The sequence below is a fragment of the Pristis pectinata genome, chromosome 8, assembly GCF_009764475.1.
Source record: "Pristis pectinata isolate sPriPec2 chromosome 8, sPriPec2.1.pri, whole genome shotgun sequence".
NCBI lineage: Eukaryota > Metazoa > Chordata > Chondrichthyes > Rhinopristiformes > Pristidae > Pristis > Pristis pectinata.
Window position 1 is genome coordinate 29,153,395 of NC_067412.1, and position 288,358 is coordinate 29,441,752.

The window sequence follows — 288,358 nt, forward strand, 5'->3', positions numbered from 1 at the left end:
ACATGAAAGATTGCCCAGGTATGTTCCATTCGAAAGAAAAGGTAAGTCTAATCCATTTAATTACGACTCAGTCTACTCTTAATCATCAGCAAAGTGTTGGAAGCCATTATCAACAGTGGCACTTTCTCTCCAAGAAAGAGAATCAATGCTGACCTTGTCAGTGATCTCCAGATTACAAAAATAATCTCATATAAAAGGTCTAGTAGACCATGACCACAAAGGAGTGTTTGGTGGTTTGTTTGTACAATTTTAGCAAATTTTGCAGTTGCTCACCAATATTTCAAGATCATTGTTCAAACAGTCCAGAAAACAGCTCCTTGCAATTGCTTTCCTACTTTCAGACTATTTCAGTATGTTTAGTATGAAATTTATCAATATTTGTCTGTTAATATAGTAGGCTCTACCACACTTTGGCTCCAGTTAATACACCACAGCTCACATGACAACTCATTTAGATGATTGTGGAATGGTTTTAATACACTTATCAAGTTCTGTCTATCTGTTCAATGTATGTTCTTAGATGATTTTCGACACTAAGTCTTTTTGGGTTTTGTGTGTGATTTTTACTTGCCGGAAAATCCTCACTGACCATATTTAATATATAGATCACATTCTCACTTCCGATAGAGTTCTCATCTGGTAGCCACAACAGATAATCCACAATGGCATCTAGCTCAGAACTCCTGCACTCGATTGTGTAATGGAATGATTCCCTAAGATGCTTGATTCTGCCCAGGTAGATAAACTGACTTGCAACCTAATAGTTCACAAACTAGTTCTGATGAAGGGTCTTCAACCTGAAATGCTAACTGGTTTCTCTTTCCACAGGTGTTCCTTGACCAGCTGAGTTCTTCCAGCACTTTTGTTTCTGCAATCTCAGTGTTTGGTTCCATACTATATGATAACTTGATCCTAAACATGATTCCAAGTGCTTTTTTCTCAAATTCTTCATGATTGCTATTGTTCCTTATCAGAGCATGAGCAGCAAAAAGGTTTGGGGTTCTCTTACACTTTATCTAATAATGTGACTTGTCACAGTACTTGCACCACAAATTGATGCATAACACACCAATCTCAACTCACATGTGGTAATGTAACTAACAAGGAGAACTTCACTTGCTAATCTTTTCCTGCAGTCATCAAATCCATATTTTGCTTCTTGTTCTGCATTCATTTCACATCTTTTTGTAAGAATTAGTGCAGTGGTATGACACCTTCCCAAGATCTGCTCCAGTCCTAGGAAAAACCTTAGATCTGCTATATTTTCAGGCATTGGTGGATTGGTATTGGCCTCCAATTTTTCCTATAATGGTTGCAGCCCACTGGCATCAAACTTCAAACCCTCATTAAAAAAATGTGCATTTTCTTTGCTTCAATTTCACACTTCCTCCTAAATCAGAAGATTTTCTTCATCCGAGTTCAAAGCAATCAATCTTGGTTACACAAACAGTGATCTGTTCCTTAAAAGATTTTATCCAAGATCATCTGGAAAATCATGGGTGAAAGCTTAAGCTAATCAAGTAATTTTGCATTTGAGAACTGCTCTTTGTGCATGTTGATCCTCAGTTCTTGCTGATAATCCCTGTTGGAACTCAATTTTCTTAGCTCTGGGGTAGATCCAACACTGACTACCTTCGATCCTGCTGATTCTGCGAAAAAAGTTGTTAGGTACATAGAAGATATTTTAATTATCATAGTGTGGCAACTAGCTACACACCACGCAATGAAGACACAGTTGCTGGTTTCGAAATCAGAGGTTGAATGCCGACCTGGGGCGCGGTGCACCTTTAATAGCCAAAAACTTCCCACGCTACAGTTCCCACGCTGATGTCACATGTGGGTCACCTGGCCTTCCCGCATGCAGGCTTTCCCAGCCCAACACTGGGGAAGGAGGAGGGTCCTGCGCCATCTTGGATCAGGGCCTTCGACTACGTCGCGATGTCGGGAGCCAGTTCGGTGAGTCGCTACAATGGCTTGTTTTAGCGTCCTTTTGTAGTCTCCACACAGCTGCTCTGATTTATCTGCCATCTGCACGGCCACTATTATAACATGGTCTGCTTATTCTGATGGATTTTCATGAGTGCAGTATTTTGTTCTGGCCTATTCAATTTCTTCTCATCTTGACTATCATTTGGGACTAATCTGGGTTTGCAATAAATTGGTGTTACAAATAGTCTGATACAAATGTGGATGGTGTACTTTGTTGTATCAGTGCAGCTGTCTTCAGCCATCTAGTCAGTACCAGTGTTGAAAACATTCTTCCTCTTACCCGAATTACTCCAGCTCATCTTTCATCATTAAAGTTGACCCTGTTTTCATAGTTTTCTATATTGATGGGTAATTTGCTACAATAATGGGTAGTTTGCTACAATAATGGGTAGCTGTACCTACTGTCCATTGTATTTCACTTACTCCATTTGCCCTAATGCTTGAAAACATCACCAGAGGTTCCCAGTTTTAGTTTTAGGTCAGTGGTAACTTCTTGAATTTACTTGAGTAAGCTATCATTATCAAACGATCTGCAGCAGTATCAATTTGTATATCAACTTTACCTGGAAATATGTCAGTTTGCTGGCATTACTATTTGTAGCACAGATGCTTGTTGAGAAAAGGTTCTTTTGGGTCTTAAAGGTAGAGGGCTTCAGACACAAGTCTTTGTATTTTAAGGGAAAATTTATTTATAAGGACAAACGCAGGGACAGAATGGATGGGAACATATGCACACACACACGGGTGATCGCGAGACGTGGGGGAAATCGCAACAGGGGTGAGACACACACAATGAACTGTATTGTTTATTCCTTGATCATTTGTAACCAATGTCTGAACACCTTGAATCTGGTGAAACATTGGCTCTAACGCTTCCCGGGATCTTTATCTACCCTGAAGTAGTGCACAGCTTACCTCAACATCTTCGGAGAGAAAGAGAGCACACCAGCACACGCAGCACTTTTTATAGTGCCGGAGAGCTGGATGGAGCCAGACCTAGGTGATTCAAAAATGTTCAATGGGCCATGGCCAGGTACAACAGGTATTAACATAGGCCCAATGGTCAAGATGTGTACTAATGGGTGGGTGGAGCCAGACCTTGATTGACAGTGGCGTCACTTTCAGCCATGTGCTCAATGGTGTCATCCCAGCCAGAGGGGTCAGTGTTGTCACAGTCTCATGACAGCCATGACATTTCACACTACATTCCACCCCTCGAAAGCTACATCACTCGCCAATCAGGGGAATAACTAGAACTAAACTAAGAAATATACATCAGGATGCAGTACTAATGGGAGGCAGAAGTGGCTCTAATAACTTGACAAGCACAGCACAAAATACAGATAGCTATAACAATTAAAATGAGGGTAGTGGCCCAGTGGATAACAGTTGCCCACCATCCCCCCAGAGACCCAAACAGCCACCAGCTTCCCCATGAGCTGTCGTGCTGGAGGAGCTGGTCCCTCACTTTTTGAACTTTGGCCACCAAGTCCCTAATGCGAGCAGCCAGGTTGGTGGTGTTGCTGGATTTCTCAGGGATAAAAGTGCAGTACTCCTGCACACGTACCACCATCTGCAGCAAGTAGGTCATCCAGGGCTATCCAATTCTGCAGGGCTACCAGCCTGACAGCAGCCAGCTCTGCTGCCATCCTCATTTCGTCAGTCAGCATCTGGAGCATGCTGGTCATTTGTATGACCTCACAGGACAGTCGGGCCGTGCAATACGTGGGGAAGGCTATCATCCAGAACCTCTCTGCCTCCATGATGGCCCTCCTGTCCATGGCCACTGTATGCCAGGTGCTCCCCAAGTTCATCGAGAGCATGGATATAGGGCAGCAGAAACGCTGGAAAGCAGCAGCAGTACCACCTTGTGGGGAGCCACAGGTAGGCACAGTAGCTGCAAATCCAGTGAGTCCCATTCAAAGTCCAGTGAGCCCCCAGCTTAGCAGCACCATTGGCAGTGGTTACTGAGGCACCTGGATTCCAGTTTCACTAACACTCACAGTGGCCAACTTAAAGGGTGGAACAGTGCTCATTCTGGAGTCTCCACCAGCATTCCCCAGTGGCTGTGGGATGACTGAGGGTCGGGACTCGGGTGGAGGTCAAATTAGAGGGAGGGAAATACTGGTTCCTGGAACACCCACCCCACCAGGAATCACTGGAAGGAATGTGCTGTAGTGGTGAGGAACTGCCGTCCAGTCCCCCCAAAACCAATATACTGAACCCGACAGGTGCAAAAAGTCTGTAAACAGTTCATTCAAAGATCATCCAGGGGGATCTGTGTTAGTGGTTGAGCTTCACCGGCATGTGCTGGGGTTCAGACGCAGTTCCTACAGTCTGATTTATTGGAGGTGCTGTCGAATTCATAAGCAGCTCTGCACCCTTGGATCTTCTGCCAGAGGCTCCATTTGGCGTCTGTCTCATTGGCCGACACCTGCAATTCAAAAGGGACACCTGCCTGGCAGGGAGCAAGTGGCCGTGCTTGTTCCACAGCTTGCTTTGCTGCTTCAAAAGCAGCCTCTTGTTCAGGTGTCCATAAGTACATGACTTTTTTTTTTAAAACAAGAGATTAAGCCATGGCAGGTAGTGGGGCTATGAATATCTAAATCTACCACTGCATGCCAAGGCTTGTCTGGGCACCCTGCAATGGCCTCAGTGATATCTCAGCATCCCCCGGCACTCTACTGTCAGCTACAGTGGACCTTGGAGGGAGGGGGAGCAACAACTGGTTCACTTATGGCTGCCCCAACCATGACAAGCCCACATGACCCTGAACATAAACTTGCTATTGTTAGTATGGAGGGACTGTCCTTTTAAGACATTGATCCCGAGGATGCACTCAGGCAAGTTTGCTATCAGCACTGTTACGGGTTGGGGGGTTGGTTCCCAATGGCCACGTGGACTGTGACCTCCTTCGCAGGCAAAAGGGAACCCCCCCAACCCCTCTATCTGCATCTGTGCCCCCATCCACACGGCAGGGTTACCTGGGATGATGGTGTATTGGGCACCCACATCAATGAGTGCCATCCACCTCTATGTTCCCCTTCCCCAATGTACAGCAACAGGTATATGTGGCCTCAGGTCTCCCGGGCAAGAGAGGGTGGAGGAACAAATGTGCCAGGACCCCTGGCCTTCATCCTATGGGAGGGGGGTGGGGGTCTGCCACCCCATGGGTGAAGGTTCCTGCTGGCAGAGATGGGCTATTTCCTGTCTCAGCAGATCCCAGAGCTCAGCCTTGAGGGCAGGAGAGACTGTTTTGAGTGGGGGAGGGACAGCGGCAGTGTCATCAGGCTTGATCCCAGGGTGGTTGTGGGTTTTCCCCTGGCCAGATGTCCCCCCACAATGTTCTTTCCAGACCGCATAAATAGTGGAGGCCGGGATCCCATCTATGCTGTCGTGGTCCACCCCTGCACACAGCAGGTCCAAGAATAGCCGTTTGTGTGTAAAATGGGGGGTTGTGTCCCTAGCCCTCATCTTTACCCTACAGACCTGGGTGGGCTTCCCCTGCTGCAAGAACTCTAGCCCTTCCAGGAGGGTGATGGCATCCTGCACTGTCTTCCCATTAGCTGGTCCCATCAGGGGCAGGATCACTGGCTTCAAATCGGGGCATGCAGTGGTGACCAGGTATCCCGTTAGCATGCTGGTCACCCTGGTGTTTTCTAACAGCTCGTGACCGCTGGGCCTCTCAGATGCCAGTCACCAGCACCCATTCCCTGACAACCCTGGTGCCCTCACTGACCGTGCTCCACTGCAGTCACCCGTATAAGTCCCATTCAAGGAGGGTAGAGTACTGGACCCTCACTGTGGTCACTACCCGATCCCACAGGGTAGAGTTGTTCCCAGCCCCTCCCAGTGGCACCTGCAGGGCATTGTTAATGCTCTTGTTCAGACAAGCTCCCTAGGGCGCTTGCTTCCTGGTGAGGCTCAAGTTGGGGGCCACCTCATCCCACAGCCAGAGCAGCCAGGTGATCACCCAGCTGCTAGCGGTACCGATCCACCAGCTGGGTGAGCTCCTTGATGGAGAAATCCCAGGTCTCCATAGTCTCAGAGGGACCATGGGCACTTTTCCCTGCAGGGGCCTCATTCTGACTCCCCTCCCCTCTGTGGCGGGCCTGGGACTGCATGGTGACAGGTCGAGCATGCAGGGGTTCGGGTGGGTGGGGGGAGATCAGGTGTGATGGGACTCAGGCTCTTCTGGCACCCCCTCCTCGTCAGTATCCATCCATATATCCCCCCTCCCCATCCATGTGTCCAGCTTGTTGCCACGCTGGACCAGGGCTTGAATTTTTAATGGGTCTAGCTGCCAGCCAGACCAGCAGGCTGCCTGCGCCTGCTGTAGCTGAATCAGCCTGCAGGCGACTTCAGTCCCTCTAGCCTTGAGGTCATTGGCTTGGGTCTGGGCAGTCTGGACTGCCTGCTGCAGCACACAGCAGCACTGCTGGAGCTCCTTTATCTCCATGTCTTTCTGGAGACATGTATTCTGCATCTGGCTAGTAATCCCAGCTTGGCATCTCAGGAGGGACGCAAGCAGCCAGAAGGCACCTTTTTGACTCCCTTTGGCCCTGGGGAACCCCGACTTCTGGAGGGCGGCAACCACATGGTGCCCCATTTTCTCACCACGTGGATCTAACTACTCGGCCCAGTCCACTGGCTTACTGTGGTCTGCCAGCATGCTGGCCAAGCTCCCAAATCCCTCACTCATCAGTCCAACCAGGAATTCTCTCCTCAGTGCCTGCGCTAGCCTTCTTCCCCCTGTTCCAAAACATCCTCCCCACATCTGTATCCAGCCAAGACCTTTAAGACTCTGCTCACAACACCAAGTGTTGTGAGAAAAGGTTCTTTCAGGTCTTAAAGGTAGAGGGCTTCAGACACAAGTCTTTGTATTTTAAAAAGGGAAAATTTATTTACAAGGACGAACGTGGGGACAGAATGGATGGGAACAGATGCACACTCACAGGTGATCACGAGACGTGGGGGAAAATCACAACAGGGGTGAGACACACACACACACACAATGAACTGGTTACAAATGATCAAGGAATAAACAATACAATGTCTGAACACCTTGAATCTGGACAAACATTGGCTCTAACATGCCCCGGGATCTTTAACTACCTACCCTGAAGTAGTGCACAGTTTACCTCAACATCCTCAGGGAGACAGAGAGAGTGAATCAGTACATGCAGCACTTTTTATAGTGCTGGAGAGCTGGGTGGAGCCAGACCTAGGTGATTCAAAAATATCCAATGGGCCATGGCCAGGTACAACAGGTATTTACATAGGCCCAATGTGTACTAATGGGTGGGTGGAGCCAGACCTTGATTGACAGTGGTGTCGCTTTTGGCCATGTGCTCAATGGTGTCATCCCAGCCAGAGGGGGTCAGTGTTGTCATGGTCACATGACAGCCATGACCTTTCACACTACAATGTTTTACAATCCCATTTGCTCATCTGAATGTATTTATAAATTAGTAAGCACCTCATTCTGTTGTTGTTTCAAAATGTAAAGTAAATAGATTTTTATGGATCTGCAGATGTTCGCAATGTGATTTTTGGTAGCTGAAACACTTGGCTATTCTGAACTGAGAAGACTGTAGTGAGGGAACGGAATTCCAACAAGAACAACAAACTGAACTGATCTGCCCAGTATGCTTTGGACTTGATTTTATCGCTTTGGACTTTTCTACTCCTCTAACTGTGGACTGCAGCTGTACCAGTTGCTTCTGGCAAACAAAAGTCTCCAGCCTTTTTGAATGCCATTTCCATTGACAAAGCAATTTTACATATGTCCAAATGCTATCTATTGCATGCTCAATGGTTTTCACTGACTTAATTTATCTATCAACTGACACACAAACCTATCACAAAAGGCACAATCTGAAAGTGCACCAAACTTGCAGTCCAAAGGTAAGTTTTTTGAGTAAAACAATGTACTTACTGTCTCGCCTGTTTTCAACTATATTTGATGCCTTAGTTTACAGTGATATTCTATTTTCTGCACATCTTTAAACAAGACTATGTTCACTTTGCATAGTGCTAAAAGATTTGCAGAGTCCCAAATGCTTCTGGCCCAATGTCCGTCAGGAGTATTGTTTTTTAATGCTCACAATCACATCTTATTGGGCTCTCGTGATATCTCCTTCTCCTTCAACCTCCATATATTGTTCATTTTTAAAAAGCATATTCATTCCTTTGATATATTATGAAAGCTTTGCTATTTTCAAGCCGTCTTGCTTTTTGAGGATCACAGTATGTCTTCGCACATAGATACCAGAATATGGCAATGTATTTGGATACACTATATTGACTCAATACCAGGCCTGTGGTGAGAACATTTTAGTTGTCTGGTTGCATGAAGCCCCACAACACTATCCTACATTAAGACCTGAAGTGAATGTATGGGGGCTGGATTAGAATTTCCCATGTTAAAATTTTTAATATCCCCTTCCTGCTTTGGTTAGTCCCCCAACTATCATCCTCGGGTTTGCTATAACCCCATTTATCCCTTTTGAGGTTTCTTTTTGTTATTCCACTTAGGGTTAAGCCTGTTTTGATCCTAATGTAGACAGGTTAAAACTGATTAAAGTTACAGGAAGCCCATCATAAGTAAATGATTGTTCTATGCTAATCATTCATTTTGTTATTAAGTAAATACTTTCCTTTAGGATGGTGGTACAGTTGTTTTGAACCAGAGGTTGCTGAGAATAACAGCAGCAATGAATGTAAAGCTGTCGCTGATGGAAATTGGACAGCCTATGTTGTTAGAAACATATAACTGGCAAAGATTCAATTCATGTGGCATGAATCAAAACTGAGGGCTTTCATTCCAAGTTATTAAATTAAATCTGTATGTGCATATCTTTATGGCTGTATTCCTTCCAATTTGGCTTCAAGGTACATAAAGCTGAATGCTGATAAAAGGAAAACTAATTTCTTAAGGAGTGTTGAGTTCTCTGTTGACCAAATGACATGTTGATCTGGGAAAATTTGAATTTTCATCCCAGATGACTAATTTACTTTTTTACAATCCATATGAGTATGCATGCAAAGCACCAACTTTCATTGCCACGAGCAAGTAACAAGGCAATAATATATTTTAGTCTTCAAAGTTACTTTAGCAAATTATCTGATAATTCAATTTTTAGTGCAAAGATTACTTTCTATTATCAGTAGACCATACAACAAATTTTTCAATTTTCTCCTTTTCTCTCCTGAAGGCATTGACTTAAGCTGAAGTAAGTTCCAGGACTCCAGCATGAATGGGATAATCAGTCAGTTAGCTGCTGTTTTATGTATGAGCTTTGACAGTGCGTGTTGGTAGGCTATTTTATCATGGGAATATCACACACAGCTTATCGTGTTTTCACCCAGCATCCACATCTGTTTCCTCTCCAGGACAGGTTACTGTATAGAATCAAGAAATGAAATATTAGGATCCATATATCAGCTAACGGTTGGAATTGAAAGCAATATGATCCATGTCACCTTTTTCTATTCTGCAGGATGGCTTTGTACCCATAGAGTTCTTTTTAATTTATTTGTTCACAGGATGTGAATGTCATTGGCAATACTGCCCTTTATTTTCTACCCCTAATTGCCTATGAACTGAGGAGACAGTTAAGAGTAAACCATGTTAGCGAGTCTGGAGTCACTTATAAAGCAAACCAAGTGAGGACAACAGATTTACTTCCCCAAAGGACATTAGTAAATCAGATGGGGTTTTACCACAATCTTTGACCACAAATGGATTTAACTGTGGGGAAACCATGAAAAAAGGATAGACCAGAGTGCTTTCTGATTGGTGAAAAGCTAGAAACAACAAAGGTTTAATATGTTCTTAAAGGTCTGTGCATGTAGTGATTGAAATGTAATAGACAGGTAATGAAAATAATTGCAAAGGCTAATGCAACCCTGGCCTTTATATCTGGTGGGGGTGGGTAGAGGTAAGTTAGCTTGTGAGAAGCTCTGAGCACAACATTCTAGAAATGATTAATTGGGCTTAGACTGAGCACAGCATAAGTTTACCAGGATGATATTTGGGCTCCAAGGTTTAAATTACAAGGCAACTACAGTTGTTTTCCATTTGATTGCAATATTCAAGCCTGTGGATATATTTCTGTATAGCATTAAGGTTTTATTCTGTGATATTTAAAAGGTCAAAGGATGACTTGATCTGTATTTTCAAGATATTAGGGGGAATTGGTAGAAGGGGTGAAAGGTTCTTCTGCTAGTCGGGGAGTCCAGGAATAGGAGCATAACCCATAAATTGGAGCCAAGCCTTGTTGGAATGCAGCTAGGAATACATTCACATTGATAGCAGAAATTGTGTTGCTAAGATTTGCCAAGAAATTCGTTGGCATTATCTTTTCAGCATTGTGGAAATGAAAATTGTTTTTAACTGAAGTGAAATGCAATAACAGCAATTTCCAGGTTGTTTGGCATCACTTGGAAAATTTACTGGGCAAGGTGAATCACCTTGTAACCCAAAGTGATTTCTGAGTCAGGGCATATGGGATCCCTAATCCCTAATCAAGACTTCTTTTGAGGAAGATATTGGCTCATGTTATCCTGGGAGCAAACATCGGTGAGCACTCTTGGGACAACCAGGTTTTACTATCGTGGTACCAAAGTGGGACAATTACCAGGTATTTCAAGAACTTATCTTGCATCCTTTGGTCATCAAACCCCCAACCCTCTCCCTACATTGACCACCCTCACACCCCCTCACACTAATACCCAATCTGCCATCACTGACCCCACAATCCAAATTACTATTCTGCATTATTACCATCACCATTTAAACTGTTTAAACTGTCATTCTCCTGATGTACCTTCCCACCCCATCCCGAAACACAATGCAAACTGCCAGAGTCCAGTGCCTTGCACCTAATACACCATCATCTCCCCAGGAGATTGTGTAAGATCTGTGACTGCTGGCCATTCCAAACTTGGCCTCCAAACTGATTAGCAGGTGACTTTCAATCCCAGTCAATTGATTCCTGGGACTTGGGCATAGCTGAAGTTTTCAAGGGGGTCAATGATTGCCTCAGTCATTGTCACCTGCTGCTGCTCCCATCTAGTGAAATCATTAGGATGCACCAGAATTTCTAAGATAAGGTACAGTGGTGTCTGTTGTGGGCAGGAATCCCACACAGAAGTTCCCAGAAGCTGGGAGGATTGAGGCAGGGAGAGTTTGAATTTATTTTGGAGTTGGATGGAAAGTAGATTGTTCCCACTAACAAAAGACTGTTTTGAAGCCAAAGAGTTTAATCATTGATTAGAATATACTAATAGGTCTAGTTATTACAAAGGAAGAATTTAAAATTATAAAGAAAGATGGAGCTAAATTCATGTTTCATAAATTAAAGTGCTTTCTATAGAAAATTTTCAATGCATGATAGCTTGTTCATTCTCTTTCATCCAAATCATTTATTTTTCTACCTTGATGCTGGCCTTTAATAAAATAGGCTTTAAATAACATTAATCTGTATACTAGATGTTTACATGAATAATGATAATGCTCTGTTTTCCACAGATCTTTCACTGTGTTACAAATAATTTATCATCATTGTTGTCTTTATATTCAATCTTACTCATTTTATAGGTTTTAGTAATTTAGTAGCTTTAGTGGTTATAATAGCTTAAGTGCCAGCTATAGTTCATTTGGTAGCACTTCTGCCTTGAGTTAGAGGTTTTTGGGTTCATGTCCTAACCAAAAACTTGAGCACAAAAATCTAGGTTAATAACTCAGTACAGTATATTTGGAGTGTTGCAGAATTTGAGGTGCTATCTTTTGATTGAAATATTAAACCAATGTTATTTTGTAAATCCACTTACTGGATGTGAACATCATTAACAAGACCAGCATTGAAATTACTTCAATTTTATTATTTAACATAGATTGTACCACCTTTTCTGTTCAGATGTCTACTATCAAATCTTCTTTTAGCCTCTTCCCTTTTTGGCTGCTGATCATCTCTTTCAACACCCTGCTCCTACCTCCATATACATCCTTCCTCTTTGCCAAGGTCTCGGGTTGAAGTCGATTATTTACAAAAGCAAAATGCTGCAGAAGCTGGAAATGTGAAATAAAAACATAAAATGCTGAAAATATTCAGCAGGTTGAGCAACTTCTGTGGAGAAAAAGCAATCTATTTGCTAGCTCAGTGTGAACGTATATTGAGTTTACACCAAGTTATGTGAAGTCTACAGCACAGAAATAGGCCAGACTCAGAATCGGGTTTATTATCACTGATGTATGTCATGAAATATGTTGTTTTGTGGCAGCAGTACAGTGCAAGACAGTGCAAGACATATCTGAAGTTTATATATCAGAAAAGGCAGTGGGATGAGGGAGAAATGAGTTATGGGAAGGCTGGATTAGATGCTGCCACCTTCAGCCCTTCCATTGTTCACAGAGTCAATAATAGCTGCTACAAAGAGCACTGTTTGTTCCATTGGAGTAAAGTGATTCAGTCGGACCTATCTCAAAAGAGCATAAAAGCATACAAAATAGGAGAAGCAGTAGGCTATCATACCCTTTCTTCCTGTTGTGCCAACCAGCAAGACCATGGCTGCTCTTCTACCTCAGTACCATTTTCCTGCACTAATGCCACATCTCTTGATTCCCTTCACATCCAGAATCTATTGCTCTATGTTTTGTGACACAATGACTGAGCCTATATGGCCATCTGAGGTAGAGTATTCAAAAGATTCACCATCCTCTGAGTGAAGAAATTTCTCTTTCTTTCAGTCCTAAATGGGCTTCCCCTTACTCTGAGACTGTGACCTCTAGTTCTAAACTCCTCTGCCAGGGGAAACATTATCCATGCATCCACCCTGTTGAGTCCTCTAAGAATTTTGTAAGTGTTAATGAGATCCCCAATCATTTTCCTAAACTCTAGGAATTACAGATCTTTTCTACTCAGTCCCTCCTCATACAGTACATTCTGGTGAATCTTTGCTGCACTTCCTCTATGGTATATCCTTTTTCAGGTTGGATTGCTCTTACTTCCTTCGATTATATGCACCCTAGATCTACAAGGTAGATTGAAATGCTATAAATGTTTCTGGGTGATGCACCTGTTATGATTAAATAGTGACCACGTGTGTATGCATCTGATGTGTAACTTGCATATCTGTGAGGGAACAGCTGAGCATGTGAATGTTAGATATGAGATCTAATTGATGCAGATCTGTGCTTGCATAAAGGAGACACATTGAATGGTGTTTACGATTATCGATGTATATGGCATTTGAAAATGTCATAAAATTGACTGATAATTTTTGCATTTTTTGCCACATTCCCCCCAGATCTTTGAGTATTGATGCTTGACATTAATTGCCATGCCAGTTTGCTCCCATTGTCTCTGTAGTTTTTGTCAGGAGGGACTCCTACTTTTGTAGAGAGTACATTTCTCTCTATTCATGAGCCACCTCTGTCAAGCTCTCCAGAGCAGCAGTGGAGACCTGTGGCTCTTACTCTCTCTTGTGATGTGCCATTCTAGAGTGCCTCATTCAGATAGGTTTTGACACCTGCCAGCAGTTGATCCCAGCACTCCCCCAACACCCACTTTAAGATGTGCATGCTGGCTTGAAGTAATGGAAGCTAACTTTAAATAGCACAGTTAGTACTGGTGTATGAATAAGAAAGCAGCATAATTTTGATGTGTGAGTGTACTGAAAGGAATGGTAGTGGGCAAATTGGGCATCAAGATCCCTGTGCCTGTTTTTATAGACAATCCAATATAGCCCTAACAATTTCTGGCAACTATCGAATCTAATTTATCTTACAGATCAGCACCAATACCACGTCTTTTCATTCCTGAACTAATTTTTAATGTTACTAACTCAAAAGCTGCAGTACAGTCCATATACATCATCAATACATATTCAATTTATTTTAATAAACACATTTCCCAACATGACTCCCAAGCTGCTCCCTTACCGTTATTTTTTAGCATCATTATCTTAACAGGATTTGTTTGGGAATTTTAAATTGCCTTTCACTTCTTGCCTGTACGAGCATTTTAGACATTTATGCAAATCACACCTGCTTTTCCTCTGTGGTGTGAGTATTTGAGAAACTTGGTGATCTGTTGCGTCTCCTTGAATGAAAAAGATCGAAATACAACTGAGCAGGTGAAAGATAGTTCCATGGTACACAAATTCAGTGGATATACCTTAACTGCAAGAATCTTGACATTGAAGTGGAAACTCAATGTAAATTTTAGCTAGTTTTTGCACTTAATAGCATCAGAATGCTAACGTATTTAAATGTAACTTTGAGTGACATATAAACAGTGAACAAAAGCTTAGCTGTGTTTGGGAAATTAATGAAAAATGGGTTGACTGACAATCAGCTTAATCTTATTGGTTCTTCAAGTAACTGTTTGGTCTGAGCATTTCTTACAACTTTCATTTCTAAACCATCTTCAATGTAAAAAGATGTCCCAAGGCACTTCATAGGGACATAATGAGATAAAAAGTTGCATTAAAAAAGGCAAGGCATTTTGAAACCTTTAAGGAAATCAAAACCAGTCAGTACTTAGGAAGGAAAAAAATCTTTGCTGGCATTTGCAGGGAGTACTGGATATTGTGATAAGTGTTTCAGTATTTATGAAACTTTCCACAGTAGCTTAAGGGCTTGCCTTCTTAAAAGTTGGTTTAATTTTATGACAATAACTATATAAAAAATATTCACAGTAATAGTAGTAAGTACCCAGACAATTTTGTGAAACTGACCTCCAACAGATTAGTTAGTCACCATAAAATAAGGAGGCAGAATCCATTTTTAGTTCAAAACACCCTAAAACAATAGACGTAAAGAGAGAATAGCTTTTAAAATGTTTATCATCTTATTAAAATAAAATCAGATTAGATTATTTCTACTAATATGCATTTTATCACATTACACAAAAATTATTTTTGCTTTCAGAATCTAGTGAATCAAATGAAATTCATAGAATATCTGGTTCTCAGCTATAGAAATAGAAGCAATTCACCATTTATTTTTCAATGTACTAATTCATTTTGATTTATGTTGGAAAAGGGCTTTGGGCTCAATGAGTAATGCTCACCATTTCCTCAATGCACAGGAAATGAAACAATTCTCAGCTTTGTATAATCAACGTCTGTGTCAAACATTTCCAGCTCATGCAAAGTCCCCTATCTAGAAATTCATTGGCCCTGCACTAATAAATATCCTACTTAATGGCAATTTTGTATGAAGTTACTGGGGTAACCTTTGGCTACCTGGACAACTGATCCAGAGACATGATTTTGAATCCTACCATGGCAGCAGCAGAATTTAATTTCAGGTAGTTAATTTTAGAATAAAAAGCTGGTAATAATAATTGTGAACTGCCTTCTGAAATGGACAGCAATCTATTCAATTCAGGGGGCATTTAGGGATTAATAATAAATGTTGACCTTACCAGCATGGCCAAATTGCTTCCATGAATAAATCATACTCTCTATATTGAATTGGGAACCTGCATGTGATCAAAGTGTTTTAGATGATCATAACAACATTTTATTAGGGGTTGTACCCTTGTCTTTGGACTTCTTGCAAAGTTGGTTTGCCTAAGTGCCTCTTGGTGGAGAAAGATCAAATTAGTGATGAGGTTCAGACTGGGCTGGTAGGTTGCTAGAGTGACAGGCAGGTCAGTCGTCAGAGGATAGAGGCTGGGGATTGCTGATGGGAGCCTCGGGATTAGAGGATTGGGGTCTCAGGAGATTAGGGCCACATGTGCATCAGAGGATCATAGAGTTAGGTAGTCAGGGAATTGAAGCACCAGGGCCTTGTGGCAATGGAATATCTTGGGATTAGGACCTCAATTGATTAGTTCAGGTGGCGAGATGAGTGGGGATGGGTAGATGCTTGTTACCATGATATTGGGAGGAACAGAGAGCCACCCAAAGGATAGAAGTTGGAAATGTAAGTTAACTTAATGAGGTTCCAGCCTGGAACTGAACCATGAAAACATGGTAATTATGGGAGTGGGCAATAAGGGGCACAACTAGGACAATGTGGATTAATTTCCTCAATCATCACTTGATATCACTTCTGACACTGAAATTGCAACATGAGTGTCAGACTGAATTTCCAGGGTGGAGCAAAATAATCTGGATGTAGCTGTGGTCCAATTTTTAATTATTGAGCACTGAATTAAAGTGTCAAGAAATTAAGTTTCTTGGGAAACTTTCTTCAGAGGGGAAGTCATAAAAACAGTGCCTGAATTAGACTTTCCAGGACTATAATCACTTTTCCCCTATAGATGGTGTTGGAAATCTGGAAATCTGTCTGCCCTTCACCACCCCGAAATAAACCTTTGGATACTGGTTTATTTGTAGATTTTAAGGCTGAAATGTACCCACTACAAGAGTTATACCTGCCACCAGTGTTGCTGTATATTAGGCTGCTTTTGAGTGCTTGTTTCTGACATTGATTTATTTGATTCAAGTTCTATTTTAGTTTATCCTTTTGTATTTATAATGAACACAGCAAAGGAGAGTTTCTTATCTATTACTGTGACTGTTTCGAGAAAATAGGAATCCTCTAGTATTGCAGAGTAAACTGCTTTTCAGGAAGTTCTGAGAATGTAAAAATTTCCCCTTCTGTTGCTTGAACTAAATGGATGCAGGAACATGGACACTTGCTGCGCTACCTTCTTGATATTCGGTTCAAGTGCTGTCAGGAAAGAATTATAGCAAATGGTCGATAATTTAACACCTGTATAGTGCCTGTGGCCAAAGATGATTTTTAATGTGTCCATTTCCCATAGGGAGTAAGTCTTATCCTTTGAGAGTGGACTAACAATTGTTGGGACTACCATTACAGGAAAACACAGACTGGAGCTAACTCAGTGTTACATTTTCAGATTTAGATCATAATCTTTTTCCTTGCTTAATAGAAGAATGACCTTTTATTGTGACATTTACTTGACTTAGATGAGATTTCTTTAGAACGTGAGGATTTTTGATATTGGAAAAATGGAATTAAGTTAGTCTCTTTTATTGCCATTCATTTGTCATGCCAAAATAATGATTTTAGCCAATCAAAACTGTGACTTCAAATTCTTTGAATTTCAATTTGAGATATCTAACTCAGGTTGAGTAATCCTGATCTTCTATGACGTGTGTCACATGATCTAGTAGTATGAGGAACATTGTCTGTACTTGCTCTGTAGATTTAGGAACTGATTATTTGAATTTTCCGAAGAGTATAATTGGCATCTCTGAAGACTGGCAATCTCGGACAAACAGGCCAAACTTCACTTAAGTTGCCATGTAAAACAGAACAATGTGATTTTGCTAAGAACTGCAGTGACTATTGTATGTCCACTTGTTATAGATGCTGAAAGAGTTAACACTTTATCTTAAGCAGTAAAGCTCAACGTATTATAGTTGGCTTTTTTGTACATTAATCTCCATTGACAATGTCTTCTGCCCTCTGTCTATAAAGTTGACAGGGTCACATGATGAGAAAGTAAGAGCAGGGCCCTCTGTCCGTATGACTGACAAGGTCACATGATCACAGGATGACCCTGCTATACATTGTGCACATCCTGACTGACAGGATGGAATGGCCCTTCCAAATCCAATAGGATCCCAAAGGAGAAGGCCTCCACTAAAGTGACCTAAGCACAGACTATTCCTTTTGTTTCCATGGCACAAGGAGATTAAACAAAACAAAACTGGAAAAAAGCATCAATATTCAGATTTCATTGGCTTTCCCTGAAGATAATCCACTTCGTATTCTCAAACACATTAAATCAAGAACGATGACAATGGCATGCAAAGTTTACCCTTACATTACTGATTTGGCACAGAGTTCTAATACAACAAATATGATTTCTTGCTAATGATTAATCAAGTACTCATTAAGTTATTTCTATGTGGCTTTTACATTCTACACGTAATAAAATATATTAGCTTTTTAATCTCATATATCATGTTGAAATCTTGGATATCAAATTGATACCCCTTCAACCAAATCTCTCTGCTCTCTACAACACTGAGCCCACTTCCATTTGACATATAATTATTCTTGTTACTTCTCTGTACTATAAAGTACCACATCAGCTATACCAATAATGAATTCAGTTTAATACTTTTGAACCCATTCCTCCATTTTATCAGTCTCCTTTGCAACTTCCTGCACTCTTCCAAATGATGAACTGCACCTTCTATTTTGGTATTATCTGCAAATAGAATTGGCCAGAACCAAATCTGCAGGGACTGCTTTTTACTTCATTTCTACTTCAGACACACTGATAAATCGCCTTTTCTGGCCAGGAGTAGAAATGCATTTTAAGTGACAATGGAAAACAAGCAGGATGCTTCTTGAACCTCCTGCCCAATATGCAGCTCTATTGAAGTTAATGGAACCAAGTATCAGGAGCTGAGTACAACTGGCAACCAACACTCTCACACGTGTTCAGTGCGGACAACCAAAGACAAATTTCTCTCCCTAAAATTTTCTCCCCCTAAAATTTTCTCTGCCAACAATATTAGTTTAATTAGCCTATAATTAATTTAATTAATTCTGCATCTTGTTTGGAAAATCGTAATTACATTTCAACACTGCAGCTCTTTGGCATGCTTCCACACTCAGGAGTAGCCAGATATATCATTTCTTGGATTGAAGTATTTTCCTCCCACATCAACATCTTAGAATTCATCCAGTGTAGGCTTTTTTCTTCAGCCTAATCACACTCTCTAACCATTTTCCACCATAATATTATTCCTTTTACTCTCTTGATTTAGCTCTTTTGCAATGTCGTAGGACCCCAGTTTACATACTAAAGGTGCTCTGTTGCTTGAAACAGGCATACACTCGAGATAAGCAATATTAGACCCCTTCAAAATACAAAGCTGCCTTTTCATCTGTTAAAGTAGCAATGCACCAACTGACTCTAATTAAGACTATTATCAACCTGTTGCTGCCAGATGGCTTAAGTGAAATTTACTCTTACTTAAGTGGGTGCACAAAAATTGTGATGGATATCCAGGCATCAATAAGGGAAGGACACAGGCATGCCAAAGCAGAGTAGGATATTTCTTCTTAATCTGTTAATTCTGATATCTTGCCACAGCTACTGATACTTTGATAACTTCTGGCTCCTTGCTGATGAGCCAATGAAGCTTTTATGTGATCACACAAGTACAGAGGCTCTCATAAGATAAGATAAGATATCTTCATTAGTCACATGTACATCGAAAAACACAGTGAAATGCGCCTTTTGAGTAGTGTTCTGGGGGCAGCCTGCAAGTGTCGCCACGCTTCCGGCGCCAACATAGCATGCCCATAGCTTCCTAACCCGTACGTCTTGGGAATGTGGGAGGAAACCGGAGCACCAGGAGGAACCCCATGCAAACACGGATAGAACATATAAATTCCTTACAGACAGTGGCCGGAATTGAACCCGGGTCACTGGCGCTGTAAAGCGTTATGCTAACCGCTATACTACCATGCCTGCCCAATCATAGAAGTGTCGTGGAACTGCTTCATTAATTTGCATTTTTTGTCTTTCAGAGCAAGGTGACAATCAGAATCAGGTTTATTATCACTGACATATGTCGTGAAATTTGATGTTTTGCAGCAGCAGTACAGTGCAAGACATAAGAATTACTATGTTACGAAAATAAATAAATAGTGCAAAAGAGGAATAATGAGGTAGTGTTCATGGGTTCATGGACTGTGCAGAAATCTGATGGCGGAGGGGAAGAAGCTGTTCCTGTAACATTGAGTGTGGGCCTTCAGGCTCCTGTACCTCCTCTCTGATGGTAGTAATGTGAAGGGGGCACGTCCCAGGTGGTGAGGGTCCTTAATGATGGATGCCACCTTCTTGAGCCACCACCTCTTGAAGATATCCTTGATGGTGGGGAAGGTTGTGTCCTGATGGAGCAGGCTGAGTCGACAACCCTCTGCGGCCTCTTTCGATCCTGCGCATTGGAGCCTCTATACCAGGCGGTGATGCAACCAGTCAGAATGCTCTCTACTGTACATCTGTAGAAATTTGCAAGAGTCTTTGGTGATGTACCAAATCTCCTCAAGCTCCTAATGAAGTAGAGCCGCTGGTGTGCCTTCGTCATGATTGCATCAATGTGTTAGGCCCAAGATAGATCCTCAGAGATGTTGACACCCAGGAACTTGGAAGCTGCTCACCCTTTTCACCACTGACCCCTCAGTGAGGACTAGTGTGTGTTCTCCTGACTTCCCCTTCCTGAAGTTACAATCATTTCATTGGTCTTGCTGACATTGAGTTCGAGGTTGTTGTTGTGACACCACTCAACCAGCTGATCTATCTCACTCTTATACGCCTCCTCATCTGAGATTCTGCCAACAACCGTGGTGTCATCAGTGAATTTATGGATGGCATTTGAGCTGTGCCTTGTCACACAGTCATGAGTGCAGAGAAAGTAGAACAGTGGGCTCAGCACACATCCTTGAGGTGCACCTGCATTGATTATCAGTGAGGAGGAGATGTTATTACTGATCCCCACCGACTGTGATCTCCCAATGAGGAAGTCGAGGATCCAGTTGCAGAGGAAGGTACAGAGACCCAGGTTTTGAAGCTTGTTGATTAATACTAAGGGGATGATGGTGTTGAATGCCGAGCTCTAATCGATAAACAGCAGGCTGATGTATGTTTTGCTGTTGTCTAGGTGCTCCAAAGCCAAGTGGAGAGCCAATGAGATTGCGTCCGCTGTAGACCTGTTATGGCAGTAGGCAATTTGCAGCGGGTCCAGGTCCTTGCTCAGGCAGGAGTTAATTTTAGCTATGACCAACCTCTCAAAGCACTTTATCACAGTAGATGTGAGTGCTACCAGGCGATAGTCATTGAGGCAGTTCACCCTGCTCTTCTTGGGCACTGCCATGACTGATGCCCTTTTGAAACAGGTGGGAACCTCCAACTGCAGCAGTGAGAGGTTGAATATGTCCTTAAGTACCCAAGCCAGTTGGTTGGCACAGATTTTCAGTACCCGGCCAGGGACATGATCGAGACCTGATGCCTTGCGAGGGCTCACTCCCTTGAAGGATGCTCTGATGTCAGCCTCTGAGACAGAGACCAGAGGGTCACCAGATGCTGTGGGGATTCGCACAAGTGTAGTGTTATTCTCCCTTTCAAAGCATGCATAAAAGGTGTTGAGCTCATCAGGGAGTGAAGCATCACTGCCATTTATGCTGTTAGGTTTCACCTTATAGGAAGTAATGGCATGCAAACCCTGCCACAGCTGCTGTGCGTCCGATTGTGCCTCTAACTTCACATGGAATTGCCCTTTCACTCTCATGATAGCCTTCCATAGGTCGTACCTGGACTTCTTGTAGAATTCTGGATTGCCGGTCTTGGACACCACAAATCTAGCCCTCAGCACACTGTGAATCTCCTGGTCCATCCAGGGCTTCTGGTTTGGGCAGACTCGGTATGTTCTTGAAGGCACACACTTACCCACACAGGTCTTCATTAAGTCGGTGACAGCTGTGGCATATTCATTCAGATCCGAAGATGAATCCCTGAATATGGCCCAGTCCACCGATTCAAAGCAGTCCTGTAAATGTTCCTCCGTCCCCCTTGACCATACCTTTGCAGTCCTCACCACTGGTGCTGCGGTCTTCAGTCTCAGGAGTAGAAGTATAGCCAGGTGATCGGACTTGCCAAAGTGCAGGCGCGGGATGGCATGGTAAGTGTTCTTGATGGCGACATTTGCGGGCTGCCCCCCAGAACACTCTACACAAAAGGTGGATTTCACTGTGTGTTTCAATGTACATGTGACTAGTAAAGATACAGTATCTTATCATCTTGGGTGCGAGTGATCGAGTGCGTTGGCTCCTCTGGTTCTGCAGATGACATGTTGGTGGTAGTTAGTCAGAGACTTCTTAAAGCTGGCCTGATTGAAGTCCCCCACAATAATCAGGAAGGTGTCAGGGTGCACTGTCTTGTGACAGTTGATCATGGTGCTCAGCTCCTCCAGTGCCAGCTTGACATTCGCCAGGGATGGAATGTACACCGCTACCAGGATATCAGCAGAGAACTCCCTCGGCAGATAGAATGGACAACACTTGACCGCCAGATGTTCCAGATCGGGGGGGAGCAGGACTGGGACAGAACCACCACGTCTGTGTACCATGAAGAGTTAACCATGAAGCAAACGCCGCCACCTCTGCCTTTACCTGATGCCACTGTCTGGTCCATGCAGTGGATGGTCCATGCAGCTCCCTTGGGCTGGAGCGCTGTGTACGGAGTGCTGGGGGGAGCCATGTCTCTGTGAAGCAGAGTACACAACAGTCCCTGATGTCCCTCTGGTACTGCAGTCTTGCTCTGAGGTCTTCAATTTTATTTTCCAGAAACGGAACATTAGCCAGTAGGATGGTAGTGAGGGGGGCGGCGGAGCCTTAGGGCCCTGGGCTTCATTTTCAGGTTCTGCCCTATTTGGCTCAGAGACTGACTGGTCTGGAGGGGTAGGGGGTCCACTTCCTGACAAGCCAAGCTCCATATTCAAGGGTCTGCTTAAGGGTTTTCCCCTGATATTTTGGCACTTCAGCCAATGGATCAGAACTCAGCGTCCATGAAGGAACAGGTTGAGGCCATCAGAACCAGCCAGTAGGTGACCCCAGCAACAACAGAGTGGACTCGCTATGCAGCCTGGGTTACAACCGATCTACTTGCTGTTGTATGCAGTGTGTGAGAGTACTATTGAGGAGTCTGGCTGTTCTGTCCTCCCTCAGAATGTCAAGACTTCACGTCCCACTAGAGGGCCCATGGACAATGTCTTAATGTCTTCACCAATGTTTTACAGCCAGATAATCTAGAATGGAGACAGTCTTGGTGGAACACAGCCGTTGAATGCCCTATCTTCCTGGTCAAAAGCTCATTACTTCAGGACAGTGGGAACACTGTAACATAGAAATAGGACAGTGAAGCTGTGATATGCCTTTATATTGGTGTTAATAAAGAGGCATTACAAATGACCCTACATAAGACTAATATCATCCCGGCAATGTAAGTGAAGATTGATCTTATTTTAATGGGTGAAAAGATAAATTGAAATGAATATCAAAGTTAAATGGGATATTTCTTCTTAAATTGGCCTTGTAAAGTCTGAGATTTGGTCACAGCTTGTTGCTGAGCATGAAACTTTCAATGTGATCAACAACTACACAAAATCTTAAAGTAATAGAGATCATACAATGTGGAAAGAAATCACCTAGCCCATTGTACCTGAACCAGCTCACTGAAAAAGTTACATAAGGAATCCCACTACTCTGCTCTTCTGCCACGGTCATATATTTTTTTTCTTTTGTAAATGTATGTCCAATTATTTTAGATTGAAAGATTACAAACATCCCTCAGCTATTTAAGAAAGGTGAGAGAGGGAAACCAATGACATGGTAAGCACTTTACTTAACATCCTTATTAGAAAATGTATTCTATAATTAAGGTTAGAGAAACTGAATGATGTAAAAATCTGCAGTTGATCATTTGTAATTGGTAGATTATGTTTGATTATTCTTCCCAGGGTATGGTGACCAGAATTATTTGTACTGCTCCAGGTGTGGTCTAACAAGGGCTTTGTGGGCTGGAATATAACTTTTACCCATGTTTACTCCTAACCCCGAGATACAAAAGCCAGAATTCTATTAGCCTCTATGATTATTTTCCTCATCTCTCCCTGAAGTTTAAATGATCTATCTATGTCGCTCTCGAGTCTCTTCAGACATCCACACTGATTCTAGGTTGTCACTATTTGGAAAGTTACCTAGAAATTGATTCACTTAGCGCCCAGTTTTTTATGTGTAAATTGTGCAAAAGTCATTTTAGCATGGTGTAGATTGCATTAACAACCATATTCTTGTCACCCACCCATCATTAAAGAGGATTGGACATTTCCTTGTCCCAATTATGTTAGCGCACTTTGACTTTCTTAAAGTGTCTGTCACGCACCTGTTTCTTTCCTTACAAATGTTGGAACTTATAGCCTCAGTGTAATGAGGAGTCCATTGTTCAAGTTAATTGCTATAATCAGTTTTTAAAAGGAACACCCTGCTGACGTTGGGTGACCTAAATGGGAAACTTCATAACTTATTGAGGCTGTTCACTATGTCCGCAATGGTTGCTATGGCGTGCTGGCAGTTGTATCACCACTGAGATACCCATTGAATGAGTACTGCAGCTGCTAAATGGTGAAGTGCTTTCTCCTGGATTTAGCTGCAGATGTACTAAATGGGTGCTTCATTGGTGACATTGCTGGCAACACTCCATTAACAACCTTTTTAAGTTAGGCAAGCAGGACCCGTCAGCAGCTGCCACACTAGTGTCATTTATCTCTAAACAATGAAAGGTATGATTTCCCCTAAATGAGGATGCATTTGAAAAGTGTCAGTACGTTCAGAATAACAACAAAAAAAAATCAAATAATACAAAAGTTGAAAACCGTAACATTGGGGTCTGATTTTTAACACCATGTTTCTTTTCCTGTTTCACCACCTTATATTTGAGTTTCGATACTATGCCACAGTGTCCCATCTGTGCCTACAATGTGGCTGCTGGAAGATTTTCCTTTTGAGTCCAGACACATGACTTGATGGGCCACAAGAAGATCTTGCCCTCAATCGGCCTGCTTCAGACTGCTGCTCAGGGCCAATTGAACTAACAGCCTAGGATGGCTAAACTGTTAGATCAATGATGGGAGATGAACCGATGCCCTCCTGAGACCTTGAATCACAGATTGATGGTCTCTGTTCTTTACTCCCCTCCTCACAGTCAGCCCTCTGTACCATTGGACTCTGCCCATGATGAAGAGGTATGTGATTGGTGTGAAGAGCATGTTGCTTCTGCTGCAGAAGAGAGACCTATAGCAGAGTGATCTAATCACATGTAGCATGCCTTTGATCATGCAGGAAAGCAGTCTGCTGATGTGCAGCATCTCTTTGCTTGTGGAAAATAGCTGGCTGCTCATATGCAGCATCCCTTTGCTCCAATAGATCCGCAAGCTGCTCATGAATTGTGTCCATTCTGCTCACAAATGGTATCTTGCTGCTCAGTGAGGCCTTTAGAGCATAGATGCTCCCATGTGACAGATACCAGGCCTTAGCTGGATAAAGGTGCATGGAAGCAGAAAGTCATCAGGTGGTCTCCATCTTTGCCTCCAACCTGATTCAGGAGGGGCTTTGTGAAAAGATTGTTGCTGATACCCAGTGAGAAAGTAAAGAAGATGGGTAAAAAGGAGGGTATGGTCTCCTGGCTCTCCAATAACCTCCCATGAGAGCTGCAGTCTGATGGTGCCAGAAACATCTCCTTGTGATACATGTTTCTCTAATGTACTCTTCTCATCCCTGAAGTGGTGCCTGAGGTGTAAAGCACAATGAAGTACTGTGATCTTCATGATACCCCTTCCTCCTCTCCCCCCAGGCATACCCTCCTTCTCCTCTTCTGGTCTAACCTGATATCCTGCAAAGACACAGCAGAAAGAAGGTAGCTGCACTTGTAATCCGCCATCAGATTTCTGAACTGTCCAGGAACACTACCTTATTATTCCTTGTTTTTTGCACTAATTATTTATTTCTGTAATTTATGTCTTTGCACTGGACTGCTGCTGCAAAACAACAAATTTCACATCATACAAGTCAGTGATAATAAATCTGATTCTGAAATTCTGAAACTGACCAAAACACCTTTATAATAATGCAGATGGTAAGTGAGGGTGTCCAATGGTGATTAAAGGGATGTAGTAAACACAGCAAAATATTGTTAGTGAGCTTGTCTAGCAGATTATAGATTGCAATTGCTGTTGGGGTCATTTGACACTCAATGATGGCCTTTCTGCCTATTAGTTGTATGATAGTCTCTCCTACAGGGGACAAGCACTGAAAGTGAGGGCCTCCCTCCTGTGCAACCAGCTTTCTTCTTATTCCTCACTATCTTTGCCTAAATGGACATAATGAAGATCAAGTAACTTTTTCCACTGTTGTCCCTCTGAACTCAATGAAGCAAGCAGTGGAGGGTGTACAATGTCAGTGATGGGTTGAGCATACAGGATGGTGCAGGAGAAAGTGGAGTACTTAGAAATTGTGAATACTTGGAAGAGTACTTATGTGTGCGTCTGTTTGTGTGTGTATGTTTGGGTGTGTGTGAGGGAGAGAGAGAGAACATGTGTGACTGTGTGAAAGTGTCAGCATGAAAGAGCAGTATTTCTATTGATCTAGTGCTAACCCTGTCATATCCAATAAAGTTATGAAATTTCTTACTTTGGGGGTTCTCACACTTGGCCAACATTATCCCACCTGCCTCCTAACAGGCACTAATAATAGCAACCCTGCAGCATCTCCTTCCCATGCCCCACGTCATGCCCCTGGCCTCCGTTTCCTGCAGCAGTGAATCTGGGATCCCAATCCCTCTCCTCTGCTGCCCCTCTCCTCCGCTGCCCCTCTCCTCCATGGCAGCCATAATGCATGTTGCTGTTGACTGGCTGGAGTAGGGAGTCGGACTGGTGCCCTTTTGCCATTGATCCAAAGTGTCAGCAGCTGTTCTAAATTGAGGGCGGTGCCATCAGGGAACAAGGACGCCATTTTTGTGCATGTTTCAGAGTGTAAACTCCCACCCTAACTTTGTTTGAAACATCCTTTTGGCCATTTCAAGATTTTTGCGGGAGACACAATTTGGTGTCGGGGCATTTCACGATGCTTATTTATTGCACCAGAAAAAGAATGAAATACAATTTCTAGGCCTTAGCTCTGACATTTTTAGGTTCATTTATAAATTCAGTGAATAGAAGTGCCACTGAAGAAGTCCTACATGACCACACTAGTCATTTCTGCTGATAAATACACCTGTTTTATCACTACTGCCAACTTCTGTTGTTCAGCCAATTTCCTGGCTAGATATTCACTTCCACAGAGCTCAATTTTAGGTAGCAGTCTCTTGTGAGGGACTTTATCAAATATCGCTTGAAGTCCATATAAATAACGTCCATAGAAATTACCCTGTCCGGTACTTTTGTTACCTTTCCAAAAAAAATCAATCAGGTTCATCAGGCAAGATCTACAACTCTATGTTGGCCTTTTCTAATCAAAGTTTTCAGCCACTAGAGTAGTTTCTCCACCACAGATGTTACATAAACTGGCCCACACTTTCCCGGTTTACCTTACATCTCCATTATACAATATAGTGGCGGTGCAATTTTTCAATCCAAAGAAATAGTTACCAAATTTTGAGAACTTTGGAAGATAATATTAGGATACTGGCAATGTCATCACCAATTGCCATTATCCTAAGAATAGAAACTATTTGGTCCTGAGGGTCTGTCACTTTTTAGTACCATTATTTCTTCATTACTATTTATTTACTTACATTAATCTTAGCAAATCCCTGGGCTTGATTCAAAATGGGTTTCTTCATGATATGCGGGATATCTTCCTCTTCTCCTGCCCTAAATATTGATCCAAACTTATCTTTCTGCACGTCTCTCATTTCCTTATTTTCATTTATAATACCACTGTGCATTTTAAGGGGCCCACATTACTCCCGACCATTTTATTTCCATTTTATGAAATAAAATCTAATTTTGATATCAGTTACCAGTTTCTTTTCATGCTCCTTTTTTGTAGTCCTTATAACTGAAACTCCTTTTGTTCCCAGTCTCTGCCCGTCATTGAGTTCTTTGCCTTTGTTTATGTTGATTCCTGAAGTTTTATGCTATTCCTTACATCTTTTGTCATCCGCAGTATGTTTGTTTGCAAGCAGGGTTCTGGTGTCCTTAGTCATCCATGGCTGTTTTCTTGGCAGATGAAACTTTTGTTCCTGGGGTATAAACTGGTTCAAGTTCATGTTAAATCCTTTTTTGAACATCTCCCAATGATCTACTGTCATTTTATCCACTGGCAGATTTGTCCAGTTTATTGTGGACACACTCTGATTTATTGTATGGAAGTCAGCCTTACATATGCCTCCAAAACTAATTGCTATTTTGTATCTTTCCCTTTTGAATGTCAATTTGAACATATTATGATTGCTGGTAGATCTATTTTTGTTTACCAATAGGCTGAAAACTACATTTGCTTCATCGCTAATGATGAAATCTAATATCCCAATACCAACTTGTTGTTGATACTAGGATATAATTTTACATAAAACTATTTTGAACATACTTCAGAACTGAGAGAGTCTATTTATTCCAATTGATATGAAAGTTAAAAACATCCTTTTGCTATACAGTATGTTCATCTAATTTTACGTTTATGCATTCTGCCATGTCAAAGCTGCTCTTCAATTCTTTTTCACAATGCTACGCTTGAAGACTCCAATGCTTGTCTCTCTTTTTAACATTTATCCACTCATTCAACAATTCTATTCCACACATTGGAATTCCAGTCCTCAGGAAAATTCCTGCCTAAAAATGCAGGAGTCCAAGAAGCTTCGGTTAAAGGGCAGCATGGGAAAGAACATGCCCAACTCATGCCAATTTTTGTCAGAAAATGTCAGGTCATGGACTGACCACCCTTTTGTGTAGCAATACTTGAAAGTGAAATGCATGGTTTCCTGAGTGAATTCAGAACACAACCCCTGCAATACCAGTGTTTGTCAGTGAATAGATTCAGCTGTGCAAATTCTTACAACTGATAGATCTGATGACTGGTATCTACTGAACCAGAAAGCTTAGATTTTAATTTCATCTAATATTGTGAAGATGAAAGTTAAGGCCAATGTCACATGCCTAGAAGTTTGGTTGTGTCAACATTGGGTGTAGGAAAATCACTTTCTTCAAGGCAGAACACAATAATAATTGTTTCTGGGACAGATAAGGCATTTCAGCAACTCAAACACTTCCTGTAGTGACTTGGGCTTGCACAGATAAGATACTCCCACATTGCACCCAGACATATTTCATAATTCCTATTAAAAGCAGAACCCATACAGGTTTCCTTAGCAGTGCTCTGCAGGTGGATGATTTACATGTGGCCTCCCTGAGCAAATCTCGGCCTAGTAGACTCAGATCTCAAAACTAGACTCATGTAAATCCCTTTAAAATTATTTACCTACTAGCTCTCCTTTACACCCCACTCTCAATATCCCCACTCCCAATAGAGCTACCTACTAGCTCTCCTTTACACCACACTCCCCCCCAAGGGACAGACCTCTGTGCCCCCAAGCTCACAACACTTACCCTATATTCATTTCATTCATTAATCCTCTCCAGCCCCTAACTCATGTGTGACTTGAGGATAACTTGTAAGAAAACCACTTTAATCTCTTATAATCTCCCTTTTTTCTTGATGCACCTTTTGTAGATTGAGAATCTCAACTACATTTCCAAACATTGGTTGCATGCATATGCCAAATTATTATATAATGAAGATCTTTCACATTTAATTCTTGGGAAACTTTCCAACCTGTATTTAGGCTCTTTAAAGAAAAGGGGTGAGTCATGATATTTTAGTTGAAAAACTTTTAAAGTGATTGATATTAAGTATGCCCTGGTTTAGTGTGGTTTGACTATAATTGGTGCTTAACCATGGTTTCTAGGTCAAATCACATCACTCTGGAAATTGGGGTAGTGATTGATTAGTGGGAGTAATTGTGTTGATTTATAGTTATCATTGTTCTTTTTTCATAATGACATTTAAAGGTAGATTTCCATCATATTAATCTGCCTAGTGTAATTATAACTAATTAGAAAAACGGGCAGAGATCAGTCACATAAAATTTAATCTCATTTAGTACATGATCAAATTAGTTGATTGTGTCTTGTATTAGCAATAGATGAATCACAGATTTTCAGACAATTATGTTGAAATCACTCTTTGAGCTTGTAACACACATTCTCCTAGTGGTTTTAGCGATGTAATGATCAGAAATTTAACTGCCTACATGAAGTAACTTTCCAAAGAAGTTCCTGCAGAGCAAAATTTGTACAAGAATTTTGAGGCAATTTCTGCACCCTTCTTGCTCTTTTTATTGCCATTTAGTTTGTGAAGATATTTGATCAAGTGTCTGCACATTCATTGTTTTTCTAAGTCTCTGTGAACAGAATAGTTCCAAAATAGATCCAGCCCCTCCTTTCTGATCAACTTTTAAGAGAGGGAAGATCTAGGTGAAGATTCATTAAAGGCTGTCCCTGTCCATGCCCAAACCCCAAGACTTTTTACAGGCAGACAGTATCCACATGGCAATGTTTGGATAAAGAAAATGTTGTACAGGCTCCAACCCTGACAGAAAGACAGATTCCAAGCTTTTCCAACTTGTATAAGCTTCATCTAGCATGCACTGTTACTGTGACTGCCAATTGCACTAACTTTGAATTCTTTTCCATTCATATCTATTGTGGGAGAATTGACCAATGGGTAGAGTGCTATATGGTGCACCCTCAACCTGCACCATCCCCTCTTCACCTGTCATCAAGCATGGGTTTGGAGCTTTGTTCTGGCCTGTCACCTGGCTGTAGCCTTCATATTCATGCCAGCCACTGCATCTTCATTACCTAAAGAGCTTTGTAGAAGATGCAAAATATAAATCAAATATTAACAGCCTTTAAAAAGGAATGATAATATTTCTATACCTATAAACTCACTGTGCTTTGAAACTCTGCTGCATTCTCACTTTCCTAGCCATGCCAGGCCTAACATAGGCTGGAAGCTCATCATCACCTTAGAGGTCAAATTAGACTTGCAGAATTAAATCAAATCAGCACACTGATGAGCGAATAGCAAGCAATATGCAGTGTTACCAGTGCTCTGCTTGAGCCCCATTTACAAATTTGGTTCCTAAATACTAATGATACACTTTGAACCATATGTAAAGGTATTCACTTATTCTTAGCTAAACAGGTTTCTGACTAGTATCTTGTTTCAAATGTCCAATTATGTAATTATTTTACAATCAGGTTTCCATACCGCTTTAATTAGGAAAAGTTTCTGTTGTAATTGGTGTGAGCTGTTCTGATGTGGCCTCTTGCTCATTGTTACTTAGCTGCAAGAGTTGTACATTTGGATGATAAAATTTTGCCAATTCTCAGAATGGGTTCATAGCACAGATGTTTTGTGCTATGGCCAGAGTCAATAATTACAGCCTAGATAAAGGAGATTGCAGATAAATGTTGGGATTCTTCCCATAGGTCAGATGGACTTTGCCCTAAATATGAACAGCCCAACAATGAACTTCAAATAGCAGCTGAAATGTCTGGGATGGAAGCTTAGAAATAAACAATTACATATTTTACACTGTTTATTTATATTTTTGTTCATATTCTAAATATTTAATAATTAATTGCAATTATTTATCCAATGAAATTTGGCACAAGAGAATCTCATAAATATTTGTTTGTTAGCTGTTTATGTAATAAAACTTTCCGATGGTTTCTCACACTGCACGTAAACTTAATTTTGCAAGTTACTGTAAGCTTTTAACTTTCATTGGGGATAAGTTCCAGAAATGGCTGTGAATCCTGAAAGCTGCAAATTCCATTTTAAGTAGGTAAGTACAGTATGTATGTAAATAGTAATGTAGAATAATGTAACACTGTCCATAAGCCTACCTCATTATACAATAAGGTAACATTCAGGACTACAATGACTCTGGGATGCGGGTGGTTGTACATATGGAACTTGGAGTGATGCTGGAATCATGCTATGACCACACAACAGCCTCACCAGGAATACTGTACCAGTAGTTTTCGAACACAGACATGTAGAACTATGAAAGTTAAATATTAAAAAGTTAAAGGTTTACTGTATAGATAAGCAAAAAGATTGCCCCCAATGTTAACATGAAGATGGGTTAGAGTGCAAGACTTCTGGTGGTTGGGAGAAGAACCTGACAAGACCAGTAATATGGAGATAGATCTAACCTAAGTGATTTACTGTAGCCACCTTCCCAGCAGAAAGCCCAGCTGGAGGTTGGGAGCACAAGCAAGTGGCAGGAGGTAATGGATAGGGCCCATGGGGCAGTCCATGGCAGTGAGTGCGGGATAGTCACTTTACACTGCCACTGGTGTTTGTGAAGATGGGTAGGGAGAGAGAATAGTATGGCACCAACAGGGAGGAAATCATTAAGTAGATAGGTGAGGGATTGGGGGATGGGTACAGAGAGAACATTGGGCTCATGATTGGGTCTGGGGTAAGCTGAAGACCTTCTTGTGGGCAGCACATCTATACTTCCTGGCCCAGTAGGAGTGCGACATGCAGTTTATCTCCCATCTCAATCTGATGCCTGGAAAGTGAGGGCTTTCATCTCCTGTAGCCACAGAACATTTTTCTGGGATAGTCCAAGACAAGCTTGTCCTGCAGTGATCCTGAATGACAGCTAGAGTAACGGGAGTTTCTGATACTGAACAATGCTTGAATATTTTTGATCCAGTTCCAAGTGGGTAACAGTTCATTTGTAGATTATTAGATAATAAAACCCAAAGCAATGTAGTGTCAACAGATGTGAAGCAAAATAATGCAAAGTAGTAATCTATTCAGTGGAAACAGTTATATAAGATCTCATTGACAATTCCTCTATGTTCTGTTCAGGATTAACTTTCAAAACAGGAGCTGAACTAGTCTATGGCCCCTCAAGCCTGCTCTACCATTCAATAAAATGATAGCAGACCTGATCTTTGGCTTCAACACCACTTTCCTTGTTTACCTACATGACCTTAGATTCCCTTATTATCCAAATATCTATTTAGGTCAGCCTTAAATTCATTCAATGGTGCAACCTCCACATCCCTCCAAAGAAATTCCTCCTTATCTCAGCCTTAAATGTCTGACCCCATATTCTGAGATTATGCCCCCTTGTTTTAGATTTGGTGAGTATCCTCACAGGTTGTCAAGTAAATGACAATAGAAACACTACACGTTATCTTTGAGCAAACACAGCACTAAGTGAATAAGTAGATTTGTGTATTTAAGTACAATGTATATGTTTTTAGAGAGGCTACGGACGTGAAATTATTTCCTTGATTAGAGAATGAAAATCATAAAAAAAAGATGCTGGAAATCTAAAATAAAAGCAGAAAATGCTGGAAATACTCACTGAGTCAGCCACATCTGTGGGAAGAGAACAGGGTTAACTTTTCAGATCAAAGACCCTTCACCAGAACAGCAATGAACCACCTTCTGATGAAGGGCCTTTGACCTGAAACTTTAACTCTGTTTCTCTTCCTACAGATGCAGCCTGACCTACTGAGTATTTCCAGCATCTTCTGTTATCCTTGTTTGGGGAAGATAATTAAGAAACTCAAATAAGTGATATATTAATGAGTAAACATCAACACTTTTCGATGTTATTTTCAGATTGCTGGAAATTAGTTCCTTGAAAGAATTATCCAATTATTCCCACTGCCCTACTGTTTCATTATAGCCCTGTAAATAGTTCTTTTATACTTATCTTCCAGAAGGTCAAATGCTGATCATTTTCTTCAATTTCGTGCATCTTAAAATCTTTTTTTTTCCAGAATGTAACATGATTGCAATTATTTCACGATCAAATAAAGCCACTCTGGAAATTCAATAACAGTCATGCAATGATACGGGATTAACTAATGATCTCGTACTAAAGGATGTCCTGGGAATGAGTGACCAGATTATGGTAGATATTCAAATTCAGGTTTAGGGTGAAAAAGTTGGGTATGAAACTCGTGTGCTAAATTTAAGTAAGACAATTATGATGGTATGAGAACAGTGTTGGCTAAAGTAGAATGGGGAAATAGATTAAAAGGTAAGCAATGGAAGATAGTTAAGGAGATATTTCATTAATCTCATCAAATATATATTCTGATGAGGAATAAAGACTTCACGAGCATGCACCATCAATGGTTAACAAAGTGAGTTATCAAATTGAAAGAAGTAATATACAGTATCGCAAAGTGGTGAGGCAGAGGACTGGGAAAGTTTTAGAAACCAGGAAAGGATAGATGATAGATTATGAGAGTAGCAAGTAATATATAAAAAATGTAAGAGCTTCTATAGGTATTTAAAAGGAAGAGAGTAGCTAAAGTAAACATTGGTCCCTTAGAGGATGACACAGGGGATATAATAATGGGAAATAGAGAAATGACAGAGATTCTGAACAATTACTTTGGATCAGTATTCACAGTAGAAAACACTAAAAATATCCCAATAATAAAGGATAATCAAGGGGACAGTGGGAAGGAGGAATTTAAAACAATCTCTCATCACTAGAAAAACGTACAAGACAAACTAATGGGGCTGAAGGTGAATAGTTCCCCTGGACCCAATGGACAACATCCTAAGGCTTTAAAGTAACTGGCTGCAGATATATTGTGTGCGTTACCTGTAACTTACTAAAAATCCTTGGACTCTGGAGAGGCTCTAGAGGATTGGAAAACTGCTAATGTAACACCATTATTCAAGAAAGGAGGGAGATAGAAAGCAGGAAACTATGGGCCAGTTACTCTAACATATCTCATTGGGAAAATGCTGGAATCCATTAAGAAAGTAATAAAGACATAGGAAAATCATAAGACAAGCAGAATCTATAGGATTATAATGAAAAGTAAATCATGTTTGACAAAATTCGCTGGAATTATTTGAGCATGTAACAAGTAGGGTAGATTAAGGGGAACCAGTAGATGTAGGATATTTGTGTTTCCAAAAGGCATTTGATAAGGCCCCCATAAAAATTATGACACAAGAGCATGCGGAATTGGAGGTAATATATCAACATAGATAGGGAGTCATTAACCAACAAAAAACAGTCAAGGTAAATGGGTTATTTTTGGATTAGCAATCAGTAAGTGGCGGGTACCACAAGGATCAGTGTTCGGACCTCAACTAGTTATAATTTATATTGATGACTGGGATGAAGGGGTCTAGTATACCGTAGGCAGATTTGCCAGTGATCCATAAAATGTAGGTTAGCAAGTCAAGAGCAGGACACAAAAGAACCTGCAAAGGGATATAAATAGAGTGGGCAAGAATTTGTAGATGGAGGACAATATGGGAAAATGTGAGTTAATCTGCTTTGGCAGGTAAAAGGCAGAAGGAAATTATTACTTAACTGGAGTGAGAGTACAAAATGTTGCTGTACAAAGGGATCTGTGGTCTTAGCACAGAAACACAAAAAGTTTGCACGAGGGTACATAAGAAATTAGGATGGTGAATGGAATGTTGGCCTTTATTGGAAGGGGTATGGAGTATAAGGTAGGGTTGTTCTGATACAACTTTATAGGATGATGGAGGATTACTGTATACAATTACGGAAGGATATACTTCCATTGGAGGCCATGCAGAAAAGGTTCACTGGGTTAATTCTTGGGATGAAGTAGTTGCCAAATGAAGAAAAATTAAGTAGACCCGCCCTATAATCATTTGAATATAGAAGAGGGAGAGGTAATTTTATGGAAATAAATAAAATCCTGAGGTGGATTGACAGTGTTTTTCCCCCAGTAGAGGTACCTTGAACTGGGAGGCATAGATTCAGAATAAGGCATTATCCATTTCAGGCAGAGATGAGGAAGAATTTCTTCTCTCAGAGGGCCATTAATCTTTGGAATTCTCTACCTGAGGGAGCTGTGGATACAGTGTCACTGAACATTTTCAAGGCCCATCCCTCTTCCCCCTGGCTTTTTGCTTCCCCCACCTTCCCAGCCCCAAATAGTGGCATGCTCATTACTTACAGAAGACCAAATGATGTTATTTTCAACTGTATTATCTTTAGATTTTTTTCCTTCATCGTTTTCAGCTGGGAAGTTAAGAATCCTGACCAAGTTCAACACATGATCAGAACAGTTACTGATTACTATCAGTATGGGCAGACACGGTAGTCTAGCAGTTAGCGTAACAGTATTACAGCGCCAGTGACCCGGGTTCAATTCCCGCCACTGTCTGTAAGGAGTTTGTACGTTCTCCCATGTCTGCGTGGGTTTCCTCCGGGTGCTCTGGTTTCCTCCCACATCACAAGACAAAGGAGCAGAAGTAGGCCATTTGGCCCATCGAGTCTGCTCCATGAGCTAAACTAAAACTATTCCTATCTAGCCCCAATTTCCGGCCTTATCCCCATATCCCCTGATACCTTGACTAATTAGATACCTATCAATCTCCTCCTTAAACACCCCCAATGATCGGGCATCCACAGCTATATGTGGCAAAGAATTCCATAATTTCACTACCCTCTGGTTAAAGAAATTTCTCCTCATTTCTGTTTTAAACCGGTACCCTCTAATTCTAAGATTGTGCCCTCTTAGTCCTGGACTCACCCACCAGGGGAAACAGCTTAACCACATCTACTCTGTCCAGTCGTTTCAACATTCTAAATGTTTCTATGAGGTCCTCTCTCATTCTTCTATACTCCAATGAATACAGTCCAAGAGCTGACAAATGCTCATCATAAGTAAGCCCTTTCATTCTGGGCATCATCGTCGTAAATCTTTTCTGAACCCTCTCCAACATCAGTACATCCTTCCTAAGATACGGGGCCCAAAACTGTGCACAGTACTCCAAATGAGGCCTCACCAGTGCCCCATAGAGCCTCATCAACACTTCCTTACTTTTATACTTTATACCTCTCAAAATGAATGCTAACATTGCATTTGTTTTCTTTACCACCAAACCGACCTGGTGGTTAACCTTTAGGGTATCCTGCACGAGTACTCCCAAGTCCCTTTGTACTTCTGTACTTTGAATTTTCTCCCCATCTAGATAATAATCTGCCCGTTTATTTCTTTTTCCAAAGTGTACAATGGCACATTTCTCAACATTGAATCTCATCTGCCATTTCTTTGCCCATTCTCCTAAACCATCTAAGTCTTTCTGCAACCTACCTATTTCTTCAGTACTCCCTACTCCTCCACCTATCTTGGTGTTGTCTGCAAACTTAGCCACAAAACCATTTACTCCATAATCCAAATCATTAATGTACAAAGTAAAAAGAAGCGGCCCCAACACCGACCCCCGCGGAACACCACTAGTAACCAGTAGCCAACCAGATCAGGATCCCTTTATTCCCACCCTTTGCTTTCTGCCTACCAGCCAATGCTCCACCCATTCCAATATCCTACCTGTAATTCCATGAGCTCTCATCTTATTAATCAGCCTCTTGTGCAGCACCTTGTCGAAGGCCTTTTGAAAGTCTAAATACACAACATCCACAGCCTCTCCCTTATCCACCCTACCTGAGATTTCCTCAAAAAACTCCAATAGTTTGGGTCAGGCAGGATCTTCCCTTCATGAAACCATACTGGCTTGGGCCTATCTTGCCTTGCACCTCTAGGTGTTCCATAACCTCATCCTTGAGGATCGATTTCAATAACTTTCCCACCACCGATGTCAGACTAATAGGTCTATAATTTCCTTTATGCTGTCTCCCACCCTTCTTATACAGCGGAACTACATTTGCGACCTTCCAGTCCTCTGGAACCATGCCAGAGTCTATTGATTCCTGGAAAATTATCACCAATTCCTCTGCAATCTCTGAAGCCACCTCCTTCAGAACCCGGGGGTGCACCTCATCTGGTCCAGGAGACTTATCTGTCTTTAGTCCACTTAGCTTCCCGAGCACCTTCTCTGTAGTAATCTTAACTGAATTCAGTTCTATCCCGAGACCCCTGACTATCCGGTGTATTGCTGATGTCCTCCACAGTGAAGACCAATACAAAATACTCATTTAGTTCCTCTGCCATCTCTTTTTTATCCATTATAATCTCTCCCGCACCTTTTTTTAATTGGTCCTATATCAACCTGTGTCTTTCTTTTACTCTTCATATATTTAAAAAAACTCTTAGTATCCTTTCTAATGTTATCTGCCAACTTCCTTCCATAATTCATCTTTTCTTTCCTAATGACCTTCTTAGTTTCTTTTTGTAAGTTTTTAAAAGTTTCCCAGTCTTCTGTTTCCCCACTAATTTTTGCTTCCTTGTATGCCCTCCCTTTTGCTTTTATTTTAGCCTTCACCTCTCTCGTTATCCATATTTGTGCCATTTTTCCATTCATAACCTTTTTTCTTGGAATGTATCTATCCTGCATTTTCCTTATTTCTTGTAGAAATTCCATCCATTTCTGCTCTGCTGTCCCTCCAACAAGCTTACTTTTCCAATCAATTTGGGCCAGTTCCTCTCTCATGCCACTGTCATTTCCATTGTTCCACTGAACTGTCGACACATCTGATATCAGCTTCTCCTTTTCAAATTTGAAACTAAACTCAATCATATTGTGATCGCTAGTTCCTAATGGTTCCTTTATCTTTAGTTCCCTAATCACCTCCAGTTCGTTACACAGCACCCAATCCAAAACAGCTGATCCCCTGGTGGGCTCATCAACAAGTTGCTCCAAAAAGCCATCCCTTAGACCTTCCACAAACTCACTCTCCTGAGATCCACTGCCTTTCTGGCTTTCCCAATCCACCTTCATGTTAAAATCCCTCATAATTATCTTGACGTTGTCACTCTGACACACTTTTTCTATTTCTAGCTGTAACTTATAGTCCACATCCTGGCTGCTGTTAGGGGGCCTATATATAACTGCTATTAGGGTCCTTTTACCCTTGCCATTTCTTAGCTCCACCCATAAGGATTCCACTTCTTCTGACCCTATGTCCCTTCTCTCTATTGATTTTATATCATTACTAACCATCAGGGCCACACCACCCCCTCTGCCTACCTGCCTATCTTTCCTATACATTGTGTACCCCTGGACATTTAGTTCCCACTCACAGCCTTCCTTAAGCCATGACTCGGTGATTGCCACAATGTCATATTTTTTAATCTGTAGCTGTGCCACTAGGTCATCCATCTTATTTCTAATGCTACGTGCGTTTAAATATAGTACATTTAGACCAGCATCTGCTGCCGATTTTGCTGTATTTCTATTGTTCAGCAAATTATCCTGTCTTTTCACCTGCCTGTCCTTCTTACCATCTTTACTGCACACTGTCTTGGACTTGCTCCTATATACCTCTTCCTCTGTCCTAACATTCAGGTTTCCTTCCCCCTGCCAAATTAGTTTAAACCCTCCCCAACAGCTATATTAAACATTCCCGCCAGGATATTGGACCCCTTGGAGTTCAGATGTAACCCATCTTTTGTGAATAGGTCATACCTCTCCCAAAAAAGGTCCTAATGATCCAAGAATTTGAAGCCCTGCCCCCTGCACCAGTCATTCAGCCACGCATTCATCTGCCAGATCTTTCTATTCCTACTTCCATTAGCACATGGCACAGGTAGTAATCCTGAGATTACTACCCTGGAGGTCCTGCTTCTCAACCTTCTTCCTAGCTCCTTGTAATCTTCCTTCAGGACCTCCTCTCTTTTTCTACCTATGTCATTCCAAAGATGTACAGGTTAGGAAGTTGTGGGCATGCTATGTTGGCGGTGCAAACGTGGCGACACTTGTGGGCTGTCTCCAGAACACTCTACAGAAAGACACATTTCACTGTGTTTCGATGTACATGTGACCAATGTGACTATCTTACTCTAGTTGTGAAATCTTTGAAATATTGTTTAATTCTCCAAAAAAGACTTATAGGTATAGAATCAAATAAGTCCATAGGAAAAACTGAAGCACCTTAACCCCTAGTGTAGAGCAGAGGAGCTTGTTTAAGCTTACATTGATCTAGTTGTGATGGCTGTTCCAGTGGTGAACAGCCAAGTTAAGTATATGGTGATAAGTAGGGAGAAAGCCACTTTTGCTACACATAGAATACATAATAAGTTCTTTAGTGACAATGAGCTAGTGTTTCTAAGTGCTGCATTCAGTCAATTTGTCAAATAATGACTACACTAATGGAAAAGTCAATGAAGATTGTTAAGGACCTCTTGAAATCAGGGAAACTTCAAAATGTGTGTGTGTGTTTACTATTGTATTTCACCAGAGAGCAGCCCATCCCCAGCACTGCAACTCACAGGTAGATAGGAGAATCAGAGCCAGCTGTGAAGGAAACAAAATTACTAAATTACTGTAATTCAGAGATGACAAAGAACAGTGAAAAGCAATGAAACCCCCTACAAGATCTTATTTTAATCAGAGTCTTTAAGCAACAAAGTCTACAATAAAGCAACCAGAGGGTTGGGGCCAATGGCATCATCCTTTTCATTCAAAGATCAGATTGTGAAAGAGAAGAGGCTTTAAGCCCAACTGCAACACCTAATGGAACGTTTTGAATAAAACAATAACATTTGAGATTAAACATGCAAAAAGATAGGAATATCTAACTACTCCTGATATTAATAGTGTTCAAAAGGCTTTTAGATAGGCACATGAATATGCAAGAAGGGGAAGGATATGGGTCATGTGTAGGCAGAAGGGATTAGCTTAATTTGGCATCATGCTCACCATAGACACTGTGGGCTGAAGGGCCTGTTCCTGTGCTGTGCTGTGCTGTTCTGTGTTCTAGTGGCAGAATATATTTTGACTGGGTTCAGAAAATAGACTGGGGTCCAGCCTCAGCACTCTGTAAATAGCATAAACCCAAACAGTCGGCAGTATAAAAATTTGGGTCTCAAGCCTTAACTAACTATTCTAGATGATTGTGGAATCAGGAGGATTTCTGCCCAGGACTGCCAAGAAACCGCAGGGAGTTATGGACACAGCTCAGCATATCACGGAAACTGGCCTCCCCTCCATGGACTCCGTCTACACTTCTCGCTGCCTCGGTAAAACAGTCAGCATAATCAAAGATACACCCATCCCCGGACATTCTCTCTTCTTCCCTCTCCCATCGGGCAGAAGATACAAAAGCCTGAAAGCACGTACCACCAGGCTCAAGGACAGCTGCTATAAGACTATTGAATGGTTCGCTTGTATGATAAGATGGGCTCTTGACCTCACAATCTACTTCGTTGTGAACTTGCACCTTACTGTCTACCTGCACTGTATTTTCTCTGTACTGTAACATTTTATTCTGCATTCCGTATTGTTTTATCTTGTACTACCTCAATGCGCTGTTGTAATGAATTAATCTATATGGACTGTACACAATTTTTTTCACTGTACCTCAGTACAGTGACAATAATAAACCAATTTACCAATAACGTGATCAAAACTGGAAATGCCCTAGTGCATAATGCCCTATACCAAAAGATGATATAGGATAATTCCATTCAAAGGCACTGATGTTTGCTTAGCACACTTATATTTATTTGACATAACAATATGAAGAATTAACATTTGAGGGCTGAGAAACTGTACAATGAACTTCATGGAATATTGTTGTAAATGAGTATAAAGTTCATGCTGGAATCCTTGCGTATTTTGCAAAAATTCTGATAAGATTTCCACTCCCTTGGACTCCAATCCAGTTGTACCAAGGATTAAAGCTTTGAAGTACAATATATGCTGTACAAATTCTGAAGATCAAATGCTGAGGTGTGAGATAAATAACAAAAGTGGAAAGAATAAATCACATGTTACTTTATAAAATTAAACTATTTGTTTCCTTCTGTGATTAACTGAGGAATGTGTAGATTTATTTTTGCACAGAAAAATATACTTTTGAAATGTAGTTGCATTTTCTCTGGAGAGGAAATATTCACAGGCAACTACTAAACCCTTCAAAACACAGATCAGAACATTATACTGCTAAAGGAACAACAAAACAATTGCAGCATCCATTGTTTAATAATTCGGTACAGAACCTAACTGGACAGCAGTCATGCAAGGTGAAGCATTCTTTTAATTTTACATGGATGATATTAAAGTGGAAAATACAAACTGGGTTCAACTGCTGTAAAGATAAGCAGCTAATCTACATAAACATCGTTTAATACTTGCTTGCAAGTCTGCATACATTTCAACAGATGTATTAGGTTTCATTCAAGAAAAGAAAGTCAGTAGAGAAAAAATGTGGAAAAATAATGGCTACAGGAGACTATGAAGACATATCCTTTCCGTCCCACTCATTATCTTAGTTGTGCAGATAAGTAAACACAAGATGAAACCTGAGGGAACAGTGAAACATGAAGAGGTCCTTCCCAGCTTGCAAATGCCCATCTTATTTACAGCCCATACACATGAATGAGCATTTAGGAGACCCGTGAAATGGATTTGCCGGCTTCTGCAAGGCTGTAGACATCTTGTTCGGTTCGTGGCCACATTTCTGACTTGCGAACTGTTCGGGTTATGATCAGTTCTCAGGAATGGAACCTTGCTGTAACCTGGGGTGGAGTGGGGGTGGGAGGGCTGTATCTTAATTTTTGTTACAAGTATGCTACAGCAGGTCAACTCTTCTTCACAAGTATATAGCTTGATCGTGCCATATTCATCTCACTGTTTTCTATAGGCATTGAAGGCACCTCAATAGGAGCAATAATTGTAGAAATGTATATAAAGTTTTAAAAATCTTAATTGGTAGTATAAATAATTGAAATAGTCCTGGCAAAGAATAATTTCAAAAGATTTTTTACTAAAGAAAATGATTAATATGAATCTTACGAGCTAAAGAGTTCCTCTGGAATAGATTTGAAGTACAGATAAACACTGGTCTAATGAAGGATACTCCTTGTTTCTATATTCACACAGTGTTTGCAATCTAGTTCACCTCTAACTCAGCCAGATGTGGTTCAATCCAGCAGAGTTTTTCTAGGGTATATTTAAGTCAGATCGTTTGCTCGAATACATAACCTGAGTTGGCCAGTTCACTCCACTACCCACTTCTCCAGCTGTTCCTGGCACAAGCATCTTCAAAAATCTGCTGGAATCACATGTGCAAAGGTGGTCTTATTATAACATGCAAATGGCAAATATAGTCAGAAATTCACAGCTCTGATCTAGTCAGCTAATCCATGTTGAAACAAATAAACCAGAAGCGTGTGCGGCCTCAAGAATACAAAGAAATAGTAAGATAATTTTTAAAACATTGTAAAGCTTTTAGTAAATAAAAGAGCATGGGTGACAAAATCAACAATGTTTTCAATAAGTATTCTGTTATTTTAATTATAAGTAATGATATATATGATTTATCTTTTTACAGTTTTCTTGAAACTGCTTCTATTGAATAGTTTGAATTAAACTGTGTAATGCAAAATTAAGCTTAATGAACTGATTTCATCTTTGCATGTTTTAATGATATAATATTGATTTTGTTAATCAAAACTCAGTGACTAGAATAGGTGAGCAAAGAAAAAGTTAATCTGAGACATGATACTGTTCCAAATATCTGCATTAATGGTAATAAATCTGGCATTAGAAAATTAAATTAAACCTCATGCTTTTAATTATGATTTGCACATATGTTAAAGTTTCTTCAGATTTAGGTTGAAAGCATGAAGAGTAATATTTTGATTCTGTCACCAGCTTGTTTGAGATGCAAATATTTGGAGGTTTCGGGAGCTATAACAGAACCTACAAAATTTTCCAAGCATGTTTTACTTCAGATGCACTTCGGAATATTCTGGTTTTGAATGGTTATCACTGTGGAGGGCACAGTGGTGCAGCAGTTAGCACCACTTTCTTGCAGCTCCAGTGTTCTGGCTGCAATCCCGACTTCCATTGTGGTCTGGGTGGAGTTTGCACATTGACTCTGTGACCGCATAGGTTTCCTCTCATGCCCCAAGGATGTGCTGGTTGGTAGGTTAACTAGTTGCTGTGAAATACCCTGGTGTAGTGGATGGTAGGAGGATCAGAGGGAGTTCATGGAAATGTGAGAGGGAAAAGGCTACAGGGAAATAATTGAGGAAATTGGATTGATGGAATGCGCTGACACCAGTGTAGACTCAATGGGCTAAATGGTGTCATTGTATGAAAATATATATTTTTTTCTAGATTTGTCTAATTATTTAATAACTATGAACTTGGTGATGTCCTTAACAAATTTAGCAAGCTGCCCCTCAAGTGCTCATATGGTATATCATACCTTTAGCTTCTCCCCAATATTTCTGTGGTGAAACAAATAGTTGGAATCATTATTATTACTTTTTTGGTTTTCATTTGTACCATTCTAGTTAGGATAGAACTGCTAACACTTTGTCCCATTAATTAAATAACATTTTCACACAGAAATGGGGCATTGGCTCAATGGGTTTATTCTAATGTTTCAGTTCTACATCACATCCCCTTGTTTTATTCCTCCTTTTATGTGTATAAAGACACTCTTTAGATGTATCATTAATGACAGCTCTAGAATTCTAACAAGAGCTGAGTTTAGATCTTTGGCTGAGTTACTGGAGGTATGGTATTGACTAAGCAATACTACAGCTACAAGTGCACAACCCAATCAAATACTCTTGGCTACTCTTGTTCAGCCCTTAGGCCTCAATTCATTTGGTGTGTCAACTGCTAAACAAATTGACAGAGGAGTTGGATCCACTAATCGAGAGAGTCCCTATTCCCTGCCTGTCATTTGCCTTGTGATCAGATCTTAGTCACTTCCCTGGCAATTCTGCCAGTCTCCAACTGGAATTATAATGCAAAACTAGCAGAACACCATCTTCAAATGAACCAATAATCAATCTGCTTTTGTGAATGTTCTCTGAGTTCAACAGATTTTGCAGGACCAAATCTTGATGGTTCATGATATTGATGCACATAAATTTTGTTGATCACAGTTTCTTCTTCTGCAGTCCCTCAGAGTCAAGGTTGACTTGATTGTATTTTGGCTCTAAGGAGTACAAGATGTCTATGTTTGAATTCTTTTACAGTTACTACTGGTTTGTTGTGACTTAATGTATCTCTCAAGTGGCTGCATATTGCATCAAACTATGTTAGTTTCCAATCACCAGCTGTAATCCACCTAACAGACCTAACCCTCTAATATCTCGAGGGGTTATCATACATGCACATGACTTGGCAATTTATTCAATTGTGATCGAGTTCATCATAGACTAATTTGCTCCATCTTCACCTGTTCTACACAATCAGAGTGACCTGTAAATTGGATTATATGCCAACATTCCTTCAGCAATATATGATCAATTTTACCCAGGTGAAATATTGCCAATTGTGAACTAGGATGGGGCACTTCTGATCATAATATTACTTTGCTTGTATTCTCCCAGTATCTGATGTGCACCTCATGAGGTCGATTGTTGGACAAGGAGTCCAAAGAAACACACAACAGCTGTGGAACTAATAGATGTATTGTAGCTGAACGTTCAGAAAACATGCAAAGTGCCTCACAAAATGTTAAGTCACAAGAAAAGATCCCAAGGTATTGGAGGTAACAGATTGGCATGGATAGAGGATTAGCTAACTGGCAGAAAGCAGTGAGTAGGGTTATGGGGGTCATTTTTAGGTTGACAGTCCATAACTAGTGGGGTACCACAGGGATCGGTGTTGGGGCCACAACAGTTTACAACATATGTATTAATGACATAGAACATAGAACAGCATAGCATAGAACAGGCCCTTCTTCGGCCCACAATGTTGTGCTGACATAGCTAATCCCTCCTCCCTGCAGAATGCCGATATCCCTCTATTTTCCTCTCATTCATGTGCCCATCCAGGCCCCTCTTAAAAACCCCCCAATGAATTTGCCTCCACCACCCTATCAGGCAATGCATTCTAGGCATCCACCACTCTCTCAGTAAAAAACGTACCCCTCACGTCTGTTCTGAACCTATCCCCTCTGCATGCCCTCTGGTATTGGATCGCTCAATTATGGGAAAAAGATATTTCTTGTCCACCCTATCTATGCCCCTCATAATTTTATACACTTCCAACAGATCACTCCTCAGCCTCTGCTGCTCCAGAGAAAAGAGCCCAAGTTTGTCCACCTCTCCTGATAGCACATGCCCTCTAATCCAGGCAGCATCCTAGTAAACCTCCCCTGCACCCTCTCTAAAGCCTTAACATCCTTCCTATAGTGAGGTGACCAGAATTGCACGCAATACTCTAAATGCGTCCTAACCAGACTTCTATAGAGATACGTCATAACTTCTTGACTCCTATCCTCAATACGGCGATTAATAAAAGCAAGCATTCCATAAGCCTTCTTAACCACCTTGTCTGCCTGTGTAGCCACTTTCAATGAGTCATGGACTTGCATGACATGGTGGAAGGTAACATTTAAGAGAGGTTTGGATAGGTACATGGATAGGAGGGGTTTAGAGGGATATGATCTGGGTGCAGGTAGATGGCACAAGGCAGAAGATCAGGTCAGCATGGACTAGATGAGCTGAAGGGCCTGTTTCTTTGCTGTAGTACTCTATGACTACTCTATAAGGTAGCTGAATGTGCAGATTACACAAATATAGATGGGAAGACAAGTTGCAAGGAGGAACAAACAGTTTACAGGAAGATTTGGAAAGGTTAGCTGAGAGGACAAGAAGTTGGCAAATGGAGTATATTGTGGGAAATTGGGAAATTATTCTTTTTGGAAGGAGATAGAAGAGTGGAGAAAAATTGAAGAAAGCAGTGGCACAAAAGGGAGTTGGGGGAATATCGAAAGCTAGCACACAAGCTCATCAGGTAATGAGGGAGATTAATTCAAGGCGATTGAAGAATATATGTATGGAAGTTTTATTGCAATTGTACAAGGCATTAGTGAGACCACATCTAGAGTACTGTGAGCAACTTTGGGTCCCCTATATAAGGATATATATTATTTCAGTGAAAGTGGTTTAGAGAAGGTCCACTAGGATGACTCTTAGTATGGATGGGTTGACCTGCAAAAAAGATTAAGCAGGTTGGGACTTTATACAGAGAAATTTAGAAGAATGGGAGGTGGTCTTATTGAAACATACAAGATTCATAGGTGGCTACAGAGGGTGAAGGCTGAGAGGATGATTCCTCACACGGGAGAATCTAGAAACAGAGGGCATGGCCTCAGAATAACGGAATGCCCATTTAAGACTAGATGATGAAGAATTTTCTCTTTCAGTGGATTGTGAGCCTTTGGAATTCCTTCTGGCAGAGAGCTGTTAGGGCAGAGTCCTTGACTGTATTTAAGACTGAGATAAATGTATTTCTAATCAGTGAGGAAATCAAGGGCTATGGGGAAAATGCAGGAAAATGGACATGATTCTATTGAATGGCGTAGCAAGCTCAAGGGACTGAATGGCCTATCCCTGTTCCCACTTTTTATAGTTTAGGAGCTTATGGGATGGTATTAAGAAGGTTGAGGCCCTGCGTAAGTAGCATAAGAGTGGACCACCACAAAAGCTCTTAACTGCCTATCCCACCAACCACCACTTCCCCCATCAGTAAAGGCACTGGTCCTCATATTGGCTTCATTAGCCATTTCAGGATCTACAAAACTAGAAGTCATCCTTGATTCGGAGGGACTGTCTAAGGGAAGACATCCTGCATATCAGAGACTAACTAAACTTCCTCTTCTCCTGATATATACAAATTCAACAACATGCAGTGTTAATGGATTATGAACCATCAATCGGGATGCCTTTGCTACCTTCCTTTCCTGTACTGTAATAATCCTACCACTATTCTTTGTTCCAAACTCCACAAAATTCTGGCCTCAATATTTCAGCATTGCTGAAATGTTTACTTTTCATTAAGGCAGCCCAGGCCACTTCAGAAAAGCAACACTTCTGTATAAAATAATGTGAAGCATAGAATTACTTAGCACAGAGGGGTTCATTGACAGCACTGTGACTGTGCTGGCTCTTTGGTATATCTATCCAATTAATCCCACCCCTCTTAGACTGTAATTTTTATTTCCCCTTAAGCATTGAATGTTACTACTGAATCTGCTTCCACCACCCATTGAGGGAGTGTGCTCAAGATCACAGCATGCTATGGAAAAACGTTTCCTCTTGCGGCATCTGGTTCTTTAACTAGTCACCCATCTGCATCCTCTGCTGACTATTCTTTCTGACACTGTTAACTGTTTCTCCACATTTACTCGAAACTGCTTGTGATTTTGAACATCTTTTATTACTTATCACTCTTAACATTTTCTGTGTATCTAATGAGAACCCAGATTCTCCAGTCACTCTGTTAAACCTTAAAACAAGTTCTATTCTAAGACCTTAACATACTTCCTGAAGGTGCTCTGCCCAGAAATGTTGAAGCCTGAACAGTATTTTATACAACTTTGGTGTATTTTTAAAAATTTTACATATGATTCATCTATTATTAAAAAGATTCCTTATACACTTTTAAAAAACTTCTCAACTTGTCCTGCCACCTTAACAATTTGTCTCTGTATATCTTTCTCCTCATTGTGCTCACTGAAATGTATCATTTCATAAGTTCATGTATTAAATTTCATCTGCCATGTGCCTACCCATATTACCAATTTGTCAGTTTCCTCATGAATTCTGCTACTATCCCCTGAAGTTTGCTACTGTCGTCCTCATTGTTTATGCCAACTACAAGTTTCATCTCATATATAATCTAGAATCTTTACCGTGTAATTTCATGTTGAAGTAATTTACATATATCTAAAAGAGCAGTGGTTTGACTATCAACCTTCCAGGGAACACTGCTTCCAGCCATTCAAAACTAGCTCTGTTTTCTCAAATTTCTCAATTGTGCAGTTATTGTCCAACCCCATGGGCTTTAATTTTATTAAAAGGTTTGGATTATTGTCACTAAAATTGTTCTGGATTATTGCCTCTAAAAGTTGTCCCACCACTAACAACAGGCTGACTGGCCCGTGGTTCTTGAATTTATCCCTCTCTTTTTAAACAAGTTGCAACGTGCAATCCTCCAGACCCCTAGCATACTGCTTTACATACTAATCCAGTGTCTGCTATAACTATATAGTTAAAAGATAGCTAAGGCATTCGCACGATGGTTCTATGCATGTTTTAGGGTTAGGTTTACATAACCAATTCTAAATGACCATGTTAGTGTTTTCTTCAAACAATATGGCTGCAGTGCATAAAGACAAAGATATAAAGAGGATTATCTTTCAATCAATATGGTCTTTAAATAGACATTACATTAACATAATCATTCTTAATAGAATAAAGCAATGCAATAATTTAAAAAAGTTTGTGTCAGCAAGAATAAATAAACAAAAGTAAATTTTATAAAGAATGTGATTTTCTTTGCAAAGTAACAATTTTAATAGTGGTTCAGAGGGAAGTTTGGACAAAGGTGGGAGTAGTTTTGGTTAGAAGTTTAAGTGTCTTGCTTGTTTAAATGGTACAAATTGTGAATGGCCTTCTTCCATTTTGTTACTGCTAAAAGCAGGTTCTGCCTTCATTGAAGAAAGTAAGAGTTTGAAAACCTCCATTACCAAGTTCAGTCTCAGGTGCTTTCTCAGTAATAGCAAATGTTCATATATTGTCCAAGATGTGATGAAGTGGAGACTCTGGTTGGACAAACCCACAAGTGCTCTAGGTCCAATCCAATGAATACAAACACTTGACCCCTAACTGCAAGGGCAGCAATTAGGTTCAACAGGGGATTGTGCAACACTTCAAAAATCCAAATCCTCGCAGTCAATCCCCTTGAGCAGTATTTGCAAGACCTCATTGAGCATCCTTAATGAGTCTGCGATCTGAGATTCAATACGGTTGTGGCTGCTTTGGATGCTCTTAATACTGCAGTCTATATGGTATTGTGCAGTTGGAGAAAGGCTAGCTCTTAAAATGTACGGGTGCTTTACAAAAGGGAGACACAGACACTCTTTAGACTGAGGCTGCGTTTTTGCATATCAATATGGCTGCCCCTGAATGTATTCACTCAGCTGGCTAATAGGATCACTATCAGCATTTGAGGCTTTCACAGGCACTTTGGGAAACTTTAAAGCTGTCACTGAGAATAATTTGGTAGAATGTCACAGGACACAAAACCTAAACACGAGGACTGCAGTCCATCACACTGAGCTGCCAGTGAAACTGACAACAAGTTGCAGCAGATGTGACATAGCCTCCCAGCACGTTAGTCCTGAGCCCACTTTCATCTTGATGGGCTCCTTGCTTATTTTAGACATTTTGTCCCTGAATTATACAGTCCCAGGAGAGTGCCAATAGGGAAGAAGTGCTTTTAATTGCTCATGGTGACTTTTGTTGGCAATGATATCATTGTACCTAGGCCATGAAAAATGTGGAGAATAAAAATTAGCAATTTTCTTGTACCTTAACTAAACTATTATTCACTGAAACATTCAGCTCTTCCCCTGGAACTTTCAAGCAAAAGGAGCCCTAGACTATACAAACACATTGCAGATTTTTTGAAGTTTCATAACCACATACTAAGAAATTCAGGTTAATGTTTTCCATTATGGAATGATTACTGTTAACCTCTGCAAAATATAGCAATCTGAGATTGGCAATGGAAACTCTCCTTAATGGCTTTCAAGCTACTAATAATTGAAGTTATGAAGTCAAGGATTTGTAGTGTTCTTAGTAGCTGTGCAGCCACAGATGGGCCTGCAGAAAACATACCTGTACATTTCTGTTAAGCTGTATGAACATACTATTAAGATGTACATACATTTTGCCTTCAGTACTTGTTTATACTTTTGTCTGTTCACAGCAGCAAAAGTTGCTGCCCAAATGTGAATGTGAAAGTAACATGCTTAACCATATAACACCAGTGGTTCACAGAGCAGGGACCCTGTCAACAAGTGACACAAACAAGGTTGACCAGTATTATATTCAGACTGAAACAAGCATGAAACAAGTGCAGTGGGCTAAATCACAATAAAATTATTTTAACAATAATTGACATTTCACCTAAGTTAATCTAAATATCCTGGGGAAGGACAGAAGTTAAAAAATACTATAAGGGCACTTACCTTTGTTTTACAGTCATAGATCACAGAGAGATGCAGCATAGAAACAGGCCCTTCGGCCCACCAAGTCTACACTGACCATTAACCACCCACTTACACTAATTCTACACCAATCTCATCTTTTTATTCTCCTTACATTCTCATCAACTCCCTCCCAGATTCTATGACTCACCTACACACTAGGGGTATTTACAGCAGTCAATTAACATACCAAACCACCCACCTTTGGGATGTGGGAGGAAACCAGAGCACCCAGAAGAAACCCATGTGGTCACAGGGAGAATGTGCAAACTCTACACAGACAGCACCCGAGGCCAGGATTGTTCCCGGGTCTCTCGCGCTGTAAGGCAGAAGCTCAACTAGCTGTGCCACTCTGTCACTCATGCAACAGAAGCCATGTACGAAGAGTTTGAACCATGTTTCGCCCAGAGAGGTGAAGTATGGTTCCTTCAAGAATTACTGGTCAACACTTTCAGCCAGCTTCAAAACTGGGAACACTGATGAAAGGTTAGGATCTGATAACATTTCTTTCAGAGCCCCTTCCCGTAAACAACTAGAGCCAAGCTTGCTGTGGATGTTACCAGCAATCTTTATTTGAAAGAGGGCTGTTACTTGCAATGATGAGTTTTGGGAGGAAGAGGTGGGCTTTTTATTTTTATTGTACATCACAGGGCACCTCCTCCAAGGCCCCCACCCCTTCAGTTTCCAGTAAACAGAAATCCAGAGATAGATGCATAGCCATAATGCCTTATTAGAATGAGATCAGGCCTGCTCCTGGTCCAAGTTATGGCTCCAGGAAATCCTGAGACACTATAAAAGAGGTGAAAATGTGACTAAAATGTTCATGTAATTCTCTTTCATGAATTTTACTCCTAGAAAATCAAGCATTCGTTATAGGAAATCAGCCTTTTCATTTCTTGTCATCCAACCTTCAACTGAGTTCAGGATGCTGATTTGACAAAATATTCCAGCAAACAATTTTAGATGACATTTTAAGATGACAAGAGAAAATTACTCATCCTATATTATAAAGTTATTTTTTGGAGGTAAGATGTGACATCTTTGAAGAAAACCTGTTTAAGCATTAGACTGATCTGCCTCAGTTTAGGGCTTTTCCACCACTGGACTTTAGAACAGCTTTTGGTGTCAATAGCTTAATCTGCAATGTGTCAGATAATCAGTAATTGGGACCAGTTGTGTTTTCTGGAGTGCCCTCAGTTTCAAGCTCTGGGATGCTGATAGGTTCACATTGATTTGATTAGTGACCTTCTACTGTGAATGGCTGATAATTCAATTTAAAACAGAAAATTTAAAATACCTGTTTTAGGTCTGTATTTTTGATCTCTAATTTTGCAAATTTTAAAATTCCAACAACACTGAGGAACTAAGTCTTACATTGCCATCAAATACCCATTTTGAATACATGTATTGTAATAGCAATTAATTATTTGCTTAGACCCCCACACATTTCAAACTAAGAATCAGTCAATCCCTTCTAAAACATGCCTCTCGAGGACCATCAAATATGCTTTGGAGTGAATGGATGAAACATTGTGGATCATCAGCAGAGAAATGACTGTAGACTTCATCTTTGCTCATGAGGGATACAATAATCATCAAATGTTGTTTTGGAGATAGTGCTGTGTAGGATAATGTTAATGCAAATGCTTATTAAAAATGTTCTGTTGTGTAATTCTAAACCAGTATATATTACATGCTGTGCTTTAAGACTGTATTTCATCTTTTCCAACTTAAAATGGACTTTACTAGAACAACCACAATGTAAAATCATATGGGATAAAGTTTCCATCAATTTTATCCAATCTCAAACATTTGTTTTGAAGTTTTCTTTCTGTTTTGCTTTGATCCAGAACTAAGCTGGTTTGATGAACTACCTTATTTAGAAAATGACTACACATTTAGTGAAGAATCCTGCTGAGATTTGAAATGTAATCCAACGGAATATACTGTCTGAATTTGTGAACTATGCAGTTCCTAAACTCCAGTCCTCTACTGGAACAATAACCAACACACTGAATAAAGGAAGGGGCTTGAATGCAAATATAATTTAAATCGAAGAATGCTATAACATATAAATATCCAAAATTTAAGAAGTTTACATCAGTTAAACATTGCTCTCAATCTAGAAATAATAAAAAAACAATTACTCTTAGCTTCCTAAAGAGGAAAAATCCATGCTCTGAATATGATAGAGAAACCTCCTTTATAAATGAATGTGTTTTCTGACAGCAAAAAAATAAAACATTCTCTTTTGAGGAATTATCACTTTAGAAACCAAATGATAGAAAATATGTTTTGTTTATAGAAACAAGAATAATTTCTCAGTGAATATAGAGTTTAAATGATGAAATATTACTTAAAATAATAGTTTCTTTAACATAATGGCTACCAATGATTTCAGTTAATTATGTTCATCAGAAATAATTACCATATACAGTTTCAGTGTTAAGTGAACTGTACTAAAATAATGCAACTCCACAAAAATGTAAGTAGTAAGCAGGGTGCAAAACATACATGACTTTAGTTGAAAGAAATTATATTAGTTACTCTTAACTATACATTATGAATACAACATTAAACCATATCAATGTAAAGTAACAGTTTAAAGTATGGAATCCAGAGGCAAGAGCCAACATTTTCAGGATTGCTCCTTTTGTCCACTGGCGTTCGACAAAATTAAACATGGATAAATTTTCCATCATTAAATGTGTTTCTCAAGATAATTATAATTTGGTTGTGGCATTTAATACCAAGTCATGATTTGTGAGGCTCTCATCTTGTGGCTTACTCAGCTTGCTAATGACAAACCAGACATTTTTAAATGGTTGCATTTGATATCAGGAAGATGCCTTTTTCATATCTGATGATGATCCAATTATGAATACAGAACTCTTGCTCTTATCTGAAAGAATAGACTTGCAGTGGAGGTGTAACCTAATTCTCTAACAGGATACAGATTGGTCATCTATACTTTTTGTTCCACAGAATGATGTCTAAGCAGCAGGTAAGAATCATCAAGGAGTAAAGACTGCAGTTAAATGAAATCACTCTTCTTGGGAGGTTTCCATTGCTTCTATAATAGTGATGCACCCAGGCACCGGACTAGATTGGTGTTAGGCTGTAGAAGTGCAACAATATCTTATTTTCATTCCCTTTATGGGGATAATATTAAGTTATGACATTTTCAGCCCTTCCAAAGACAAAGTGATATGTGCAAAACAAATGACAGTTCTTTGTATACTTTTGCTCATTTTCACTGAAATATGGAGTATTCTTTAAAGCATTGTTTTATCACTTTATGTAAAACTACTTTCCATCACCTAGCAAGAGGCAAATCAGTTTAGTAGCTTACAGGCTACAGGCACAGGTATCAAATTTGTTACTGCCTTGTTCATACACATGCTCAGGATAGAGACAGGGAAAAGGCCAAGGAGACCAAATTAAAGTTGGATCAACAGGTCCAAACTCCATTCAATTTCTCAGAGTATTTAATGACATGAAGGTTCCTTTCATTGAGCTGACAAACAAGCATCAGTGGATGGTAACTGATTGTGTGCCAATCTATTCCAAAAAGATTTCAATGGATGTAGTCACATGCACTACACCTTCAATTTTGTACACCAGGAACAAAGATAAGAAATTACAATACTTTTCCATTTTATTAATGAGTTATCCAGTAAACTATGGATTTGGGTCAATTTGAATCAGGTGTGATTTCTTTTCAGTCTAAGGTTCCATAAATATAATTCAGTCTAATTTTGGGTGGTACTTTTGTCCATTTCCAACTACTGCAAGTGAAGATATCCTCAAGGGCAACATACAAAATGTTTTCTAGGAGTCCAAAACTGAACAAGTGAATTAATTTGCTTCCTGACACATTCTGTAAACTTTGTTCATGTATTCATTGTTTGCAATATTAAATATAATTCTTTCTAGACAGGATAACATTTTTGAAATGACATTGATGCAAATCATATTTAATGTTAAAGAATTAAAAAGAAGGACAATTATCTCAACTAATTAGATAGATTAATCCTAAAATGGAAAAAGGGACAGAATTTTTTGAAATGCCAAGCAAACGGTGAATCCAGATCAGATTCACGATAAACACTTCTGCAGTTAATTAAGTTAATTTTGTGATTCAGATTGCCTTCGTTTGTTGGAGCCAGCATTTAGCTTCAGAATAAATGTCACTTGCCTTGGATAACACAATAGGTGCTAAGAACAGATTCAGAATACTGCAGAAAAAGAGCCTAGCAATATCATTTATTTTTAATCTCACCACCACTAATGATTATCCCTAATATTGGGCATTTCTGGACTGGTAAGATCTTGCAATTCATTTTCACTATCATCCAAGTATGAAGGTAGCACTTATAATCTTTTTATGACAATTATTCCTTGGTTTGTTGTTTGACATTTTTGCATTCTTCTTTTATAATGTTTAGCATAAAAAATGACCTGTAAAAGGTTCAGTGAATACTAGCAAAATTGAGGCAAACAAGATTGAATTTTACAAGTTTGCAGAGAAACTGAGTGCTCAGAAAAGGTTAAAATGAACAAACTTGGTTGCTTTATACGCAGTTAGTTACCAGTTTTGTGCTTGGTATAACACATTTTACTCCCAGCCAAAGTCATGGCCTGTCATCTGGTAGAACTTCAGATTAAATGGCCTGTAGAACTCTTTAAGCCGAAGAACAACATCCATATCTATTTTAGGATGAGTCCTTCCCTTTGATTTACCAAGGCAGCGAGGCCGGCTGCTGCCTTCAGGCTTCTTCAGGCAAGGAAAGCCCTTGGTCTCATTAAAATAGAAATGCTTGTCAGTAATGACTCTCTTAAGCCCCAAAAAATCCTGCACACGGCCCATCTCACCGGCCGGATCACTAACGAGCCTCTCCCCACTCACAAAAAGAATCTTGGAAAGGGGAAAATACTGAAGCCAGTTTTCCAGGTGTTTGGCATAAATCCCAATGCGGATTGCACTCCAAGATGTGTCAATGAGGCCCGTGCTAATGTTTTTAAAGGTCAGCATCTGAAAGCTGGGTACGCCTGGATTCTTGGAGAGGGTTTGAGTGTAATCTGAGATAGCTCTGGTCGCAGGGTTTCTGACCACCACAATCAGTTTAGTATCTTTTGACATGGAGAAGATCCGCTTCGGGGCTTCTTTAGTGACAAAATAACTAGGGGTTTTCTCCATGGTGATCTGCCCTTCTAGAGTCCGAGGCATCAGGTTCCTACGAAACAAAGAAGTAAAGCTAATTAAAATTAAGTAATTCGGAAAAGCAGTGCAAAATGTCAACTTATATTTACATCAATACCTTGTGCTCTGTCAAAAGAACAGAAAATAGAAGATATAAAACTAATTTATATTCTTAACAATATGTTCCTTCCCTCAGGCCCTGGACTTCTCAGTCTCCTGCTGCCGGAAAGACTGGCCAGAGTTTTGGGACTCTTCCGCTATTTCTGAAGTCTACATTGCTCAACAGTAACCACGGGTTAGCTATAGATGAATGAACCTGACTTTGTCCATAACTACAGCTTTACCATTATCTGACAATCCTTTACATCCTTAAGTCTTTTCCTGTAAAGGGGGAAAAGAAACTATAAAATCTAAATAGCTTTGCTGTGTTTGAGTTCATATTAACTAGCAAATGGCAGAATAAAGCTTGCTGAACAATGCTCTTTTTCCCCCATCTTCAAACCAGATCCTTTCACAAATGAGCTGCTTTCGGAGCAAAATGGTTTTATCTAGTACACAGCTATAGATAGAAAGAAAACTGGACTGAGATCACTGTGGATCTCAACAATGAAGAGGAAAGAAAGAGAGAGAGAGAGAGAGAGAAAGAAATCAATACTGCCATTTTATCATAATGGCTGCAGTCAAACATTGGATCCAGAGGTTAATGGAAGGACATTAGGCCCTTTCAAAACCTTGAGACATCCAATGAAATATTTGAATTAATTATTCTTGTAACTAAGGAAATATAATAACCAATCTGGACATAAACCATTGGAATAATCTGTTTGAATGATATTGGTTGAGGGTAATATTGGACAGAATGCCAGGAGTGCACTCTGCTTCTTCATGTAGTGTCATTGGATCATTTACATACACCTGAGAAAGCAGAAGATGTCTCAGTTTAAAGTCTCATCCTAAAGATTTTTTTTCTTTTATTCCAACATCCCTCAGCTACCGAGCTGAACTGTCAACCTAGATTATGTGCTTGAACCTTGTAGTGACATTTGAATCCACAAATTTCTGATTCAGTGACAGGAGTGCTACCGCACAGTCAAGACTGACACCCAAGGAACAAAGATACTGACATGCTTCTTCTCTAAAATAGTTTTCTTTTGACTCATTCAGCATATTTTTTTGCTGGTTAGGTGCCTCTAACTGTAAAATGTTATTTCCGAGGAAGCATTTTATGGACATTTGAAGCCAATTAGTTCCCTGCCAGGTTGTTTGTTATACTCTTGGTTGTTTCATTGCTGGGAAGTTAGACTTTGCAGTAATGGATTAATATCATAATTAAAAACAATCACACTTTGACTAAGGTTCATCTAAAACTAATATCTTAGTTTGCATTTCTTTGAGAGACATTTTTGAACATAGAATTCTTATTAAAAGAACACTGTTCAGGTTTGATTCTTACAACTTTAAGTGCCCTTTTGGAAGTGATATATTAAAGTATAAAAATTTGAGGCATTTGTTTAAAATGCTGTACAGTTGGCTGTCTGAAGCTGTGTCTGTTACAATAATACAAACAATTAACAACTGACATGCTGCTGAATGAAGCAAATGCACCAGCTGTCTCAGTAAGATAATCCTAAAATCTCACGCAATATGAAGCAATGCTTAGATATTTGTGTGGAGACACAAGAGACTGCAGATACCGGAACCTGAAGCAACAAACAGTCTGTTGGAGGAACTCAGCAGGTCGAGCAGCAACTGTGAGGGGAAAGAAATTGCTGACATCTTGGGTCGAAACCCTGCATCAAGACTTAGATATTTGTGTACTAGTTTCCTTTTAATAGTGAGGAAAGAAGTAAACAAAACTGGCCCTGGGTTTAAACAATGGCAACTCCCATGTGTACCTCAGGTGTATAGGCAAGGTTTTGTCCTGTTACATCTGAGAGCTATGGACCTGGTGACAGAAGAACAAGCATCAGTCTCTGTTATCATAGCTGCACAGATGGTGTAATGTACCAAAGGTACATGTATCAGGTAAGATGAGGGAAGGGGAAAGATTCCTTGTGCCACTCTAACATTATTGGACAAGTGCGATGGAGTCCCAAGCAGTTCTCGGAGTAGAACGTGCAACTTCTTTGGTGAGATTTGATTGCTGAACTTTTTCTCTTGCAATTGCCATGTTACTTACAATTTGTGAAACTAGGAATACTCTATTTAATAAATGAAAAACAGATTGATGGATAAATGCATCACATGGTGTACTACTAAACCATCAGACTATATAGCCTGAAGTTGTACTCCCTGAGTTAGCTGGCCTCAATGGGGAAAACAGTGGGATTGCTATCATTGGTTTGTTTCGCCAGGTTGTAGGGGCAAAAACCAGCCATGGTTTGCCCACCTGTTGGATAGTCTTTGTGGATATCAGGTGGAAAAGGGATTGTGCAGTTGTGATATTTAATACAGTTAATGAGCTGGCAGTCTATATCCAAAAATGCCTTGAAAAACAGCCACTTTAATGAAGCACTGGAATATTGTCAGTTTCTGCAGAACTATATCCTTACCTTCAGCAGAAGAGAGGTGTGAATTCTTCAATAATTGTATGAGAGAGTTGAACCAAATCTGCACTTGCTCCTACATCAGCTCCATTCATCCAATAAAATGAACATTAACCTCATATATCCACCCATCCAATCTTGCTCTTTGTTGCTTCTTGTTTGTTCTCAATTTTTCTTTTAACAATGAAATTCACTTTTTACTTTTAAATTATCTATCTTTACCAATGTGATGCACATTTTCATCCCAAGTACACCACAGTGTTATTTTCCTATCAGTATTCAGTCCTCAAGGGTTCATCACTTCCCTTCAATAGGCACAAAAAGATCATCAAAGTTCCACCAGTGCTCATTATTGGACGTAACTGCTTCATTTCATTCTGACTTCAATGCAAAATGGTTTGATGTAAATGTTGCTCTGAGGGGAACAGAACCTACCTGGGAATGAAACCCTGCAAGGAGACCTTCATTCTTGGTGTTCCATGTAGAAGTGAGATAATGGGAATGCACCACACTTAATTTTCATTGAAAAATAACCCCTCCTCAAACAGTTATAGATCCTAATTAATTCCCAGTGAGAAACCATGGTAAAAACAAGGAAAGTCATCACAGTTATTGAGCAATACACGATTCTATGAGCCACCCAGCACATTTTTCAGTCAGAAAATCATTAAATGGAAACATTCACTTACAGTTCATTTTTCTCCTGCAATATGTCAACTCTGTGCCTTCTATCCATCTCGTGCTTACTGTTCCATCATCTCCTCCCCACAAGACTGCCCCCCACCCCCAACCCCTTATGCATGAACCTAATGCTTTACAAATCTTTGCTTTGTATTTCCTGCTGTGGTTTAGGTCGATCAGTCACAGACTTATCACAATCAGTTACTTTTCTGCCAACATCAGATATAGGGAGAATGTGAACTGTGAAAATCTTGGCTGGGGAAATTTCATTTGGCTGCCTTCATAAATCCTGCCTACTGTCATCGTGCTGGTCCATAAAATAAGAGGTTAATAGACAACTTCAACTCCCAGAGGCTTTCCATATTCTATTTTGTGGACTACACTTACAATATATCATGTTTAGAAACATTTTCAATTATTGCTGAGAATCGCAGTTATCTCACATGAGGCAAATTAGAAAACCTGGGGAATAATTTTAAGTAACAACTTCCCTTAATTGGTTTATGTCTTTCTTCTCCTACTGGGAAATACACATATTTCTGTATTTTCAAAAGGTACAATTGATAATCTGCATTTAATTTGAGTAATGAAGTATTCTGATTTTTCACTTTTGAAGTACCAAAATCCAATAGTTTCTGATTCTTATTTGCCTTTCTACCTCTCCAATTCTATTAAATTATTACATACCATCCACCTCCCTGCTGTCAACTCACACACTCAGCACCTCATGCACTAGGTAACTGGCTGTTTACTTTCCCTCTTCTGAGCTTGAGTCTTTTTCCCTGCTTGCAGAATTTGTGCCAATTCTAAATACATATTATCAGAGGTCAGTGGGGGTGGGGGTAAAAGGATCCAGAGAAGGTAGAGGATTGGATATTAGATGAAGGATTAATACTTGGAGTTGGGAGGTGGGAAGATCCAAAGGAAGTTTGGATGTTGAGGTCTGGAGCCAGGAAGGGGATGGGGGGGGGGGGGGGCGGTGGGGGAGCGCAATAGTTTTCTTGAGATCAGTAGGGACAAGATGGAGGATATCAGAAGGATTGATTAGGTAGTTGATGACAGACTGTGGGTAAAGCTGGTAAACTGCACTCAGCAGGGGAGTGGAAAGGCATTTATTTCCTTGCTCCGGAAAACCCTTCGCCTCTCTTTAGCTGATCATTTTCCCGAGCCTACCAACCTAGGTGAAATTCAACGCGGTGGTTAAACTATATAGCATGCTCCATTTACAGCTGGTCTTTGATCTGCAGGCCACATTGGGAGCTCGTCTAGCACTTCCATTGCCTCTCACCTTGAGTCACCCATTATTAAGAACCTTGCTAGAAACAAAATCATGTCCACATAGTTTCCACTCATGTCATTGCTATCACTTGTACTTCCTGGTTTATTTATTTTTGCCCTTGTGAGCAGCTGGGCAGGTGACTTGAGCCTTGGTGTCCACCAAGGACATTGCCTTGGAAGAACAACCTAACTCTTCCATCTCTACTTGATGGCCAGAAATAGAAGGAGTAGGCCATTCAACTTTTCATGCCTACTCTGCCTTTCATTGAGATCACTGGTTACCTATTCCTTTGGTGCTACTTTCCGGCACTAATCCATTTCCCTTGATATGGGGCCAGATAGATTCCAGGAGCCTGCTATGTGGGGAAACAAGTCTTTGTTCTTCCACGCTGTGGAGTGGTGTACTAATCCCCAGCATTATGTGTCCTGTTCCTTTCTTTCCTCAATCTAAGACAGTTTACACATTTCTGTTGAGAAATCCATGTTTATCTCTCCACTGATTCCACCTGTGCCTTTCCAAGGATTTTCTGCTTTAAGGCCCTCAGTATTTTCTTCTTCTGTCGATATTGAATTGTCCTCAGGAACCACAACTACATGTCATGGAAAACCAGATGAGCACAAAGGAGAAGACTCATGTGGAGCATAAACACTGGCCCTGTTGAGTCAAAAACCCTGCACGTTCTTTGTACACTGATGCAAACACTAGTTGCTCTGACAATGAGATGAGCTAACTGTCAGTGTGGTTGTCAGGATTGTTCCTTCTTGGGATAATGCAGAGGTGAACTGTTCCTTAAGGCTGGTTCTGCGTGTGCGGTGTCTTTTGACCAACTGTTTCAGTTAAGTCATTTCTACTTCACATGCTGAACTGCAGCATGTAGACTCCTGGAGGACTGAAACCAGAGCGAACATTCACAGCAACAAAAAGAATCCACAAGAATCCTAATGACCTGGTTCGAGTCAGTAACTGTCATTTGGGGAAGCTCCACTTCAATCCCTCTTTTTAAGTTCATTCTTTTATAAATATACTCTTGGCAACAACTACTGTATAATCTGTGAGTCACAAGTTATGTGGTCAAACACAGAATTTGTGACTCACACCTGTAATAAAAGCCATGGTCCACCAGGCAGCAGTGAAACCTGCCCTCCCATATATTCCTGAGATATGGGCTACCTGTAGCAGGATCGTCAAAACACAGGAGAGATAACACCAACACTGTTGCTGTAAAATCCTCTACGTTCACTACATAATAACCGAACCAATGTCAGTGTCCTCTCTCAGGCTAACATCCCCAGCACTGAGAACATAATTACACTAAGTAGGCTCCAAAGGCTAAGCCAGATTGGTCACATGCCCAACACCAGACTACTGAAAGAGATGTTCTATTCTGAGTTCTTGTGTGCAAGGCATTATCAGATGGACAGAGGATTCTGAAATCTCCTTGGAGGAAGTACAACAACCGCACTAAGCCACGGAAATCATTGGCACATGTTGCTCAAAATGGAGAAGAAGCATCTGGGTGGCATTAAGAATTTTGAGTCCATGTAGGCAGCTTGCAGAGTCCCAGCATAAATGGCAGAAGAAGCACACCAAACTACACACCCACCCATCCCATCAAGTAATTCTTGGCCAACTGGTGGCAGAGTCTGTAGCATCCACTTTTGCCTCATTTGCCACCTCAGAACTCACAGAACTGGAGTGGAAACAAATTAGCCTTGATCCTGAGAGGCAAACATATGTTGGGAGATGGGCTAAACTGTGTGAGCTCCCATCAAGAGTCACACAAACGCCCTTCTTATGACCAATTTGTAATTTTATGCAAGGGATCCAATTTGGGGCTGGCAGTAAATACAACCATGTTCAGCACATAAAAAATAGGTGAAATCCAATGTCAAGACATAAAGGGAAAGTAACAGGCAGACCAAATGTCGAGAATATAAAATAGCTTTTAAAAGTTTAATGAAAAAGACATACAAGTTGTATAATACAAAGATTGTAGGACCCAACTATCCGAATTTACAGGGCACCAGAGGGGCTTTGCACACAGTGAGCAACTTCATATAATAGCACAATTGCATTGCAATTATCTTCCCATTAGTTCCAGTGGATGTAGAAGATGAAGCAAAGTAACATTGATATTTTTATATCACTATATGCACAAGGCTCTTTTGTTCTTGGACTAGGACTATACAAAATTCCACTGTTTTTCAAGTTTGGAGGAAACTACTGGATGTCTCTCCACAGATTCTCTGCCCACAAGGGGAGACTCTGCAACTTCCGGTGTCCAATTGACGTACATATTTATTCCTCATTACTTGTCTAAGCCCACCAGAATCCTTGGAAAATGATGCTGAATGTTACATGGTCACTCCTACATGGTTTTCACTCAAGTTTCTAACATGTTTCAGATGGAGATCCATATTGGGTAGATTACATCAATTGCTTCTTATGCTCCTATTTGCTCTCCCCAGCAGTTAACTGGTGTACATAGGGCATTTGGTGGAGCAAAAGTAGACCAATGATGTCTTCTTGCCATAGAGGCAATTATGGTGAAATTGCACTTGACAATAATTCCACCTCAGAGCAGGTAGTCCACAAGCTTGCCGGAAAGGACAGTGTTTTGTGACTTTGCATCTCATCTCTTCATGTGATCTGTGGTTCCCATTAACATCTGAAATTAGTGACCATTAATAGATAACCTTAATTTCCCAGCGTGCTGATTAAGATAAATCAGGTCTGGCAGATTCAAATGGGAAACTGGCTTGCAACATTTTTTTAGCACCCTGAGCCCAAGGCAATGTAAAATTGATGAATTACCTGCTCCGAAAACTTGATGTACCTGATCCCTAAACTATCCTGACTTGAAAATGTTTCGCTGTTCCTCCATCATCCCTGGGGCTAAATCCTGAGATTCACTACCATGCAATACTGTGAGAGCACCTTTACCAGCTACACCACAGAGGCTGCAGGGAAGTAGCTGACCATCACCTACCCAAGGACATATAGAGATGGGCAATAATTGCTGGCCTTGTTAATGACCAGATTCCACAAATGTATAAAAAGATGAGAAAAACCAATGGTTCACTGCTAGCTGGCCAAATTTAGAAACCACTGCTAATAATATCCAAATACTTTATAAAACAAATTGAGCAGCAGTTAGGATAACACTTAACATAAGCCAGTGAATAACATCTTTCAAAGGCTTCAACTCCCAGCTTGTGATTGCTTGAAATAGCCATTAACTTTGAAGTATGAGTCAAATACCTTTCTGCCGAAATGCTCATGAACAAAAAAGTTATTAACAGAGGAATTAGAAAAAAATCCAGCTGGCCTTTCTTTTCTACCAATGTTATCTCTTGACTAACAAAAACAGACTGCAAAAGTATTATGATACCCTGTGTATCACTTTATGTACACTTCCTACTTCACCCAAAATCACGTAATCTCCTAGGTAAGGAAAAAAGAGAAAGTCCCAGGCCAATATGGGGTACATAATCTTGGATATTCCTACCCATCCAATGTTCAAAACTAGTCTGGGAGATCATTCTTTTCCTGAATTGTCTCCAATAGATGCTTTTTGTAAGAGGTGTTCATGCAATCAGAAACAGATTGAGCTCTTGCCTGAAGGAATTCAATGAATTTGTATCCAATGCATGGAACAGTAGCCTCATCTAGAGCTCGGCGATTTTCTCAGGGAAACAAACATTTCTGGCACCTAACTTAGATCTGCCCATTCACAATTAAAAGCCTTGGTTTACACAAATCCATTTTCCAAAAATGATAGTGAGAGACACACAATTTGCAAGCTGGGGAGATAAGGTGATGTATGTTCGGAGAGGCCTACCATTCTCTATAGTGAATACTTAATCACATACCTGAGAAGCAGGTGACCAGCAGATTGGAATGGTGTTTAAACCAAACTAAGAGTGTAGGCTATATAGTAGTTTATTCTCTGAGAGAGCTAATATATTCATAATGGATCATATGTACTGTGCCTATGCTGCAAAATTCTGGTCTTTTCACTCACCAAAACCATTTTACTATTAAAGTCTCGGTTCACTTGATGAGCTGACCTTCTCCATCTCCCACCCCTGGTCCAATCATCTATCTGTCCAACCGGCTGACACACTTATCCAATACCTGGCCATGTGACCAACCTTTTCCCAAACGATGATTAATATTCCCAATGCTCGAAGCTCCCAACCACAATACCAGGCCTGATTCTCCATGCTCACTCCCAGCATGGTCCACCACCTGAAAATCAGATGTTGGCAATCTAAAATAAAACCATAAAATGCTGGAAACACTCAGCAGGTCATGCAGCATCTGTGGAATGTTAACTCTGTTTCTCTTTCCGCAGATGCTGCCTGCTTTACTGAATGCTTCCTGCATTTTCCATTTTTATGCTCCATCATCTATTCGTTGATATTGAAGGAAAGGCTTTTCTTCATACACAGTGCTCAAAGCTTGTCCTGTCTCTCAAGATGCTTTTGGCTGAATGTACAAAACTATTTTGCTTCTAAGAGACTTAAAACTTTGCAATAAACAGGCACAAGCCCTCTGCTCAGCACCATTTTAATGCATGTTACTGGGCAATGTTGAATTTTTAGCCTGTTATGCAAAAGGAGATGGTACCAAATCTGTTGTTGAGCTATGTTGGCAAGTTGATATCTAATCCCATTAACCATTTTGCAAATAGCAATGACCCAGACTTCTTACATAATTTGTCCACAGTGCAGTGTGACAACAGTAAATATTAAGGATTAATATTTGCAAGTCAGGGATCTTTTGTGATTTTAACAGCCACATTTTTTTGGTATTTATTGAATGCTTCATCAAATTATATTAATAAAGATAGGATGCATCACACCAACTTGGAAACCTAATTACACTCACACAGTTGGGAGTGGCAGGGAGTCATTGCACATTTCAAAGTACACAACCCACCCCTAAAGGAGCCCATCAAATCCAAATATCTTAGCCATTCCCAATCATTACTTGCCTCAGCATCTTAGCTTTTCCCCATTGAAATAAATATCAAGACAACGACTGTGGAAGAAATGGTTTAGCTGGAACTTCTTCATAGTAACCCAGGGCAACTTTTGATTTTGAAATAAGACTTTGAAAGCTATTTGTCTGCACTTTGCAAAAGATGAAATTTAATGGTCTGTGATCATATCACTGATTCCACCTCAGGCAAAATTGAGTCCTCAAAATTGGTTTGCACACTAATGATTTTTTGCACAGTAGCCAGCAAGACATAGGGTTTGTGTACATGCTGAGCTTGCTTCCTCCAGCTACACTCTTTCTTCACCTGGCTTTCATCCTGATTCCCTGCCATTGGCAACTACTTTAATCTCCCTATTGACCAATGGAGCCTTAATATAAAACTAGATAGCTGAAAGGATTTTCTCGCCAGGGCTGATACTTACATGCACAAAGAACTGTGCTTCACTTTCTCCTCACATCTTTATAACTGGGCTAAGTATTAAAAGTATTCGTGTTCCACTGATTTATTGCATTAAACTATTTTTCTTCATCCCACGTTCCCCCACTCCCACCATTCAACTCCTAAAAGCACTGAATGCAGCATCAATAGCTCTCTAGTGCCTCATCTACATTTCTTCATGTACAAGCCTAGTTATTGAATGTTGGCAAGTATTTGAAAGGCTCTGTGACTGAGTCTGACCCCAGTTAGCCAACCCTGACATTCATATATATAACTTTCCAGCAGTGCTAACCAGATAGGAAAGAACAGCAAGAGTTTCCCCTCACTAGCCTAAGGCAGCTGAGGTGAATCATAACTCCAGAGCTAATATTCAAACTGAGATTAATAAATGTAGCACAACCCAGCAAGTGTATCATGGATTTTCCTGGTGAACTTGATTCATTGCCATACTGGGGAATGCAATATCCCCACAATCTACTTGTGAATCCCTGAATGTTCCCCCTAATTGCTTTTTTTAAAGATTTTCCCTGTGTAAGTCACCTATACTTCCCCTGGTTTGGACCAATATGTACAATGAAGTAAATTATACTCGCAATTGTGTCTTGCTCAATGAGTGTTCGTAAATAGCAACCAAATTTTCAGAAGTGGCAGGAAAGACATTTTTCTCGCAATTTCACTGCGATCATTTGAAGCACTTTAAAAAAAATTCATTTTGTACTTTCTGATACATTCAAAGCATCTTATGACATTAATATATTGAAAAATTGTAAAGTGCTCCTAATTCCAAAGTTTTGTAATGGTGTGAACCCACACTTTCTTTGGGCCTCACTTGGCGATAGTTGTACCACCTATTTTATTTCCTGGCATATTCCAAAGCAATTTGCAAAACATATCAAAGGACTTGACAGAAATGTGGAGGTGGCTTGGTTGGATCTACAACGATGGCAGGTTATATTTGTAGGGCTTTTAACATAGCAACAAGTCCCAGCATGCATCAGAGGAGTTATCAAACAAATTTCACACCTAGCCACATATGAAGCCTTTAAGAAAAGTGACCAGAAGCTAGGCCACAGGTGGGTTTTAAAGCAGAAAACAAGGTGGAGATGTAGAGACTTAGAGATGGAAACCTGGAGTGTAACTTCCTGGTTACATCCTGAAAGTAATTCTTGCCCAAAAGCACTAAATTTTCCAGTAATAGAACTGCATTCCAATTAAGGTATGACAAGACATCAGATATGGATTTAAAACTATGTTTTATATAAAATGAAAACTAGTGCATTGCCATTTTGAATAGAAATTTAGTTGTGTAACACTGCCCTTTCTGGAAGGTGATTACATTGGTTTCCAGATTAAGTCACACTGAGCACTAAAAAATTCCACTAGGCACTACTGTCAGAAACTGCACTTGCAGGGGTACCAGGAGGTTGGAGAGAGGGGATAGGACTAATGGGATCCAGGGAGCCAAATGGCCTCTTCCTGTGTTGTTTTGTACAAGATACTATATGCCATGTGTTTGTGATGGAATCAAATCAGTGCCATCACACATGCCCAATTATTTCCTCTCTGACTCCCTCTAATCTGCTAGATAACTGCCACAATCAACATTCTCCATTGGATGAAGTATGGAGACTCTGAGGCAACGGTGGAACCTGTACCAGATAAGGAGGAGGGAAAAGTGAGAAACAAATGAATTGGTCATAGTGAAAAATAATTTCCATTACACTAAGCAGCTGCAAGAACACCATGTAGTAAACAGGATGCATGCAAAACATAAATCTATTTCCTTTGTGCTTGCTTGCTGATACACTGCATTTATAATGTGTACACATTCCAATTTGGTGCTTGTGATTCAAAGCAATTTCCTGAATGCAAAATAAAAAAAAATTACATGGGCCTTGAATTATGTACACAACTGCATTAGTTAAGGTGTGAACTTTTTAAAAGCCATCTTTTGGTTTCAATTTCTTTCACTGTATGACTAATATCATTTCACACGAACTGAAGACAGACTCGTAAAGTTTTAATCCAAATATTAACCTAAGTAATTCTACCATAATAGAGCTGAACTCTTTGAAGTTGGTCTTTGGCTGGGCACTAGGGCACAACATATATAAGACAATGGAATGGACGACTGATCAGAGAATTGGGTGCGATATGCTTTGGTTTAATTTAAGGGATAACCCAATAAAGGAAACTGATCTGGAAACTATTCTATTAGGAGAGGAAATTGGTTCTGATATGATACATTTCAGAATGGATTACCATTGCTAACAATATGAACATTTCTCATGTTTGTAACACATTCTTCATTCAGAGTTTAGAGCTTTGAAGATGTCTTAAGTGCTTCACAATCTGACCAATTCACTTCCTGCATATGATAAGCTATAACAGAGCAACAGACCTAGAATAGTCATCATCATTGCACTTCAATTGCCCGGATGTAAGTGGAGAATTTCAAAGGCTCAACCTACTCTAACTCTAGACATAACTCTAGGTTGTGTTGTTGACAGTAGCATCTCAATCAGGAACCGTTGGACAGAAAGAATGAAAAGGGACAATAGACAAAATGGCACAGTTCTGAAGGTGTAAAGGTGCAATTTCCCACAAATTGAACACGATGTCACAAAGACTTAATCACGAAGAATTATCCAGATTATTTCTACCAAAACAAGGTATGATTGGTTTACATTTAGATCTGGGTGATTGTATGAATAAATCTTTAAGAAGTGGCAAATCATGTTAATAATGTGGTTTGCAAAACATATGGGATTCTGATTTCATAAATAAAGGTACAGTATCAGTACAATAAAATAGGCCAAAGTCAACATGGTTTCCTTAAGGGGAGATCTGGTCTGACAAATCTGTTGGAATTCTTTGACTAAGTAACAGGCAGGATAGACAAAGGAGAGTCAGTGGATGTTGTTTACTTGGATTTTCAAGAGGCATGAGGCTGCTAAACAAGATAGGAGCCCGTGGTATTACAGGAAGGGTACTAGCATGGATAGAAGATTGGCTGACTGGCAGAAGGCAAAGAGTGGGAATAAAGAGGGCCTTTCCTAGTTGGCTGGCGGCGACTAGTGGTGTTCTGCAGGGGACGGTGTTGGGTCTGCTACTTTTCATGTTATATGTTAATAATCTGGATGACAGAATTGATGGCTTTGTGGCCAAGTTTGCGGAAGCAGGGAGTCTGCAGAAGGACTTGGACAGGTTGGGAGAATGGGCAAAGAAGTGGCAGATGGAATAAAGTGTAGGGAAGTGTATGGTCATGAACTTTGCTAGAAGGAATAAAGGTGTAGACTATTTTCTAAATGGGGAGTGAATTCAGAAATCGGAGGTGCAAAGGGACTTGGGAGTCCTAGTGCAGGATTCTCTAAAGGTTAACTTGCAGGTTGAGTCGGTAGTATGGAAGTTAAATGCAATGTTAGCATTCATTTCGAGAGGACTAGAATATAAAAGAAAGGATGTAATGCTGAGGCTTTATAAGGCATTGGTCAGCCCACACTTGGGGTATTGTGAGTTGTTTTGGGCCCCATATCTAAGGAAGGATGTGCTGGCATTGGAGAGGGTCCAGAGGAGGTTTAGAAGAAATGAAAGGGTTAATGTACCAGGACCATTTGATGGCTCAGGGTCTGTACTTTCTGTAACTTAGAAGGACGAGGGGGGATCTCATTGAAACCTACCGAATATTGAAAGGCCTGGATAGAGTGGATGTGGAGAGGATTTTTCCAGTAGTGGGAGAGTCTAGGACCATAGGGCACAGCATCAGAATAGGAGGATGTCCCTTTAGAACAGAGATGAGGAGGAATTTTTTAGCCAGATGGTGGTGAATCTGTGGAATTCATTGCCACAGATGGCTGTGGAGGCCAGGTCATTGGGTATATTTAAAGCGGAGGTTGATAGGTTTTTGGTTAGTAAGGGCATCAAAGGTTACGGGGAGAAGGCAGAAGAATGGGCTTGAGAGGGAAAAATAAATCAGCCATGATCAAATGGCAGAGCAGACTCGAAGGGCAAAATGGCCTAATTCTGCTCCTATCTCTTATGGTCTTACAAAAACACAGAGTTTACATTCAATCTTAATAAAGTAATGATAAGACCACAACTGAAGTATTGCATCCAGTTCTAGTCACTATGCTTTAGGAAGGATGCAAAAGTTCTTGGGAGTGTATAGAAGAAAATAACTAGAATAACTAGAATGGTTCCATGACGAGGGACATAGTAGCAAAGGTGACTAAGGGCAGGTTTGATAGGGTGTACGAGATCATAGCTGTAAACATTGAGATTCTGTTCTCATTGAGGGAATAAAAATTTGAAGTGATGGACCAAAACAAGGAGGCCGTTACCCGTAAGGATGAGAGTAACAGACCAGTTGGGTCCTTCAAAGGGGAACTGGATAGGCAGTCAAGATAAAAGAACTTGTATGGTTCTGGGGAAAGAGTGGGGGAAATGGGACTGACTGGTTGCTCTACTAGGGGCCAGTATGGACTTGATGGGCCTATTTGCCCCCTTCTGTGCCATAATAACTTTATGATTGGGAGAAACTATTCAGCAGGCAAACTTGAACCCCAAACATAAACAGAAATGCTGGAAGAACTCAGCCAGTCAAGCAGCATTGGTGGAAAGAGAAACCAGTCAACAACTCAGGTCAATGATTCTTCCTCAGAAGGTGGGAAAAAGTGGAGAGTTTACAGTTTTCAAAGCAGAGATGGGGGGAGAGCTGAGGTGTAAGACAAAGGACTACATATAAATAGGTTAAGACAGATCTAACCCTCTATGATTATCCTGGAATCTCCAGGAACTAAAGAGTAAACTCTCATACAATGTAATCCAAAATGAAAATTATAAAGGCATCAAAAGTTGTGCTTACAAATATTATTTAAACGTTTTTACTTATTTTTATTATAAACATATTGGTGATGGAGGAAGTGAGGAATACTGAACCCAACAGTTTAGTTGTTGGGAGAAGGGAATGTTATGATGACAACTTCAGCAATATATCTGAGTTGGCAACCCCATAAGCAGGGACAAATTAACCAAGAGGAATACCTGAATCAGTTGATATTCTGGAATCCTATGAGTCTCTTCAAATGTTTTACATACCAAAATGGCCTTGACTGTACAAATATGAGTGGCAAGAAAGTCTGAGCAATATTGCTGGCTCGGAGAGCCAAGCTTACGCCTTCATTACATTAGAACTTTGTTGCCATTAGTATATCTGAATGCTATAGCACAGAGCCTCATTCAATTTTCTCTGCGTCTTAGAAATAACATATCCAGTCATGGAACTTCAATATTACCTCTCCTGGTGAAACAAGTCAATATAAACCTTGTATTCAAACAACTTGCATTAGTCTAATGTTCCAAAGTAGATACATGGAGTCATAGAGTTCTACAGCATGGAAACTGGCCCTTCAGCCCAACTTGTCCATGCCAAACAAAATGCTTTCCTGAGCTAACCCCATTTACCTGCACTTGTCCACATCCCTCTAAATCTTTCCTGTCCATAAACCTGTCCAAATGACTTTTAAGCATTGTAATTGTATCTGCCTCTACCACTTCCACTGGCAGCTTGTTCTATATGCCCACCACCCTCTGTGTGAAAAACTTGCCCCTCAGGTCCACTATAAATCTTTCCTCTTTCACCTTAAACCTATGCCCTCTAGTTTTAGACTCCCCTACCCTGGGAAAAAGACTGCAACCATCCACCTTATCTATGTCCCTCATAAATTTATAAACCTCTATAAGGTCACCCCTCATCCTCCTTCTCTCCAAGGAAAACAGTTTCAGCCTATGCAGTCTCTCCTTATAACTCAAACCCTCCAGTCCCAGCAACATCCTTGTGAATCTTTTCTGCACCCTCTGTAGTGTAATCACACCCTTCCTATAGCATGGCAACCGGAATTGCACACAAAACTCCAAGTGTGGTCTCACCAACATCTTGAAAAGGTGTAACATGACGTCCCAACTCTTGTTCTCAATGCCCTGACCAATGAAGGCAAGTGTATCATATGCCTTCTTCACCACCCTGTCTAACTGTGTTGCCACTTTTAGGGAACTATGTACTCCTAAGTCTCTCTGTTCTACAATACTCACCATTCCCTGTGTCTCTCTTGCTCTGCTTTAACTTGCCAAGTTGCATCACTTTGCACTTGCCCGAGTTCAATTCCATCTGTGATTCCTTTGCCCTAGATGATCTAGATGCTGTTGTAACCTTAGACAACCTTCTTCACTGTCCACTACACTATCAATTTTGGTGTCATCTGCAAACTTACTGAACGTGCCACCTACATTCTCATCCAAATTGTTAATAAATATGACAAACAAGGTGTGCACAAATCAAGCAGAACAGAACCTGAGTGGAATGCTGGTTTTGAGATAAAATTATCCTGTTCCCAATGGCTGAACTTAATTTAGTGCATTTCAGCCAAGTTCTTAATGGGTAGCACAAAACAGTATACCATTCCACACCAATGCACAATAAATTGGCAATCTGATTTAAGGCTGCCAGTGTGGGTGATGCAAATGTCCTGTTGATGTAAATGGGATGAGTGTTTTCTGAGATTGGGTTATGGCAATTGTTGACATAGACCAGATGGAGCTTTACTTTGCATTTAATTCACAGTATAAACTACTTGCTTTTGACACTGGCCTCAAAAGCCAGAATATGTTATTTCCCAACACTCAAATCTCGATAAACATAAAATTAAGGTAAAAGAAACAGAATGGACTTAATAGAAATAATTATTTACTTGAGGAAAGGTTTAACACGTTTGGCTGCAATTAGCTTTCTGGTTTTATATTGTGGAAACATTAACTGATCAGATTGTGATCAATTCAGAGGAAAAGACTGGAGTATCTTTCGTACATGATAATATTCAGTACTGTGTGTGATTTGTGTCTGCACGTTCCACTTCACCAATGCCAACAGCGTTGTCTGGTTGTGCTTATGTATCCGGCCACTGAGGTCACCGTTTAATGACGGATCATGCTGGGGGATCACAGCTTGTCTCTGTCACCATTGGTGGCAGCTCTTGTTCTGCTTCACTGCTACGGGGATTTAATCCTTAAAAGGTTGCACAGCACAATCAGAGACCAAACCAATAACTTACAACAGCTATTGCTGCATACACATTATTTCTCTGTAAATTTTCAGTAGTGGCATCAGTGGCACTTTCTGCCTGGGATATACTCACTGAGGGATAAAACTTAAATAGGCTAACAGTATTTTCATACATTGCAAAACTTAAGATTCTAATTATTTTGTTTTCTGTGAAGATGTAGATAGAGAATATTTTCATTTATTGACCAAAGAAGCACTAACTGCTGAAAGGAAATTGTCACTGGTTGCTGAGTGACACCTGACCAATTATGGGTCGATTATGCTGCGTAGGGAAAGGAACAAAAAGGAGTTTCAGTGCTTTAATCGAATCTGTGCCTAAAAACTACACACGCTTTGATTTTTCACATTTACTAACCATAAGAAATAGAATAGTCTTGTAATCTACCTGACGTAAGATACAAGGTATTCATAATGGGAGAAGGTCCTTCAATCCATTACAGATTCTGCATAAACCTACCCAGTCTCCCAAGGGAATGACAGAACAAAAACCCCAATCAAAGAATGCAGTTGAGCAGAACTATCAATCCTACAAAATTCTCCATTCTATGGTCTCAGGAGTATTGCAGTTACATTTAATTGTTCAAGCATTTCCCTTATCACCATAGACTTCATTTTAGAGATATTCATAAAATGATAGAAAATTCAAACACAGAAGGAGGCCATTTGGATAATCCTATCTGTGCCAGTCAAAAAAAGTGCTATATGGCCTAATTCCACCTTCCAGCACTTGGTCCGTAGCTCTGCAGGTCATGGCCCTTCAACTGTGAAGGTTTCTGCCTCAACGACCTTTCAGACAGCGAGTTCCAGGATGACCCCCACCCACCCAGCACCACTCCCCCCTTGACTCACCACCCTCCAGGTGAAAGTAATTTCTCTCACCTTCCCTCCAATCCTTCAATCAATTATTTAAATCATGCATCTTTTTTTTATGCTGAAGGACCCCTCATAATTTTATATCTTAGTTAAATCTTCCATCAGCCTCCTCTGTTCCAAGGAAATCACCGTAGCTTATCCTATCCCATTGTCATGCCTACAATTTTCTAGTCTGGAAACATTGCTATAAATCTCCTTGGAACTGCTCCTGTCCAATCACAGCTTTCCCAAATGCAGTGACCAGAACTCTATGCAGGAATAAAGCTGTAGTTTATCTAGTGTTCCACACAGTTCAGCATAAACTCACATGTGTCTGCTAATATAGGAAACTTTTCTATATTCTTTTAACCATCTTGTTGAACCATCCTGCTACTTTTAAGGACCTGTGGACATAAACCCCTTCATTCTTCCAAACCACTCAATATCCTCTCATTTACTGTATATTCAGTTGTCTGAATGAACCTCCCCAAATGCATTACTTCACATTTCTCTGTTTAAATTTCATCTGTCACTGTTCTGTCCAAATGACCAGACCATCTTTATCTTCGTACAGTCTAAAGCTCTTCTCGTCACTGTCAAGCATGCTGCCAGCATTTGTATCGACTGCAAATTTCTTGATCATGTCCCTGACACATCACTAACATACATTATAAAAAGCAGCAGCCTGAATAACAAACATGGTGGAACCCAGTGGTAACAGCCTTCCAGATAAGAAAATGCCCATCAACTCTCTCTTGGATCCCATGGGCTTTTGCTTTGTTGACCAAAATGCCAAGCTGGACTTCGTCAAAAGTGTTGCTAAACTCCATGAGGCTATATTAACTACACTTCCCTCATTTACACTCCTTGTAATCTCCTCAGGAAATCCTTTATTGGTAAGACAAAACCTTCCCCTAGCAAATCTATGCCAATTGTCCTTAATTAATCTGTGCCTTTCTAAATGAAATTTGACGAAGTTCCTTATGATTTAATTCAAATGACTTGCCCACCACCAAAGTTAAACTAACTGGCCTGCAGGTACTCCCTTCCTCCCTTTGAAATAATGGTGCAACATGGTGCAATGGTGCATCCAGCAGCCAGGGATGATTGAAAAATTCTATTTGGAGGCTCCACAATTTCCTCTCTCGCTGTTTTTAACAGCATGGGATATATTTCAACTAGATATGGCAAATTTATCCAATGTGTTAAACCCATTACTACCTAACCTTTTAGTACATTTTACCCATCCAATATTTCTCACTAATCTTCTTTAATTGCACCAGCATCATCCCCCTCTCTTATGAAGACAGCCACAAAATAACCATTAAACGTCTTAGGCATGTCCACCAACTTCACACACAGGTGACTTTTTTTTAACCCTAATATGCCCTAGTATTTCCTTTGTTATGCTCTCGACCTATACATACTTATAAAACATCTCTGGATTTTACTTGCCACTATTTTTTCATACCGAATGCAGGAATTTGGTACTAGCTTGGTGGGCACCGTGGTCATCATGGACTTGTTGCGCCAAAAGGCCTTTATCTGTGCTGTATTGCTCTATGACTCTATACCCTGTCATTGCTTTCCTAATTTCCTTTTTAATTTCAGTCCTATACTCTTCTAGGCTTTCTGCTGCATCAAGCTCTCTATATCTCACATGAGCTTCCTCCTTTTGTCTTACCTTCTACCATCTATTCAACTTGTCATCCAGGAGCTCTGGATTTAGCGATAATTTTCTATGAAGATTATTTTGACATATCTTTGTAATTCATTAAATCCAATGTTCTGTCATACAAAGATCCTCCTAATTTTTAATTTCACTTGAGGACTTTTAACACTGCAATTGTCTTCTCTAGTTCCAAGGCTACAATTCAAGTTAAACAAGCTGTTTGTACCCATTCTATTCAAGCCTCTAATTACTTCAAAGACTGGAAACAGTGCTACTTGGAAAAAATTGCTATAGCAAAATGACAACCTGAGTGGTTAAGTAGGAATCAGTTATGAGCAACTTGTAAGTTTCTCTGTGGCCTGCAGGTGTGTAAAACATGTCCTGACAAGAAGGTTCTGTAGAAATCAATTAGGTCAGGAGTTCATGTTCAGCAGGCTAGCACACAAGCACACTAGAGCTGAAAATGTAAAAGCCTCTGACTAGATCTTTGCTCCTTTGTAAATTACTTTTAGAACATAGAACATTACAGCACAGTACAAGGCCTTCAGCCCACAATGTTGTGCCGACATTTTATCCTGCTCCAATATCTATCTAACCCTTCCCTCCACATAGCCTTCTATTTCTCGATCATTCATGTGGCTATCTAAGAGTCTCTTAAATGTCCCTAATGTATCTGCCCCCAGAACCTCTGCCGGCAGTGCGTTCCATGCACCCACCACTCTCTGTGTAAAAAGCTTACGTCTAACATCCTCCTTATACCTTCCTCCAATCGCCTTAAAACTATGCCCCCTCGTGTTAGCCATTTTTGCCCTGGGAAAAAGTCTCTGACTGTCCACTCGATCTATGCCTCATCATCTTGTACATGTCTATTATGCACCCTTTAATCCTCCTTCTCTCCAAAGAGAATTTCAACTATTTTTTTTAATCCAAGTATATTTAGGATAATTCTGAAAATCAGTATATATTAAAACTCCAATAATTCACTGTCCTATTATTCAGAAATCCGATGGTTCGGCTTCTGGCTCACTGGGTGGTGTTGTCAGGCTCCCTTTGAACTCACAGGGGCCCCATTCCCCACACTCCCTTTTAACTCACTAGAACCCCATTTTCCATACTCCCTTGTAACTCACTGTGGCCGTGTTTCCCGTGCTCCCTTGTAACACTCTGGGGCCCCACTTTGCACCCTCTCTGGAAAATTTATTGTCCTACTGTGTAATTTCTAAAACAATAGGTGAATTAAATGTGTACTGGGGTGTTAATTGGAATACCATCCAATAGTCTGGAAAAACTGCTAGTCTGGCACCACCAAAGACCTGGGCATGCCACATTAACGACGTTTTACTATCTAACAGTAAGGTAGTCCACCCTCAACTGTGAAAGTGTCACCAGCAGGTCCGCAGGCTCTGATCCTGTTTCAGAGACTTGCACAAAAATCTAGCCTAACACTAGTGCAGCACTGAGGGAATGGTGCTGTGTTGGAGGTCCTGTCCTGTCACTTGTTACAGAATCCATGGCCACTAGAATGAATTAGGTGGCAGATTAAAACATGCTGATGCAATTAAATAGGGCTTCAGAACGACTGACTGGGGATGAATTATTAGGCAACCCTGCATTCCTAAAACAGTGTATGCTTACATAAAAGATATGAATCGTTGAACCTTACACACTACAGGAGTCTGGAACAGTTGCTGCAGGAACCAAGGACGTATAACATCCAAACCATTTCATTGTTATTACTATGTTATCATTGCCCAACCAGGGTAATTGTTCTAGATGACGGTATAAATGTTGTGCACTGGTGTACTATCATTGCATTTCCTCCCCTTCGTACCAGAGTGTTCTTGGCCTCCATCTTAAAGTATTCTCTTTATCACAGTGTATCCCACACCCACCCTTGCATTTGTAACAGTCCACTTCTTCTATCACAGCATTCCTTCCCTCTCCCATCATGACGTACCTCCTGCTATATCAAAGGACACCCTTCCTTTCTGCATTCGTTATAATCCCTTACATTGTAGATCAATATTTCCATGCCCCCTCCCCCAGCTTTCTGTATCCTGGCCTGCTCTATTTACCATATTTCCTATGTTACAATGTTTCCTTTGTATCAAAGCAATTCCTTTTCATCTTGCATTATAGCATCTCTACAGAAGAGGTAAACATTGTACCACTTTCATTCACAACATAGTCATCTTTTTCTCTTTACTGAAGAAGTTCACATTATCCAGTAAGAAGGATATTTGACAGTCATAAATGTCTGTTGAAAGCAGGGTGAAATAATTATACTTTTAAAAGAATCTGTAGAATTTAGCAAATTCTCACTTTAAAGATATACTTCTAAAGGACATGAATGATTTAGGGATCACTTCATTCCCAATGCAGAAGTCTTGATATTATGTTAAAATGAATATTTCAAAATTCTCAGTTCAAATATGACCAGTCCGCTTAACATTACTCAGCCTTGTCAAATATTTCCTTGACGTTTTCTTGAAAAATTCAAGACAGCAGTATTATACTTGTGCAGTTAATGCAAGATTGCTCATTGCTTTCATGATTCAACTTTTCTGATAAAACTAAATGAATCCTTTATGCTCTGAAGTTCCTTGGCAGTTTTTTTGATGAATGAGATGTGCTCTCTTCTAGGATGAATATTCTGAACTCCTGCCAATATCAAGGAACTGTCTCTATTATGAGAAGGATAGAAATTGGTTAGATGCATAAAGATATTGTGCTTATTACATTGGTTGAACCTAGCGGGACCAAGTGCCATCAGTTCCCTGGCTTTTCAAAGGTCTGCAGTTCAGTTTCTGAAATGTGAAACAGTCAAAGTCCCTGTGGTCCAGTTTTATATGTTTTCAGTTGCTCCAAAAACTTAATTGTGGCCAGAAGGCTAAATCCAAAATGTAAAAGCTCACCTCTAACTGGTTCATTTCTCCAGGGTGGAAATGTTTGCTAACTCCCAAGTGACTTAAAGTCCATGTTGTGTGCGTGATAGTGTCCAATTAGTTCCCATTCTATTATTATTTCAGAATTTATACAAGTGAAAGAAAAGAGTGTTTGTGGAGAGAGAAGAAATTCAAGATGTTGGTGATTTTCAGATGTTGGATTTTTTTTTAAAGGCCCTCAGAAGTATGGATGCATGGACCAGATTTCCCCTACAACAGTTAATGATTTTAACCAGTTAGTAAAGCTGCATATCTGGATACATAATGGACTGAAACTTAAGCAAAATACAAACATGATTAATTAGTCTATGGAAGACAACAAACCTTATCAACTGTGGTTCAGTCAAGTGCTGGAAGACAACTCGTTAAGGATGAATACTTTGAGCAATTTTGATGTTATAACTTAAAATTTTCACTTTATTAAACTTGGGAGTAAGTGACTTTAATTTTCTTGGACGTTGTACCTGGAATTGGCCAGTGAATGGGACACTGTGGGTTGGGTCATGTCACCAACAGGCCAAACTAGATTCTGTCCATGGATAAAACAGTTCACGCTAACAACTTTATTCAATCCATTTCTTCTTCTGATACTATTTAAGAATGATTAATTTTCAGGTCCAAGCCATAGCTTAATTTGTGCCAGCTTGTGTATACCAAATCTAACCTCATTCCACCTCATTCTGACTCATTTTTTTCCTGCAAGACAGTGTCATTTACACACTAAGAAGTACAATATGGCACTTGAACACATTAAAATATGCCAACATCTATGTTCGTAAGAATTAAATTTTAACCACTGTTTTTGTTCTTAAGGCATGGAAAACTCTTGCAAAGCTACATCTATTGGCCATCCCCAATTCTTCCAAGAAGGAGGTGGTTCTTATTTTTTTGTTGAACTAGGCAGTCCTGGTGATAATGCAGTTCCCTTGATGGTGTTAGGAGGATATTTGCCGAGCAACAATGATAATTGTCTATTTCTGCTTCATTAATTTTGGCATCAGACTAGAAATTCATTCTTACTTGCATGCACTAAAGGTGCAATATAGTAATCAATGTGCATTACACTCAACTTCCAAAATTTAGTTCAATTGACTCCAATTGAAACAATGTTTGGAAACCGAGCACACTGTGAACATATCATTTTATCAAGTACATGGTGGAAATATCTAAAGGATATCTAGCATAACTTGAAAGAAATTTCTAAGGCATGATATAATGTGCAAGATGCAGTTGGATTTCACCAAAGTGTAAAGAAGGAATGATGTCAACTTCACACTTTAATGCAAGGAATAATTTCTTAATAGTAACTGGTCTCTGTACATTGTTCTTGGCCTAATACAGAATCAGCACTGAAGGGGAAAAAAAGTAGAGGCCAGTGTTGCACCTTGATGTAGGTCTCACAAGTGAACCTTTCCAGGCAGCAATACGTTACAGGATCCTTTATCTGGCTGACAGAGTTGTATTATACCTAAAGTTAAACCTGGCCATATATCAGAACATTCCTTAATCATTAACCAATTACGTGCTGAAGTGCGTTAAATATCAAATGATCCTTGAAGCTAGAAATACCATGATGCTTTAAGTACTTCTACATCTGAAAATATTCAAATATTGATACAAACTGGGATTTGCTTAGCTTCTGAAAGGATAGTTGCATTTTTTTTGAGTGTGCTATGGAGTTTCTGGTGTATACTCTTGGAATGGATTGAATAAGGGGACTGGCAGGGAGCCTTGCTTGCTGAAATTTCCTATTTCCTACACTACCCATGATTTTATAAACTAGGTCACCAGTCTCCATATTTGCATCAAGTGAATGCAAATATGTCTCCCTACACTAGGGTAGAGAGTGGTGGGGGTGGTGTAATTGAGGCAGCTTCCCCTTTCTATGTCAAGAACCAGTGAAATACCAAGAAAACTGCAGAAGCCTGGAGCTTTTAAACAGGCCAATTATGAAAAAGTGATTTCAATGAAAAAAAGTCACAAGACTCACCCAAAGTAACATCAGGCTTCTCAAGCAGCTAATGAGGCAAGCTACATGCTTAGGAGTTTGATAATCCAGCTGTGAAGTATTCAGTTATTGATAAAATGTCATGCTAGTGAAGGCAGCTTTACTGATGGGGACCCCTGTGAGTGCCGGGAATCACAAAAACAGATCGATGCAAGTGCATTGTTGGTAGGAAAGAACAGCACTCTTGTATGCAAAGAAAGTGCAGAAGGTGGCAGTACATGACTGACAGCATTAACCCTGCCCTTGGGACTCAAGGGAACCAAAAGACCTATGACTTAAAACAAACACCATACAAGAATATGCACTGTAGGTCATGGATAAGCAAAATAGGAGCAATTATAAAGGATGTATACAAAAACCCAGAAAAAAATGTTAGCAAGACTTTAGCAAGTAAGGGACTGGAAAATATAAAACCAAAGTTAAGTAATTACAATATGCACAGCAAATAGGAACTTCCATGAGCCAAGCCAATTGTTAATTGATCTTCACTGCTGCCATATTTTAAGGCTAAATCACCACACAACAGATGGTGTATCCACAAACTTTAACAAATTCATGCCATGTGAAGAAATTATAGTTGAATGTTGGGAAGGGCTGGTTTAGAGGGTGTTGTAACTGTCCAAATTGGAGAATGGGTGGGGTTAGAGGTCTAGTCCACGCATTTATCATATAATCTGTGATTTGTATGGATAAATATGTTTGTATGCTCACAAAGTAGAAATTTCACTCAGCTGCACGTGGAAGATGCACATTATATAATATTCTATGCATGTTGTGATCTGCTTCCAAAATATGGTTCCACTGACCCTCTCCTATGCTACTATATTTAGTGAATGTGATATAAATTTCTAGCCTAATATTTTTAGTGTTGAAAAACCCATCCGTAAGACATTATGCTTCTTTATGTGAGTCATTCCATTGCTTGATGCCGGCACATATATGCCTACTCAGGAAGAGTGAGCAGTAATCATGATAAAGGGTGAGGTTGGTGGTGATCTGGCAATGATGGTGTTTGATGGGGATCCAGGCAGTACAAAAAGAACCTTAGCCTTTTTTCATTGTACAGGTATCAGGTCTGGTGTAGAAGTTGATTCACACAGAGGAGCAATCTGCCTCTGTAGAAGACCCATGGAAGACATCATGAGTAATGTAGGGAGTTCAGATCGTATGTCATGGAACTTAAGTGGTCTTGACATTACCAAGGAGGACCCCATGAACATAGGTTATGGGAACAGTAGAAGGATTTCTGAAAGCAGATGCCATTTGAAGAAATACAGAAAGACTTGAAAGATTGTATCTTTTCTCATCAGAACTACATGACCAATGATGAATAAAGTAAAAGTTCTTAAAGTAATGAAATAAGCAGACTGACTTCAAATTTTAGAATCCACCACAACACAGAATGTTTAGCACGTTTAGCCGGGGATGAGTAAATGTTCCTTAATTGTAATTAGACAAACATCCTGGAATTTACTCACAAACACAATTTTAGAAGCATCATAACCAAAAGGGACACAGCAACTCGAGGAGACATCCCATTATCACTGTTTCAGGACAAACAAGGATGAGCCATAGATGAAGTCTTGTTAGAATGAACAACATCCTGAGCACATTCTTTAAGTAAAAAGGCAATGTAACAACTCATGGAATATTGTATACCTTGTAATTTAGGAAATGTGGCAGCAAAGATTTGCACTGCTAAGGTCCCACATGAAATAACCCTGTTCTTTATGTGGCTGGAAGATAAACATTGGCCAGGATACTGGGAAAATGCTGTTTTTTTTTGAAGAGTGCCGTGGAATGTGGCTTATGAGGACTCTATACCATCTGATGTCTCTAACAGTGTAGCACTCTCTCTCTGTCATGTCAGCATGAACTTTGATTAGGGCTTCAACTATTCAGACTTGTGCAATAATGATACCACAAAACACAGTTGATACATAAATTATTAAATAGAAAGCAATGGTTAGAGGTGGAAGGGCAAAACAATTGTGGTGATAAATAGCATCTTTTTCTGACAATTCCTTATCAACTATAGTGAATTAAATGAAAACATAAAAAAACTGGGAAGACTCAGATGGTCAGGCAGCATGTCTGAACAGAAAATCAGATTTAAAGTTTCATGTTGATGACCATTCTTCATAACTATGATCCATCCATCAACACAGCAATCTGCAACTGAAATGCTGCTGAACTTGGTTTTTCTGATTTCTAGTTCAGCATTTCCAGCATCCACAGTATTTAGCTTTTGCCACAGCATATTAAACCCAGACCTAAATATCCAACAGAATCAACTCTTTGTGTGTGCATAAAACTCCTTTATCTTATCTTCAAACATTAAATTTCTGACCAAAATGAATGAATTGTATACAGCAAAAGAATTACAAGTAATATTGTTTGACTTCTTCAGATTATCAAGATACTTCTTAAAAGAGGATTTGTCCAAATGGAAAGATGAGAAAAAGTGGGGCCCTTTTCATTAGAATGAAGCATGTTGCAAGGAGACCTGATAAGTGCTTTCAAAAACATGAGGGCCAAGAAATTCTAAAGTAGCTGGAGAGGCATGTTAAATATTCGCTATACAAGGAGCCAGCATATGTTTTGTGTGAAGCACCCTTACCTCCCTAACCCTAGCAGCCATATTCACTCATGCATACAACCCAAGGCGCTATGTGCAATTGACAGGTCTTTTACTTGCATTTGTGTAGAGGCCTATACTATTCTAGTATAAAAGGTCTGTCGTGCGGGGTGGGGGGGTGGAATGGGGGGGGTGGGGGAGAAGAGAATGTTGCATTTGAAACTGGGAGGTGGCCACTAGGGTTGGGAACCTGAGGGCTAGGTCTGTGGGACATTAAGGGCTGGATTGTATACTATGGTTGGAGAAGTGATGAGACCAGGCAATGATAGGTTGGACTGGGAGTTGGCACTGGTAGTGGAGGACTGGAGATGTAACTGGGAGGTCCAAACAACATTGACTATGGTAAGGATAATGGATTTGGCAGTAAATATCTTAAACATGACTATCTGATGTAATGTAGCGGTTAGTGCAACGCTATTACAGTGTCAGCGACCCAGGTTCAATTCCCGCCACTGTCTGTAAGGAGTTTGTACGTTCTCCCCATGTCTGCGTGGGTTTCATTCGGGTGCTCCGGTTTCCTCCCACATTCCAAAGATGTACAGGTTAGGAGCTGTGAGCATGCTATGTTGGCGCCAGAAAAATGGCGACACTTGCGGGCTGCCCCCAGCACATTCTAAGTAATGCAAAAAGACACATTTCACTGTGTGCTTTGATGTGTATGTGACTAATAAATATCTTATCTGAAAAAACTGGAACATGGTTTAGGTGCCCTCATTGCTACAATTCAATTTAAAATGTGGGCACAACTTTTATATTTTTCCTGCATATTTCCCATTTTGGTCAGTATTTGTGTTATCTAATAGTGGCAAATGGGTCAATGGGTAGAGGAGATTTTACACAGCTCACCAATGCAGAATCACCACCAGCATGCTTTAGTTAATGTGTAATTCAAACTGTGTGTATTGATTAGACTGCCGTGTCCTGTCAAGTTCAATTCTCAATCATGTTATCATCTTTATTTGGGGGAAAAATGTTCATCTGTCAACAGCAAAATAAAAAATTAAATTTTAGACATCATAACTCTTAAAGGCATTATTTTTCTACAGGGCTTAATCATGAAGTTCCATCTTTTAAGGAAGGCACCCTATTCATAGTAAAGGCTTTAATACTCCAGGCCTATGTAATGATGCGTCAACTTAAAGATGACGTTCAGATTGCTGCAGTTGGAATATATGGTTCATACCAGTAAAGTATAAAATAACAGTCATTGCAGATTTAAACAAAAAATGAATTTGTGTCAGAATGTTAGTCTGTAATCCCAACAGACATTGTTTATAGATTAACTAGAAGCACAATACACACTCTGCTTTTCAGTCACAACCACTCTCCTAAATCTGGGCAGATGAGAAAATCTGGGCAGATATTTCCCTCTCCTATCATGCGATCCCAAGCAGCAAGATCCTAGTGTTGCCTGGGTGTGTAATCGTCTTATGGCTCCAGAATGAGTAGTAAGATCACATTTAATGTTTTTAGATAGGCATGAAGCAGGATTATTCACATCAACAGTGCACTGTACAAAAATTCAGTTTGACATTTACAAAATAGAAACTTCCTGGCAAATAACCTTAAGGCAATTCATTCAAAATGCAGGGGAGTTGTTGCAGATGTTCAAACATTGGAGCATTGCTCTTACTTTATTGGAATTAGGGGGGAGAAAACAGTTCAGATCCTAAAGCCTCCAGGACAATGCTCTTCAATTTTCCATCCAAAACAGGAGCTTGTAAAACATATTCAAATAAATCATAGGAAGGCCATATTTGACAGTGGTTTAAAACAAAGTCTTTTCATCTTTGGAACCCAGGTTGAAATCTAGACCACATGATGAGAGGAAAGTCTACACTGTCTTTGGCAGTCAAGCTTCTGTGCAATGATCTGGTGCAGTCTGAAACCCAAATTCTTGCAGTTGTAGACTTGCATGCAGCGTCATCCATAGTTCAGCATTAAATCAGAGAGATTACAGAATGGCTGAGACGGTATATTGAATTACTCATACTTTACAAGATGGGTGACTGGCTCCTGAGCAAAGCAGAGGGACTATCATTGTGTCCCTTCCTGTCTTCTACTTGACCTATGAATACTTGATAGGTAACTAAAGGATAGTTTACTTTCAGTATTTTCATTGCTGACTTAGGTGATAGAAAAAAATCACATCTAAATTTGGAGCTCCAGACAATTATTTGCAGCTGGGCATTGATGTCACACAGACTCTTGACATGTTCTCCTTGTAAACCTCTATCTCTATCACCCCAAAAGATTAAGGACCATTAGACTTAGAGTCATAGAGTAATCCAGCACAGAACCAGGCCCTTTGGCCCAAGTCATCCATGCTGACCAAGAGGCCCATCTAAGCAAGTCCCATTTGCCTGCATTTGGCCTATATCTCTCTAAACCCTTCCTATCTATAACTTAACAAACATTCTACCTGTTTGTCTTTTTGGTATGGACTTCGACTGGAAGAAGCTGTACAGAGATGTTAATGTTCCAAAGGTTAATGGAGGATTTCTGCTGTTGCAGTAACAACAGTGGAGGTGGAGATGATAAACCTCATTAGGAAAAAGAACTAATTGTGAAGGATGTACACGTCCCCAACATTTTCCTGAAATATCTGCTGTTCTGGTCAACAAGACAGATGGTGACAATATTCCATGCAGTTTTGCAGCTCTTGGAGCAGAGCAGACTCCCATCAATAGAAGATCAGGTGGATCAGAAGACCTCCAGGACATTCACACATTCTGTTCCACATGCCACATCTTACCAGTGAGTAACACGGTTGTGTTGTGTCAGGGTGTGGAGAGATGTAATGTGATAAGCAGACAGTCCTGAAGTGTGTAATAAAAGTAGAAAATGCTGGAAGGTCAGGCAACATCAAAGAGAAACAGAATTAGCAAAACCTTTACGCTAGACATGGACAGAGACCATCAGCAGCATTCAGGAATAAATCTATGAGGCCCTTCATGCTAAACTGAGCTAAAAGAATGGTGGCTAAATAGGTACAAGAGAGAACAATTGTTGCAGGACACAGCAATGGGGAAATAGAACTAAAATTCCTAAAATCCCAAAGTACAAAAGAAAATAAATACAATCATTATAATTAATAAATTATGTCCAAGTGTATTCATTTGCATAATAAAAATATAAGATTCAATACATTCATATAATTCCCAAGATTTTTTTTTCACTATGTCATAAAAACAGAAAAGTATTTATACCAGATTTTATCCAAATACTGACATCAAAACAGAAAACTCAATCCAAAGTTAACAATTTCAAGAACCTGAGCCCACTGAGAAAACAGCCAAGGAACTGTGCAATTCACCCAAAGTAAACAGGTCAGCCTGAGCTGACTGCCTAGAAGCTTACATACGATCATCCATTGTTTTATGCTTCAGGAGTATGTGACCCTCGATGCCACAACATGCTTTTGTGAGATGTCTTATTATAGATTAGGAAAGTCTGAATACCTTTGTCAAGCTACAGAGTGGGCGGTGAGCCGACTTGAGATCTGATGTGGAGAATAACGCCTGGATGAGTTTAGTTACTGTGTTTCAGACCATAGGACAAAAGCAAATTAATTTCTCAGTACGTTAAAATGGGCAGACCACAACGTGGACTAACAGGATTCAAATATGCTTGAAAAAGTTGGTCAAGAAATGTATTTGTGCTTTGTCTGTGCAATAAGACAATGTTAGTAGCTTCCATAAAACTGTTTAGAAACAACATAAAAAATATTTGTTAGTGCCCATTTGAAATGGTGTGGTAGGCTCCTTCTTGTAATTACTGTTTTGAGAATAAAGAGCATTACTGGTAAAATTTCTTGTGCAACTTGCACGTGTCCTCACAACTCTGACCTGACGAAGCAGCACTTGAAGTGTCACTTCACAACACAAGCAGCACTCTTCCAGGAATAAGGAATTGATAAGGAATGAATGCATGCTCTAATTCTGGGAAGGGGTTTTGGCAGGGTCCTCCTTGGGAGTAGGGGAACCTGCACAGGCTACTGAAGATCACTGGGTGCAGAAGACATCTTCCTTGTGCAAGGGCATTTCTGACAGGAAGTTGGCAGGAAAGTGTTTCTAAGGACACAAGTGTCCTCTCCTAATGTTTGCACTTTGGGGAATGTTGCAAAACAGCCAAATGATCTTTCATCTCTGAATGCTAAAGTTACATTAACCATGAAGGTTGAGTCTTTCTTGCTTTCTGCAATGCAACAGTGAGCAGTAACATGCTGTAAGTACATTAACCATGAAGGTTGAGTCTTTCTTGCCTTCTGCAATGCAACAGTGAGCAGTAACATGCTGTAAGTGGCATATATCAGCAGATGCACTCTGGATGGATCCTGAGACTGTTGAGTGTGAGGGTAGTGTATGCAATTGTGTGAGCTTATACTTGAGGTTCTGTGTGGTCACAGATGTGAATGGGGACAGCCTTGTGGAAAGGTAACCTACACAGATATGGCTCCTGTAAGAAGTATTAAGACATTGGCTCCCTGTGAAGCCTTGCTGGATAAGGTGCTGGGTACCACCTCTTTCGTCAGACGTCTTCCTCTTTTTTTTTAACTAATTTTTCATCTAATGAACAAGGGACCATCTCCCTATGTGCAGGGTTTCTCCTGGAATATCTGATCAATAAATTTTGAAACTTCCTGGTGATGTGGTGACTGGGATTCTGGTTTGGATCGGCCTACTTTAGGTTTGTTTTGCAGGAAGATGTGTCACACTTTGCCTATAAATGTGGGAGAAATGTCACTTTAAATAATGCTACTTTGGACATTTTAAAGGGTGGTACTTCGTAAATGAACATCACCAATTATTACTTAGACCGATATTGTTGAAAATCTCACTGGAGGCAAACTTTGGCTGAAGAATTATTGTTGATGTCAATTAGGCAAGATGGACAATAGAGAAAAAGTACCATGGTACAATAAAATTCTGCACCATAAGGACCAAACTAAACTAATAATGGTAATGTTAAGTTTCACAAGTGTTAAAATAGTTAACATTGTGTTAACAGGTCTTTTGTCTATGAATATCTGTTTTTCCAATGTGGCAAAGACAAATTTCCAGTTTGTTGCTTTTAAAAAATGCATTAAAAAGGGAACTGAACCCCAAAGAATTACAGCCATAACCAATTCTGATCATAATTGATAAAAATGGACACAAAATGTATCTTCCTCTGCTCTCCTTTCTAAAATACCCCAAATTTCCCATCTTTTGCTGCTTTCTTAATGCAAGAGTATGTTGCTCCCATTGGCACTCATATCGGACATGGAAGGAGTTGTCCATTCAGACCCTAGAAACTCTTCTGCCCTTCTTTTACATTATGACAGACCTGCATCTTAGTCCCAGCTACCATTATTATAAAACACTTGCCAAACAAAAATTTTTCTCAATTTTGACAGTTTTGATTGACTCTCAGCTATTACAGCTTTTTGGGAGAGACATTCAGAATATAACTGAAATGAAGAGGAATCCCAGCCTCTTCCTTCTGAAAGCCTCTCCGTAACCAGAAGAGTTGACAGATTGGTCTGAGTCTGTGGAGAGCTGAAAACTGCAGATGCTGGAAATTTGAAATATATCAACATTGTGAGGTCAGCCACCTTAACTCAGGTTTTCTCTTTCCACAGATGTTGCCTGATATTTCCAGCGATCTCTTTGGTCTCAGATTGCCAGCTACTGCTGTATTCATCCTCTCACAGTACCTGCAAGTTCTTTTGTTTTTTATTCACCCTCTAACTGAACCTCATTCTTCTATTAACTAGACAACCCTGAATGTATTGTGATGCTCGGACAATCTTGGTCTCCAGTCTATCACAGATATTCCCTTTGTTCCATCCACTCCTCCTCCTCTCTGCAGTATAAAACACACATATTTTCTTATTTCTCCATTCCTGTCAAAGGGGTCACTGATTGAAACTCTGTTTCTCTCTCCATTGAAGGATGCTTGACCTGCTTTCCAAGCACTTCCTGTTTTTATTTCTCCAATAGTCTCACTGTCTACAGCACTTTTAAGAACAAATGCAACAGAAGCAGAGGAAGGTCATTTTGCTCCTTGTACCTGCTCAGCCATTCAATAAGATCAAGGCTTATCTTTTACCTCACCACCACTTTCCTGTAATAACTCTATTTTCCTTGATTCCTTTAATATTTATAAATTTATCAGTCTCTATCTTAAATAAATTGCATGGCAGTCTCCAAAGCCACCTTGGGTAGTGAATTCCAATGATTTACTACATTCTGGTGAAGAACTTTCTTCTTATCTTTACCCTGAATGGCTGACCTCTTATTTTGGAATTACAACTCCTTGTTTTAGACATCCCAATCACAGGAAACATCATCCACTCCATCAAGTCCCATAAGAATGTTGTTCTTTATAAGCAGGCAGCCTGAAAGGTTGTGATGCAGGATAAGAGGTGACAACCTTTTAGCTTCTAATTTTATGGAAGTCCCTTCAAATTTCATCTGGTAAGCTGCTAGGAGATGATTGTCCTGCACAGATGGTAGAAGTAATGTCCCAATCTCACACTCCAAGAGCCAAAACGGGAAAATTTGCACTAAAATATAATCGCCCCACCTCCAATCCATGGTCCATAAGTGTGAGTGTGACATCCTATGTGCATGTCTTAACATGAACATTACAAATGTGTGGGCATCTTCTTTTTTCCTTTATTTTTTTCCCCTTTGGCTTGCTTTCCTGATTATCCCATTTGTCAGCACCAGATATTATGAACCCAGAGGCCATTTCATCCACTGATGGGGATGGTGGATAAGTCTGGGTGAGGTTGGGGCTGGAGAGAAGGGGGAGAGGGAAGGGGCGAATCGAGGCACTGGGAATGGGGAAAGTGAATAAATGCATAAATTATATGTACCCAGTAACCACACATACAGATTCCACAGCAGGATTTACCAGATGAGATCCAACAGTACACATTGCCCATTCTCCCAGCTGAGTGATACCTTCACCAACTGGGAGCATGTGAGCAAGGTAGGTCATGTGTTACTGGTGAACTTGCAATCAGCTAACCCATTATAGACAAAAAAAACATTTTAACAGTTTTGAATTATACATTATAATGTGCGGTTACAGATATAGCCAATAAATCAATTTCAAATTACATTGTCACAGGCTTCAATTTACAGACCTGGAAGTTTCATATAAGCCACATCATTTCATAATGGCACCTCATTTAGCATTTTGTTAAAGTACAATTGAATTTCATGGGGGTTGGAAACTCTCCCAAGGACTGAAGAATAGTTTCCTATTCTTCACCTGAGACATAGAAAGTAACTAATTTAAACCCAGCATGACTAGAATGGGAAACATTGGGATTAAGGGGAGGGTTGTGTGTGTTTCTGAAAGCAGCGAGTAGAGAATGCATTCCCAATTTGCCACAACAAACTGCAATTTTAACCATGGACTTCCAGAATCAGCTGAGATGCCTGCTGCAAGCAGGTTGGAGGTCTTATGAAAGTATTAAGTCAAGTTACAGAGATGTGATTAGAATGTAGCTTGAGTTTTGTCCCTTTCAAATAGTTTGGTTTCAAGGGAAACAGAATTAGTAAATTTAAAAACATAGAAAATAAGAGAATGTTAGCTATTCACCCCTTTGAGCCTGCACTATCATTTAATACGATCCTCCATCTCAATACCATTCTCCTGCTCTCTCCCTATCCTCCTTGAAGTCTTTTGTGTCCAGAAATCTGTCTACTTCCTCTTGTAAAGAATTCTGTAAGTTCGCCAGCATCTGAGTGAAGAAATCCTGAAATTGTGACCCTTTGTTCCAGAGTTCTCCCCTTCTAACCCTTAGCCAGGGGAAACAGCCTTCCTGCATCCAGTCTGTCCAGCCCCGTCAGAATTATGTATATTGCAATGAGGTCCCTTCTCATTCTTCTAAGCTCTAGTGAACATAAAGCAACACACAAAAAGCTGGAGGAACTCAGCAGGTCAGGCAGCATCTATGGAGGGAAAGAACTCAACAGGTCAGGCAGCATCAATGGGACCCGAAATGTCGACAGTTCACTTCCCTCCATAGATGCTGCCTGACCTGCTGAGTTCCTCAAGCTTTTTGTGTGTTGCTACAGATTTCCATCATCTGCAGTCTCCTGTGTCTCCCTGGTGGATACAGGCCTAGTTGACAATCTCTCCTCATATGACAATCCTGCCAGCCCAGGAATCTAGTTATTCTGTAAGTAAATAAAAACTGAAGTTTTTTTTATGCCACTGATGTTGAAAATATCACTGCAAATGAATTATGCATGTCACACTGCTATTGACATCATCTACAGAGTTTTATGCCAGATAAAAGTATGAGACAGAATGAAAATCCTGCTGCGAAATGTGAAGGTGAATTTCTGATGTGCCCCAAAATATGTGCAGAAATGTACTGTCCCTGGTTTATTCTGATTTTTAACAGCTAAGTGCTGTATTATTTATGGTTGTGTGAATGAATGTGCAACCCAGTATTTTTGAGGCTAGTCAGGTTAAGTTTTTGGTTAACGAAGACCCATGGATAGTTGATGGTGGAAGATTTAGCTATATTAATACCATAGAATGTCAAGCGTAGGTAGATAGACTCTATCTTATTGATGATGGCCATTGAAAGGATCATTTTCATCAATGGAACTCAAATAATAATAATCGAGAATGAGAACATTTTTGGAGCTATCTGCTGTTAGCTATTTAATTGTTCACCACCATTCATGACTACATGTGCTAGTTTCCTCTGATTCTATGGTTGTGGAATTGCTTAACTCCATCCAGCGTGCATGTCAAGTTCGCACTTCAGTTGTAGGTGCACCTGCAGCTGCTTCCTGAGCGCCTTTCTACCCTCACTGAAACAGAATTGGTCCCTAGGATTGTTAGTAGGGAGTTAAGGGAGGGGTATGCTGGACCACGAGATTACATTATTGTGTTGAAATACAATACTTTTATTGCTGATGGCCCATAATATCTAATGGATTCCCAGTTTTGAACTGCTCAATCTGTACAGAAGCTATTCCATTTAGCAAGGTGGTAGCGCCACACAACACTATTGAGCCCTTGATGTAAAGACATGACTTTGTCTCTACAAGTACTTGCAATGGTTCCTTGTACCAATATTGTCACAGACTGATACATCTGCAACAGGTAGACTGGTGGGACACAGATACGTCAGTTCATCATCATGTTCCTCATCATCTACTACAGTTCTAGTCTGGCAGCTATGTCCATCAGGACTTAGCCAATTCGTTTAGTGGTAGTGCTTCTGACCCACTCTTGATGATAAGCATTGAAGACCCCTTCAAAGTATATTCTATGCTCCTGCTATTTTCAGTCCTTCTGTTGTTCAATATCAAGTGGCACTGATTCATAAACTGAGAGATGACAGTCGGTGGCTATCAGCAGCAGGCTTTGTTGCCCTTATTTGACCTGATGCTGTGAGACTTCATTGGGTCTGGAGTTAATGCTGAGGATTTCCAGGGCTGTTCCTTTTATACTATACCACTATGTCACCCCTTCTGGTATATATGTCCTAACTGGTGGAAAAAGGAATATCTAGGGTTCTAACAGAGGAGGGTGGGTCATATGATTCTATAAATAAAACTACACTACATAAAATCAAACTATTTCTTGACCTGTCCGTAGGCCAGCTCTTTCAATTTAGACTCCAGATTCTAAATGTTTGTAAGGAGGACTTGGCAAGGTCACTCACAGCCCAGTCAACCTTGCAATGTCTGAATTTGGTGCCAAGGTTAATGTTGGGTAGTCGATCTGGTTTGGTTCTTATTTTGTTTCAACACAGTAATTTTGACACAACTAAAGTGCTTAGTAGACCATTTCAGAATGCTCTATTATGGGTCCAGAGTCATATATAAACCAGATGTGGGAAGAGCAAAAGACTCCTTCTCTGAAGAACTTTAATTAAAGAAATGTGTTTTTACAACAATCTAATTGTTTTATATTTACCATTAGCTACTAGCTACTTTTAAACTTCTGAATCACTTAATTAGCTGAATATAACTTTCCTAAATGCCATAGCAAGATCAGAATGTGTGTCTGTACATTAGCCCAAGCCTCTAGATTCATTAGAGGCCCTTATATTTGTGATCCTTATATTTGGTCATTCATGGAAACGTAAGAACATAAAAAATAGGAGCAGAAGTAGGCCATCTGGTCCATCAAGCCTGCTCTGCCATTCAATAAGATCATGGCTGATCTGGCCATGGACTTAGATCCACCCACCTGCCTTTTCTCCATAACCCTTAATTCCCCTACTGTGCAAAAATTTATCTAACTGTATCTTAAATATATTTAATGAGGTAGCCTCTACTACTTCCCTGGGCAGAGAATTCCACAGATTCACTACTCTTGGAAAAACTGTTTCTCCTCATCTCCGTCCTAAATCTATTCCCCTGAATCTTGAGGCTATGTCCCCTTGTTCCAGTCTCACCTACCAGAGGAAACAACCTTCCTTCCTCAATCTTTTCTATCCCGTTCATAATTTTATGTGTTTCTATAAGATCCCCTCTCATTCTTCTAGAACCCCTCTCATTCCTCAGCTTTTTGAGGAGGTGATGAAGATGACTGATGAGGGTAGGGCTGTGGATGTTGCATTCGACAAGGTCCCTCATGATAATCTGATCGAGAAGATTAAGTAACAAGGGATCCACGGTGACTTTGTAGATTGGATTCAAAATTGACTTGGCCATAGAAGACAGAGGGTAGTAGTAGAGGGGTGTTATTCTGACTGGAGGTCTGTGACCAGTGGTGTTCTGCAGGAATCTGTGTAGGGACCTATGTAGTTTGTCATATATATATATATATATATATATAAATGATTCGGACAAAAATGTAGGTGAGCTGATTAGTAGATTTGCAGACAACACAAAAATTTGTGAAGTTGTAGATAGTGAGGAAGATTGTCAAAAGATATAAATTATTTGGAAAAAAAAAGGCAGAGAAATGGCAAATAGATTTTAATCCAGACAAATGTGCGGTGTTGCACCTTGGGAGGTCAAATGTAAGAGGAAAGTATACAGTAAATGGCAGGACCCTTAGGAGCATAGATGTTGGGTGTAAATCCATAGCTCCCTGAAAGTGGCAACACAAGTGGATAGGGTGGTAAAGAAGGCATACGGCATGCTTGCTTTCAATATTAGGGGCACTAAGTATAAAAGTTGGCAAGCTATGCTGCAGCAGTATAAAACTTTGGTTAGGCCAAATGTGGAGTATTATGTGAAGTTCTGGTCACCTCATTGATGGAACAGTGTGGAGGCTATGGAGAGGGTGCAGAAGAGGTTCACCAATATGTTGTTTGGATTAGCGAGTGTTAGCTATCAGGAGAGGCTGGACAAACTTTAAATGTTTTCTCTGAAGCATTGGAGGCTGAGGGGCAAATTGATAGAAGAATATAAAATTATGAGAGGCATAGATAGGGTAGATAGTCAGCCTCCTTTTCCCATAGCTTTAAGGTGAGAGAGGGAAGGTTTAAAGGAGATTTACAAGGCAAGTTTTTTTTTACACAGAGAATGGCAGATGCCTGAAATGCGCCGCCGGTGAGGTGGTGGAAGCAGAAATGATAGCAATGTTTAAGAGACACTTACTCAAGCACATGAACAGGCGGGGAAGAAAGGGTTATAGACTATATGCAAGCAGATGGGATTAATTTAATTTGGCCTCATGGTTGGCACAGACATTGTGGGCCAAAGGGTTCCTGTGCTGTACTGTTCATGTTCTATGTACGTGTGCTGGTAGTTATAATCACACAGGCATCTCACATGGTGGAAGGAAAAGCAGTGCCTTGACCATTATAGTACTCCCTCCGCCAGCACAACTCCTAGTAAATCGAGGCAGCTGCTACATTATTTTCAACACCAAAGGCATCAGTTTCATCAACGGTAGTCTCCCCTCACTCAGAGCCTTTGTTCCAATATTTTGAGTGAATAATCTTAAATAGCAACTTACACTGTCACTGTCCCTGACATAAATACTTCCAGCCCTGCTCCTCTTTATCAGTAATTCAGTTGGCAGCACTCCAAAAAGCAGTAGTTGGTAGGATTCCAGTCTTTTTCCCTCCCCAAAAAAGTAAACACTTTCCAATCAGTCACAGTGACTGGTATTTATGTCATCTTCACACAAAGGAGCTAATACCTTTATGAAAGGGAACTTTGAAAAGTATGAAAAGAAAGAAAAAAGTCATTGAAAGCCGCCTTGACAGTTTTTTTATAGCACAATACTGTATTGTGGAATGTCTTAAACACCAGTATCTGTCTTAAATTGCTATCTGATGTCATTTCCTGATACTTAGTGTAAATTAATGTCAGAAGTGTTTCTGTGACAGATTGTATTGCTGTCCAATGCATTTTACCATCCCTACAGAACTGGAGTTGCTCAAATTAGAAATCACTAACTCTGAAGCAGTACAGCTTCCAGTCACTGTTCTCATGAGTTGCAGAGGCAATGGACTTTTTTCCTGTCTGAATATAAGTGGAACGTTTATTTATGTATTTATAAATTGTCTACTTAATGCAGCTGGAGTTTGGACCTTAGTAACTGTTGTTAGCATGGAATTTAAAACCAAGGCCAGTTTGTGAAGAGTGAGGGAGTTAAAGTTGTCAAACCCCATGAGAATGGATGTTACATTAATTTACCTTCTGTGATTTTAGAACTCCAAAACCCAAACTCTCTCAATCATCAACAGTTTCAACAGGATTTCTCATTAAGGAAAGCTAAATGTTATTCAAACTAAATATTGGGTGGCTTAAATGCTAGATGGTATTTGTTTTTTCTGTAACAAAATTTATAAGAGATATATTGCAATAAAAGATATTTTACTTTTGATGTACAAAATAAATTCATTATTATTTATATTAATCTCTATAATATTTTTCTCTGCATAATTTAAATAAAATTATGTTCTTTGAATGGGTGAATCAAATTAGCATTTCTCATTTAAGGAAATGCTATTACCTCATTCAGATTTCAGGCATGACTTTCTTCCTGCAGTAGTGTCCGGTACATTCAATCCAGCCCCTAGAGAAAGTGCACATTGCCCAGCTATTCAGACCACCAAAGGCACTTGAAGTACTTTCTAAACCTAGACTAGTGTAGCTTGAAGCCAAAGTGCAAATGACTGATACAAAGGAAGCCGTAATCTTGGTAAGTGGCTAGAATTGTGCAGATGGTGCCAGCCTTGGCACAGTGCTGACACTCTCATATTTCAATAGGAGATTGTAGGTAAAGTTCCATTCCAGAGTCTTCAGTACATAATCTAGTTTGACACATCTGTGGAGTGCTGCGCCATCAAAGTTTGTATCTTTTGGATGACATGTTAAACTGAGGCCTTGTTTGACCTCTTGGGTGACTGTGAAAACTCCAGTGGCACTACTTTAAAAGAGCAAAGTGATCTCCGGATTTCAAGCCAATATTTATCCCTTAATCAATATCTCTAAAAACAAATTATCTTCTCATTTTCACACCTCTGTTTGTAGGACCTTGCTATGTGCATATTGGCTGTCAGGTTTCCGACATTACAACCCTATATTTCAAAGTATTTCCTTGGCTGTAAAGTGCTTTGGGACACTGAGGTCGTGAAAAGTACCTTTTTCTTCTTACAATTCCACTGATAGTAATTCATACCCAATACAAGGTTCTTGGATCAATTACCAATCAACCAGATGCTAAACTGATGGTTTACAACTGTCCTCTATTTTATAATGTTAAAAGTCGATAATTACCTTGTATAACAAAACAGTTTCCTGGCATTAAAAATGCCTTATATATTCTGATAAGCTTTTCTTTTTAGTGATTGAACTAACAATGATGTAGTGGCCATTAGAATTCAATGCAGGAATGTCCTCTCAGTGAAATTACTGATGTACTTAGTTTAGGGTACAGTTTCTGCACTACAGCTGTCACAGATGGGCCTGACATAAAGGCAGGATGACTGTCAGTGCCTAAGTCCTTCAGAGAGAGTGCAAAATTTGTACAAAGGCACAACGATCTGAAGTGATGGATTAAAGAAAGCAACGCTATCAGTGACAAGGCCAAATTTTACATCTGGGGCTCATGCAGAAATTGTCGCAGTTACAATGAGAGGATTTCATTACAGAAGTAAAGAATTCTTATTGCTATTGTATGGGCCCTTGGTAGACCACACTGGAGTACTGTGTACAGTTTTGGTCTCCTTACCCAAGAAAGGATGTACTTTGCATAGAGGGAGCACAGTGAAGATTCACTAGATTGGTTCTAAGAGTCAGTAGATTGGGACTGCATTATCTAAAGTTCCAAAATTCTTAAAGGGTATGACAGGTGAGATGCAGAGAGGAGGTTTCCTTGACTGTGGAGTCTTGGACCAGGGGGCACAGTTTAAGAACAAGAGGTAGGTTGTTTAGCACTAAGACAAGGATAAGGGCACTGTTTCTTCATTCAAGCAGTGGCGAATTCTCTCCCCTGGAGGGCTGTGGAGGCTTGGTTGTTGTTCAAAACAGAGGTTAATAGATTTCTGGAACTTAAGGGAATTGAGGGATATTACAATAGTGCAAGAAAATGGCGTTGTGGTAGAAGCTCAGCTGTGATCTCGATGAACGGTGGAGCAGGCTCATAGGGCTAAGTGGCCTCTGTTTAAAAGGCATTTGGACAGGTACTTGGATAGGAAAGGTGTAGAGTAATACAGGCCTCATGTGGGCAAATAGGATTAGTGTAGACAGATGTTACAATCTCTACATTGCAGCATGTGAGAAAACTTCTGGCCCTGGTCTGTGTTGCAAGTAGCAAAATTTGGATTCGCTGAACAGTGAAATATACTAGATTTACTAATGCAGCTTCTTAATGCTGGGTTACCTATCCAGAATGCATATAGAATATATTTCTTTAAAATATGCCAATTATGTGAATTAAAAACTTAACTCCCAGAGCCTATATCTCCTTTACTAAAACTGGGTAATGATGACAAGCACATGTGTAACATTTTATACTTCCTGTGTCTTAAGCGAAAGTTTGTGAAAGCTTTAAACCATTTCACAGGGAAGATATCAAAAAGGAGCCTTGGGGTTTAACGAATATAGAGCTTGCCAATATCGACATGAATCCTCTTATTATCCATTCCTGCAGTCCACAGGCCTGACTTTAAACTTAGCAACCTTTACAAGACCCACTTCCAGCTGTTGCCAAGGCATTTTACACTATACAAGCCATTAAAATTAATTCTCCCAAGGACAGCCATGCCAGCCTGTTTTTTGAACAGGGGCTTGATACTGAATCCTACTTATCCTTTTATTAATAATGGACAGAAGTGAATTTTCCAGAGACTTTCATTTCAATATGCCATTTTAAAGTTTTTTTTCTTTTTATTCCTATCTTTACTTATAGCTGGGCTCCATCATACCAGTGTCAATATGTAGTAGGGAGTTGGTGTTGCCAGCTTGAGTGGACATTTTCTTGGCAGTTTCAGCAGGGACAATCCATCTGTTGGTTGGTAGGTTACTTGACTAGTGTGAATTACCCTATGAGAACGGTTGATAAGAGAATCAGGCCTGCGTGAGAGAATAGGCTACAGGGGTAATGGGGTAATGATAGTTCTGAGAGCTGTCATAGACTTGATGGGCAGAATGCCCTCCTAAATTGTAAGGAAATAAAGTAGAAATGCCCCAGCTCGACAAGTACAACCTCTTTTTGAGGCCAATATTTTATATCATTATTCAAAAAAAATGACAAAACAACAAGATGCTGGAGGAACTCAGCAGGCCAGGCAGCATCCATGGAGGAAAACAGATCTTCATCAGGACTGACCCGAAGACTTCTTCTTCGGGTCCTGACCCAAAATGTTGACCGTTTTTCTCCACAGATGCTGCCTGGCCTGCTGAGTTCCTCCAGCATCTTGTTGTTTTTTCATCTAGATTCCAGCATCTGCAGTCCTTTGTTTCTCCATGAAAAATACACTAATTTTTCAGCACTCCAATGATTTTTCTCCCAGAGTATTCTTTGTAGTGTTCAGGAAATGGGGTTGCCATGGATATTTTGTTTAATTTCTGGAGAATTAGTGATCCTCATTGTGACCAGTTCAAGAAATCCATTGAGCTCACATGGTCCTCCAAGCAATGAGAATCCAGTGCGATTCTGTGGAAAGCTCTAATTCTCTGGGTTCTGTGAAGGCACAGTGTGTTTCAGCACAGGATGTGCTGCCCACTGAGTGCAGTGTCTTTATAGTTTGGCCTGTGACAAGTAAGGTGACAATTTTATTTACGGTATTTGATTGTATAATTTGGATATGAGTAAGAAGGAAGTTCTGCTGAAGGAAAAAGAGTAGCCAGCATCCAAATTTAAAAAGCAGCACTGCAAAGTCAATAATCTCTGGATTGCTACCTGAACCACGTTGCAAATTGGCATGGTTTGAATAAAATCAGGGAAATGAATCGGAGATACAATGTCAGTCCTGATGCAGGGTTTTGACTCGAAATGTCGACAATTCCCTTCCTCCCACAGATGCTGCCTCACCCACTAAGTTCCTCCAGCAGTTTGTTTGTTATGTGAATGGGAGGGTCAAAGTTTGGAGGAATAGATCTCAATTAATAGAGCCCTGGTGCCAGAAATGGGCTTCACTTGAACTGGCTGACCGGAACCAGTATCGATTAACTAGGGCCGTAGATCAAGCTATAAACAAAATAGTTGGTGGGGGTGGGGGGGGGGGGGGAGGGCGTGGTTGGATGGAGGTGGTGGGTAGGTTCTGAGTGGATAGCAAAATGGGTAATGATAACCGAAGTCTGCCAGGGAGGAACAGAGCATAAACCTTAAATTAAAATCAGAGTACGGCAAAGGTGTAAGAGAAATAACCGACGGTTCTTCATTTGCTAATCCATGCAGCACTTGCAATGAAGTAATGACAGAAATAAGTGGGTACAATCTAATAGCTGTTATGGAAATTATGTTACAAACTGTCAATGAAATTAAATATTGGAATTAAAAATAACTTGTAAAAGAGATAGGCAAAATGGAAAGGGAGGTGGGGTACCCTGATAATAAAGGGTGGGGTAAAGGCAGAAGGGAAAGGATCTTGGCTTGGCAAATCAGAATGCAAAATTGGTTTGGCTGAGAAAAAGCAAAGGGCAGAGAGCATTGGTGGGAGCTGTCTGTGGGACATCAAAGTACTTATACTATATATGGCATAATATAAATCAAAAATTAGACATGCATGTAACAAGAGTAATGTAATAATCATGCAGGACTATGTGTAGAGCAGTAAGACCATAGAGGACAAATTCTTGGAGTGCATAAGAAATTATGTTCTTAATCAGGCTACTTTAGATCTAATATTGTACAATGAAGAAGGGTTAATAAATAATCTGATAGGCTGTTGGGGTCATATATCCCTGTTGATATATTACTCCCACTGCCATGAGCTGGGGGCTTGGAGATCCTGTTAGAAGGGAAGTAGGGGGTCCAAGGAGCATAGGTAAGTTTAAAAAAAGGTAAGTTAACTTCAGGAACAAATGAGTAATAAGTGGGTACAATCTAAAAACAGTGCATTGTATCTCAAGTGGTAATTTGAAAACATAAGAGATGCAGATGCCAGAATCTGGAGCAAAAACACAAACTGCTGGAGGAACTCAGTAGGTCAAGCAGCATCTGTAGAGATAGTGGGATAGTTGATGGTTTGGGTCGAGGTCCTGCATTTGAAAACATAGTTGTTCTGGGAGTGACCCAAAATGGTTGCTGCTCAAAACAATATGGCCTTGATTCCCAGGAACACTCCAAAGGTCACCTTGTTCCAAACAAGTCTTGCACAGGAATGATATCATCCCTTGTGCAAGTGGCCTGGAAATCACCTTGTTACCTAAGGCTGAACTTTGATTGGAAGTGGCATGATTCAACCCAGAAATGCTAGCCCAGAACTGGTAGATGTTTTAGCCTTGTTAGCTAGGAAGACATGTACTTCCATTGGAGGTTTTTCGGAGAAGGTTCACTCGGTTGATTCCTGGAATGAAATGGTTACAATCACAATCCACTCTGAAATAAGAAATTTTCGAACAAGCACTGCTGAATTTCAAATGAATTTCTAGGCCTCCACTCCATGCTTTTCAGGTACAAAGTATAAGAACTCAGTTGCCTACACGGACTCCATTTGCCAGGGATTAGTTACTTAAGCAAGTATTCCCCCGTCTTTCCTAATGACCCTGTAATTTATTTAATCATTTCAAATCCACTTCCTTTTTCAAAGTTAGTCCTTTATCTGCTTTCACTATCATTTCAGGCATTGCATTTAAGGTCACAACAAAATCTTATCATCTTCTCTCTGGTTCTTTTGCTTGAATCTAGCACAGCAAAGGTATCTAACTTAAGAGTCATGCCGCCAATTTTGTCAATGCAATTACATGACTCAATGTAGTAGCAGATCATAGCTTCCCTCCTTCATTTCTAGGGAAGCCTATTTAGTTAAGGGTACAATAAAGGTAATTTTGTTGAAGTGCAGATTTCCATTCCATGTGCACAATGCACACATAAATGCCTCATGTTTTCCTTTGCAAGTGCTAATCTGTTAATTGTTTATCCAAAGGCGTCATTTTAACATCTCATTATTTCTGAACTACCGACATTCTGGCAGTACAAATGTTTAACTCCTCAGAACTATTTTAAATCCTTCCAGTAATTGTAAATGCAAAATACTTTTCCCTGAATGCATTTCTGTTTGCACAGGACTGTGTGCTCGTTAAAGAACGTACCTAATACCAAAAAATACATACAGAGATGTAGTTAGTCATTTGGCAGGAATGGACTCCACCCATCTTGGATTTCTTGTTATCTTCCTGTAAACAGACATAAGTCCAAGGACTGTTTTCGCTTCTTACATATGTAAAAGCCAGCATTATACTTTACCGATTTTTTTAAGAGTAAGAAATACGAATGAGTAATTGGAGGCACATGCGACTGCAGATGCTGTAATCTGGAGCAAAAAACTACACAGGAGTCTCCCTGGTGCCTGATGCAGGGCAAGTCTGTGCAAGGATCCACCTCCTCCTGGTAGCCAATCTGCAGGAGGATTCCCTCCAGGCACAGTGGACATCACCTTCCGTGCATAACAACTCCAAAAGATATGTGTGGAACGGTACAATCCACTAAGTGTGCTCTTTTTCAACTAAAGCCTTCCACTTCATTAGCTGGCAGGGTCTATGGAGCATACTCCTCAAATTCAGCAGAAATTCATGTCCGTCTCATGTCTGCTTTGTGATGGCATACAAGCAATGATCCTGACCAATGCATCCACAAGAAAGCCAATCTCAATGCAGACTGATGTCAAGCAAGGCTTCACCATCACCCCAAGACTTTTTCCCACCTTTCTTACCACAATGTTGCATCTCATCTCCAACAAAATTCCCACTGCAATGGAACTGATATACAGGATTGTTCAACATACCACATCTACAGTCCAGAATCAGGATCAAACCATCCTCAGTAGCCAAACAGCTGTAGAAAAGCAACATTTGCAATTGCACACATCTGGAGGTTGAGCACCAAGTTTTTGTTGTCTACGTTACCATCATTCATTGTTTGCTGAAGCACACAAGAGGACCAACCTGGCTCCACCCTTTTACAATAAAAGTCCACAGCAAGACCCCGGAAAGTGTAGACCACTCTCATACTTTGCCACCTCTCAGCAAAAGCAAACATTGATGATGTAACTCATCAATATCTTCAGAACACCAGGACAGTCTCTGGCCAACTGAGGAGAAGGGTGTTTGAGGATCAAAATCTTAAACCTGGCACAAAACTCATGATCTATCAGGTAGCAGTAATCCCTGACCTTCTATTTGTTTCTGAGACATTGACCATCTACAGAAGGCATCTAAAGGCATTGGTAAGAAAAAGGCAATACTGTCTGCAAAATCTTCCAAATCCAACGGAATCAATGTCTGTGTGCTCTCCAAGGCCAACATCATAGTCTGTTGGCTCCATAGGGCAGGCTACATAATTAACTAACCCAACACTAGACTACAAAAATAAATATCTTATTCTGACCTCTGTCATGGAAGAGATCACCAGGCAAACAGAGGAAAAGATTCAAGGACGTGATCAAAACATCCTTGAAAAAATGATTACTTGCATTCCCTAGCCCACGACTGCTCAAAGTGGAGGAGGAGCATTTGGGATGGCATGGAGAACCTCGAGTCCGTGTGCTGAAAGCACACAGAAGTGCAGCGTAAATGGCAGAAGGAGCATACCACTTCAGCACCAAATACCAAACTGCATGACCCATCAACCCATCTATCCGAGGAATTATGGTTCCCACTTTAGCCTCATCAGTCCCCTTGGAAGGAGTGTAAGTAAGTCATCCTCTGTGCCTAGAAAAGAAGAAGAATGTATCATTGAACCAATAATAATGATGAATGTCAAACTAAATAATTGGCTTGATTATATTCGTACTTTACAACAAAGCCAACACTGGCTTCATAGAGCAGGGAGGAGAAAGTATCAACCAGAATTTCTGTAATGCAAGCCAGACTGGCAGAATAGTAGCTTTCTTTCTCAAATATTATTAGTCAACTAATACATGGAGCAGATTCTAATCGGAAATTGATTTTAGAGGACCCCAAGGCAAAGTCCGAGTCTTAGAGCTCCTTCTCAACATCGACCTCCATCAACTGTCTGAGTAGATTCCACATGGTTTTCTGGAACTAGAACACTTGTCTCTAACTCTCTCTCCTATTGCTGAATTGGTATGCCAAAAATGGACACAAATGTTTGTCAGTTTCTATCCCACCACGTGCTTTGAAAACTACACTGAATAAGAAATGATTATGATTTTCTGGCAAGGCACAATCCATCCAATGAAGGAAGGCAGGCAAAAAGCAACATATACATATCTTGGGAATTACAGTCCCAGAATGTTACGTGAACGATGACACCTGCACATTTCAGCGATTTGGAGAGGGTTACATTTTTCTTTACAGAGGTAAACACTGAACTTCGGAGAACTTAGCAGATCGCAGTCCCCAGCCAGTGGACCAGGCTAGTGAAGGAAAATTCAAAGTTAGATTTCTAATTTAGAAATAGTAGATTTTATGCTTTTCCTCAGAATTATATCCATTAACTATATAATTATATGAATTATTCATTGTGGTGTAAAAGTTACTTGCAGCTAATTTGTTCAAAGGACTCTAACATAACAACTGTTGTTGAAATCTGTTTAAGAAAATTTGAGTGATGTGATTCCTTCATTCCGGGTGCTATCAGATGGATATTAATAAAAATGTGTTTAAGTAGATTGTGAGGAATCTTCACTTTGCTTGGTAGTTTTTCTAACTAGTTATGGAAAGTGGTTAAGCCAACTGGAGTTAACTTATTTGCTTTATGGACTCCTCGTAGATTCAGTGCAGGACACACTAAACTTTTAATTAATCAAGAATCAAACTAATATTCTGGAATTTAGACGAACACATTAAATTCAATCCTGAACTTGAATGTGTAATTTCAAAATAAGATTCCGAGTGAACATTCCAGGAATCTGGAAAGAAAAAATAAAATCATTTTCCTATTTTGATCTGTTAAAGAACTGTATGCTTACAAAAATATTTTGTAATTCATGGTCATATAATCAGTAAGACAGTGATGAGGTCTAGAAATTTCTGTGTGTGATGTTTTTTTTCCAGCTTTATGCCTCCAAGTATTAATTTTTCAATTATGGAATGTGTCTGAACAATTTTTCAGTTTGAATCACACCACTCTGGTAATTCACTTGGGTATCTCTGCTGCAAATCATGCATCTGATAAGATTTCCACATTAGACACATTAAATGACATCATCTGCAAAACATTACTAAGGAAATTTATGCCTGTTATTCTGAGGTTCACTCACACTGGGCACTCCCTCAATAACCATGGTTTAGTGACACTGTCTGTGCTGGGACCCCTCCTTGGTGAGTCCCTTTACTTACTTCCACTCAATTGGAGGAGTTCTCACCCCCCAGCGTACTAACCACCACCAAAATCATCACTCTACCCTTTAACCTCCCACACATCTTCCAAAACCCCCAATTCACACAATATGCAACCCCTTCTGATTCACAACTCCCCAATTTCCTGGTTGACACCAATTTGCTTCCCACATCCATAAGTGTCAGCAAGCACAACTTACCCCATCCCCACATCTCCCTGCCACCCATCCCTCAGTTGTGCCCCCCTTTCTCCCTTCACCATCACCATCCCCACCCACCTAAAAGCCCAATCTTATAACATATCAATAACTTTTATTTTTACAGTGCATTTGGTGTACAAGAACATCCCAAAGTTCTTTAGAGAAGCCTATCAACCAAATCTTTATACAGATATTTTACCAGATATTAGGTCAATAACCAAAAGTTTAGTCAAAGAATTAGCCCTGAAGGGGCATTTTAAAGGAGTAAAGAGAGAAGTGATCACCTGCTTGCCAGCTTTTGATTCACCCCTTCCCCTCACCTCTTTATACTGGCTACCTCTCCTCTATCTTTCAGTTGACTGCAAACATTGACTGCTCATTTCCCATCCACAGATCTGCCTGACCTGCTGAGTTCCTCCAGTATTTTGTTTGTTGCAAGAGATTTCAGTAGAGATTTCTTGATCTTTTAGCTGTGGGAGTTTAAGGCTTGCCTCTGGATGAAAATGGACAATACAAAAAAAAGGTAGGAATGGATAAGTACAGAGAAGTCAGAGGAGTGTAGGGATGAAGGAGTTTGCAGAGATAGGAAGACATCACTTAGGAGATCTTAAAAAAATGGCTTGCAGTAATATGGCACAGTTCAAATCCATGGCATATCATATCTATTCACCCCCAACAAAATGATACCATAGTAAGTAAAAATGGAAGAACTACCTTAATTTAAATGACATGAGTTTGAGGGGTTACCAGACTGGAGTTTCAGAAAATTCCAAAAGACTATAAATTTGGTTAATGCTTTAAACTTTTGCCAGGGATTTGAAAGAACTCACTGCATTGAATGAATCAAAGTTACAGTAGCCAATATTACAATCTGCCCAATGCACCTGCTCTCCCTTTTCTTTAGTTTGGCAGTTTATCTGAAAAATAGTTAGCTGTAGTCCTTAACAACAGTATGGGAAATGACTTTGCTCTTTTTCAAAACTACAATTCATGCTATTGAAACTTTTCATTAACCAGTTGATAACTCTGTGTCAAGTGACTTGAGAAAAATGTTTGATGGTTGAAACTGTGAACCAGCAGAAGGTTATTCAAAACAGCACGCTAGTGCTTCAATGTTTACACAATATTAAAATGGTTTATCACTCCACATGACATCTGAGCTTGACAAACTGATAATTGAGGAGCAATTCATGGCAGCTTGGATGACTTGGTACTCATGAGTATAATCAAACTGTACTTTCCTAGTTTAAACCTTAACAGACAATCCTTCACATAGTTTAAAACAAACAGATCCTCATGAAAAAAAGGCAGAGGAAAAATGAACAGTTTATGAAAGACTATAACTTGAATCTTAATTCAACTTCTATATTGTTTACCAGCAATATCAACATGGTGCATTATTGTATCCATTATTATCAAAATAAAAGTTTTGGTTTATTAATGTGCCATGAGCATCAGTGGCAAGTTCAGGATTAGCATCACAATCTTAAACATTCACTGCCTCCACTTGCATTTCACCTCATTAACTGACCTTGAGAAGGTGACGGTTAGCTGCCGCCTTGAACCATGGCAATCTGTATGGTCAAGGCAGCTCTAAGGTACTCTTAGCTATGGACTTTAAAGATTTTACCACAGTAACAATGAAGAGATAATGATACATCCAAGACAGAATGCCATGTGGCTTGGTGATAGTGTCCCTGCCCACCAATATAACAAAGAAGATTGATGAAGGCAAGACAGTAGACATTGTCTAAATGGACACTGGTAAGGCATTTGACAAGATCCCACGCAGTAGGCTGATCTAGAAGATTAAGGCACATGGGATCCAAGGTGAGCTGGCTAATCAGATCAAAACTGGCTTGGTAATAGGAGGCAGAGAGTAGAGGTGGAAGGATGCTTTTCTGATTGGATATCTGTGATCAGTGGTGTATTACAGGGATCGGTGTTGGGACTCTTGTTGGTGATTCATATTAATGACTTGGATGTGATTGTAGGAGGTATGATTTGTAAAGAGGTATGATTTGTAAGTGTATAGATGACATAAAGGTAGTGGCATTGTGAATAGCGAAGAAGGTTGTCAAAGGCTACAATAGGAGATAGATCAGGTGGAATGCCAGGTAGAGTTTTAGCAGATAGAATTTAATGCCAACACGTGTAAAATGGTGCATTTTGGGAAGTTAAGTAGGAAGAGGACATTTAATGTTATCGATAGTATGGTAAGATCACAAGATCACAAGACAAAAGAGCAGAAGTAGGCCATTTGGCCCATCGAGTCTGCTCCATGAACTAAGCTAATACTATCTCTCTCTAGCCCCAATTTCCGGCCTTATCCCCATATCCCTTGATACCTTGACTAATTAGATACCTATCAATCTCCTCCTTAAACACCCCCAATGATTGGATGTTGATGAACAGAGAGAAATCTTGTGGTTCAAGTTCATTGTTCCTTGAAAGTGGCAACACAGGTAGATAGGCCAGCGAAGAAGGTAAATGGTATGCTTGCATTCATAGATCGGTGCACAGAATATAAAAGTTGGGATGTTATGTTACAATTTTACAAAACATTGGTCAGACTGCACTCAGAGTATTGTATCCATTTCTGGTCTCCTCACTATAGGAAGGATGTGGTTGTGCTGGAGAGAATCCAGAAGAAATTCACTGGCATGTTGCCTGGATTGAAGGACTTTAGTTATGGGGAGAGACTGGATAGGCTGCGATTGTTTTCCCTGGAGCTCAGGAGACTGAAGAGACCCTCATAAGAGGCATAGGTAGGGGAGATAGTTAGAATATTTTTCTCATGGTAAAGGTATCCAAAACAAGAGGGCATAGGGTTAAAGTGAGAGGAAGGAGTTTTAAAGGTGTTTGAGGCGCTTTTTTTTTTAAACAAAGTGTGGTTGATATCTGGAACTTGCTGCTGGAGGAGATGGTGGAATCAAACACAATCATTAAGTTTAAAGGACATTTAGACAGACAATTGAACAGGCAAGTAATAGAAGGATATCAACCTTGTCTGGGAGAGTCGCATTAGTGTATATGGGCAAAAAAAGGTCAGCATGGACGCAGTAGACCTGAGGGGTGTACAACTCTATGATACTATGACTACCTGCTGCCCTCGTCTTTCAGAGTAGTAGAGACCATCGTTTTGGAGGTGCTATTGAAGGAACCTGGGCAAATTGCTCAAAGGAACTATGTGAAAGGTACCTGAGGGATTCAATGTTTAAGGTTGTAATTGTATATAATATTCTTAGTTCATCTCACTTATCAATATAACTAATTAGAAGATTAGATCATAAGACACTGGAACATAGCTAAGCCAGACATTCCTTAGAGCCTGCTCCAACATTAATTAGATCATGGCTGACCTGATCTTTGGCTTCAACTCCATTTTGCTATCCCATCCCCATAATCTTTGATTCCTATGTTGTTTAAAAATCTATGTATCCCAGCCTTAAATGTACTTAATATCCTAGTGTCTTCAATTTTCTGGTGTAGAGAATTGTAAAGGTTCACAGTCCTCAGAGAGAAGATATTTCTCCTCATCTTACCCTAAAACTTTGCCCCCAGTTCTAAATAATTATTAGTTGTGCAGAAATATCACTTCAGCTGAATAGCTAATTGTTTGATTATTCCTCCAGTCATTTATTTAACCTTTTCTGCACTGGATTTGCTTTGTAATTTTAAATGTGCACTCTTGCTGCTGTAATCTACATCTCTGTGATAGTACTATTGCCTGAAGGAAGCAAAATCCTTTAACCTTCATTGACTTTCTGTGGAATATTGCTGTTTAAACACTGCCTGCTGGGCACTTTAAATGCTGCAAATATTGCAATACCTATTGAAGAGCCAATATTTCTGAAATAATTCACTATCTCCCAAAAAGTCGGGCAATAAAGTGCAAAACATTATTAGATTACTTCTCACAAAACTCATATTTTTTGGCATGATTAATCTTACAGATACTGGCCTAAACTTTCAGAACCCGTTTCAGTGCTGAGGCCTTGAATCTACTGCTATAGTGCATCTTCAATTTGCTAATTTTCCATATTTTGATATGAATTTTCAGTCGTCATTTCTTAAAAATTGTACTATGTTATAGAAATTGACTAGTAACTTTTTAAAATCAGATATCTAGAACATAATGCATAAATAACATTAATTGATAGTAGATTATGTCAATTGGTCAGGATGAAGAGGGGTGGAAGAGGTTTGTATGCAGCATAAATGCCAGCATAGACCTTTGAGCTGAATGGCCTGAATCTGCATTGTAGACTCTGTGGCCTTGAAATTTGTTTACGCTCCAAACAATAATTGAAGCAAACCAATTTTCATTTACTTTGCAAAACAAGTTCAGTGTTGAGCCAAAGTCAGACTCAGTACAGAATTATGCAGGGAAACCTGACTACGCTGTTCTGTGCACCTCAAATTATCAACCTTTACACAGCTTTCAGTGTTAGGGTGACCCACAAAGCTGCTTCAACAACATTAAAAAAGTGGCAAAACAATTTGCAGCGCTGCGAATCAAAAGATTCAGATGCCAAACAGCTTCACCTCATGCTTCATAATCTGATCCAAACATTCTTGATCAATAACATTTACCTAACATTCAACACTTGTACTTAAGCTAAATGATTTCTGTCCAATTGTTCCAAATTTCAAGATATTCCTACCAGGCTCATAACCTTGTCTTTTCTTTTAAACTTACTATTGGCTAGAGACAGGTCCGGCACAGTATAAAATACCAATGTGATTTGGGCATTAGTAATCAAATCACAGGAATGAAGACAATAAACAGCAGGAGGCAAAAAAGAAAGCAAAAATGGATAAGTGAGATGCTGTGTACATATAAAAAAGTGGGAAGTACAAAGATAGGTTACAGCAAAGACTTAATTGCACCTGCCGCATAAATATTGTGACTACAAGAGTAGGTCAGTGGCTGGGTATCCTGTGATTGCAAGCCACCTCCTTGATTCACCAAAGCCTTTCCATCACCTGTAAGGCAGAAGTTAGCGGTGTGATAGACAGCTTTAGCAACACCTTGTGGCTCAACCTTAAAAAGGACATAGCAGTCTACTTGATTGTCACATCATCCACCATCCTGAATTTTCACCCACTTCATCACCAGCAGGCTGTAATGTCTATGAAAACAGAACACTACCGCAACTTGCTAAGGCTTTTTGATAGCATCCGTAAAACCCACAATCACCACCACCTAAAAGGACAAGGGCAGCGGGCACATGGGACACCACTACTTACAATTTCCATTCACTTCACACATCGTCCTGATTTGAAACTTTATTGTCATTCCTTCATCATCACTGGGTCAGTTTCCTGGAACTTCTTACCTAAGAGCACTATGCATGTCACCATACCATGGCGAATGCTGCAGTTCAAGAACGGATCGTGCCAATACTTCCTCGGGGTCAACTTGGGATGTTGGCCTTGCTAAAGAAACTCATGTGTTGAGAGAATAAAAAGTGGATGAGACTGATCTGGGAAGTGGTTGACAAAGTGGACAGAGTAAAAAGGTAATTGAGCTAATGCTCAGACTCACGTCCAAGTGCACAGCATCAGGAGAAAGTTGAGAATTCCAATCCAGAATATGGTGTAAAAGAAATGGATTGATATAGGCAGCCAAAAAAAGGGGAATGAGAACTCAAGGCATCAGAGCGAGTCACAAAGTGGTAATGATTAGATTTGTGGACAGATGGAGATATTTGCCAAGCGGTGAATACTGGATATTACTTTGGAGGAAGTAATTGTAAACTGCTTCACAGATGGGGAGTGATTGAGGTCCCTTGTGGTTTGTGATGCAATTTAAGCCTGCCTTGATTAAATTACTGCCTTTTAATCATTCCCAGGTATCCATTATTCTTTGTATAATTTGTATCATGTTCAGGAAATTCCATTTCAACACAAAACCTTTTTTCTGTTTTCTATCCAACTAATTGCTCTTTTGATGTTAAAAATAGCCCAGCAAAACCAAAAGGCTGAACTTACCAACTGTCTGTTACCCCCAAGTACTCAATTTTCCACAACTGTTAGGTGAACTATATGAAAATCATAGCTGCTGGACCCATCTACTGGGGGATAGTTAAATTATTAAAGCTGCCATGATATTAGATATGAATACAATTTGAGTAGTCCAAAATAGCCACATCAATGGGGTCCACCATCAACTTGATTTCAAGGGTACACTCTGGTTTGAAACAGTCTTACCATGAAAAATATGAGTGGACTCCATTGCATTCCACTGTTTAATCATCCCTTTCCAATCCCTGGCTGAGTTCAGTTCCCTATCCTAATTGTTTTCATTATTAAATACACTTCAGAGGTGTGATCTCTCAACTGGAAATCTGTATTGCAACTGCATGGCAGAGATGAGCAAACTGACATTAGAGAGAATGGAAGGTCATAATTTGCTGTTAAATATACATAATGGGAACTTAGAAAGGATGTTAAGAATATCCCATTAACTTGATACATGGACGACATTAAGATGACGGTTGAGAAATGGGCCCTTTTCAATAAAGAAAGAAGATTAAGAAAATATCTAATAAAAAAGCTTAACATTTTAAAGGATTTTGATTTGATAAGTTGAGAACAAATTTTGCCACTGGTCAATGGATTGGTAACTGGAGAGCTTAAATTTAAGGTAATGATTGAAAGAAGAAAGAGACAGGCCAAAATAATTATTTTGCAACACAGAAAACTGCTTGGGCGTCGAGTGCCTTCCAGGGATGGTGCTGGATGTAGAATCCATTGGCATCCTTTGAAAGGGAAGTCCATAATTATTTAACAGCAAAATATATAGAAGGGTATGTAGAATGGGTTGAAGGGGAGGTGGTGGAGTCAATGGTGGGGAGCCGGGGGGGGGGGGGGCAGGAACAAAGTGGATAGTGTTCAGAAAGCCACTACGGCCATCCCAGGTTGAATGGCCTCTTTCTCTGCTATAAGTTGCAATGATTCTGTAGCATATGTTCATTTTAGCAATATTTGTCTAGAAATTCATCCTTGATTGATGGCACTAAACATATAACAGTGTGATTGTGTTAACACATTATATTCTGCCTCTGGACTTGCTTCCATTTACAGTACTATGAGTGATGTTGGCATATTTTATGATCAAAATAAAAATCTGCTTTATTTCCCCCCACCCCCTCCCCCACCCACCACAAATGGTGGTTTGACTTTGCTCTGAGGTGAACAGGGATATCAATGAAAGACAAAGAAACTACTCCCTCCATACTTTGTAAATAGAACTAGGGAAAGTTTGCAGCATTCTCAAAAATTACATGACGATTACACAGTGTACCTGTAAGCATTAAATTCATCTTACTGATGTGTTCAATATTAATCATGTTAAGGTTAATAAAATTAATGAATTCAAAGAATGAACTGCTCCATTCGCCCTCGGGGCATTGGTAGTGCTGGACTAGCAGATTTTCCAGACTGAAGACAAAAAAGACTGCAGTTGCTGGAATCTGGAACAAAAAACAGAATGCTGGAAGAACTCAGTAGGTCACACAGAATTGATGAAGGGTTTCGAACCAAAACACCAACATATACCCTTTGCCTCCACAGATACTGTTTGACCTGCTGAGTTCTTCCAGATTTTCCAGGCTGATGGATGTTCATTCTATTAATACCTCAACAAACTTTTAATTACTTTTTTTAGATGTTAAATGGTACAACGAAACTCTCCAGGTAAGTTGAAAGGGAGCGTGGGAACTGGGGTCCTGATAAGTTGGAAGAGAGTGCAGGAACCATGGCCCTGTTGAATGAAAAGGGAGGCAGCAGACATCACCTGGTGAGCCAAGTCACCAGATACTGGAGCTTTTCTGCACATTTGCATCCATGCTGCTTTTAATTCCTTCATAGGTACAGAGGGGAAACAAAAAGAAATTAACCTTGAGGTTCTTAAGAATAACCAAAAAAATCCAGCAGGTTTTATAGAGTCAAGAAAGGCAGCAAGTGAGATCACAAGATTGTTTTACATATCCCATGGAGGAGAATTACATGCATTTCTTATGCTAGACCTTTAATAAGTCTTTCCACAGACATTAATGAGCCTTTTTATCTAACTCTCCTTTTTTTCATCGAAACTGAAAAGGTGTGATTGAATCAATAACAGAACAAAAGCCTGTTAATGCTATTTACTGCCACATTCTTTTGTAACCATTAATACCCAGAGCAAAATACCTCCACCTATCCCCATATTGCAACAATTCTCTGATTCCATTTTCATATTCCCTTGAAATAGGACAATACATCATTACATAAAATTCTGCCATAAACATGTTGTACAGTATGCTTGAAAACTTTCCTTATTTAAACTCAAAAAGTTAACTTAAGTTCCTCACAGGAACAAAGATAAATTAATAATTTTCTTTTTTCACAATTTTAATATAACATTAGTCAACTGTAGCCTGACTTAAAGTGACAATTGCTTTCCCATAATTCTTGGACATACTCAGTGGATCCTGGTCTAATGACTGCAATGTAATATACAACTGATGGTCTAATTTGGCTGTCATCTGTTCCTCAAAGGCTCCCTGTCCCAGATAGATGGTTCATTTTCTGGTATGCAATGCTCCCACTTTCATTTACCAAGCTGAGATTACTCTGCTGTTGAGGTCAAACAGATACTTAACTAGAGGAGAACAACCTTCAAGAACTGGACAAATTCCTGGTGAAAAATAAATCACTTTGTTTCAAGGCTTTCTAAAGCAAAAAACATAAATCCATCTTCTGGTCCCAGTGATAACTATAATGTACAGTAGAATCTTTTAAGCTTTTGACTGTTAAGCATCCTGAATAAGTGATAGGAAACAATGATCTGGAGCCAGAAGAAATTGTGTCTGCAGTTAACCATGAATTAAAATGCAAAATTAAAATGCTATGAATAGAAATGTGTCCGCTCTTAGTAATAAATCACAGTGGTCATGGGTAGGAGTCTGTACTCGCAGCAGGTAGTCTGATCTGAAAGTATAAAGTCCTGTATTCATTTAGTTTGATGCCATCTTCCAGTGTGAGGACTGGTTCATCAATTGGAACTTGCCCATGTCCATCAGTTAAACCGGAATAGAGATCTGGTGACAAAGTTGAAATCAATAGGGAAGCTACTGATACAAAAGTATGAGCTGGGCCTTAAAAGAGCAACTTTGGTCAACTAACTCCTACTCCAGCTCTTCTGTATGGCAGTTTCGCAAAATATCATGAACATTGTTCTTGGAGCAACATTAAACCACTCAAATGAATTAACTTAATTTTGTTGCGCTTGTCCAGCCAACCTAGGCATGCACCCACACATAAAGAACTTAATTAACTGCTGCATCAGGACTGTACAGACTGTTTATGGTGTATTGTATTATACTCTGTATTATGGCTCAGGTGACAATAGCCACTGATGATGCAAAAGCCACAGCTAATGGAAGCTACATAAGTCCCAAAATCCTTCAGCAAATATACTATCAATTCCTCATATAAATTTGTTGGGGATTGTCCAATGGTGGAAACTTGATAATAATAAATATTAAATCTTCAGCTTAAAAGCCATCAAGACAACCACAGATTTTCCAGCTCTCAGGTGGGAAAATTTGCCCACTGAGTCTGTCCCATTAAACCTGGTTCAAGTACAATAGTCCCATTGAAATGAATGAGAACAGTGGCTGTCCACAGAATGATTTGTCTGTGTGAGTATGTGTAGTTTACAGTGTTTGAAATCTTTTAATAGTATAATTAAAAATATTTTAAATATCAGAGGATGTAGATGAAAACATTCCCTCAGTATAATTATCCATCCCAGTCCTAGTCTGACCTTTCTCTCTGCGGCCTCTAAAACTTCCATGGAAACCCAATGTAAACTAGAGGAAGGCACCTCATCTTCCATCTGGGCAAGTTACAGACTTCAGGTCTTGATATTGACTTCAATAATTTCAGACAACTTGCCTTTTTGTTTTTTTTTAATTGAAACTGTCCAATTCTGGTGTAAGTTCATCCATCCATCTAATTTTACCTCCATGTTTTGCTTTCCACAGATATTGCCTGATCAGCTGGGTATTCCCAACATTCTCCTTTAGGTTTCAGGTGCCTTCGACAGCTCTGACCTGCATTATATAGTTTTAAAATGTCCCTTTGCCTCTAATTCCCCTCAGTAATTTATTGACCAGCCAGGTGGCTCTGTAAACATTGGAATCACCTGGAAAACCTTGACCTCACCCTATCAGAAGTATTTCCTTTGTTCTATCCACCCCTTCCCTATCTGCTGAGTTGTTCCAGCATTTTCTATTTTTATCTCAATAAAAGGTTGAGCCTCTCTGGCCATCTAAACTATTCTGGGAGTGCAGCTGACCACTTATGCTTGGAGTGCTGCTGTAAAATAGCATGCTAAACTGGGCCTCCCCAATCAGCTAAAAACTAGCCTCCCGCCAGGAGATTGCATCCACAACTTCACTGGAAGAAATAAAGTGGCCTAAGGCAATGTGAGCTTGGGGTCATGGGAAGATTAGCTTCATTAATAATCCTTACTGATCTAAAGCTGTCCTTCATTTGGATCATAATGAATTTTTTTGACATGATTCTACAGAAATCTTTCCACAAGCATATCCTTGAGGTTCTGATGGGTTGCCAAGTCAATTCTCCATCCCATTCCCAGTGTGACCTCTCTGCCCTCTGCCTCTGAGCCTGTTCCAATGAATTTCAACAGAATCTCAAGGAAAAACATTTCAACTGGTTGATTAAGCACTTCACAATCTTCCAAATGCAACACTGGCGTGCATTTTGCATTGAGTAGTGAACCACACTTACTGTCATTATGGATTAAATAAGGCAGCAACCTCTGGAAGAAATCTGGAAACTGCATTCCCAGTTATCCTGCTTCTTCAATGGTGATGCTGTTAACTGATTGGCAACTAATAAGCAATAAGTGGGTTTTAATTACCCACTGATTGCCTACTGGACTATGTGAAGGCAGGCGTATTTAGGTGTAAGTAAATTTTCAAACAATATTACAAACATTAGATACCGTCAAACAATCTCCATGTCTCTGAATATTCTTATTGTTGAAAATGTTTTTAAAAAGCATTTTACAATCTTTGTCTGCTTTGTGAGTGTCCCATAATCTCATTTGTATATCCCCTGCTTTTGTTCACTTTCTGAACATGAATACACCATGGATTAGATATCCTACTTACCACTTTACACTCTGTAGGCTAGAAATTCTTTGTTGTGCAAAAGTACATGTTGAAGCAGTGCTGCACAGGGGATCAATCTATGATGTTAACTCAGATTCTACTTAACCAGATGCTGCCTGACCTGCTGAATATCTCAAGCATTTTATGTTTTTATTTCAGATTTTCAGGAATTTTGTATTTTGCTTTTGTGTCACTGCATTATTTGGGAAGTATGATTTCACAACCTTTAGCTAAGGATCAAATTCTGAATTTTACAAACTTCACAGCTGTTTTTGAGTTTGTTTACAAAGTCAGGAGGGTGTAACTGCATACCCAGTTAGGTTAGACCATGATAAACCTAGCGTCGGGACCTCACTATTTCCAGAAAGTTACTTAATTGAAAAAGAGAGAGTCCAATTTCAATGCTGTGATCTTTGAATGAATTGATGTGGATTTCAACTATATCAAATCATTTGACAAGGTTCTAACCTGCTGTTCTGTAGCAGAATGGAGTGTAACTCAATCATAAAAGATTCATCTGGAGAGCATAATCTTAATGAGTTTCAGCTGATCTCAGACAGGCTGCACCTCACCTCACAGATGAGAAAAGAAAAGAAGGATGAGCCACTCTTCTACAATTAAGCAGACTCCAGCTGGCTGATTAAAACAGCATCCTCAACTTCAAAGCCATGAAGTCAAGTACCTGCATTTCTCTTCAATTTGCACAGTTGAAGGAGTCTACATGTAGATGAAAGCCCTTCTACCCCCAATGAACCAGGGATGGGGGCAGGGAAGGGAAATGTTCAGGAATTCTAAGTAAATTTTTAAGGCAAGATTGCAAGCCTAGAATAAACAAAACGTAATGTAGCGGTTAGCGTAACGCTATTACAGCGCCAGCAATCCGGGTTCAATTCTGGCCACTATCTGTAAGGAGTTTGTACGTTCTCCCCGTGTCTGCGTGGGTTTCCTCCGGCTGCTGCAGTTTCCTCCCACATTCCAAAAGACGTACGGGATAGGAAGTTGTGGGCGTGCTCTGTTGGCGCCGGAAGCGTGGCGACCCTTGCGGGCTGCCCCCAGAACACTCTACACAAAAGATGCATTTCGCTGTGTGTTTCGATGTACATGTGACTAATAAAGAGATCTTAAAAATCAAATGTACAATTTCTGGGCAGAAACCATAAACCATTGTGTCGATCAAAGCTACTTATCTGGTTTCAGACGTTTTACTTCAATACTCCTGAATTAAAATACTCCTAGTCTTAAATAGTCTTAAACAACTAATTGTGGTCCCAGCATGATGTCATAGACGCAAGTGTAATGCAGAGATCGTATTAGACAAATATTTCTTTAAGTGGAGATATGCTTCAAATCAAAGCTTACACAAAGACATAGGGAAAGAGGTTAAAGAATAGGATTGTCAGCACTTTGGTTCCAGAAAGATATACAGCTGGTTATACAAGTGAAATTGGCTTGGACCATAATGAAGGCTTTGCCTAGAAGCTATATTTTAAAAGAGGCCTCTCATCAAAGTGGCTGCTGACTTGCTGAATGAAGACTATGCAGTGGTGATGTCTTCTCCCCCTTAACACTGAAATAAATAGCAATGCCTTTCAAGCCTTCTCTAGTACAACTTTTTCCAAGGGAGTACTTGTACTGAAACAGCAGGAAAACAAGGTCTTGGAGCCTTAAAAATCCAAACTATGACCACAAACCAAATAAAAAACAGTTGGAGCAATTTTGCTTTGAGTTACCAAAAACCGGGAGATAGCTGTCGTACATCCACTTTGCGGCAACATAAAAATGACACCAATGTAATAAAAAATTAATTGTCTCCTCCCCTCATTGACATGCATGAGAGATATTTAGAAAACATATTAACATTAAAGAGTACTTTGTCCTATTCTGTGACTTCTTGCGTTATCACTTTGATACTCAAGAAGTAATACCACCACTGCTGATGGTCCTTAGAATGATGATAAAACATTCTAAATGTGTGTAATGAGAGAGAAAATAGACGAAGATAACAAAAATGAATATTATGAATTATTCTGAGATGTGGACAGGAAATCAGTTAAGTTTCAAATTTGCTGTTATTTTCTGATATGTACCAAAAGCAGAGGGCATTTATTTGCTGCCAACCATTGAACTTAAGTCTCAGGAGAGACATGCGACCATTTACCATGATAAAGTGAATTCTGTACCTTTACTTCATCAGAACAGACAAGGGTATAGGTGAGCATGATTACACAACCAATTTCCACAGTAAATATTTCTATTAAACAGAAAACAAAATATCTAAATCCACTTTCCATCTATTAGATGGGGATAGCATTAACCACCCAAATTCATTTATTTAGAATATCTTTAATATTCTTCCCATCCCTCACTTCAAAATTAATTCCAATAATTTTGCTTCACTTCACTTTCTGCAAGTTCATTTCAGACATTCATCACTTTCTACATGGAGAATATCTTGCAAGCTGCCTTTCACGTGGCATTTATATCACAGAAACAGACCACTTGGCCCAGCTGCTCTAACCACATTGGCACAATCTTTTCCTTTCCTACAAACTCAGTTATATACCTTTATCTTCAAGGCATATCCTCTGCTTAACTGTTTCCCTGTGTTAACAGGTTCCACATTGAAAACACTTCTTTTCAGCTCCTTATTGAAAGTATTAGTGAATACCTCAAGTTTATGGCCCCTGATTTTCGACTCCTTCCCGCCCCCCCACCACTTCCACAAGTGGAGACATCTGTGTCTATCAAGCTGCTTCATAATTTTAAAGATTCCTACTTTTTTAGTTGACTCCTTGAGAGAAAATTGCATTAGCTTGTTTATTTGCCTTTGAGAGCTTTAACACATCATTAATGCAAGCCGAGGTTGTCCATGATTTAGTGCATCTCTTTGAGCAACACAGTTGCACTTCGACCATTAGAACCTTCCTTTTCAGATAGTGAGTAAACATGTGTGACTTTCCAGTGCTTTCTGTTTTTATTTCTTCCAGCATTAACAGTTTTTTCTTTTTGCCATAATCTCTTTTATCTGAGAGGAATGGTGAAAATACTGGCTGGATAAGACAGGTTGGCCTGGATTGTCTTCCTCTTCAGCTGGCAGTTCCGGTGGAAACTGCCAGCTAACAGCATTGTGTGCATCAGCACATCCTAACTCAGTGTCTGCCCATTGCAGTGTGGAAGAACAGAACGTGCCAAAAGTCAGATGTCACAGTTCAGAGGTGGCAGGCCAAATGCACTTCATATCTGGCTCATCATCCTTACACTGGCTATGCCTGGTGAGTGCAGCACAGTCCCATTCATATGAAAGGATTGTTAATCCTCAATGAGAAAGGAAGGTGAAGAAAGTGATTTCTTTTCTCACCTTATAAATTAGTTAAAAACATAAACATAACATCAGTTTTTAAATAAATGTATATTTTCTTTTTAATAATTTTAAAAATGATTTAAATCTGCATCAAATGTTCTTAAATATTTTGATGATCAGAAACGTTTAGAAACTTTTGAGAGGGCAAGTTGTCAAAAGGCCATCAGAGTGGTCCAGGGAACCATCATGTGAGGCTTGTTGGGCTCTCACAGTGCGACAGATTCAGAAGTGAGCCCTCTGGCTCAACTAGACCTTCAAGGATGCAACATGGTAGGGCAACCACAGGTAACACACTGGCGAGGAGGATAAGCACCAAGCACAGGTCTGGTCGTGCACGATCTGGCCCATCATTCGCTCTGCATTATACACAGTACAATCGTGTCTTTATGCTGACCAGTTGATCTCACCAAAATACAAGACACATTGGCCTAGTAATCTGTTGACATGTGAAAACCACATGGAGATAAGCGTCAGTTTGATCGATGTTGAGGGGATGCAACATTTTAGTCCTCATGAGGTGCAATGCATTGTGCTTGTCAGAATGAAGAAACCCCGACTTTTGTGCGTAACTCTGTATAAAACATGCGGTAAACCCAAAGTCTCATGAAAGTGCTACCCTGCTTCCTACCCTAACAGGAGCTTTTAATGGGGAACATTCCTCCATCCAGTGGGGCCACATTGGAGCAGATTTACCCTCAAGTGATGAGGAATTTTGGAAATGGGAATCACATGCCTCCAACAATCAACGGGGCATTCCGGCACCAGAGAAAGCAGACACTTAGAGATGGCAGTTGTCTGGATCCCACGACAAAAGATGAGGAAGTTACTTTCAAGAAGGATATCCCTGAGAACCATCCTGGATAAGCACAGCCAGCCTCTCCAGAAGTGACCTAGTATGATGGGTTCTCTAATGAAGGAGCAGGTCAATTTTACAAGATTGCAACCTATTTGTCTTCAGGAAGCTTTGAAAGAAATACTTGCATTTCTATAGCATCTTTTATAACCTCAGATTGTCCCAAAGTGGTTTACTGCCAATTAAGTAGTTTTTGATATATGTTCAATGAAGCAGCAGGTCTTCACCCCGTGTGTAAGACATGCTCATGTAATCAAGATCCATGTCATCAGCAAATCAGTATTCCTATTAGCAAGTCATGAAATTGACATCAATCGTGTGTTGCAGTCCAATTGGTGTCACTTAAAAATTCCCAGTAGTTTCTGGATGTAAGTGGAGAACCATGCAATGATTTTCAGAATCAGGCTAATATGTGCATAGAATTCACAATTAGGTTTTAGATCAAATTCCATTATATAGTGCAAAAAATGTTGCACCACATGACCAAATTCCTAAATCATTTCTTTTGGAGGATTGGGTGGTCTATTAATGTCCACACTAGTGAAAAACAACCAGACCTCACGAGATCATAAAAGCATCTGAGACTTTCCTGTCTGTTTCACTCAGAGGATAACAAGGTTTCATACATTCATGACATTGATTTTAAACTTTCAAAATGTGTGCCTCCCTTTCCAAAAATAACATTCTACATAGTTTTGTAAATGCTTCACACATGCTCTTCTTGGCTTTTATTCAACACAAGCAAATTTTGCCTCAAACAGCAGCACAATGACAGCGTTTGAGTAATTGAAGTATTAATCTTTTACAAAGCATTCACAGAATAAGTTTTAGAACTTATTCCATTTTTTCTAGGGTAGGGACATGTTCGACACAGCTTTGTGGGCCGAAGGGCCTGAATTGTGCTGTAGTTTTTCTATGTTCTATGATCTGTTAAATCTTCTGCTCTCTCATGTGGAGCTAAAAGATCCCATGTTGTACTTTTATGAAGAGCAGGGATGTTATCCCTGGTGTCCCGGCCACTATTTAAACCTCAATCAACATCAATAAGTCAAGCATCTGATCCGTGTCATATCTGTGTGTATGGGAGCTTGCCATGCGTAAATTGGCTCCCCATGTTTCCTATTTTCAACAGTGAGCATATATCAAAAACCTCTTCATTGGCTGTAAATCACTTTGGGACAATCTGAAGTTATAAAAGGTGCTACAGAAATGCAAGTATTTCTTTCAAAGCTTCAGGAAGACAAATAGGTTGCAATCTTGTAAAAGACAAAAAAGGGTTTCATATATCAACAAATTTGGAAATCCTCAGCAAAACTTATCAATGCTGTACCTTATTCTTCACACAGTAAAGAGTTAAAGCAACAGTTGTAAAACTTTAAACCTTTATTTTTCCTATAGGTCTTACTGGTAGTTGTTATTATAAGGCTACAGGTTCTGGGAATGGAACATGGAACATCATTGTGTTCAAAGCCCTTTACTCCAACATACACAATATTTTATTCCATTGTACAAAAATGTTTGGAAAGAAAACACCAACAAAGCAATTATGTTCAGAGGAAGTTAAACTCATACTCCTAAATTTATACACACCTCACTTCTAGGTTCATTTCAATAGAACAGGCACTGTTAATTTTTACCCTTTACACAAACTTCTTAACTGTATCAATGAACTTTAAAGAAAAAAAACTTAAGAACCCTTTAAATTTTCATAGTCATGCAGCACAGAAACAGGCCCTTCAGCCCACTATGTCAATGCCACCTGCTGTACCAACCTAAACTAATCCCTTTTACCAGTGTTTGGACTGTACCTTCTGCCTTGGTGATTTAAGTACTTGTCTAAATGCTTCTTAGATGTTGTGAGAGTCTCTGCCTCCACCACCCTTTCATGCAGTGCAACCACAATCTGTGTGAAAAGCTTGCCCCTCAGATCCCTCTCCCTCATCCTACCTTTCACCTTAAACCTATACACTCTCACCATGGAAAAAAGATTTTTGCTATCTACCCTGTCTAGTCTCATAAAATTTATATACCTCTAAAAAGTCAGCCCTCAACCTCCTCCACTCTAGAGAAAACAAACCTTGTCTATCCAATCACTCCTTATAAACATAATGTTCCAATCCAGGCAACATGGTTCTTAAAATAGTTTACAACTAATAAATTACTTCTTAAAGTGTCAGAGCAGTTTTGAATAGAAAGAATCAGTTAACACAAATTTGCAATGAGAGGAATGTTTTGAGGTTTGGATTAAAGGGTGAAGGTGAGCCGGACCAAACTAACACACTGCTCTCGGAAAAATGCTGCAGGTTATTCAAGCCCAAGAAGATTCAGACTGAACACTAATTTAATCCATATTGGAAAAGCAGCACCTCTCACACTACTGCACTCCCTCAGTCCTGTTCACTACATTACGTAATCAAGTCTAGAATAGATTTTAAATCCACAAAACCACTCTCCCCTCTTGGAGGTGAGAACCGATTGATCGAGGTGGCACTTCGGTGAATAGGAAATGAAAGATTTTGGAGCCTATCAATGCACTGTATTTCACTGAATAGGGCAAAGAATGACAGCTTAGATAAGCAACTCATGACAGCAGCTGAACTGCTCAACTCACAGTCTGAAAAACATAGCCATAGTAATTGTATTTTGTATTGCAATGTTTTTGAAAGCTACCTTTTAAATCTTGATATGAAAAAGTGAAGGGATCCTTTGGTTTTCCTGAGAGCTCCACGAAGTTCATGATCTTCACACCCCCAAACCTCCTCTGTGCACATGATCTCCTAAAACTAAGACTGGAATGCAGTGTGGCATCCAACCCACCAGTGTATTTCTGGACCCTGCTCGAGGCCCCTTGAGCACGTCTGCCATTCAATATGATCATGGCATATCTACCCAAGGCCACAACTCCTTTTCTGTGCCAGCACTACATTTCCCTTAATTCCCATATCTTTTAAAAAACTTATCCCTCCAGTGATCTGGTCATGACAATCTTCTGGAGTTAAGAACTCCAGAGACTCCCCACCCTCTGTGAGAAGGAATTGCTACACAGCTCAAATGGTTCTGGGATGGAGTGATTAGCTGGAAGTAGAAACTTAAAAAGACAAATCAAGCAGAAAAAAATTGATGTAACAGGCAATTGTTTACCAACATCCATCTGGAGGAAGGGTAAAACTTTTAATCTGAAAAGGGAGGTTCTTTGCTTCTTTTCTCTCAAGAGGATCCTAATCAAACCACATTTTCAAAAAACACAGAAATTAAAACCACACATTCCCATGTCATCATTAATTAGTCATTCATTAATCAGAGAAAAAGAGGCATCTTCCTGTTTTCCATTAGAAGAGGAATTCCAAGTCCACAGCTGACAAAATCAGTGGTTTTTGAGGCTTCAGTTCATGTTGATCACAGGAAATATTCAGATCAAGTAGCTGTTTGCCTGAATGGGGAAATGTTTTTACATTGTTAACTTAGCAAACATCTTAGTCATTTTGTTTTATCTTTTTGTAAGTCAACCCAAAACCATTTGTGGCCCCAAACAGATCAAGGACATTGAAAGAAGCAAGTAATGCAACATGGAAATCAACTAAAAGAAATTTCAATGATCAAACAAACAGGATAATAAGCAGTTTATGGATTTGCATTCAGCTTGAAGCTTTGCTATTAACAGTGGTATAAACAGTTGAAAGTATTTTAAAATATTAAAAGACCATGAAAACTAATGACAAAATTTCTCTATTCAACAGAATCATATTATGTGGTAAAGAAGTAATCTTTATGTTTGATGTTAAACCTGGTAGATTTTAAGTTATTCTTAAAATGCAATGCAATGCTAATGAACAGGGTGGAAAACTAGGGTAATGTCATGAAACCAATAAAGTGCAGATAATCAGTACTGAACTTCAGAGGAAGTTTTATTTAGTTTATAAAGTCATAGGGTTGTACAGAACAGAAACAGGGCCTTCAGTCCACCACATCAATGCTGGCCTTTTTGACCATTTACACTAATTCCATTGTCTCTATGCCTTGCCTATTTAAGTACCTGTCCAAAATCCTCTTAAAAAAGTGATTGCATCTGACTACCTCCTCTGGCAGCGAGTTCTAGGTATCAACCACTCTCTGTGCAAAAAAACCTTCCCCTCAAATCCCCTTTAAAAATCTTTCCTCTCACCTTAAATTTATGCTCTCTTGTTCTTCATATGTTTACCACGGAAGAAAGATTTTGGCTATCCTATCTATGCTCTTATAATCTTATATATCTCTATCAGGTCACCCCTCAGTCTCCCTCACTCTAGGGAAAACAAACCTACCTTATTTGATCTTTCCCTATAATTAAATTTCTCCAATCCAGGCAACATCCTGGTGTATCTCCTCTACACTTTCTCCAGTATGACCACACCCATCCTATAGCACGGCGACCAGAAATGCACACAATACTCCAAGTGCTGTCTAATCAGTGCTTTGTAAACCAGGCAAAAAGATTATTTCACTCTGGTCTTTAGACAACGTCTACCACGTCGCCTCCTCAAAAAAACACAATCAAGTTAGTGAGGCAGGATTTCTCCCACACAAAACCATGCTAACTATCCTGATCAGTCGTTACCTTTACAGATGTACATAAATCTTATTCCTTAGGATTTTCTCCAATAATGTCCTTATAACTGATGTAAGGCTCAACAGCCTGTTGTTACCTGGCTTTACCCTGCTGCACTGCTTAAATAAAGGAACAACACTGGCCATGATCCAGTCTTCTGGCACCTCACCTATGGCTAACAAAGATGCATAAACCTCCATCAGGACCCCAGCTATCTCCTTCCTTGCTTCCCCTAGCAATCTGGGATAGATCTCAACTGGCCCTGGGGATTTATCAACCTTTACATGTTGCACAACATCTAACAACAACTCTTTCTTAATACTGACCTGCTGCAGATTATTTATGTGCCCCTCCCTGAACTCACTATCTTCCATCTCCTTCTCCTTGGTGAACACAGATGAGAAGTATTCATTTAGGACCTTGTCTACATCTCATGCTCCACATACAGGGATCAGAGGAAAAACATAATGGGACCCCATCCTTTCCCTGGCTACCCTCTTCCTCCTGATAGACTTGTAGAATGCCTTGGGATTCTTCTAAATCTTACTTGCCAAGGATATTTCATGGCCCCTTTTGTCAAAGAGAACAAAATCATGCCATGAATCTTCACAGTAAAGCAACAGACTGATGCCCCCAGGCAAAAAAAAATTATTTCACTCTGGTCAAATAAATGACTTCTTGCTGATGGTTTACATCATCTCATGTACTTTCTAATTTACAAATTATAGAACTTAATCAAGAATCTCGTTAGACAATTAGTAAAGCAGTAATTGCCCATACGCAGTGGAGCTAGTCTAAATCAGTTCTTTATACCAAGTATGTGGGAAATAAGTTGCATATCAATTAACTGAAGTGGAGAGAACAATGGTTTGAACACAGTCATTCATCATAAATAAGGGCAAACTGCCTTATATTAGCTGCATTAGCGAGAACTGAGAAGATATTTTAATGTTATTTAGTAACAGAAACCTACATCAAAGTACTGGGAGGCTTCAGACCAGCTTGCCATTTGCTATGAATAGCCAGTGTTTTTGGCTCCAAATAATCTGTCATATAATTTGGTTATTAAATTGTTCAGTTTCTGTTGTATTTTAATTAAGAGTGTAAGGTTGTCTGAGGCAAATACTTTTTCATCACATTTATATAACTAAGTCATTTACCAGTGAAAGATTTTCCTAACACTGACTCCTGAGTGACAAACCTGCTTCTTTGAAGTCCTCTTTGGAATTAGTGTGAGGACCTTCAACATAGCCCAGCAATTGCAATAAAGTCAGCCTGTCTATAGACAGACCCAAGGTGACAGGGTTGACTAGTGGTAGTGCTTTATTTTCTGCCAGCAGCACCCAGCAGCCAGAAACGTGAATGGAAACTCTTCTAATAGAGGGCTGGCACTTATGCTTACACTGTGTTTGCTGTAGAGTCCACTGATACTAATCTCACCATTGAAAACAACACTGTGAAATAAATGGGGCATTATATCACTTTGGCTCTGCACAAGCTGCAGTCTTAATTCATAGCAAGTACTAAAGAATTCCTCAGTGCTTCCAATTTCTTAAATATCTAACTTAACCCTTTTGTAACTGTTTGCAAAGAGCCAATTGACATATTAATTATTATCTGTAACAATTGGATGATGGGCAATTGTACTTTGTGGATGAGCAAATTTAGGCAGGAAAGACACCTATTGTACCCGACAAGAAAACTGCTATTTAATTTCAGGGTGGTGGGTATTAATCGGATGTGTGACTCTCCCCTGAGTGGTGTAGAAGGCAGCACCCCTTTTTGGGCTAATGGATACTCTTATGTTTCCCGTGTCATGAGTGCACATTTATTGGGTGAATCAGGTTCAAACCCATTTGGTAAAGGTGTTAGAGCACATAGTGGAGATTAGTAGAGCAGGTAGATCAGAATGTAAATCAACATATAAAGCTGATTTGACTCCAATGCTGCCATTTTAAAGTTCAAAGCTCCACTAACACTTATTCAGTAGCAGCAAGATCTACACCAATCTCCCCATCTCTACCCAGCATGTTCCATCTTCCCCACTGCCATTACTTAAAGCGATATCAGTTACTTCCCCTGTTGATTTCTTCTGTTTTTTGTTCTAATTTTATATGCCTTTGGTACTTCCTTGAGTTGGTTCAAGTTGCAAAAGCATACTGGGAGTGTGAAAAATGATTTCAAGGCTTTGGCTTGAACCAGTTGCTTCCAGGCAATGGTGTGTTAATCAACTTTCAATATGCAGTACAGTATGTGTGGGAGGATGAGTAGAGGGCATGCAGTGTAGGACAAACTGCTGGAAGAGAGAGAGAAAAATAGGGGAGAAGGAAAAGCAGGGGTAGAAGGGGTTTCAACAGGAGGCACGGTGGCACAACTAGTAGAGCTGCTACCTTGCAGTGCCAAAGACCTGGGTTCAATCCTGACCTCAGCTGCTGAATGTATGGAGTTTGCACACTCTCCCTGTGACCATCTGGGTTTCCTCGGGGTGCCCCAGTTTCTTCCCACATCCCAAAGACATGCAGATTGGTAGGTTAATTGAACACTGTAAATTACCACTAGTGTGTAGGAGCAGAATCTGGGGCGAATAAAAAATGGGATTAATGTCAGATTAGTGAAAATGGATGGTTGATGGTCAGCACAGATTTATGGGCCAAAGGGCCTGCTTCTGTGCTGTATCTCTTTATGACTCTATAACAATGTCCATGTAAACAAGGCTGAATCAGAGACAAACAATATCTGAAAGACCTACACTTTAAAAATACTTTCCTCATAGAAATCTACACAGATGTAGTCGCAAGGCGGGGCCAGGCCTGCACAGGCAACACCTATTGAGATAACTGTGGTAATAAACTCTGCTGAGACCAGACTGGAGCTGGAGATATTTGCAGTATCCCAAAATTGTTGTTTGAGGGAGGTCATGAAATTTCTTATTACAAGAAGATTAACTGCAATTCACTTTCCATAGCCACAGGCCACAAGGCAGAGATGGTATGCAACTCGGGAGATGGGAGTGGCATGGTGGTGTAGTGGTTAGCGTAACACTATTACAGTGCCAGCAACCTGGGTTCAATTTCCGCCGCTATCTGTAAGGAGTTTGTACGTTCTCCCTGTGTCTGTGTGGGTTTCCTCTGGGTGCTCCGGTTTCCTCCCACATTTCAAAGATGTACAGGTTAGGAGCTGTGGGCATGCTATGTTGGCGCTGGAAGAATGGCGACACTTGCTGGCTGTCCCCAGCACGCAAAAAGACGCATTTCACTGTGTGTTTCGATGTACGTGTGACTAGTAAATAAATATCTTATCATATCTTTTCTGGGATTGTAAGCTTCCTCATGGTGCAGGACATCGTCGACTACACGTACATCACTTTGCATGAGCTACATGTGAACTCTGCCCTGTGCTAGAACTGGAAAGAATTCCACTCCCTCCACATGCTACTGTTGCGTGGCCACAGGCTGTGAACCGCACCAGCCTGTGCCCAAATGTGGGCTGTATCATGAAGCCTTCATTCTCCATCAGTCTTGTTGCATTGGAGCCAATATCAAGAGCTGATTACTGGGCAACAAGGTCTACCTGCTGCCGACATACCACTGCCTCTGGTTCACAGCATACACAAGGCATAACACAAACAATAAAAGCCCTTCTACTGCACTGAGTAAGGTCAAGCAGATCCATCAGTTTGTGGAAGCAATGCTTCTGTTCTCTTTCAGGTCTGGAAGAGGCTTGCTTCTCAACGGAGTCAAGAGTTGTGGTGATTTACAGCACAAACTCACCATTGTGAGGTAACAGCATTTGCTGTTAACCGGAAGGCAAGAAGCTGTGGAGGAGGAGCATAAGGAGGAAGAGGAAGGAAGCAAGCAACATAGACTGCCCCTTTCTGCACATATTCATGCTGCTCACCAAAGCCTCATCCGAGAGCTATACCGGTAACTGCAAACCTCAAACTCCCTTTCTACAGCAGACCCACACCATACCTTCCCTCTGTTGTTGATAAGAAGAAGCCCACTTGGCATTAACGTTAAAATAGAAGTTACCATGATATAAATTCTGAACTTTGGTTGATACTGAATTACTGTAGGTGTACATGATAAACCAGCCCAAATTTATACTTCATTGACATTGATTGAAAGGAAAATTGGGATGTGCAAAATGGGATGCCTTATTTGATATCGTACATTTCAAATGATTGCCTAGAGAGAAATATACTGCCCACAGGTTGTGCGCAGATGCAAAGCCAAGGTTGCTTTACATGAACTATAAAGGTGTACATGCCCGAATCGCATGAATGTCTCAGATTCCCTGACTGTAATTATCAAAAGAAAGTGATCGTACAAAGATAACACAATGAAAAGATGCTGCAGGATCATTTACTTATGACACTGTGAAATCGAATTAACCAGAGATTGAAAACAGAAGACCACTTGTGTGCACTAAGGCTGTGTAGATCTTTACTACAATTTCACTTTGTGATGATGGGAGAAGAGACACAGATTCAGGGTACAGAAGAATAGCGATGTCCCGTAAACACCTCTTCAAGGACCAAGTACTTCCACTTCATTGACATCAGATGCCACAGCTGGTGTTAGGGACATGATTTTCTATTTTAGAGCAGGTAAAGATCCCATTAATTTCAATCAACCAAAAACCCTCCCACCCCGGTCATTCTCTCTTCTCGCTCTCTCTTGTTGGGCAGAAGATACAAGAGCCTGAGAGCATGAACACCAGACTTAAGAACAGCTTCTTCCCCATGCACGGTAGTGTAGCGGTTAGCGTAACGCTTTACAATGCCAGCGACCCGGGTTCAAATCCGGCCACTGTCTGTAAGGAGTTTGTACGTTCTCCCCATGTCTGTGTGGGTTTCCTTTGGCTGCTCCGGTTTCCTCCCACATTCCAAAAGACGTACAGGTTAGGAAGTTGTGGGCATGCTATGTTGGTGCCGGAACCATGGCGACACTTGCGGGCTGCCCCCAGAACACTACGCAAAAAGATGTATTTCACTGTGTGTTTCAATGTACATGTGACTAATAAAGATATCTTATCTTATCTCTTGAACAGACCTCTCATATACTGAAAGATGAACTCTTGATCTCCGTATTAACCTCATTGTGGCCCTTGCACTTTATTTGTCTACCTGCACTGCACTTTCTCTGTGACTGAACACAATCTGCATTATTTTTTTACTACTCTGATGTAATTATGTATGGCACAATCTGTCTGGATGGCATGCAGAACAAAAGGTTTTCACTGTATCTTGGTACATGTTACAAGAATAAACCAATCAGTCAATCAATTTGGCAAAATGTGTCCTCATTAGAAACGTTTCCAGTCTTTACGAATTCATACACTAAGCTGGTGATGACTTTATTCTGTGCCCATGTGAAATGGTTATTCCACAAAAAAGTAGACTGGTCCATGTTCAAAGACTCAGCACTCAGCCTAGATGAGTATGTCACCACTGTCACAGACTTTATCAGCAAGCGTGTTGAGGACTCTGTACCAAAGAGGACAATCTGGGTGTTCCCAAACTGGAAACCATGGATGAACTTGGAGATCCACTCCCTACTGAAGTCTAGGACTGCAGCATTCAAATCAGGTGACCCTGACCTTTACAAGAAATTGAGATACGACCTCCGTAAAGCTATCAGGGATGCCAAGAGACAATACCAGTCCAAAATTGAGTCCCAGACTGGCCATCAGTTGTGGTAGGGGGCTTACATGCTATAACAGGCTACAAAACAAAGTCAGGCAGCATCGCCGACAACAGCGCATCCCTTCCTGATGAGCTTAATGCATTCTATGCACGTTTTGAACAGAAGGGGATTGGAATATCACCACCCACCCTGACAGCTTCCAATGCCCCTGAACCCACAGTCACTGTTGTAAACGTAAGATCAGTCTTCCGGAGAGTGAACCCATGGAAAGCAACTGGCCCAGATGGTGTCCCTAGTCGTGTCCTTAGATCCTGCGCAGATCAGCTGGTGGGGGTATTTGCAGACATTTTTAACCTCCCCTTGCTTCAATCTGAGGTTCACACCTGCTTTTAGAAGACCACTATCATCCCCGTACCTAAGAAAAACAAGGTAACGTGCCTTAATGACTACTGCCCGGTGGCTCTGACATCGACCATCATGAAGTGCTTCGAGAGGCTAGTCATGGCACGCATTAACTCCAGCCTCCCAGACAACCTCGACCCACTGCAACTTGCCTACCACTGAAACAGGTCTACGGTAGATGCCATCTCCCTGGCCCTACACTCATCTCTGGATCATCTGGACAGTAAAGACACCTATGTGAGGCACCTACATCACCAATAGCCTGTCCTGGTCCAACCATATAGATGCCACGGCCAAGAAAGCTCACCAGCGCTTCTTTTTCCTCAGGAGGCTAAAGAAACTTAGCATGTCCCCTTTGACACTCACCAATTTTTACCGATGCACCATAGAAAACTACCTATCTGAATGCATCACAGCTTGGTATGGCAACTACACTGTCTGTGACCGCAAGAAACTGCAGAGGATTATGGACACAGCTCAGCGCATCACGGAAACCAGCCTCCCCTCCATGGACTCTGTCTACACTTCTCGCTGTCTTGGTAAAGCAGCTAACATAATCAAAGATCCTACCCACCCCTGACATTCACTCTTCTCCCCCCTCCCATCAGGCAGAAGATACAAACGCTTGAAAGCATATACCACCAGGCTCAAGTACAACTTCTATCCCGCTGTCATAAGATTATTGAATGGTTCCCTAGTACAATAAGATGGGCTCTTAACCTCACAATCTACCTCGTTGTAACCTTGCACCTTACTATCTACCTGCACTGCGCTTTCTCTGTACTGTAACACTCTGTTATTGTTTTACCTTGTACTACCTCAATGCACTGTTGTAATGAAATGATCAGTTTGGATGGTATCCAAGACAAGCTTTTCACTGTACTTTGGTATATGTGACAATAATAAACCAACTTACCAATTTAAATGTTAGACACTATAGTATATGTTATAGTTTTTCTTAAACATTTATTATATGTGGAAGTCATGAATAGTGCAATATCATGATAGGTTTTCAGCCTACTGTTCTTCCTAGGATGGGATTTAAAGCTGCTTTCAACTTATGGATGTGCCAAAAAGGTTCCCAAATTTAGCAACAGAATCCTTTGCCCAGGAATTATGCCTTTTTTTAAGGTCAGTCAATCATTAACAGGAAACATCAGTTCTTTTTAAATTCAAACCAGCTCATTATAGCCATATAAGTGTTCTGTTGAGAACACTGTGAAGGTATCACACAATACCATCTGCTATCATTATTTAAAAGTCCTGAACAACAGCATTATATGATGTGAGGGATAAAATTGAAGGAAGATATTCCCAGTGCCTCAAGCTCCCCCCACCCCCACCAGCCCCTCCCTATCCTCCCATTGCCAACCCCCTCCCCCAATACCACTACTACTTCCCACAAACTCAATTATGTCCATTGTTTCCTGTTAGCCTCTGGGTAATTATAGTAACGTGGCACATTTTCATCAGATTGAAAATATCATTCTCTAAATTGCTGTCTTTAATTATTAATAAGCCCCCTTTGACAAATATCCAGTAAGTCTACCAATGAAGACCAGGCATTCTTCATTAACTTTTTAATCCCAGAAAAATCTCATTAAATTAAAGATTAATTCTCATTGATCTTAAAGGAATATCACTACAGTGTCGAGCCAGACCCTACAGGCTATGCAGAAAGTTGGTAACCTTGAGCCTGCACTGCATTAAGTACTGATAGCCCTAGGGCCTGAGAGATAATAGCTGGACTTAGCTGTAAGAGGAGATCTTTAAGTGAGACTTCCATGTGAGCTGCCAGGATTGTTGCCAGCTAAAGAGAACTGTAATATTTCCACCACCTTAAGTAGCACATTAGCGAGTATGTGGAAAATATGTTTGTAAGCTTTCTACTGAGAACAGATGATATCCTTTGAAGATTGAACAAGGCTCTGATAAAAGAGGCAGCTGCTATGAAACTAATTACAACTTGTTTTGAAATTCCATTGCTAACAACGTCACTGAACACACTGCGTTCTTTTATCACAAAACTCTTGGAATACTGTTTCCGGAACATGAATTGTATGGAAAACAGAATGGCTACAGAGAGAACGTTCCTTCACATTCTCTGATTCTTTGTGGGAGAGGCTAAATATTACCATTATCCACTAGTCAGAATGCTAAAAAAACATTCTTTTGAAGCACAAAACTCAGTGCCATTTAGAAAATGACTTAGGATATATGAACAAATAAAAGAATGTTGCCAATCCAAAGTAGAAACAGAAAATAATGCATTCTCATAGATGTATTTTATAAAATTGATCAGCTATTCCTGTCAGACGTTTCTCAGGATATCCTAGTGTGCTATACAGAGAATGAAATGAAACACTTTTGTAGTGAAGCCATTGTTGTAATATAGGAAATGAAGCTGCTGATTTGTACAGAGCAAGATCCCACAACCAAAGACCAAATCACAAGATTTTTTTCCCCCCCGTGTGATATTGAGTGACACATTTTGGGCCAGGACACCAAAGGGAATTCACCAACTCATCTTCCAAATAGCACCATGGGATCTCTGATATCCACCTAAAAGGGCTCAAATCTAATATTTTATTTGAAAGCTGCCATCTCCAGCAGTGTAGCACTTCCTCTGCGCACCAATGCCAGCCTAGATTTTGCTTTCAAATGTCTGGAGAGAAAGGCAACTGCAGGCCCTTCTTACTCTAAACGTCTGGGAAAGGCTGAATTCTCAGCAGCAGTTGACACACAAAATATTGGCCTGATTTATTAGTTTCTCTTCATAGAATCATGCAGCACAGAAACTGGCCCTTTCAGCCCACCTTGTCCGTGCCGATCATGATGCCCATCTACACCAATCCCATTTGCCTGCATTAGACACACAACCATCTACTTCTTATTCCTGGATAACAAGTACCTGTCCAAGTGCCTTTCAAATGGTGTGATAGTACCTGCTTCCACCACCTCTGGCAACTCGTTAAAGATAACCACCACCATCTGTGTAAAAAACTTACTCATCAGACCTCCTTTAAATTTCTCCCTTCTTAACTTAAATCTAGCTCTAGACTCCCCTGCCCTGGGAAAAAAGACTCTATCTATCCTAGTTATGCCCTTTGTAATTTTATAAACCTCTTTAAGGTCACCCCACAGCCTCCCATGTTCCGGTGAAAATAAACCCAGCCTATCCAATCTTTCCTTATAATTCCAGGCAACATCCCCGTGAATCTCTTCTGCACTGTCTTTATTGCTACCAGATCCTTCCTGTGGTATGGTGACCAGAAATGTACAGAATACTCCCAATGAGGTTGAACCAATATTTTGTACCACTGCAATATGACCCCAACTCTTATACTCAATGCCTCAGCCTATGAAGGCGAGCATATCAAATGCATTCTTCACTACCCTGTCCACCGGTGTCATTACTTTCAGCAAGCACCCCAAGGTCCTTCTAAACATCAACACCCCTGACAGTTTTGTTTTCCCTTTGAGAAACTGCTGACGCAGAGAAAAGAGCAAAAATGAATAAGCTGGCACATTGCAGAGAAGCCAGAAAGAAGAAAGCAGAAAAATATCTTTTATAAATTCACAAAATCATCCATGGCAATACAGTCTAGGATGGGTGCAAGTGGGACGAGAACTCCGTGGCAATGGAAGCAAAGAGCCATAGAGAAGCTTCGAGGGCACTAGAAAATGGTCAAGCTCTGGGAAGCAGCATCAAAGCAAAGACAAAGGGAAAAATTGGAAAGAGGCCGTGTGAAAGCTGCAGCCATTTATATATATATAAAAAAAATCTGGTTGTCAGTGGAGTGAGGGAAATACAGCAAGAGAGGCAGAGTGCCTTCTGGGACCCTGGTGGCAGCCATTTGGATAAAGCAGAGGGACAGCAGAGATGCTGCTGGAGTCTGGCCAGAGAGCCAGGGTGAGTGGAAAGGCAAATGGCGTGGTTGAGTGACAGCAGCAACGGTTACGGGTGCCAACTGGGTAGGCAGGAGACAGAAGAGGCGGCAGTGAAGACCAGCAACAGCAGCCAAGTGACAGCAGTGACAGAGCTCAGGTGCAGCTAGTGCAGCCAAGTGACAGCAGAGGTGGAGCAGGAGGCCAGCCGGAGAGGCAGGCTGATTACAGAGACGAGGGTGAAGACAGCGAGGGAGGCCATACGGCAACAGCGTTGGTGGTAAAGGCCATCCAGGAAGGCCAGATGGAAACAGCGAAAGATTGCAGGGGGATTATAATAAGCTTATCACAATAACAGTGATGTCGGACACTGGTTAAAGGGGGCAGATGACCACAGAGCAAGTAAGAAGCCACAAGAGAAGCAAAGCTCCGGAAATGGAAAGGAGAAAGACGGCAGCGACGGCAGGTGGGAGATTCCACAACGAGGGGAGGAAAGACAACTAGTCAATGCCAAAGAAGATGGTGTATGTTTTAAAATGGATTGTTTGCCTATCCCTTTTCAATCATAATTAATATACAGCTTTTCAAAAAAATTTACAAATTTCAGAATAATTTCAGTATAGTAAAGAAATGAAAAATTTAACTCCAAATTTAACTTTGGGCTTGTTTGGGGTGGCTTGAGGTCTAGATTTGGATGCTGCCTGCCCCTCAGGTCAGTCCCTTCCCCCACAACCCAAGGAGCACATGAAGCTTCTTAGTTAGGTCGCATGGGATTCAGGGGGAGCTAGTGAGATGGATTCAGAATTGGCTCGATGATAGGAAGCAGAGGGTAATGGTCGAAGGTCGATTCTCTGACTGGAGACCTGTGACTAGTGGGGTGCCCCAGGGGTCAGTGTTGGGACCTCTGTTATTTGTTATTTATGTAAATGATTTGGATATGAATGTACCTAGCATGATTAGCAAGTTTGCTGATGATATTAAATTAGGGGGTCTTGAAGGAGGTTATAATGAACTGTAAAGAGATCTTGATCAGTTAGGGAGATGGGCTGAGGAATGGCAAATGGATTTCAACTTAGATAAGTGTGAGGTGATGCATTTCAGACATTCAAACCAGGGTAGGACTTGTACAGTGAATGGCAGGGCATTGACAAGTGTGGTGGAACAGGAGCTGGGTGCACAAGTGCACAGTTGTCTGAAAGCGGCCACACGAGTAGACAGGGTAGTGAAGGAGGCGTTTAGCATGCTGGTCTTCATCAGTCAGAGCATCGAGTTTAGGAGTAGGGACATTATGTTGCAGTTATACAAGTCGTTGGTGAGGCCGCAATTTGGAGTATTGTGTACAGTTTTGGTCACCCTGTTATAGGAAAGACATTGTCAAGCTGGAGAGGGTGCAGAAGAGATCTATGAGGATGTTGCCTGGACTAGAGGGCCTGAGTTATAGGGAGAGGTTGGCCATGCTGGATCTTTATTCCTTGGAGTTTAGGAGAATGCGAGGTGACCTCATAGAAGTTTATAAAATCATGAGGGGTATGGATAAGGTGGACAGTCTTTTCCCCAGGGTTGGGGAGTCCATAACTAGAGGGCACAGATACAAGATAAAAGGGGAGAGGCTTAAAAGAGACCTGAGAGGTAGCTTCTTTACACAGAGGGTAGTGAGTACCTGGAATGAGCTGCCAGAGGGAGTGGTTGAGGTGGGTACAATTGCAATATTTAAGAGGCATTTGGAAAGGTACATGTAGGGGAGGGGCTTGGAGGGTTATGGGCCAAACATGGGCAACTGGGACTAGCAGGGAGAACGCTGTGGTCAGCATGGACCAGTTGGGCTGAAGGGCCTGTTTCCGTGCTGACTCTGAGCTCAGGCTATCAGTTCCAGGTCCTGACTGGTTCATCACTGTTGCTGCCTGGAGCAGGCAGATATGGTGTCACAGCTGATGAGTGTGAGGGAATGTTGATCAGGAAAAAGGCACACTGAAGCAGATGGCCCCTAATATGAAGTTAGTGCTGGGGGGATGGGTCTCCAGAAAGCTGCTGGTGGTGGGATAGAAAGGTGAAGCCTAGGTTTTGTAATCTCATGGATGCCTTGGAGAGGAATTCAATGGAAATTCCTTCCACACCACTATAAATGTTTGGAAGTTCACATTAAATTTCCTAGTTTTATTGGCAATGATTTTAAACTAATCTGTTACATGGTATATGGAGGTGGCTGCTAACTTTGCGATTTTTATTGGAGAACATTGACCGATTTTCCATTTTCTTTGGGAAACGTTTATGAACAAAAAAATGTTTCTTTCAATAGATACATTCAACATTCAAAACCACAAATCCTTAAGTTAGAATTGTTGGGGGGAGTGAGGAGAGGAATTGGGATTTCTAACTTGAAAGATATGCTTGTTCATGTAGTTTATTAAAATCTGTAGGATTATCAGTAAATACTTCCATGTCAAGAATTACTCTGAAGTCAGAAACAAATATTTTGTATACAGCAAGGCTTCACAAATATCAATGAGTTGAATAAGTAATTATTCTACTTTTGGACTGTTGGCTAGGACACAGAGGAGAAGTTTTTGCTGTTCTTTATTTTATCTCATGGAATTTTCATTATCCACTTGACAGACTGGTTGGGTCACATCAGGAAAACAGCACTTCCAATAGTTGTACTCTCCCTCTGCACTACGCTGGGACACGAGTCCAGATTATATAGCAGGTTAAATCATCAGAAGGGGATGCTTCTATCTGTGCAAGGTGACATTTAATAGAGAGAAATGATTATGTAGATCTATTATGATCAGACTCCATCGACAGAAACTAACCTTGCCTTCCCACTAACGTTCATGCAAAGTACATTTGCTGGATTTTATTGTACAGTGATAGGTTTCATTATGCTTTGATGGTGTTGAAACAGTATTGTGAATTATTCTAATATTGTTTATGAAAATCATATGAAGATCAAGATCTTCAATTGTATGGTTCACAGAACACTCATAGTCACACAACATTGAAATAGGCCCTTCAGCCCATCAAGTCCATGTCGACCTCTCAGCGCCTAGTTACACTAATCCTACTATAATCCCATTTTATTCTCTCCCACATTATCATCAACCCCCCCCCCCCCCACCAGATTCTACCATTCACCTGAACACTAGGGGCAAGTTACAGAAGCCAAATAGTCTACCAACTTGAGATGTGGGAGGAAACCGAAGCAGCCGGGGGAAACGCAGGCAGTCACAGGAGTAATGAGTAAACTCCACACAGGTAGCACTGGAGGTCAGGACTGAACCCAGGTCACTAGAGTTGTGAGGTAGCGGTTCCACTAGCTGTGCCACTGTGCCACCCGCAGTGTGGTCATGTTTCCCTGTGTAACCCCACTCTAACACTGTCAGATGCAGCACAGCATTCTCAATTGATCTCATCCAAGTTCTCACAGCTGACAATGTCATGTGTCCTCTACAGCTGGGTGTAAAAGGGACATGCCACAAAGCAACAGCACCCTTCTACAGGGCAGGCTTACAACTGAATAAATGGATGCCATGCTGGTGGAACTGAGGTGGGAGAGGGCTCCCAAAGAGCCAAAGGGAGCTGGATAGGCCGGTGAGAAACAAGAGGCATGTTCTTTGCACAAGTAGCTATGGAAACCATCCAGAGCAACAGTCAGGTGCTCCTGGCAGGAAGTTCCCAGTGAGGACAGTGAATTAATGAAACAAATCCCCTTGTATGCTTTCCTTCCACTGTGGATGAAGGAAGAGTAGATGGAAGCTCCTTTCTTTGAGGATGGAGCTTGGGTGACCTCCCTAAGGTAGTACTGACCAGTAAACCATGAGATGTGGCAGAGATCAGCAGCAGCAGCCTAGAATGGTCCTGAGGCTGGGAAGCTGAAAGAGGCAGTGACCCTGACCTCCATGAGCTAAACAGTCAGGGCACACGTGTTGTTGTATTTGAGGTCGAGCATGCTCATGGATCGCGGTGAGGACAAAAAATGTTGATTATTTAAATTGCACATTTCATGAGAGATAGGGTTAGGAAAGCCTGGTAAATAACTTGCTTTTCTTACTAGTGAAGTTAAAAATCTTACTGCAGACAAGTTTTGCATGTTGATGTTAATTAGAAGAGTTTAATGCTGGTAAAATGATACTTGGGCTCACGAAAATCTCATCGCAAAGAAAGGAGTTAAATATCCAGGTGGCTGGAAGATACCCATAAATGTGCACAATATTGCTCTACACCAGGCGAAACTGATTTCTAACCATACAGCACAAGTTTGTTTTGGAGTTGAACAAAGGAACTTCTCGGCTGTTCTGTATTAAACCATTTTGATGAATTAAACAAGGTATTTACTATGGGGCAGTCAATTCAATATTTTCCTCATTGATGTAATCATGCTGACAAGCTGCAGAATAGACAAACTAATTCATAATTTATTTGTTGTTTTTCCTTTAACTGGTTGCCTCAACAATGTGGAAAAAATATTTATTCTATCTCACATAGGCTAGGTCATTAGTTTTGTTTTTGACATAAACCTTTGCCCAGGTTTCAGTGCTGTTTAAGATATTGTCATGACAACCAAAACAATTCATTAGCAACAAAACATGGTCGAGCAAGTAAATGGTGTGAACACTGCCAGTCCCAGCCTGCCATGTGCTCACCTGGCCCATTATTATTGCATAACATACTGAGTTCCTACTACATAAGCCAAGGGAGAATTTGAGCTAGGTTAGAAATTCATTTACGTAATTCTGGGGAAGAAAACAGTGTCCTGCTATTGAAAATTGGCTTAACGTGGAGTAGAAGAATCTTTACACACTTTTCCAGCTGTTTAAGTGTGAATTGACTCCACGTACATATCTGCAGGATTTTAGCTCCTTCTTGCACTACTTTCATCACCTAAACAATGTCAAGAGTTGTGAAACATGCATATTTTTCCTGAAGTGACTTGATCAACCTCAGTCTGAAAAAAATACTTCTTATATTTTCACAGAACAAGCAGCTTTACTAACCCATTTCCCCCTGTAACCCTGCCAAGGAGCCATCACGTGAACTAAATTCTTTGTCACCATTGAAATCTGATCTCAAAATCAACCTCTCAGAATTGCCTTGACTGCTTTGCCTGCGGAGGTCAGGGCCATGATTACTCTGAGCTTCACAGTCCCTGGATTTTTCTGGACAGCTTCTGTAAGACTCCACCATATCTTGTTTGCTCAGTGCTGCAGAATAGAGCACACACACACTCAATGCTCAAGGAGGGAAAACCTTATCTCCTTATCCTTCAGCCCACAGGAATAGGCAGAGAGGACACATATATTTGGTGCAGTGCAGGCTTCCCCTCATGTCCTTACAGGAACACCCCTGGCAAGCTCCAGCCTTGTGTATTAAGCTACTGTACTGGAGAGTCTTCATGGCCCCTCGCACAAAGAACATGCCTTCTCCAGACACTGTTCTTCACCAGCCTATCCAGCTCTCTTTGATTCCCTTGGGCATACTCTCCAAACCCACTTCCATTATTTCAGTATCCATTCATTTAGTGGCCACACTTCCCTGTGGCTGTAGGAGTGTTCCTTGCTTTACCATACATCCTTTCAAGAGCTGGTTGCAAAGATCACACCTGCTGAGAACTGTGAAAACTTGCAACACATCAAAAGGTAATACTGCACTGAAATTAATACTGATACAAAGGATAATCCAGCAACTCTATTCTATGAACTATGCAACTGAAGTTCTCACTCTTTTAGAGACTGTCACCAAAAACTCACAATGCTGTCTTAACCTCTAAGAAATAGCATGGACCAATTTCATGTCCAAGTACTTTATACATCCTTTTATATCCCAGCTGGCCTTTCACTGGGCACAGAAAGCAATAAGGTAAATTTCACTGGAATAAAAATATGACCATCTGTAGGGGAACCTGACTCTTTTGGTTCACAATGTTAAAAATACAGATTGTACAGGGTATTATTGGGGTATTATTATGTTTATGAGATTAATGGACTTCACAACTTGTCATTGTCTTGCTGTCACTGGCTTGGGGGTGAGATATCCAGATCATCACAGCACAGCAGCAAACATGTTTTAAATGCTTCCAAGTGAAAAATGGTGCCTAAAATGTTCATGTAGCTCTTTGGCATTCCCTTGGGATTGATGACTTGCTTCCATTCTAGTTTTGTGGGTCCTGAGGTGGCTCATGAGGCCAATGGTGGAACTACAGACTCTCCCACAATTGGGGCAGAAGGTGGCGACCAGGGTATTTGAGAGGTGGTGCCCTTTCTGCTGCTTACGCAGGGCTTTTGTGTGTTCCTGATGCATGGCCTCAAGGTTTTCAATACCATCCTGAATTTTCTTCTCTCCTTTGAGGAGTCATGGTTCAGAGGTTCCCAGGTGTCCTCTACATTGGAGAAACCAAACACAGTTTGGGTGATTACCTTGTGGAGCACCTGTGTTCAGTCTGCAGGAGTGAACCTGAGCTCCTAGCTATCTACCACTTTAATTCGTTGTCCCACTCTCACCTCTCTATCAAAGCCACCTGCACCGTTACAACAAGGCGTAATTCGAGCCTGAGGAATAACAACTCATCTTCTACCTAGGTGAGTTGCAGCCTTCCTGACTCAATAGTGAATTCTAAGCTTTAGTAACTCATTCTTTCTTTCTGTGTGTATTAGAAATGGCCATTTCTGCCAGTCATCCACCTGTGAATTTGGCTCAGTTTTTCTCTCTCCATTAGCACAGCCTGACACATTGGGCATAAACCAAATCCCTTTTTGCAACATGTAACACAGACAAAGAAGCATAATCCACTTCTAACTGCCACATTTACCCATCTGGTCTCACCCTATCACAAATATTCCCGTTGTTCTACCCATCCACCTTCTCTGCAACTGAAAAGCTAACTTGTTTTCCCTTTTTTCCTAGTTCTAAGGATCTCAGATCTGAAATGTTAAATCTGTTTCTCTTTTCATAGGTGCTGGCTGACTTGCTGAGGGTTTCCAGCATTTTCTGTTTTTGATTTATATTAGAGAGATTCCCAGGAGTTAATGGGCATTTCCTCAAGGAAGCTGAGAGCACATCCTTGAATCTTTTGTGGACACTTTCTCAAACAATGAATCCAGTGAGCAGGTATGGGTATCAGGGCATGCCATCCAATCCAATAGCTGAGTGACATTTCAGTGATGAGTAGTGTTATATTTAATAGCAATTCCAGAGCCATCACAAGCATAGAGCATAGAACAGTACAGCACAGGAACAGGCCCTTTGGCCCACCATGTCTGCGGTGAACATACCAAATTAAATTGAATCTCTTCTGCCTGCACATGATCCATATCCTTACATTTCCTGTATATTCATGGATCTATCTAAAAACCTCTTAAAAGCTACTATCGTATCTACTTTTACCCCTACCCCTGGCAGCACATTCCTGGCACCTACCACTCTCTATGTAAAAAACTTGCCCTTTGGACTCTCCCCCTCTCACCTTAAATGCATGTCCTCTGGTATTTGAGAATACAAAGAACAGACAATGTGGGAAAATGGGGAAAAAGGTGTTAAAATTTAGGCAGCATTGTATTTTTGGTCACTTTAGGTCTGTTCAGAATTTAACTTCCTCAAACTTTTACTTATTCTGTCAATGATAGAGGGATCTGTGATTCTCTTTACTTAAAGTATTTAGAAACTTGTACACTCAGGTTCTCATAATATAGAACGTTAATGCATTGCTGCTAATTGCTATAAATAAATAATGTTTAAGTTCACTGTTACCCTTGATTCGATTTCTGATTGACACTAATAGATAACTAAACATAAATAGTGGATGAATCCAAACTCTTGGCTTTTCAACATAGATTCAACTTATCTGCCTCAACAGATAGAAATTTGATTTGGGCATTCATTCCTTTCAGAGTATATACAGTGTGACTGAAAGCACTGATGACAGCAGTTGGCACCTATCACAATTCAGACCCACTGAAATCAAGAGAAGGAAAAACAACAGAATGCAGCAGGTCTGAGGTTAGATGGAAATTTGTTATAGGGATTTTTTGATTAACCTGTACTACTAAATTTAATTGAAAACTGGTTGTCGTTAATGGATTTTGATCATAAATTTTTAACCACCTTCAACTCAGGGAAAATAAGCCACTGGAATCTAAAAAAAACTGCATTGGAATGACACTCAAATGTATAAATGCAAGCTACTGAAGGACTTTGATGCAGGTCTAAACCAGATAGAAATTCACCAACATTTGGTAATGTGATCAGAATTCAAAACCCAGTGATTAAGCCAAAGTCTTCACTTGATAGGTATATGCTATGTTTTGTAATAAATCATATGTGGTTTTAGTGTGAAGTCACTTTAAAATCTGTTCTTCAAATACAAATGATTTGAGGAAACTAGCATAGCAAGTGATTAGAGATCTTGGTCATATCAAAACATATTGCTGGAGTAACCAGTTACAGGCAGAAATATCACATTAATGCTTTCCTTCCAAAAAAATATAGATGTTAGATTAAGTTTAAGTTATTTGAATAACATTAGCTGAAATTATTTAAATTAATAAAACATTGTTTCATTGGATTTCAGAACAGAGAAATCAGTCAAACTGATATCTGCCGGACATCCGTTATCACATGGGAAAATCTTGCATGTCTTCGAGCAATTTTTGTTCTGTACATGGTAAATCAATTCAGATTATCTACTGGACATCTGAAAGGAAGCCCCCTTATAATTACATAGCGATCTCCTCTGACAGGAAGTAGCTGATATAGAACTATTACCACCCACCGATATTCTGACAGTATCATTTTGGAACTATATATAGCTCCACTGAGAAGATATTACACTATTATCCCAAGTAACCAACCTACAGAATTTTTTAAACGTGCAGAATTAACTATTTCAGTGATTCTTCTTTTAATTTTGAATTATGTTCTGATCATTCTTCTATAAAGTGCTTGAAGATATTTTTCTACATTAAAGATTGAGTAAATCACTGTAAACTATTGTTAATTGCATTTACAACTGCTATGCTTTTCCAATCTCATGCTGCTGGAAGTTGCTCTTTCAACTTCAATAACACTGATCACATGCTGGGTTGTGCTACAATTGGACATTCCCCTCAGCCATAAAGATTGCCAAGGCTCTACATTGACATGGTTTCCAGCATTGGCATGGGCTACCTTTGATCTCAGTGGCAACAAGCACATTTACACGTTACCATGATGCAACTCGAAGTGCAGCAGGAGACTTCTCACTAAATCATTTCTGCATCGGGAGAGTGGTGACATTTATAAAGGCTCTGCGATTTCTTGGCCACAATGAATACCAGCTCCCAATGCAAAGGCCAGAGCTCATCCCACATGAAGCCAAGGTTAAATATTAGGAGAATGAAAGAAAGATATTGGCATGGTTTTTGCCTTCATTATTTTCATCTTCCTTGATCAGAAGACTTTGAGTGAATCATTCAACAGCAGACAGATATTCCAACCCCTGTGACTAATGACATCATGGTTTAACTCTTATGCTGAAACAAGTAATAAAACAGAACATGGATGCAACATTGTGAAAATCCAGACATTCTAAATTTCAGCAACACATGACATTTTTAAAAAAAAACAAAAAGAAATTCACAGAATCCATATAGCCCATTATACCTTTCTTGCCCATTGCATGCACACAAGGGCTCAGAAACATAAGTTTAATGTCAGGTGTGATTCAATTGGTAGCACCCTCACCTCTGTGTCACTGAGTTGGAAGCTCAAATCCCACTCCAGAAGCTTGAGCTAATGGTGCAGTGCTGTACTGGGAAGTGCTGCACTGTTGGAGATACTGTCTTTTGGTTGAGACATCTGCTCTCTCAGCTGGATGCCGTGCCACTAACTTGCCAGTAGACAACGGAAGTTGTGTCTCGTGCCAATATTTATCATTCAATCAATAGCACTAAAATAGAATGTCATGTCAATATCGTACTGCTGTTTCTGGGAGGAGTTTGTGGGCAAATTGACTACTACATTTTCCATTGTTCAACAATGACTACCCTTCAAAAAGTACTTCACTGGCCATCTTGAGTTCATGAAAGGAGCTTTGTAAATGCAACTTCTTTGACACATATAAGATAATAAAATTATAGAATCAGTCAGGAATTTAGGAGAAATTTCTTTACCTAGAGAGTGTTTTGACAGTAGAACTTGTTATGTGGAGTGAAAATAGCACGGATCCATTTAAGGGGAAGCTTGATAAACACTTGGGTGGAAAAAGCAGTAAGACAAGATGGTGATGGTGTGAGATGGAGGAGGAGAGCAGGGAGCCTCATCTTGAGCCTAAACACCAGCATCGACAAGCTGGGATGAATGGCCTTTAACTGAGGTGTGATTCACATCTAATTCTATGAATCAAGAGCTCGGGCTGCTGGAATACTGTGTTAGGGTATTATTCCCAGCGGGCAGAACCAATGTCATTTCTGCTAATCTCACCTTTAGATCTAAAGAGCTAATGAAAAAAACAAAGGAAAAAACATACTGGAGGAAAGTTTGGTGCAGCAAGCTGCCGGTGAAAGATAAAGAATAAATTAAGGCTGGGTATCTATGAAAATAAGGGACTGCAAAATATGTAAATCAAGTGGATAAAGGGGATTGAGATCGATCCAAAGTGTTGGGCAAGTGGTCTTTAAACTTACTTAAAGGTTCTTCAAAGAAACTTTGAACAGCATTAGACTGGATCTATAACCTACTGATATGTTTCACGTAACATCACCTCCTTGGTCTGTTTCTTTTCTCAATAGAATTTTCTTCTCACTTTTGTCTTTATTTTCTTTAATGGGCTTGCAGAAGCTGAGTTCCAGTCCTCAATGAGAGAAGGTTTACAATTGACCACCAAGTACCATCTTGCAAGTAGACAAGTCAGTATATCAAACACAGAGCTCAAATGATTTTGTTTTTGGAAATTAAGGCAATCAAAGGGATGTGGGGTTAATGTAGGAACGTATCACTGAGGTAAAAAGATCAACCCTAGTGTTATTGACGGGTTGAATGGCCTATTCCTATTTGTTATAACTGTTACACCGTTTATGATGAATGTAAAAATTTGGAATCAAGTGTGATCTTTAAAATGTGCCCAAGAAAACTGCTACATAAGCGAAAAGGATTTGAATTGCTTCAGTCTAAAATTAAACTTAAGAAGCAAAAGTCTGCCACTGGACTCGTACCTACTGAGAGTGATAGGAAATAAACAGGTCAGATCAGTAAGGTCATTAAAGGCACACAAAAAATAAAATGTGCAAAGTTCTTTGGTAATTACACGGAGATCCTTTTAGAAACATTATCACAGTGAAGCAATGTGGATCTTACTCTTAGGAGGTCGTCCCAGAAATTAGCTCCTTCTGAGGTAGTATCCAGATTAAAATAAACAGTTTTCATTGATCCAGAGCCAAAACTACTTAGCCTCAATTGTGGTACAACCAGCCTTAGTGTAGAAAAAATCATGGTGACACAATAAAGTTCTGCTGAGATACTACATTTGGGGTGGGGAGGGTGGAGATTGGGGGAATTGTAATACTGTGTGGCTGGCAAACCTGGGCAGGTTAAAATAGTCTGGGTTACTAATCAACCACATTGCCATTTGGTTCCCAACTTTTCCAGTTTTAAGGAACATTTCTAAAGTGGCATCGAAGCCACCCACCCAAGCAAGCAGTGACCTCAATCACACGTTTTCTGTACAAACTCCAGGATGTGGGTCAGAGTTGGAAGCATTCTCGCCTCTGAATTCAGAAGCTGCATATTCAGATGCCACGACAGACACAGATGTATAACCTAGGCTGACATTTTAATGCAGCTCTCCTTTACTATCTGCAATGTTTCCCTTTGGGCTAGGCACCTGCCCAGTGAAATGGATGTTGTCAAAGGCAAAGAAGGACTAAGGAGCTTGCCTGACTTCCTGGCCAATATTTCTATAAAGTGGATTGCTTAGTTAATCATTCATTTGCTGTTAATGGGATCTTGCTGTGCCTCAGTCAGTTGCTGGGTTTTGCTTAAACAAACTCTTTCCTTAACTTGTTATTTTTTTCATCCCTAAATTTCTGGAACATGGACCTATACATACTGAAGGATTTTCCAAACAAATTAATTTCCTCTGCTAGTGAAGTTAAACCATCCATCAGCTGCACACCTCCTTACCCTGAAATCTGTCTTTCCCCTATCATCAACTTCTTCGTTCTGCCATTTTGGAATGATTAAAGACCCATCATTGTAGCTTTGGTCTAAAACTGCCTGCAGAAATAAATTATTCTAATATGCAAAGGAATATTTAGGTTATGAACCAAAGAATAATTTAAATGCAACGGGGATATCTGTTTAACATTGGCAAAAACAATAAATAGAGGCTGGAATGGCGTTTCGGGGTGAGAATTGATGGTGAGGAAAAAAAAAGAAAATTAGACCCCACTGGTGTTTTTAGTGACAAAACTGAACTTCTACCACATGTTCTATAACATATAATTAAATACTTCCATTCTTTCACAATTAGATCAAAATGTATTCCTTCTTGCTTTTGAAGATGTGTTTTGCCATCTTCATAGTCAGCTGAATCTCAGTATCAAAGCTCCCCACAGTTTGAATGTGTGCTGCAGCTGTTGAAATTCTGGTGGCTGGTCACAGACTGCCAACTTACAAGGATTTCACTCAGCAAAGAGCAAGAAGTCCAGCAACAATTAAACTGAGGTTCCTTCAAGCAACAGGAAATCCTTTAGTTCTAATTACTTAAATCTGTCTATTCCTTCCAAAGAATCAAACATTTCACATCTCCACACTGTGAGACCCAGCTGGAGGTTCTGGGGCATGTTCTCAATGGTACATCTTTCTTTTAATATCTATGTGCCAAAATGCTAATCAGCATCAGATCCAACAATATTAAAAAAGTGCAATTAGAAAAAATTTTTTTTTAGTGGAAATGAAAGGAAACTGGCTGTATCAAAGAGGCCTGAACCCACTAATGAGTGATGCAACTTGAATATGATCTTTGACATCCAACAGCAATGCTGCACATTTACAGCATTCAACAACTTTGCACAGTTTACCTTAATAAAGGAAATCAGACCTAATTATAATTCAGTTATTACACAATAATGGGGAGTGAATTAGAGTGGTGAACTTGAGGGCACACTCAAGCTATCACCAGTAACTGAGAAACAATGCACCACGGGATATCCAATGCTGGCCTTGCCCAATCCTGTGAAAAGGTCAAATAGGAAACCAGAGACTGGGATAAAAGATAAGAAAATGAAAATTTCTGAAGTTTTTTTTACACCTGCTAGTAAAGATGATTTTCAGGTGCATTGCATCTTAACTCCAAACACACAAAAAAAGCCTGATTAAATTTTAACCATATTAATGTTTCAAGATAATTCTTTATGGATTGCATTGCAAACCTCTCTTTTAAGAGATCGTGATTTATTGTTATTGACTATGAACTTCATTTAGAATTTAATTTGTAGAACTCTAATGGTTGCCTTCTAACAAGTTAGACAAACCATTGTCACAATATAATATTTTGGGATACAGTGGACAAGTAAGTTGAGATATGAGGTATGGAAAGTGTTGCTTTTGTGGGAAGAAACAATGACTCTAGTTCAATAATTCCCAAAGCTCTTCACCACTGGGGTCTTCCTTGTGCCATGCATGAGCCATTTGTAGTTCAACTGGTAAAGCTTGATTCCCAGTATTACTCAACCACTCCATTATCACTCTATCAAGCAACTACCAGGATGGTAGTGGGCATTGTAAAGTTCTATATGCAACTAGGTGTACCTCAGTCTATTTTCATGGAGCAATTCCTAGGATTCTCACACCTGAGATCCAAGCCCCAGTCCCAACCTGTATATACATATTATTCACCTATCAGATAGGCAGACCTTTTCCAGCTCGGGATTGGCTGTTAGATGGAAAGCTAGGGCTAGAAGTGGGTCTCAGGGTGGGAGAAGGGAAAGAGAAATGGAGGAATAGGAAGTAGGTAATATCTACAGTTGGAAGACCATAAGACCATAAGATAAAGGAGCAGAATTAGACCATTCCGCCCATTGAGTCTGCTCTGCCATTCAATCATGGCTGATTTTTTTTCAACCCCATTCTCCTGCCTTCTCCCTTTAACCATTAACCCCCTCACCAATCAAGAACTTACCAATCTCTGCCTTAAATACACCCAATGACTTGGCTTCCACGGCCCTCTGTGGCAACGAATTCCACAGATTCACCACCCTCTGGCTGAAGAAATTCCTCCTCCTCTCACGTTTAAAAAGACATGTCTTTATTCTGAGACCGTGCCCTCGGATCCTAGACTCTTCTACTAATGGAAACATCCTCTCTATGTCCACTCTATCCAGACCTTTCAGTATCCGGTAGGTCTCAGTGAGATCCCCACCTCATCCTTCAGAACTCCATCAAGTACAGGCCCAGAGACAAAGGCTCCTTGTAGGTTAAGTCTTTTATTCCTGGGATCATTCTTGTGAAGGGGCAACATTTGTTTCCTAAGAGTGACAGGATATTGGTGGCGGTTTTTCTGAAGCATGAAGCCGACATCACACCACCATCATGGCTGAAGGAGGAAGGGATAATGTAAAACAACAACAACTTGCATTCATACAATGACAATACTTAACGTAGAAAAACATTTAATTTGGAAAAACATCCCAAAATATCAAACAAAAATTGATGCCAAGCCATGTAAAAAACAAAACCATAAGTTTGGATGTTGGCCCTACGAAACATTTAAGATGGAGGGGTAGAGGCAGAGAGGATCATGGAGAGAATTCCAGAACATGGGGGCTTGGCAGCTGAAGGCATGGCTGCCAATGGTGGAGCACTTAAATTTGGAGGTGGACAAGAGGCGAGAGATGGATGAGTGCAGCTACCTCAGAAGTTTGTAGAGCCAGAGAAGGTTACAGAAGAAAGGGAAGAGGAAGACCATGTCAGGATTCAAAAACAGGAATGACAATTTTTAAATCAAGCGGCCCAGAGTGACGAGCAGAGCATCTGATTATTCAGCCCTGTGTGTTATAAACAGGAGGTCCTGGTTGGAAGTTGAATAGAGGCAGAAAAATGAGAAGGGAGGTAAAAAAGGAAAGATAACAGGAATAGGAGTAGGCACACCCCATTGTGGTTCTTTGGGTTGGGTGGAATGTTTTTTATGGGTCTAATGTACTGAATTCATGCAAAAGGAGGCAATGGAACCTATGTTTTTTTTCCCCAGTGAATCACATTCATTTGTTACATTCATTTACTTCATTTATAGGTAGATCAGCCAAAGGTGTTCAAGACTTTGGACTTATTAGCTCATCACCTGTTTCAATAGAATAGGAATAGCTGCATTGCATGTTGTCAGAGTCAATTTACTTAAATAACTTTTGTTTTTGGAATTTATTATCTCCGTTAATGTCTCCATTTAGTCCGTAAAAGCTCCTTCTAACTGCAGCTTGATAAAAGAGGAATTTAAAAATGATTCCCGTATTACTGTTTGACCTTTTCCTTCCAAAGTTGGCAGTCCATTAACATTTCCTGGCATAATTAAATCCACTCATTATTGGATCCTAAGGGATAGTCATTATTTTTGTTTACGTCTGGATGTGTCCATCATGATTTTATGGTTAGTTTCTCTTACTATCCCAAAGACAGCAAAAATGTAAATCATGATGGATTGGAAGAATTTGCTGGTAAATCAAATGCTGGTTCTCATTCAACATGTGGAAAAAATATAAATTAATTGAAAGAGATAGTATAACCCACTAAATAATTCCACAATCCCGAGTGGTTTTGAAAAGGAGTCAACTGTATACAACACAGCCCCTCTCATTTATCCCTTGAAGTCAAACCATTGGTTGACATCACAAAGGAGCCAGGGTTTTGGCTTAACTTTTGAAATTGGAATCTTAACGTCAAACTACTCATTTTAAAAAAGCCATCATCATTGATACGACTGGAAAATCTATGGGTTTATGCTGAGCTTCCGCTATGTAAGGTGAAAGAGTTCTGGTTCCAGTAGTGTGTGCAACTCAATAAGCAATGGAGCACTCCTACTGGAGCCAATTTCATCATCGTGTTGTCACACAATAGTTCCTTTTTGGCTGTGTGAAATCTGATTTCTGTAGGTAAAAGCACTGCACAGCACAATATTAGGTTAAATTACAGATACTTATAAGGTTTGACTTCTTACCTTGCCAGCTTTTGAAAGAGTGGCAGAATTGCAACTCTCTTCAGTTTCCCCGAATTAGGATGAGTGAGGGAACAGAAAGACTTAGCTGGGATTTACACTTAGGATTTTAATTCAATGGAATGATATAAACATGGACATTAGGTTAGTACAGGTATCATGCAATGACAAAAGTACTCATTGCTTATGATACTGAGAGGCTGCCATTGTTTCATGGAACCACAAGCAAGAGCATTTATAAGGGAAAAGAAATAAGAGCAAAGAGGTGGTGATGGGTGGAGGGTGGAGAGCAGGGGCAGACCTGGGTTCAATCCCCACCTCAGAGGCTCCCACAATCCCAAGTTATTTTAAAAGGAGCCAACTGAACACAACATAACCCTTCTTATTCATCCTTTGAAATCCTGCAATGAAACCATTGGTTGATATCACACAAGAGCCAAAGGTTTCTCCTATTATTTTAGGGGCTCCGGTAAGAATGTTAATGGTAACCTATTCATTTTCAAAAAAGCCATCACCTGTGTGGAGTTTGTACATTCTTCCTATGAACTGAATAGGTTTCCTCCAGGTGCTCCAGTTCCTTCCCACATCCCAAAAACATGCAGATTGGTAGGTTAATTGGTCACTGTAAAGTTCCCTGTGGTAGAATCTGAGGGAGTTGATGGAAATGTGGGGAGAATAAAATGGGATTAATGTAAATTGGGTGCTTGATGGTCAGTGTAGACCCAGTGAGCTGTGACTCTATGATTCCATGACTTTATGATGTTTCTAATTGCTCAATAAAGATTAATGAGACCCTTATGTTCTTTATGACCTCACCACACCAGGGACTGAAACCCTGTGACCCATACCAGTACAATGAGGAAAACCCACTGCATGCATGTTTTTCACCCATTACCACAAGCATTTGATTTAGTCCTGTATAATTGTAACTAAAAAGATAACAAATTGATTTTAAATTTGTTTCGAGCAGCAGCTTGTGAGTTCCAGTCAGTGTGTTTACACAGAGACATGGGAATTAAACAAACAGTGTAAACATGGGGCTTTCAGTGAGCTTGCCAGGAATTTTATAACCCTCTGACAGAAAGTCACAGCCTTCATATGGATCTCAGCACAATGATGTAGGTTTGTTAGTCAGCCCCTGAAGATCACAGAGAACGACCAGGTCAAAAGTTGGATCCTTAAAACCTTCAGCACCATCAAAGAATGAGACCTAGATACCGTGAGTCATCTCTATGGTCTAAGTGCCAAATCGGAAATGAATTTGAATTTCATGTCTATGACCCAGCTGGACTACCATTTTAATTTGACTACTGGGCTATAGTATTATCCATAAGACACATTCCTGCACAAGCTCCCACTGACAGACAACAGCAGCAAAGGCAGACAGAATTCAGTGGGAAAATAACAATGCAAACTCCTTGAAAATAAAAAAAAAACTGCATATGCTAGAGTGCAGTTTAACAAGATTCTTTTGTCTCCTTCCCAATTCTGAGGAAGTGTCTTCGACCTGAAACTTTAACTCTTGTTTTTCTTTGCACTGATGTGGCCTGACCTGCTGAGTATTTCCAGCAATTTTTGTTTTTATTTAATGCAAACTCCTTCATAGGCATGCAATGTGTTTGTGTTATACAAAAACAGATCTTACATAAAATCATCATTCTGTCTTGGAACCTCATATAAATGCACAATCAATCCTCAAGCCATGATTATATGCCTCTTCGACACTTCATTCTTGAGTCTGAACTTGATCCAGCCCCACAACCCCTCTGCAGCTAGGGTTAAGTGTTAGATGTGCTATGAGACAATTCCCAGGCATAAAGACTTGAGACTGCTGTTTAATGCTAAGAACGTTTACACCAAGACTTCATTTGTATCTGCTTCCACTTTGAATCTCACTTGTGCAAACATGGAGAAACAGTCCCTAATGAACAGCAAAACACAGTCTGTCTCTCTCCATTTCTCTAAGGCTTTTTATACCATTAACTGCCTCCAAAGACTAACAGTACAAGCTCTCTTAATCCCAAACCCCATGAGAAGAATTATGGAGATTTTCTTTTCTTTATCCAGCATTTAACTCTTGTGCAGAACTCTTCAGTTTCCTGTTAGAAAGGCTGCTGGTGAGTGCTTGATATTAACTGTCATTATCTTGGTTTTAAGTATTCCAAGGAGAAACAAACAATTGGGATTTGACTTGTGTTGTTAAAGGGCTCTTTCTTCTCTCGTTGCCTTTAGATCTTAGGAACATATAGTTTTAAATAATAGAAGTGCTGTATTGCTGTTATTACCAAATTAAATCCAACATTACATCCAATAAGTTGTGTTAACTGCCAGAAATTCTTCTGTAAAAATAAAAAATAACAGACTCCTTAAAATATTAAATCTTTAAAATTAATTATAATGAATCAAATTATGTTTTCTTTTGCAAAGCACCTTTTGATATAGGAAAAATATTTTGATTTAAACAGTGGGGGTCTGGTGATTCATTGAGGTTGATACTGAGAGTAGAGTTAACATATGTTGCTAAAATGCTGCAATTGTTTAAGTATCTTGATAAATGACTAACTGGTGTTTATTCAAAATGAGGGGAATATCAGGCTCTGTAGCTCCAGTTAACCCGATTCCCTAAATTTATTAATATTCACAGTTTGGCTTTGCTTAAATAGATGCAAAGTTATTAGAAAGCACTCCAACACAAAGCATGATTTTATTTCAGGTTCCTGAACACAATGCAATTGGATACCCCAATTGGTTAAACTATATGTTTTCAGCTCTGGCATCTAATTTTTAAGTCAACTCAAACTGTCGCCACAGAAAATCTCTACAGTCACAGACACATTGCCTTTAGCTCTGAAACCATGGCCATTACTTAGTACCTTCTCTCAAGAAGAATTAGTGGCAATGAAAATGTCACAATGCTGTATCCTGATATTGTGGTCGTGCTTCAAAAATTTATACACATTTAATGTTTAGCTGAAAAATATTCAGTTGTCAAAATATGCACATTAAAATCTTCAAAAAATATTTAATATACAGAAGTAATTCTAAAATGGATTGGAGGCAGAAGCGTGAATTAAGCGATATGAGGATAGGACAGGAAAGTTAACTTGCAAAAGTTATTATAGTTTCACTGCTTGGCAGAACAAACTTGAGTGTGATAATCTACTCCAATTATTTCTGTTCTTATTTTAAGAATTTACAAAATCACTTTTTAAACCTTGCAATCTTATTATTGTTGGATTTTGGTGCCTAGACAGCTACAGGTGATCATTTTGTGTAAATTTTCACAGAATACAAGAATGTGAAAGTCACTGGGACATCATTAAGCTTAAAAAACTCTGAGGCACTTATTTCAACAGCATTAATACTGTCATCTTCTCCTACTATCATGCAAAGAAATCTCACTGTAAGCAAGACACGATATATCTTCAAAGACTGAGGAAGGAATGCTTCAGAAAATATATTCCAAAACTTTGGTCTGTTCAGAGGTGTCAAAGATCAGTTATGTTCAAAAACTTACATGGACTACACCCACTGCAGACACCTGAAAGCACCAGAGAGGTAGCACTAATACACTGTCTCTAAAGAATCTTCCAATTCCATTGGCAGACCAATGTCAGCATCCTCTGTCAGATAAACATCTTTGACAACAAGGTTTTCATTACAGTCAGCCAGCTTCAATGGTCAGGCCAAATTATTTGCATGCCATGCACACTAGGCACCCAAAGCAGGCAGTCTACTCCAAACATGGCAAAGACTGAGCTAGTGCCTCAAGGATGTTCTCAGAACCTCCTTGCAAACAATGTAACACCCTCATTGACTCCTGGGAATCCCTGGCACGTGACCACTCAATATGCAGAAGGGGAGTATCCAGGGAGGCACAGAGGACTTTGAGCCTGTTTGCTGGAAGAATTTATATGCAAAGAGAAAACAGCATAAGTAGTGCATCACCTCCCGAACTATCCATCTATAAAGGACCTCCTGACCCACTTGTGGCCAAGTCTGTGGATCCCACGCTGGCCTCATCACCCATTTCAGAACCCACAGAACTGATGTGGAAGGAAGTTAACTTGAACATCATCTTTGGGATTCTGTTGAAGTATTATCCCTCCTCCCCTTTACCACTCCACGTTAGACATAAAACTCCTGCCATAGCTTGTGGTTCAAATGATGGGTTAGTAATGTTCCAGATTAGTCTACAAGGTTAATGCATCATTGACTTAGAGAAGAATGCAAATCCAGGCTCTAAGTTTGAACCTCATATAAAATGAAGTTGGAACTCAAGCCAAGCTAAGCATAGTTTTGGCTTGACAATCTCTAAAACACAGGTTGAAGTTTATTCCTTGGGAATACTTCAATATTTCCAGTACATCAATATTTAGAAAGCTGCTCCAGGCACAGAAATGTTTGAAAATCAGCAGACATGAATCCAGTTTGATTTTTATTGAAGAAATGGCGATGTTTTCACCCAGCTGAGCTAAGTCAACCAACAATCTTAGTAGAAGGGCATTGGCATTGATTTCCTTTTATTCTGTAGGAAGTTCTTTCATCTCCATTGATCACTAATTTTATGGGAAACAATAAACAACCCAAAAAATTGCCTTTGGCTTAACATCCTTCAATGATATAACATTAACAAGTCTGCTTTTAATTGTATAATGATCCTAAAGTAAAATTAAACCATTTGGGGGTTCAGTGAACCATATGCAATATGTTAAAAAGCTCCTATCAGGAATAGCAGAGCTAAATTAGTGTCCAAAAGCAGTTAATACATTGTGACATATATGACCTCTAATATCGTGTACATTTTTGTAGCCATTTTATGATTACATGAACCACTACCCTATCTGTTGCATTTCCCTGGACACAGTGTGCTTAGTTGGCTCCCAGAGGTGGTGTTGTCAAGAGGGATTACAAGTAGTCAGGAAAAATTAAAACCATAAGCAACTAAAGGTAATGGACATGCAATAGTGTTGTTTAAGTTAGTACCTAGGATTCCCCATTTGACAAGCTGCCAATCTTGGCCATAGAATTGTCAGAATTGATCAAGCACAGACAGACCTCTCCCACAGGCAGGAGGAGGCACTCTGAACACTCCTTCATATTTCCTTATAACCAGTTACCACACAGAACTAGAACAACCCTTGGAGATTGTTATCCTCACATTACCATAGGCTGCAGGGCACTGAGCACTTAGGTGAAGGAAAACAGTAAAATACAAAATACTGCTTCAGAAACCAGCAGAGATACAATTACACATTGCTTTACACAGACCCCAGCAGTCTCTGTAAAACAGTCTTTTCTACAGTAGCACTTTAGGGCTTTACGTATCTGAAACAGATCCAAATTAGTAAAAAAAATCCAGGCTATGTGTGAATTTTTACTATGTTAATTAGTAAACCTAACAATAAAATCATGAGAGATTTTATTGTTTAAGAGGGCAGCTGTAAAACAATTATGTCACTACCACACAGACAGCTGGAAATGGGGTAAGGACATGGAGGAGGGGAACAAATAAACCATTGAGAAATGAGACTTAATCTATGTTAGTCCTTCTAGATAGCTTTGTGCTCAAAGTAGGCCTTTGACATTACCAGCACTGGATTCACAAAACACCTGTCCAGGGCAGCATTCCATTGCTTTGCATTTGAAACACCCATTGAATATCATCTGGCCTTGTTGAAGGAATTGGAATCTTTTAGCCACACAAATCTAGGTCAGCACTACACCCTACCACATAAGGCTCAAAGGTCTTTAATTAACTAGACAAGGATGAGGGGTTCAAATCTTTATCCGTGGATGTCGTCAGTTCCTTTCCTTATTGGATTTCGGGAAATCAGTGAACATCAGGCAAAGTACTGAGAATAGCCTCCAACCTAGTATGGAGTTAGAGCCTTTGGAAGCTATACAAGGTGACAAGAATCTAGATCATTTGCTGTGTTTTAGCAATCAACATTAGAACCAGTAGATCTTGGTAAATGGCAACAGGGTTAGGAGAATGAGGAATGGTCACATGGGTAGTCTCTTTGTCGGAACAAAGGTTAAGAGACAATCAAATAGGGATGCTAATAATCGCCGAAAGTTCACCAAGTTGATTCCTGGGAGGGCAAGACTTCATATAAGAAGATATGGGATTGACTAGGCCTATATTCACTAGAGTTTGGAAGAATGAGCAGAAATCTCATTGAAATGTACAACATTTGATACGCTGGAGGCAGTGAGAATGTTTACCTCATCTGTGGGAGGTCCACAAGAAAGGGTAACCATCCAGGATACAGATATTGAGGACTGATATGAGGAGGAATTTTCTACCACAGAAAGTTGTGGAAGCCAAATTACTGAATATATTTAAGAAGGCAGTAGATATATCTCTGGACACAAAAGGCCATCCAAGAGATATGGCAATAAAGCAGGAATATGACTTTGAAACTGAAGATCAGCCATAATTGTCTGAATAGTAGAACAGGCTCATAGGGCCAAATGATCTACTCCTGCTCCTATTTCTCTATGTTCTTGTTTCCATGATAAGGTAAATGGCAAACATCTGCTTCATGTGGAATCACAGGGCTACGAAAGTATTGCATTACATAGTAAAAGCAGTAGTGAAAGCAAAGTTCAAAATAACTTTCCAAAGGAAAGTGACTAAACAAAGATTTAAGGAGAATCAGACAAACCCAGTTGGCCACATGTGCTGTGAAATTCTAGGACTCCCACTGGCTCAACTAGAAGACGACTGAGATTTGCCTTTAGCTCCAGATTCAACCGATTTGGTTAATTTCATTAATGAAATGATATATAAATCAATACAAGATTCATTTGATAGATTTGACTCTTAAAAGTAAATAGTTAGAATGATGATCAAAGCCATATGGAAGGTCTGGGACTAAATGAAAATTAGATGCCGAGAAATTTCACACACTGGAAAGCAAAATCAGAGCCTGTTTTATAAAAGGTACCTCCAGGCTAAGGCAAGTGAATAAAAGGTCTCTTTCCCCTGCTTGTATTTACAGTTTATAAAAAAAAAAGAATGAAGTCCCATTCTAAATGACAGTACTGCTTGGAAAAAATCCAGATCATGTGAATGAATTATTACACAAGATGGAGCTACCTTTAATGTGAATCGATCCTTTTGACATTTATACACAGTGAAATTAATGAAATCGACAAATAAAAATCCGCTGGTTCAATTATTATTTCAAGCAGAGTTTGTTTGATTACACCTTTATACAACTTAAACCAAAGGTGCCAGATCATAGAAGTCTATCTTTAAACCACCTGGTTAGGAATTATGAAAGCCATGTCTCCACATCAGAAACTCAGCACAAGTAACACATAAGGCAAAAGGCTAAAAATGTTTCGACACTGGGGAGCTTGTCACAAAACTATATTTACCTTCAAATACAGTTCCAAGGTTAAAAGTTGGTACCTAATGTTCAACACTGAATATATAATAGGGAAAGACATTTAAATCCAAACAAAATATTCCACCTGCAAAAGTCTTTGAAGAAAATTCAGAAGAATACAGTTCAATTTGCATTCTACCACGTCATGAGTTCAAAGGTGTTCCACTGTGTGGATATTATGACAAATACCAGACTGTTGGTGACTGGTGATGGTGTTGTAAATCACAATCATTAATGTTCAGTTTCACAGAATAAACAAAATTCTAATCCTAAAAATACTTCTTTAAAAAGTTGTGACTCCAAAATGTTGGTGAAACCTGAATTGACTGCATTCTCGGCTTCTTCAGGCTTCATTCCTCTCATTAAAATTCAACTCCTAAACCATTTCCTGTTGTGGTTGTGGACTGTACATCATCTTCAACAAATTAAAGAATTTCAGTTTGGGCACAAAAGGTTAAGCGGCTTGTTAGTGTTGATGATATAGTGGTTTATTTATGCACTGAATTCTCTCCATTTCTTGCCACTCATCTCCATTCCACACACCAGACCAAGGTACCTCAGAAATCTCAACATTCCTCCAAGTGCATATCCCTGATGTTCTTCACTCTACTTCTGAAGAGTGTGCCTTAGATACAAGGCCTTATGCTTTGGAATTCCTTACCTAAAGCTCTGCCTCTTTCCTCTTCCTCCTTTGGAACAGTCCTGAAAACCTACCTCTATAAATCCTTATGTAGTTTATGTTGTAAGATAATTGTTCCTTGAAGTCCCTTCGGATGTTTTATAATGTTCAAGGCACCACGTAAATGCAAGGTTGTTTTTGCACCAATGATATAAACATAAAAAAAATTACAGTGTTTTCAATGATGTGATCATCTAGACAGAATGGAAAAGCAATGATTGACATCCTGGTCAAGAGTTTATGAAGGTTTTGTGGTTTAGCTAGAGAGTTACAAATCGTAGGGATAATTGTTTGGCAATGGAAAGTTGAAGTCAAAAGAATATGGATTCACAAGGAAGTATAGATTGGAGGAGACTCCAAATATAGGGTGGGTAGAGCAAAGGGCATTTATAGGTTGGTTTTCAACAATTGGAAAATGACAGACTAGAGCTGACTGATCAACATTAGATAAGTGCTCAACTATTTACTTTAAGTGGTTCATGGAGCAATTTTCATGTAAAAGGACTGCTATTTCATTCAGAATGAAAACTAAATGAAATGGTGCTCCCCAACAATCACCACTTACTATAAATAAGTTCCATCGAGCTCTGAAGCTAACTGAACTTCCCCGATGATATGGTCATTACAATGTTTGGTGTCAAGGGCATTTTGGAGAGAGCAAAGTTAGACCAGATCAGGAAAGCAAGCTGGGGCTCATAGCTATAGAAATGTAAACCACAGGTGAAAACTATTCAGCCCCTCAAACCTGCTCTATTTCATGTAGATAAGAAAGCAATCATGCTCAGCAACATATTGAGGAGGAGTGAGATCAAAGGTGTCTATGTTAAATTATTGTAAACAGGAGTTTGAGTGACAACAAAGGCATTAGCTTCTGGTAATGGTTTAATGCATTGCTTTTCAAAGTTGAGGGAGACCCCTCTGGAGGGTTGTGTGATGATGTTAGAAGGCAGAAACTAGATGAAATTAACAAGTAATTATTGTTTATAATTAGCATGGGGTGAGGATTGGGACTCAGTCAAAAGAAAATTGGGAACTACAGGTTAAATGGACTGTGTGTTCTGCTTTCTCAGGCTTGATGCTTTTGTTCAGGCCTAGAGGCACAAATCATCTCATATGAGCAAAATTGTTCAGTTTAGAGGAGTTTCTCTGCCTCTCAAGAAAGTAGATTGACATAAACATGGAGTGGAAAACAAGGTGAAGAATGTACATAACATAATAACTCATCCTATCAGTCAATTTGAACGGCTTGCATTTAAAACTGATTGTATGGAGGAAATCTTGCAGTGTGAATCATCAGTTGGTCCTTACAAATGTAGTCCACCATCACATACAATATTGTCACTTTTAATATCACAGTATAAGTTGTCACTTGGTTTAATTTAGATCTGCTTGATTTCTTTGAACACCACATCTTTCAAATTATTTTGTTACATGTTAATATTGCAAAAAAGGTTTTCAGGAGGTTGAGGAGTTTTGATAGAGGTATTTCTTTCTTTTAAGAAAAAGTTTTTTTCATCATATTACTACGGAAAGTTCATTTACTCTTGTTGGGGAGGTGGTTATGATGATCAGAGCAAGAGTGGGGAGAGATTAGAAGAGAGCTCTTAATGTGGAAGATTGCTGGAACCCAGAATGTTTTGCCTGAGGGAATGATTGATGCTTAGAACGCTGTGCGTCTTAAAGGAAAAGTCGGTTAAATATTTAAAGCAGGACAATATTATTAACAGTGAATTGCTCTTGTGGAGAGCCTGTGCAGAAAAAAAATCAGCTAATTTGGCTGTTTCTGTGCTTCCTATGGTTCTACTAATCTTTGACTGGCAACAAAAATAAATAATTTGTATTTCATTGCATGTATTGATTCAATTTGCTACACACTGCAAGTAGAATACACCAATAATTCCAACCCAGTTTTAGAACACTTGATTCACCGCACCACACCCACTGCTCTCCTGACCCTCAGAAGCATTGTTTAGAAGAACAATTCATCCCATGTAAATGACCTTAGAACAAGCACATCTCAATTATACAAGACAAGAATGATGGAAATAAACTATTTATTTTCCTTTTCAGCTCAGGGAACTGAAACCATCCACAGGCTGGGCATGAGTAATTCAAACCAGACAAGCAGCCGCCATCTGTCTCCTGTCAACAGGAGATGAAAGAGGACAAGTCCTAATATTGACCCAGAACAGCAGAGGAGTACAGCATGCAGAACCTACCTGGCCCATATTTCAGGCAACAATGGTCATCCCACAAGCTTTGCTTTTATTGTCATTGCTGATGATTTTACAACCTGCCCAAATCAAACACAGTAATCTTTCCTAGCTGTGAACTGTATATTATCTAATGATACCATTAGCCCTCAGATAAACCAGCACTCTGACATACAGGCATCTCTTTGGCTGATATTTAACTTTTATGATGAACTCTAAATTGCTTAGGATCTAATCAATTGCTGGACAAGAAGAAAATATAAATGAATAAAATCCTTTGATTTAAAGATCAATGATTATTAGTTTGGCCAAACAAATTACTTAATCCTGGAATACTTTCGGAGATCTTAGTCAATACCTTCACAGAAGCCCAACTAAACACCTTTCACTTCAGCTGTTTTCTATACACTGAAAAAAGCCTTGAAACCATTTGGGGCTTATTCCTAAAATTAAAGTCATTATCAGCAACCTATTTGGTATATTCATTATTAAAAATATTTTCAACTTGAAGGAAGCTTTGTAGCACCTCGATTGGCAATAATGCCAAGCATTGGGAGATGGAAACAAGTCAGAATCAGAGTCACAGAAACAGGTAACTTTTATTAAGTCTCACTGTTCAATATAACGAGGAAAATATTCCTATATATTGTGCAAATGACAAGTTTTTTCAAAGGAATCAGCATTAATTGATACTTTAGCCTTTGTTTGCAATGACCAGGTGGGTCAGAAGCCTTTTGACTGTTGCTTCAATTTAAACAAGACAGCTCCTGCTGCTGCCCTGCCATAGGCAGCAGCTCGGATAATCAGCCATGTATAAGGGTGAACAGTGAGGGCCAGTGGTGCATTGGACCATGACCATTGCAAATAGAGCTTCTCAGGTTCTACCAACAAATTGCACTCACATACTTACAGTGGGGTCTGCCAAACATTGGGAACACTGTTGTTGGGTTAAGGAGATGTATTGACCAAAGACAGCCATTGAAGCAAGTTTGGTGTTGGATAGTAGGACAAAGCAGGTGATAGTGAATTAACAACCCGTTTTATATTAGGCTTGATTTTCTTTTCCACAGGTCTATCGATCAGACAGGTTCTAAACAAGCTGCTGAACTATGATTGGTCATTTCCAATACCACATTACCGATTTTACTTCCACTTCCTCTCCTTAAATTCCACTGGCTGCTTTTCCAATAATGTTACCTGTAGCTCAGTTACCTGCACTCTTACCACTAATTCCGAAGGCCATGGGTTCAAGTACTGCTGCAGAGACTTGAGCCCAGAAGGAGTAATGTGATATCAATATTGCTTTTAGTGATTAATAGATAAATGTTGTCAGGACAGTACTCATTGGTGGTCTAGTGTGAAACTAATAAATTGCTACACTGTTGTCTTTCAGATGAGACATTAGACTACAACCTGTTATCTGTCTTAGGTGGAAGCAAGAGATTCCCCAGCACTATTTTCAAGAAGTCCAGGGGAGGTAGGCTCAGTCCCCTGGCCTCTATTTATTCTTCAGTCAAGATCACTAATAGGAAGGATTATACAATCATTACCAAATTATTGTTCATGGGGCTTGAATCACACAACTCAGCTGCTGCATTTCCTACGTTATAACAGTGACTCTACTTCCAAGAGCGTACCACTGGCCTTCCGGTGCCTTGGATCTTGACTATATTATTACTTAAAAACTGGATGGGTCCTTCTTCAGAGCATTAAACCATGCTGTGCGCAGATCCCACATCTAACTGGATCTCCTGCAATTGGCCAAAATGGCATTAAAAACAGAATGATGGTGATCCCCACCTAGAATCATGCACTCTGTTCAGTACTGGTGCAGGTGCTTTACAGTGCAATGATCAGGGAAGGGCAACAGCCCTGAAAGAATACCCCTCTTGGCAGCCAAACAACACATTATGAAGCCATGAGGAGAGGGCCTGAGCACCGTGTTTCACTCAGAAAGGGATATGATGCTCTGGTGACTGAGAAGCATTCAGGAGGGATGTCTTGTGCACCAGGAAGGCTACTGGTAGAGCCCGACTGGCAGAGGCTACAGTCCTGACAAACATTGTTACTCCATCTACAGGCCCTGCACCACTCATCCTCTCCCCCACCAACCCCTGCTCGTCCAACTACTAACATTCTAATACTTACACCCCCTGCATCCCTAGCACTGAGGTCAAGCCTCCAAATGCAGCATAGTCAAAAGGTGATCCAATGTCCATCATCTCCTACATTCAGACAAAAGGAGTGAGCTATAGCACGAAGGTCACTTGCATGGGACAGGGACCCTTGTGTTTTAGTGCCTGACCCACAGAAGATCCATCCTGCCTTTTAAGCAGGGGCATGGGACCTCAAGCCCAAAACCACCAATCTGCCAGGTAAGCTCACCAGTAGGCATCCTCTGCTGCTTCAGAGTGCAACTACTTTGCCTTTTCAAGGTGTAGGTTCAGGTCACATTATGCCCTACCCACTAGAGAAGGAAATGATGTGGGAGGAGCAGGAAGGGACACTGGACAAGGATAATAGCGGTGATGATGAACAGCATAGTGTACCATTGTGCCTTAGACCCCTAGCGTCACTTCAGAAAAAAGCACTGTGAGGGATGAGCAGATGAAGTTGGAGATTTGTGTGCCACAGGACACCTGGGGAGGGGCAGGGGCTGCAATCTGGCATACTGTAGGGAACCTAGTGCAGTGGCTCTTTGGAGGGAGGTTCCGTGCATCTGTATTGCTAGATGACGGTGAGAATTGGGATGCAACTGTGCCAAGGCATAGTGGGATGGTTAGTGAGCTATCAGGTCTGCATCCCAATGTAGGAGGTGACCAGGAGTAGGGAGAACGCCACTTCCAAGTTTTCTCAGAAGGTTGTCAAGATCCAGAAGCCCTGGACAACATGTTCGCTTATTTGCTAGGATCAATTAGACAAAGCCTACCAGTTCAGGTGTCAGTTTCTGTAGAGGGATAAACTGAGGTCACATGAACTCTTGCGCTGGAGTTTAGAAAGATGGTGGGGGGGAGGGATCTCATTGAAACCTACTGAATATTGAAAGGCCTGGATAGAATGGACGTGGAGAGGATGCTTCCAGTAGTGGGAGATTCTAGGACTGGAGGGCACAGACTCAGACTAAAAGTATGTCCCTTTAGAACTGAGATGAGAAGGAATTTCTCTAGCCAGAGGGTGGTGAATCTGTAGAACTCATTGCCACAGACCGCTGTGGAGGCCAAGTCATTGGGTATATTTAAAACGGAGATTGATAGGTTCTTGATCAGTAAGGGCATCAAAGGTTACTGGGAGAAAGCAGGAGAATGGGGTTGAGAGGGAAAAATAAATCAGCCATGATCGAATGGCAGAGCAGACTCGATAGGCCAAATGGCCTAATTCTGCTCCTATGCCTTATGGTCACATGGTTCTCTGTGGTTCTATACAAAACTCGCACACGTCCCACTAGAGGGACTTGCCTTTGCCACATGGGAATGTCTTGAGGCTCTGCAGTGTCAACGTAAAGCTACCTGGGAGCAGCCTGATGTCCTCATGATCCACTCAGAAGCAGATTAGTATTCTCAATGGACACGGGGAGGCCGTCCATTAGCAGCTCACAGTACCTCAGGAGCAAAGGGATGCTGTACGTGATCAGCTCAGTGCTCTCCTGGGGCTGAGGGATACTGCACATCAGCAGATTGCTGTTCTGCAGGAACAGAGACACCACATGTGAACTGGCAGCTCTTCTCCAGATGCAGAGATATGGCACATGGAAACAGGTCTCTCCTCTGCAGGCGCAGAGACGTGCCCTTCCCCCACTACCCACACCCCTCTTCATTACGAGCAGAATCTTGCTCATATTATGCAGAGGGCTCCAAGGGCAAGAATGAAGAGCAGCAACCAGATGTCTGTGACACGGGGTCTGTCAGCCAGCTCAGTTTTGGCTCCACAGGGTGGAATTATGGCAGGTCGCTCTAAGTGCCACCAGATCATTTACCACCATCTACCCTGTCCCCCGAGAGGTTGTTTGGTGTGCAGGTTCAGGACCTTGATATCCCTCCTAACAAGGGCACTATTCCCAGGCAGCACACTCACCAATGCCCCAAAGCCAGCCATCCCAGAATATCCCTTCACTTGACCCTAAGCAGCAGTCTGAAGCCAGCTCACCTGGGTCAAGAGCTGCTCATGGACACTGTGCAGCCTTAGTGGGAAAGGGAGCAGTCTTCCATTGTGCAGACAGCAGCCATGTACAGGATACCGTGATGTAAAATGGGACTTTGAAACCCCCATATAATGAAGTGAAAAGCCCTAGGGTGAATGATTTTAATGAAAAGGGTTATGATATTTGATGTTTATTTGATATTCTTTCTGCTATGAATGATTCTGAACACACTAGCAAGATAGAAGTGCATCTCCAATTTGGGCAAATAACATATTTTATTATGCAGAGATATTTGACAGAGGTATTGCCTCATTCTGACACCACTGAACAGGTACAGTCTGTCCCCGGGTAGTGAATGGGTTACGTTTTTATGGACATCCTTAAGTCAATTTTGTCCGTAAGTTGGAAAAAACACAAAGATCACTCGATACAGTAACTATACCTCCACAGTATTGAAATGAATGGCATCAAAAATGTATAACACTGATAAAAAAGCAATTACTAAAAGTGGAGAGAAAGAGAGGAAACTAGTTCTGCCATTCGTAGGAATGAAAGTATGTCACACTGGCCTGTATATCATTATTGAAATGTTCAGGAAAGCACCCCTTTTAGATTAAGCACATTTTTTGAACTTCCAAATGTTTTCAATCAAGCTGCAATCAGTTCTGAAGCTGTCCAGTTAAGTGTCAAGCGTCCGGATTGTCAGCAGTGTGTCCCTTTGAATAGACAGAAGGCAACATAGTTGTGAGATATACTCTTAGTTCCACAATGAATGCTCAACGAAGGCCATAGGTTGCAGTCAAATGCTCCAGTTCACATCAGTAAAGGAAGAAATGCGTGATGTGTGACTTGTGACCTCATTAGGTGCACAACTGACAGCAGAGAAACATCAGATTCCCTCAGGTGAACTGCGCCTGAAAGAGCCCAATCCACTTTCCCAATGCGGGCAATCTCACTCAGAAACGATCACTGGTTCATAGAGGATCACTGTTCCTCTGCTTGACTTATTGTTGAAAAGTGGCTACTAATGGATCCAATGTCTAGGTTTTTATAAATACACCTTTTACATCCATAAATCCCATCTTTTGTCTCTTGATCATCGCTCCCAAGTTCCTCATTAGGATATATCCATTCCTTTATTTCCATTCCCCTTAACCCTGGAGAGATCCATTCTGATGTTTTCTACATTAAATGAACAACGTAATCCAAGCTCTTGTACAGAATGTTCACCAAGTATCTTTCTCCAAAACAGGCACAAACAAAAATTAAGTTATCTTTAGGAGCCAACATAAACCTCCACTTATCATGGCAACAGATAACAATCTCCATATACAAAGCAAGATACAATCCAGAGAACAGGAGTTCAAATTCCAGTATGTCAATTTGGGAATTTGAATTCAGTTTTTTTAAAAAATAACCTGAATAAAAGCTGACCATGAAACTGACAATGAAGCCATCAAATGTTGTAAAATCCCAGCTGGCTCCCTAACACTCTTCAGAGAAGGAAACATGTCATCTTTATCCAGTCTGGTCTATAAGCAACTTCAGTCTGACACTAAATGTTTGGCACAAAACTGCCTTCAGAATTAACTTAGCAAGCAGTTCAATCTCTTTAGGACAACTATGAATAGGCAATAAAGCCAGTCTTATAAACAATGCCAATACCCAGTGAACAAAAGAAATAATGAAAGGTTAATGACCCAATACACTAACCATTTCTCGCTATCCACAGATGCTGCTGAACCATGTGATCTCCAGCAATGTTTTTTATTTTTATCCCATTCTATTCAAACAAATAAAAATACATATATTATTCCAGTACAAGTATTCTGGTGTTAATTGTTCAGAGTACAGTGCCAGAAATGTGTTTACAAGAACAACTCAATTAAGTCCTACTCACTGTTTCCAGTTTCAGTCAGTATTACTGCAGAGAAACAGGCAGCAAGTTGAACAAGGAGCACTTAAACTTGATTTGGTGGCATTTCTTAAAGTCATCTATCATCTCGCTCTCTAAGGAGTTCTCTTCTCTAGCTTACTTTGATCAAGATACAGCCAACATAATCTCCTAGTGTTCATTTTTTTCAGTTTGAATGATAATTTTCTAGGCAATCTTTCACTAATTCCATTGCAAAAACACAAAACAATACTGCAGCCAAATTGTCAACTTGGTTACATGTCTCGACAAGCAGTTTACGTTTTCCAATTCAGCCAGTTAAAAAAATACAATAGTATCACAAAATATTATGCCATTGAACCATTTGCTCTGTCAAATCTGTACTGAGATCTTTTTCCATGTGAGTCTAATTTTTGTTCTCCTACACACTCACCCTATAATATTCCTCTTTCTGAACCTGCTAATTCCCTCATAAAACATTAATGGACTCTTGCTTCAGTAATATTTTGAAGCAGAGGATTACAACATCTGAAGAAACCTTTTATATCCTCCCGTTATCATGATGTAAAATCCATGCTGATGAAAGAAAAGATGCATTGTAATTGGAAAATTAATTTTAAAAAACAGCTTTGATTTTTTTTCAATTATTGGGAAACAGAGTTTTAATTCAACCATGGTTAATTAACAAACTAAAGATTATCATCCAGCATAAACATCAGGCTATTCATTTTCATTTGCTTGACTTGCAAGTGATAGCAATTGCTACTTACATGTTAAAAGCCATGACACTTGAGGAATTGTGCTTTAAATACAGACTCCATTCTGAAAACATTATTTTCTCTCAATAAATAAATAATTAAAAATTGTCCTTTAAGTTTCCACCATTATTAGATGTTACAAACATTCCAAAGTGAAGTTCAGGTTGGATTCAGAATCTTTCCTCGACCCACTGTCTGTCAAGCCAGCCTTCAGCTTTGTTGACCACAGCTTTGTTCATGAACACTGACAACACTGGGGCCACACAATGGAGTCCCAGGTGCCGTCCAAGTCCAAATTCGTGGAAAAAGTCAACTTGGATCGAATTACATTCAGTTGGAAAGAAAGACCAACAGTGGTTCTTTGATATCCCAGATTCCCCACAGAGATTATAAAAGGAAGTGAGGAGGCCAGCCCAGAAACCACACCAGGGACATTAGAAATTGAACTCAGGATATTTATGAATCAAACCTCACTTCCATTTTTGCTCAGAAACTGTTCATTTGCACCAAGTGGATTAATACAACTGCTAAACCATTAGGGAGGAAACATTCAAAGGAATATGTTAACATTTCTTCCACTTCTCCATGCTTTAATGTCAGGGTCTGAGTAAAATATGGTGGCAAACGGAAAAGAAAATAGTTTGGGCTACAAATCTAGATGTTGATTGCCACTTCCCCCCTCTCACCATCCCTCCATATCCCCATCCCCTTCCCCCCATCATTTAGTATCTGGAACATTGCAGTGAATATGCACTACTACTCTCAAAGAATTAGAAGGTCCACAGACATCTATATCCTGAAATTCTATCCTTGCAGAGAGGGGTAAAATTAGCTGTCTACAGTCAGAATTTGGGCCAACAGGTGGATCTGCTGATTCTGCCCCTGTTTTTCAAAGTAGCAGTTTGTGGACAGATTGGCTGTCTATAAACAAATCTTTTACTCCAGATACCACTTAATGAACATGTTGTGGGATAGCTCCCAGGCTCCCAAAAGCATCCTACCCTTTATATCTTTACAGCTCAGTGAAAAGACTTCCAAAAAGCCCCGATCCTCACTCAAGAGCCCAGACACTGCTGACCAAGACAGGTGTGTTTTCTTTGGCCCAGAGAAATGTCAGGTGGAATGCTGTACCGTCTAACACAGCCAGCTCACGATGGGCACTCCTGAAGTGTCCTTATTGGTGCTTAACCTGGCTCGGCAAACAACTCTATTCCCACGATTTGGGAAGGGGATCCCTGGCTTGGGGCAAGCACGAATGTGCTGGGTGTTCTCGTGCAAGTGAGGTGCACCCCCAAAATTTTCAAGGTCCCCAAGTTGCCTGCATTTTGTGATCCACTGCTATTGTATCAAGAATTATTCTAAACCGTTCTCTCAGTTTTGCTGCTTTATTATTTTTGGCAGCAGGGAATAATTGAAAACAGTTGTCAGCAACATTCTGGCTGTAAATGGCTAGCTTGGTGACCTCTTGTAAAGATGAAGGAAGAAGCAGCACCTGCTACAAGCAAGATAAACACTGGCTTTAAACCTCAAACCACCATCTGAAATATCCAGAGAAATGCCAGCTATAATTACATCCTTATCCTAATGTTTACATTCTGACTCACAGCATGTAGTCCCCCCCTCTTGTAGTGTAAATGCACGACCTGACCTTCGCAGTCTGTCACTACTCAACACAGCTTGAATATTTTAATAGTTCGAATCCTGATAAACACACGACTTGTTTGGCAAGAAATATCATGCCTGGATTAGGATTTCCATAACTCCTTATAAAAGTTTTTTTTCTGAAAAAAAGTGAATATGTAACAAGAGCCGAATCCATATTTATGCAACTATCAGTACAGATTTATAAAAAAAACCTATAAAGCAGACAGATAATGATAAAACTTGTTTACAATCAAACAACCACACAAATTATTTATTAAAGAAAAAAATGTAAGATTTGCTAGCAAGTTATATTATTTCTCCTCAAGGAGAATGAAACACATAAGTCCTTCGTATTGACAGTGGCTGTGGTCTGGCAGTTAAACACCAGAAGCATATGGTACATGGATTCAACTGTATCTTGTGCCCCAAGCTAGATATTTGGGACACAGAAGACCATATTTAAGAGGTTTAATTGCCCAAAACACCAGCATTCTACAGATGCTTGTTTATGTTGGATTCCAGAAGCCTTTGACTATGAGCCCGGTGGCAATATCCGGTTCCCTCATTCTAGTGCAAACATGGACCCAGATTTCCATGGGGCCCAGTTCAAAAACATCAGTCACCTACAACATGAATAAAAATGAATTAAGGGTGTGGAGTGTAATAATTCCAAGGCCAGGACAAACAATCCAGGGAATGATAGTTTGAATCCAATCACTGCAGTTGGAGAATTTTAAAAAAATCAGTCCCAGGAATTCATTCTCAAGACACTGAAAAAAATATCCTTCAATGTTAAAGGCAAGTAAAAATAGGTTTAAAATAAAGCAGAAAAAAATTGCATCCATTTCTGGAAGTCTTACCACCCAGTAGCATCCTACTGTTCTGTTTTGTTAGCATTGCAAATATGGTTCTAGTGAGAAATTCATGCCAAAGTTATCACCTCCTGGCACCTTCCCACCATCTGAAAGGCACAAGTCAGGAGTGTGGTGGAACATTCTCACTTGCCTGGATGAATGCAGCACCAACTAATTCTCAAGAAGCTTGACACCATCCAGGGCAAAGCAGACCACTTGACGGACATCCCATCATCACCCTAAACATTCATTCCCTCCACCACTGGCACACTGTGGCCGCAGGGGTGTACCATCCACAAAATGTACTACGGTTACTCACCTAGGCTATTCTGACAGGACCTCCCACCAAGAAAGACTATGCCAGCAGGCACATGGGAACACCAACTTCTACAGGTCCTCCCCCAAGTCACTCACCTCCCGACTTGGAAATATATTGCCACTCCTTCACTGCCATGCGGTCTAAATCCCAGGATAAACTCCCCATAGAATCGTGACAGTATCTTCACCAAAAGAACTCCAGCAGTTCAGGGTGGCTCACCACCACCTTCTCAAGGATAACTAAGGATGGACAATAAATGCTGGCACTGCCAGCAACAATCAGACCACAAAAATGAATATTTTAAAAAAATCAATGGTGCAATGTATATGTTTTGTCTTTGTGGATGATTTTCAATGTCACTGGTCTGAAAAACAACTCAAAGAACTACCAGCTCTGACTAAAGCTGTTTCCCTGAAACTAGACTGTTTAAAGGATAGATCATACTTTGCCAGGTGGCTCCACAGCATTCTAAAGCCTGATTACTTACTTTGTACACTTGGAAGACCTCCATCCCCTTCAGGCACATAGGCTCTCTCTCCTATAATTAAAAACTCCTAGTCCCTGTCAATGAACCAGGATGCACATGCCATCCCCCATCTCCCTGTCAGCCATTCTCCTTTCTCCCCATAGCATCACATTTTATCAGTTGCAGCTGTGGTGATTATGTGGCACATATCCCCTTTGAAGGGCCAGTTTCTGAGGTTGTAGCTGCTTGGCTAAGTGTGGGCAGCTGTGTGACTTTCCTTAGAGGAGCTTATTAGCACAAGCTTAATCCACATGATTTCAAAGTGAAATCTGAATTTGCTATTTAATATAGGTTGCATTGGTAGATTTTGTCTATATCGGCACTTTAGAAAATAAGCATTCATATGTCTTGCTATTCTATATCCCCATGCCCAAATTGGAGGAGAAATATCTTTCAGGCTTCATTGATTAAAATTTCAACTGGTTCAGTAATGGTACTGGTTCTGCTCTCGTCATTCTGCACTCACCCAGTCTGGTATGTGTGTGACTTTAGTCAGAAGCCAATACATTGGACTTTTAACTCTTACTGCACTGGCATAGCAGGCCATTGCAGTTGTTCCAACTAGGGCAATGAGGAAAGAGCAATAATGGTTACCTTCCCAGGAGTGCCCACATTCCAAGCGTAGATATTACATAAAATATATATAAATGATATAAAAATTAAACCGGCTTACAAAACTTAACTCAAACAGTAAAACTACAAATAATTCCTGAGCTGATTCATTTTCTGCTTTATTATTGGGCTCTACAGACAAGGAAATCTTGAGTTCATCCCGAGTCTGTGCTCAGCTGCGAGGGCACTGGTACTGGGTCATGTGAGGATCTAATTCAACACCTTCAGGAAAGCAATTAGAAATGGGCAAAGGACCAGGATTATTTTTCAATACTTGATTGGGGAAGGGTTTCATTTTAATTGTCTATTTAAGTTTTGACTCTGGATGAAGGGGTTCCAGGTATCAAGAGTCACATGGACTAATTTGGCTGACCTTGGATCATAATGAGTGTCGGATCCGGTTATTTTCGAATCCGCAGGTTCTTTCAGGAGTTCAAGAATGAGTTGAAAACAACTTTGTGCTTCACAAAGTTTTATTGGAAAAGTTTAAAACAAAGAAACAGTCACAGAGCACATGGCACTAGATTTACTACTAGGAGATGAGCCAAGACAAAAGGAACTAAAGATGAGCTTGGGCCAGGGGGGAGGGAAGAGAGCAAGAGAGTGATTAACAGAAAACAACACCTTTTTTTACCTGAGATAAGAGGTACTCCTTAGCCAACAATAGTTCAATCAGGAAACCTATTAGATACCTGTGGCCAAACCAACCAATGAAAAAACACATATTCACCTGATGGACGAACCAATAAGCTAGGAAACAGCCATTCCTTGTGCAGCCACTTGAGGTGTATTAAACACCATACATGTTAAAAAAAAACTAATACAAACAGTCGAATCCAACATTACTTTTACTTGAAGTTACACAGTTGTGAGATGCATGCAGTACAGTTCCAGACATCAACCAGCAGGGTTCCACCAATTTATTTATTTTCCAACGATAGTATTCCTAAGGCTGTGGTTATTATAGGTCAACAGTTTTCTTATCTAAGTTTGAGGAAATTACAGTTCCAATTCCTTTTGTCTCATGATCTCATCGATTCATCATGAAAGGGAAGCTTTCCAAATGGCATTTAAATTGTGCTCCCTCTAATTCTGCGCCCCCCCCCCCACGTCCCTCCTCTGACAACCATCCCCATCAACTCAATCTAAAAGAAACACATTTTACTGCAGCTTCCTTTATCTTTACCAATCACTTGTCTCCAGGCAAGTTCAGACGATCAGAAATAAAAACAAAAAATGCTAGAAATACTAAAATAAAATACTGCAGATTCTGGAAATCTGAAATAAAGGCATTTCTGGAAGGGAAGTTGTTCTTGGAGGGGAATGCTTTATTCTGCCTCTTTTTGAAAACTTTCTCAATGCCATATGCAGCGCAAGCCATTGATTAGAAATAAGCACAATTTAGACTTACTGCCAGTAAGGGGAAGCCAGATAAGCTCTTAAGGGAGAAAAAAAATACTAGGATGTGGTAAATAGGCCGAGGTGAAGAGGGATGAGTGGAGATTTGTTGGAATGTTAATACTGGATTGCAGTAGTTGGGCCAAATGGCCTTTTCCTGTACTGTAGCTCTCTGTTGATGATAATAGCAGTGTCTTGGGCAACTGGAGCTCCTTTGTGCCAAAGTATAGATTACAGCCAGGTTGCAGTTCCCTTTTGTTAAAATACAGCTAATGAAAAAAAAACTAAGTATTCCTTTACATGTCCCTACTGTCACTTTACAATATTCACCAGGGGTTGAAGGGATGATTTTAAACACAAATATGCAGAATAACTCTGAAGTTCAAATAATAGGGGTCCTCCAGGATATACATTGTGAGGCTTCATGTTTGAAATAATTGTCTTATGATCTGGGACCTCCAGTTTTGTCTGAAAGGCTTTTATTTCACTATTAAGTGGGCCCACAGAGACATTCCCCTCCACCACCCACCCCCCAACTCATTTGTACTTAAGGTTGGTTCAGTTGAAAATTTAAAGAATGTTTTATTCCTGTGTTATAATGGAAAATAATTTCAGGAAGTGTAAAAATAAATATGCAGTTATTGTTCCTTAAAAAATGTAGATGATTTGTAATGTTTTACATTATTCTTCTTCACTCCAGAGGAATGACTTTAAAGTGGTAGCCAAATTATAATTCATGCATTAGCATTTAAACTCTTATAATGCATTGTATTTTTAGTTCCTTAGATACTATTGTGCATTTGTAAATAGATTACTACGCGAAATGATAAGGAATCTACAGCAGGATTTTCTTTAATGAATTAAAAGCTATCTTAATTAGGTTGATTTATTTGCAGCCCAGAATAGCCACTACACTATCTTTTGGTTTTTATATCTGTACTCCTTTCAATTAACATCACCAAGCTTTAATTTGACATAACTAATGCCAAGCAACCTACAAATACCAGACCGTTAATCTTCACAGAATATTTTATAATCATAGAACTTCTACAACGCACTTCTGGTAATGTCTATTTCCAATTACTTTTGATACGAGAACTGTGGCAGGCTTGAACCTTATGATAAGTAAAGCTTAAGTAGATGATGATTTAGAAACAGTAATATTTGTGTATTAGGCACCTCAGATTCATCATTCTGGCAATAACTGTGCTATCTTTTATTTCCCCACCCCCACCCTGACAAGATTTGAAATAATGAAAGCAATATTACCCTGATAGCACAGCAACCCCAAAAACTTGCAGAATATCTGCAGTCCAACAAAAAGGATATTAGTTCTTTTGTCTTTTGAATTCTATCTCAAGATTCCCACTTATTACAGTTTCACTCATTTGGATGTTTTTGGTGGTGGCTGGGGAGATTGCTTGGAGGGTGAGGAAGGAGAACATTCTTAAGATAACTGTCACCAATGTCAGTCCAATGCTTCCTGACTGACAGCAGATGGACTTGTCGGGAGGACAATGTTAGGTTCTCTTCCCCAGGGGAAAGCACCAAGTGTGACCCAGCTGAGAACTAGCGGAACTCAGCAAATTAAGTTAGGTGCTTTCGCTACACCTCACTGGGCCAGTGTCATTTTATCAAGAACCAAGCTTTATTGAATGGACATTTCCAAAGTAGTGAAATATATTATCATGTATTTACGTTCCCATGGTTGGTCTACTTTTAAAAACATGGTCTTATCGAATCTTAGAAGAAACATATTGAAAATTTAAAATTAAACTTTCTCCTGTGCAGATCCTCATTTTTGACCTCAGTGGATGGAACCAAAGGCTTTTGCTCCCAAATTTATACCTGATAAGTGTTTCCATCTGCTTGGTTATGCTTAAAGACTGCAAAGGCATAGTTAAAATTACAGACCTGACTCTGAAATGATGTTTGTGGCTTCCTGTCTGTTTTATCTTGGTTTAGTGAAGGGTTTCTCTGAGAAATGTCAGAGGAGTTACTTAAGCAATCTGTCCCTGAGCAGTTATGTGGCATAAGCTTAACATTTATGATACAAAGACTTTCTGCAATTTATGTAGGAGGGAAAGGGATAAAGCATCATATGGAAATATCAAAATGGAAGAAAAGAAAACAAAAAGAATCTTGATAGCTAATGTGCAAAAAGGCACCACAACTTTTATAAATTAATCAAAGTCACAGCTTGCATTCCTTCTCAGATCTTCAATAACCAGCCTTCACTAATACTTCCAACTTCTGTGAAAATCAAAAAAGCATAGCCCTAGGACAAAACACTATCAATACCCAATGATATTATCCTGCTTATAACACACTGCATACAGGCAGTGGACTGCTGCTCTCACAGTGCAAAAATTAAACTGTACTAATTACAATTTCCCCATAGAATATTTGGAAAAGGGTGAAAGGCCTTCTGCACACTTTTTAAATAAAGTTTCCCTCCCCTTTTAGAGGACCAATTTGTGTACTGTATACTCAATGCCAAGGAATATAAACACTGCATGAAAGGTTCCTAAAATGAAATGAAGCGAAAAGGTATAATGATTTGAGTTCTGCAGTTGGATTTACCACAGGGGTTTTCAATGTACCTACCTTCTGATTTTAGCAGCATCAAATATCAAGATCATTCAAAACAGTTAATGTGTTTCCCAAAGTACAAACAGCCAATTTACTTAATAGATAAAAAAAGGGTCCAGATACAACTGAAAAAGTAACAAATACTTTACGTATAGATATACATACAGCCTTCATAAGTTAAGTACATACTTGTTTAGGGCAATTGAATTAGACAGTGAGCATTCAATACCATAACGTAGATTGTAAACCCACATTAATGGTATTCCAGACTCAATCTTTTGATCACTATTGCAATAGCATCAATCATTCATTGCCTTCCCTTTTAGATGAACAACTCCATTCTGATCAGTTGGGAATGGAGAACAACCAGCTCCAATACTAGACCACCCTGTTAGCATTAGCAACCACTGAACTTCTACTCATGTCTTCTCTGGATTTGGTGAAATGTTAATTAGGGAAAGGTGGTACAGGTGCATTCCTGAAGTCAAGGAAGATTGCATTGGGAGCATAAGGTAATGCGTACCCACCTTGATGGGTGTTGAATGTGTTCAGAATTGGTTTATTATTATCCATTCTAAAGCATCCAAAATTATGAGTTGCAAATACAAAATGCATTTATTTTATTGGCAGTTGTCATGGCATAGTATACTGGAGCATCAACAGTTAGGACTTTACCCGGCTAAATACCAATCCCTGCCATGAAATCATGGAGTGTTTCCTGGCACTCAAATATATGCCAAATCACTAATCAATGCCACAGATGGCAGTCAGTCACCAACCTGCTCCTGTCAGCACAGCTCAGAAAGAACTCATAATTGCATTAGATTACCTTAAAATGAAAATGGCTGAGTACACAATGACCAACCAAGACATTAAACAGCCAAGATACAAAAAGAACACTTTTATTTAAAATGCTGCAAAATGGTATAATTTTGTTTGTATGAGTATAATAAGTAGCATCAATGATCCACTGCAAATAATCTGGAAACATAACTGAACATAATAGCAAATATTACAAGGCCAGGAGAGCAGAGGGCAAGCCTTTTCATTTGAACGTTGAGTAGTATTTTTAGCTGCAGGGTTGGTAGTAATTAGATGGTGGAATACATTTCAGTATTTGTTTTGTCTACAGTAGAGAAAACTCTTTCTCTTGGTTCATTGTATGACAGCCACGAAGATCGGTTTCAGATGTTTTGCAGAGTTTTTTATGCTGGTTAACTATCCCACTGGTGGAGCAGCACAACCTTTACATATGGTGAAAAATGGGGCTCACACACCACCCCCAAATACCAGATGTTAAAGGTCTACTGCCTGTGACTTCGTCCTGTATTCAGGCTTCTGCATCATTTTGCTAACCGAAGTGAATGAGTTCAAGGAAAGCGAAATATGATCGAAGTTCAGCTCCTGTGGAATTGGTTAAAGGCACAGTCTCAAGCAGTTCTGCTCTCCAAAACAGAAGATGAAACATCTGAAAAAATTAGCTTCCTCTGCCTGAAGCCCTGATGTCTCAAATGTTTTAAAATTCAATTCTCTGCAACAGCTGATAGTGCAAAATAAATACAAGAAAAATATAAGTGCAGAAGCAAACCATTCAGCCCACCCGGTTAATGCCGGCCTTTACATTCAACACAAGTGCTGTCAACCATATTTCTTTTAACCTTATCACTATACCCTTCAGTTACTTTCTCTTTCATGTTTTTATCTAATTTGCCGTAAAATGCATTAACAATACCTCAGAATATGTTCCACAAGATGAACTATACTCTCAGTATACGAATTTCAATCTCAGATTTATTGAGCACTTTGCTCTCAAGAAACCATATGCTAGATTCTTTTTTAAACGGTTATCATTGTATCTCCTTCCTGCCCTGCTTTGTGGTAGGATATCGCTGGGGCTGGAGCATCTGCTCTACAGCTGTTCTGTGCAATCTTCTATAGAATTCTTGCTCAAGTTTTTATTTTCCTTTCTACTAGCAAGTTGAGAAATGTACAGAATGCAACTGGAACACAAGAAGGAGTTCCAGTTCCATTCCGAATGCCCAGCACTCAAGAACCTTCATCAATATATTATGTAGTCAGTAATCAGTTAGGTTTTCATGGCTACTGTTACAGTTTGGGGATTTTATGATCAGATTTTTAGTTTGGAGCCAGCATTACTGACACATTCCAGCAAGTAGACTTTCTATGCCTTATGAAACAGAGTGTGCCTTTACAACTCCAATATCCAAGTAAATGTAACAATACCCGAAGTTCAAACAGAGAATCCTCAACTGCAGATGCACTATATCTGCCATTGAACCTCCTTAACTGCAACTGGTGAAAAATAAACTTGATCAGGTTATAGCTTAGTTTACCCACCACAATACAAAAGCAAATAGGTGAGCATTTCTTTACCTTCCTCCTTGTCAAAAATAATAGTTTCCCCTGCAATAACCCCTACAGGAATGTTACCAATAAAATTCAGAAACGTGTTTACTGTACTACCCACCAGCATGGACTCTCAGATCATCCCCATCGCTTGGATAGTCTCAGCTCCAAATTACTTTCGACTATTTCCAAAAAACAATTTACTCTCATTACCAAATTAGATCATCAACTTTCAAAAGATTTGGGCAGGTTATTTAGTGTTAGTCCTTTGAAGGTCAAGATTTGTGATTATAGGAAGTTAGCACTTTCTATAAATTATAGAAGGTGTTGCCTGGGACAGAAGCTAAAAGTTCCTTTTCTGAGCCACACCCCCGACAACTTCTAGAAACAGAAATCAGTAAATATTAAATGGTCTTTGTATTAGCCAGGATTGCCTATGCGTATAAATTAATATCGATAAAACATCCTATTAAGTCATCCTGGGGGTTATCTGCACTGTGAGAAATCAGCTAACTGTAATGAATGAACTCTTTGTGTACTGTGACCAGCAAGAAAAAAAATCTGATTAATAATCTGGTCTAACTCAGTAACAGTACTCTTGCCACTGAGCCAGAAGTCAATGGGTTCAAGTGTGACTCCAGTGGAATCTCAGATTTGACACACCAGTGCAACACTGAGGAAGTGATGCAACATCAAACTTAAACTGAAGCCCCATCTACTCCCCAAGGTGAACATAAAAGGTGCCATGATGTTACTAGAAGCACAGCTGGAGTCTCCTCCCTCATGTCCTGGACAATAATTCTGCCTCAGCCAAAACTACTTAAAACCGATTATCTGGCCTTCATCTCATTGCTGCTTGTGGGTTCTTACAGTGCCTAAATTGCCTGCTGGATTGTATGTCACAGCTAGACTTGAAAAATAATTCATTGACCGTAAAGCACTTTAGAATGTCCTGAGATTGTGAATAAATTCAAGCCTTTTGTCTTTTTAAAATGTTTCATTTTCATCACTCTGAAAACATTGAAACCATAGTGCACAATCTTTCTCCAAACATTTTATATAACTGAAAATTATTTCCAAGAGTACCATTAGAATATATGGCTGCAACGTTACTCAACGTGCCAATATCTATTGTAAGTATCTTACAACCAACTTCATTTATATTCTTAAATCCAGATGCTGTATTGTAAATGCAACCTAACTAATAGTATTATAATAAACACACACTTCCGACAGGAACTAAAAGTTAAAACAGATTTCCTATACATTCTTCCTTCATTACCTTCAAAATAAAACTGATAATAATTGACTCAACTAAACACATGCTGCTACCACATTTGAATCCCTAGCGAGCCTAGACAGAATTGAGCTCCATTTATTTACTTTGAACTCCATGGTATGTATAGGATTACAGTGGATTGCTTTACACAGAAGGATAATATTTCAAGATTGTAACAAAAACAGTTATAATTTTAATAGCCAGACACAAACTCATCACAGCCTCCAGGCTGTCCCTGCCTTTATTTTGTAAGTTTGCAGATTAACAGTTGTACTTGCAGGCATGTTTAACCTTTGTCGTGTCAGTCTTATGTAAGACTCCTTGAAGACTCCACAATACTGATGCTGGAATCCCCAAGACATTAAACTAATTTGCTGAATATTCTGTTTGTACTTGTAAAAAAATTAGCATAATGTAGTCCTGCTCCATTCTGTGAGTTCGCATTTTTCCCACAATCAAAACCAGAATATCTAACTCTCATATACCGCAAATGGAAAGTACGAAGAATACCTACAATGTGATTTAAATTAATTGATGTCACTTTCTGCAAAAAATATCCAGATGCTCCCTTCCAGATGTAAATGAGGTTTTTCCACTGCGAACAAACCATCCATCTATAAAAAGACAGCCCTGTAAACTCTCCCTGCTCTTGTGTATACAAATTTTCTTCATTAGAGGACTTTAAGTTGATCTCATGAATTTGAAGAGTTTATATTGGCAGAGATCAAATCAAAGTGCAGGGAAGGTACAATGTGTATCTAGTGCAGATGGGTTAATTTTTTTGCTTAGTATTAGCTGAAGATTTTTTATATAATTTAACACATGGCTTGTTCTCTGTCCCTTTAAATGTATCTATTCCCTCACCACCCACCACCCACCTTCTCCCCAGCTAGATGGTCAATGCTTTGCATCATTTCCCAGCTGCTTTGAAATGTGCAGTAACAAAATTCTAACGCACCTCATTGTGTCTCGTTTTTGTCCGAGGCAGAGACAGGTGAGTTTCCCCAATGGAATATGGAAAAAAAAATCTACTCCAGGTGTTGTATTGGCAAGGCAAATGAAATCATATCATCCTATTACTAAAGCACCTCCACAGTACATGAAATGTTCCAAGTAATGTGGAAATAAAGCAAGCATAGAGCCAAAGGTGGAATTTCGGGTCAGTGAAGGTGTATGTTTCCAGGAAGGAGGAAAAGCCATCACTGGATGTACTGGAGATATAAGGAACAGATGTGAACACAAGACAGAATGATAAGAAGAATGAATTAACACTCAGAGCACCTCGGAACTTAGGATTGTTCCAAAGTGTTTTACAATCAATGAGGTATTTTTGAAGAATAATCGTAGTAATTACTTAGAAATATGATATATAGTAAGATAATTTTTGATTAAGTGGTTGGTTAAGTGACTAAGCTGCTGATAAAACTCCCTTGTTCGACCATAGTGTGATGTCACAGGATCAAGAGAGTCTTGCTTAACATCTCATCTGGATGAAGATACTTCTGAGAGTGCAGAATTCCCTTAGTGTTGTTCTGAGTTGCCAGCCTAGACATATCATTTAAGGAAGGATTTGCATACATTGGAAGCAGTTCAGAGACGTTTACTAGACCTACACTTAAAATGAGTGGATTGTCTTATGAGGAAAGATTGAAGAGGCTAGGCTTGTAGCTGCTAGAGTTTAGAAAAGTGAGAAGTAACTATTAAAACATATAAGATCTCAAATAAAATGTCTAATATCCTAAGAAATCTTGAAAGGGTTTTGGTGGAGAGGATGTTTTTCTCTCGTGGGAGAATTTACAACCAGGGGTCATCGTTTAAAAATAAGATGTAACCCATTTAGGCATAGATAAGGTAATCTTTTTTCTTTCAGAGGGTTGTGAGTTTTCGGAAATCTCTTTTTCAAAGGACAGTGGAAGTAGAGGTTTTCTGAATACTTATAAGGCAAAGTTAGATAGATTCTTAATAGGCAAGGCATGAAAAATTATTAGGATTAGGCAAGAATATGGAGTTCAGGTTAGAGTAAGATTAACTGTGACATTATTCAAAAGCAGAACAGCATTAAGGGCCAAGTGGCATACTCCTGCTCCTAATTCATATGTTACATTCGTGGGATTTGAACATGTAATCTTATACATCAGAAAGGAACATTTTACCACCAAAGCACAGCTATTAGCTATGCAGGAAAATCTGCAAGATCACCTTACCAGATAGAACAACTCCATGCAGCATCCTCCCATGCAAATTAAAAAAGAGAAATATTTCTGAGAATATTTCTAAATTATGGGAAAAACTGTGCTAATTTGTTCCACCAAAACCACAGTTACGTGTGACGCATTATAAAGACATGTGGAAACTATCTCATTATTTCTCACAGCCCTTCCTTTGGAGCACAGTACAAGACAGTAAACAACCAACCCCGTCCATCCGGTTATTTACTTTAGTGACAATATTCTTCAATATTATTTCTGCCAAAAATATATCTATTGACCTTATGAAATTTATAGTAAGGTGTAAACCAGATACATGTTGGCCCTTGCAGGTGGACCATGAAGGAAAGACAGGACATGCACAATCTTCATAGAGAAATGAGATACGAACAGAAGTGTCATGGGCAACATTGACATTTACCATGATGGCTCAGTGGACTCAGCAGGGTAGAATCCAGTCTGAACAGATTCAAACAATGGAATAATGACCATGATGCATATACCTTCTTTGGAGAAGACCTACTTTGGGTCTGTAACTCTAGCTCAGAGGGAAGCACTCTTGCTTTTGAAATAGGACATAATGGGTTCAATCCCCATTCCTGAAACTTGAGTACACTGTTACAGTACAGGTGCTTCAGTGAAAAATTGATGGTAATGAAATTGAGATGTTAAATTAGTGCTCAATCTGCTCTCTCAAGTGGATGCAAGGGTGACATGCCACTATCTGAAGGACAAGCAAGTGAGCTATGCTGGTCAATCTTTAACCCTCACCCAATATCACTGGAAGTAGTCATGATTATTATCACGCTGAACATTGATTCATCTGAATTGGTTGCTGTGGTTCCTATCTTACTATGGTGACTACACTACAAGGTGGTTCATTAGGTGTAAAGCTTTTTTGAGCATTTTGAAGTCATTGATAACAAATTAGAAATTGAAGCCTTTATTTTCATGATCAGGGACTGGAATAGCAGAGAACTTAGGGAGAAAGGCAATATTATGTTTTCTTAAAATTGCAATTACTTTATAGCAGGATGAACATGTGTATTGAAAAGGAACAAGAATGCAGCTGTGCTTTAAGCTGCCGTCTTTTTGAAGATGGAAGCAATGCTCGCACATTCTGAAATACTTTAAGGTGTCCTTCAAGTCGGTTTGCAACTGAGAAAGAGCTGCTGAGCAAAGGTATGGTGTCTTCCCCAAGTATAAACAATTTTAAAGCATCAAAGTATTACTTTCAGTCAAGTCAGTGAGAGTTTCCTGAATTGCATTTGCAAATCTCTAAGCAAACAGCTCATGGAGGTGTCTACATAAATGTGGGAACAGACTACCTGCTCACTCAGAGTTTAAGAGAATAAGAGCTTGAGGCCATAAAATAATTTAAAGGAATTGTGAATCTGTAGATTCTTTATAGGATCTAGAAACAGTCTCAACTGATAACTGTAATATCCTGTTCAAACATGATCAATTCAGGACTGAAATTATGGCATGCAATATCACATCTAGTTATAGTGTGTTCTCCATGTTGGAACTGTTGATTAAGAAAATAGTACATTCCTGAAATAAGAAAGTTTGCCCTCGACTTAAAGACCTCAAATAATGTAGACCACAACAAATGTGATCAGTCATATAGCTGTGTGGACCTAGAAATTGTACCACACCTCAAAAAGTGTAGTAAACCATCAATGGTTGGCCTTGTGTGCAACAGAATCAGCCTGGCACACTTTATGTTCACAAAGTCTTTTCCATTGCAGAAGAAACCAGCTAAAATACAGGCAGCAAATTGAGTTTTAAATCACTTTAACTTGTCACCTCTAGCCCCTGTCTCACCACACCCCTTCTCCTTTTCATAATGGCTGTCTCCCCTCTCCACTCCTACTCTTCTTGCAGGATTAAGACCTGAAACGTCAACAATTCCTTTTCCCCACAGATGCTGCTCGGCCTGCTGAGTTCCTCCAGCAGATTGTTTGTTGCTCCAGATTCCAGCATCTGCAGTCTCTTGTGTCTCTGAGTTTTAAGTCTATTTATATATTAAATATTCATTGAAATACAGTCTGTCCTAGGATTGGATGCAAGCTCCATCGGTTTAATTTTAAGTATCAATGAATAACAGCAAAAGAAAGTTTTCTTTGCCTAACCCACTCTGGCTAAATGGAATGATTTATTGAGGATTCATTTGAAAGGTGGTTTATTTATGTATTTTGTGTACCCTAAGGGAAGCAGTTGTAATTAGAGTCAATTTATACATTCCTTTGTTCCTTGTTGCAGCAAATGAACAAGCTGTGATTGGGTGATAGATTTCCTTGTGATCATCTGCAACGCTATTAGTCCCACATGCTGATTGTGCTGCACCTGGCAGTCAAGGGCAGCCTTGGTGCCTCATTCCACGTTCTCAAACATGTGATCCGATCTAATCTGTACCCTTGGCCACCACTTCTCACCATCAATCAGTGCTCGCCCTCCCTTCCACAGATATAGAGACAAGAAAGAGACTGCTGGCTTGAAAGACAGTTAAACAACAATATCGCTCAGTGCAGAGCCGCACTATGGTTTTGACACCAAGCAGATTAACAATAGGTGCCAGCCTGCTAGTCAGAGACAAAGGGGTGTGTATGCATCTAATCACGGTCAGATCATTGGCAAAAAAATTGGGAGAGGAAACGATAAATATACAAGTCATCTTAAAGGGGAGTGAAAGCAAACTTGATCACAACTTTCAGAAAGGAATTGGATTGATACTTGAAGAGGAAAATTCAGGACTTGGAGGTAAACAGGATGGGAGTCAGATCAACTCAATAGTGACTTCACAAAGCAATGGAACAAATAGCCTCTTCCTGCACTGTATGACTCTTTGGTTAATGGCATGCATGGAATGCAAGCATACAATATGGACTGCTCATCTCAACTAATCACACAGCTTACTGTCACCCTTGTTGCAATGTTGAGGTTTTAAACTGAGTGTCTGCCTGATGCGTAATTGAGAGTCATAGCCCACAGAACCAGGCCCTTCAGCCCACCATGTCCATGCTAACTATGAAGTACCCATCTATACTCATCCCATTTACCAGGAATCCATCCAGAGCCTTCTATGCCTTAGCAATTTAAGTGCTCACCTAGAGACTTCTAACTTATAATGTAAAAACCAACTTCTTCAATTGTTGGCTATTTAGCAAAGTGAGTCAAGAATATAGGTGTCTAACCCATTTTCACAATTTCCATTTCAGGTTTGTTTAAATTGCATCATCTTACAACTTGGTCCTTTGTTTACACAAAATACAATGGCCAAAGGTCCAATTTATACACCATGCTTTATGGCAACCACCTTCATCCAAACTGTGTCTGAACTTATGCAACAGCCCACCATTGCCCTCCTCTATTCAATCCCACCATGATGTATGAAGGATCCAGTTTGTTCCTGGACTCCACATTGATAAGAGGCAAAAACCTGATTATGCAGAAATGGACCTTGGTCCATGGAACAATGGATTAGCTGCTTATATCGCCTTATATGCCCTTGCAGCCAATTCGAGAAGCAACGCCTCAGATAAATGAAAATCAAAAATCTGTAGATTCTGAAAATCTGAAATAAAAATAGAAAATGCTGGAAACACTCACAGGGTCAGGCAGCATCTACAGAAAGAGAAACAGTTAATGTTTCAGGTCAGGACGGGGAAAGAGAGAAAACAAGTTAGTTTTCAGGTGGGGGGAGAGATCGGTAAAATAAAGAAAATGGCCTGTTCTTATACAGACAGGAGCCTGCACTGGGCCTTTAATTCACCATCCCACTTCCATCCTCACCTTTCTCTCTGTGACCTCCTGCACTGTTACAAGGCCCAACACAAGCTTGGGGAACAATGCCTCATCTTCCATCTGGGCACGTTACAGTCTGTAGGACTCAATATCAAAATCTCCAATGGAACAAGACTCAATCTATCTTTCTGTCTATATCAGAATTGGCCATTTCTGTCTGTCATCTTTTTGGCTTATTTTTTCTTTTTCTATTTGTACAGTCTGATGTGACAGCCACGTACCACAGCCTTACAATTAGCAACACATTACACAAACAAGCTTAATTTGAACCTGACGACTACTTCACTGCAATATTTACTCTTTTGATCTCACCTTTTCAGAGATATACCCATCCCTCCCCCACCTTCTCCACTATTGAAAATTAACTTGATTTCTCCCTTTCCCAGTTCTAACAAAGGGTCCCGGACCTGAAACGTTAACTGTTTCTCTTTCCACAGATGCTGCTTGACCTGCTGAGTGCATCCAGCATTTTCTGTCTTTATTTCGGGTAAACTTTGGCCCAATCATGTTCCCAATTTCCACCGCTATTACATAAAACTGACAGCCAAGACTTTTGCTAATTTCTGGGCCCCAAGAGTGCCAGGATTTAAGTTCAGGAGCCACCTTCACAGCCCTGACACAACCTATAGTGAGCCCACTATCCAGAAGGATTCAGTGACTGTGTTAGAGGCAAGGAGAATGTGGCTTATTTCAAGACGCAGGGATTAGGATGTCTTCTATGCCAGTGGTGATCAACAGCCTGGAGACTCCATCTGGATATTAATTCCCTAGTATTGGGAGTAGGGGTGGGAGGATTATCTAGGTCATAGTGCAATCTTTGCCATGCAATCTTTGGCCTATCTCCCTGAGCCCTTTACCTTCCTCTCCCTATTTAATGGAGGCTTGGTTACAAGTTGCAATCCCATATTTACGTTTCAAACTGCAATGAGAATTGAAGTTCTCACATCAATTGATTTAAATGTTAAATGGCAATTTACCTATTAATAATAAAACAGCTTGATTGTAATTCAGTCCCACTTGATGTGGTATGTGTATCCATGTCCATAACAAACCCCAGGGTTTCCAATAATAGTGTGGCCAATGAGAAATAATGCAAGTGTAATAAAACATTTGTGGTGTGATTGCAAAAGCTAGACTCATAAATCTTTGCACAAGTATCATATTTACTTCCCAAAACATTTCTCAGTTACATCATTTCTGTTGACCCATCAGACTTGTTTTATTTTTCATTTACATTCCTACTTACTGGGTTCAGCTCTGACCGAGTCATTTAATCTTTCTCTCCATTATAAGATGGTACCCTTGCTTTAACGTTTCCCTCCTTGTGACTCCCTGCCTTCTCCAAATTTGTTTTATTTCCCCATCCTCATCTCCAACCACCATCATAACTATAGACTTCAGAAGGATTAGATACTTTACAAACTCTTTCACTATTTCTTGCTATGTTCTTGGTCCCCATCATCTCTCCTCACCAAGACAAATGATTCCTTTAAACGAAAATAAAGTAGATTTAAAGTACAGCTAACGTGAATTAAATCTCAATATAGGCTTATCCAGCACCCAAACTGAGCACTAAAGATAATAAACAGTAACACTACAGGTATTAACTAATACTTTAACCTTGGGAGGTTTAATTTATGGCCTAGCAGTCTAATTTCTCTCTCCAAGAATCTTTTCCTCTGTAAATATAGAATTAAATGAGATTCCAACTATGTGAGAACAATTAATCAATTGCACCCAATTGATGAAGGCGTGCATAAAATTAAATAAATAAATGGTCCTGCCAGCAAGTATCAATTGATTTATCAAGCCGCGCCAATTTAACATCTCCCCTGGCTGTGCAGTTCCTCTCATCAGTGAAAGCAAATCACAATTAAATAATTCTGTCCTGTTGCATGCTGCATATTTTTTTTATTTCCACATCCCCACTTAAGCCCCAGTTTTTAGGCTGTTTACTTTAAAAAAATGTTGCCCATTCTCATCTCCCACTCCACCGCTGCTACCTCCATCCTCCCCACGTTCCCTTGATCACTCCTCATTCCATCTTCTGCTTCACTTCTAATTCCTGTTTCATTTCCTCAATGCATCACGTACCTTGATTCCTTCTCCTGTCTCAGCCTTTTTTCTCTCGCAGGCTTTTAGTAAAAAAGACCCATTTCTCCCATTTTAAAAAGATGAAGGTGCCCATAGTTATAAACCTTTTAATGAAGGCCAATTTTTCACCAGCCTTTTTCTTTCTCTTCCCCAAACTACCGTTCCCAAGCACCAACCCAACCTGTAAACTAAATTCCACAAACTCCAGCTCCTCAACACTCCAATTTCCCAAATGCTTATCAACATCCTGGCCTTGTCGACCTCCTATTTCATCCTTTTCCCAACAACTAATGGTCGTACAGAATCCTCATTACTTTCCTTCCCAACATTCATGACCTCCACAACTGCAACCTCTTTCACTTCTTCTAATTACTCCAACACTACTTGCAAATCCTTGTAAACTATATCACTCAATTTTCCTTGGGACAAGCCTCTATATAAAGGCAGAACAACAGAGGGATTGGATCATCAACTTGAAATGTTAACTCTGCTGATCCGCAGTGTCTCCATGTTAACTCTTCTTCTTTCCATGGATCCTGTTTGAGTGTTATCAGCATTTTCTGTTTTCATTCTATATAAGAGGGATTGAGGCTACAGGTGCACACGTCACCAAAAGCAGTAATGCAGGTCAGTGACCTATAAATATATCAAACTGTGGGATATATTTATATCTGAGAAGCAGAAATTATGTTGACCATGTGTTGAAAGCTGGTGATCTGCACTTGGAGTTCTGTGCACTTTCCATATTATAAAAAGGATAGCGAGAGACACAGGAGAAGGTGCAAAAAAATTTACTTGAATGATACAATAACAGAGAGGCACACTTGTCTGGAAAGAATAAAGAAGCTGCAGCTTTTTCTTTAGAAAAGGAGAAAATTGAGGGATGACCTGAGAAGGATCTTCCAGATTATGAAAGGGATAGTGAAAGAACGGATGCACAGGAGAGACCAGAACTTGGGATTATTAATAAAGATAGTCACAAATAATTCCAAAATGGAATTCTAAAAACACCTCTACATCCAGAGGGCAGTTGGAAAATGTAACTTGTTAAGTCAGGGAAAAATTGGGTTATTATCAGTTGTTGCACTCAAATTGAGCTGGTTAAGCAAGAAACGAAAGGAAGGAAACATTGACGGGATTTGAAACAGGGAAGTGAGTGCCTCATGCAGAGTATGAGCACTGCCCTAGGCCTGTTGGGTTGAATGATCTCTTATATATTTCCTTGAATAACACTGCACAGGAAAAGGTCACTTAGTGTATTGTGCCCCTGTGAGCTCTTTGAAAGAGCTTTCTGATTAGTCCCTGTTGCTACACTTTTCTCATGGCCTAATGTATTTTTTCTTCAAATATTTATCCAATATCTCTTTAAAAGTTTCCACTGAATCTGCTTTCACTATCCTGCTGAGCTGTGCATTTGAGATCACAATTCTCAGCATTAAAGGAAAGATCTCCAGCTTGCATCTAGTTCTTTTGACAAATCTGTGTGTTTTGATTATCAGTCCTTCTGTCATTAGAAACAGTGTCTCCTCATTCTATAAATGATCTACATCCACAAACCACAGTAACCAGTTCTCTAGTATGACATTTCTATTCAACACATCACTCACCCCTTATGATTCTAATGAGTTTTAGCCAACTCAGTACTGAACCAAATTATTGCATTTTTTTCGCTACGGATTACTGCCGAGTTGAAATTGGCTTGAGATCAAACAAAACTATTTAATAAAGGACTACAGCCGGCAAATAGGGAAGATTTATAAACTAGCAAGCTGGGCTTCATTTAAATCCCGATCCCAAAGGTATAAATGATGCAATGGGTTAGATTGCTGGCTCCCCCAGTAATCCATTCACCTGCCCCCACCCCAAACCCACCATAGGATCTGAATTTTTATCTGTAGATAAAAATTCCCTTTAAGTTCAATTAGTTTGCACATTCTTTTTCGTACACTTTGGTTAAGTTCATGTGCTCAGCACATGTTGATGATGTGTGCCGTATGGCAATGTTCAATTATGGCAAGGTAAATGTCAAGATGCTCATATTATTTGGAAAAGAAGCCTGGATAGATGACATCCGTCACATTATCACTTCCCTCGATAAGCTTGCCAATTGAAAGGGATGGTACATGACCTTCACGTCATCACAAAAGAACATTATTTAAAATTTGCGTCAATCGAGCCATAGAGCTGTTTGAATAGAAAAATAAAGCACAGATGACTGCAGTGATCACATGACTAAAACATCCCGGGGTTATGAATCTAAAAGCTGACTGGAGATCTGTTCTCACAGGAAGACTGAAAGTGCTTACATATTTTTTACTGTTTAATTGCATAAGGAGGACCAACAAAATTCAACATAGCAGTTACCTGGTGTGGAACTGAATCATAAGTCAATAATTTGTAGCAGGTCTTGATTGGGTAAAACTTTTCACCCCAAGCGTTTCACAGTAGCATTATCAGACAAAAGCTGACACCGATCCAAAGGAGACTTCAGAGCAGACTAGATCAAAGTGGTAGGTTTTAAGGAATGCCTTAATGGGGAAGAGAAAGTTGTGGAGGTTTAGAAGATAATCTCTCAGCTTCAGACTTGACCTTTGAAAGTGTAGCTGCCAATGGCAGGGCAAGAAGCCAGCATAAGGAAGGTGGACGTAAAGATCAAACATAATTAATTCAAATGCAATAGACAACATTTTGATTGGGATTTGTAAAATTTTACCTCAAATCTTAAATAGAAGAACATTCGCAAGAATAAAATCCATCTTCTGAAAACTACACCCCAGTTGGCAACCCAATTTGTGTGTATCACCCATGTTTATTTGGTTGCTCTCTGACCCATAGGGTTTCCACCTCCTCTCTTGGGTCAAGGTCTGACCTGTGTTCTGGCCAGTGTTTATCCCTGGCCATGGATCCAACCCCCAGCATCAGGACATGGATCCAACATGTCCAGCTTCTCTCCTCGTATTCCAAATCCAGAGGCTTCTGATCTCAGATCCCAATCCCCCAGTCCCTGGACATGGATCCAAAGTCTCAGACTCCTGACCTCAAATCCCTACTCCCCTTAGCTACTGGGAATGGATCTTAACTGCCCAGTCCTCCAGTCCCAGGATATGGATCTGAACTCCCCAACTCCTGGACATAGATCCCAATTCCCCCATCCCCCGTCCTCAGATATGGATCCCAACTCCCCTTGGCTCCTGTACATGGATCTTAAAGATACTACTTTGTCATCCTTGCTGAGTCACATCTGAAAGAATGCCCAACAGTTATTGACAGGAGACTGAATAACCCAATGGCTTAGGAACTGCTTAACATTGTATTGACAGGTAATAGTAATGATTGATGATGTTAACAAACCAAACTATACTTTCACACAGTCAATCTTTTTCATCAGCTCTGACTTTAAGCTTTCTGCTTTCGAGCCAGCAGTACATTTCACTCAATCTATACTGGAACCCAGGAGAAATAACTACATGGTATCATTAGTCCCATCAATCCATCAATAATGTAAGCATTTAAATCTATAATAAGCCTAGAAGAAGGCTCTGCAGTAAGAGGAATTGAATCGTAAATTATAATATTGGTTTCTCAATATTGTATTTCAACCAAGTTGGGCTCCTCCAACTCAACATTAACTGTAAAACTCCACTCTCATTCTGCTGTGTGTTTCATTTCTTCACTTTTATTTCAAAAAGTCAGTATGAGTTACTGTTCTTAATTTAACATTACTTAACACAAATGATCTGATTTTTCTGAACATTAAATTGCCATTTAACACTAATTTCATTGCTCAGTATTTAAATTGTTGCACAATTTCACTTTTATCAGCAAAAAGAGGTACTGAATTATCAGCAACTCAGGAATCAGTTTGTCTGTTACCATGATGTTTAATATAAAGTTTACGAAAAAAAGTGCAAAGTCCACATTAGCTCAAATGAATAAACCTTGACTCATTGAAAGTGAGAAATCTCAAGTCTCATCAACCATCAGGGTGACTAATATTGGTACTTGAATAAAGCTCAAGACCTGGTGCTCTAAATATGGCAACATCATCCCATCAAGAAAAGCAGCGTTCATTTACGTACAAAAGCACTTGACTACCAGATAGGTAATTGATTCAAAACACTCACTTTGTCTCTCCTTCCACAAATGCTGCCTGATCAGCTGATGATTTCCCAATAATTTTATTTCAGGTCATGTCTCCAGTTTAAATGGAAGTGACTAAATTTAGCTAAATACGAAAGTATTAATATTGCAAAATGAACAAGCATTTGGAGTGGCTTTAGTTGTCATTGTGCCTCTGAATGCTGAACGTTTTGGTAAACTATTGATATAGACATTTTGTAAGATCCTGGAGCTGATGACCTAGACTATAATACTCCCTTCCTAAGTGTCATCTTCATTACACCAGAACACCAACTGTTGGGTTTATTCCTTTAACATTTGGAACCTTATTTATTGTTTGCTAAAATGAAAGTAATTGCCTAGAATTTCAAGCTTACCAAATGTTGAATCTTTACACCAGAACTGGGTTTGTATGCATCTATGCCCAGCCTTCAATTTTTGATTCTGTCATGTTATGCTAATGACCAATAGATGCTAAAAGCCCTCCCACAGACAGCAGTTCATCAAGTGTTGGCCAAGCAACCATGGAAAATCATCAAAGCCTCATTCAATCCCGCGTTCACATCATGTAACTACTTGAAGACTCTCAGGCAGGTGTCTCCTGCCTGCTTCACAATGCTGAGGCAAAGGCAGTGGCCTACGCACCTCCCCAGCTCCAATCAGCAAGCTCGGGAAAGCTCAGTCTTCACTGTTTAACAGGACCAAACCTCCAAACCATCTGAATCTTTGGCTCATTTAAATTAATCCTTCCTGAATACCAATCTTGGTTGCGCCTTTAGCTGCTCTTTTAATGTGCAGTTTTTAAAAGGATCATTTTACTGCTGGGAGAATAGACCAGGCCTTGTCCTTCCCTGCTCTGTGACTGGCCACTAGGGGGTGCACAGATGCACAATGATGACATCTCAATTTTTTTTCACCTATGCACAAGGATTCAAACACCTGGCCCCAACTTATAGGCATAATACCTATACCTCACACTGACAATGCTCTCACCTTAGAACCTTACAGCCTTTATTCCCATTCTGCAAGTTATATAAGCTTACACATTTACAGTTAAATTCAAATTATTCACGTGAACATATGCATTTTATGTCCTGACTCTGATTGCAGAGTGCCTATATATCAGAGACACTAAATATGAAAACACATTATTAATTCTCTGCACTAAAGATGCAGTAACATCCTGAGCATTGCACAGCATGACCAAAGAAAAAATCTTTCATTCAACATCAACTATTTGGTTTGTCTCAACATCTAGCTACTAAAGATTCAGTGTCAGAGATCACATTGCAAATTACACACTGAAAATCTCTACATTTAATCACACTTGAGCAGTTTATGTTAAACTACGTTGATATGAAATGTCAATAATTAGAATTCTTGTAGAATCTTTTGACATTTCAAATCCCTCAAAAGTAATTCTTATGAATATTATAGTGCTAAAGCTGTTAAGATGCATTTCTGTCAGTGCCTGAATGTTTAATTTGTAAGGATGGCTAATATCAAGTTATAACAAATTCAATTATGTCAAAAGTTCACCTCACAACTCTTCAGCCTTCCCAGGCACAATTTATCTGCCTGTAGAATTCCAGCTGGACGCAAATGGCAAAGAGAGGGGAAAAAGGTCACTTAAAGGAACCTTTTAAACATTGTACATTTAAACAAGAAACACCTTATCTTATGTAAAAATCTATCAAAAAAGAAAGAAATAATTTTGGTAGTGACTGAATTTATGTTAAAAGAGGGTTGGTACAGTATGTTATAAATGTTTCCAGGCTATGCACTGCTGAAATTGAGAGTTATTTCCCTCTGATATATTATGCCTAAATACGTTTTTGACAGCATTATTTTATGATAAAATACCTTACATTATAAGGGGCAAAGTTTTACGACACAAAGGCTTTTTTTAAGAAGCCAACAAGAAACTCTTGATACAAATCACCAGTTACTTTTCAATCAAGATTTTCATCATCAGATTCTAAGGGAAATAATTCAGTAATTTGCTTTTCACACCATCTCTCTGATTACTTTCCTCAAATGTCCTTAATCCATTACATTTTATATTTCATCACATCAACATGAAAGACTGGTGCTCCATAACATATCTTTAATTTAAGAACTTATTGCAGTAGCAGTGATGAGGAGTAAAAGAAGATCATATTCTTTTGCCTGGACTTTCTGCAGTACAAACTTTTACCTCAGTGCATATCACAGAGGTTTTAAGGGTAGATTATACTGATCTTTTATATATCCACACAGATGATGCTATTACTTTAAAATATTAAAAAAAATTATGAAGATGCTGCTATTATTAGCTGAATAATAGACTAAGAGACCTACATCATGCATATTTTCAACCATTGTTTAAACAATGAATTTGGAAACTCCATGGAGGTCACAATTTTGTAATTTTCAGGAAAAATACGAGTTTTGCCATTTGCCATGTGGAAATTAAATAGGAGTACCACTGGTCAGAGCATATTTGATAAGTGACTGGTATCGGAGGAACTCAAAAGTAATAATTTCATATAGATGTGGAAAGGTTAGGCTGTAATAGAGTGTAATACCCATACTTTTCCTTTTAAATCAAAGTGCCTGTGATTAGGCAAGACTACTTATTCTCCCAGGCTCACACTAACCCTTTGGGCAATTAATTCTCATTGTCATTTTGAGAATATAGTACTGACATTTTGACAGTGGATAATGAGGACCGGTTTCTGCATTTCCCCAAAATAAATGGATTTTATTGGAAAACATATCTGAATGATTAGTAGCCTCAGAATATCATATAACATAGACATCTTATTTAGTTTTAATATCTTTAAATACAGGGAAAGGATTTCAAAACCAAAACAAATGTAAACTGTTATATCATGGCTTAAAAAGATCCTTCCTGTGGATACTTTAAAATAATACGATATCAAACATGCACATTAAAAACTAGTGTGGGGCAAAAAAATTATATCTTCTGAAAGCCACTAGACATGCTAAAGTGATGTTGTATTTTCTATCATTTTAATAATATCTAATATATACCAAGCATTCTAGCTCCCAGAAATAACTGCCACTGTAAACAATCTTGCAGATAACATTCCAAAAAAATGTTCCACAATCCTTAATCCCTTAGCATGTACACCACCATACATATCGCACAAATGAAGGCCCGTGGCTACCCGCAAGGACTGCCACCTCATAAATGCAAACTTTCAATGTGAAAATAATAGCCCATAATAACAGCACAATGACTTCAAGACTGTAACCCAAGACAATGGTTACAAAACACGTGAGTGTTTCTCTGGCTATTCATGACTTTTCTGTTTGATTTTATTTTGCAATCATTCTGAAATATGATACTATTTTCCACGTTAAAAATGGATTCACAATGTTCTGACCAACCATGGCTGCTGCACACTGAGTGATGATCCAAGAACTTGAAAATTCTCCCTAATGTAGTCTAATCATTCTTAAACATTTGAATTGTTCCATGGAAGAGCAGATCTTTACTGTAATACCCTCTAAACCAAACAACCACTATCTAATCTCCAAGGCTTGTTATGGTACTTTTGCCAATTCTGAAACATCTGTCTAACACATAAACTAACTTTGCATGACCACGAGCAGAAGGCTGATTGTAAAACAAAATGGGAAAAGCCAGCATTCATAGCTAGTTGGAATATGAATAAAATAACAGAACTGGCAATTCAGTGACACCGGTTCCATCTTCACCGAGTTATGGTCCATTGAATTTCACTGATGGAGAGCTGGGTATCCCAACTACCATATTCCTATATTGCATCTCAAAAGATTTTTTTCTTATTTATGTGGCTGTGTAATGACTGGATAGATTCATTCTTAAATGCTGCATAGTACGTATTCTACTTATCATGTGCGTGATATATTTTAAATATTAGCTGGATGATTTCTACTTTTGTACATCGTTGTCTAAGGCTTTGATTGCTAAGGGAGGTTGTTCCATTACACAGGTTTTTAAAAGTTATTATTCTTTTGCAAAACCTCTTTTATCTCTTCCTTATTGTTGAGACACAAATATTCTAGAGCAGCTGCCTCCCATTAACATTTTAGGTTTTGTATATTTCAAACAGCATTCTAAATCAAAATGCAATCTCCAATACTGTAACTGAATCAACAATTGGAATATAATAGCTATAATTAAGACATTCACCTTGTTAAACCTTATAGATGGGTCACAAACTAATAAATTCTTATTTTGAGAATACAATTGCAATGCTGTGCGGGCTGACCCTGAACATTCCTGAAAAGATTGATTTTGTTTGGAGCTACAACAATAGGTCCAATTACTAATGTGTGTATGTGCCACTCAGAATGTCAATGATTGGGTTGGTCTAGTTGTCTTATTTTTAACTAGAAGAAACAGTAAAGAATTCCATTTAACACAGAATAGATTGGCATTCATATTAATATGACTGCTCCAGAATAAGAATCCATCTGCAGCACTACTGCTTGGCAAAATGAATATTTTATATTTCATGAATCCAGAAAGGTTACAGCAGATTAATTTTATGTGTGTGTGTGTGTGTGTGTGTGTGTGTGTGTGTGAGAGAGAGAGAGAGAGAGATTCCTGTTCAAATCATAGAACTGTAGTATTAAGCGCTTTTTTCAAAATACATAAAAATGTCACATTTGTGCCTATAACAGACTAAACTGAAAGTAAGAACTTAATATTCACCAAATTATGTCACAATTTCTATCATTTATGAGTTTAAAATAAATTTAAATCCTCCCTCTCAACTTTATCCTGTATAAGGATTGGTACTTTGACAATGAAGTATGTGTCACATTCTGCAGACAATTTTTTACATACTAACACAAACCTCTCCGGAAAAAGCAGGTATATTTCTCACATTAATCAATCTGCAGAACAGCCAAATGTAATTAAGAATAAATAGGGCTCGTTCAGAGTAATACCGTGACTTGGCAAAATAAATATTTCGTACTTCATAACTATCGTGGGCGATACTAGACTGATATTATAGTTCCTGTTACATGAAAACATGTTAAGCTTTGCAAATGTATAATTTTTGGAAGTTTTTGAGCTTTACTATTCGCCTTTAACCTCAATCGATATCATTGAAAGGGAAGGTCGGTGAGTGTGTGTGTAGGTGGGTGAGGTACTGCCCGCAGATTCAGACCTGTACCAGTCCAGTCCCCTCTCGTAGTTTCTGTCGAAGAAATGCGGCTCTGCTCCCACGGCTCTGACATCCGGATGAATCCGCAGAAACTCCAGTAGAGCCCTTGTGCCCCCTTTCTTCACCCCGATTATCACGGCCTGGGGAAACTTTTTACTCCCAAAATTGTTAAAGACAGAGATATTCCAGCGCCCCGCGGCGGCTTCCTCGTCCTGAGGAGCGGGGTAGGGAGAGCGATCGGGCGGCTCCCTGCCCTGGTATCGCCCCAAGTCAGCGGCTGCGACCGGTGGGCTGGCCGCCCGGCGCTGGGGAGACACAGGGATGGGGCTCGGCATGGTGTCGCAGCAGCCCGTCAGACAGTAGACAAAATAGGTGAAGACTATGATCATGGTAAGGAGAAGCGGCGCCTTCGACTGAGCCTTGAGAGAACCGAGGTGAATACAGGCACTCCAACTACAACATCCCATGAGTCGGCTTCCTGCTCTGTAGAACGGGGGGAAACTTTGGAAACATGCTTTTCAACTGAATAAAAATTAATGCAGAATTAGAAACCAAAAGCCCTGCAAAACTTGCTCTCAGTTTCATCCATGCAACAGCGATGGGACCTTGCAAACTGTCCAAGTTATGAGTTCTTTCCCCAAGCCTCATTTATACTTCGGAGTGGGCTTGGAGAGATTTTGATCCAACGTTCCCCATCTCCCTCTCGCTGTCTCGCTCGCTCGCTCTCTCCCCTCCACGCCGGTTATTTTGCCTCTCAATTTACAACCTGCCTGATTCCAACATGATGAACATTTTAACTCGCTGTAACTTAAGTGAGCGGTGGATCCTCCCCCCTAGCCTGGCCATTGGGCGATATTCAAATAGCCTTCAAACATATTCAAATCCTTACAAAAAGCGCCTTGGCACCTGCTAAACCGAAGAGATGCATCCTCAGCACAGCATATGGAGAATGACAATTGCATAACCAGCAAACACGCGGAATAGATAACATTATATATCCGCATTTACTTTAAGGAATAGTTTTTCAGTGCTCGACATTCCCACGTTAACGTTGATTTTAAGCTGTGGTTACACGCCGGGGATTGCTTTAGGAGTGCGTGAAGTTAGAACTTTCCAGATATTCAACTCTTGTGAGTTCACTTTCAGTGACACCAACGCCAGTTGTGTGACATAGAATTAACCAGAGCAATGTTTCAGAGTCACTATGTGAACAGGTTTAAAACTGTAGGGAATTTCAGTGTAAACCAGTTTGATATAAAATGGCTATATTTTTCCCTCTCCCAAACGATTCCACTTATCTCTTTTGAGTAAAATTCTCACAGGTCTTTTAAATTGACTTTTCATTACTTCTCTGGATCACTTAATGCCCCTGGTTTCTCTCCTTAGGTTGCCCCTGAGGGGTTGAGGATGACCTGCTTCCAACCTAGTTTCTCCTGTGGCTGCCAAGGCCAATGAGGAAACTGTAGACTCCTTTGCAGATGGGGCAGGAGGTTCCTGGCAAGGCAGGCAGGTGGCTAGTTGTGATAATGTGCAGTCCGTCTGCTCTTCATACTGGCCTTGTGCGTGCTCCTATCACAGGACCTGACATTGTCAATACCGACCCAAATGCTCCTTCTCCACTTTGAGTGGTCACGGACCATGGTTTCCCAGGAGTTAGTGGGGACGTTACACTTTTCCACGAAGGCTTTGAGAAAATTCTCAGATCTTTTTCTGTCTGCCTGCTAATCTCTTCCAGTTACAGAGCTTGAATAATATATCTTTTTCAGCGGCCTGGTGTTGGCTGGTTTACCTCATCAGTTTTATATACTTCAATGAAAATAAGCCCCTCTTCACCCAATCCTAAATCTTTCTTTCCCACCCACACTTTGTTGGACTCTGACCCATTTTACACTAAGTCCCAATGCCTTTCCTGCCCCTTACCACTTGCAGGGGTATGACCCTCACTCAATCCCACCCACACCAAGTCCTAATCTCTCTTACATGCTGAATGGCAATAATTACAGGGAGCTGTAAGAATGAGCAGAGGCAAAACAGCAGAAAAAGCTGCAGGAAGAGGGAGGAAGCGGAGGGAGAGATGGGCTCTCAGAGGAAGACATTACTGATCCAGGGTATAGAGATAGGCATTCTCCTACCAGAACTTCAATGAGGACCCTCACTGACCATCTGGCCCAATTATAAATGCATCCTCAAAGCAGGGCAAGAACCATTTTGCCTGTGGCCATGATGCTCTTTGTAGTGATCTCCTGCTATGCCGTAGCTGGAGGTATCTGTACAATTTTGCAATTTTCTGTACTTTGTTGCACTAATGAGGTTATGTATCCAAAGAGAACCAACTAATTACATTCTTCCTTCCTCAGAGCAGCAAGAGGAGCAAAGACTTGGCTTTGCAAGGATTGCAAGCTTCCCAATGGCACAGGATGCCACTGAGTTTATGCACATCACTTTTTGATGTGTGAACACAGGTACAACATAATGCATTCCAATGCTTTGCATTCTAACAGCAGTTATGATGCTTTCATTCTGCAGTACTCTGCCATGCCATTTGCACTGAAGCCACAACAACAAACCAAAGGGTGGTAACTGGTAACAAGGGCTATCTAACAACATGACTCATAAGCAATGCACACAGCAAAAGTCTTACTGCCACATGAACTTTGATAGAACACATCACTGATCGGATTAAACAATCAGATGTCTTATGAGGATAGGTTGAGTGAGCTAGGGCTTTTCTCTTTGGAATGGAGGAGAATAAGAGTGACTTGATAGAGGTGTATAAGATGATAAGAGGTATAGATCAAGTGGACAGTCAGAGACTTGTTCCCAGGGCAAAAATGGCTAACACAAGGGGCGTAGTTTTAAGGTGATTGGAGGTAGGTATAACGGGGATGTCAGAGGTAAGTTTTTTACACAGGGAGTGGTGGGTGCGTGGAACGCACTGCTGGCAGAGGCTGTGGGGGCAGGTACATTAGGGACATTTAAAAGAGTCTTAGGTAGCCATATGAATGAGAGAAAAATGGAGGGCTATGTGGGAGGGAAGGGTTAGATAGATCTTAGAGCAGGCTAAAATGTTAGCACAACATCGTGGGCTGAAGGGCATAATGTACTGTGCTGTAATGTTCTATGTTCTAATGCTTCCACCACCCGGAGTACTCTGAAGGAGCTATCCAGTGGAGGCAGAGTAGATGTCAGTATTTCAGGTGGTTTGCATTATGATGCATGACCTTGCCATGACAAGAGAACAACTATGGGCTTGAGGATGATCTGTTTTCACTGAAGTTCTTTGGGTTCTGAGGTGATTAATGAGTGTCATGTGGGACCTAGTGTTTGCAGTAGCAGCTGGAGTTTGATAGGGTGGGTGGATGGGCCTTTGGATGCTATACATTCCTTCCACTGTTGGCATTTAACATTCACATACTCCCTTTAGAGAGAGGAGAAATGTTCATTGCCTCTCAGTGCTTCTCCTACTATTTACCTGGTCTTGGGCCAGTAAAATATTTTGTTCTTTTTACAAGCAGCTTTGCAGATATTCTTGAGAAGAATTCTCTACCTGCCCAGTCCTAATGGCGTTTGGAGTAGAGGGCTTGTTTCAGGAATCTGGTTTGTGACATGTGGACAACTCAGCTCACCTATTGGTATTGGTATTGGTTTATTATTGTCACTTGTACCGAGGTACAGTGAAAAACCTGTCTTGCACACCGATCGAAAGGTCAATTCATTACACAGTGCAGTTACATTGAGTTAGTACAGAGTCCATTGATGTAGTACAGGTAAAAACAATAACAGTACAGAGTAAGGTGTCACAGCTACAGAGAAAGTGCAGTGCAATAAGGTGCAAGGTCACAACAAGGTAGATCGTGAGGTCATAGTCCACCTCATTGTTTAAGGGAACCGTTCAATAGTGTTATCACAGTGGGATAGAAGCTGTCCTTAAGTCTGGTGGTACGTGCCCTCAGGCTCCTGTATCTTCTATCTGATGGAAGAGGAGAGAAGAATGACCCAGGTGGGTGGGGTAATGGAGCTGGTTGAGCATGACTGGAGCCTTAAGGCTTCAGCTTTTGGCCTGGGAGAGGACTCCGATATTGGTACAATTATCCTGTCTGTGGATTTTATGTCAGGAGTGTTGCTGGTACATCTCCAGTGTTTTGAGATTTCTGCTGTAGGTAGCCTATGCCTACAGGAGGACAGGGATCACTGCTGTATTGTGGACAATGGACTCATGTGAGGTTTGATATCTTAGCTTTCAAATGCAATTTTATCCAGGTGCACCAGAGACAGTGATGGATCCTATTATTCTGCCAAGGCTGAGAGATGGCCCCTGTGATTTGGGGAATGATTCACATTCATCAGGACACTCTGTGGGTCTTGATTGCTGGGGGCAGTGTTTTGCAAATGGGCAGGGTAGTGAAGGACCTTTGTCTTCCAGATATTTGATTTAAGGTTCATCCTCTTTTATTGCTTAAGTTACAGTGGAGTTCAGGCTTCACATGTGCATCAATGTGTACAGTGTCTCTGTGCAAACTGTAACTCAGTGACTGAGGGTGGACTGATTTTGGTTCTGAAACGGAACCAACAAAAGATGAATAGTTTCCCACTAGTTCTGTAGATTAGCTCCACTCCAGTAAGGAACGTTGGAGATGAGATGAAGTATTGGAGTGAAGGTACACATGCATCTTTGGAGGGAAATGGACAGTCAAAGTTTCAGGTAAAGACCTTTCATTTGGACTGAAAGACTGAAATGTCCATTTCCCTCCATAGATGCTGCCTGATTTGCTGAGTTCTTCCAGCATCTTGTGTGTTGCTCCAGATTCCAGCATCTGCAGTCTCTTGTGTCTCTATTAGAGTGAAGGTGCTTTGCCATGAGTTCACAGCCTTGTCTGTACTGTGATTAGGCCTGTGGTGGATTCTTGTTGTAAGATTCATGGCAGGCAAGGAGCAGAGTAAAGCAGGGTTTGGAGGTGGGAGAGGAGAAGGGGGAACAAGGAAGAGAAGAGAGAAGGCAAACTAGAAAGCCCTGCTGAGTGGCGTCATCCCTAGACAATTGTTGGTTATCCCAGTAATTACATCAATACAAAAATAAAAGTCAACACAAGGCACAGCAAATTTATTAATCCGATGTTATCAAATCACATCAACCAACTGCCCTTGTGCATTCCTCTTGTGCTGGTCTTTAGGTTTCTAAGCAACGGCTGTAGCATGGCTGGTGAAAGGCTGTTGACTTTCAGTGGAGGACTCAGCCAATGGTGTTTGGGCCTAACTTCAGTCACTTCACTCAAAATAAAGTTCTTAATTTCTCAAAGGCAACTTGCCTTCTTTAAATCCATTCTGCATTGCTAATTGCTTACCAATTTGATCTTGGATTATGGATTGTAAGAGTTTGTCACAACTGACATTAAGTAATGTATTTGTGGTTGTTGAATTGAATCATCCTTCCCATCTTGAAAAAACCTATTGCAAACTTGATGCATAAACTGCTCTTTTAAAGGTATTTGAAGATTTTGCAGCTAAAGCTTTTGTAATTTGCTTTTAGCACTGATGGTGAATGCCAGAAGGACTCAATGCCTCTCAACCTTGAGTTTTATTCCCTTAATTAAATTAATGGCTTGACCTTATCATCTGAACAAGTAAAAGATGACCTATCAGTCAGAATTTCGGCAAGCATTGCAGTTCCATCCATAGTTTCTCACAATTGAAATTCCACTTCATTATGAAGTCAACGCGTAAAGCAAAAGAGAATGTGGGAATTGTAACAATGTACCGTCTCAGCACATGGTGCTAAAATGAAAATAACACATGGAAGAGTCACGAACAAGGGGACAAAACTACAAAATAAGGAGCTGGTCATTAAAAATGGTGTGTATAGAAATTTCTTCTCTCAGAGGGTAATGATTCTTGGGATATCTCTGTCCTTGAGGGTGGTGGACACCAGATCATCAGATATATTTAAGGCGGAGGTCGGTAAATAATTGAAAGATCAAGGAATTGAGGGCCATGAGGAACTGGCATGGAAGAGGAGTTGAGGCTGGCACAGATCAGCTATGATCATACTAAATAGCCGGCCAGGCTTGAAGGGCCTGGTGGCTTACTCCTGCTCCTTCTTTGTTGTGGATTTTCTAATTCTTTCCCTCCCAAGTAATAGAATTTGACAAATATTTTTAAGTGAGTCAAACCTTTTAACTTCTAATCATTTGTCGTGGAACTTGTTTAATCAAAATGAGCTGAATTTGAAGCAATTATACACACTTTCAGTGCAGAACGAAATGAAGCTTAAAACAGAAATGTAGATAAAGCTTCACTTTCCATACATGATTGAACACTAATTTCCAGTCTGTTGTTACAATCCCACAGTAAATGTACCACATATTACTGCCTCCATGTATTATTATTGCATGCATGAGTGTACCTTTATGATATTACTTATTAATTGCCTTCAGTGTTCAAATTCTATCGAATTCAATGATGACCAGCAAGGCAGGAATTTTAGTGAGACCCTTCCCCCGCCACTGGATTCCATGTTCAGGAAAGGGGAAGTTGTTAGGATTCAATCTACCCAACCCATCAACCTCATCATTATTCACATTGATAGCATGCTACATTCAAGTAAGCGTGGGTGAAGATGATATTGGTGTAATCTTGCTCTATGACACACATACACTCTGGACTGGTGACTTTTGTGATAGATACCTAGGAGCCCAAAGCAGAAATATAAGACGTGGTCCTGAGTTGTATCCCACCATATTTTTGTGTGCAGAACCGGGATGTGCACTGTACAATCATGTTGCATGTTGTGTGATATTCTTTGTTTAAAAATTTATATGATGTTTAAAATATTTCCTTAATGATATTTATACTCTGTTGTCTTGAATTATTTAATTTGCATCTGTAGCCTCATTTACGCACTGAACAACAGGAAGTCCACACTTTTTTTATAATCATTGGGGAAACACAGAGAATGATCAGGCGGACATCAAAGTTCCTTTTTCCTTTTAGTATCTGAGTATTTATAGTATTCTTAGCATTTTACTTCACTTTTTAATTTTAGATGAGTGGCTTTACCAAACAAGCTCTTTGCAAGTGTGATTTCCGATATATCAGATGACTCCTACAGAGTATTTCAGGCTTTTTTCTCCAGACTAAGAATGATTCCATTGCTCACATTTATCTCAGTTGTCTTGTGAATCAATTAGAAGTGAATTGCTGCTCATAGTTTAATTCCAGCTGGCTTCATACTGATGTTGTCTAATATTTCTGCAGCCATCATTTAGGAGTGGTTTGAACTGAGCAAAAGTTACAGTGGAATTTTAATAGAGGATGTGTTATCTTTAGGCTAAAAGCCTGTGAAAGTCGTTACAGTTGGGAGGAAGACCTCATAGAACCGACAAACCACAACAGAGAGTGATGACTCTTTTGGGAGTCCCCACTGCAGCATTCCCAATTTCGCTTGAATTGTTTTGGGGGCACTGAAGAGAGTTAAGATATTTTCTCAGAAGGTTCAAGGGCCTGAAAGCAATGTCAGTACATCATTCTCACACAGCTATAAGTATTAAAGGAAGGATCTGAACTTCTTGTGGTGCCTTTTTTAGTTCCTTAGGACGTCCAAGATTCGATCACATGGGACAAGCACATAAGAAATTGCTGAGCAAAGGAGCGTGCACATTGTCCTGTGTTCCTACACATTCCACTCAAATTTAATCACTCAAATCAGTAGCTTGAGGCTACATGCACATTGTGAGATAATCACGAGGATCTGAAGTGAATGGGCTCTCACAGTACTTGCACTGTCCTCTTTTCTGCTTCAATGAGTTCATGCGACATTGTTATTAAATAACCAGCTCAATCCATACATCTTGCTTATTTTTGTGCTAGATAATGGCAGGAAGTTCACATGAGAATCATTATGTTTACCTGCTATAAATCTCCTACACTATAGCTTCTTGTGGGCACAGATTTTAGTTCTTTATCTGAACAGTCTGCATATTTCAGGATTATGCTTCATTTAAAAACTATTTTTGCTGACAATGTAAATATCTGCCCTATGTTGGGTTGGCTAATCTCAGTTGAGGCAATCATGGGATGTTACTGGACTTACCTCATGGAGATGTATAAAACCATGAGGGGCATAGATAGGGTGAATGCGCACAGTCTTTTTCCCAGGGTTGGGGAATCAAGAACTAGAGGGCATAGGTTTAAGGTGAGAGGGGAGAGATGTAAAACGAACCTGAGGGGCAACTTTTCCACTCAGAGAGTGGTCAGTATATAGAATGAGTTTATCCTCCTGTCCCTCACCATCAACCAAATCTAAACCATTACCTAAATGACATGATGACTCTCTCTCCCTTCATGATATATCATATTGGACCAAAGCATATCAGCAGATAACCAGAAGGTCCATGGAGACCCCTGCTCACAGCAGTGTACAGCACCGGCTCAACTACCACATTGTGTGTCTGACTTCTTTCACTGCCAGAGGTAGAGGCTGAGGCAGGTACATTAACATCATTTAAAAGGTACTTGTTTAGGTACATGGATAGGCAAGGTTTAGAGGGATATGGGCCAAACGCTGGAAAATGGGACTAGCTTGGATGGGAATCTTGGTCGGCATGGACCAGTTGGTCAAAGATCCTGATTCCTTGCTGTATAACTCTATGACTCTATGACTATGATGTGTATAAAATCATGGGCATAGATAAGGTGAATGCACACAGTTTGTTTCCCAAGGTTGGGGAATCAAGAACTAGAGGGCATGGGTTTAAGGTGAGAGGGGGAAAGATTTAATAGGAGCCTGAGGGTGACACATATAAGGAACGAGCTGCCAGAGGAAATGATTAAGGGAGGTACAATAACAACATTTAAAGGACATTTTGACAGATACATGGATAGGAAAGGTTTAGAGGAGTGTGGGTCAAACGCTGGCAAATGGGACTAGCTTAGATGGGCATCCTGGTTGGCATGGATGAGTTGGGCCCAAGGGCCTGTTTCTGTGTTGCATTACTCTATGAATCTATGACCTGGGCCAGGCATTGCAAAGGAGAAGAAGAGACAGACCCTGCTTCTCATTGTCAGAATTTAATATTAGATGGCTATTACTGAGACGTGGCTGACGTCAGGAGAGGAGTGGATATTGAATATTCCTGGTTTTCGGTGTTTTAAGAGGGATAGGGAAGGGGGAAGAAGAGGGGGAGGGGTGGCGATACTGGTCAGGGACACTGTTACGGCTGTGGAAAAGATGGATGTTGTAGAAGGATCATCTCTAGAGTCCATATGGGTGGAGTTAAGGAACAAGAAAGGAGCAGTTACTCTACTAGGAGTATTCTATAGGCCCCCTGGTAGCAGTAGAGATATAGAGGAGCAGATTGGCAGGCAGTGTTTGGAGAGAAGCAGAAATAACACGGTTATTATAATGGGAGACTTCAACTTCCCAAATATAGACTGGAACCTGCTTAGTGCCAAAGGTTTAGATGGGACAGAATTTGTTAAGTGTGTCCAGGAGGGATTCCTGATGCAGTATGTTGACAGGCCGACTAGAGGGAATGCCATGTTAGATCTAGTTTTAGGAAATGAACCGGGACAGGTGAAGGATCTATTGGTGGGTGAGCATTTGGGGGACAGTGACCATTGCTCCATAACCTTTAAAATTGTCATGGACAGGGACAGGTGCAGAGAGGACAAGAGGTTTTTCAATTGGGGAAAGGTTAACTACGAGGCTATAAGGAGAGAACTTGGGAGTGTAAATTGGGATGTCCTTTTTGAAGGAAAATGTACCATGGGGATGTGGTCGATATTCAGGGATCTTATGCAGGATGTTAGGGATAAATATGTCCCGGTGAGGCAGAGAAGGAATGGCAGGGTGAAGGAACCGTGGGTGACGAGAGAGATGGAATGACTTGTTAGGGAGAAGAAGGTAGCATACGTGAGGTATAAGCAGCAAGGTTCAGACAGGGCCCGTGAGGAATATAGGGTAGCGAGGAAGGAACTTAAGAAAGGGCTGAGGAGAGCTAGAAGGGGACATGAAAAGGCTTTGGCTAGTAGGGTTAAGGAAAATCCCAAGGCCTTTTTCAAGTACGTGAAGGGTAGGAGGATGGCTAGGGTGAAGGTAGGTCCTATTAAGGACAAAGGTGGGAGAATTTGCCTGGAGGCGGCAGAAGTGGGAGAAGTTCTCAATGAGTACTTCTCTTCGGTATTCACCAGGGAGAGGGGTCTTGATGATGCGGAAGGGAGTGCTGGTAGGGGTAATGTTCTCGAGGTTGTTGATATCAAGAGAGAGGATGTGTTGAAGTTGTTAAATAATATTAAGACAGATAAATCTCCAGGGCCTGACGGGATTTTCCCCAGGCTGCTTCGAGAGGCTAGGGAGGAGATTGCTGAACCGCTGGTAAGGATCTTTGAGTCCTCGTTGTCTACGGGGGTGGTGCCGGAGGATTGGAGGGTTGCGAATGTGGTCCCCTTGTTCAAAAAAGGTAATAGGGATAGGCCAGGGAATTATAGACCGGTGAGTCTCACGTCTGTGGTGGGTAAGCTGTTAGAAAGGATTCTAAGGGATAGGATTTATGAACACCTTGAGAATCATGGACTGATTAGGGACAGCCAGCATGGCTTTGTGAAGGGAAGATCTTGCCTCACAAGCCTGATAGAGTTCTTTGAGGAGGTGACCAGGAAGATTGATGAGGGCAGTGTGGTGGATGTGGTTTACGTGGATTTTAGTAAGGCGTTTGATAAGGTTCCTCATGGTAGGCTTCTTCAGAAGGTCAGAGGCCGAGGCATCCAAGGAAGCTTGGCTGTGTGGATTAGGAATTGGCTTGCATGTAGAAAGCAGAGGGCTGTGGTGGAAGGAGTGCCCTCGGATTGGAAGGCAGTGACTAGTGGTGTCCCGCAGGGATCGGTTCTGGGACCTCTACTTTTTGTGATATTTATAGATGACTTAGATGAGGGGGTGGAGGGCTGGGTTAGTAAGTTTGCGGACGACACTAAGATAGGCGGTGTTGTGGATAGTGTGGAGGGCTGTCGGAGCTTACAGAGGGATATTGATAGGATGCAGAGCTGGGCTGACAAGTGGCAGATGGAGTTCAATCCGGAGAAGTGTGAGGTGGTACACTTTGGAAGGACAAACTCCAGGGCAGAGTACAGGGTAAACGGCAAGGTACTTGGCAGTGTGGAGGAGCAGAGGGATCTGGGGGTTCATATTCACAGTTCATTGAAAGTTGCCTCACAGGTGGAAAGAGCAGTTAAGAAGGCCAATGGGATGTTGGCTTTCATAAATCGCAGGATTGAGTTTAAGAGCCGCGAGGTGATGATGCAGCTTTACAAAACTCTAGTTAGGCCACACTTAGAGTACTGTGTTCAGTTCTGGTTGCCTCATTATAGGAAGGATGTGGAGGCATTGGAGAGGGTGCAGAGGAGATTTACCAGGATGCTGCCTGGATTAGAGAGCATTGAATATGAGGAGAGGCTTAAGGTGCTAGGGCTTTATTCACTGGAAAGGAGGAGGATGGAGAGGAGGAGGAGGAGGATGGAAAGGAGACATGATAGAGGTATATAAAATATTGAGAGGAATAGATAGAGTAGACAGTCAGCGCCTCCTTCCCAGGGCACCAATGCTCAAGACGAGAGGTCATGGCTTTAAGGTTATGAGTGGGAGGTTCAGGGGAGATGTCAGAGGGAGGTTTTTCACCCAAAGAGTGGTTGGTGCATGGAATGCACTGCCTGGGGTGGTGGTGGAGGCAGATACATTGAACAGGTTCAAGAGCTTGTTGGATAGGCATATGGAGGAACGTGAGATAGAGGGATATGCGGGAGGAAGGGGTTAGGTAGTGTGAGGGTGGTCTGATGGACGGCACGACACGGTGGGCCGAAGGGCCTGTTTTGTGCTGTATGGTTCTATGGTTCTATGGTTCTATGATGGAAGTACTCAGTAGGTCCAGCAGTATTAGTGGGGAGAGAAGCAGAGTCAAAGTTTCACATCAAGAACTCTTCATCTGAACTTCCTGAGAAAACAGGTGTGTTGCATAGAGGGAGAAGGGTGGAGAGACCAGAGGGAATGTATGTGATAGAATGCAAAACAAAGTTGTCAAGATTTAAGGATCAAAATTGGATTTAAGGACAAGATTTAAGGACAAAAAGAGAAGAAAAAGTTACAACAGAGAAGCAGAGCCACATCTATAGAGATTGTTAAATCCAATATTAGGTCCTGGCTTAAATTTACCCAGACAGAAAATGAGATGCTGTTCCTTGAGCTTATGTTGGGATCATTGGAGTAGTGTGGAAAGTCGGAGGCAGAGGTCAACATGGGAGTGGGGCAGAGGAATAAAGTGACAGGCAACTGGAAGCTCAGAGTTACTCTTACAGACTGAATGGAGGTGTTCTGCAGAGTAATCACCTGATCTGTGTTTTACTTCTCCACTATAGAGGAGATCACATCATGAACACCAAATGTAAAACTGAATTGCTGCTTCACCTGGAAGGACTGTTTGGGTCTCTGGATGGCGAGAACAGGAAGGATAAAGAAGCAGGTGTTGAGGGCAGAAGATCAAGTAGCTTGACTTGGGAAAGATGAGTGGAGTCAATGGAGAAGTTGTTCAATGCAAGGACAAGTGCATTCCTGTGTGTGTGCGTGTGCCTGTGTGTGTGCATATGTGTCGGCTGAGCTGTGATTTCTTCATGCTGCCCATTTTTATTGTCTTCACTCCTACATCAAAAATGATGACACAGGTGAGATACCCCAGACATGTCACGCTCAAGTATGAGTCATTACCTTTGGAAAATTGAGGGGCAAAGGAGCAATAATCCCTCATACCCACCCCACTGGGGAGAGGAATTATAAAATAAAAGGGGTACATAATTAAATTTAGCCTCAACTCAGAACATCATAAATATCTTTTGCAATCCTAAAGTATTATGGTTTCTCTTGTTTTCCAGCATCACTTTTCCCTGTTTTAGATCTTGCCACTTGTGAGCATTATTTAATAAATTCCTAACCATAACTAAGGCAACACATGAATCATGAGTGGTGGTGCAGGAATGGATGGAAACCTGGAAGCTGAATGTGGTCAAAGTAGCCTAGAATAAGTTGAAATACATCAAGATCTTTAGTAGCCTCAGTGCTAAACATGTCCAAATAACATAGAGCAGCAAGGGCTGTTCAACTGCACAGCCAGAACAGCGTCTGAAGAGAAAATGATCAAGTTTGATCATGCTCTTGCCAGACTGTAGTTAGAATACTGCAGTTAGAATCCAGTTCTTGTAAGCAGGAAGTGAGACAGTCACTTAGTGGAAACAGTGCATGGGAAAACTACGAGACTGATAGCCAATGGTAGCCCTTAGGGAGAGTCTGGAGAAACATGGACTTTGGGGTCTTGAAAATTTTGAAAGGGAAGTAACTGTGATTCTACACAGGTTTAACATATTACGGAGGGTACAGAAAATGGAGAATAAGAAATCAAAGTTTCAGACTACAGAAAGGGATCGTTACCAATGGTGCAGGAAAATTCATCATAGAAAGAATGATTGATACATGAAATAAACATTCAGATACAAAGATAGAGGAAAACATCTTCAAGCAGTGCAAGGAGAATATTGGATTCTGCAATGGAATGCAATAAGGATCACTCCTGTTGGATAGTTAAGGTGAGCTAAATGAGCTTTCTTTTTCCTATCTTCTTTATGATTCAAGCAAGAACAGTCTGCCCACTCTCACAGATGGAGAATGGTATTGTGTGGGAAGAGTTTTAAAACTAAAACATATATAATTTAAAACTAAGGTTAATTTATGGACCTGCATATGAAATGGTAAGTCTGGGCTCCAGAATTGTCCAGACGTAATTTACCAAGCTCAGTTATACTGAACAAGGAGATGCCATTTTAATGTTGATGATAACTCTAAAGGTAGTTGCCCCAACTTTGTAACGGTCAGCTTCAGAACAGGAGCAACAGTTGGTCTTACACTTTGCGGGAACACTGAAACTTGGTAGGAGCAAACACCTTAAAATGTCTTTGAAAACTGGGCCTTACATCATGAGAGAGGAATTAAAGTGAGAAGTAATACATAAATAAAATAGCATCCCACTGACAATCAGTAGTGAACTCCAAAGTTGATTCAACACCCAAAATGGTCCAAATTGGGTCAATTTAGCTGTTCTGAAAGTGATGACCATGGAAAGCATCTAATTAGAAGCTATGTTTTACTGACTGCTCAAAATGTTTCAGTGTGAGCAATAATGGCTCATTCAGCTGTTTAAACAACTCAAAATGCTTCAAGATTCAAAAGAGTAAATTATCCTCCTCCACCTTGAGCTAAACTAGTTGCTTTCATTGGGAAGTTACTATTTCAGGGGTGTATATTTAGATAAGGGAAACATGTTCATCCTTCTCTTGGTTAAACCATGCAAGTGAATATTGAACAGTTCTTGAGCTCTGAGATTTGTAATGTGCACAGGATATTGAGATGTTTAGTTTATAATATGCATAGGATACTGACATCTAGAAGTACACTGCAAAACAAAACCATGTTATTCCTTTCATTTTTCATGCAAGATCATCACTCCAAATTAAATTTTCATCGTAATGCATATCATTAATAGCATTTTAAAAAGTTGCAATACACCACGTAATGGAAGCTAATCTTACTTCAGAGCTTCCTCTATAATCATGATCCTCGCCTCATAATTAGCCGTTGGAAAAAAAAGACTGTGTATGCATTACAAAAGACAAAAGCTTAACACAGGCAGGAATACGATCACAGGGTTCTGATGGCTTTGTAAAAGCTTTAACTTCAATCTTGTGGTTCCTGACATCAACTGGATCATTGGACTCTCCTCCTGGTGTGCAACTTACTCCCAGCAGCTGCTATTTTGTTCATGTATTTATGAAATATATATTGCTCTTATACATGGAGGATTTTTTTTTGAAGTTATCTACTCTTATCTTTATGTGCCAGGTGTGCTGACTGTGACTGGAGCTTGAAGCGATATGGTGTAAAGCAAAAAGGTTTTGCTGGCTGAGTATGAACATTTGACCTGAAGCTGTGTCAGCTTTTCACATGACAGGTTCCGAAGTGCTAAAACTTTTTCTTTTACAGAAGTGATTTACTGGTTTATGAAATGCTTCTGCCAGATAGTATTCTATAAAGGTTAATGGACACCCGCAAGTTAATCATGGAATTTTGGAACCGTAGAAACGTCATAAACCATGGGAGCAGAGTTTGTTCTGGTCATCTGGACCTTGAACTGGATTTATGCTCAGTATTTACTTCCATGTGTCTGTTATTGTTTATAATATGTACCAGATAGTTATATGATACATATGTTTTCTGTACCTTACCATTGTCCCAGTTGCTTTATTGAAAGTGGAAATTTTCCAGTTGTGATTGAACATGAATGAGGCATCATATGATGTCAAGGAGCATGATTCATTTCATAGCACATCATTTTAAGGGATGTTGGAACACAATTCAGGGCAGCTTCTTTATAATTTCCCTTCACTTTTCCTGTAAGACTGGAGAAAAAAAATGATTGGAGATGATGGAGGGTGGTAGGTCTTGAAGATGAAACTCTAGATAATGTTTGCCTCCAGTACTACCTTAGCTGAGATTATTTATAATGGCAAAGACTAGGATTAAATCCATGCTTTTTCTGGCCTGTATAAATCAGTACTATGTACCATATATGCCCACATAATTTTTAGCTTCAGTCCTGTTTATTAAACAATACAGAATATACCAGGACACTGTGGTGAATTTCTGGTAAGAATGAGTTCCATAGAATAAGCACTTAAAGTTGCTCTTTAACCAACTATTTAGCATTGCCTCCAAACTACTCAATCACTTTGTGCACACCCGCTGATTGCGCATCTATTCTGCTCATGGTTTCCTGGAAGGATGTTGACAAGCACGGGCTGCAAAGACAATTAGTTTCCGTTCTATAAACCTGTTTATGAGCATTGAAAACAAGCCAATGAATTTCTATTATGAGAGCTTTCCTGATAGTCAAATAACAGTTCTGACAAAGAAGTCATTAAATAAGCTGGGACTGAACAAGGTCCAATAAGCATTTCAGCACCTAATCAACAATGTAAGCTCACCATGGCATTTGAACACAAAGGCATATTGAAATCCTCTGTTAATGTACAGTTGCTTTGCAAACACACAGTAATGATTAGAGATGTTATTAATAAGATTGATTGCATTATTCATATAGGAGAAAAGAGTGGGTATATTGCAAACCATAATGAGAAAATTATGACCTAGAGTCAATTTTTAATGTTGAGATTAGAATCTTTTCCATACAATAGAAGTTACTTTTATGAGCTTTTTTAACATTTGCCAGATTTCTAGCTTAACATGAATATGGCTTTGTCACAGCATTTTGTGTCAAACCTAAATGTTTGCTTATGGGGAGGAGTGTGAGATCATTCACAGAGGTCAGGAGTGCCCATTTGGGTACAATTATGATTTCCCCTTTGGTTAGCGATCAATCAATAGCATCAACAAAGGCTTATAAAGCTCCTTTAGCACAATAAAACACCTCAAGATACTTCTTAGGAATGTTACCAACTGAAAGATAAGAACTTTTGTTACAGAAGCGGGCTTCGGAGAGGTGGAGTGGTTCTTAGCAGCTGAAGATACAGCAGGCAGAGGTGGAGCCATAGAGACTCAGAATATACAAGAGGCAAGAACTGGAGAACTGCAGAGACCTGGAACAATTTGGCAGGTTTCACTCCATCCGTATAGGACCTTGTTTTCTCCTCACTCAAATCAAGGTACATCTGCCTGTATTTGAATCCATAAACACCTGGAACAAAACAAATTCAGAACCAGCCAATGACTCCTGATTAGGTCATATAAAAGGATATTTTTAAAGCTGAGCATGGGATGGATGTGCTGCAGAGAAAACATTAAAATTGGAATACAAGGCTGCTGAATTTAATGCATTCTATCTAAAAATGTATTTTATGTTATAGTATTATAGTAACTATATGCCACCTTAGTTGAAATATTTACCAAATATTTCCCATTGGAGGTACCTGCTAATTGCTGATGCATTCTTCATTTCCTTTTATCTTGTCTAATCTGTATGGTCCCCGTATTTCCTACACCTCCTGTGATTATGCCAGTCAGCTAACATTAAACCAGTCTTTGTTTCCTGCAGTGCTTTTCTCACCTATATTTTTTGTGCTTCTTTCTTCTTTGTTTAATTGTGCCAGGCACCCAAGCCTACACAAGAGGTCTCTGAGTGACCACCAGATCACACACCTGAAAGTCCTCATCTCTCTGCAGAGTAGCGGTCTCTGTTGTAATGTAGAAAATGCAATAACCAATTTGAACACCATATGTTTCCACAAACAGCACTAAAACTAATACTGTAACATATTGTAGACTCTTATTGAGGATAAATACTGGGACACCCGGAAAACTCTCACCAAGAGACCCGTATGGTTCATTCAAAATTCATCTGAAAGTGAACACCTCCAAAATGCAAGCCAGGTTATGTACACAAAGCTCTGGAATGGGACCCAACCTTCTGCAAGAAAGCTACCACTGAGCTAAGCTTAACAGCTCAGAAAGAGTGTAGGAAATGTTGGAAATGATAATGTGTGTTTGCGACAGCAAAGGCATATCTCTGAAGCAAAAGTTAAGGTACATTGAGTTAAATTTTCCATAGGATAGATGAAAGGGAATTTTATCTGAGAAATATAGTCAACACGTGGCCTTTTACACCAGCCTGGCCTCTCTGTGTTCCAGAACTAATACCCCTACTACCAGTGTTGGTGGGAGCCTGCTTTCAAGCTATGAACAAGTTTGTAGAAATGCAGTTATTGTTCAGCATTAGGCTGACCATCCAAAAGTAATGCAATTGGAGCCATAGTATTTTAACCCAAGTACATTCCTAGGTTCTGCTGAGTTGTACCAAAAAATGATGAAGGATTACGATTCCACCCACACCAGTAAAAAGGTTCCAAACATTTACTGTATCTATTTTTAGTCAGTATCCAATGTGTATGGAATTTTCTGTGTTTGTTTAACTATTACATTTTGTGCATCAGAATAAGTTGAGAGCACTCTCTCCTCCAAATCAGAAAGTTTGGGGTTCGATCCCTGCTGCAGACTTTAATACCTAGTATAACGTGATTCTTCACAGAAGGAATGCTACATTTAGAAATGCCACCATTCTGATGAGATGTTGAGACTTCAGGCTCAGTCTGCCTGCATAAATGGTAAGTAAAGTCCAATACTATACGAGAAAGGGAAGGTCCTAGTTAACAGTCCACCTTTAATCAACATCATTAAAAACATGTTATCAGGTCATTCATTCATTTACCATAGTATGACCTTGCAAGACCTTGCTGTATGTAGATTTGCAGTCAGAACTGCAGACACAACAGAAAAAAGAAACCATCATCTGTAAAGCACAGGACTTGGTAAGACATTGGATAAATGCAAGTTTATTCTTGTTCACTGTCTAGACTCATCTGTGACCAAGGGCCATACAGATGATGTACTGTAGAATGGTTGGCACCTGTTCAATACCATTTCAGTTTATCATCAACTACAAGAAAGAGAATTAGAAAACTAAAGGACAGCATATTGGAAACAAAAATTATCACTGGGTGTTGTGGACAATTTTGTGCACAGGAATCACGTGCCCACTGAATTCACTCTAAAATGGGAAAGCCCTGCTTTCATGTTGTATAAAGTAAATGAAAGAGTTAATTCTTTTACAAATAAAAAGTTAAATGCAAATCCTTTTCTAATGCAAAATGTAATCATTTCTATTGACAATGTGTTCACTCACAGTGAAAAGAGTATAGATCACAAGATTAATTAGTAGCAATGGTCTATGAATGATTAAGGATATAATGTGTGGATTGCTCACTGTGGGTGTGTATTGGGTAACCATCTGTATTTTTCAAGCTAATATTTATCCACCCAAGATGCTAACTCAAGGGCATTGGGTGTGTGCAGGTAATGCAGATGTATTATAAAAGTGGCAAGGTGTTAAAGTTCTGAACAACCCCAGACCATTTATTTTTGTTTGATCATTCTGAAGCAGAGTGAAAATTCTACTTATAAAAATGAGTTCTTTCAATTTAGGAGTTCAGCCAATCTCTCACATTTGCATCAGACAGATTCCAGTTCTGTGGTGAGATAAACTCTCTACTGAGTCCAATCAGTTGGAAGAACAGCATTTACTGCCTTGTGGGAGCAAGCAATTTCCAGTGTGGTACAGGTGGGCAGAGGGTAAATGTTTACTCACCTGTGCATGTTGTCATTACGTAATGCCTCTGAGCATACACTTCCTTTTGTGAACATTTATAGAAAGATCCTCCCTGGTAGCTGTGTGGAAAGGACTCCAAGGCTTTCTGCATTCTTTGCCTTGAGGGTAGACAAAATGACCACAATCTAAATGGGGACTCTAATCCCAGTTTTCTGACATGGCACATCATCCCCTAAAAGTTGGTATTTGCAGGTAAATGGGATGGGGTGAAGCCGTGGAGGAGATAGGTGTCAGGTATGTAAAATGGCAAAATGTTCTGATGCATTTCACAAAAATGATGCTGAATCACATTAAATGATGAGCAAATGCTTGTTCAAAAAGGTAGATTTGAGGGATAATCATTGAAGTGAGGTAAAGAGGCAGGGGGGTTTAGGGAGGGAACTGTGGAGCTTAGGGCACTGACAGCTGAAGGAATGGCCAGTGAATTCAGGGATAATCAAGAGGCGAGAATTACTGAGTGCAGCTATCTTGGAGCACTACAGGACTGGAATGGAATTCAGAGATGGGGAAGAGCGAGAGTATAGCTGTAATCTCATCTGGTGCAAGCTGGACAGGGGAGGTAAAGTTTTGGATAGACTCAAGTTTACAAATGATAGCTTGCTGGAGCCCTGCAAGGAGTGCCCTGAAATAGTCAGGTTCAGACATTTTGGCTGCAGTGGGATGAGGCAGGGTTAGAGTTGGGCAATGTATTGAACTTGGGAGGAGGTATTCCAAGTGACGGTCTGACTTAAGTAGTCTCCTATAAAAATCAAATGTAATTAAATGTAAAAATTCTTTTCAAAATACATTTTCTAACAATTTTCAAGTGCCAGTCGGAGTGTCAGAAGAATATGAATATTTTGGGGCAATACTTACAATACTTACCTTCATGCCTTCTTGCTCTGGAGTGCATTTATGTAATATTTGCTCTGCACTCAATGTCATTATAAAGCAACTAACTTTTTAAATAGAAACAGTTTAATAATGATGATTTAGCCATGAATTATTTCCTAAGTTTTGAATGACAAACGTACATGATTTCAGTCTAACACGTACTTAATAATGGAAGAAGGATACTTGCTTCAAAAGCTGCAAAGGGGAAATCACTCTTCAAATGTGTTAAAGCAGCTGCCATTAGACAATGAATTGATGGGAGTGGACATGTAGCCTATGGTGATTACTGTACAGCACCATGTACTACACCACTGGGCATAAATCAATGGGGAATCAATGTGAAACAACCTTCATTCTCATTAATACCATGTACCACTGGACCTTATTCAAAGGAGGGCACCAGTCAGCTGGAGTTGTGAAGCTTTGCCTTTCCGCAATTCCCTTTTATATTAATGAGGCAGCGTCCTTTCTCTTATTCGACACAAGGTGGCTTTTACAATGAACCAAACCTCAAGCCTACAGGCCTCCTTGTTCACTCACAGAGCCTTGTTGTATGCTGTAACGCTTCTCTGTTGACATTTTGATCCCCCAATCTCCCACCTCCCCCTTCCCTCCATGGGTTTTTGCTGTCAAAGAAACTCGGCTCAGTGCTCACCGGGAGGGATAACTGCTGCAGGACATGTGGGATCAAATGTCAGTTTCCCCTTGGTTTCTTGCAGCCCTGCTTGGCCAAAACAAAATGAATTAAGTATGTGGCAGGTGGGAGACGGTTTCAAATTGTAAATGCATTATTAAATAAATTAATAAAATAATTATACTGTTGAAACACATCAGTTATTGATTAACAATATTTAGTATATTTGATACTTTAGTCCATTGCTTTTCTGGCAATACTATCAGGCATGTAATTGAAGTATGACATTGCATTAACTCTATATTTAACTATTCATTTCCACAGGTTCACTCTCTAAACAGTCAAATCTGCATCTATGAAACATGTTGATGTTGAAAATTGTTGCAGAACGAATTAAGTTGTTGGAGTTCATTGAGAATTCATTACATTAAATCAAATGAAAACACTGCCCTCTATGGGGCAGTCTGATAGATATTGCCATCAGAACAGTGCAACTATTGAATTACTGCATGATCAAAACTATCAATGATGGAATATATTAAACAATCGTGTTAATAATCATTAACACTACATCAGTAATAACATTTTAAAATGTACTCCACTGTTCATTTCGTCATCATGAAAGATGCTAAGTGAAAACAAATCTGTATAGTGGAGGGCATTCTGACTGATTGCATCACAGCCTGATATGGAACCTCCAATGCACAGGATTGCAAGAGGCTGCGGGGGGCTGTAGACTCAGTCAGCTCCATCACGGACACAACCCTCCCCACCATCGAGGACATCTTCAAGAGGCAGTGCCTCAAGAAGATGGCATCCATCACCAAGGAACATCACCATCCAGGACGTGCCCTCTTCTTGTTACTGCCATCAGGGAGGAAGTACAGGAGCCTGAAGACCCACACTCAATGATTCAGAAACATCTTCTTCCCCTCCACCATCAGATTTCAGAACGGTTCATGAACCCATTAACACTACCTCGATATCCCTTTTTTTTGCACTATTTATTTATTTTTTGTAATTTGTAGTAATTTTATGTCTTTGCTCTGTACTGCAACTGCAAAACAACAAATTTCACGTCATATAAGTCAGTGATAATAAATCTGATTCTGATTCTAATTCTGATCTTTCTTAAATATTATAAAGCAAACAGCCTTTAATGGAAGGAGAGCTCCTATTTGGCTGTAGTAATCCAAGGGTTACAGATGATATCACATTGCCCTGTTTCATAGCTGATATATGACTGCCCTACTAAAAGAACAGTATAGGGATCTTGGTTCTTTTACCTCTGTTGTCGGAAAGGCAGGCAAGGCACAGCTAGTAGACCTGCTGCTTCACAACTCCAGTGATCTGGGTAGAACCCTGAGTTCCAGTGCTGTTAATGTGGAGTTTTTCATGTTGTCCCTGTGTCTACTTTGGGTTTTCTTTAGGTTCTCCAGTTTCCTCCCACATCCCAAAGATGTGCAGGTTGGTAGGTTAATTGGTCACTGTAAATTTCCTCTAATGGGTAGGTGAGTGATGGGAAGGAGCCACAAGAAACAGCAGATTCTGGAAATCTGGAGCAGCACAGAAAATGTTGGAGGAAGTCAGTGGGTCAGACAGCATCTCTGGAGGGAAATGGAGAGTCAACATTTTGGGTTGAGACTGTTCATCAGGACTCGACAGTCAACGTTTCAGGTCAAGATCTGAAGAAGGGTCTGGACCCGAAACATTGACCATTGACTGTCCATTTCTCTCCATAGATGCTGCCTGACCCACTGAGTTCCTCCAGCTTTTTGTGTGCTGTCCAGATGAGTGATAGAATTTGGGGGGACCCTGGGAATGTGAGCAGTATAGGCTACAGGGGAAATAAGTGAGGAATAGGATTTCTATGTGAGCCAGCCATGAACTTAATGGGCTGAAATTACCTCCTTGTATGTTATAAGGTTGTGTGGAAAAGGTTTATACAGAAAACACCACCATCTAGGTGAGGTATCAGAAGATGACTAGGACACTGCTCAGAAGAAGGGAAGACAGGAAATGGAAGAATGAGAAATATTTAGGGGGTACAAATTCATCCTTGTTCTTTGATCCTAAAAAGGTGCAAAAATATTGTCTGACAGTTACACTTACCTCTGAATATTGGGTTTCAATGAAGTTTATTTAGCTTATCACAGCAACTATTAAACACTTCAAACTGTGGTATTGGAAAATCTTTGCTGTTAATTGTGAAAAATTTAAAAGATTAGGGGCACTTAGGCTGGGAGCCTTTGTGGAATAAGGCATTATGCAAATATACTGACTTCTGAATTAGGAAGCTGAAAAGCAGTAGGGTATAGAAATTGGCTTTGAGAAGGATATTATATAGCAAGGGCAGTTACAAATTATTTTGCTTACAAAGCAAATCTACCAATTGATGTGGTGAGTGCAATGTTTTCATTATTTTGGCACTATGACAAGTAATAGCAAACATTACAACCATTGTGAGTATAAAACAGTTCAATAATTTTTATTAAATTTTATCTCACCAAGTAATTAACTGGGCTGCTTTTGCAGAGATTGAAGAAGTAAACAAGTAAAAGTTCAAAGTTTCTTATTCAGAACACGGGGAATTCTTTGGTTGTACTTTGGGATTATTGTACAAGTAACAATACGGCAATGTCAATCAGCATTTAGGCAAGTGCTGATAAGTGGCAACGAATATTTGTGCTACTTAGTGCCAGGCAGTAACCATGTGCAACAAGAGTGAGTCTATCCATCTGCTCTTGACATTCAATGGTGTTATCATCACCCAGTCCCCCACTGTCAACAGCTTGGGGATCACCACTGAACAGGATCTCATCATCCAAGGTAAAGCAGCCTGATCAATTGGCATCCCCACCACTAACCTAAACATCCAATCCCTCCAACATCGATGCACCGTGGCTTCAGTGAGTACCATTCCTGTTACATGCACCTCCCAAACACCTAACCTCTACAACCAAGAAGGTCAGCTGGTGCCTGGCAACATCATCACCTACAGGTTAGGTTCCTCTCCATGTCCTGACTTGGAAATATCTCGTTGTTCCTTCTTTGTCTCAGATTCTGAATCCTGGATTTTACCCAACAGTATTGTGGGAGTATCTGCGCCAGGAAGACTGTAATGGTTCAAAAAGGCAGCTTACCACCACCTTCTCAATGGCAAAAATGGATGGACAATAAATGCTGTGACACCTACAACCTGAAAAGTGGATGAAAAATGATCCAGCCAGTTATGGGAGGATCCTACACCTCTAATCCCCAGGAGATACCGACAACAGACCCAATTTTCCAACCTCTGTAAGTAGTTTAGAGCAATCTTGTGACTGTATTAATAAAATACGCAATGGCCTCAGGGGAAATTACAAATGGATTAATGATCAAGTGATGTTTGATTGATATCACTGTGAAAGTCATGCACATTGTCACTAGACTTGTTCAATATTTTAGTGATATTCCATTGTAAATAAATGTGTTGCTAAAATAATAAATATTAATATTATTGTATATGCTTCATACTTAAATTACTTTGCTGATGTATCGCATAGTTGAAATATTCTTAGACAGCTCAAGTCCAGAAGAAAAATAATTATAACCTAACTGCAAGCTGTTTCTTGGTTACAGAGATTTCTTGTATGCGCCAAGAAGCTTCATGAAATTCTAGGGTGAAAACTTCCATTTGCCATGTGACAACATTACCCAACTAAAACTAAGGCCACATCGACTGATTAGTCATTTTATCACACAATTTGCATCAATCAAGGAGTAAACGATTCAGGATTTTAAAATAATTGGAGGTTTTATTCACAGTGTTAACTGTCTCATGTGAAAGCAAAGTTGCATTTCACGCCTGATTAACACGTGAACAGCATTTTAAAATGCATTGTCTTAACGCCCCCAGTATATCCTGAGGTGTCCATTAGTACCCACCTTCTAAAGAGGCAGAGAGCCTGTGCGTGTATCCAGAGTCCACAATCTAATACAATCCAACTGGCTCTCATGAGCCTCTTGGGATCTCTTGAATTGCAAATATTGATATTTGGAATCCTTCCAATGGAACATAGGAACCGGAAAAATGCACTTCTGTTATGTATTGCAATACATCCTGACCTTATAGATTCAGCTGCAGATTTAACAAAAACAGAAGCTTGTTGTGATTAAAGGGTTCAAGGAGATGAAAACAGTCACCATACTCTTTTTATGTAAAAACTAAACAAAATTGAATTTGGTGCCCTGTTAACTTTACCTTGCTCTCTGAAGAATCAGCTCACGCCAGCATGTATTGTCCAATAATTGCTTTTAGTTTTGGAGAGCAAAAACCTGCATACCCTTTATGATAAAAATCTGTAAGAAGCCACAGGACAAAGACGTCTTCACTCTGCATCCAGGTGAAGTCTTGTCTAGATCATGTACTCTACTGTAGATTACCTAGATGGCTGGCACTACTCTACATGAAACTATGATACCTGAAGTTTTAACACATATATAGACATTGAATCTGAATTAAGGAAAGCTGCAGCTGAGTGGGAGGCAATGTACTTTATAGGAATATAACTACACAGGAAATTGTGTAATGCCTTCATTTCAAAAGTTTGTCTTGGCTCATTAGTAGTTTTCCCACTCTGAGTTAGAACGTTCTATTCAGCCTTGAATGTTTAATCCACACTGACCCTTCTGTGCAGTATCGAGGAAGTACTCAGGTACTGGAAACACAAGAGACTGCAGATGCTGAATCTGGAGCAAAAACAAACTGCTGGAGGAAATCAGCGGGTCAACAGCATTTGTAGAGTAGAGGGATAGTTAACATTTCGGATCAAGACCCTGCATCAGGAACTGAGAGTGTGATGAGAAGGTAGCCTCTCAGAAGGGGAGAGGTGAAACAGGGGCTGGTGGGTGAGGGGTGAAACCAGGTGAGGTGGGAGATGATGGGCAGATAGAGCAGGTGAGGGAGTGGGGAGGCTAGTGGGTGAGAGGTGGAACTGGGTAAGGACAAAACATAAGACAATGAGCAGATGGAACTGGGGGTGGGGGGGCGGTGGGGTGGGGTGGAGGAAGATTAGAGACAGAGGCTGGAAGGTTATAAGTGGAGCCAGATAAAGGAGGGATGATGGGCAGATAGAACCAGATGGGGAAGGGATTGGAAGAGTAGACTAGGGGAGGAGAAATTGACAACCAGTCATATCTTTCCTTCGCCTCCCCACTTTACCCAGTAAGTACTCTTTCTGCATCTCACTCATCCCTCCTCATCCTCTGGCACATTCCCCTGCACCAGTAGGAGGTGCAACTAAAAACACTGGGCAGATGGAGCCATCTGGGGAGGGGAGGGGTAAGGCAACCTGGAAGGACTGTTTTGCTCCCTACATCTCCTCCTGGGGACCAAAACATCCTATCCAGGTGAGGCAGAGATTCACATGCAGCTCCGCCAACCTCATCTACTGCTTTTGGTGCTCTTGATGCAGCCTCCTGTACGTCAGTGAGACCAAGCATAGACTAGGTGACTGTTTCGTGGAGCACCTGTGCTCTGTCCACAATGACCATCTTGATCTTGCGTGTCACTTCAGCTCCCCTTTCCATTCCCACACCAATTTGCTGGTCTGCTCTAGTTTTTTTTGCTCCAGATTCCAGCATTGCAGTCTCTTGTGTTCCCACACCAACCTGTCTGTCTTGGCCTTCTCCACTGCTGTGGTGAAGCCAAACACAAACAGGAAGAACAACACATGATATTCCATTTCGGTAGCCTACAACCCAGTGGTATGAACAATGAATTTTCGAACTCTCCATGTGTTCCTTTCTCACTCCTACAGGTCCAGCTAGGTTCTCTCTCCCTTTGTTTATCTTTCCCATTTCCATCTGACCATAACCAACACACCTATCCACCTGGGGTTCTCCTCCCCTAGCCTACCCTCCCCATTCCCTCCCCTTCCGTCCGTCATCCCTCCCTTATATGGTTCCACAGAACACCTTCCAGCTTCTGTCTCTATCTTACCCCTCCCCTCCCCAGCTAGCTCCATTGTTTTTAGTTTTTTCCTTACCTGTTTCCACCTATCACCCAGCACCCCCTATCTCACCCCTCCCTCTAACCACTTTACACTGGCTATCTTCCATCCACACTCTCAGCCCTGGTGCGGAGTCACGAACCGAAATGTCGACCATCCTTTTACCTCCACAGATGCTGCTTAACTCGCTGAGTTCCTCAACTAGTTGTTGTTTGCTCAACTATTCAGGACTGTTCAAGATGCTGTGTTTCGGATGTCTGCCCTCTCCTGTGGATCCCACATTGTGATGAGGCACATGTAAATTCTTTCTAGTGTTCTATTCAATATTCCTTTACTGGTCAATATCACATTGGTGTGTACAAATTGTGTTCCCTGTTGCCATTATAATAGTGACCACATTTCAAAATTACTGTTTTTCATTTGTTACATACCTCTTTGGGATATCCTGATGTTGTAAAAGGTTCTGGATAGTGGAAAGTTCTTTCTTTCCCTTTAAGTATCCTCAACAGCTCTAGGAAAAGAATTGGTTCAGGCAGATATCCTCTGGGGATTGCATTGTAAATTTAAGGGGAGCATCAGCCATTTCAGGACAGAATTTACACTTCTACTGAAAAAGCCAGGCACATTCAGAGTTAAGGAATACTGGTCCCTGCACATCAGTAAACATTATTGTTAATAAAGTTTCAATGAAATTACAATTATTAATATTTAGTGGTCTATTAATAGAATTAGAAATATAACATGGAAAAATAAAATCTTATTTTATATGGTTCAGGGAAATGGAGAACTGAGGCTGGGTCTGGGAAATGAGGGAAAACTGAGGTTGGAGCGTGGATGAGTGGAACTACTGGAACAGACGCTTGGGTTGCTATTGAAGTGTAGGTTGTGGGTGATTGGACCATGGGTCAGTGGGGAGATTGAATTGTGGCTCTAGGGAGCTTGCATCATGGATCTGGGCATGATGGTGTTGGGAGAGGTTGGATTGTGGGCAGTTGGAGAATGATTGGAGCATAGTTCAGGGGAGATAAGATTATGGGTCTATGTGATCATAGGGTGAGTCGGTCATTGTTGGGAGGGGAGAGATCAGATTGTGGGTTCAAGAATGGAGTGTGGGTCTGGGATATGAATGTGAGTCTTGTGGAGCAGTGGGTTGGGACAACTGTTTAGATCAATGTGGGTTGGGAGGGGAATGGTGTGTGTTTGAGCGAGATTGGCGTGGGTAAGGGCATAACAGTGTGCGTGGGAAGGAGGTGAATGTGAATTGCCAGGGGAGGATGGTATGAGTTGGAAGAGGTTGGAGTGGTCAAGGAGAGAATGTGTGTGTTTGGGTGAGATTGGTGTGAGCCAAGGAGGAGACCAGTATACTTTGCTATGGAGGATTGTATGGGTTGGAGCAGATCGATGTGGGTTGGTGGGGAGAATGGTTTGTATCTGGGTGAAATTGGGGACTGCAATGTGTGTGGGGAGGACATTGGTATGAGTTGGGGAGGAGAATGGTATGGATTGGAGGAGATGGAGCTGTTGCTGTTCCCTTCAGCATGATTGTTCTATGTTAAAGGAACCATGTATTTCAGATTTAGGGTCTCTTTGCTAGTTTCTGAGACACATGGTTACTTTAACGTTTGGGCAACTGGAGAGAGATTGGGAGAAGAAATTCACAGGAGGGTATGTGGGGAATGTGTACCGTGAACACTGGGGAAATGGTGGAGGGGGGTGATGAGAAGATTGGAACATGGATCAGAGTAATGTGTTGGTAATGGAATGAAATTTTGAAATTTTACTTACTCCCCCATCCACTGCAAGGCACTACATTTATAACTGGAATAGAAACTGTTGCTCTTAGATTAAATCAGTAATGTTTTCCATGGGTAAGTTTTGAATTTGCTTCCCTTTCAAGTAATCTATTTCTGCTGTTCTGCACAAGGAGAAATAGTTTGTCATGGACCACCTCCGGCTCCCAGAAACTGAAAGTGGAAACTGTGGCACTAATGATTAAAACAAGCTCCTAACAGGCCAACTGCAATCGCTTCAACTTCTCATCAGTGACAGGTGACATTATATCAAGCTCCAACTCGAATGGCAGAGAGAATCTGAGCAACAGAATCCAGATAAAAGAATGGAGCATTGTTTCTTCCTGTGTAAAGATAGGCAGTTTGCTCATGTTTATGATATTGTGCAGACAATTTTGTGTTTCCTTTACAACAGCCCACTTTCTTTCTTTATCTTCCATCATTCCTGGTATGATTTTGAATTTGTATCAGTTGTAAGGTCAGTTCATATTGATTGATTGATAGTGGCCTCAGGGTAGAGGTTGTCAGAGCCTCAGGGAGAGAAATGCTCATTAAAAGCAGTCATTAATGTAGGGCAGTAGTTTCTTTAACAGCTGATGGCATCACACGTGGGAACAGGATTTTAATTCCACTGATTATCTATCCTCTGATGTGACAAAGGATGCTAATATAGGCAAAATAAAAAATAATTTAAAAAAAGGGAGAATGTTCAGATCTAACTATAATAGTCAGACTTGACCACAATGAATAAAACCCATTTTTGGGGCTGATTGAACATGATTCATAGACTCTGTGTCACAGCACAGATGCCTGATAGTGCATCAAAATGTAACAGATATTTTTATACTCCAGTGTCCACTTTTACTGAAATGGACTCACTTTACTAGAAAGCATTTTATGTTTACACAGTTCCAAGGTTTTTTTAAAGTTTAACATCTTTTACCAATTGTCTTGCCTGATCTTTCTATAGAAGCTGCAGTGTAACTCAAGGTTAGAAGTACATGCTTGTTGCAACAACGTGGATTTGACTCGCATTTCTCTTACACATGCCATACATTTGGGCGGCATTCCAAAGAGATATTGCAATGCCATTGCCTGTAATATATGCCTCATGTTATTGTGCTGATAAAAAGGCTAACAGTAACCAAAGCAGTTATTTTTCAATGTGAACTAATCCGAGTCCTAAAAGCAATGCATTATAATGAGGTGTTATATGTTAAGCAGTGCGGGCTGTGCAGTTCCACAATGGCCCCACGGAAGGATCTCTGGAAGAGGACAATAGAAGGTTTAAAGGCATTGAGTTACATGTGGAGAGCATCCGAGCCTTTGAACTCCATATAAAGTAAGCATTACATCTGATAATTAACAAAGAAGCCATCACTTTTTCAAGAAGATCAATGGCTGGAAGCCATCAGAAAAATTCATTGCACAATAACATGAGGGTCCTGTGTTCCACCAGATTTATCACACTATCACTTTGCACATTAAAGAGACACCATCACTTTCTATACTTTCACCCGAGTAATTCAAAACCATGCAAAAAAAATTTGAAGCCCAAGGATTTCAAGATTATCCATTCTAGTGTGCAATTATCCAAATTTGCCTTCATGATACTGAACCATCAAGAATTTTTTATTTGTAAACATATACTGCTTTCTAATAAAATGTGTCCAGTTCTAAATATTGGAATATTTCTGAACATTTAATCATGATTGTGATGAAGAGTCTTAAACCATGATTTCTTTTCCTCACACAGATCAGAGACAGCTGGTCATTAGCGGCCAGTAACGTACACTGCAGCAAGTTTGACATGAACACACAATGTCAACAGATTAGCAAACACAGCACTACAACGGCTATTTTTCCACATCATTAGTGCTCCAGATCCTGAAGCCTGAAAACTCAGGGGCACATACGCCACTGTACTTTAAAGAAGACATCCGCTCTGAGACACTGTGCCAGGAACCTGGTGCTCCTGCAGTAGTGGAATGGTAATTCATTGCCTCATGGCTTGATGTGGAGTGGATCATCAAGGCAATGTGTAGAGTCTGCCTGTGAGGGCTGGAGCAAATTGGGTGGCCACCCAGCAATGAGATGTGTGGCTATGGCCCTTCCTGGTCAACATGGTGACTGTGGGCTGCAGCTGGAGACTGGCAGTGACTTCTCTGCTGGGATCCCACAGTCTTTCTCATCACCCTCTGTTGAATGTGATGGAAGCTGCTGTCTCCCTCTTGCTTTGACTACACTGCTCTATCCAGCCTGGAGATTCCTCTATGGTAATGAGGTCAACAGCTAGTGACCGACATTCAACTTATTGTCATAGAGAAATCACCCACCACAGGGTTACCCCACTCAACCCTCATCGCAAAAAAGCCTCCCCCTTCACCCTTCTCCCCAGCGTAGAAAGAACTCTCTGTCCCCTGCCCTGATTACTACATCCCTTTCTCCTCTCCACCCTTGTCTAGAGCCCACACCCGCTTCAGCTCTAATCCATCTGCATTCACTACCCCTTTCCCCACTAGTTGTACCCCAACCTCATTATGTGTCTGGGATAGTTCCCACAGTCCCCAGCTCTGGGCTTCCCCACTCATTTGTGCTCCCACATGGTAGTTCATTTGTCAGCCTGATCTGGTGCTCAACAACACACTGTGCCATTCAGTTTAAATGAGACTGTGCTTTTAGAGCAGTGGTACTGCCTTGCCCCCAGTAATGCCAGGGTCTTTGGACAACTGTTGTGTCCGGGGTTCCCTGTAACTGTGGTGGCAAAATGGGCCACCTGTCACAGTATAAGTCTCTGCTCTGCGATGGCCGCTATGGTTCCAAAGCACCATATCTAACCACTGCCTGGCACTTATCCGATGTGAATATTACCTGTCAGTTGTCTGCCAGTGTCTGAATGGGATGATTTGTTTTAGGAAAAGTTGTAAGCTTTGGCAGCGTTCATTCCGAACTTAATCACAGAAGAAGATCATTGATGAAGCCACCAAGGCTAGTTTTACCAAGGTCTCCATCTACAATGTTGAGTTCAAACTTAAGTGGTGTGGGGAATTTTTAATTTGCATAGCTAAACTGTAGGTATTTTCAAACAATCCAATTGATTTTTCTGCATCCTATAAACATGAAATAATGAGGTCTGTTTGTATTACATTGTCAACCTTCCATCAGAATTATGTAGAAAATAATGTCTGAAAAGTTACTGAACAGAAATATCTAATTAAAATTCCACAAAATAGAAGTTTCAATTCCCTTTGCATGTAACTATCATCACAGAAAACCTGAGAAAGTCAATCAAAAGTTGTATTATTGAAACAAAATACAATTACTTTGAAGCTGACAGTGGCATATTAACCAAGCTCCGGCTTTCATCACACCACTATAAAAAGCTGTATGTGTACAATTCTCTGGTCACTCTGCATAATATTTCACATACTCATATTGTGTTTTGCAGCTTAAAGGGGGTGTTTGCAATAGTGGCTGACTGCATTTACAGCCACTTCTTAGATCCTTCAGTGTACAGGGCTGGAGACACGTTTGGGCCAGAGTGAGTAAGGATAGGGGCAGCTGATTCCCTTCACTGAAGGACATTATAAAGCACAGGCTAACAACTTTCATGATCATTCATTGGGGTGTCAGATCATAAATTCCCAAATTTATTGAATGTAATTTCACAACTTGCCACTGTGGGATTTCATAATCTATGAGTTGTCAGCCCAATGCCATAATTGCAAGGTGAGCACACCAACATTTGCTTGCTCCACATTAATACTAGAGTTTACAAAGTGTATGAAGCCCTTTTTAAAGGTTAACTGGTGAACTTTGGGTAAAAAAACAACAGGGGCAAGTTGTTTAGCCTCTAATCTTCCGTTCCTTGAGAACTCAATCATCTGTGAATGTACTCTTTTTATTTACATTTGCTCCATGTGCCTTAATATGTTTGGTTAACAGAAGCCCATCAGTCTCACCATTGAAATTAACAGTTGAATTAGCATCAATTACCATTTGTGGAAGAGAATTCCAGACTTGCACTATTCTTCGTGTGTGGAAACTTCCTAACTACCCCCTTGAAAGAGCAGGCTCTAATTTTTAGGCTGTATCACCTAATCCTAGACTTCTCAAGTAGCTTGTGACTGGTAAAAGAGGATGAAAGGTAGTTAGAGAGCACCATTGGTCACAACAGTGAAGGTCAGACTGAGATGTTGCTAATATCTTTGATGCAGGACCAAGTAGTAACCAGTTTACAAGGCAGTAATGCTCTGCTCAGATTTACGGTTTGCTTTATAACTTCCACAGATAGTGGAAAGATGTAGGTCAATGGAGATAACTTATCTAAAGATGCTGAACTCATGAAAAAAATCAGATGTAAAAACCCAAAGATGTCACACACTTGATTGCTTAGTAATTAATTACATGAACGTGTAATTCTTGAATTATGGGTTCCTAGTTCTTGAAAAGTTAATTGTTTTCCTCCTGCAGTTCCATCCATTTTCTTGTTATATTCAAACAGGATGATTTTACTGGACAGGAACTCTCTGTAGTGGGGCTGGTTTCTTGTTTGTTCCCCACTTTTTTTCTCTCTTGTACGTCATTGCTCTTCAAAGAGCCAGACCAAATATGATGAGCTGAAAGGCCTCACTCATTGTTGTAAGATTTTATGATTCTAAGAACTTTTTTTTCTTTATTTTAATTTGAAACAAATAATGAACGGGACTAGAGTCATAGAGTCATAGAGTAATACAGCACGGAAACAGGCCCTTCAGCCAACTCCTCCATGCTGACCAAGATGCCCATCTAAGCTAGTTCCATTTTCCCATGTTTGGCCCATATCCCTCTAAACCCTTCCTATCCATGTACCCGTCCCAGTGTCTTTTAAATGTTGTTATTGTATCTGCCTCAACCACTTCCTCTGGCAGCTCGTTCCATATTTGCACCACCCTCTGTGTGAAGTAGATGCTGCTCAGGTCCCTTTTAAATCTTTCTCCTTTCACCTTAAACCTATGCCCTCTAGTTTTTGATTCTATTTCTCTGGTGAAAAAGACTGTGCATTCACCCTATCTATGCCCCTCATAATTTTATATACCTCTATTATAGGATTATGATGTGTGGGATAGACCCTATGTATGATAATCTTATAAATAATAACACAAGGTATACATACCATCCAACAGCAGAATACAAGAACAATTATATATGGTACTTTCAGCAGACAGTGACCCCCTCACAAATTCCAGCAAACAGCCGCGATTGAGTTCAAGAGCCGCGAGGTGATGTTGCAGCTCTATAGAACTCTGGTTAGACCACATTGGGTGTGTTCAGTTCTGGTCACCTCATTATAGGAAGGATGTGGAAGCTTTAGAGAGGGTGCAGAGAAGATTTACCAGGATGCTGCCTGGATTGGAGAGCATGACTTATGAGGATAGGTTGAGTGAGCTAGGGCTTTTCTCTTTGGAGAGAAGGAGGATGAGAGGTGACTTGAAAAAGGTGTACAAGATGATAAAAGGCATAGATCGAGTGGACAGTCAGAGATTTTTTCCCAGGGCGACAATGGCTAACATGAGGGGACATAATTTTAAGGTGATTGAAGGAAAATATAAAGGGGATGTTAGAGGTAAGTTTTTTACACACAGAGTGGTGGGTGCATGGAACGCACTGCCAGCAGAGGTTGTGGGAGCAGATACATTAGGGACATTTAACAGACTCTTAGATAGACACATGAATGATAGAGAAATGGAGGGCTAAGTGGGAGGGAAGGGTTAGATAGATCTTAGAGCAGGATAAAATGTCGGCACAACATTGTGGGCTGAAGGACCTGTACTGTGCTGTAATGTTCTATGTTCTATGTAGGTCAGGTGCCCACACCTGTGGCCCTGTGATAATAGTGCCTGAACAATTAGAACATCAACTTATTCAGAGTCCTACCTCATTCAGAAGCTAATCTGGCTGAAATCTAAAATAATCATTGCTAATATCCCTTGCTGATCAACCCTTGCTCTAAAGTTAAGACAGAGTGCTGGAAATACTCAGCAGGTCTGTGAAAGAGGAACAAGGAACTGGAAGAGTGAGAAAACAATTTAGTTTTAAACTGCAGAGAGAGTGCAGGGATGAATAGGACAAAGGGAATATCTTTGATAGGGTGAGGCCAGCATTGGTGACAAGCTTTATATGACGCCATCTGGTTGATAGATTGATGAGAAAATTTAGAGAGAGAGAGAAAACAAACAAAAGGACATGTAAAAGCTGTGAAATGAAAGTCAGAGCTGTTGCAAAGAATTGAAACCAAAAGGATTATGTTGTAGATGTCCAGCAGATCAGGTATTATCTGTGGAGGGAGAAAAACTGGGTGAATATCATAGATGGATAACTTTACAGATCTGATAGAAGCAGAGAAATTGAGTTATCTGAAATTGATGAATTCAATACTGAGTCCCAAAGGCTGCAATTTGCCCGAAGGAAGACGAGTTGCTCTCTCTCAAGCTTACGTCTGGTTGGCAGGCAAACAAAAGCTTTTCACAATATCTCGGTACAATATTTAGTACCTTATAGCTCACAGCACAATAATAAGCCAGTTACCAATTACCTGTTGGACCATTGCAGGGGGCCACAGACATATAAGATAGAGTGGGAGTTAAAGTGGAACAATGTTCTGTTCCCAACCCCTCCCTCTATAACTGCCTGCAGCATAAAGTGCTAAACATCATAGATGGCATCAAAAACATCAGGTTCAAAAGGGGTATGTCATAGATTTGCCCCAGGGATTCAGCAACATAATGCTGCATTTTCAGTGCTACATATGAAAGTGATTGTTCCCCTGAACCTTGGGCATCTGGTGCCACTGAATTTCCATGTGGCAGATTCATGATCAAAACGGTCATCAATGTGCCAAACAACGAGCGATTAACAGGCCATTCGAGGCACCAGTAAGTTACTGGGCAATTAATCCGATCAGCACATTGGCTTCTATTCAGTTAACTAGAACCAAAATTTAACAAGACACCATATCGGTAACAAGGCACAGCAATGCTCCTTTTGTTGTCCAAGTTAATTAGATAACAGACTTTATTTTTAAACTATTCTGCAAACATGATAATACTATGGCTGTTACTATTCCAAATTGATACCACACTGCTGGCTCTGGATGTGGGCCCATGTCATCTTACATACGTGTTCTTTCCCCTTATAGTAACCATCTGGAGTAACCACAACTTGCAGTTATATATCGTGCCTCAAGAATTTTTGATGTGACAGTCACCTTTATTTAGATGATACAAAATGGCCCAAAGATGTTAAAGAGATCATGATAAATTAAAGAAAAAAAAACTTTTAACCGAGTTCAGCTGGAGATATTAGGGCAAAACCCCATACTGACAGCTCCCATTCCGTTAGGTGGGATCAGATGTACTTGAGCAATAGTGAACTAGGACTCAAATAGTGCTGGCTGTGCAAAAGCTCTTTTGTCAAATCTTCTTAATATGATAACTTATTATTAGCAGTTCACATGAATTAGACTAAATGTCTTCACCTAAATTATAGATCAGTTATGTGCAGAGATATACTTACAGCTAAATATTGTACTTTAGATCATACGAATTTTCAACATTTTTTTAAAACTGGAAGCTTTAAAATTTATGTGTTTCTGCTCATTAAGGTGAAGCATGACAGACCTGGGCTGTGCAATATTTTTGTACTTTACTTCTGTTGTAATTACCAAGTGTTCACAGCACTCAATGCTCACAGCAACACTCCTTCAACAAAATATCTAATTATTTTGGTGCATCAAAACAAAACAGATCATGGATTTTTTTCATGGAGATCTGTAATCAGGCTCTTGCATTTAGCTAGCTAAGTCTAGTATTTGAAACTCTCATACTGAGATACATTAAAGGAAATTCAGTCAATAGTGACTCTACTTAATTCCATTAGCCATACCACAATGCTCCTTCATTTAATCCATTAGTATCTCACTGATATCTTGCACTAACAATATCCTAATACTGACTACATTAGATGGACTTCGCCAGGGCTCCTGACCACAACATTGTCACACTCCAGCAGCAGTTTGAGTAATTTTAGTTCATTTTTGCCCCTGGTACATTTGGGTTGAGTGGGATGATAATATTTAAAAACCTGAAACATGAACCTAAAACACCTTGAACAGAAACGGGACAGGTGGGCGACAACCAAGCCACTTCCACAGGGCAATTGACTCTTTAAACATTCCAATGAGGCCATTGTGGTACTGGAAAAGCAGAAATGTCTCTATACAAACCCTCCCTTTCCACACTGCAAAAGGGCTTCTCCCAAAAGATGAGACTGCCAACCCATGAATGAACTGCATCCCATTCTGTAACCCTACCCACAACATCCCTTCCTCAACTATGCAAAATCAGACCACACCCTGAATGATTGGACCATGTTTCAATCAGACTCATATCCCCAACTTTCCAAATGGGACCCACTCATGGATAATAAGATCCACATTATGAGATTGGACCAGGAGATTTCAGACAAGCCCATCCCTTGTGAACAAACAACTGTCCTGTGGTTAGAGCCTTGACCCCCTGACCACCCCCCAATCCAGAACTGGTGAAGACACTGACATTCAACAATCTGTCCTTCCTGTAACCACTGACTCCCCTCCTGTGATCCTACCCTGCCTCAAATACCCTCATCTCCGCTCTGAATTATCCTTCCAATTAGGCTTGCCTCTGGATGAGGAACCTGTTAAAAAAGAAATATGTATGTCAAGTATTCAGGGAAACTCAAACTTTCAGAACTACCCCCTTGTTTGGATGGCCTGCCTCGGCAGTCTTTGATTTTAATTGGTATGGATAATAGTCAGTGAAGTCTATTATTGACATTAATAAGGCTGCTGTTTCATCCCATTACAACTTTATATTAGTCCTGCAACATTCTTGCAAATGGACCTTGTTAACATAAATTTTCCCTCGTACTTTCTGAAGCAGAGCCCAATACATTCTCATTATATTCTCTCCAACAGCAGCATGTCAGATGTTGATCCTAAGGCTCATTCCAATAATATTCTTCTCACTTATATATCCTGTTGTGACAACACCCTAGTACCAATATTTATTTGACTTCTAGTGAAATCCATAACAATATGTACATTCTTTTTTAAGAACATTGTGTGATTAAAATTGTACTTGTGCATTTGTTATGTACTATGAAAGTAGAATTGATCAAATATAAACTAAATATCACAGTACATAAATTATGAAGACTGCAGGCATAGCCTGTTCTGGAAACCTTCCTATAATTCATGCTGTTTGACCAAACTGAGAAATGATCCCCTTGTTATCTGTTCTATGATTCAGTTAAAAAGAATTTCAGAGTTTGAAAGGTGACTGACAGAAATTGTTTCATTTCTTTATTAGCAGGAAAGGAATGTAATCGTGTCAAAGGTTTGAGGCCTTCAAGGGAACCATTACATTTTTCTTGAAGGCAAACAACTTCCAGAGTAAGGTGGGATACACATGTCTGAATAACTTGCTGCCATTAAGTTACAGTTCATTTTTGTGCAATTATAATTATCAGATGGAATCCCAGTGTCAGTGTAAATTACAGCTAATAGCGGCCAAAAAAAGGGCCTTGAAGGAACCAGGAGTCTCTCTTATTGTTGTTTTCCTCTACTGTCCACATAGTTCGGTGCCTGTGTGGAGCTGAGACAAATTACCCAAGAGCTTTAATCATTAGCTTGTACAAAGTTGCCTGATTCCAACTCCAGCAATGGAAAAGTTGGTGCAGTGAACCTTCATATCCTGAGCTGGTGACCAGGAGAAGACAATACCATTGACCTTAGCTTCTCCTTCTGAACACTATCCATTGGTTTATGTTGGAAAGTACCTGAGTGAAAGTGAGTGTGAGGGCAGGATAAGACTCGGTTATGAATTTCATGGTCAAATACATTGGAAGCAACCACTCTCTAGGCCTATACACGAAGAATAGATACCAGACTGTTGTCCCAGACAGTAACTTGTTACTGCAGGACAATAACCAGCACAAACCAATAGGAGAAAGGAAGGAGCTGAAAAAAAAATGAAAGGAAAAGATATGGAAATGAAGGACATGAAAATCAACTCCATTTTTAAATGTCAAGGATCTTGAGAAAGGTGAGGGCTGAGGAGTAAGGTGATGGAGGCCTTCAGAGTGCTGAGTCATAGACTGCATTATTCACACAGAAAGAAACCACGAGTAAGGGTCTGGTAGGTAGATGGGAGTTTCCAAAAGTAAGGGCTAAATATTACATCAACACAAGTAAATGGAGTAGGGAACAGAGGAACTTTTTTTTAGCCAATGTGTGGAATGCATGATCACAAGGACTCTGGGAGTCTGGAGTCTGAGACTGGGACTTCCTTAATGCCAGAGGCTTAGATAGAGCAGAATTTCTTAGGTACATCTAGGAGGGTGCATCTAGCATTGATGTACAGAGAGATCTTGGGGTGCAAGTCCAAAGCTCCCTGAGAGCTGCAACACAAATGGATAAGGTGGTAAAGAAAGTATATGGCATGCTTGCCTTCTTCGGATTTTGAGTATCATAGTTGGCAAGTCAGGTTTGGAGTATTTTGTGCATTTCTGGTCGCTGCATTACTGGAACAATGTGGAGGCTTTGGAGAGGGTGCAGAAGAAGTTCACCAAGATGTGGCCTGGATTAAAGAGTATTAGCTATAAGGAGAGTTTACACAACTTGAATTGTTTTCTCTGGAGCACTGGAGGCTGAGGGGCAACTTGACGGAAGTATTAAAAAGTTATGAGAGGCCTAGACAGGGTAGATAGTCAGAGTCTTTTTCCCAGGGTGGAAATGTCAGAGGACATAGCTTTAAGGTGAGAGGGGGAAAGTTTAAAGAAGATTTATGAAGCAAGTTCTTTTTTACATAGAGAGGGGTCGGTGCCTGGAGCGCACTGCCAGGGGAGGTGGTGGAAGCAGGTATGATAGCAACATTCAAGAGGCATTTCAACAGGCACATGAACAGTCAGGGAATGGAGGGATATGGACCATGTGCAGGCAAATGGGATTAGTTTAATTTGGCATCATGGTTGGCACATACATCACGGGCCAAAGGGCCTGGTCCCATGCTATGTTCTGTGAGTAATGGAGGTGATAAACAGAGACAAGTTTTAAGGGTCAACTAGATAAACACAAGGAGGAAAGAGCAGAGGGGCATGATCACAGACTTTGACTGAAAAGCAATAGGGGAGTATAAGCATGCCGAGGACCAGCTGGGCCAAACAGCCTGTTTCTGTACCATAATTCTATGTAATTCTATATGTAATTCTATGTAAATATTAGTCGAATATGGCAAGTGTAATACATACTGCTACAATCTGATTTTTCATTAAACACCTGCTGGGTCTTTATTCTGTTTTGATGAAGAGGTATTTATATGAAAGGTGGGTGACAAGAGAAATGCCTTCCCTTTTTGTTAAAAGAATTAGTCTTTGTCTCTTGGTTTAAATGATGTAATGTATCACGCAACACCTGGGGTGGACAGAGACAGGGGAACATCAATAGAAAAGGTGCTTCATTCTCTCAGATGTCAAGCCAAACATTCTGATGTACCTGGAGGCCAGGTAAAAGGTGACTCACTCCAGGGCTGCTGTGAACATTAACCCAGAGGATTCACTTCCACTACTTTCACTCTTTGCATTTTATTTAAGTCTGCAATAACTTATCATGGTTGGCTTTGTATACACTTTATACAAGAAGTTTCTTGTTTTTATTAACTACTGCTGCAACATTTAAGAAATCAGTTTTTTTCCAGAGCTTCAATATCATGGATGGAAACTAAATTAAACTAAATTTAATAACCTTATAATCAGAAAATATTACCACATCATTCTGATGGACAGTTGACAAGGGTTTTGATACTGTTCAAATATCAAGCTGGCAAAGGCAACAGATTATTCAGACTCTAGTTATTTAGTCAAAGATGATCAGATAAAACAAATGAATAATATTTGAAATCTCCCATTTGGGAAATAGCAGGAAGTTACAGAAATGCTGACATCAATTCAATCTCAAAATGTATGCAGCTTCAAAACCAGGGCTGCTCTTTATTTTATTTAGTCTTGACTTGGATAAATGGAAAAAAATCTCACTTTCATTCAGTAAGCACCCAGAATCAAATACAGGTCCTCCCCAGCTTACGAATGCATGACTTATGTATAGCCCATACATATGAACGAGTGTTTGGGAGACCAGGGGGGAGACTAGCGGGATGGATTTGCCAGCTGCTGCAGGCATCTTCTGCTGTGTGGGAACTCAGTTTGCAGCCGCATTTCCGACTTGCAAACTGTTTGGGTTACGAAGAGTTCACAGGAATGGAACCCCGCCATAACCTAGAGAGGACCTGTAGGTAATTAGAAGTCATTAGGTACAAGCTGTATTTCTTGACATAAGCATGCTGCAGGTCATATATCACACTAGAGTTAAGACAGATTTCCTTTACAGAGTATGTCTTCTGAAAATTAGCCTCAGTGCAAAGTATTTTAATCTCATGGTAACAAAATGTGAACATTAAAACAGAACTAATATTGATTCTCAAGAGCAAATTTAGTGTCAGCCATGAATTGGAAAGTGGGACAAGTGAAAAGAGTCTACCAAGCGACCTGACATTGGGAAATAGATTTCATGTCACTGCAGTTGACAAGTGTGTCCACCTATGCATCAGGTAAGGAGCAGCCCGTTGGCTTAGTGTGTATAATCAGGCACCGAGGCGCAGTTAAAGCAGGAATATTAAAGTAAGGTTACATATGTTGAGGACAGATTGTGCTTCAAGATTGCACTCTCGTATTTTAGTAGGAGCAAAGAGTTACATTACTGCCCTGGGTTTTATCGGAGAAGTTTAGCAGCTAGAATTAGGAATGTCCTGATCATTCAGCGTAGAACTGAGACGTAATGATGATGTACCAGTTCAGTACCAAAGGCACCAATGCTGCATGGACCTGTATTATTCTCAGGACCTCAGTTAAAGGAGAGGGGCACCAGCCCTCAGTGCCTGCAGGAACATTCCCAAAACCATTCACCAGATGGCCTGAAGAATGGTTGACAGAACTAATGTGTCTTCAGGAAATGAAACCTTTCTTTAAAGAGCATTACCTCTAGGACCTGCAATCAGCTTGGAAGGGTGAGCAATACACTTTGTCTCTCTGGTTCTTTAACATTTTACCGGAGCTCCTGAGGATAATACAGGCACATTCCGGCATCCTGATGCAGGGTTTCGACCCGAATTTCATTTCCTTTCCTCCCACAGATGCTCCTCGACCCGCTGAGTTTCTCCAGCGGATTGTTTGTTGCTCCAGATTCCAGCATCTGCAGTCTCTTGTGTCTAGATTCCGGCATTGTTGCCTTTGGTGCTGGTAAACATCTTGGCTATTATGTCTTGGTTCCACACTAGGGACTGAATGACTATAACATCCCTTTCCCCACAACTCCCAGAGAATGATTCCAGCATTGAAGGACACTGTACTAGCTCTATGTAAGAGTAGTTCAGTTAGTCCCATTCCTCTACCTTCTCCCCATACCCCTGCAAATTCTTTCATCACTAATACTTATACTTATCCAGCTCCCTTTTTAATACTGCAGTTGAATGTTTTCATTACTCCCAACAGTGCATGACAGTTTGTAATCACCTGCTGCATTAAAAAAAAATGTTTTTCCTCATGTCACTTCTAGTTCTTTGGCCAATTACCTTCATTCTATATCCCCTGGTTTTTGATCCTTCTGCCAATAGAAATAGTTTCTCTCTGTCTCTACCCACCACAATTTTAAATAGCTGGGATCAGATCCTCTTGCAACCTATATGATTTCAGAAACAACCCCAGCTTCTCCAGTCAACCCACATAACTAAAGTCTCTCTTTTGTCAAATAATGTAAGTGGATCTCATCTGCAATTTCTCTAAACCTTTTCCATCTAATCCAAAGTGCAGTGCCCGGAACTGGATACAATACTGGATTTGTGGCTGAATTAGCATTTTATAAAAGTTCAATGTGACATTCTTGTTCATGTACTGTATGCCTCTATTTTTAAAGTTCAGGATCCTGTATGTTATTTTAACCTGCCCTGCCATTTTCAACAAACAGTGAACCTATACCCTCACATCACTCTGCTCCTGCACCCTTTTTAGAAATGTGCCCTCTAGTTTATATTGCTTTGTCTCTTTCTTTCTATCAAAATATAACACTTTTGCTTAGCACTATGTGTTATCTGCTACCTGTCCACCAGCCTGTCCATATCTCCTTGAAGTCTAAACTATCCTCCTCACAATTCGCTCTGCCTGAGTTTTGTGTTATTGACACATTTGTGATTTGTACTACTTTGTCCAGTACACCCAAGTCAAAGTCATTCATGTACAGTATCTTGTGGTCCTGGTACTGATCCCTGGAGAACTCCCCTGAATATTTCCTTCCAGTGCAAAAATAACAACTTTTCACTACTAGAGACACAAGGAACTATAGATGCTGGAATATGGAGGCAAAAAACAAGCTGCTGGAGGAACTCAGCAGGTCAGGCAGCATCTGTAGAGGGAAATGGTCAGTCGATGTTTCGGGTCAAGACTCTTCATCTGAACTTTTCACTACTACCCTGTTTTCTGTTACTCAACCAACGTTCTGTCAATGTTGCTACAGCTCCTTTTACTCCAAAGGCTTCATTCTTGATGACAAGCCTTTTATGTGCCAATTCATCATCATATATGCCTCAATTATAGTTTTTACTTTGATTCCATTTCCCAGGCCAAAAGTAATTCATGGCCTTCAGAAGTCCATAGATAACAACATCAACCAAATTTCCCTCATCTCGTTTCCTACTGTAGAAATTAATGATTGGAATTTTGTCTGATCTGAATGTTTGGGCAGAATTAATGTGGATTTGTGAGAGGTAAAACATGTTTGACACAGCTATTACAGGTTTTTAAGTTCGTAACTAGAAGAATAATAGAGGCAAACCAATTAAATTGTTTCATTTGGACTTTCAGGAAGTTTGTGATAAGCTACCATACATATGTTATTGGACAAAGTTAGGAGTCACAGTTTTGGAGCAATATACTGTCATGGATTGAAGATTAGTTAAAGGACAGAAAACACAGAGGTTATTTTCAGGTGCAGATGTTGCGAGTAGTGGAATGTTGCAGGGAGCGGTGCTGGAGCCCACCTGTTCACAATTTGAATCAATGATTTGGATGAGGTGTTCAAGTGTAATATATCCAGGTCTTCTGATGATACATAGATGGGTGGTAACATGGCCTATGAGAAAGATGTAGAGAGTCTTCAGGGTGATAAATGAATGGGCAAGAAAATGACAGATGGAATATAATGTGCTAAAATGTGAGGTCAACATTTGTTAGAAAAAATAAAAATGTGAAGTATTTTTTAAATGTTGAGAGATTAAAAGTTATTGATGTTCAGATGGACCTGGATATTCTTGTAAACTAATGATCCACAATAAAAAATAAACCTCATAAATCAACATCTCTCTTTACTGGGACACAAGTTTGACAATATATATCAGAGTCAAATTAAATGTTGCCAAGCACTCCTGACATTATAAAGTTAAGCATCCCTTATTTTTTATCAACTTATTCTGCTTTCTTCAAAGACATGTTTGTGTGAATCCATATGGTTCTGTTTCTGTATCCCATCCACCTCCCCCACTATTAACATTGTACCATTTAATTTATATTGCCTCTCCACAATTTTTCAGACAGATCACTTCATATTTATTTGGAATAAATTTTACCTGCCATGGGTCTGTCTATTTCACCAGTCTATGACCTCTGATGCCTGGTACTATTCTCCTGGCTGTTTACTGCGTTTCCAAGCATTTTTCATTATAAATATTTAAATTATGCTCACTACACCCATATTTGAGTCAGAAAGAGAAACAGTCTCAATGTGGGAGCCATAAGTCACTACATTTTTAAATTCAATTTATGGGACATGGGTGTCACTTGCATTTATTTCCATCCTAATTATTCTTGAGAAGGTGATGATGAGCTGCCTTCTTGAATCACTGTCGCTTTCATGGTGAAAGTAGTCACTTAGGCATTTTTATTATTTCCAACATGTGAAGAAATGGAAATATATTTATAGATCAGGCTGATGTTTCACTTGGAGGAACTCCAGTTGTCTCAAGAATTTTTACTAAGTACAGCTGGTGGTGAGTACAGTTATCTTATGGCAAATCAACCGTAGAATGGCCAACCCTCAGTGTCATGAATGGTTTGCTTCCACTCTAGTTCTGTGGTACTGAGGTGGCTGGGTGGCCAATGTTGGAGAAAAATTGAGAAGAGGGTTGGGGTGATGATGCAACCTCACTTCATCCCAACCTGCGCTACAATAGTGTCTGTGGTGGGTTCGCTGTTTAGAGTTATGGTTTGTGTTCTATCATGTAGAATAAAGATGAGTTTCAGCCAAATTTAAGAAGGACCCTCTCAATTGACTGAGTAAGTGGCTCTTCTGAGGTTAAAAAAGTCTACGTATAGTGGTTGATGCTACTCCATGCACAATGAACATCATATTCACTATGCCTCTTGATGGAGAGCATCCAGACTGCAGCATGGGGAATAGATCTTCAGCCGCTGAGAGAAAGCACGAGAAGGATCCTTTCAATGGCTTTCCATGCGGCGGACAGCAAGGAGACCCCTCTGTAACTACCACATTTAGATTTGTCTCTGCCGGTCAAGGACCTTTCGTCAGAACAGAGTTCTATTAACTCTGTTTCTCTTTCCCTGGATGCTGCCTGGTCTACTGAGTATTTCCAGCATTTCCTGTTTTTGTTTCCGATTTACAGCATGTGGAGTTTTTTTATGATGTTTATTCAGGTTTGTCTTCTTTCTTGAAGATGATCATGATTGTGGCATCTCTGAGGGCGCCAGCATGCCCTTCACGTCCTAGATGGGGGAGAAGTAGCTGTGAAAGGGGCGGAGGAAGGATGCAGTCCCTGATGGAAGGAAGATAATAGGTATTCATGGTTTATACCTAAAAAGGACAGTAGCTTCTTTATTTATGTAAATATCTGCTGAAGACCTCCACGATAAGATTGAAGTTGGTTAAGCTCAGGAAGAGTTTCAGTTGTCCAATTGATGAGGGCAAAGCATCCATCAAGATGGAGGGAGAAGTCGATCAGCTAACATAAAGCAGCATTAATTGGACAACTGAAACTCTTCCTGAGATTAACCAACTTCAATCTTATTGTGGAGGTCTTCAGCAGATATTTACATAAATAAAGAAGCTAATGTCTTTTTAGGTATAAACCATGAATACCTATTATCTTCCTTCGACAATATGGGAAACAACACACTTCCAGACAGAAATGCCCACAGTTATGGGCTTGGTAGCCTAGAAAGTTCCTGAAAAATTGGTCCTGAGCAACCCCAAAAACCTGTAAATCTTATTGACGATCTTCTAATAGTTCCCATTGTGGCCTTCCAGTAGCCTTCTTACAGTTCTGATAGGTTTAATTATAAAACATAAATTGTTTTCAAAGATAGTAAGCCAACAAGTCAGATATTGAATGTTAATTAATGACTTATTGAAACCTTTACAAGTAATAAGGATCACATACAATGGGAAAGTAGGCAATGTAGCCTGTGAATTCTGCATCTTCAAATAAAAATATTTGCTGCCTTGTGTTTTTATTCTGTATTTCAAGAACTGCCAAGCACAAGTGCAACAGAACTAAAAAGGATTTTGATTCAGGAAATAATTTTTAATTAAGAGAAGAACCACATCAGATGATCAGAAAACCATTTAAAAGTTAATGTTCTTTAACATGATGCCATTACATTTATTTCTAGTTCTTTCATCTCATGAAAATTGATAGCTCTGGTCAGTGGATGTCAGACACGGTACATTGTTTAACTTACTCTATCTGCATTGCCTGTGGCTATGGATAAATTGGTGACATTAAACAGCTCCCTGGGTTTCTGCTATCTGACATAAAAGAGAGTGCAACTTTGCTTTGACCACTTGTAATTAAATATGTCTTTTAAAAAATGTCTAAACTTTCATTTTACATTGGGACGCACAAAGTTATTTAGGGCTCATTACAATGAGGTAATAGATGGAATTAGTTTTCAGTCTTCACAAACTTACTGCGTTTTCACTTCACTTAAAATCATCACAGAATACCCTGATGTATAAACTAGTAAATAAGCCACCTGCTTTTAGTGCTCTGAACTTGCAATGCATCTCATGCTAATTGGATCACCAGCAAAAGATCAAGAAGATAGACAAGATTGTTAGCAAATTTGTTAGGGTAGTTTATACAGTTCCTGGCTAACCTTACTCAACTGAATGCAGCTCTGACAATTTGCTGTACGCCATTTTGAGAAGGTCATCATCCCTTAAAGGGACACTCCTCATCGCAGCTGGATACCAGGAACACACCCCATGGCTGTCACAGGAGAAGGGCGAGAAGTTCCAGATTCACTAAAAGAAACACTGAGGTCCTAATCTGAGATAAAGAAACAGCAGGCAGATGCTGTGGACCAAGGCTTTCAGAAATAGCCAGAGCCACCAGAAAAAAAGCCTGGCAGGAGGTGGCTCCAGCTGTTTCCTCCAGGTGCGAGAAACTCGTCTTCATCAAGCAATGCAGAAGTAAATTTCATGACCTCACAAGATGTGTTTGACAAGCTCAGTCCACTGAAAACAGTTGTAGTGAGTTTCTCCTGTAAATGGATCAGGGTTTCATTTATTGATGTGTGACAACCAATGCAGGTCCTGTAAAGAAAGGTGTGAGGGGTAATTATATGTCATCAGGGCTCCTTTGGCTGATTATTGACCATGTTGTTGTTAAGGATTCTGGTGTGGAGAGAGTAACCCTGTCTGCACTAGGGTCTGTGATTCTGTAGGCTCCCTCGGAAAAATGATTCACTACGAGGGATTCCTCATCATCTGAGCAGTCAAAACATTCCTCCCTTCTCTGCTGAGAGAAGAGGCTCAATTGTCCTTCTTCATTCTTCTGCTCCTCTTCAGTCACTGCCTGATCATTCAGGCTCTGAGTCTGCATATTGTTCTTCCTCTGGCACCTGCTGTCCCCTTCAGTTGGCCAGGTTGTGTAGCTTGCAGCACACATTGGTGATGTCACATGCCTACTGAGCATATACAGCAGGCACTCGAGTCTCATTTTCAGAAGACCAGTGATGTTTCTCACAATTCTGGCACTAGCATTGCTCTCACAGCAATGCTGAGCTGTGGTGGTGGGACTGTGAGCTGGTGTGAGGAGCCAGGCAAGTAAAGAATGGCCTTGTCCCTCAGGATGCATCTATCCGCACAACTCCAGCCACAAAAAAAAATCTAGAAGTTTGGTCTCCCCAAGGATGAGGATCATACGTGCTACCTGGAAATAATGTGTTGACAATCGAGAAAACCTTCTGATGATTCACAAGCACCCACACACTGAGAGAGCAGAGGAAAAAGTCTAGATTTTTAATGCGAGGCCTTATGAGCATACAAGTGGAGTCAGTGACTATCTGCACTCATGGGAAGCCAGCAATCCTGGCAAATCCCAGTCCTTGAGATGATATCCATTCCTCATGAAAACTTAAGTGGATGAAATTGCGTCTCCATAAAATAATTCTTGGGTGACCTTGCTGATGCTATAGTGAGCAACAAATTGCGAGACATGGTAGAGATCTACTGAGGCTACTTGGAAAGACCCTATGGTGAAGGAATATCAATGTGACCCTGATATCTGTGGAAGGAGCAGTCCGGGCACGAGAGCAGAGCTGAAGGCCTTCCCACAGTAGTTCATATGACAATCTTGGAAACCTGATCTTACAAATATACAAAAACTATTAATCAGACAGGTCCAAGAAAAATGTGATGTCTCTGAAGGCATAACGGGAGCAGGCTCTTCACAGATGGGCATGTTTTTGCCTCCTGCTCTGATGTCCCAGAATAATCATGCAGGGCCGGCCATTGCTATACCAGTGATGTCACCACTAAAGCCCCAATCTAAATGAGTCTCTTAGCAGTTACTTGCTGGAGAAACCATTCACTGTTAACTGTGGACTTTGGCAGATACTTGAGCAGACTGCAGTGGGTCCTGAAGCTTCTCAGTTAGGACTCATAATACCAGCAGAGGGTTCCTTTAAGTAATGAGAAATGTAACAATGTTCTAGTTGTACTGTGACAGTTTCATGACAGTCATATGTTGAACATCAACTGTGGAAAAGAGTGGAAATGGGCATTTCATATTATGGTGTCATTAGGTGTACGTCAGAATTGCTAATGTGAATATTGCATTGAAGTGCTTGGTCTAATTTTCTGATCAACACAATTTCACCTGGAAAAGATAGTTTGCATAATCTAATCTGGTTTATTTCAATTTATGCACATTTTGTGCAGAAAATAGTCTGCTAGTTTTTCCACTTCTTAGCTGACATGTCATTACAGTACACAAGGGAAAAGAGATACTTGGATTTATCAGAAATATCCTAACCTAAAATTCTAAAACCTTTCATCTTAGATGGTTTTTAAATTCTTGAAATTGTACCTGCCAACTCCATCTTTTAAAGAAGTGTTGGAAAGATTGTTAGGCCAAAGGTTTGTCCAGGACAAGTTGACCCAGAGCTACTAGAGATAGAAATTGCTTTCAAACCATCAAATAATTCATGAAGATGACTTTATTAACAGTTGCGGTAATTAAATTTGTGCCCTTGAATTAAGAGAAGTTCAACGTAAATATCACCACAGTATCACGGCAATTGAATCAATATAATATCCATCTGATTTCAGTAAAATCTTATTCATTTTTGATGAGAGAGATTTACTAGTAGGAGTTCAGTAGTATGCAAAAACTAAAATAAAGAAACATACATGAATCAACTAATCAATTAGAATCAACAAGTAATTTGTGAATCTTGACACAGCCACCAAGAAAGCAAACTTTTAATACTACGCTTAAGGAAGAACTTAAGAAGAAAATTATCATTTGTCCAACTGATTCGACACTAGACTGAAAGAGGGAAATTCCTTCTCTGACACTTATAGTGGTAAAGAATCATGAGTCAATAACCCTGGCTACACGTTGAAAAAGTACACACCATGGGGAACATTTATTTTTGGAGTCTAGAACTAGGGGCCATAGTCTCAGGAGTCAACCACTTAGAAGATTTTGAATCCTTGGAAGTCATTACCCCAGAGGGCTTCAGATATTCAGTCGCTGAAGATATTTAAGGTCATGATAGTTAGATATTTCTAGCACAAAGGGAATCATGGAAATTGGGATTGGACAGCAAAGTATAAATTGATATTGAAGCTCAGCTACATAACTAAAAGGTGAAGCAGATCTGAGGAATTCTACCGTGGGATTTCATACACAATGAAGTGTGAAGAATGTTGTTGTGCAGCAGTCAATTTGTGCACACCAAAGTCCCACAACGTGGAAATAACCAGATTGTATGTTTATTTGTTGGCAGTTAAGGGATAATTATTGTCCAGAACATAAAGGATAACTCCACTACCCTTCTCTGAAGTAATAAAATGTGACTTTTTTTTAAACATTGCTCCATAGAGACATCAGCTCCAATGCTGCAGCACTCAGGTCATCAGCTAAAGTTTCTGTCTACAGAATGGGACGTGTACCCAGAAACTTCTGACTCGGGGGCTGATCGTATTGCAAAATGAGCCACCTGATACATATTCCCTATGTTTTTAGATGATGGCACAGAAATGGGACAAAAGGATGAAAGCCAAATCCTTGAGGGACACTTCCATGGAGAGTGTAGGGCAGGGAGAGGACTACTCCAAATGGCCTGCTTATTATTTGAAAATTAAGAATGATATAAAGTGAGTTCAGTACCATCCACGTGGATAATAGAGGTGGTGTGTGGAAGTAAAATGGTGTCATTAACTGTGCTAAAGGCTGCAGAGAGGTTGAGGAAGATGAAGAATGATTGTCACAATCACTGAAGTGAAACTTCATGCTTTTAGTTGGAACTATGTCAGTGGTGTAGCAAGGAAGGAAACCTGTTTGGAAATATACAAACAGAGTTGCATAAAAGATTAGCTCCATTTCAGGCTATGGTGACACATTCAAAGACTACAGAGGGGGAAAGGGAGATTGGAGATATAGCAGTGGTCTACCAGGATGAATGGTCATGGTGGGATAAGAGGATATGGGTTGTGAAAGATATAAGGAGAGAGCTGGAGATGACCTTGGAAGTTGTTATGTGCAGAGAGACCATGTGATGTCAAGTGAGTGACATCATGTGAGTGAGTACCCATGTGAGTGCTGAACGCAGGGCAGGCTCTTTAAATGGTTTGAAATATTAACGAGAGAGTCCCAGTCAGGTAGATGTGAAAGATCCCATGGGGTAATTTTGAGGAAAAGCTGGAAAGTTATCTTGGTGTTTGGGCTATCCATCAACTAACTTTGGAAAATAGATTTTCCTGCTCATTATCACACTGCTTGTTAATGAAGGCTGTTGTCAAAGAACCAAAGATTCATAGAGCAATCCAGAGCAGAAATAGGAACTTCAACCCACCAAATCCATCCCACCAATCAAGGACCCATCCCAATCCTAACAACAATCCTACATCCATTTTATTATGTCAACATTCCCCCCAATTCCCCCACAGATTCTACCTCTCAACTGCACACCAGTGGTAAATTACAGTGGCCCATTAACCCAATTAAACTACCAATCCCACATCTGTGGGATGTGGGAGTAAACTAGAGCACCCAGACGAAACCTGTGTGGTGATGGGGAGAAAATACAAACTCCAAACCAACAGCACCAGAGATCAGGAGTGAACCTGGGTCATTGGAGTTGCAAATCAATGGCTCTACTAGCTGTGCCACTCTGCTGTTCTGTGCATACAAATTAGTTGTATTTTTCCTCCTCCTAATTTATGGCAGTGATTACACCTCGGAAATATTTCATTGGCTGTTATGTGCTCCAGAAAGAGCACAATTCTGGCTTGTGAAAGACACTATATGAATGGAAATCCTTTCCTTCTTAATGGGGCTGTAGAAATGAAGTTGTTCATGGAAAATGTACTCAAAGAGCAGGAGATGAAGCCAAGATGTGCTTTAGTGAAACAATCATGCAATCACTGCAGCTGTTTGGAGAGGCAAATGGTATGTTGTACAAAGATTTGCATGTGCTTCGGTAGTGAACAAGGTGTCACTACCCACATACCAATTTGCTGTCAAAGCCTGGACATTAATAACATAGTCCACAAGGTTCACGAATGACAAGGTCCTTTCCTAGCAGTGAACAGACATTTTTCAGGAAAATGTAGCAAGAGCATCATGCACGAAGACCAGTGATGGGCAGAGTGAAAAGAAGGTTTAGAAGATGCATCTTCTGTGGATAGTTTGGTGAGAGAGTGCATAGATGGGGCATTTGAGGTACAACTCACAAAAAGATCATGGCATCTAGATGGGTCCTCCAGAGGCTGTTGAGGTGCAGAGTAGTTGTAATATACTGATGGAAACCTTAGATTCATGAGTCTCATATAGAAGTGTAAATAATGAACCCACTAGGTCTCTACCATTTGAAATTCCTATTCAGAGGTGTTTAACAAAATAACAGGCAGAAAAACAGTTGGTACAACTTATGGTGGACAGCAATTTTCTTTTAGTTCAAATCAGTGCATTTGTTATTGATCAGTTAATGTTATTGTAGTTTAGGTAATGTATTATATATGTGCACATGTACTGTTTGAGAGCTGAATAAACAGGAAGCACTTGTTGCAGTAGTTTTCTTTGTCTTTTCATAATTCCCTACAACACCCAGACATAGAATAAGACACACACATTATGAATTGGCAACAGGGATATAAAGAATGAACCTTGTATTATCCAAGAAAAGGAAGACTTTTCAAGCAAGAGGAGCTCCCTGAGAACCGACAATGCAGGTGACCACTGTGGAAGTTTGAGGTACCAACTACGATGCTGAGTAAAAGGCATGGCTAAGCCTGATTGAGTACCAGAACCCTGGTCAAACTCGACACGTGAAGGGGATCAGTGCAGCTTAAGAAGCTCTGAGGCAAGTATTTGGATGAAGATCAGCACAACTATCACAGAGAAGTGGGGCAGAAATGGTGAGGTCAGCAAAGCAATTTCAGTTTGCGTGCAAGTGTTAAGAAAGCTCCTGATGGTTTCACCATTGTGGGAATCACACTAGAAAAGTTAGTGTGGTTAGTTTTTTGAAGTATATATTGGTATTGGTTTATTATTGTCACTTGTACTAAGGTACAATGAAAAACTTGTCTTGCATACCCATCGTACAGTGTATTCATTACACAGTGCAGTTACATTGAGTTAGTACAGAGTGCATTGATGTAGTACAGGTAAAAACAATAATAGTACAGAGTAAAGTATCACAGCTACAGAGGAAGTGCAGTGCAATAAGGTGCAAGGTCACAACAAGGTAGATCGTGAAGTCATAGTCCATCTTATCGTATAAGGGAACCATTCAATAGTCTTATCATAGTGGGGTAGAAGCTGTCCTTAAGTCTGGTGGTACGTGCCCTCAGGCTCCTGTATCTTCTACCCGATGGAAGAGGTGAGAAGAGAGAATGTCCCAGGTGGATGGGGTCTTTGATCATGCTGGCTGCTTCACCAAGACAACGAGAGGTAAAGACAGAGTCCAAGGAGGGGAAGCTGGTGTCCGTGATGCACTGGGCTGTGTCCACAACTCTCTGCAGTTTCTTGCAGTCCTGGGCAGAGCAGTTGCCGTACCAAGCCGTGTTACATTCAGATAGGATGCTTTCTATGGTTCATCGGTAAAAGTTGGTGAGAGTCAGAGGGGACAAACCAAATTTCTTTAGCCTCTTGAGGAAGTAGAGGCACTGGTGAGCTTTCTTGGCCATGGCAACTATGTGATTTGACCAGGACAGGCTGTTGGTGATGTTCACTCCCAGGAACTTGAAGCTCTCAACCCTATTGACCTCAGCAACATTGATGTAGACAGGTGCACGTACACCGCCCCCTTTTCTGAAGTCAATGACCAGGAAAGGGGGTGGTGTTGTTGACATTGAGAGAAAGGTTGTTGTGAAGACACCATTCCACTAAGCTCTCTATCTCCTTCCTGAACTCCGACTCGTCGCTGTTTGAGATACGGCCTACAACGGTGGTATCATCTGCAATCTTGTAGATGGAGTTAGAGCAGAATCTGGCCACACAGTCATGAGTGTATAGGGAGCAGAGTAGAGGGCTGAGGATGCAGCCCTGTGGGGCAACAGTGTTGAGATAGTGGCCAGCAAACTAAACAGGTTGGGAAAGACAAGAAAACTTTTGTGTTCTGCTGCGATATCATCAGTTCTGGCTTGAACTGCATCAGGAGAAAAGATCAAATGGCTGCTCAGACTCAAACTGGTTGGTGAATACAATCAGATGTGTGAGCCATACGGTTCATAGGTAAAGTGAATAGAATTGTCTTTTAGAGTAAATAATATACTGGAAGTGGATAGTGATGGTGAGAGTGCACCTACACAAAACAAAGTAGAAAACATTATTCTCCCTACAAATAGATTTTTTTAAACAAGAGAAAAGCATTGAAGACCACTGAAAGCAAAAAATATTTTGTTATGCAAAATAGTAAAAAAGTTAATTCAATGCCAAAGCATCAAGAACTGTGCAGTGATGCAAATTGGGAACTAGGAGTAAGAGGTCAGCGAGTATATTGGCTCATTGAAGGACTTGTATATTTTAGTATGTATTTTGCATTGTGCATGACTTGAAAAGTTTGTTCATATTTTAATAAATGAGTAAATTCAAAGTTATTAAACATACAGAATCTCACATGGGATCTTCTGTTAAAAATTGCAACATCTATAGAAGCAGAATTGAGGAATGTGAAAGAATTTCATGCAATGATGGGTACAAAAATCACAGCAGCTTTCAGTAGCAAAGGCTAGAGTTCCAGAGTAGAATCTGAAGCATGTGAGTGAGACCCAGTGCAAATTACAATTATAGGCGTAATGGAAACCATCAATCACATCCACGTCAATTCAAAAAGACAAAATGTTTTAACTGCCAGAAAAAGGGCACATATTGTCAGCATGCAAGGCCAAAGCCAAAGTAATGAATCAAAGCAACTCCAGTAATACAAAGTTATCACAGTTAAAAGCCATAGTGAGGTAGTCCGCACAGTACTGAAGCCAGTGATGTCAATAGAGAAGTGGGTTTATGTGGTGTTTATGCCACCAGCAGCAGTGGCAGAGAGCAGACTAAGATAAAGATATGGTTAGAGAGTCGGTGCATTGCCAAGAGCTTTGACACGGTAGCAGATTGCTCAGTCATGGGCAAGAATGCATAACTAAGCAATTGCTATCTAGTACCACTTACTGTGAACTTTGAAAACATACTTAGTCAAAGTACTGAAGAACTTAGGTCAGATGAAATGCTTACCAAGTCACAATGATTGGCAGGTAGAACCAACAATCATTGTAGTTGATTATACTAATTCTTTCAACTTGTTTTTTTGCCCCAGATTCCAGCATCTACAGTCTCTTGTGTCTCCATTAAAGGGCAAAGGTTGGCTCTGAAAATATAAGATAGACTAGGAAGAGGTGCTCAGCATGAATGCTTCAAAATCATGCAGACATGTTATTGGGAGAGTACGTAAAGATGTTCCAGGATCACCTACACAGGCTACAAAGCTCATATCGCCATTAAGCCAGCCGCAAAAACAATCGACTCAGAACCTCAGTCTGTCCTCGATACAATGAAAAAGCAGGTGCAGGAAGAGTTAGTTAAATTAGAACAAAATGGAGTTCAGAGCACTGGAACAAAATAGAGCACGGGGAATTAGGACAATTAACTGCATTGGATTAAGTATCGCTTGGTGTGGGTCAGTTACTGTCCTGGGCTCAGTGTGGGTCACTCACTGTCCTCGGCTCAGTGTGAATTCTTTCAAATAAGTATCCATTGATAATTGTGAGAAAAGGATTGATAAGTCCTCATAATCACTTGAATTGTATTGAGGCAAATGTGTTATGCTCTTTACTGTAATAGAGCACCCTATTGAAGAATGGAGATCCATTTGCTCACGTCATGGCTTAACAGAGGACTTAGACTCAAATAATGGTCCTCAGTTTTGTTCATTTTAATTTGAGTGCTTTATGAAACAAAATGATATTAAGTACACACCTATTTCACCATATCATTCAGGATCAAATGTTGTGGCTGGGCGATCAGCAGGAAAAAGAAGCATTAGAGAAATAAGGTTTACAAGGGCAAGTTTAACACTGAGACACTGACTACAAACCTCTTGCTAAACTACAGAATGATGTTATATTCCACAACAGGTTATATTTCTTCTCAATTACTAATGCATAGAGCACTCAGGGCATGATTGATCTTGGTTCAGCAAAATCTTGAGGGGAGAGTGGAAGAGAGGCAGTTGAGACAGAAATTATATTATGGATCAAGCTGTGGAGAGAAACATTTCAAACACCATGATAGATTTCATGTGTTAACAAATGTGACACTTGGAAATGGGATGTTGGGGTTAGCTGAAGGAAGTGCTCCAAAGTGATACATTGTGAAAATAAGAAATATAATTAGAAATGCACATGAATCACTTAATTCCAGCAAGGGACATATGAGAGAATATCAAAGAGTTGTATGATTATTCGTGCATTTCAGAAGTTGATCCAGTAAAGACTGTGGAAGAAACAATACAAGATTCTATTGAAGTGAGTCAAGAGGTGATACCTTCCTCAAGCTAAGACATAGAAACACCAATGGCACAACTTCCTTTCAAAAGATCAGAGACTCGAAACCTGTGAACAGATTAATTTTATATGTCATGTGAATGTGAATCATTCTTCTCACAATAGAGAAAGCTATATTTTGTGTGTACATGTACAACACATGTCTGACATATGCACATGTGGAGAGTATTTAGAGTGTAGAATAGACATGACGCATATGTTCTAGCAGCTCTTTATATTTTTGGGATTCTCAATATTATTTGCATTATTCATTGTTAATAATTGTACATTCATGCACATTACAATTATAAATCTTTAACTTACTTGTATAGAATTCATGTTTCTCAAAAGGACTATACCCCATTGCTCATATTTACGTTCCAGTTGAAAATTGCTTCAGACAATTAATAAATGAGCATTACTAACTCTGCACTTATTTGGCCACCTTATCAAAATTTCTCCCAAAAATAAATTCCTTTTCACAGGCTAAAAATCAACACAATTAAACAGCAAAAATTGTAAAGAAACAGTCTGACATACAAGCGGTCAGATGGTCTCATTGTAGAGTCAATATGGCTTTCTTCAATTAGTTCTATCAATCTATTGTTATTGGGGACTACAGAGACTGCTTGTTTTAGTCACAATGCACACAAATGATCCATGGCTGTATTGACAGCTTACTAAAGAATTTTGTGTGCTTTTGTCAGGAAGACAACATATTATAATTAGAACACATTATAATTGAGATGGACATGTTTATTTGCTTGGGGAAATATAGTGTTGTAGTTACACCAGCTTTCAATTAAAAGCTGCTCCTCTTAATGGCAATTTAATTGTATTCTTCCATTATGGATGTAGCTGCAAACAGATAGGCTTGGGGAAAACGAATCACAACATATGTTGCAAATTTATCAAAAATAATTTAATATTTGATTACAAGGAGGTTGAAATTATCTTTTTTTATATAAAAGTTGAGGAAAGTAAACTTGTGTTCTATCTCAGGAAACATCCAAGAGGGTTCATTATTACGGGATAATTGATTGATTAAATTAAAGAATGGACTATGATTCAATTAATAGTTGCTAGAAGAATTAGTTGGATATTGGATTTCTAATTCTTATCTAGTGTATCCAAAATATTGCCTACGATATATTGCTTTTAATCAGAGAGATGTCAACCGCAGACAAAATTATTAGGAACAACCAACATGTGGATTACATAGATTCCTGAGATCAGCAATATATATTGCTTTTTGTTTAAGTTCAAAGCTAAAATAAACCATGCACATTCTAAGGATCGCTCTACTATCCACATAGCCCTTGCTCTTTCTTTTGTGAACTTTAGTTTGCTGTTAATGATAATTAGTGCTGAAATGCTTTTGTTTTCCCTTCTCTCCAGTACCAGCTACTCTCTGCTGTCTTTCCGATAGCAAGAAAAATGGTAGAAATCAAGATGCAACTACTGGGCCATTGCTCGGTTTATCTTGTACAGTGTCAGTGATTGTGGCAAAAGAATGGAACTGTCAAGCACCTGCTGTTATCCTTACAGCTGCCAGTAGTTAATTTTTGAAGGCATGCATTTTATCAGATATGATTCAAATTCTGTCTTTCTGCAACAGCCTGGGAAAATAAAGACCATAATGTGAAAATATTTAAATATTGTGACTACTCACAGGAAGGGAAATCCAGAAATAAATGAGAAGCTTTTCTGTTGGCACCATTATCACAGAACCCATCTAGATAATTCTTTTGTTTACTTTCCAATGCAAACTACAGCTCTTTATATCTAATTAATCTCTGCTATCCATTAACCCCTTGAGAATTGTCAACAGATTTATGAAACATGATCATTGAAACTGTTATCCGTCTTCAAGATATGTAAATATTTTAATATTAAAAATTCTACCCTTCATTATAGGTATTTAATCATGATTGCATTCCACTGTTGAGGTCAAAATTGTTGACCTCTAAAACTCAAAGTTTTGTTTTTACACATTCTTAAAAAAAAACACCAGATTTTCACGAGCCATTTAGATAATTCCTCTGTTTATGACATGTAATGAAAATGTATATTAAATCCCAGTTGCTTTCATTGCTGTTGGACAACTCCAAGGTCTGTTCTATCAGGTCTTTGGTGTGTAGACAATATCTAGTTTCATTGGCTTCAGTAATATTGTTCCTTTGTGGATATTTCATCCTATAATAGGATTTGATCACAGGACTTCAAGTCTTTTTACTATTCTCCCAAGTTTTTGACCCTATGTTGATAATAAACTATAATTATTGCCCAATTACTCTTTAATCTTTTGTGTCTCTTGCAACTGTCTTGCCTATTTTACTTTAACCCATTTTATTTTTCTATGCTTTTATTCTTGCTTTCTTTTTGTATTTAATTGCCATCCCTACTTCTTGTTTCTTCTCCAGATTTAAAATCTTTTTCAATTTCCCTTGACCTAAAAATTCAATTATTCATAAATTGGTTTCTGTTTTCTTACTAAAATGCATTTTAACTAGAACTCTCTAATTTTCTTCCAAAAATGTACTCTTCCACTGATATCAAGACTTGAAGTCTCACTGGTTAAGTCTACCTCAGTTGTCTGAGTGCTCTACCTTAAGAAATGCATCAAGGTCACAGAGAGGGTACAGAACAAATTTTTCAAGATGCTCCCCAGGAATAAAGAAAGACAAAATAAACCAGGAGTCACTAAAACTGAGAATGTTAAGAGGAAATCTGATAGAGGTGTTTAAAATATTAAGAGCTTTGATTATGTGATTGAGGAAAAGTATCTTCCATTCATTGGTGAGTCATTAATTCAAAGGCTGAAATTTAAGATCATTACCAAAAGAAAGATGAAAGTTTTTTTTATTATGTGCTGAGTCTTGTTCAAACATGAAATACCTTTCCAGAAAGAGGGGGAGAAGCTTTGCTGTTTTTAAAAGGGAAGTGGATAAATATTTGAAAAAGAATTTCAAAAGCTTCAAAGTACAGAAGTAGGAAATTCTATAAAATATTTTGATTTACTTTTTTAAAAAAATCCCAATCCAATCACATCACCGATCATCAACCTTCCTGATAGTCCCATATCACACTGACAGCACAATGATTCCTTAGACCAGGGCTTACAGTCAACATTTTTGTTGAAATAAATTTCCTGTTAGCTTGCCCATGTGTAAAACAATTTAAAATATAAAGCTCATTTGAAAAATGCAAATGTTTTTAATTTAAAAAATTAACCAATTAACTTAATTTGAAACTCTGAATTATCATTATTGTGGGCAGATCTCAATCCGTCAGTATTTCATTACAAGTTACCATCTGTTCTCAGTCTATTAAAATCTTCTCTTTAGGTGGAGGTGCTATGGAGTCAGCTCTGTGCTGTTAGCTCTTGGTCCAATTCAAAGGCCAGGTTAGAAAAGTGGGATAAATGTATATTGTCTCTTATTGCTATTCTAAGCCACATGAGCTCCTGTCAATTATAGCTTCACCTCTAGCAGATACATTCCTTCGAAAAGTCTTGATAATTTTAATTGACAGAAGAACCTATAATTTTAACTATTTACAAATTTTAGAAAAATGCAAATAATTAAACAATATAATCTGGCTCATTGTGTGTGCTGGGGTTTGAACCTTTAATTGCTTTTAGGGAGAAAGATCGTGTGAATACTGCAGAAGTAAATATAGAATGCATCTGGCCCATGTTAAAACAGACAGATATTGGATTGTTTGAAAAGCTTCAAATGCCATTGATTAATTAGGGAATCAGCCTGTCCAGAGTATGTACTGCCCTGTGTGAATGCATGGTTTTTGTTTGCATCTCAGCCCAGTTCCTCCAAGCCTTTCTCTGACCCCCATCAACCACAAGGACAACTGACAGACAGGTTCTTGTTTACAGGTACTAGTGACCTCATCTGACACTGCACCACCCAGCACTTTAATTAACTGACCTTAGCCATCTCAACAACTGTCCAAAAACTGACCTGAGATAGGGAGAAGAAAAGGTAGAGAAGATGTGCATCAACTGTGCATGTGGATGTCAGAGGAGCATAGGATCTCCTCCATCCAACACGCCATTCCTTCAGCCTGTTCATTGATCTGGCAGTGGACCGTACTCTGTTAGGGGGTGAAAAGATGTGTACAACACCTTAAACTTAAGCTGCTGTGCCACTAGTTAGACTACTAAACTGCCAAGCACTAGTTGCAACCAATGCATCACATTTAAACTGAGGTTATCCTTGTTTTTCTGGTAAGCATGACAGCCAAGTTGTGCACAGCAAGATCCCATGAAGAGCAACCAGTTAACCTGATGTTGTTTCTTGGATGAATATTGGCTCCATTTTCAAAAGCCTTCTGCTGATTTTTTATTTGAACAGAAGAGACTAATCTGAAGACTAACTTCACCTTACTCTCCTGTGATAGATGGAGCTAAGACTTCAGCTTGGTCTCCTTGCTGCCTGCTCCTTCACCTGACCAAGCAGCAAGGGTTTTATGTACATCTCCTCTGATAAAAGCATGGAGACAAATTAATAATGCCATCTTATTGCAATGCAGACAGCATGCTAATTTCATACTGCCTGCTCTTCAGAACAATTGTAACATCCAGCTCTTTATTCACTGAATGTATCAGCAAAGGCAGATACAGTGAGTGGCCAGCACCATGTAAAGCGGTGTTTCATAGTAGCCACAGTAATTCTGGTCATCATGCAAGGGGTGAATTTGATCCGACGACCTTAAAAGTTGACACATTAGAATTTCGGTTTCAAGGTTCGCACACACTGGACCATAGGCTTTGGTGGGAAGGAAGAGAGGGATTTTCTGTTTGTACATTGGATCAGAAGACACATTCTGTATCCACAATGTATCAGGAGGCCATCCAAACAAATGCTCAAATGGCAAAGGAAACACATGGCACTACAGGTCAAAGTCAAGAATCAAGCTCCAAGTACCTGTATGCAGTGCTCCAAGATGCCCAATGAATTCACATGAGTGGCCAAGATTGATGAATACATTTTCAAATGCCATTTCCTATTGACTATCACTACCTTCCTCAGACACAGCTCAAGTCACCACGTACCTGTCACTAGCAACAGTCTCTTAGTCAGGATGCATCATCTACCCTCACAAGCTAAGCAGTGCTTACAATCACAGCTGCAGGTTTCAGTGCCAACTCTTCAACCTGAAAGCCATTACCATCCAAACACACTGATTGACACTCACTGACACATTTTCATTTCACAATAGGGACTAGAAGGATTACAATGGGAGGCAGCAGAAGTTACCTGGAGAGGACAGGCACACAGACTCCCATGGAAGAAAGTGTACTGGCCATTATTGCGATATCTTTTGCTGCATTGGCCATCAGCTTGCTTGAAATCATTGAAGACGATGGCATTCTCACACCTCAAATAATCAAATCGGACCTTCCCTTCACCACGTAGACGCCACGGCCAAGAAAGCTCACCAGTGCCTCTACTTCCTCAGGAGGCTAAAGAAATTTGGCATGTCCCCTTTAACACTTACCAACTTGCTCTGCCCAGGACCGCAAGAAACTGCAAAGAGATGTTGACACAGGCCAGCGCATCACAGAAACCAGCCTCCCCTCCATGGACTGTCTTTACCTCTCGCTGCCTTGGTGAAGCAGACAGCATAATCAAAGACCCCACCCACCTGGGTCATTCTCTCCTCTCCCATCAGGCAGAAGATACAGGAGCCTGAGGGCACATACCACCAGGCTCAAGGACAGCTTCTATCCCATGGTGATAAGACTATTGAACAGTTCCCTTATTCGATGAGATGGACTCTTGACCTCACAATCTACCTTGTTATGAACTTGCACCTTATTGTCTACCTGCAATGCACTTCCCTGTAGCTATGACACTTTACTCTGTACTCTGTTATTGTTTTTACCTGTTTCTCAATGCACTCTGTACTAACTCAATGCATCTGCACTGTGTAATGAATTGTTCTGTACGAACATTAGGCAAGACAAGTTTTTCACTGTACCTCAGTACATGTGACAATAATAAACCAATACCTATATCCTCCTCTGATTCACAAGCTGCATATGATGTCAGGATGTATGTATGAAAAAGGATGTTATCAGTGGTTATAAAATGGTGTGTCTTTGTTCAATTCCTATTTGGTTTTACTTTGAAAGCAGCATTTTATCACTGCACATCTTGTCTTACCAATCCTCTTGCTCCTCCGCTGATCTGACAAAGGTCCTTCTCTAAATGTTTAGGAACAAAGAAAGGAAACAAAGTTCAGCAAGTCCAGAGTTTATTGTCATTTTTCCCCAAATGAACAATTGGGCTGGCAGCCAAAATAAATGAAAATATTTACAGCAAAACTATCTCATTGACCCTTCCAGGTGTGATGATGCACATTAATGGAAGTAATTAGGTTTAATTCTGTGAGTAGCTGGTCTGAAGGGCAGCATGGTGGACTTTTATCATTAGTTGCACAGACTGGTTTGATGTCTCTAAATGATAACAAACTATATTTCAGATTTCTAGGCAATGCAGGAAATGAACTTTACAACCATTGTCTATATGGAGCACATCAGTAATTATGTATCTTTGCACCAGTATTTTAAAATATTAAACTGATTTGTCAGAGGGAGAAGAATAGCATTAAAATGGGCAAGGTAATTTGTTATTACATTTAACAGTGATAAAATCCACTAGTTGCCACAAAGGATGAGCCGAAAAATCACTAATTGCTTTATTTGATTGTTTTTTGTTGTTTTATATTTCCCCCCCCCAAATAATGCCATCTAAAGTAGATTAGCTAACCATTCAATACACAAAAAGTGCTGGAGGAACTCAGCAGGTCAGGCAGCATCCATGGAGGGAAATAAACAGTTGACGTTTCGGGTTGAGACCCTTCAGCAGGACTTGAAAGGAAACGGGCAGAAGCCAGAATAAAGAAGGTGGTGGGAGGGGGAGGAGTACCCTTTTGTGTTTTGTGAGATCTTTCTGTATTTAAATTATCTGCCATTATTTCTTAAGTAACAAGAGTAGCTGTACATCAGCACTTCAAAAGTAATTAATTTACTATGTAGCACATCTTGTAGGTACAGAAAACATCAGCTAAGTGCAAGTTCACTTTATTGTGGCCAGCTCCAATTTAATTTTTAGGCTGTGGTGACCTTTTCAGAATAGATTACATGATTACCAGTGGGGAAAATGTAATTAGCTTTCTATTGCTGGTCCTCCTTTAAAGTATTTCATTTACTGGAAAGCATTTTGGGATGTTCTGAAAGGGACATTAAGTTGCTGCATAAGAAAATGTCTTTCTTTTTCCCTCATTTCTTTATTTTTCTTTTCTTCTTGCATCATATCCACTGTTGCGTTACCTCCCTATCCCAGGGATATGTCAACACACAAAAAAGTCACACATTATTGAAATGTGCTTTGTGATAGTTACTTATTTACTACCAGATCACTAGGTGACACGAGCAAGGCTGTGCTATTTCAGAAATTTGTTTAAAGAAGAATTAGGCTCTGTGTTGGAATTCACAATAGCACATTTATTTAAATATTCACTTGCATTGCTAAGAAAACTTTCTGAACAGTTCTAAGAGTAGAGGATTAATAAAATGTGAAAGTAATTTACAGGGGAGTTTTAAACCCTCCTACACAGTTAAATCAACTAGTGTAATTAGTTAGGCTATACAAAGATTTACCTCCCCACTCCAGCAACTTTTAAGTCCACTGCAATCTTAAATGAAGAGCCTGGTCAACTCAAAATCTACCTTCCTAGTTCAGACAGATGACTAATAAAGGAATTCAAATGAATCCCTGGAGTGAAAATAGCTCAGGGCTCATATTGCCAACTTCAGGCATATTTGACGCTAATTTCCTCAGCTTCCCCACCTACCTAAAATTCACTTCCAGTTAGATTCCCCACTCTACCATGGTGGAAGACCCTACCACAGGAAAACAGCAGGATATGATGAACAGTGGTTAATAGACATCCATTTTCCATCTCAATTTCATTCTGCAGTATGTCCCTCAAAATTTAATGGTTTTACACCATCATCTTTTATTGAGCTCTCGAAGTGATTTCTTAAACCTACAGGTTTGGTGTTAAACTCCAAATGGATTTCCTTATCTCAAGTCTTCTTCCAGTCCTATAGCCAATTGTATATTTTCCTTTATCTTGCAGCCATGAATCTAAGTATCAAAACATGTCAAAGCAAACATCATAAGATTGTAACCAGTCTAAATCTGGATAAATAGACTGAGATTAAACCACCCCTCCTGAAGGGCAGTCCTTGCAAACATTGAACCCAGGGTACTTCTCTTGTGAAGTAAGTTAAAAGATCTCATAATGACGTTGGGGCCAAGTAAAGCCTTCCATTCATAAGGTTGAAAGCACCAAATTCCAGACTAAACTGGCCTACATGTGGTTAGAAGGAATCTTTTCTGCTGCAACCACAAAGTTCAAATGTTGGAGCAAACGCTTTTGGAACTATGAATATCAATGCCTGGATCTCATTGTTAATGGCTTCAGGAACAGAGTTCTCATGGACCAATTACATTAGCTCCATTAGTTGCCCAGAGGCAGGCCTGACAGTGTGTGAAGAAGTGTTTTATTTGAGTACCAAAAATATATCATCTTTTAACCCCATGAATACTGAATGCATCCACATTAAAAGTATAGAATTAAAGTATTTTAATTTGTTGTGAACTGTAAAATTCTTATATTTTTAATCTATGATGTGAAATATCCTGTTTGATGGACATTCCATATTTCCAGATTCACAATGAAACGAAATGGAATTGTAAAATGAAATGGAACCAGTTTAAACCAGTTTGGGAGGTTATTTTAAATTATCAATGGGAGCAGGCACACAGACTTTTGCAAAAGGATCAGTTTACCTCAGGAATTATTTGTGATAAATATTAATAGCATAAATATTACTTTGCTGCCTCTTCAAGGTAAAAATCTTAACATAGATCGCTGCATGAAAGTGGGTTCAAGAACACTCTCACATGTGTGAGTGTTAGAACACGTTATTTGCTAGATCATTTCAATGATAAAGACATGTATTATACAGTCAAGCAGCAGACTGGTATTGTCATCCATCTTGTTCTTATTTCTCTTCATCCCACATTCTGTATTAAAAAGTACACAACGCTTCAAAACTAAATGCAGAGGATCTGAGATTTATGCTGACCATTGTTCACAGCTCAAAGATTGCATTAAACTCCTGGCATAATCACTGAATGAATCAACACATGGGCTGCAGCACCCTGCAACACTAATGAGCATTGGTATGATGCAGTTCCTCCAAATCTTTAGTTCTTTTTGTCTTTTTAATATTTGGAGACAAACACAAAGCCAGATTTATCATTCATAAAATCTAACAGCCATTATAATTTATATTGGGAAAATATTTTTAGCAGGCAAAAATATCAACTCAAGATTTCTTAGCATCATTTCATTTTTGAAAGAAAATTTTCTGGTACATTCAAATAATTGTTGGTAATATTAAGGTTTAAAGGAAGATTTTAACTTAATCTTTTATCTTGATGTTTAGTGTCCAATCACCTCTTTCCTGAAATGCTGAGATGCTTGTTAGTAGCAGGTTTTAATGGACCTGATCATCTGATCCCCTGACAAGCAATTACAGGAGAAACTGCCAGTACTCCTCTTAGTTCCAGTTGGGAGGTGGCCGGATTGGAGGAGAGGCTTGCTGATTACCTTCCGATCGGTCACCTCAATGTGCCACTGGGAGATGGAATCACCCAGTCTTTAAATTGACAGGTAGCTCCTGTATGATCTAGCTCTGTAATTGAAAAGCTAAATAATGAAAAGCCTCTAGTTGAGTGAGACCCATACATTCCCAGAGACTCTGGCCCAGTCTGGGATTCTAGGAGTTGGGGGTTGGGAATTGGTTGGGGGGGTGGTCAGAGGGTTGGTGGCAGGATGGTAGTGAGGGTAAGTGAATTTGTAAGCATTTTGGACCTGAATAATTGCTGAAAATATCAGCCAACAATGCAGGGATATTTGTGGCAAACAATTAAATAAAGAGAAGCTAGTCCTAATGTTTTTAAATGTTTTTTTAAAAATACTTCTTAACTTCCTCTTCCTCCTGAATAGAACCCCAATGATGTACTTCAGCTGCATCATTTTTGTGTGTCCTTCTTAATGAAGCTATGCCCCATCCCCCAAAAAGGGATGCTACTGAGAACTGTTACCAATGGTGTTCACACCAATTACCTATGAAACAAATGAGGGCACAATGGCCGATCATGTGATTTTACTCACGTGCTGATGGATGACAAGGGTGCAGAATATACTGCAGAGTCAACCTGCTGAGCTCAGTCAAGAGTTGGACAATGACCACTGCATATTGCAATCTCCTACCATCTGGAAACCTATGAGATGGCCACTTGATGGTCCAGCCCAATAATTGTAAGTGGACAAAAATTCTCTTGCATCTATCTAAATACAGATTTATTGTAACCAGACACATGAACACCTTGAAAAGTAGGATTAAGCAGATTCTTGATAATCTGCTGGAGTAATTTAATGATGTAACTAGTAGGATAGATAAGGGATAACCAGTGGATGAGCTATATTTAGGTTTCCAGAAGGCTTTCAATAGGTCCCACACAGGAGGTCTTTAATGAGGTTAGATTGTATGGGAGGGGGGTGCAGGTAATGTACTGAGATGAATTGAGAACAGATTATTGGACAGAAAACAAAGAGTGGGAATAAATGGATCCTTCTCAAGTGGTAGGCTGTGGCTAATGAGCTACAGGATTAGTGTTTGGGGCCCCAGCTATTCACAATCAATATCAATGATTTGGCTGAGTGTATGAAATATCTTAGACCTCATTTTGTGGTGACATTGAAGTAGGTGGGAATGTGGAATAGCACATAGAAAGACTTGGAGATATGAACATACTGAATGCGTGGGCAAGAACACATCAAATGGAGTAAAATGTGGAGAAATGAGAGATCATCAAACTTGGCATAAAAAACAAAAAGAGCATTGCTAAATGGGGACGAAATGGTAGTGTTGATATTCAAAGGGATCTGGGTGTGCTTGCACATAATTCACTGTAGGCCAACATGCTGCAAGCAAATGGGAGTGCAAATTGATTATTAGCACTTATTATGAGAGGGTTTGATTACTGAGTAATATAGAGTCTTATTGCATTTCTATAGGGCCTTGGTGAGACTACACCTGGGATATTCATCTCCTCACCTAAGAAAGGATGTACTTGTCACAGAGTGAATGCAGCAAAGATTCATAAGACTGGTTCCTGAGATGGCAGGTTTGCTGTACGAGGAGAGATTGAGTAGACTAGAACTGTACTCTTTAGAGTTTAGAAGGTTGAGAGGAGATCTCATTGAAACTTATAATATTTTCAAAGGGTTTTAACAGACTATGGAGGACAGACCAGGAAGCACAGTTTGAGAATAAAGGGAAAGGTCATTTAAGACTGAGGTGAGGAGGACATTTCTTCATTCAGAGGGTGGCGAACCTATGGAATTCACTACCCTGGTGTGGCTGTGGAAGATTCAGTCATTATGTTCATTCTAAACGGAAGTTGATAGATTTTTGAGCATTAAGGAATTCAAAGGATATGGGGATAGTACTGGATAAAGGTGCAGAGATGGAAGACAGCCATAAACTTGCAGAATGATAGAACAGGCTTAAATGGTTGAATGGCCTATTCCTATTCCTCTTTCTTATGCCCCTATGCTCCTAGACTTACTTGGTCAATTCTCTACTTGATTCATTACCTTGTGTGGATATGCAAGATGCTGCTGTAACCCTGTACTTTTAATGGCATAACTTCTGTATTCCAATTCCAATTGATAGTTGGTTACATACCAACAACAATAGAAAACACGCTGAGTCATGTGTAAGTGTTAGAAACTATTTTATTAATAACTACTTATGATAATAAGAAAAGTAAAAGTGTTAGATATTAAACATTAACCCCCAAAACTAGACTCAAAGTGCGTGTGTGTGGCAAATTCTCAAACTCCAAGTCCAGGAATAAGTCCTCAAAGTTCAGTTCAGCAAGTCACAAGGTGGTGAAACATGAGCAAAGGCTTTTGCAAAACCACCGTTGACTGAAGAGAAAATGTAGAGATGGTATAGAGGGAAGTTACAAAATCCAAATGTTCCACGATGGAACCCATACAGCACCTCAATCACTGATTATCTCCACTGCTTTGTTCTGAAGTATCTGCCACCCCAAAAGGCACTCGAGATGTGGCCGTCCACAGAAATACCTGTTTCCCTCTACAGGTTAACGACAAAGTGGACTCCACTGGATTGCTCCAATAATCCATATGTGGATTGTAGTGACAGACACAGTTATTGTTCTTCATCCATTGTTACGGAAACCAGCAGTCAGTATCTCTTTCTCTCCCTTCTCACTGAGCAAAATGTCAGCATGTTGTTATCTTGCTGTCCTGACACCACACACACACTAGCACTCTACTGTACAATATTTTAAAGGGACATTCATCAAATAGCAACCCTGCTCCCATAACACTGTTCATCATTTTAATTTGCCTAATCAACATCATCATTACTAATCAGAGAAGTGCTATTACATTTAACAAATAGGTACCATTGGTAATTGAAAAAACTGAGAATTAGTTCTTGTGTGTAGGACATAAGAAATAGGATTAGTTGTAGACCCTGCTAGCCCCTCAGGATTGTCCTGACCAATCCACATATCCCTTAGTGCCCAAAATTCTATTGATCCCAGCCATGAATATACTCCATAACTGAACCAAAATGAACCTCAATGATATCCATTACAGCATTTTAAAGGAAATGCTCATTTTAAACATGTTGCCTTGACAAAATTGTTCTTTTGACTTAGTCTGATACCATTTGCTCTTGTCACTATCAATAGCTATAAGAGTGAAAGAAAATGCCTCACGCACTCCAACATCTACATTTGTTTTTCTCTTCTCATTTTACTGCATCATGACGAGAATGTTGCAAAAGTGTAAAAGTGCTTACCCAGCTCCATATAGACAAGAGCTATAATTAAGGAAAAATAATCTCTTTTTTGCCAGTTTTCTTACAAAAATAACGACCAACAACTTATCCTGGGCTGGTCATCAGTACTTCAGTCTTTAAGCATGGACCTTCTTTATATACGTATGTGTGTGTTCATTTGTGATCCTGATTCAATAGGAGTCTTATGGTGTGCCTGCTTTGCATTAACCAACATTGTCACAGATGTTCAATCTACACTAACAGTGTTATAAGACAAGTTTGTAAAGTCTTAAAGGACAAGGACTCTGGACACAGTCTTTGGAGTTAAAATGATTTATTCGCAAAGATAAATGCAGGACAGGATGAATGGGAACAGACGCCACACTTACACACACGGGTGATTGCGAACGTGGGGGAAATCGCAACAAGGGTGAGATGCACACACACACACAAACTGGTTACAAATGATCAAGAAACAATACAATGCCTGACCCCTCGACCTCAGTGTAAGCATCAGTTCTATGCTACCGGGAATCTACTTAGGACGCTCCTAACCCTTGTGGAAGTGCACACTCTTACCAATGGTCTCTTCAGTGTTGTTTCACGATTCCTGGAGCAATCAAAAGAGAGTGAACCACGCACATGTGGCATTTCTTTATAGAGCTGGAGGGCTGGGTGGTCCAGCCCATGTAATTCAAACAAGCCAATAGCTCAGGGTCAGGTACAAAGGTGTTTACAAAGGCCAATGGTCAAGAATGTGCGCTAATGGGTGGGTGGAGCCAGACCTTGATGGACAGTGGTGTGGCTTTCGACCATGTGGTCAATGGTGTCACGTGACAGCCCTGACCCTTCACAGTACAAACAGCTTGAAGTATCAACATATAAATGGTTTAACCGGTGTGCTGCCTTGCAGGTAAAGGATCAGTTATTTTTAAGCTGTGTCTCAATGCTTTTGTGAAGACATTACAAACTACACAATCATTCTTTGTATGCTTGCTTTACAGAGAATGATCACCTATATTGTCCCACAGTAGCCCCTAATAGTTGAGTGATAGTGCTGATGATGACCAGGAAGAAATCTACAATTGTCAACTGCTTACCTTGTTGGAAGAAAGTTAAATGAAGGATTTGAAGAAACTGTAAATAAGAGGATTTAGTACATCATCATAATTTATTACAGGGAGAAAGATGATAACAGTTTACTTACTTCTCCCTCTTTGGTCTTTGTGGCTGAATCTTTAAATAACATCTATAACAGCAGATTACATAAGGGTAAACTATCTATGTGTCTGTACATCTGAGATTCACACAGACCCATAGAGAAAAGGCAGCACTACTAAATTTTGGGTCTTGCAATGTCAGATGATTTTCCCAGAGGTTTGACTAATATTTCAGTTTGAGACAAGATGAAGTAAGATTAAAAGTTTAAAAAAGTGCAAGAAATTTATTTTCAGGAAACCTGATTCCTGCAATAATCTTCTGTACACTTTATAATGCTGTTTGTAATCCATGTTTACCATTTTGTTTTTCTAGTGGATCTCTTAAGACATAAAATGAATGCTTGTTAAGTAAGAGCTTAAGGAGAAAGGTATTTTCAGAAACATGCAAAGACCTTAAGTCAAACACTGCGATCCCACGAGTCCCTTCCCTCTCTCCAGAATTGTATCTAATTGCCTCCTGGATCCATTTATGTTATCTGCTTTGGTGGCCATCCTTGTTAACTTATTCCTTAACTCTATTACCTTATTTGCAAAAAAAAAGTTTCACTTGCCTTCCCTTCCTGCTCCCAGCTTCTAATGTTTAACTTATTGTCCCTGGTATTTGAACTTTTAGTAGTAGGGCTCATTTTCCCCTGTGTCTTTCTCATAACATTATAAAATCTAAACAGTGCATCCTCTTTTCTAAAGATCTAGTTGATTTGTCCTTACAAATTCAATTCCTGGAATTTGTTTTGTTGCTTGTCACTTCATTTCCTCAGAGGCAATCAACAATCCTTCATGTGGTTAGGTTTCAAGGACTATCACTGTCCAGCCAACAGCATCTGGTCAATGGATTGTCCGGCATCTCATGGTTTCTTTCATTTGTTACAATTGCAAAGATTTTTTAAAAATTCTGTCACCCATAAAACATACTTCGGACATTGTTTTTCCATATATCATTATTTATCTCGTATGTTTACATATCTCTAATTTTCTAAAGTAAAGCTGAAAACAGCTGTTGTGAATTCCCTGAATTACAGTTCCCCACTGGTTAAATTCACATTTCTACATGTAGACAATGTACCTCATCATTAGATAAGATGGAGTTAAAACTTGTCCTCATCCTACTTGTATCTTGGGAAGGAAATAGGGACATCGATTATATATTATTTTGAGTCTCAAAGATGCCTATAACTGGGTCAAGAAAACATTCAGGCATTCCTGGCATCTGCCTGAAACACTGGGTCTGCACTTTGTGGTATATGGTTTTCCTACAGCAGATGGGATCTATCAAGTGGCTGCCAACAGAGAGTGCATTTTGTTAAATGTCCCTTACTGCCTCTGTCACAGTTAAGATCAAGATTGTCAACAATCATTGGGTTGTCCCTGCAAGTTTAATCAAGGTCCACCAATTGTTCTACTCAAGCAGTCCAACTCTTCAGGGCCAGAACGTGCTGCCAATAGTGAACACTTTGTGCTCATTGCAAACATACATACCACCATGGACTTAACTATAGTGATTCCCTCAAATGGGAGCATGCTGGTAAGTGTTGTCCCCAGTACAAAGTCCTGTCACATGAAGGATGGGACATCTCACCCTTGAGATGGTCAAGAGCATTGAAATCCTGAAAGCTATGCCCCCAGTTTTGTCTCTTGTCAAACCTGTCGATGACTTTGTTCCTGAAAAATCCCTGATAGTTTACATATTATTAAGAATTTACTTAATTTAAATAACTACAAATCATAGAACATTTTAAAAGTGTGGATCAGCAATAACATCTCCTCCTTGCTGACAATCAACACAGGTGCACCTCAAAAATGTGTGCTTAGCCCACTGCTCTACTCTCTCTACACTCATAACTGTGTCACTTGGCACAGCTCAAACACCTTCTATAAATTCACTGATGACACCGCTGTTGTTGGTCAAATCTCAGGTGGAAATGAGGAGGTGAATAGGAATGAGATAGATTGGCTGGTTGAGCGGTATTGCAACAACAATGTCAGCAAGGCCAAGGAATTGATTGTGGACTTCAGGAAGGGGAAGTCGGGAGAACACACACCAGTCCTCATTGAGGGGTCAGTGGTGGAAAGGGTGAGCGTTTTCCAATTGCTGGGCATCAATATCTCAGAGGATCTATCTTGGGCCCAACACATTCATGCAATCACAAAGAAGGCACACCAGCAGCTCTACTTCATTAGGAGTTTGAGGACATTTGGTATGTCATCAAAAACTCTTACAAGTTTCTTTAGGTATACAGTGGAAAGTACTCTGACTGGCTACATCACAGCCTGGTATGGAGGGTCCAATGCACAGGATCGTAAGAGGATGCAGAGCGTTGTAGACTCAGCCAGCTCCGACATGGCCACAACACTCCCCACCATCGAGAACATCTTCAAGAAGCGGTACCTCAAGGAGGCAGCATCCATCATCAAGGACCCCTCACTGTCTGGGACATGCCCTCTTCTCATTACTACCACCATCAGGTAATAACTTATTTATTACTACTTATTTATTTTTTGTAATTTATAGGATTTTTATCTCTTTGCTCTGTACTGCTGCTGCAAAACAACACATTTCATGTTGTACGTCGGTGATAATAACTCTGATTCTGAATAAAAGTTTTTAAAAAAGGTGAAATCACTTACAAGTACTTTAAAACTTATTTAAAACAATTAATATCATACTTACCCTCCAGTTTGTGGCCATTTATCTCCTTTTCAATGAATGTGCCAGCTTTCCTTGGGCTAGGTTAAAACTGATGAGGTTCAGTGGACAGATTCTCCCGTGTGTCTGCTGAAGAACTACAGTGGTTTAATGCTTTGGCCCTGGACTTGATGTGGAATCCAACACGACGAGCACTGCTAGGATATCACTGCAGCAAGTTTAGGACCTGCACATCTGCTTGGGAGTCATAAACATTCTGATACATAATGGGGGATAAATGTCAACAGTTCTGTGCAGAAATGGGAGTTCTGGCCCAAGAATTTTCAACTCTTTACTTTCTCCCTAGATAGTTCAGACCAATATCCTGGAGACTAATCTTTAATACCTGACATATTTAGAACAATCCTTTTAACCCTACAGCAAGGGACACTGACATGGTTCACCTCATTACTCACCAATGATTTACTTATTGTCAGTAAGCACATTATTGACGAGGACCAATGACAACTTGCATCACTTAGCTGATGATTGATGATCAGATAAATGGAATGGTAATTGGCCAGATTGGATTTGTCCTGCCTTTTGATGACATTTTCCACATTGTTGGATAGATGTCAGTGTTGTGACTATACTGAAGCAGCAGGGTTGGAGGTGTATCTCAGATTCATGCAGCAGTCAGTTCAGCACGATGGGCAGGATGTTTTCAGGGCCCATGGCCTTTGCTGTATCCAGTGCATTCAGTTGTTCCTTCATATCATGTGCAATAAGTTGAAATGGGTGAAAACAGGTTCTGTGATTGTGAGATCTCAGAGGAATTTTAGAGGAATTGCTTGTTGGCAGTTCTGGCTCAAGATAGCTGGAAAAGCCTCTTCTTGGGCAATTACATTCTGGGCTCCATTATCATTGTGGATGGGTCTTCATGAATCTTATTATTATTATTAGTTGTCTGATCATCCACCACCAAAATATGGCCAGACTCCATAAACTTGCTGACCCATAGGTAGTGAAGTCGTGCTGCTTTTGCTGCTTTGTGTATCTTCATCCTTGTGTGTAGTCCTATGGTGAAGCTTTGTCAGATTGTTTCAGTGATAGCACTCATGCCTTTCAGTTAGCAGGTTCTGGGTTACCTCCTCATTTCAAAACATAAGTTGCGGGTTACATTTCAGTGCATTACTGCAGCTGTGTTTTGGACGTGACATCTCTCCTCTTGGGTAGTTCCATGGGACTAGGTGAAGAAAAGACTTTTGCTTGACATGTCCCTGAGATTTTGAGGTTCCAGTTCAGCTGAATTTCAGATGAATAAGCTTGGGGATGTCAAGTGACCATCTCAGTGCTGCCCGCCAGATTGAAGCTTCAGAATTTTGTCAGAGTAGATGCCAGCACGGTAAGCTATGGAAGGTTTGAAATAGGGGCCTGTTGTACAGTTGCAATATTCAACACTTACTTTTAGCTCCCCACTTCACTTCCATTGTGTAAGGACCTGTTGCATAACTGGGGGTGTCTATATCATATAGGCTGGAAAGGTCTCTATCAGTTGAAATAGGTTTTTTTGGATGCAAAACCATGCCATGATCCCCCATCTTCCAACAGTAAACAGACTTTGGAATTACTTGGTTGCCTGCAGGCAGTTTTGGTAGATCTGAGGTTATAAAAAGTATTAAATAATTTAAAGGATTTTCCTATCCTTTGTTGACATTCAGAAATGGAGGTTTGGGCAAAGACCTCAGGGCAGCTTCTCTGACCCTTCTAAATGAGGAAAGGATTAGGAGAGCGACAATAAAGTGATGTTTAAATGGTGTTGCTCCCACAGGAACAATCTCAACAAATCTGAAAGCAAAAGTGCTGGAAACACTCAGCAGGTCAGGTAGCATCTGTGGAGAAAGAAACAGATTTCAGTCTAACTTATCATTCTGATGTTTAAGAAATGCTGTTTTTGAGAACTGTGTCTAACATAGATTTACTACTGCAATGAATAAGAGAGATTTATACAACAGCATGAGGAAAGTTGCTGAAAGCTGAATCATTCACTGTTAACCAACCATCAATTTGAGGAAAAAAAGTTCACTTCTAACAGCTGTTTTAATTTTAATTTATTGTTAATATGCAGAATTCTTATAATGCTCCCGTGCCACTCCATGCTAGAATGTTATTGTACATTATGAGTAGGCAACAGAAATAATGTTTTCCATTATGAATAAGAATCCTTTTGGGACTTATGTGAAAATAAATGAAGATGGATGAAGTTATTATCTCTCTAACACATGTTAATATCATCCAGATGGAAGCAGATTTTGTAATATTAATTGGTGCACACTGGAGTATTATAATAAAACATTGACAGTCAAGAGCACAAGTGCATTTTTCCATTTAAGAAACAAAAACAACCTACAATTCTAATATAAAGGAATTTCAGATCAGATATTGGTTAATGCAGTGAATACCTTAGAAAGCAAAGGCTACGTTAACATATGAATGACTCAGAGCACTGCACCTGGTAGGATGCATCACATGGCAAGGTGAAAGAGGCAAGAACTGATTTTCTTGATCTTCACCCTTGGAGACATGGCCTGTCCTAAATTTCTGTGTCCCCACTCTTCCCAGGACATTCCTGGGAGATAACAAAGAGTTGCATGAGGTAGAGGGAAGAGGTTGTACTTGGCTTGCCGCAGACATTGTCTTGTCACTGATGAAAACATCAGCTAGATATCGCAATGCACCGATGTGCAGAAGACATGGCAATGTGCTCTGTCACCACTGTGTGGAATGCTGGAAACCTGAAATAAAAACAGAAAACACTGGTAACATTGTGCAGCTCATGCAGCATCTGAGAAACAAAGCTAATGTTTCAGATCAAAGAATCTTTAACCTGAAACATCAATTTTGTTTTTAGATGGGAGCTTCTGATTACTGTTAGATTAACCATTGCCACTAGGTCTGTAGGTGGGATTAACTGATCTGATATTCCAATGTGCTTTCAGCTCCCTCAACTATCTGACTCTCGATCAGGAAAGCCCCATGATTCCAGGATTGGATAGGGGCAGTTCACCCCTAAAGGGGAACAAAGTCAAATAAATCAGCCCCATCAGTTTTGAAGAGTCTTTTAAGCCAAGGAAACGGCACATTATGCCTTGTAATATAGCTTATGATGATGGAGCATTGTAGTCAGGATGAGGGAAGAGGATTTATTTTCCTATGGATAGAATGTCTACAGCATTCCTGGTCACATCACTCTTGAGTACTTTTAAGCTCCAAGTTCCATTCACTGTGTGAGTATGTTGGACATCCCTTTTGTAGGCATGTTATGTATTGGCATCAGAAGAGTGAAAAAGCTGGTCATATTTTGTTAAATCAAATACACACGGATTGTTGGTCAGTGAGACCCAGATCTCGCTCGCTCTCTGCCTGCCCAGAATCAGCGTACATTTTGCACTTTCAGAATTTGTGATCTCTCTAAACATCCTACAGAAATTCTGAAAACTGGGCTACATTCAGTGGGTTCTTAGATACACACTTAAATATTATGGCTTCATCATTGATCTCCCAATGTTTTCCTAAAAGAAACAGGTGAACCTATGAAACTTAATTTTGTTCTAATTTTTTGTAAAATAATTCCACTTACTCAAATAAATCTGCCAGGACACGCTAGATGGTTCTCCCACCCTGTAAAACCTTCCATCAAATCCTTGGTGTACATGCAAATAAATATACTGACCACACCACTAACAGGCTGACTGAAGGCACATTTGTTGCATAACCTGGAATTTCTTGATGTCCATCAAATGTTTGATTTCTTGATGGATATCTGAATTTTTTTATTGTGTCCAAAAGAAATTGGATAACTTATGGTGCCAGGATAATGTCAATAAACAAGGAATCAAATATTCACTGACACACTAACGGTTTGACATAAAAGTTTAGAGTTCATTCTAACCTTGCTTTAAAGTTTTGTGAAGAATATGGCCAACAACAGTCGTATTGTCTGATTCCATCAGCAAAACTGCAAGTGTTCAGTAAGACAGATGTTTTCTTCACACTTCATTACCACATCAAAGGCCTAATGTGTTCTGTTCTCAGACTAATTGAACTAACATTAGATCTGCAGGTGGGATTAACTGATCTGATATTCCACTGTCCTTTCAGTTCCCTCATCTATCTGACTCTTTTAACTGAGATCCACATGAGACAGTTTGAGGAACAATCACCAGAGTGTTCATGCTATCCTCCATACAGAGCCAACTTTAACTTTTGTGTTTACACTCTTATTTGTAATATTTTCTTTGCATTGGAAAATGTTAGGCGAACGTCTGCAGTCGGCACTTCTTGTGCTGTTCAGTAGCTGCAGCCATTAGTGTGGTTTCCCAATGCCAAACTCCATCTCTTATGGGGGGAGCATAGTAGTGGCAGGAAGCAGTGAAACTATTTTCAAAAGTATGCTGAGCAAGATTTTATAATGGCTGACCATGGCATGTACTAAGGCTTGGAAGGTTCAAAGAAAGATGTGGAGAGGGAAGATTTGTCCGTTACCATCAGGGACCTTTACATACATACTTCAGAGGCAATGAGAAAGAAAGTGACAGAACATAAATGCAGGAACCTGGATACAGTGCAGGAGTTGTCAAAGTCAATGGATTTATACTACCAACCAGGTCGATGAGTTTATGCACCACCATCTTTATCCACTGTTCCTGTTCTCTGCTTCCTCTTCTACTTCCTCTTTCCTGTTCTAACAGCTTGACTTATTCTGTATTGACTCTCTTCATATATTCATACATCTTCAAGTACAAAAGGAAGATCTAGTAGGCCTTTCATATCAGGAGGAAATCGCTTTCTACAAATGACATTCTTAACAAAAGAAATCATTCTGCACCAGTTAGATCACTCATTATTGAAACTTTGGACAGGCATGGAAAAGCTCCCAAAATGTGAAGAATATATCAATAGTTGGGTGAAACAATCCAGTGGTAATGTGTAAATTCATGAACCTTTAAAATGGCAGCAGTGAAGCATCCTTCATGCATTTAATGTGCAATCAGCTGTGTAATATCCACATTGGGTATAGGCTGAAATGTGGAGCTGGAAAAGGCAATCACTGACTTCAGTTCAGCACTATGCAGTGATTGAGGTCATGATATGTTCTGTATGATCCTGGTGACCACTAGGTGCACAACCGAGCCCAGGTCTGTAACTGTTGACTGAACACAGCTAAGATAGAATGATATAGCACAGAACATTACGCAACACCAAATACCGTAGCATAGAAATGGGCTCAATATATGTACAATTAGGGCAGGCACAGTAGTGTAGTGGTTAGCATAACACTACTACAGCGCCAGAGACCTGGGATCAATTCCGGCCGCTGTCTGTAAGGAGTTTTTATGTTCTCCCTGTGTCTGCATGGGTTTCCTCTGGGTGCTCCGGTTTCCTCCCGCATTCCAAAGACGTCCAGGTTAAGAAGTTGTGGGCATGCTATGTTGGCGCCGGAAGCATGGCGACACTTGCAGGCTGCCCCCAGAACACTCTACGCAAATGAAGCACTTCACTGTGTATTTCAATGTACATGTGATCTCTTACCTTGGCATGACCATATTTTATCTTTTCATGCAAAGGCACTTCACTTTTTATGAAAATTGCTTTTGGGCTATTATTACTTTTGAGAGTACTGTAAAACTGGTGGTGGCAAATTAGCTCCTCATTATACACCCCCCTCATTGGTTTCAATGGAAAGGAATCAGGCAGAGTGCATGGTGGGTAGATGATCCATTATCTCCAGCATTTCCCACTGCTGCAAATGAAATCTGACCTCTTTCTCAGGCCCTATTGTCAGCATTATTCGGAAACAGTGCAACCAGCTTGCAAGTAAAACTCATCCTGCCTTTCTTCACCTGTGTGCTTTAACCCTGACATTATTACAGAATCCCAACTCCACCAGTGCTACATTTCCTTTGGGAACACTGACCATCCTTTGCATTCTCTGTGATATTTCCAATTGTTTTAGTTCAGCAGTTAGAATTTCTGTGCCATGAGGCCTTGACTGCCTCAAACTGACAAAGTGTCAGGTAAAGCATTTGGGGTGGGGGGTGCAACAATTCAAGAAAATATACAATGAATGGCAGAATATTAAGTGGGTGTGGAGGAATACGGGCCCTTGGATCTTCAAAGGTAGTGAGACGTGAAAATAAGTTGTTTACAAAAAAGACATTTAGGATGCTTTATTTTATTGCCTAAGTCATAGAATATAAGAGCAAGGAATAAAAACAAAGAATGTTATAAACATTCAGCGGTTCAGGCAACAACTGTGGAAAGAAAACCAGAGTTAATGCTTCAAGTTCTGCAGTTTTTTTTCAATTTTCTGTGAGGTTACACTAACCACTTGTTTGACCAAAGTTTTTGTGTTATGTACAGTTCTGGTCACCACGTTAAAGAAAAAAATGTGATTGCATTACAGGGGATGAAGAGAAATTTTACAAGGATGTTCCAGATTAGAAAATTGAGACAAAATTGAATGAACCAAGGGGTTTTTTTTGGAACAGTGGAGGCTAAGGGAAGACTTAATTGTGATGTATTAAATTCTGAGGGTCCTATGTGCAGTAAATAGGAAAGACATTTCCATTAGCAGAAGGGTTAAAAAAAAACTAGGTTTAAAATAGTAGAAAGATTAGAAGGGAGATGATTTATTTTTCACCAGGAGGTGTTAGCATTCAGGAACTCACTGCCTGAAAGGGTGGTACAGGCAAAAACCTGCATCACATTCAAACATAATGTGGCTGTGTACCTGGAGTTTGAATAGTTTGTCCTAATGCTCAGGCACAGTAGTGTAGCGGTTAGCGTAACGCTTTACAGTGCCAGCGACCTGGGTTCAATTCCTGCCACTGTCCGTAAGGAGTTTGTACGTTCTCCCCGTGTGTGCGTGGGTTTCCTCCGGGTGCTCCGGTTTCCTCCCACATTCCAAAGATGTACAGGTTAGGAAGTTGAGGGCATGCTATGTTGGCACTGGAAGTGTGGTGACACTTGTGGGCTGCCCCCAGAACACTCTACGCAAAAGATGCATTTCACTGTGTGTTTCAATGGACATGTGACTAATAAAGATATCTTATCTTAATTTAATGTTTATGTATAAAGGAATGTATATGGTTTTTGCATAAATTACTTCCAGAGTTTGCTTACTAGTAAAATTATTAACTATTCCCGGGCATCTGAATAGTGAAGACATTGAATTCTGACATATCTCTCTTATTTTGTGTGAAGCAGATCTTGTTGTAATCTAGTTCTATGCAAAGGATGCATGGGAAAAGTTGGATTTACTTCAGTTCTTGAACATAGCGTTACAGTTTCCTGTGAAGAGTGACATCTTCCTATTCTTTTGTCTGCCTATTGACTTCAGTGCAGGCAGGATTTCATATCTTCGTGATCCCATATGGGACATATTATGCAGTGCACCAGACTGCAAAAGTATTTTGCAACCCAGTACACTAGTTAATATGTCCCACCTGTGTCCATTGTCACTGAAAACATACACAGTAATTAAGTCAGTCGAATGAAGTAAAAACGTCACCAGCCATGCATTGAAAAGTGGATGATACTGGCTGGACTTCTCCATCATCCAGCTCCAGGCAGAGGATTGCTAATGAAGGAAGTCACTTTTATAACAGGATTGAGATTCTGTTTAAATTTATTAAACTCTATTCATTGATTTTGGTTTAAATGTTTACCAGAATTTATGATGGTTTTAAAGCAGCTTGGAGCTGGATTAATGAGCTCACCAAGGAGAAAGGAAATAACATTCTCCTTAGAGGATCGATTTGTCTGTATTTTTCTTCACAGATTTACATTCATTGTCTCACAGTATCTGTATACAAAGGTGTCCTGGAGTAATTTCTCAAGTTAAAAATTAGGGTTGGGGCTGATCTCCAGAACCAACACCAATCTCATTATTTTATGTGCATAAGAGGGTCACAAGGATGTGCCTGGAATGGAGCATATTGGCTATATGGAGAGGTTGGAAAAACCTGGATTTTTTTTCTCCGGAGCGTTGGAGGCCGAGGGGGCCACTTGATAGAAATATATAAAATTATAGGCATAGATAGGGTAGACAGAGTCTTTTTTCCCAGATGGAAATGTCAAATACTTGAGGGCACAGGTTTGATGTGAGAGGGGGAAAATTTGAATGAGTTTTGCAAGGCAAATTTTTTACACAGAGAATGACAGGTGCCTGGAACACTCTACCAGGGGAGGTGGTAGAAATAGATATGAGAGCAGCATTTAAGAGGCTTTTAGATAGACACACGAACAGGCAGGGAATAGAGGGATATAGACCATGTGCCGGCAGATGGGATTATTTTAGACTGGCATCATGGTCAATGCAGACATGGTGAGCCAAAGGGCCTGTTCCTATGTTGTACTGTTCTATGTTCTATTGAGTGGCTTCTTCCTGCTGCCCTTGCTTTATTGTCTCCCACAATTATTGAATAAGGAAAGACAAATCTACAGTTTCTCAAACCTGTAAATTTGAAAACATAGTGCCGGATTTGTATTGGAATTTCTATTTTGTCAGGTTAATTGCCAGCTTCTTTGCATTAAAATCAATTTCATTGATATTCACAAATAGATTTCTTTGAAGTCATGCTACCAACATCTCAGTGATGAATGAATGTTTTTGAGAACAATTCAGCATGTTAACATATAAAGCAGTGCAAACAAATTGTGAAAATATGCAATATATTTGGGAAACTTTTTGAAACCATCTGAAAATTCAAAAACACTGTCAGTCACTAGATTCTTAATGGAAGCTTAGTAAGTCAGAAATATTAATATGATAGAAAGGGCACAAATGGAGATGGATTAATTCAAAAATAAGAATACCAGTACAACAAAGGCAAAAGAATAGGACATAAAAGTACTCAGAAAAAGTGACTGATATTGTTAAAGGTGAAAAATATCATTGACACCTTATTCATTCACAGACAAGTCTGATGATTCATTAAGTAAAATAAAAATTATGCTTCGTAATTCAAAATTTAATTCTGGTTTTTAATGTCAAGACAGAATAATCCAATGTACTCTCTCACACATTGTTTAGTGACGGGTGGGGCAGGAACAAAATGTTTTGGTTAGCACAATGAAAGCTGTGAGAGGATGGAAGAGGTTATAGAGGTTATGTGAAGCAAAATTGTGGACGTGGAATTTGAAGGTGGAACAGGGAATTGGGCCAATATAGGACAAGGACAGTTGATGTGATGGTTAACTGGGATAGTGCAGAACCAAGTTGAAGTATATGGAAGGAGAATGATGGAAGGTCAGTAAAGAGTTATTGGAGAAACTAAAGATGACATTAGTGGAGTGTAACACTTGGAGAAATACAACTAATCACAGGTGATTTTAACTTACAACAATTCTGAAAATGGTTGGAAGTGGATCACTCATCCATTATACAGTGATTTCCTTTATCAATCTTCACTCTCTATGTACGTTTCTCTATCATCCTTCCTCTTTCAGTTGTATTGTCTCAGAATTTAGACTCAATGGGGATAATTCACCAGGCAGGTGCAATGCCAATTTTACATTCCGGCTTAACGTCTACTGAGGTGTGTGGAAAACTGTAGTGACATTAAATTCAAAGGAGACACTTTCTTTCCTTTCTCCCACTAACTGAAGACTTCTTCACCTTTGTAAATTGGAAAAGTTTAAATAACACAAGCAAACCTACAATAGCTATAGCAAAAGACAAACTGTTGGAGGAACTCAGCGGGTCAGGCAGCATCTGTGGAGGCAGAGGGATGGTCGCTGTTTTGGGTCAAAACCCTGCATCATGGCTGAGAGTGTAAAGAGAGTATAGCTAGTATAAAGAAGTGAGGGGGAGGGGCGATGCAGGAGCTGGGAAGGGATAGGTAGACCCAGGTGAGGAGGGGTTGGATCGACCTATTGGTTGCCAGCTCCTGCCTCAGCCCTCCCCTTCACTTATTTATACTGACTATCCCTTCTTTACGCTCTCAGCTCTGATGCAGGGTCTTGACCCAAAACATCACCATCCCTTTGCTTCACTGGTGCTGCCTGCCCCACTGAATTCCTCCAGCAGTTTGTGTTTTTGCTCCAGATTACAGCAGTCTCTTGTGTCTACAATAGCTTTTTCAACATGATGATAAACTAGATTACAGCCATGCCTCAAATGGTAGTACTGTCTAGAACCAAGACCACACCAACTTTAGTGTCATGCAGCACACTCTGAGCCTGAGCTCCAAACCATTGTTCGTAGCTTCACTGAAATGCACAAGAGGAAGTGTATTATAGTAAACACCTGAAAGACTGTCCTTCATCTACCTGCCCCCACCATGGTGGACCACCCCCAACAATCAAGATCCACGTCAAGACCCTGATTAATGTGGATCACTCTCCATATCTCAGTTACCCACCACTCATTAAGGGCAAACATCAACAACAAACCCCATAATCACCTCCATTGCGCCTGCTCAGCTTACATCCTCCTGTGCAAAACATTGTTCAAAGACCAAGACCTCAAACCCAGTGCCAAGCTCATGATCTACCAAACCATAGTCATCACTCTCCTCCTGTTATGTGTTGGAGATATGGACAAAAAGCACCTCAAAGCACAGGAGAAGTGCCTCCAATGTTGCTTCCACCAATTCTCTACATCCATTGGCAGGAGCAGTCATGCAATATCAGAGTCCTTTTCCAGGCCAATATTTCCAGCACTGAGGCTTTAAACACACTTAATCAGATTCAATGGGCAGGCCAAGCTCTATAATGACAAATGATTTCCAGGAGGGCTACAATAATGTCCGATTTGAAAACTGGTAATAATTTCACTAATTCACGGGAATCCCTAGCCCAAGACGACTCAGACTGATGGATGAGCATCTGGAAAGGGAACATGCATCTGGAGTCTTTCTGTCAAGAGCCAAACACGAATCGTGGGAGGTGGATGCAATAACCCAATCAACCCACCCACCCATTCAGTCAGACTCCAAATGTCCAACCTGTGACAGAGATCACAGGTCCCACTGGCCTCATCAACCACCTCAGAACTCACAGTACCCTAGTGGAAACAATGAAACAACATTGAAGGACTACCTGGCACGAAGATGGCACTCTCATGGCGTAGTCCAAAGACTCTGGCATAAGGTCCCTTTCGAGAGACTTAAGCACAAAGTCCAAACTGGTGTTCTAGTGCAGTGCTGAGGAAGTGCTGTGCTCTCCTTCATTAGAAAAGAAAACAAGTTAATCACCACCTCATATACTCTCAGAGTCCTATTTATGCTCACCCAAGCCTCTGCAACTTAAAATTAACTTGTTTTCTCTCTTTCCCAGTTGTGACAAAGGATCTTTGACCTGAAGCATTAGCTGCATTTCTCCTTCCACAAATGCTGAGCATTTCCATACTTTCTGATTTCGAAACAAATTCCATCAGTATAGCTAACAGTTTAATGAGACATCCTGGGAAATCAGGTATGCAATATATGCTCAAACTGAAGAACTCAAATTCAAAACTTAAGGTAAAAGAATTGGTCTAAAATTGGAATGCCACTATTTGCAAGACCATCCTTCTCTGTTGCCAGGTCAAATTCCTAATGAAATGCTAACCTTGCCAACAAGCTTGCCAACAAGCTTCACATCTCATGACAGCACAAGAGAATTTAAAATAAAAGAACTAGCTTAAATTTTACTTTTAAAATTTGAGCAGTGTATAAGGCTTTGTTTTTGACACATTGGACAGAACTATTTCAACATGAGGAACATGAGTGGGTACCACCATTGTTAATGTGGCTGCTTAGTTTCTTTTGTTTCCTCAATCCATATCTTCTGAATAGTCTATTTTATTTGTATAATGCTGTGTAAGTTTCCCATCAGAACCATTTCACTTTTTAATTTTAAAGAAGGACTTTGTTGTCACAGTGATCATCTCATTTTTATTTCTAGGACATTTAGCCAAGATTCGACAAAAGTTCTATTTTAATGGAATGTTTAGTGGTAAAAAGATACACAATATACTGTGCTGCAAAGTAGTAAAGTAACCCTCAGCTCCCATGTTCACAGGCATTCTGTGTATACAGGAGTGTCTTCACAAAGTGGGAAAGACGATGAAAGGCTGACACTTTCAACACTGTGTGGACATGCAGAAGAACACTTCTGCTTATCTGTTCAAAGAGAACAGAGAGTGTAAAATTTAAAACATTTTAAATATGATGACAACATATATTTTAAACATGTTTATTATGAAGAAATTAACCTGTTTGGCATTTTGATCCTGTTATTCATGTTTCTTTGACTAGACGTTCAAATATGACTACTTTTATACAACATTACCACCTAGTGGCTATTTGCAGTACTCCATCCACTTTTGTAACATTGCAATAGGCCAGATTTTGCGGCAAGATCTTACAGTAACTGTGAGGTTATCATCACACTGTAATGGAATAAATCACTTAGAAACCTGTGTTGCCCATGTAAGTACACTTATGCTGTTTGTGCATAAGTCTTGCTATAACAGCATTTCATTCTGAGACTTGGCATTCACATGAAAGGAATAACATGTCATTAGGTTAGGACATAATTCTTGTGAAAATGAATTTTTAGTAGCAAATTACAGCCAAACAACCTTATGGTGATGAAAATCTGCTCTTATAAGGGTTGAGCTATTATTCCTCCAGTTTTTATTTATTATTGGGATTTTTTAAGAAGTCTTTCATATTCTCCTTTATCCCTTTCTTTCAATCTCACACATCTCTCCATCTCTTTATTTCAGCCATGACTTCACATTGAATTCACTATTCTGACAATACATGCTTTAGGCATTTTGCGTCTTCAATTTGATGAGTTAAGGAGATAAAGTTTCCTTGCTGGAAAACGTGCACTGTCGGCACATTGTACAAGTAACCTGTGCCAGATCATCTTGGTAAGTATAACACCTGAAATTTGTGTCAGTCAGGGCCAAACATGCTGTTTAGCACATGAGTCAATTTTTAAGTAATTTCAAGAGTTGCTAGCACCAGCTGAAGCTGTTTAAAACTGAAGCCTTGACTGCAGCTCTTTAAGGAAAGCTTATTTCACAGCTTTGGGAAGATTATATCAAGCAATGCAGAGTAAGAACAAGAGCAGGCAGCCCAATTTTGAAACCAGGAACATGAATGGCACATTCTCCACTTGTTCTGACTGATGTCAAGCTTCTTGAGAGCTATTGGCTCTGCACTCATCCAGACAAGTGGAGAATATTCCATCTGGTTTGTGCTTTGTAGGTGGTGAAGGCTCCAAAATATCCAGCCTCATGTATTTATATGGGTGGTTGAGTTGAGTTTCTGGTCAATGGTGACCCCCCCCTCCCCCACAACCTCCCGCCCTCATCCCCAGGATATTGGCTGTGGGAACTGGACAATGGTAATGCCATTAAGTGTCAGGGGTAAGTCATTAGACTCTCTCTAGTTGAAGATGGTCATTGCCTGGCACTTTTGTAGGCATAAATATTAATTGTCACTTATCAGTCAATGTCTGAATGGTGTTTAGGTCTTGCTGCATGCAGATGTAGACTGTTTCGTTTACTGAGATGTCACAAGTGGAAATGAACATTGTGCTATCATCAGTGAACGTCCCCACTTCTGACATTATGGTGGAACAAAGGTCATTGAAGCAGCTGTAGATGGTTGATCCTAGGACATTGCTCTGAGGAACTCCTGCAGTGATGTCAGGGCAAGGATGATTGACTTGAAAACCACAACTATCTTCCTTTGTGTTAAGTATGACTTTAACCACTGGAATGTTTTTCCTTTGATTCCCACAGACTTCAGTTTTAACAGGGCATTTTGATTCCACAATCGGTAAAATGCTGTCCTGGTGTCAAGACAGACATGTATACCTCATCTATATACTCTACCTGGCTCGATCTGCCCATCATTCTTCACCGTCCAGTCCACCAATCACCTCTGGCCCCTGTCTCACCACTCCCCCTCTTCTCTTTATACAGGCTGTCTCCCCACTCCACTCCTGATGCAGGGCTTTGACCTGAAATGTTAACAATTCCCTTCCCTCCACAGATGCTGCTTGGCCTGTTGATCTCTTCCAGCAGGTTGTTTGTTGCTCCAGATTCCAACATCTGCAGTCTCTTGTGTCTTTGTACCTCATTTCTATTTGGACCAAGGCTGTGATGAGGTCTGGAGCCAATCCATCTTGACAAAACCCAAACCTCTGTGAATATGACGTGGAGAGTAAATGGTTAATTGCATCGTCGACAACAGCTTCCATCATTTTGCTGATGAGTGAAAGCAGACTCTTTGGGTGGTAATTAACCAAAGTGTGCTTCTCCTGCTTTATGTGACATACCTAGATAATTTTCCACATTGTTGGGTAGATGCCAGTGTTGTAACTGTACTGGAACAGTTTAGCTCAAATTAAGCTAGTTCTGGTGCACGGGTCTTCAATATTATGATAAAGTATCACTAAAATAGTGCCATAAAACTTGGGACTTGGGTGGTGCTGGATTAGCAGATATTTTGGACAGTTGGATACTATTCCTATTGATATCTCAACACCCTTTTAATTCACTTTTTAATAAATATTACACAATATGATAATAAAGTGTCTAGTAAGTTGAAAGGGAGGCATAGGAACCAAGGCCTTGGGAACCAAGTCCCCTTTAACTACAGCCTCGGCACATTGACAAAGAGTGTAGAATCAGGGCCTCGCTCTTAGAAAGAAATATAAACCTGGGCTCTGGTGTGTGGGAAAGGAATGCAGGAACCACAGCCCCGTGAACTTCAGGGGATTATGGATACCTGGGCCCCTGTGCATTGAAGGGGAGTACGATAAACATTACCAAGTGAATCAAATGCCAAACCATTGGGATTTCCAAATAGATCATCGAAGTTTTACTGTTCTCTGATATTGAAAATTAAAAATTGGTTTTAAAAAGTGTTATTCAAAGAGTAGCCTCAAGGTATTTATGGATAAGGGACCCATTTGGCCACCTAAACCAACCATTTGAAAATGGTAATGTTCCCACTTCCTCTCACTTACCCTGCTCACCATCTGCCTTTCCAAATCTCTCTTAAGTAATTCCAAATTTTTTCCCTCCACCACCACATTACCATACGAGAAAGCTTGTGTATTATGTCACATGAAGAAGGTTCCTAATATTTCTAAAATTGCCTTTAAATTTATTCTGGTTACTTGAACCTGATTCCCCAGTTTCAGTTCTGTAGTTTTAATGAAAACGCTATTTGAGAATAACTTTATGCCTTTTACAATCACAATTTATTAGTTCACCTCTCGGACACCTTCGTCAGTGTGTTAAAACAGAATCTCAAGGATGAGTTACTCATTATAAATGTGGTGTGGTTTTCCTTCACTCTGATGTCAATGGTCGACTTGTTGCACTGCATCAAAATTGGATTTACTCTTTTCTTGCTGGGCTGAAATCCAGATGTCTCTGATTTTTCCTCATACCATATTCACAGAAAGTCACTATGAGGTATGATTCAAAATTGGAGATATTTGAACTTGTTGACCTTGACTACCCAGAAGATGAATATCTCTATGTCTCCTTTCCTTTATATAGTAAATAATGGACTAGGTAATCCAGTGACAGAGATACTGATCAAACACACCGTTCTCTTTCATTTCAGTAACCAACTGAGGGTCAGGTTTGCTTATAAGAGCTGTTTTATCTTGTATATTCAACATCTTTTCAAACCTGTTCAAGTGAAATATTTTTGGATAGTTTCCTTCAATTTACTTTTTCTGTTGGCCTTTCATTATAGTAGATAATGCTTCAGCTTACTGGCAGCACCTGACACATTAAATCACCCAAAATCTCCCCTCTATGAACCCTCATCCTCTCATGGGTTTTTCACCAGTGATTGCCAGATCTGGCCTCATTGCAGACTTACCTTATTTCAATTACAATGATACATGAACATAGGAAAAAGTAGTTCATACAGTCCCTGAATCCTGCCCTCAATTTTATTTTCCTGCAGGTCCCCATGAGCCTTGATTCCCCAAAAGTCTAAAAGCTTCTCAACCTTGAACATATTTAAATGGAATGAATTGTGCTGTTCAAACACTGGCATCTAGCCTGCCCTCAAATAAGTAACTCCCAGAGTTAACAGCAGATGCCTATGCACTGGATATGCTGAGTGACCCTTGCTAGCACATCGACCATTCTCATCCATCACCTTCTGACTGGAATTCCTAGCACATTGCTAGCCAGACCTGGCAATGGATCGGTATTTATTAGATTAGATGGACAAAGGAAAGGATTTTTTCCCCTAATTTAATGTTTTTAATTATTTAAATAATTTTAATTAGGTAAAATGATCAGAAATCTGTAAAAGTTAAAGCAAAGCCTATCAGCTTTGGCAGAAGGTAAAGCTCCCTCCAGCTTTGCCTTCTGTCGGATGGTGTTACAGGGCTGGTCTTCAGCATTATTCTGCCTGAGGCTTTATCATTCCTAAGTTCTTGCTACACCTCGTTGGACTCCTCCCGGTGTGGTATGCTAGTGCTCTGAATATTGTCCTGGTACACATGGGTGAGCAGTGACTGCAGGTGGCAAGCCAAGTCCACCTCAATTTGGCCCATGGGCTCAGCATCTACAGCAATCAGGGATAGAGAAGTCTAAAGATTTACAACCCACAGAGAAGGAATCCTTCCTCATCTCAGTCTCAAATAAGCATCCCTTTATCCTGAAACCATTCCTGCTAATTCTTGCGTTACTCAACCAGCTCCCTCATAACTTTGCCTTGTCTTTGTGACATCACCTCATTCTTCTAAACTCTAGTGAAGCAGAAAGGCCTTTGGCTTTGTGCATAATATTTGCAGCAGTGGGCAAATGTAATCCTGCCACAAAACTGCCTAATGTGACTTTAATGCATTACGAGGCATTTTTGTCTTAGAACATTTTAAAACAGAGTTGTATCTACTGTTACAAATGCAAATAGTGATGATGCTTTAAGTCTGGAATAGTTATTAATAAAAGATGCAGGAAATACTCAGCAGGTTGGACTCCACCTGTGGAAAGAAAAATAGACAACATTTCAAATTCAAGGTCATATTGGTCCTCTCTGCAGATATTATCTGACCTTTTGAGTATTTCCTGAAACACTTTGTATAGCAGCTTATAGTTATCCATCAGGAAACATTAACAAGTGATTAACTGGTTTTACTTATCAAAGTGCCGTTTGTGGAATATTGCTACGCACAAGGTTTTAGTAAATTAAGAATGACTACACTTCAAAAACTATTTCTTGATGCATGGCTTCACTATAGAGCCCAGTTACCTGACAAGAACCAGACAAGTTCCAACTATGTGTGTCAGGATAGAATCAGATTTCAAAAAAATGTTTTGGCTTGGGTTGGGATTTAAATTTTAAACATGGATAGATGTATTATAAACTCCTCACAATAGATGGCAGCCTCGATGCAGCAGAGGCATTTTGGTCTCAGATTGGATTTTGGTTTATCATTTCATCTAATGATCCTTGACTAACAACTCAGACACCATATGATGAGCAAAAAAATGTTTTCTCTGCTATTTTAGCCAACATTCAAACCACAATCAATATCACTAAATGTAGACATCTCAGTGCTGATAGTGGAACCTTCATGTGCACAGAATTGCTGCTGCGATGCCCACAAAATAGTACAACGATCCAAAATTAATTGAGGGGATTATGAAGTGCTTTTCAGTGGCTAAAACATGTAAAAGGGGAAAGAAAAACAGATCTTTTTTCCCCGTGAACTTCATGAGTGCAGCACATACTATAGTGCAACATCTTTGTCTTCATTAAAAACAAACATTTAAAAAATGTTTATAACTTAACTGGCAAAGTGAATTCATGAAAACAACGTTGTTTTTAATTTGCCTAATGTACCTAAAATACATTGGATTTCAATGTGAAGATATTGCACTGACATCTCATTTTGTGCCCGAGAAACTGGAATTCAAAAGGTTCACAACAAATTATATATAGAAAATGAATATTGGCTTCCATTATATATTCACTTTGCATTTTAGTTTCTGTTACC

The 288,358-nt window shown here is 40.1% G+C and overlaps 1 protein-coding gene across 1 annotated transcript; it reads right to left on the bottom strand.

Annotated features, from left to right (window-relative positions):
* Window positions 1–52,626: 52,626 nt before the first annotated feature.
* Window positions 52,627–198,168, bottom strand: LOC127573330 (heparan sulfate glucosamine 3-O-sulfotransferase 3B1-like). Its single transcript, XM_052021411.1, has 2 exons — window positions 197,252–198,168; window positions 52,627–55,828 (listed from the first exon to the last, which is right to left on the bottom strand). The coding sequence occupies exons 1-2, from the start codon at window positions 197,713–197,715 to the stop codon at window positions 55,210–55,212; spliced, it is 1,083 nt and encodes a 360-aa protein (XP_051877371.1). The 5' UTR covers window positions 197,716–198,168; the 3' UTR covers window positions 52,627–55,209.
* Window positions 198,169–288,358: the final 90,190 nt, after the last annotated feature.

Excerpts from the sequence above, each read along its gene's own strand:
- LOC127573330 (XM_052021411.1), bottom strand. The coding sequence starts at position 197,715 with ATGGGATGTTGTAGTTGGAGTGCCTGTATTCACCTCGGTTCTCTCAAG. Across the intron at positions 55,829-197,251 it reads AGGGGACTGGACTGGTACAG|GAACCTGATGCCTCGGACTC; the intron begins GTCTGAATCTGC and ends TTTGTTTCGTAG.